The 220,035-nt window shown below is 42.8% G+C and overlaps 9 protein-coding genes, 1 long non-coding RNA gene and 9 other non-coding genes across 30 annotated transcripts; 6 read left to right on the top strand and 13 right to left on the bottom strand.

The window, feature by feature from the left end:
• Nucleotides 1-6,812: 6,812 nt before the first annotated feature.
• LOC140001354 (uncharacterized) lies at nucleotides 6,813-10,496 on the bottom strand. Its single transcript, XR_011806542.1, has 4 exons — nucleotides 10,358-10,496; nucleotides 9,025-9,093; nucleotides 7,471-7,534; nucleotides 6,813-6,853 (listed from the first exon to the last, which is right to left on the bottom strand). It is a non-coding gene; the product is annotated as an uncharacterized lncRNA (long non-coding RNA).
• Nucleotides 10,497-10,501: 5 nt separating this feature from the next.
• Nucleotides 10,502-48,695, top strand: CEP295 (centrosomal protein 295). Of its 2 annotated transcripts, none has more exons than XM_027465054.3 (29): nucleotides 10,502-10,871; nucleotides 11,964-12,097; nucleotides 13,035-13,235; nucleotides 14,345-14,469; nucleotides 15,292-15,385; nucleotides 15,958-16,071; nucleotides 17,400-17,540; nucleotides 20,021-20,204; nucleotides 21,903-22,070; nucleotides 23,207-23,431; nucleotides 24,651-24,757; nucleotides 26,067-26,279; nucleotides 27,119-27,216; nucleotides 27,341-28,406; nucleotides 29,093-29,264; nucleotides 29,412-29,564; nucleotides 30,942-31,163; nucleotides 36,846-36,949; nucleotides 38,050-38,188; nucleotides 39,330-39,563; nucleotides 40,828-40,982; nucleotides 41,215-41,368; nucleotides 44,315-44,976; nucleotides 45,734-45,907; nucleotides 46,196-46,313; nucleotides 46,605-46,808; nucleotides 47,373-47,481; nucleotides 47,764-47,863; nucleotides 48,377-48,695. In XM_027465054.3, exons 1-29 carry the CDS (start codon nucleotides 10,676-10,678, stop codon nucleotides 48,422-48,424), a joined length of 5,814 nt encoding a protein of 1,937 aa, XP_027320855.3. In that variant the 5' UTR covers nucleotides 10,502-10,675; the 3' UTR covers nucleotides 48,425-48,695. The 2 variants fall into 2 exon arrangements, with proteins under 2 accessions (XP_027320855.3, XP_071888880.1); XM_072032779.1 differs by lacking the exon at nucleotides 10,502-10,871 and adding an exon at nucleotides 10,912-11,387.
• Nucleotides 37,732-37,813, top strand: LOC113842486 (small nucleolar RNA U2-19). The gene has a single exon (XR_003495021.1). It is a non-coding gene; the product is annotated as a small nucleolar RNA U2-19 (small nucleolar RNA).
• A 615-nt stretch (nucleotides 48,696-49,310) lies between the features above and the next one.
• On the bottom strand, nucleotides 49,311-62,556 carry TAF1D (TATA-box binding protein associated factor, RNA polymerase I subunit D). Of its 5 annotated transcripts, none has more exons than XM_027467388.3 (17): nucleotides 62,464-62,556; nucleotides 62,021-62,084; nucleotides 59,508-59,723; nucleotides 58,927-59,392; nucleotides 58,454-58,629; nucleotides 57,018-57,072; nucleotides 56,606-56,887; nucleotides 55,730-55,798; nucleotides 55,430-55,476; nucleotides 54,998-55,123; nucleotides 54,013-54,159; nucleotides 53,051-53,088; nucleotides 52,459-52,521; nucleotides 51,931-51,984; nucleotides 51,020-51,099; nucleotides 50,147-50,218; nucleotides 49,311-49,562 (listed from the first exon to the last, which is right to left on the bottom strand). In XM_027467388.3, exons 3-7 carry the CDS (start codon nucleotides 59,708-59,710, stop codon nucleotides 56,735-56,737), a joined length of 1,053 nt encoding a protein of 350 aa, XP_027323189.3. In that variant the 5' UTR covers nucleotides 59,711-59,723; nucleotides 62,021-62,084; nucleotides 62,464-62,556; the 3' UTR covers nucleotides 49,311-49,562; nucleotides 50,147-50,218; nucleotides 51,020-51,099; nucleotides 51,931-51,984; nucleotides 52,459-52,521; nucleotides 53,051-53,088; nucleotides 54,013-54,159; nucleotides 54,998-55,123; nucleotides 55,430-55,476; nucleotides 55,730-55,798; nucleotides 56,606-56,734. The 5 variants fall into 5 exon arrangements, with proteins under 5 accessions (XP_027323189.3, XP_027323182.3, XP_027323174.3 ...); XM_027467381.3 differs by having other exon boundaries at nucleotides 54,998-55,077; XM_027467373.3 differs by lacking the exon at nucleotides 54,998-55,123.
• LOC113842480 (small nucleolar RNA SNORA25) lies at nucleotides 49,972-50,104 on the bottom strand. Its single transcript, XR_003495015.1, has one exon. It is a non-coding gene; the product is annotated as a small nucleolar RNA SNORA25 (small nucleolar RNA).
• LOC113842478 (small nucleolar RNA SNORA8) lies at nucleotides 51,204-51,342 on the bottom strand. The gene has a single exon (XR_003495012.1). It is a non-coding gene; the product is annotated as a small nucleolar RNA SNORA8 (small nucleolar RNA).
• On the bottom strand, nucleotides 52,035-52,166 carry LOC113842484 (small nucleolar RNA SNORA18). Its single transcript, XR_003495019.1, has one exon. It is a non-coding gene; the product is annotated as a small nucleolar RNA SNORA18 (small nucleolar RNA).
• On the bottom strand, nucleotides 52,813-52,885 carry LOC113842477 (small nucleolar RNA Z40). Its single transcript, XR_003495011.1, has one exon. It is a non-coding gene; the product is annotated as a small nucleolar RNA Z40 (small nucleolar RNA).
• Nucleotides 53,522-53,653, bottom strand: LOC113842482 (small nucleolar RNA SNORA1). The gene has a single exon (XR_003495016.1). It is a non-coding gene; the product is annotated as a small nucleolar RNA SNORA1 (small nucleolar RNA).
• LOC113842479 (small nucleolar RNA SNORA8) lies at nucleotides 53,804-53,938 on the bottom strand. The gene has a single exon (XR_003495014.1). It is a non-coding gene; the product is annotated as a small nucleolar RNA SNORA8 (small nucleolar RNA).
• LOC113842487 (small nucleolar RNA SNORA40) lies at nucleotides 54,265-54,391 on the bottom strand. The gene has a single exon (XR_003495022.1). It is a non-coding gene; the product is annotated as a small nucleolar RNA SNORA40 (small nucleolar RNA).
• Nucleotides 55,610-55,681, bottom strand: LOC113842493 (small nucleolar RNA SNORD5). Its single transcript, XR_003495028.1, has one exon. It is a non-coding gene; the product is annotated as a small nucleolar RNA SNORD5 (small nucleolar RNA).
• An 87-nt stretch (nucleotides 62,557-62,643) lies between the features above and the next one.
• C1H11orf54 (chromosome 1 C11orf54 homolog) lies at nucleotides 62,644-72,157 on the top strand. 2 transcript variants are annotated; one of them, XM_027467405.3, is made up of 10 exons: nucleotides 62,644-62,802; nucleotides 63,505-63,583; nucleotides 64,931-65,053; nucleotides 65,793-65,891; nucleotides 66,560-66,633; nucleotides 67,437-67,538; nucleotides 68,506-68,682; nucleotides 69,400-69,549; nucleotides 70,156-70,272; nucleotides 71,730-72,157. In XM_027467405.3, exons 3-10 carry the CDS (start codon nucleotides 64,996-64,998, stop codon nucleotides 71,901-71,903), a joined length of 951 nt encoding a protein of 316 aa, XP_027323206.3. In that variant the 5' UTR covers nucleotides 62,644-62,802; nucleotides 63,505-63,583; nucleotides 64,931-64,995; the 3' UTR covers nucleotides 71,904-72,157. The 2 variants fall into 2 exon arrangements, with proteins under 2 accessions (XP_027323206.3, XP_027323203.3); XM_027467402.3 differs by having other exon boundaries at nucleotides 63,505-63,613.
• A 963-nt stretch (nucleotides 72,158-73,120) lies between these two features.
• MED17 (mediator complex subunit 17) lies at nucleotides 73,121-85,224 on the top strand. Its single transcript, XM_005012858.6, has 12 exons — nucleotides 73,121-73,405; nucleotides 73,560-73,726; nucleotides 74,128-74,347; nucleotides 77,402-77,538; nucleotides 77,644-77,728; nucleotides 78,793-78,945; nucleotides 79,471-79,601; nucleotides 80,600-80,784; nucleotides 81,322-81,459; nucleotides 82,437-82,554; nucleotides 83,867-84,026; nucleotides 84,842-85,224. The coding sequence occupies exons 1-12, from the start codon at nucleotides 73,174-73,176 to the stop codon at nucleotides 85,045-85,047; spliced, it is 1,932 nt and encodes a 643-aa protein (XP_005012915.3). The 5' UTR covers nucleotides 73,121-73,173; the 3' UTR covers nucleotides 85,048-85,224.
• VSTM5 (V-set and transmembrane domain containing 5) lies at nucleotides 85,010-95,878 on the bottom strand. 2 transcript variants are annotated; one of them, XM_021267728.4, is made up of 5 exons: nucleotides 95,468-95,874; nucleotides 91,714-92,043; nucleotides 91,479-91,616; nucleotides 89,732-89,856; nucleotides 85,010-85,131 (listed from the first exon to the last, which is right to left on the bottom strand). In XM_021267728.4, the coding sequence occupies exons 1-4, from the start codon at nucleotides 95,550-95,552 to the stop codon at nucleotides 89,813-89,815; spliced, it is 597 nt and encodes a 198-aa protein (XP_021123403.4). In that variant the 5' UTR covers nucleotides 95,553-95,874; the 3' UTR covers nucleotides 85,010-85,131; nucleotides 89,732-89,812. The 2 variants fall into 2 exon arrangements, with proteins under 2 accessions (XP_021123403.4, XP_027323231.3); XM_027467430.3 differs by lacking the exon at nucleotides 85,010-85,131 and adding an exon at nucleotides 89,346-89,627 and having other exon boundaries at nucleotides 95,468-95,878.
• A 15,426-nt stretch (nucleotides 95,879-111,304) lies between these two features.
• On the bottom strand, nucleotides 111,305-119,966 carry LOC113845037 (high affinity choline transporter 1-like). The gene is made up of 8 exons (XM_038176601.2): nucleotides 119,577-119,966; nucleotides 118,439-118,552; nucleotides 116,600-116,755; nucleotides 115,960-116,108; nucleotides 115,299-115,442; nucleotides 114,127-114,280; nucleotides 112,989-113,206; nucleotides 111,305-112,157 (listed from the first exon to the last, which is right to left on the bottom strand). Exons 1-8 carry the CDS (start codon nucleotides 119,752-119,754, stop codon nucleotides 111,636-111,638), a joined length of 1,635 nt encoding a protein of 544 aa, XP_038032529.2. The 5' UTR covers nucleotides 119,755-119,966; the 3' UTR covers nucleotides 111,305-111,635.
• Nucleotides 119,967-123,893: 3,927 nt separating this feature from the next.
• On the bottom strand, nucleotides 123,894-139,987 carry LOC101802349 (transmembrane 4 L6 family member 1). Of its 4 annotated transcripts, none has more exons than XM_021267719.4 (7): nucleotides 139,756-139,987; nucleotides 139,366-139,540; nucleotides 136,519-136,701; nucleotides 132,923-132,988; nucleotides 127,478-127,623; nucleotides 126,484-126,667; nucleotides 123,894-125,971 (listed from the first exon to the last, which is right to left on the bottom strand). In XM_021267719.4, the coding sequence occupies exons 3-7, from the start codon at nucleotides 136,687-136,689 to the stop codon at nucleotides 125,951-125,953; spliced, it is 588 nt and encodes a 195-aa protein (XP_021123394.1). In that variant the 5' UTR covers nucleotides 136,690-136,701; nucleotides 139,366-139,540; nucleotides 139,756-139,987; the 3' UTR covers nucleotides 123,894-125,950. The 4 variants fall into 4 exon arrangements, with proteins under 4 accessions (XP_021123394.1, XP_021123395.1, XP_012948748.1 ...); XM_021267720.4 differs by having other exon boundaries at nucleotides 136,519-136,698; nucleotides 139,756-139,986; XM_013093294.5 differs by lacking the exon at nucleotides 139,366-139,540 and having other exon boundaries at nucleotides 136,519-136,698; nucleotides 139,756-139,982.
• A 13,981-nt stretch (nucleotides 139,988-153,968) lies between these two features.
• HEPHL1 (hephaestin like 1) lies at nucleotides 153,969-187,927 on the top strand. Of its 2 annotated transcripts, XM_021267721.4 has the most exons (20): nucleotides 153,969-154,227; nucleotides 163,879-164,123; nucleotides 164,940-165,152; nucleotides 166,931-167,110; nucleotides 168,129-168,383; nucleotides 169,476-169,644; nucleotides 170,366-170,505; nucleotides 170,660-170,791; nucleotides 173,497-173,708; nucleotides 174,163-174,313; nucleotides 175,585-175,797; nucleotides 177,902-178,115; nucleotides 179,294-179,433; nucleotides 180,268-180,408; nucleotides 182,611-182,717; nucleotides 183,188-183,410; nucleotides 184,109-184,248; nucleotides 184,910-185,069; nucleotides 186,027-186,107; nucleotides 186,189-187,927. In XM_021267721.4, exons 1-20 carry the CDS (start codon nucleotides 154,058-154,060, stop codon nucleotides 186,389-186,391), a joined length of 3,489 nt encoding a protein of 1,162 aa, XP_021123396.4. In that variant the 5' UTR covers nucleotides 153,969-154,057; the 3' UTR covers nucleotides 186,392-187,927. The 2 variants fall into 2 exon arrangements, with proteins under 2 accessions (XP_021123396.4, XP_071888879.1); XM_072032778.1 differs by lacking the exons at nucleotides 153,969-154,227; nucleotides 163,879-164,123 and adding an exon at nucleotides 165,228-165,314 and having other exon boundaries at nucleotides 165,016-165,152.
• A 2,038-nt stretch (nucleotides 187,928-189,965) lies between these two features.
• On the top strand, nucleotides 189,966-216,758 carry PANX1 (pannexin 1). The gene is made up of 5 exons (XM_027467497.3): nucleotides 189,966-190,251; nucleotides 200,331-200,470; nucleotides 211,232-211,455; nucleotides 212,038-212,708; nucleotides 214,133-216,758. The coding sequence occupies exons 1-5, from the start codon at nucleotides 190,071-190,073 to the stop codon at nucleotides 214,216-214,218; spliced, it is 1,302 nt and encodes a 433-aa protein (XP_027323298.1). The 5' UTR covers nucleotides 189,966-190,070; the 3' UTR covers nucleotides 214,219-216,758.
• The last annotated feature ends 3,277 nt before the right edge of the window (nucleotides 216,759-220,035 follow it).

Below are 220,035 nucleotides of genomic sequence, written 5' to 3'. Positions count from 1 at the left end.
CTTGGTTTTATCAACATGATATAAGAATGTACTTGATAAGCTAAAATACGCTTTGTTGACAAAATGTTTTCATTAAGAAGCAAGGATACTACAACAATCACTGGAAATCGCACAACGGGAAAAGTTTTTATTTCCAACATTAGGTATTTGTATACTGACATGCTGAAAGAAAAAAAGAAGCAACAATATTTCTTAGAAGGATTTAATTTAGGAAAGAAATCGATCAGGTGACTTTTACTGTAGCCTCTATGAATTAACAATAGCACTGCTTCGGCCAACTTGTCCTGAAAATGAGCTCATTAAATCTAATTGGACATACTGTATAGCAAAGAATCATATGATAAAACTGTGAATTTTATGTCCAATTAGAAAAATACTCTGTGGTGTTCAGCACTTGATTCCAGTGGTGGATGTCTGCCAAGATACATTTAACTAAAGTGTATGTGTGGGTTAGATTAATACATTTTGAGACAGAAGCAGCTCTGACAACAGGGAAGTCATCTATTACAGGCAGTAATTCAAAGATCACAGCAAATGGCTTGTTAAAGGAAATCATAAACTTGGGAAAATATCAATGTTTATTAAAATTTATTATATCTTATTTAAATAGATGGCTTAGTAGAAGAGACAAGGATTTTTTTAAGAGCTTGTAACTTGATGATAGTGTATCAAAATGATTGAACACGTGTCTTGCAAGTAGAAATATGGCTTGTATCTCCCTAAAGTCAAAAGCAAAGGGAATATACACAGACAAGATGCAGAGCACCAGTGTACGCACTTCTTATAAGCATCACAAATCTGGTCTCAGTGGGGTGAATTGAAGAACAGAAAATACACATCCAAGATCCATATCCTCAAAGAAAAGAATTAGACAATTCCCAGGGTAGCCCAGAATGCCACATAAGGGCTTGGTGTCCAGCCAGGATGAAATCCTGAGGGTTGTGTCCAAGCACTTCCCTTCTGCTGGACTTGGGAGCTTCTGCCTGCTCAGGGTGCAGAGCACAAAGCCTTCCTGGAGCAGCCTAAGTAAGCACAACCTATCCCTTCTAGAGGAATGTAATGGCTGAAGGACAAGCCTCAACTGTGGTCTCAACTCCCTCATTATCTTTGAATGTTCATCTCATGCTTGCCTAATGCCAAATGTGTTGGCAGTTTAGAGCACAGCGGAGAACTCAGTCTTTGCCTGACTCACAGGTCCCTCACCTTTTTCTCCATGTGTCTAGAACCTGGCAGCACTCTGTTTTCGTTTCAGTCTTACGACTGTGAGTGACTAAACCCCTAGGGATGGAAGGTGACTCAGTGACTAAACCCTACCATGGAAGAAGGCTCAGTGGAGATGGGCAAGCGTGATAGGCCCATGGAGCTCCAAGAAAAATGGAGGGTGAGAGCACAGCTATGGCAAAGAAGTTGGCGTTGTCTCAACACAAAGTGGAAGAGAGGGTTGCTTTTGTTTTAGATATTTCTCCCCAGTTCATCGGAATGTACACTAAGTTACTTTGTAGTGCATACTAAACTGGGAGTTGTTGATGGGCATTAAGTTGAAAAAGAGCAAATGCCAGATTCTGCACCTGCAACAGCATAATCATGGATATACGTACAGATTGAGGGAAGAGAGGCTGGAGAGCAGCCCCACAGAAAAGGATCTGGGGTTCTGGTCAACAGCAAGCTGAACATGAGCCAGCAGTGTGCCCTGGCAGCCAGGAGGGCCAACCGTACCCTGGGGTGCATCAGGCACGGCATCGCTAGTCGGGAGCTAGGGAAGAGCTAGGGAAGCTCTGCGCTGGTGTGGCCTCATCTCAAACACTGTGTACAGTTTTGGGTGCCACAGTATAAGAAGGACATGAAACTATTAGAGTGTCCAAAAGAAGACTGAGAAGATGGTGAAGGGTCTAGAAGATTTATGGGAAGCAGCTGAGTTCCCTTGGTTTGTTCAGCCCAGAGCAGAGCAGGCTGAGGGGAGGCCTCATGGCGGCCTGCAGCTCCCTCACGAGGGGAGTGGAGGGGCAGGCGCTGAGCTCTGCTCTCTGGGGACAGCGACGGGACCCGAGGGAACGGCATGGAGCGGGGACAGGGGAGGGTCAGGCTGGGGCCTAGGGAAAGGTTCTGCACCCAGATGGTGGTCGGGCACTGGGACAGGCTCCCCAGGGCAGTGAGCACAGCACCGAGCTGCCAGAGTTCCAGAAGTGTTTGGACAACGCTCTCAGACATAGGGTGTGATTTTGGGGTGGTGCTGTGTGGAGCCAGGAGCTGAACTTGATAATCCTTGTGGCTCCCTTCTAAGTTGGGAAATTCCATGATTCTGTGATTAAAAGGGTAAGTATGTCTCCCTCAGTTATCTACACCATCACGGAGGGGAATGCATATCTGGCACAACCCATCATTGAGTATAACGACTAAACAACTAGCAAAAGAATTTTGGAGAAAGCAACTGGCTTGAGCTGTTTTCTACCTGCATGAATTAAATGCTGGCGGAATGGCTGGGCCCAGAGAGTAGTAGTCAGTGACACAATACCTAGTTGGAGGTCAGTAACAAGTGGAGTATCCCAGGGATCAATACCGAGTCCAGTCCTGTTTAACATCTTTATTAATGATCTGGATGATTGAGTGCACCCTTAGTAAACCCAGAGATGACATAAAACTGAGAAGAGTGTCTGACTCTTCCAGAAGGCCTTGCTGCCATCCAGGGGAACCTCATCAGGCTAGAGAGGGGGGCTGACAAGAATCTCTTCAAGTGCAATGAGTACAAAGTCCTGCACCTGGGGAGGAACAACCCTCCCAAGCCAGGGGCTGGAGCAATGACCTCCAGAGGTCCCTTCCAACCTCAGCCATTCTGTGGTTTTAGGAAACTTCTTATTAAATCTTCAGTATATGAACAGAATGCTTTAGAATAGAGCTTAAAATAACATAACCAGTATGAAAACTAGGAAGCGAACACGAAACTTCTATTTTCTATAAATCTGGGTATTTGTGCATCTCCCATCACTATGCTACCTAAATGAGTCATTACCCATATATCTCACTGCTATTAACCTCATTTTATACTTGGGTAAACGAGGCTCGGGCTTTTTGAGTCCCAACCGAGTGACTTGCAGTAGCTCAGGCATTCTGTTCTTATTTAAATGTTGTTTTTTTTTTTTCCTACAAATGTTGGTTTTACAGGTAAGAGAATTTAAAAAGAACACCAAGAACATAAATGTTGTGTAAATTCTGTCTCTTTTATTGTGAAACAACTTCTTGTTTATGAGGAATCAGATTTAGCTTTTAGCAGAGGCCTGAGCAATAGACCTCAGCACAATAAGTGCTGATTGCTCTCGGGTGCATGAAATTTAACCTTGGTCAATCTCTTTCAACCAGAATGTATCACTGTGTGATGCTGATGCACGCCTAGCTCTTCTTTGCCACCTGCAGTGGAATGAGATGCCTGACCAGCCAACCCTGTCTGCATGAGAGGAAGCTGATAGATAACATGCCATAGAGGTTTATTTTTTTCCCCAGTATGTGTTTACTCTGCATCACAGAAAATCAATTTGTCAAATATTAATTGAATTCTCCAACATTTGGCATATTTGCATAACTATTATGAAACGGAGCATTATCTCCCTTGGTATTATACCCATTTCCCTTAGATGGTGTCTCTTTGATCCATTAATCATGTTTCCTGTATACTCCCACAGAAGCTTAATTGCTCACATCCTGCAGAACCCCCTCACAAAGCAAGAAATTAGCTCTATGTAAATCTAAGGTTATTACCTTGCCTCTATAAATGTAAAACAATTAAATTATCCTCTAAAAAGGACAGTGATAAAAATCCAGATGAGCATTGATCACCCAAGGAAATAGATTGAGGTAATTTTATTGGGCCAGTGGGAAAAAAATGTTTTTCCTTTACCAAGGACATTACTGGGGCAAATAATACTGCTACCTATGTCTTTCTCCACTAATGCTTCTGTCCCCTTCACTGATTTCAGTATTATTTTATTATCTGAATCAAAGGGACTAATTCAATAGAAGGCTCCACTTTTAGGGCTGATATAGGATCACACTGGTGGGTATGTCTGCTTCCTGTGCAGCATCTAGACTTTATAGGAAATTCAAGGTATGATCTAAGGATGTGAGAACACTTTTAGGCAGCCACTTAAAGTCAAAGCTGCAGCTACCTACAACTAGCTGATAGGAACTGCTAACAAAAGGAATACAGCTTAAATCTCAGACCTGTAGGGATATACTTTTCAGAAAATACACCTTTAGCCTCAAATCTCTACTAAATATAGGAACCCATGTCTTCAAAAAAAGCTGAGCAAAGGTTTGTTTTTTTTTTTGTTTGTTTTTTTTTCCCCTAAGAGGAGTAGATGGTAGGAACTGCATTACTTAACAGCAGTTTGGTGGCTACAGCCCTTGTGGAGGGAGGAGGAAAGATTCAATGATTTATTTGATGTTTTTCCATACAGCTCAGAGTCAACTCTCACAGAGATGGTCTAACCATCAGGTATAGCTCTTTCTAGGAAAGCAGGCTAGTGAGGATCGTCTGCCTTTTCCTGTCACTGAGCAAATAATAATCCAGTATTAATTTGGCCATGGAGAAATTGAGCAGATGACTCTGTAATCAGGTTTTTCAGACAAAAGCATGGAAAATGGGAGGCCTGGTCTCCAGTCACTTCTTCTGCCCAATCACAAAGGAATACAGCAGCATGTTTTGTGCAGACCCTGTGCAGTTGAAGTGTTACCTGTGTTTTGAGTATACTAGGTGTCAACCTATACCCCCCAAAAAATGTAATTTCTGATCTCGTTCAAGTTTAGGTTCTAAGTTGTTCACCCTCAACCAAACAGCTGATATCAGAACAGCTTGAGCATGTAAAGGTGAGCAAATCTAGAAGCTCGGGGACTTTCAGGATTAAAAAATGCTGTCTTCTAGACTTCATCAGCTTAGCTAGGCTTTTCTAAATCAGGATTCTGGGACTCAGTTGAATTTATCAGATCAGGCTCTAAGAGACTAAGCCAAGATTACATGCCCAAAAATCTACGGTATCACAGGAAACTGAAGCTCAGATTTCCAGTTTACCAAACCAGCATCTAAGTCATGAACCAGCTTCCCTTCCACATTGTCTCCTCCCAGATTTTATTCTAAATTTACCTCCTTTCAGTCACTAATGACCCTTTGTTCTTTGATCCCTCCTTGGTTTCCCTATTATTTAGTAAAATCACAGCAGAAAATTGTCTCCGTGTCTGTAGAGAGATTGGTTTCTGTCAAAAAGAGCAAAATGGGAGCAAAATGGGAGCAAGAAGAACTAATAATTCACTGTTCCGTGTTCACTGATTTCTTCTAAATACTAGTTTGTTCACCCTTTGCAGCTTTTTCCAAGTGCAAATTCATTCTCACCCCTTGTAAATTTTTCTTTACCAACTTCTTCTTTTGTAAGTTTCTCTTTGAAATGCATTTCTTCCATAAAGCCTCTTAATGACTCCATCTATATAATCAGTTTCTTTCTACTGAAGAAAACATCAAAGCTAATTTGTGATAGACCCATAATTTGGTACATCACAGGTCTGTCTGATCATATAGTCTGTTTGATTCAGACTGTAAAGGACTTGATCAAGCCAGGATCCACTCTTACCACTGTGAATATTCTGCTGGTATTTCATAAAGAGTATTATGATATTTTAACAGATATCTGAGGATAATGTCATGTCCATTTTTTGAGAGGAACCCATATTTTATATCTTACTTTGCATGTCACTCAGTGCAGAAGTTGTCAGAGATGGCAGGAACCAGCAGTTAGGAAAGGGAGCACCTAGGACACAGTGTTAGTTGCTTTATGCTTAAATGACAATTGAGACCTCAAAAGCAATTCTGATTGAACTCTTTCCATCACTCATTATACTGGCAGAACTTTTTTTTTTTTTTTTAATGATTTCATCCAGAACTTTTAACCTTTCCTTCAGCAATTGAAGCCTTAAGCTATTGTTCAAAGTGTTATCACATGAATTTTATTGCTTACTACACAGCATTTGGATGCACTTCTGAGAGAATCTGAAGCTTGTGGAAACTTCAGCAGACACTTTTCAATATATGCTCCATGTGCTGGACGATGCCAAGAGAGAGTTCATGTCAAAAACCATTCTCCACTGGCTGTTTCTGATTGCTTCTGCTAGTCTTCCTCCATGTAATAAACATAAGCAATGAAACGGAGGAGGCAAACAGTACAAATCAAGCCAAATTAGGTTAGAGAAGAAGTAATCATTTTAAAATTAGAAAAAAAAATAGTTTTCTCCCAGTTTCATATGTCTACATTCTGAAAATATGCTGCTTACCCCACATGGGACTAAAATAAACAAATTTAAATAAACCAAACAAACATTTTTAATTATATAAAGAGGTCTTTTTCTGCAAGGTAAAATTTTAAACTACTCAATACATCTTGCTGGAGTAGAATCCACTACTTAAAGAAAATACCAGAAAACTCAGCACCGTTCTATTTTCTGCTTGAAAGTACCTGCAATAGAGCAAGTAATGTTCAGTTTAGGCTCAGAAATTGAATAAAAGTAGATATTACAAGAAGAAACAAGTGAATTTTAGCAAAACAAGATATGGCAAGGTAGTTAGTAAAAACTGGCAAAGACCAGCTGTAAACTCATAATTGTCCCATTTGTGAACATAATTACTATGCACGTTGTAACAACTGCAGCAAATTCTATGCATGGTTTCTGTATATTTTAAAAGGCTGAACACAGATTACAGGAATTTTAGTAAAATGAATGTGCACGTACCAAGTTCGTGCTGTAGAATTCTGCATACACTGGTAGTTCTGAGTAACTACACAGACCGGGTACACACAACAGTAAATACACAAGGGTCCTGTAGAGAAACCTGAATTCAGCTCTGCTCTGTTGGCTTCAAACTTTGAGAGAGATCATTTGTTTGAGAGTTTGAGAGCTCATTTTAAAATAATCTCGTACAGCATCAAGTTTCATACATGAATAAATGTGTTCTTACACGTTTTTGGTACTAATCCTACCATCCCAAGACTGGCTCTTTTTCCCATTTAAGAACTCTGGGTAAAGTCCCAGGGACAGATATTGGGCATTGCATACAGTTCGTGTTGGTTTCCTAATAAGAACTTTTCCTTTTCCTTTTCCTTTTCCTTTTCCTTTTCCTTTTCCTTTTCCTTTTCCTTTTCCTTTTCCTTTTCCTTTTCCTTTTCCTTTTCCTTTTCCTTTTCCTTTCCTAATAATGAAAGCTACTCTTCCATGTCTGTCAGGAAAATTTATCTCCAAAAACAGTCTCAATCTCAGGCAGAGACTATTATAGGCTGTGCTTGCATGGGCTGAACACGGTGTATTAGTCAGTCTCTAACATAAAGATCGGGAAACATCTGTGTTTGCAAAGCTTCCATGTAAAAATCGCACTTAATGCAAACTGTTTAACAAAAGCAAACTGTGGTTTTGAGACCGTATATCTGGAGGATTACAAACCTTTGTTAAACCAAGTCCTGCTAGTTCCTGGTGGTCATTATAATTACACATCCATTGTCAGGTGCTAAAAGAGATAAAACAGCATGAGAGAAGCAATCACAGATAGCAACAAAATGAACCATAGGAAAACATTTAAGACCACATGATAACAGGCTATGAGGCATTGAGGAATGCTGAATGCAGAGAATGGCCAATTCAAACCGAGAGCAGCTCTTATTTTATTCGGGTATTTCAGTAATCAGCAAGAAAGCTGTGTTACTGTCTAATGAGGTGCTGGAGCACCGAGGGCAGGGAGTGGGGGGGCTAGTGTCTGAATCTGACACCTTCTTTAAAGCTCTTTCTTCAGAGTTTATCAAGGAGAATAGTTAATTCTTGCAGGGTGCCGAGTCCTGCACAAGGGTGAGCTGACGGGTGGTTTTACTGTTCCATTAGCAGATCTCAGCAAACCTATAAACCGTGCTTCCCCCCTAAAGATGCAGAAAAGCCTGCAAAGCCCATCCTTCCCCTGTAAGAATGAGAGACATGAGCATCCAGCAAGGAATTTCTAGTGAAGAAGGGAGCAAGCACTCCCAGGTGGCAGTAAGAGAGATGCAGGTGCTGGGTATTCACCCTGCCCATAATCCATTCAACTCAAGGCAACTCCCTTCTGATTTTCATTTCCAGGTAGATCTTATATCCAGACACAACAACCCATGAAGCACACACACCAAGGCAATATGCCTGTGCCAGCATCTCTCTCACAAGGGGGGCATCTGCAACAAGCATTCTCTGTGACAGGGATGTGTGGACATCCTCAAGATTTTGGGGGATTTTTTGTATTGCCCTTTCAGCTCCTCTCAGCAGGCTGCTTCAGCCATGGATTTCAGTCATACAACCCCTCTTCAACTTCAAACACACAAAATAATATATATATATATATATATATATATATATTTGTTGTTGTGTGTGTGTTTTCAAGTAGATTCACTCTGCAGGACATGTTTTTTTTTTTTACATACAGAATGAATTCTGTCTTGAAAATATATTCCGATTTTCCCCTAACTATTCTGAGAATATGTAGATAACTCCTCTAAGTATCTTTCTGTGCCCCCAAGGAGAAATATGACTGGTAGTTGAACCACAGGGGAGCTACGATCTCCAGTTTTATCTATGCCTGGCTAGATGTGCCAACATCACTGCATTGCCCATCACCTTTTATAAAAGGAGCACATCGACTTCATAAGAGGAAGGAATTAATGGAGGCCTGTAATACTGTAATGCAAACAGGTGTATTAAAAAGTGGAAAGTGTCACCATATTAAAATGACTGTTTGCTAAATACCAGTTTTTATGTATGTAAATTAGGTGGCAGCAGAAATAACTCTGCAATATGTTGACTAGGAAACACCCTTGAAATAAAGTTCTTATCCAGCACACGTAGGCTTCATAAGCCTTTTTTCCAATACCATCATTCTAGAGCATATATTTGACCTCTTTCACATCTCCTAAGTAGAGGACTCTAAAATCTATAATCTCAATTACTGTCTTAATAGACTGTCTTCAATTGTTTTTTTACCTGTTGACCTGCAGCATAAAGCTATTTAGAAGAGATGTTATTGTGGAGAGCACTGCCATAATGAAAATGCTGAAGGACAAAAAAATCCAATAAGGAGACTGGAAAACACATTCGGAAGCACACTGCTCAAGTTTAATTTATTCACTGTGCATACTGTGAAACATCTGGGTGTCTTTAATGTACAATCAGGTGTTAACTTTGTAGCAGCTATTACAGTCAGCAGTTTGTGGGAAGTTTGATAGAAAGCAAATTGTCTGCCTAACTGATCCCATAGCACAAAGTCTTTGAATCAGAAGACAGTTTAGCACTAAAATGCAGAAGACAGGGAAGAAAGCACATTTAACTGCTGTGTAACCTTCCTATGCCTGTGTCTTTTGTTTTGCAATCCTGTAATTTTCAGAGTATTTCATGTGCAGCCATGCATCCAAATGCACCACAGCATTTAAGTTTTACCAAGTAATCTCAGCTCGCCTGATTTCAGTCCTGTAGGGCACAGGATAATGGCTTACTATGCTGGTTAGCTTATAGTAAAAAATTACTTCTTCCTTTCTCTAGAGGAAACTGCCACAGAATTTGTGTATTGCACTAACATTTAGAGGACTACTGGAAAGATGGGGAAGGACTCTTTTATGAGGGAGTGTAGAAACTGGACAAGGTGTAATGTCTTTAAACTAAAAGAGAGGAGATTTAGGTTAGAGGTTAGGAGGAAATTCTTCCCTCAGAGGGTGGTGAGGCCCTGTCCCAGGCTGCCCAGAGAAGCTGTGGATGCCCCATCCCTGGAGGTGCTCAAGGCCAGGCTGGATGGGGCTTTGGGCAACCTGGGCTGGTGGGAGGTGTCCCTGCCCATGGCAGGGGGTTGGAAATGTGTGGGATTTCAGGTCCCTTCCAACCATTCTGTGGTTCTATGATTTCAGCGTAAGACCATTTATTATCTCCTTTGCAATCAGTTACTCCCCTTCTTGCAGCAGCAGCTCAGACCTTAGGAAAATAAAATATTCTATGCAAGGAACTACTCTCGCACAGCCCCTCTTGCTCCATCCCTTTGCGCTGCAGAATTGTTTCTCTCAGTGTGAATAACAAGTTGTTCCTCATAAATCACAGGTATCAGATGACTTTGCTTTCAAATCCCAACTGCTCTAAGTCTCACGCATATAATAAATGGTCACTCTTACAAAGAAAACTAAAACATAAGGATGAAAGCAAAGAAGCAAACAAGTATTGTATCAGACTTGAAATGCGTGGCCATTAGTTAAAAAGTGTCTTATAAAAGATCAGTACTAGTTAGGAGGTTGAGGTTGCTGTTACAGACCCACTTAACCAGCCGTAAGCACACCTGGAAGACAGGAAGAGCAGCGCTGCCCAACCAGCTACACTACCAGAGCCTAAATTTACTCCTTTTACTCGTACAGCACACCCCAAAGCCATGTTGGAATAATTAAGTTAAATCTTGGAGAAGTTAGTGGGTCAAGAGGCAATGCTGAACTTTGGTTCTCCACCATCTGTGTCATCACCAGGTGAGCCAACACCTAAACCTTCATGGTTGGAATCATGGAATGACTGAATTATGGGATCACAGAACAGTTTGGGTGAGCAGGGACCTTAAGAACCACTCAGTCCCACCCCCGCCATGGGCTGGGGGCTGTGAGGGAACATGGAGCCCCCCCTCCTCCTCCTCCCCCTTCAGGGCTGCCCGCGGCCGGGCGCAACTGCGCCTGCGCGGCCGTGCTGCGGCGGGAAGCGGCGGGAAGCAGCGCGCAGGCGCGGAGGGCCAGCGCCGCCGGGGCGCTGCGTTTCCCGCCGCGCCCGCGCTGATTGGCTGGCTGGCGGCGAGCGGCGGCGGCCGGCGGGTAGGTGCGGGGGGCTGCGCACTAATGGCGGCGGCGGGCGGGTGGGCAGTACAGGGAGAGGTCTCTCCTCCTCCGCCTCGCTTCCCCTCAGCACGGCGTGCTCCAGCTGCCCTGGCCCCAGCTCCCAAGGGCTGGAGAGGGTCCCAAGCAGATTTACGGCGAGAGGGGGGAGGTCTCAAGGTCTCCTGGTCTCCCTGGAGGCGTTGCCGAGAAACCTGGCTGGTTTTAATCGCTGGGTGTGCTCTGGGTGCCCTGTGCGGCCGTTGGGCACAGCCTGTGAGAGAGGGGCCTGCCCATGGCAGGGATTGGACGAGGTGATCTGTAAAGATCCCTTCCTACCCCAACCACTCTGTGATTCCCGATATTAAATCCTCTTCTGATTTGCACTCGAAATCTTCCTTCCTTATTCCAACAACTCAGTAAGGGATGGCTAACAGGAGCCCAAGTCCTCTCTTTACCCTGTAGCAAACTTGGGATTCACAGGCTCAAAAACCCGGTGTTAACAATATCTTATAGGTAATTATTGTGTTTTTCCACCTCACCTGATTGCTTCAGTTATTTATGTTACTAGAAAGTGTGTTTATTTCTAAGAATTACTTATTTATGTTACTGAAAAGTTTCCAGGTGTAACGCTACCTCATGTTGGTGTTAGTGCTACCTGGATTGTGCACTGTGAAAACATCTTTGATTTCTATAACAAAACTATCTTTTAAAAGGTTTTATTGGTTTATTTCAGGACAGTGTTTTCACGGATGAAAATATCTGAAGATCAAATACAAATGTATTTATTTCTTATTTAGTAGAGTGGCTTTGGGGCAGGCTATGTATCAGGCTGAAAAAAAGCTTTGTTTTTTCTTCTGGCTGCATGGAAAAAAATGGAAGTCGTAATTGTGAGGAAAATGGGAAATAATCTGCAAAACCAGCAGATCCAGGTTCCACAGTAAAATCTACTGGCAAATATGATTTGAACTGGCTGCTTAAGAAAGCTCACACAAAAAATTGTCAACAACATTATAGCAATATTTGTTTTTTTTATAGCTGTCTTTGCTTATATCGCTTACGTTCAATTTTCTGTTTTTCATGTTCTCGTAGAAGTTGATTGTTCTGTGTTCCCAAAGATGAAGAGAAAAGTGGCCAAAGTTGGGAAATTGAGGCTTAGTCCTAATGAAGAAACCATGCTTCTGAAAGAAGAATATGAAAGAAGAAGAAAACTGAGGCTACAGCAAGTATGCCTCTATTTTTTCAAGTTGTCTATTTCATTTAAAGATGTAACAAATAATTTTGGAAAATCAATCCAATTTTACTTCATATAAGTTAACTTTTTGCAGTGTAGTAACGTTGGGTTTATATTTAGCTTGTGGAGTAGTTTCTGTTGTTATGTTCATTTGCTAGTAAATAGATCTTCTTATGATACTGTCTCCATTAGATTCACACCAGCCCTGTTCCAGAACCTCTTCATCCCTGCCAACTTCACTGTATCTATCTTTTTAGTTTGTTTTTGTGTATCAACATAGAGATACTTCTTTTTACTGATGTGTTACACAGCAATAATTGAGAAGAAATAAGCCACTTGTGGCAAATACAAACCTAGTTTTCTACTAGATCAACCAAATTGTGACAGTGTCACAGTTCTTAATGGTTTAAATATTGCTCCTTTTAGAATTAACCTGTCTGTTCCTAATCTCATGTTTCTTTTATTTCTGTTATGCTGTGCTGCTGTTAGGACACAAGGCTATTTTTCCATTTCTTTTTACTTTTTACCCCTTAGCCTTCCGCTGTGCTGTCCTCCAAGGCTTTAATTTAGCAGTATAATTGCCGTTTCTCTTTAGAGTGTGTTGCATCATAATGAGAGTCTAACAAATTAATGTGTTATATTTTTGGCAAGAAGTCTATTTCAAACAGTTATTACACTTAGTTTATCAGCTGTGTGTTGCTCTCTCACTTTAAGTAAAACTTGTAACTTTGAGATTAAATTTAGTATATGATACTGATTTTGGAAGTGTAATGGCAACTTTAAAGTATTTTCTGAACAGATTTTTTTTAATGTATCCTTCCATCTAATCTTCAGTTACAAGGAGGGAGTGTGTATTGTGGAAGTAATTGTTGCAAAAAACACTGTGCTTTTACTAAGTTACTGACAAAACATAAATGCTATTTCTACAGGTTAGAGAGCAGCAGAAGTACATTGCCTTACAGATAAGACAGAAAGTAAAGCAAAAGAGGGAAGAACAGCTGCATCAGTTGGAGGAGACATTAAGAGCTGAATGGCAGAAAGAACAAGATGAGAAGATAAAGGCCTTAGAAAAACTGTTTTTATCAAGCTTAAGAGCTGTTGGTGAGGGTCATCGACAAGCCAAGGAGAAGGTAAGTACACAGCTTAATGTTGCAACAGATATACCCTGGTATTCTTGAAATAACAAGGTTGCATTTTTTTATATTCCTGGTTCTTAGAGTCCTAATATTTGGAAGGTAGAAATGTTTTAAATGTTTACGTGTGTTTTTTTGCAGATGTTTATCCATGAGACCATGCATGATGAGAAGTAATAAAAACTTTTTATTAGGAAAGATTTATAGCCTCATTGTTGCTGGATGGAAACTCTTAGACATCTAAGCATGAATAGCCTATTTAATTATTTTCAGAAGCTTGTTTAAGAGTCTGCATGATTTTGTCTGGTTTTTTTTAAGTAGTTTTGTACAGTCTTAATACTGCATTAAGTGCTCCAGTAGTCCAATCTGTTGAGGCTTTTGCTGTGCATACTCCTAAGTTGTGTATACAATATCACATTTGCTTATGTGATACTGTGTATTAAGATAATAATTTGTCCAAATTGCACATGGTGAGTTGTCCCAAATATGCCAGTAAACATAGTAACTTTGTTTCTCTACCATCTAATAGTTTCTATGCTTAAGATGAACTTTTTTTTTTCTTCAGTGACTTAAAAGGTCTCGGTAAGGACTTCAGAGGCTTTTGCACAGATGGTGAACTGGCATCAGTTAATTCTGCAACTGCAAACTGTCTTCACCTCAAAACTGTAATTTGTGTAGGCCTGATTTGAGAGGTTGCTGTGGTTGTTCCGTGAAAATCTGTAGATTTGCATTGATAGGCAATTGTTGTAATTAATGGCTGAAAGATAGTAAGGTGCTGTTGCTGTACAGCTTAATCAGCATTTAAAATGTTGGAGTATCTTTATATTACTGTCTTCATTAAGAGATGCAGAGAGAAGCTAAGGTTTCCACATCAATCTTTGGTTCCATTGGCTGAGGAATATGGCAAACTTACTGCTGTTGGTGGTAGACAAGAAGAGAATAAAGGAGATAGAGAAGAAAATGTGATTATCTGGAGGATTCTTACTCTGATATAATAGAAGGGAATTCAGGCTTTTGATTCTTACCAGCAATAATTTAATTTGAAGTATGACACTGATAGTATGAGGAGTAAATCCTGGATTAATCACGTGCAATATTTTATTAAGGAACCTGATTTAGAAGCTCTGGCAAAGCAAGCAGAAGAAAGGAAGCAAAGAGCAGAGAAGAGACATAGGAAAGCCTTGAGAGAGCAGAAGTTCCAAAAAGAGAAGTTACTTCATGAGCAAACCCGGTATGCAGTGGATATTGGGTTTCACTAGGCATAGAGTGTGCTTCATGGTATTACGTGGTGAAAGACAAAAATCACAATGTTTGTTTGCAGCTTTTTAATTTTGATTTTTTTTTTTGTGTGTGTTAAAGGGTACTAGCTTGTGGACAAACCTATGGATTTTGAGAAAACTTTTTAGTTTTAAAGCCAAGATCCCCATGTCAAGTACGCAAATTGATCTGGTCAACTCCAATGGCCAGAGAGCCTGTCACCTCTGTATTACTATTTTCAGTCCAGGTTATTGGCAGCTACTTAGTGACAGGTGAAATGAGATGTTCTTAGTCCAGCTCTTCGTGGAAAGTTACTCCTTTGAAAAAAGGACTTACTGCATTTGACACTGTATTCCTTATCTCTTTAAGGAAAAAAAAAAAAAGGCACAAATTGGTCCAAACTTGGGCTGACATGAAAAATAAATAGTGTACTCGTGGGGATAGCTGAGCTTGAGTAGAGTTGACACCTATTGATTAAATACTTAGCTTTGTGCACACTTCAGTGATTAAAATATGTTGAAGTGATGCAGAGCTTTCTGAAAAGCAGGATTTTGCTTTGATCCAGAGAAGCTCACGTGTTATTAATGTTTTTGCATTACTTCAAAAGTTAATTTTTCAGTGCTGCCTTTCAGTATAAGTTCTGTTGACTCTTCGATGTGCTTCCCCATCCCTGTCTCTCAATAATTAAATGGAGTCAATGATTATATTTTTAGGCTTGCCTTTTATTTTACACAGTGCTGTCATTGTTGCTTGAATTATTTTTCATCCTATCTCTCTCTCCCCATTTATTTACTAGACGAATAAATGCACGCAAGCATGCTCTGGATGTGGAAAGAGAAAGAGCAGCAAAAGTTGCAAGCCTACCACCTCCTCCGCCCCATCCTCTTGAGGTATGTATCCACAATGATCAAAAAACACTTTTTTTTTTTCAGCAAGATTATGGAAAATGCTCTTTTCTCTGATCATCTAATAAACTGGAAATAATATATTTGGAGTTCCATAAGCGAAGTCTGTACTTGAGAAATGTTATTTTGCTGTTATGCATAATTATATTATGGATCTGTGCTTGCCCTGCTTTGAGATGGATGTGTCAGCTGTTGTAAGTGGGTTTTGTATTTGTACATTAAAGCTCAAGTGCTTTTGTGTTGAGGTAATGCTATTGAAACAGGGAGGCAGAGCTCTGTGCTGAATGTCAATTTGTACAGAGATGTTCGCTGTAGGCAGCGAGATGCTCTCAGTCATTAAGCCCTCTAGGTATTCCTTGGGCTGCTGTGATTAATTATTAATTGTATGCAAATATTGAAATGACATAATGTTTTCAGGAGAGAATTTAGTGTTTGTTTTTAATTCTTAGCTTTCTTCTGTTACTAATTGAAGTATGGAACTCACTTCTCTTTCATTTAGTTGCTTTGTCAGAGACACCTGTGATACAGCTGCACTTATTTCTACTTTTTCTTTCTAGAATTTTGAAGCAAAAAAGATCCCTGCAGTGAAGGTCTATGGTGCTGGCAACTTCTCCATCACGCGTTACCATATTTCAGAACCTTATGTGGATAGAGAAATGGATGGAGAACAGGTGATTAAGTGTTTGTGACATATGCATCCGTGTATCTTTATATTGCACATTGTGTGTGGCTATCAGATATCAGCAGGTCGGCTTCCTAGAACTTGTTTAATAACAGAAACTTGTATAAAGCAGCCTTTATGAGTTAATAATCAGAATCCTAGCTGATGGGAACTTATGAGGACTGTTTTCTGTTCAGTTGTTGCCAGGATCACTCCTCACACTTTTTGTAATGTGAGTAGGTCTCTGAATGGAGGTGAATTCACAAGACTGGCATGTTAGGGCACTGCAGTCTTCTGCTTTGTGGCTTATGCTAAATGAATAGTTGCAGTTGCCCTGCTTTTTTCCTCTTTTAGTTGTGTTCACCCAGTCTTTACCCGATATTCACGTTCGTCTGTTCATGCAGTCAACTGTTCTAGTTTGCCAAAATGGCAAAGGTCTGATTTGAGAAAAAGAACGATGAACAGAGCTTTGCCAGGTGAAAAGGTTTGCTCATGTTCACAGTGCAAGCAGACAAAGGCTCAAGTCAGATCAGAAGAAGGGGAGGATCTGCACAAGTGAGAGATGGAGTAAGGACTTAGCTTTTAGAGGTGATCCGTTATTTGGTTTGTCTGTGAGGTGAGATCACGGTCTAAATTCTTGTTTGGGATCAGCCTCTTTTAGACTAGACTCTCTACAGTCAATAAGCTTCTCTTTGTGACTGTTCTCTCTAGTGGCTTTGTTTTCATTCATGAAGTTTAAGGTTTTCTTGACCTTTAAAAGACTAGGTCTAAACAATAAGAGCAGATTCTGTGGTTTGAGCTTTATATCATAAAATTCCTAAATGTCAATCTTCTGCCTAGCTTATGTGCAACTTTTTAACTTGAGTATTTATTGAAGTGTTTGTTTTTAGTTAAACATTGCAGATTTTTTTTTTTTGTCGTCGTTCCCAAATGAAAATGAAAAAAAAACTTCTGGCCTTCTTGTTTAAAACAAAACCATGACCACAGAAGTAGTGAATCAGTAATATTGATTACATTATTCATTTTAGCTTGTATTGTAGGAAAAACAACTGCTCTGCTATAATGAATAAATCATACAAATGATTGTCCCTAGTGGAGTTAGGAACTCAAATGCTTTGACACCTAACACTTAGCAAATGTGTAAATATGCATTTTTTTTCTCCAAATGTATAAATACAATTTGGTTTTGTTTGCAGCTGAGTACTATAAAACTTCTGAGAGTGTTTGTATGGTGTTGTATGCCTTTTTAAAGTGGTTTTGATACAGAATTATTTATTGTTACATTGACTTTAAACTATCACAAGACCTTGGTGGACTAAACTATTAATTGACTGCCAGCCAGATGCTCGGTTAGCTGCTGAAGAGGAAGTGAAGCGCTTGGAGGAGCTGCACAGAGAGGCAGAGAGGGAGAAAAGAGAGCAGGTTGCAAAGGCCCATCTCAGAGGAAGTCATGCCTTGAAGAAGGTCCATTTGGCTCAGGTAGGCAAAGTAAACATTGTGCCTGTTTTTCATGTTGAAATGACCCGTGTTACCTAAGCTATAGGTTTTCTAAGGGGCTGTAGTTTCAGGAGGTGAATTAAATAGGGTTTTCAGAATGCTTTCAAAAAATCATCAAGCTCATCTCCTTAATTTTGGCTCTCTGTAAGTTTATAAGGCAAGAAACCTTTTTGACAAAGATAAACTAGAAATGTTTGGAAGGAGAATAGAGACTGCAGATAATCTGTTCTTTTTTTCTTATTCAATGCCATACCTCTTACAGGGACTATTTTTACAGCGCCTTTGTTTGAAATGAGTCTTTTTTCATTTCTTTTCATCGGCAGAGGTCAGGGTAGTCCCTTGTGTCAGTTCAATGAGAAGTAGAAATGGAATTTTTGTTTTTTAAATACATGATAGCGTGGGAAAAAAATTTCAACTTGACAAAGTTGTGAGTCCTATACTTCAGGACCTTGTTTTGCTTGTTTTGTTTTTTTTTGTTATACTATAAAGGTGTTCTTGAGCTGAAGTAATACCTTGTGTGTTAACTGATTGAAGTATTTAGATAATTAATGGTAGAATTAATGATAGAACTTTTCTGCCTGGAAGATCAACAAATTCAAAGTTTTAATTTCATCAACTGTTCCTACAGCCATTGTTTTTATAAACTTGTTTACTTAACAGCTGTGTGAGATCAAGGAAAAAGCATATCATGGTTTTAAATTATGACCAGAACAATGGGTACCATTTTGCAAAGCACCTGTAAGAATGTCAGTCACCCTAAATCTGACTAATGTGCTTTTGAGAAAATTGAAATCTATAGACTCATTATCAGTCCTTCTCCCTCTCTTATGTTCAGCTTATTTTACATAAATGTTTTAAATTAGTATTCAGAGCATTCAGTTGTAGGTTAGTGCTTCTCCCAGATTATTTCCTCTACCTGTGTATCCTGCTTTTTACAAAAGGCATAAGGACCTTTTACTACCAAAAGACAGCAAGAGATGCCAGTAAGCCTGAACTTACTCTGCCTCAACTCCAAGGACTTCTGCAGAATCTGTTAATGGAACAGTTTAGAGAGTCTTCTTCAAAGAATACACTGCTTACACTTACCTAAGTGTATATGCAGTGAAAGCATATGCTTAGATATGTACCCTTCTTCCAGTGTCCTTGTTAATTTTTGAGCTGCCTCCATCTTTTTTTTTGTTAGTTATCTGAGTTTCTATAAAGTTGCAAGAACTTCTTTTTCCACAGCTTTTTTTTAACACCTTTGTTTCTAGTGTGTCTGTATATATGCTTCAAATTTCTGGTATTACTACATCTTGTCATTCATGCATGATTTTTTTTCTGTGTCTGAAAAACTTTAAGACAGAAGTCAGATGAAATAACAGCATGCGGAATGTGTAAGAATGCACCATGTGTATTTATATCTAAGAGGAAAGAAAATTCAGTCACTTGTCTGAAGTGCAGAGATCATGTTTGTCCTGACATGAGCTGGTACAAATGCTGATAGTCTGTCTTCAAATCCATACTTGGATTCATATTGGGTGTCTTTGCAGTTATGCTCAATCTGTTTTTGGTGTAAAATTTGTTCTATTAAATGTGTGTACAGGAGAGGAAACTGTTCAATACTGTTTTATATTGATTGTGGGCATACCACTTCGTTATCATATTGTACCCAAAGCTTGTGCTGAATAAAATTGAGCTTCGTCATGACTTTATCGTGGCACATCTCAAAGTATCTATGAGATTCTCAGAAAGTATTAATATTTCTTATGAAAAGCCAACAGTTTTTCTTTTAATCTTTGGAAAAAAATCAGCATAATTACTTAAATTAAGGTTCTGCTAGTGTAGAAATCTGGAAATATTGATGTTATTTTCCTTAAGAAGTAAAAGCAATTGTTGGGACAGGATTTTCTACTTAGAAGCTTGTGACAGTGACAGACAACACAAATCTCTCAAACACAGCTTCCTGTGTTTAATTGAGATATGGTTGGCCCTAAATGAGTAATTTAACTAATTTGAGGAACTGAGAAAGTTATATTACTGATGTTTGTTGTTAAAAAAACAAAAAACAAAACAAAACAAAACTTCAAATAAGGCTTTTTAAAAATAGCTTTAATATATCATTGTACTGCACTAAGAGTATTAGCTTACTTTAGCAACTCTTATTTTTAAGTACCATATACTAACAAAAATAGCTTATTGAAGGAAATACTCCTTTACTTCAGAAAACAGATTTAATTCTGTTTAGGAAAGTTGGCCTACAATGTACAATTCAGCTCTTCATTTAACATTAGATCTTTTAGGTAGCGTTTGGCTGTGTTTAAAATGTCTTCCCCTGAGGAAATCAACCTGCTCCCTAGAACAAAATCAGCTAAATGTTTAGAATTAAACTTTGTGGTAACCAAATTGGAAGTATTTTATCAGTCCTGACATACAGCTGTCCGAAGGTTAACACAAAATGTTTCTCACCCCTTTCCTTGAAGGACAGGGAAAGGCTACTGAAAGAACTTGAACAAATGCAGAATGTGGATCGGATGCGCAGGAGGCAGAGGGTGGCGCAGATGCCACCGCAGCTTTTTGTACCCGCATACAAACGGATGGAAATAAAAGACGACTGGCAGAGAGAACTGGAGTTTGCCTTTGAAGATATGTACAGTGAGGACAGGCGTGAGTAATTTGTGGGAGGCTACTGCAGCTACCTGTTCTGGGTGCAGCAAGTAGTGGGGCTCTGCGTTTATTCCTGGTGGATGCACGCTTTCAAACCAGGATTACGTACTGTACACAGCAGTACGTAGAACACAGCACTGGGCATTACACACAAACAGCACGAATTGGCTCATTCTGTTCCCTGCTCTGGCTGAGCAGGCTGAAGGCTGCTTCATGGGAAAATGTCTGCACACACAGCACAGATCTCTGTAGCAATTGGTCTCAGACACTCACTGAACCCAGCAGCTGGTCCCTGTACCCTAGCTCTCCTCAGACATACACACCCCTGAGGTTTCCAGCCCTACGTGTACATACACCACCTATCTCCCCCCTAATTCCCCAAAAATGGGTCTTAATTACCCAGTCTGTCCAGAACTGATCAAAGACCCTGTAGCCCTCCAGTTACCTTGCATGTGCACATGTGCCCTGTTATCCTCAATCTGTGCTATGGATCCCTCACAAAGGTGGTTTTAGAAGCTCATCGTACCCAGCAGCTGGCCCTGGATCCTCAGCCTGCCCACTTGCTGGCTCCTGGGCATGCAAACAGCTGAGGCTTTCTGCTCTGCTCTAATTAGTGATACACAGACCCCCCGTATGTGCAAATATAGGCACCCACTATGGATGCCTGCAGTAACTGTAAATACCTAGACTATCCAGTAGATACCCTCAGTTGTCTGTCAAATAAATGTATGTGCGCGTGCCAGCAGGTTTCTAAGTTGAGCTTGAGCTTCCTGCAATCTCCCCTGTAGGTGGCTTGGATCTTCTGATCCTACAATAGCCAAGTTGTAAACCCTCTGTCCTTCCCAGGCTTTCCAAGCCTCTTGCTGTTCTCCCTGGCTAGTCTGGCTTGCTGTTTGCTAGTTATTGCACACTGGTACATATACGCATGTAGTATGCATACGTTCTTGTTTACACTCCACTTTCTGTCTGTTACACACCCATACATGTGCACACATGCAAAGTAGAGAGTTCCTCACATGGGAAAACAGATAAAAATGGAATTTAGCAAGAAGACAGGGCAGGCTGCCAGAAACCAGGCTGTGCAACATCAGACCAGTGTACTCACTGGCCCCTTTTATGCTCTTATTCCTCTGTTTTCTCCTAAGATTTGTTAATCCTTCCCTTTCCCTGCTTTATTTTTTTTTTTCCCCTAACTGTCCATAGTAAGTCTAGTACAATATTAAGGTGCTCTTCCCATGTGTCCCACACCCCTTGTAACCCCTCAGTAACCCCTCAGTCAATAAGGAGATCCTGAATCCTCTCCCCTGGATTCATCTTCCAGGATTTTGCACCTGGACCATGGGGTTGATGGCTCCCATGTGACAGCCCCGTGAACAGCCAGGTCAGGGTGCTCCTTTTTTCTGATGAGTTTGCTGGGATTCTCCTGCAATGCTTTTTGCACGGAGATGAGCCTTTTATTTTAAAACCTTTTATATTGAAATACTTAAAATATTCTACTGGAAAACACTGTAGAAGTTCTGAATTAAAAAAACCTAATGATCTAAATGGTATTAAATTTAAAAGTCTTCTATTTTGGGGGGTAAAAGTAGTTGAATTAAACATGTTGTGAAACAAATTGATGTTGGAATTTCTCAGTGTCTTGCAGTGTTTGCTTTTTATTCTGATTGGTCGTTTTTTGTGGTTGTGTTCCTTAATTAGAAATGAAAGGAGACCTGATTTTGCAGTTTGAGCCACAACCTTTGCCAACCCCTTCTGATAGATCTCAAGATAATGATCTCGATCTCTCTTTGGAGCAAGAATCTGCTTGTGACAATCAACAAGAATCAGAACAGATGACAGAAGGGGAGGTCCCTGATGAATCAGAAAGTAAGGCTTTCAAATGTTAACTTAGTCTTTTTGATTTTATAGTAGAAGAAAAGAGATTGCGATTTGATATATTAAATGAATTAACTTCAGTATTAGCTAAAATGTATAAGTACTAAAATGCTTTAACGACTATGAAATATTTCAGAATTAAGTGAATTATGATGTTTGTCATGGATGATAATATTCTAACAAACGCTCCGTGCCTGGAAGTATTCAAGGCCAGGTAGGAGGGGGTTTTGAGCAACCTGGTCTGGTGGGAGGTGTCCCTGCCCATGGCAGGGGGTTGGAGCTGTGTGGGCTTTGAGGTCCCTTCCAACCCAAACCATTCTGTGACTCCATGATTCTATAAATTCTATAAAATACAAATTTAAAATAGAAATGTGAGTTCTTTTTTCTAATATTCTTCGGTTTGTTAATATACTGAGAATAATTTTAATTGATGTCAGAACTACACTTTTAATAGCTGTGATAGTTCCTCTATAATTACCCCAAATGGTGGGATGGCATTGGTATATGAACTTAAATATGTTTTGTGTGCTTTTAGCTATTAGTCCAGTGAACAGCTGTGTTAAAGTTTGACTTTGTGTGAAAGTCCACTTACTGTATGTCCTTTATGCTCAGGTTTGTGATCGAGTTGCTTCATCTTGTGAGTAGGCACCAATAATTGCATGTAGTGTGTGTGTACTCTTTGCTTGTGGCATCACCAGGATAATGCAATGTGAACAAGGTGTGTTAGTGAACATCGCTGTGTGCCCAAGCATTTTTTCCATGTCCCTTTGTTGGCGTTATCCATATTTTGGTCTGTGATGCATTATGGTGCCAGTGGTAATGCACAGGAGGGGGTAGAAGCATACAGACGAGGGGAATAGTGCTGTTGGCTTCTGCAGCAGTGGAATTTGGGATTAATTTTACTCTGAAGTACTGCAACTGGCTGAGCCCTCCTTTCATAGCATCCTGAGACAAATTGCTGCTTCTTTCTTTCAAGTAAGAGAAAATACTTGTTAAGCCTTGACAACTTGACAGTATAGCTGAGCTATTTGTCCAGTTGTGTGAGCAATTTAAAAAAATAAAGATTTTTTGCTTTCTATGACATGAGGAGTCATTACCCCAAACTTAAAGGTGTATGTTCCTTACAGAACACGAAGAGGCAAAAACTCACCAATCTCAATCAAAACTTGCCTTAAAGAAGTTGCTGAACAAGATTAGAAGCCAAAAAGAGGAATGGACATCAAAAAATGAGAAAGAGATTCCAAGTGAAGCTGAGACTATTGAATCGGGCACAATTCCTAGTGAGGAGAGACAGCTCTGTGATGTAGAACTTGACTGTGAGCAACACAGAAATTCAGTATGTGAAGCCGAAGGTATGTAGTATGTACTTAAATCTAAACATGTTGTGTAGGAACAACAAGATCTATGAGGGTGGACTGTAATAAAGTTGTTTAATGAATTTTTCAGTAGTGGTATTTTATCATGTTCCTAGAGAGTAAAGTTCTTTCGTCTCTGCCCTTGTCTTCTAGATTCATTGAAAACACAAAATGGGAGAGGTTTTTGCTCATTTATTCACCTTGCCAAAAAAGGTCTTTTGGAAGAAAGATGTCTAAATACCTTTATCTTGTAAATCTTGCCCAAATTTTTGTCACACTTGGTGTTGCCATGTTTTAAAAGGCAACCAAGAGGAGAATTCTCAGTGCAAAATTGTTCGCTGAAATTCCATACCCGTTAAATCGCAAGAACTGAATGCTTCAGAGATTCACAGCTAGAAGTGCTTCAGACAAGCATGAAGCGATGTGTCTGTAGTGATGTATTTTTCCTGGTCTCAAGGCACCACCCCAGAAGGCCCCAGGGTAAAACAGGAATTTACAGCAGTCCAATGTTCTATTTTGTTTGGTAGCCCAAGCAGTTTGGGTTCCTCTTTGTTCTGGGCCTGTGCTCTTTTGTTGGTGAATTTGTATGCTAAGTGTGATTTTTTTTGAAGTCTATTAAAATGATTTTTTTTCTTTTTCTACTTTGATAAGGTGCTTGCTGTGGTTTTGTTTTAAATAAGCTTAAGTGTTTCAGTTCAGTCATTTACATGGATACACCAGCGTAATTCCAGGGGACTGGAGAGTGTAGCAAGAGTTAAAACGTGCCTTTACTGAAGACATGCTGCTATTTGAAGTACAGAATGAAAATCTGCTTTTTGTGCAGTAGCTAAATATTAGATCACTTTCCCAGAGACTGCCAGTTTTAGATCCTCTTTTTTTTTTTTTTTTCTAAGTTACTGCTTTTTTTCCCTCGGGATGATCTTGCTATTAGGCTACCAAGTTACCTGGTTAGAAACCATCTTCAATTCTGTTGGAGCCGGGCCATTATTTATATTCAACAAAGGCACATGATAAAGGGTCATTAATGGCTTAAATAATACAAAACCTGATTTTTCCAGCTTATGGAGGTGGGTAGAGTGGGATGAAGATGGTATTCTTGTCAAGACCTGCTTGTGCATTTTTGTTTAGAGAGTTTGGGAAACTGTAAAGCAAGATGTAAACATGATCCAAAACTCTTTCTGACTGCATTTACAGTTAAATAACGTATATATTTTAGACTCTGTGGAAACATTGGAACATACAGCTGCAGCTGAAAGTTCAATTCTGATCCATCCTCAAGAACAAGCAGCTAAAATTCGAATGGAAAATGAGAGAAAGAAGTTGGTAAGTGTATATATATGTACTTTTCTTGTCTTAGTTATGATGTAAAAAGTGATTTACAGAAGATGTTTCAGCTTATAATGCTGTGATAGGCCATTTTAACATGCTATGAACATTTAAATGAACTTTTAATGAGAATTCCAATTGTAGATTAATCCTTTTTGGCGTAGGGAAAATGTAGCCAACAATACACAACTTCGAAACTCTGTGTAATAATACTGGAAAGTCTCTGGGATTGGTTATAGTGACAGGAAAATTTTACAGGTTATTTTAATTCCTAGTTAATTAAAAAAAAAATCGAATGCAAGAAGTCATTTATATCTATGTGAATGCTATATTTAGAAAATAATAGCTTTGTTCATTATATGCAACGTATACATAGTGTATATATTGCATTATATTTTCATTGTATCATAGATATTTAGAAACCTGCTAGCTGTTATGTGGTGGTTTATCAATTTAAAACAAAAAGTAGGAATTAAGGTCCCAGTTAAAGTTCAGAGATTCAGGAAACATTTGTCAACATAGTGTTTTGCTAGAGGTGTGTGTGGGGGGGGAGTAACCAAACTTTCACCAAGGATCTGCTGCTTTGAAAACATTTGTTTTCTCCCACTTTGGATCTGTGCAGGTGTATTTATTTCCATGTCTGCATTAACTGTTCTCAGATCTAGCTCTTCCTCACATCCCTGTTCAGACCCTGCCACTATAAATTGTTGTCCACCTCATCTTCGTCAGTGCTTTGAAATTTTTCTTCACTTCCATTCTAAAATGATCTGTGCTGTTGCTCCCTGTGGATAGAAGTGATTTGTAGATGAAAGATACTCGGAAAGAGAATAAAAATAAACAAAACACTTCAGAGATCTATGGAGTGTTCTTAAACTGGTTGGTTATACATTAGCAATTTTAAAAATTTGGTTAGACTCAAATTAACATTTAAATGCACTGAAATCTTGATGAAAAGCTCTATAAAATGCAAAATAGGCTTCTGAATACAGTTTAAAAGAAGGACTTCCTTTGCAACCTCTGGAGAATTATAATTTATCTTGAATGATTACATTTTGATTTTTATCCATTCTGTTAATGGGTAGATGAAAATAGCACAATAACTAACAGTCCCTGAAACTGTTTGAAATACCTAGTCAGGCAACTAAAAGTATTCTAATAAACTGGAATTATTTTTGAAGGCCTCTTACAATTTGGAAAAGCCTGTCATATGTAAGCAATAAAATTTCTGGTACAAGTTGCAAGTTGGAGCAAAGCTTTGTGTGTAGGGGTGTTTTTTTCCTCAAGTCGTGTACATTTTTTTCAATAGATTGAGCAAATAGAGCAACAGAAACAGGAACAGCTGGCCTTGCTAAAGCAAATCGAAGAAAAGAAAGCACGTTTGGAGGCTGATCTTCTGAAGATCCAAATGCAAACCTGTTTGGAGGAGGCTAAGAACAAAGAGGAGGAGGAAGAGAAAGGTCAGCCAGTACAAAGCTGCTGCATTCCTTCTCCAGATCAACCAAAGGAAGTGGAACAGGAGGTGAAGAATTGTAGAAAGTTGTGTGTGTGTGAATTATTTTATTTTTATTTTAAAAAAATCAAGAGCACCAATAGCTAGTTTTAAATTCTGTCGGTCAAGATCTTGTTTTTATTCCTTAGGCCATGAATCAGAAGAAGCTCTTATACATAAAGACCACAACGTTCTTTGTCTAATCTAGAGCTTCTGCTTCCCATGATACCAGATAAACACTTTGAATATTTGCTTATCTTTGCATAGTTCTGGGGACAGCAAGTGTGTATAGAATACGTGCTAGGAAAATCTGATTACAGTTGTATAATGATGATACATGTACAAATATCCTTCTTTTTGAAGGAAAAAAAAATCTTAAGGAAAAAGTAAAGAAAAAAAGCACCTACACATTTTCCTCTTTGTCTAAATCCTAAACATCTACTTAAATGAAAGGATATTTATTGTCGATATTGAAGGAAAATAGCTTTTATTTTTATTTTTTTAATTTTATTTTTTAATTTTGAACCATTTGCACAACGTTTGTTCTCCAAAGAATTTGTTTGCCTTGTAAAAGCAAACATTAGATTGTTACTCCCTCACTTTGCTACTGGGTACAGTTACCTCCCTGAGCTAAGCACGCTGACTTTGGTATATGCTCCACTTGCCAAGAGAGACTAGCTGTAGGCCACGTGTTCCAAAAACTGCTTTAGCTTCAGTGCCTGAGGCTGAAATCTCACAGACTTCAAGTGGTGGTACAGATAGGTTTCTGTAGACCTGGGAAAACAAAGATTCAGTTTAAGATTATTGCCTTAACAGTTTTCTGTGAGTTATTTGTATACTTCTACTTAAAATTATTCAATTTCAATTAGTCTGGAAGTACTGCTGTGTCAGAAACTAGAAGCCCTAGAGAAGACAGCCACTTACAGATGATCCGTAATTATCAACAGCGTCTTCTACAGCAAAATAGGTAAATTACTTTATAAAATGAAAGTTCTGACTTGTCTGCTTCAAAATAATTTAAATTGCTTTGATTATTGAAAATGCTAGTCTTTGCAGCAGTCTGGAAATATTCATGTCTTCTGTATGTTCAGGCTGCACGAACAGACAATTGAAGAAGCCAGAAAGCGTCTACAGGAGTATCAGAACAAACTGAAGGAAAGATACTCGGCTGCTTCTGTAACACCTTCAAGCTCTGTGGAAACAAAATCGGTGCTAAAGCCTGTCTTAGAGCCAGTTCTACAGAGGCAAAGAGTACAACGGACACAGCACCAGTCTCCTGAACAAGTTTGTGCAGAAGACCATGCACGGTCACCACCTGTTTTTTCCAGCTTATCTAATGTTCCTGAAAGCACGTCATCACAAAACCACGAGGAGCAAATGCATCATGTTTGTCCTGGTAGACATGCACAGCCTCTAGAAACGTCAAAATCGCGGTATGGAGAGTTTAACTTGCCGTGGAGCTGTCCTTCACAGGAACCAGTGAGCCTGTTGGAAACCTCCCCTGATCAGGCCAGAGAGCCATCTCCATTCCGGTTACCGTCAGCCTCAGTCACACAAGGTGTTACTGCAGTCAGAACACGAACAGAAGCACGCGTACAGCACGTTAGGTTTGCTTTGCCTGCAGAAGATTCCTCCGAGCCTTCAGAAGCAGAGCACTTTCAGGAATCATCTCAGGTGATGTCTGACTGCCAAACAGAAACAGAAGCTGTAGAAGAGCCTCCGCTCACAGCAGCCTTTACGCCAGCCACAGGATCTCAAGTGGTGCAGGCAGCCACAGCTGAGTTTTTGGCAGGTCAGCAGGGGTCTGTAGGGAGCACCACCAGAACAAGCCTTGAGCCCACCGCTCGTACTGAACCTGTGACTTCATCTCATGAAGAAGGCGTTGAGGAATTCTTGACATCCAAAAGTGGGCAGGCATCTTTGTTAAATTATTCTGGAATACTGAATTTAAGGGATAGGATGTTGGCCTCATCAGAAAGCATTCAGGCTCAGCAACGGTATTTGAAAGAATTGCAGGAGCAGCTAGATGCACAAAGGGAAGCTCTTCTTTCTCGACAGAAAATACAAGAGCAACTACTTCTACAGAAGCACAGTAAATTGAAGGAACAGATGCAGATGCAGGAACAAGAGGCTTTGAAAGAATTTCTGAACAAGCAGGTAAGCTTTATAAATGCTTTTCATGGTGAGTAGTCTAGTAGATGATAAAGCTTTAGGGTGAATGGTAGGATCCTGTAATGAAAATTTTAATAAGGACTTGTGATTTGTGAACTGTAGTTCTTTCCCATAACTTCTTATTTTGAGAAGTTTCTTTTTATGTGTACGTATTCAGGAAATGTTTTCATAGTTGCACTCCTGACTTGTAATTTTGCTCATTTCTGGGTAATGGCAGAAAAAGGCAAGTTTATTTTTGAGTTTATTTTTGAGCTAATGAAGCTCCTTTTGCCCTTTCTTAACCTGAAGCCATCTTAGAAAAATAACTGTTTCCTTGAACCTTGCTATTGCAGTCTTCATACAGTTAAAATTCCTGAACTCGGGAGAGGAAAAGTAAAAACAGACTTATTTAAAAGTACAAACAGAGGAATTATTCCTCTTAAAAATGCTGATTATTCTAATAAAATCTAATGAATGCCTTGAAAATGTACTCAATTGTTTTATCACACTAGGGTTGTAGAGCTAAATATGTTATCTGTGTGCCCAAATGTTTCAGCAAGATATACAAGGCACTTGAATTTCTTTCTCAAAGGAGAAGCTTAGTATTGTAAAATACACACAAAAGAAAATACTGGCTTAATAAATGAGTATAAATATAATCTTAAGTACCGCTGCTTTTTTTTCTATTTAAGGTAAGACGTATCAGCACAAATGAAGAAATGACGGAGGCACTAATGCCTGACTGGATTAACAGGAGTGATATTTTCCAAGATTCAGAAAACTACCAGCAAGAGAACTGTGGCATGAATAAACTCCACAGAAATGAAATGATTTCGCAGTGCATCGATCTAGCTGGGCAAACTGGTAAGGCTGTTACAGCATTTTTTATTACAATATTTTTTTTTCCCTTTTTGCTGCTGAGATGCAGTTCTCTTCCGTTTGCCCAAGCTGATCTGATAGATTGGTTGTAACACATTAGGGGATTTTAATCCACAAAACTTTATCTTGCAGAACAGCCTGAGAAAGTCCTACATAGAGAACAGAAATGGAGATCTTCCAAACCACCCGTGACAAAAGTCAAGTTAGGGCTTGACTTGGAACAGCATGAACTTAGTGTTATTCCAGAGGTAGACACACCGAGGAGTTGCAACATTTCTTTTGCAGGTAAAATATATCTTTGATAAAATATATTGTATTTACACACATACACATGTATATATGACAAATGATTATAAAAAATACAGATTAGAGGAAATGAATCTTTTCTGAAGCCTTTGAGCTGATTGATTGTAAAATACTAGTTGATACTGTTCTAAGGTGTAATTTATACACGGTCCTAGGCAGCTATTGCTGAGAAAAACTTATCCTGTTAGGGTCTGACTAAAAAAAATATATACAAAATAAAAATCCAGTGAGAAAAGAAAATTTACTGTGATTCTGGGACTGAAGTTTCCTGTTGATTTTTCTTTTGGGCATATGATAAAATTTGCAGGGTCTGTGTTAAAAATTCCTTTTATATCAAAGATACAAGATTGAGTGCAGAATAAAGTCTTAGGTATTCATACCTTGTTTCCTCTGAGGGTTTAATCTGATGTGAATATATCAGTTAACTGCAAAAGGAACCATCAGAGCTGATGGAAGGGTGTTTAAAAGTTCAGTTTGGGAGCATAGCCAGAATGAGTGAAATCTTTAAAATAAAGAGCTAGTATCTTGTGTCTACAGAAAATTTTATGAGCTCTTTTGTTTTTTCAATTACACAACACTGTAACAATGCCAGAACAAGCACACAAAGCAGTTACTGGTTTCTGTTACCATTTGTATGCAGTAGTTAGTAATTCTTTGTAAGGAACATTAAGTAACAGGTACAACAAACTGATGTTTTCTTTCCCCCCCACACCTCAATTCACCCAAGTCTCTTTGCAGCTAAAATCTAATGAATATTTTACAAGGCTTTAATATTGTTCTAGTGTTTCTAAAAGAGTGAAGCAGAACAATCCAAGTAATTACAGACCTGTCAGACTGGCACTGATCATGAGCAAAATAATGAAACAGCTGATACGGGACATTTTTTAATTAAAGAAAAGTAATTAATGTTAGCATCAGTTTATGCAGAATAATTCTTGTTGGGCCAACTTGGTGTCTTGATTAGATAACAAGTTCCTGTTGAAGGGTTTGATTGAAGAATATATTTATATTCTTAAAAACACTTGACTTAGTTTTACACATTTTCATTTAAAAAAAAAAAAATCAAAACACATACCTAAAAATACTTCCAAAATATTATCCAGTAAAATTATAGAGTAGGGATTTACACATGCTGTGTAAATCCCCTTCTGATCCACAGGTGATTTATTCCATTATTATTTTACTGTTAGTTGTGTCAGATAATAACAAATTGAATTTGAGTTTTTTAATTGGATTGGGTGGCCAAAAGGGGCTGTTGGTGGGGTAAAAGCGCTGGGGAGAAAGGAGATCTTAATCCAGAGCAGAGAATTTGTGTTGCATAACTATATCTAAACTGATTCAATGCTTTAAATTCAGGTAAAACAGATTCTGTTGGTGGAGAATCTTCTACCATGTCAACGGTCGGGGAGTTTGCCTATGTGAAATGTTACAGTCCTGCTCTTCGGAAGGATGGCAGGTCACCTGGGAGCATAACAAGCTGTGAGGAACAAATCTCTGGTGAAAGTCCAAGGCAAAGGAAACAGTCTGGGTTATTACAAGAGCTGTTGCTGATGAGTGCTGAAACTTCCTGTGATTCAGGTGAGGAAATGCTCTTCCTTTGGGGAACTGTGTGAGTAGCATTCGGCACTGCTAATCTTACTGCTATTTCTCCGCAGCATGTATCCTGACTTGTTAAAGCATATTCAGTGTTACTTAAATACTCTTTTAATTTCAACTGTAAAAAATGGAATTTCAATAACTGTCTGTTCTAGAAGAACTGAATTTTGGGGTTTGATTTTTTCTGGTGATCCACTGCCATTCTAGTAACCTGTGTTCGTGCTATAGTGACCTGCACTGCTAGTCAAGAGTTTTTCATCCAAGGCATGTACTACAAATCTGTAACCTGTGGAGCTGGCTGTAAAGAAGCCTCTTGTATCACCTGATTGCTCTGTCTTTTCCATCAGAATCTCATGCGTGTACAGGGAGCCAACTGCTAGAGAAAGCTGCAGAAGCAGTGGTTTCTCTCCTGAGAGAGGTACCTTCTGCCCAGATTGCTTGTAGGGTGCCCAGGTGGGCAGCTTCACCAGCTGGGAACCTATTTTGAGCAGCCCAGTGGTGGGCCTGAGTCAGTACCCAGTGATTCCTTTAGAGACACAAAGGAAATTAATGTTTAAAGAGAACTCTGAAGTGTTCAGGTACTGATGTAGACATCCGCAGAAAGTGCTCTTTCTGTAAGGAATTGCTTGAAAGTTTGGTTGAGACAAACTACAGAAGGCTGAGTGTAACCATTAGCTTAAAGAAGCAACCTTGAAAGAAGCGGCTGGTAGCAATGATAGAAAAATAATGCAATAATGTAAGGATTGCCTTAATTCTGCTATTTTCTGTTAATCTCTGAAGAGCTTTTATTAGAAATTACACTTCTGAGGCTGGTCTGTGTCCATGGATAACAAAGTTACTATGATTCCATAAATAAATAGCAGTTGTTTTGGCTATCACAAATAAAGCAAGCTGTGGATGTTCGAAATAATTTAATTACAGAGTTGTTGAAACCTACTAAGCACGTTATGGGTAGCTTAGCTGAACAAAGGTGACTGGTCTTAGGTAAGCAAGTAAAGCAGGTTACTATCATGTTTTTAAAGCACTTGGACTAACAAGTGGATGTCAAGGGGTTTAAATCCCACAGTTTTTCCTTGACCATAAGAAATTCAGCTCGTCTCTTTAGTCTTGGAATAGGTAACTCAAAGGCTCCAGTACTTCCAGCTGCATTGCATTGCTCTTGAGATTTCTGTGGATTGAAATGCAGTTTGTTGTAGTTCCAGTTGAAAAATGGCACGCTTGACTTGCTGTGAACTCTTACTCAAAGTTTGTGAAACACTTGCTTGAGCAATGTGAAGTTTAATACAAGATGACAGCACCTCATTGTCCGTTAATTTTCAGCATCCATCCAAAATAAATACATTACAGCCTCTCATGGGTTGTTTTCAGCGACTTCACTGCCATATGTATGTCTTTATGAGCAACACAGCTATGTGGTATGCACCTCTTTTTTGCTAAAATTTTCACTGCTACCCCAAATCTTAAGGAAACTTTTAATTTAGTTTGTGCGGAGACATCCTATTCAACTCCAGATTTAATAGGAATTGAACTTGCTTTAAATCAGTACACCGAAGTATGTTAGCTCACTTTCTTTCAATTGCTTCCTTTAATTCTCCGAATAGTCCTTTTGAAATGTAGGTGTATTTAAATTATCACCAAAGAATTTTGTTTTTTTTAACAATATTCAGAGAAGATTTTCTGAGTAAGTTTTAGAAGTGCTGCTAGATCACCAGTTTCCAAATGAACATAAAATACCATGCTGTAGTCTCTTTTTACATAGCATTATATATGAATAGTGGATTGGTTTATGTAAGATTAGGATTCAGAACCACCGTATTTATGTAGAAATCAAAGCTGTATGTGATTGGGTATTTAGGAGCATTGTCCTCTTGAGCAGTCCAACAAACAACCCAAACTATCCACAATATCTTCTTTGTAATTTGAAGGATGTAAAGCACTTAACAGCACTTTAAGTAGCCAGTACAGTATTTTCAGCAAGAAAATCTAGTTTTTCTTAAAGGTTTTAAAGATGGAAAGCTAGGGTGCTCTTGAAGTTGCAACTTATGATGGTAGCTGCGAATTCATTTTTCTACTTAATTCTAACTAGGTCATGTTTGCAGTTTTCCCATGTTTTCATAGAATCATAGAATACCCCGAGTTGGAAGGGACCCACAAGGATCATCGAGTCCAGCTCCTGGCACCACAGAGGTCTACCCAAAAGTTCAGACCATTTTCAAGAGACATAATTGTCTCTCCAAAGATAAGAGCAAGCGAGTGCTTTCTGTGTGTGATCTTGACCTTACCCTTTAAAGAGAGATTCATGGTGGTTTCTAGCTTTAATGTATAGCTTTAAAACTTGCAAGTTGTACTGCTTTGTAGTTATAGGACTACCAGATGTGCACAGATCCTATTTATCACTATTGACTTGCTTTTTCAAAGTAAAGCATTAGAGATAGAAAGGTCAAAGTCATACAGGTTCTGAAAAAGATGAACTTTGTAAACCTATTTAGATACTTTATTGATAAAGGTGTTTCATTTGATATGAGGTTTGTCATTGGGTGACAGGCATATTCTTTTTTTGGGATTTCCCTCACTATCTGTATTTCTTTCCTCCCATTGTTACAAGAAGGGAAAAAATAACCCTCTCCAATTTAGATGCAGACACATCTGGATGTAAAGGCGGTCTCAAGGACTGCTTTTGGTTAAGGAAGGATGAATCCCTAAATCCCTGCCCTCCATGCTGAGTGGTCACAAGTGCTACACAAACTGCTCAGCCTGCTGGGAGGCAGAGGGAACAGGTCTCTGTCACAGCGATGTTACAGGATTTGCCTCGCTGGTGGCACTGATTCAGATTGCTCTCTTACCATGCTACTGATGTCTCCCAAGATGAGTTAGAAACTCAACGTATTTGAGATCTCTTCTTTTAAATCCAGTTTGGTTAAAATGGGCTAATAGAACATAAATTGTTAATAGGGAATTGCAGAGTAATGCTACAGATAAGGCAGTTTGATTGCATAAACCTTATTTCCATAGGGAAATCATCTTGGAAATAGTGCCTAGACTTGATGCGTACAGCTTTTTCACAGTTCTCCTTCCCTGCCTATCAACAAACCTTTCTATTTATTCATCTTGGGCTTTGAGTCTGCTTGAGCAGCGTTCCGGATGTGATTACTTTCATGTAATGCCACCCTAAACAGAGATGTTATTCCATGATTATTTCTTCTGTAACCTAAGATTTCAGTTTATTTTTAATAATCCCAAATATTTGTCCATAATTCAGTATTGCAACAGGCTGTTTTATCCATCACCAATTCAGCAAACTAGTGTGGAGTACAACTTTTTCCCCCCTATGGTTGGGTTTGGACTGGTCCCTGTTTTTCATTGTCTTCACAAATGATTTGTTGCTCAGTCTGATGCCTTTCAATTGCAGCATGAAATTATTGCTGTTACTGTTCTACTGCAATTTCAGTTGAATAAATTGCATTCTGGGTATTACAGCCTCAATTTTTAAACCTATTTTAACCACTGTGGTGGCCAGGAGATTAAAACGTGAAAGTCCCATGTAGATGTCAGGAAACTGTGAGGAACAAGAACCTTGCACTATTATTTTGGAGGGAGGAGAAAAGAAAGAAAAAAAAAAAAGCCCCTCTTTGTGAGTCACCAAGTAGAGTTTTTAAGGATATTACTGTAATAAAGACATGAGATATGAGCATGTTGTATTTTTAGCTCTGAAATCAGTAATTAATTTGGTTTATAGCATGGAATTGCTGCTGTTTGTCCCTGGTATTTATATCACAGAACAATGCAGGTTATTGCAGCATAGGAATAAAATGTTTGCAGAATAGCTTTTAATAGAATTTATATACGAGAGTATCAGATACTTGAATCTCCTCTCATATGTATCCTAAATTACTGCCTGTCACTGATAGGCTTTATAAAATAAAGCATTTATTTCAGAGAACTATCAAATCTTGATGTAAAGATACCAGGAAAAAGGATTCAGTGCTCTCCACGGCAGCTTGTTTCAGCAGTTAATTATTCTAAAATAAGCTGTCTATTTCCACTTCCCATATGTCTTACAGCCATTTCTTGCCCCTGCTTCTTGTTACAACGTTCTTTGAGGTTTAGATTACAGGAATTTTTTTTCAAGGCCTTGCTTATTCTCACAGTCATCCGCCTCCTGTGTTATGCTCCCAAGCAGAACAGCAGACTCGTGCAGTTTATTTGGACTGGATTACACCACCAACAGCCAAGGAGCTCGCTGCCACCTCATCCTACTCAAATTTTAAGCTATCTTTCCCATGAACCTGAAGACTTTTGTCGTATACTTGACTTACAGTTTTACATGTACTGCAGCAGCATTGTTTAACAGACCCAGATTTGCATAAAGCCAGGGCAATTTTTACAGTTGCAGTGCTACTGAGCTTCTCGTTCTTCCACTCTCTGTTACGTGAAAATCCTTCTGCCAGTGGCTTTGTTCCATTACTGATCAAAATGCCATAAATGATCAGGATCAAGCTTACTAGAAACTTCGGAGAACTGAGGAGGGAGGTCCTTCTGAGGACTGTTTTCCCCTTTATTTTGAGATCTGTCATCTAGCATTTAAAATAGTAACATAGTAAATGGATAAAGAATAGGTTAACTTCTCTTTTAATCCAAGTAAGTATATTTTAGACGTTATTTCCTTTCATTTCTTGTACTTCCTCCTAGAAGAGTTCTGGGTGATAGCAACTAGAGGAAACCTTGGTTTATTATTTTTTCTTTCTTTCCTAAAGGAGTTTCAAAGTGTTTCGTACTGACTTAGATACTTCAGTATTACACCGTACAGGTGTTCCACTGATGTTGCCTTGCAGAGGAAACTTCTCCCACTTTGTATAGTAGGAAAACTGGAACAGCTGGGCTCCGTCTTCTAGTAAGAAATGGAGTTTCAGGTCATACAAGGGATGCCTTAATGTTAGAAGTCACAGAGTGTTATGAGATCTACCTAAGGATAGAGCATTACAGGTGCTGTAGATTTGAAATGACACTGTCATTAGCAGCCCTAGTAGAGTTGAAAAAAATGTGTGTACTTAACTTCCACAGTTTGACTTAAATTTCTGTTGGATATTTAACACTTTTCCTTGAAAAAGTGAGAGCAGCCCTGAGGGGAAGGAGCTGGGGGTGTTGGTGGATGAGAAGCTCAACACGAGCCAGCAAGGTGTGCTTGCAGCCCAGAAAGCCAACCATGTCCTGGGCTGCACCAAAAGTTAGGTAATTTTTAAAAAGTAATACAAAGGTAGTTAGGTAATTCATAGTTTCTGATTTCTGTGGTCTGCCTTTCTTGGTAATCGTTGTACTGGTAGAGGCCAGAAGGATTCCTCCACCCCAGTGAAATGGTTGTAGGAACACTACCAAAGATGTATTTCATTCTGCAAAGCCAAAGCATGAATTTCTAGCTCTTAATGCATGGTCTACAGATTTTAGATCTTCATGCATTGTCTACAGAGACCAGTCGTGCTAATCATAAATTATGGTACACTGGAACAGAAAGTATAATGTAACTGAGACGAAAGAGGCAAAAATCAGTGCCTAACAGTGAGGACAGCAGCAGTAGAGTATTACTGCCATCTGGTGTTAAAAAAACAAAAACAAAACAACACTAACAACTGCTTTCTCTTTCTTCTTGCTTCTGTTACACTTTGTTAGCTCAGTCCCAAGATTCTCTCACGGCTCGAGATTCACCATTTCCTGCTGCTGAAGTTGGAGAGGAAACACCACGTTCTGGACCATCCTTCAGAAGCATTCATGCGGTTAGTCATAGCAAAGCAACCGTGGAACATAATTTACTCTTTGTGGTGTGTTTAGCTGGAATGCTAAGATGATGTGCAGAAAGGAAAAACATTAGGACAAAATATTGTCATGTTTTTGTTGCCTTGAATCAGGCGTTTGAGAATTTTATCTTGTATTTCCAGAATGCTCAGGAACAGGTAGGATCTAGTACAATTATATGATCATTAGGATTAGAAGGGATCTTGGAAGGCCCCTGTTTCAGCCTCCTGCTTGCAGCAGGGTAAGCTGTGTCAGTGATACCCACTGGCTTTCTTCATCCAAAGATCCTGCCATTTTGTCAGTGAGTAGAAATAGTATTTAAAAATTACTGTTTGTTTATAGATGTATGGAAACACTTATGCAAACAGTATGTATGTTTGTGTACATATATATATACACACTGCCTTAAAAATATATTTAATAAAAGAGAAACCAATGGAGGGAAGAGGTTTCTTAGTTTTCTATTTTTTCTTAATGTGTGTTTTAATTCAAAGTTTGAGAGAAATAAAATGTTAACATCTCGTCCTTCAAAATTTGGAAGTGTGAGTACCCTCATTCTCTATTCCTTACTGTACAGCTTTCTTCAAAATTCAGGAAGAAAATATTTTAGAATACTTTGTATATTTAGCTGTAAAACTAGAATTAAACTGTTAAGTCACTCTCCTATATTCAGAAGGCACAGACTTGAAGGTACCTGTAAAATTCCAGACTTTTGCATGTATTGTGTTTGCGTTCCTCTGAGACCTACAATTCCCCTGAAGTAGGTCTGTGATGAGAAATAGCCAAATCTGACCACCAGGAGATAAAATAATCTTCCAGGTGTAATGATTTGTACAGTTCTGAGAGGCTTGGTGTGTGTGTCTGTGTGTCTGTGTGTTGGGGGGAGGGGGCTGTTGGGGGGCATTTGGGTCTGAGAGGTGGGCTGTGAATGTTCTGTGCTGAGCAATGATGAGTTCCTGTTTGCCTGACTGCCAAAATGAAGGCTTCTACACTTGAACTGAGCTCAGAATAAAAGCTGTGGTTTTAAAGTTTCAATTACAGTGTCTGAATCCAAGGTAACAGATATGTTACTTCCTCCTAGGAAGTGCTTTCTAAGGTAGTGTCCCCGGATTTGTGTTCAGAGGCTTTCATGCAAGCAATACCCTGTGATTTATCTTCAACAATTTCCACGGGAAGCTTTTTGACTAGCGAGACGTTGGATGCCAGCCCTATTGACACTGGTAAGTGTTGGGGTTTTGTGATTTTTGTAAATGAAATACTCTGTTCTCAACCTTATTTTTATAGCAGAATGGATCCGGCTGACTGGACATAAATCTGTCTGAAAAAGGTTAATATGGAACTTCACTTAGGAATTGTCAATACATGTTTTAGAGTGTAACTGGAATATCCACGTTCTGTGCTCGTGAGGTTTTTTAACTTATAATTTAGCCTTACAACACGTCAGGTTTGGCAGAGGTTATTTTAATAAGCAACTGTAACACTAGCAATTTTCAGGTGGCACAATTTTTAGAAAATATGATCCCCAAACAATACACTGAGGAAAGTTTTCCAATTAGTGTATACAATAAATTTTTAGAGTGCCGATAGTTGTCCTGCTGTTAGGAAAATTGCATCAATATCTTGTTGCACCGAAGTGTCACTAGTAATTTCTAGTAACTTGTAAAAATGCCACTTTTAGTGCCACGTTGACATGGAAGTGTGTTTGTATCCTTTTTCGCTTGCAGGCTGCCTCTTGATCTTAAGTTAGCTTTGTATAAAATTAAAAATGATGTCTTTATAATGTATAGTCGTTCCTCTATATACTGGCTTTATCACCTCTGAGCATGGAAGGTGGGTTTGAAAGTGATTATGTAGTGACCTGTAGATTTATTTACTTTAAGGCTAAATATTGTCTTAATCTGAACTGTATCTGATCTCATTCATACCCATGTATATTTGAGTTATTCTGTATTCATCAACCAATTCTTGAAGATCATTTCTTGAGCCACTGAAGTCTCAGGCAGGCTCTGTTTTAACTACGATGTTCTGAATGTGTAAGTGGCATTTTGAGTAATGAACTTTGTAACTTGCATCGAATTGTTTTACTTAGGTAAAGCTCAAACTCTAAGATGGTTTGCTTGCAGCCTTTCTTTCCTACTGCGCTTAGTTGTTAAAAAAAATAAAATAAAATAAGGTGTCAGTATTGACAGGAAACACCTTATATATAAAAAAAAAAAGCACAACACTTAAAAAAAAAAAAAAAAAAACAACAAGAATCAAGATGTTAAGGGTATTTCAGTATACTAAGCTGTGTGTTTTCAGGTGAGTTCATGTGAGTGATTTATATGAAAAACCGAGTGAACATCTAGCTTCTTATTTCAGGATTGTCTTCTGACAGTACAGAAGACCGAATTTTGAAAAAAACGGGAAGCTGCCCTTGGAGCTCCTTACTGCCTTTTACCTCACGGCTGAGGCAAGAGAATGTGTCAAGAGCACCTGAAACCTGGTTGCCAGAAGGAGCAACGTTCCTTTATAAGGGCAGTGAGATTCAGCAGATCTTGGAGAGATGTGGTGGAGATTTGAACTCTTCATCAGAGAACAACGTGCATTTCCAAGGTACCTGCTATTTTGAAGCATTTGTGTGCTACACTGTCATACAGAAAGAGGAATTTAATTGGGATTATGCATTTCTGCATTTTGTTCAGCCTATATTTTATTGTCAGTGTGTTCTATACATGAGAACTTCTGCTTTGATGATCATCCTTTGCTTTATGGTATATGTCTGCACAGTATAGTGCAACAAAAAGATAATCTGATCGGACATCTGATCAGATTCTGTGCAGCTTCCTGCTACTATGGCTAGATTGTTTCTGTTGTTTGTGCTTATTGCTTGTGTATCTATAACTCTGTATTAAGGGATTCAGAGCAGATAACAATATATAATTCTTATCAACTATCAACCCTATCTGAATGAATCGCCAATTAACAGGCTGCCAGAAGGTCCGTGCTCTCCAGTGTGCACAGTTCTGTGCTCTCTAAATGTGCACATTTTATGATTCATGAAAATAAAAACATCATTATTAGCTGTCGTGCAGATAACTCCAGTGTTTTAATTTGAATTACTTCCTTCTGCAATGTGTTTGGAAACAGAAACACAGAACTTCAGATTCATCTAAAGAAGGACGTTCTCCTTGTGATCCAAATTGTCCTTCCTGCTCAGAGCAGAGCCAATTTACACCAGGTTGCTGAAGGCCTTGTTGGGCCGAGTTCTGAGTATCTCCAGTGGCAGAGATTCCATACCACCCAGGCAACTTGCTTAACAACCTTCACTGGGACTTTTTTTTATATATAACCAGAATTTCTTGTGTTCCATCTTCTGTCAATTATCTTTCATTCTGTTACTGGGCATGTTCAAGAAGAGCATGACTGCATCTTCTCTCTGCTTTGTTTTAGGATGTTGCAGGTGCCAGAGATTTGTTCTTCACCTTTTCTCCCACGCTCAAGCTTTTTAGCAAAACTGAACAAACCCTGTTTTTAAGCTTCTCTTTGAAAATCATGTGCTTCATCTTTCCTCTAATCATTGTTGTCTCCTCACTGGACTTGCTCCATTGTGTCAGTGTGTACTTTTCATACCGGGAAGCCCTAAATAGGACACAGTGCTTCTTATGCAGTCTTGCAAGTACTTAACAGAGAGCTTCTTGACCGTAGCTTTTCATTTAAAAACAAAATAAATTCAGCACTTTCTTGCTGCTGTTTGTTCCTGCATTGTAAGAATTGGATATTGTAATTTTTTTATTTTTTTACAAACTAGTATTTGTATACCTGCAGAATTCTATGTGCTCTACCTATTCCATCTGAAAAGTAATCTCTTTTCTTACAGCTCTAGCAGCTGAGCTTGATTTGCCTGAAATGGAGAGACGTTTTCCTAACTCCCGTCATCAGCTCTTTCAGCCTTTGGAACCAAGTTTTGACTTGGATATCTCATCATGCATTTCTCAATACAAGATTTCCCAAGACAACAGAGAATTTAGGAAGGTACTACAGAAAAACTCACGCTTGAAATTTATGTAAGATTGAAATGTGTAATCCTTCTACTGTGTTGTGTTTATATGAAACACGGTAATAGTTTTTGACATATGTAGAACTGGAGGCATTTTTGCTGTTAGCAAGGAGAGATGTGATACAAAAAGCAAAAATTGCCATTAACCTTTCATCCTTCATATTCCTGAGAAAATAAAATCTTAATCAGGATTTTTTCTGCCACTAGACTTCAACAGAAAGTCAAGACACATCTGCATTTCTAGATGGGAGAAACTCCAGCCTGAATATACAAAGAGGCAGTCTGCCTTCTGGTCTTGAAACAAACAAGCCCGACACCATTACATCGGAAGAAGAGTCTCTTAAAGAAAATGGTATTCTGGGTATGTACAATGTAGCCTGATCTACGCTTACAAAATCAAACCATTGCTAATATGGAACAACCAACCTTTAAAATGGGTTTGCTGGGTTGAAACTGGAAAGAAACTATTCCCTGCTAAATCAACAGTGACTAACACAAAAGCAGACTGTTACATTCAAGCCACTGTAATGGATATTAGGTTACTATGGTGTTGTGGTCTAACCCCAGCAGGCAGCTCAGCACCATGCAGCCGTTTGCTTGTTCTCCTCAGGAGGAGTGGGGGAGAGAATCAGAAACATAAAAGTTTGAGAGCTCATGGGTTGAGATAAAGGCAGGTGGGTGTTCAGCCACCTCCAGGCAAGCAGGGCTCATCACGCCTAACGATTTCTTGAGAACACAAATGCCATCACTCCAAACATCCCCCCTATCTTTCTCCTTCTTTGCCCCAGCTGTTATTGCTGAGCATGACACCACACGGTATGGGACATCCCTTTGGCCAGCCTGGGGCAGCTCCTGGCTGTGTCCCCTCCCAGCTCCTTGTGCATCCCCAGGTACCTCGCTGGCAGGGCAGCACCAGGAGCTGAACGGTCCTTGGCTCTGTCTGAGTGCTGCTCTGCAACATCCATCAATGTGTGACCACTGCTATTGTCATCAAAAATCCAAAACAGCACTGTAGTAGCAAAAAAAAAAATTAACTCTATCCTAGCCAAAACCATGATGTGTGGTAATTATGATGTTAGTGAACAAACTTCAGTGCTGGCTGGGACTAATATTTTAATTAGTATTTTGAAAAAAAAAAAGCATGAATACATCCCTCATTTTGTATATTTGAGGAAATCAATCAATTTATGAAACTTTGTTTTTTGAAGCATGCATTAGAATTTCTGTACTCTTCTTTCTCTATTATGCATTGTGTTCCTCAAGAAACCATCGGACTTTCCTCTTACACTGTCAAGGTGCACCAACAGCCACTGTGTAGTGCATGCTGTGAAATTTCTTCTGATTATAAACTGCCTTATCTACCTTCAGAATAAAGGAAGAGAGAAAGGAATAAACTTTGAGATTACAGTGTAATAAATAGTAGATTAAAAGCTTAGGATTCTACAGCAGCACTAAGCTAACAGCAGCTCATAACTGGAAAAGTTTTTTGTTAATGTTCTGCAGTTGAATTATTAAAATTATAAACTTAATTTATAATGCTAGCAATTTATTATTATAAACTTAATCTGTGGCATATTCTAAAGAAAGAACTGATCTGACATTCCAAATGCAGTGAGCAGTAACCTAAGTATTTGTGAAGCTCTAAGTTACCAAGAACCAGATGTTTCAGCACAATGGTGCTTCAACCAGTAACAATAAAAGTAAGACAGTATTTACATAGTGGATGGATTAATAATAGAAATGTTCCTGGTTATTTGCATGCATGTCCACATTATTTTGGGAAATACATACTCGTCATCTTTGAAGCTGCAAGCAACTGTGCTATGTTTATTATGCAGCTTTCACTTCAGACTGCAGGTACTAGTACTAAAACAAAATGCCAGAAAATGCTTACACTGTGAGACTACCTGGGGTGACAGCAAAGGGGATTTAGGGAACTCCTGCTAGCTGTAACATTCACTTTCTAAATTGCTCATAGAAACAATCTCTGTGCTTTAAACTTCTCTATTATATTTCCCCATCGCTTTTAAGTTTTCTTTTTATGAGCCCAAACCAATTATTCTTGTGCTTTAAAAAAAAAAAAAAAAAAAAAGATAAGAAATCAAAAGCTAATTCAGGTTGTCAGTTTGAGGTAGGTTGATATTTTTGTTTCATCATCTGGAGAATTTTCTAGCGATGGCTGATCCTGCAGGGTAATTCCTCCCTCCCTGTAGTCTCTTGATATTTTAATAACTGCTATTTATCTGGAGACAATATTCCTCATGCATATAATACCAGATATCTTGTTAAACAATACAGAAATTTCTCAAAACAGAAATACTTAAAGGTTTATACAATATATTGCTATCAATATACAAAACGAACCAAAAAAACACTACCACCAAATAAAACACTAATAATGTGATGCTGGAGTCCATGTAACCAGTTTTATCAATCTTATGTCAGAGACATATTAAACACACACACGCGCACACACATTTAAAGAAACCTTGTTTGGTAGATGCTGTAGGACTGAAATGCCTCCCCAGTAATTAAAATATTAACACCCTATTTTTCTCCTTTCTAGCTTCTTCTGGGAAAAAAAAATAATCTTGATTTGTATGCTTAGAATCAAAGGGAAAGATAATTTAGGGTACAATACTATAACTTTTAGGACTCATAGAATGGCTTGGGCTGGAAGGGACCTTAAAGCCCACCCACCCCCTGCCATGGGCAGGATTCCCATCAGCCCAGGTTGCCCAAAGCCCCATCCAGCCTGGCCTTGAACACCTCCAGGGATGGGGCACCCACAGCTTCTCTGGGCAGCCTGGGCCAGGGCCTCACCACCCTCTGAGGAAGTTTCTTCCAACTGGCTGACCTAAATGAACAGCCATCAATGTTCCAGTTTGGAAGTTGTCTTCTACTATGAATTGTTTCTGCCCCAGTAATGATGTTTCTGATCGCTTTCTTCCTGTTTTTGAGATTTTGCTGGGGGTTCACAAGAAACTCAGAGGACTGCAATTTGCAGTGTATAAATGGATATAAATACAAATCTAGTGATGTACAATGCAGTTATGTTAGCAGCATTATGAAGGTTATCCCTAAACATATTGTAATAAACAACAACAAAAAAATCTGTGTACAAAATTAATCAAATATTAAAAAAATCGAACTGAATCAAAGTTGAATGAATCAGGTATTGTTAATGGTGTTCCATTTGACTAAATTTCAGCAGACTTGCTTATTCCTCACCAGTCCTGTTATGGAGGGATTTTTTAAAGCTGAAATTGTGTTAAGATAGAACTCTGACTCTAACTTTCTGAAACAGGTTCAGATGAATCTTTCCACCCCCTGCGAGCAGAATCTTCTCTGAGTGATCTCAGCCAGAATGCTGATCAGCCAGAGGACTGTAACGTAATGTTAGAGACATCTTCTGGACAAAACCCTGGGATTAGAGTAAGAGACAATGAGAACGGTATTTCATCGGCCAGAGAGTATGAAGAACTGACAAGAAGCATGGAGTGTGTTAGTCTGCAGTGTTCAACGGAAGAGACACGAAACGAAAGTCTGAGCTCACTGGAGGAACAAAAATCATTTTACCAGCTAAATACCACACCTGTTCCAGTGGACAAAACTTCCCCTCAGCACTTACTCAATGAGAGTGTAACATTCAGGCAAGAGGCTCTGTCTTCTGAAGAAAAACTACCTGTCAAGGTATTTGATAGGAAGTACGTGAAGCTTCCTGAAAAATTTCTTCATGTACATGAAGCAAACAAAGCTGTGGCAGTGGACTCTCAGTGCAATAGCCATGTAAAGGAGCCAGATCAAGGATTTCCAGAAGTACAGAAATCCTCCTGGATTACCAGGGAAACCAGCTTGGAAGTCCCAGGCATTCGTTTACAGGCTGTACAACAGAATGTTTCTTTCCTGGGAAGACGCGAAAAACATTCCAGTTCTGTGCCTGGAAGCTCAGGTCGTATTCCAGTCTGGGTATGTGAAACAGATTTTTCTTTTAATTTGTGCAGGTATTTTGTTTGTTTACCTTTTTTTTTTTTTAACCAAGCTATTTTATGCCTTCAACATCAGAAAACTTGGCAAATGTTCACTTTATGGCTCCAGTTTGACTTGCCTGTTTCCTGCACTTCTGCTCTCCTGTTTGCTCTTTCATCGAAGCACTGAAGTAATCAGCAGTAGCTAAATTGAGCGCTATCTTACTTAAATGAACAGCCCCTACCCCAGTTAAAAAGGGGGCTAAATAGTTTAACCAAAGCATAAGTAAACTTAAAATAGGTTTGACAAAGTGGTGGGTTTTTATAAATTTATTTATTTATTTTTAAAAGGCGTGGCCTGAATGAAAGTAGATTTCAGATATAACTTAAACTTGAGGGGTGGAAGAGGTGATTTTGTTGTTTGGTTGCTTTGAGTTATTTGTTTTTATTTAGCAGTGTTTAGGGGAAAACAAACAAACAAACAAACATTGGATTTAGGTTGCAGGGTTTGCATACAGCAATTAACAAACATCCCAGGCAAGGTGCTCTATTTCCTTAGTGCTTGGGGCAGATTTTTTTTTCTACATTTTGAATGAGCCTCATCTTTAGGACAAGCTACTACCTGTTGCTATTTCTGCAAAGAGTGGTGTTTTTTAAAAAATATATTTTAATACTAAGTATATATACATATTTTTAAATGTATACAATATGTATATATATTAATATCTTTTACACTGAGGTCTTGTGTAATCTGGTAGGAAACTGAGTCGGGGCATGGTATTATGGAGGAACCTGAACTCACTCTGATAAGCTCAAATGACATCAGCGTTGTGGAATCTGACATTGAGCATATGAACCAAGAAAAAAGTGAAGAGGATAAAATCAGTAACCCAGCAAGTGCGGATAAGTCTGACCTTAATGATTTTACTGAGGTGAGTCTTAATTAGTGTAATTCTGAAGTTGAGATCTAGTGGGTGAAGGGATTTATTTTAAAAAGGAATTTATTTTAAAAGTTTTGGAATGCTTTTAGAAACATGCTTTCTAATTCTTACTTTCTAATTCTTACTGTCAAGATTCATTTCTGATGTGTCTTTTTTGTATCTAAATGCAAAAAAATGTCTTGTTTCTGTCTCATGTGTGTCAATGGTGCAGTACTACTGCTTGACTTAAACTTGTGGTGGATTTTATGCATTTTTAACTAATGTTTCTTTTTGAGACAGGAAAGAGAATTTTTACCACTGGTTCCAGATGCAGATTATTCCATGTTTGTAAGGCCTGACAGTTCTTCCAGAGCCCAGAGTCCCAATGACAGACAGCATCCATCACATCAGACCGCAGGTAATTAACTAGGAGCTTCTCAGGTCTTCGGTATGTTTTGAGGCTTCAAGATGCTTTTGATGCAGTAATTATTACAGCATTTGTCTTGGCAGTACTGCTTACAGGTACTAGATTCTCTAGCTCTGAATTGCTGCTTATTTTGCAACATTCATTATTTACAATGTCATCTCCTAGGACTATTTCTTAAAGCAGTCAAGGTCAGTATTTTATGAGAAATGGATTGGAATGTTTGAGTTATTAGAGGTGACAATGTTCTTTGCTGAAAGTGAGAAATCTCCTTTTCTTTCTCAGTGATGCGCCTGGAGTTTCCTTCTGCATCAGGGAGTTTGCAAGAATCTTTTTTGAAAAGAAAAAAGAGCTTTATTCAGAAATCTCTGGAAAGAGTAGAAGAAATCAAAAACAGAGAGAGGAAAAATGAAAAGCCAGAAGCCAAACCGTTTCAAAGAAGGAAGTATGAGAAGTTAAGCAGGCAAAAGGAGTCTTTTCTTCTCCCTGGTATGTTTATCTGATATAGGAGTAGATATGCTTTTAGTTGCTTTTTAATATCAAAGAACAGCTTTCCCATTTCTTTCATTGTTGCTTTTGCAGGTATCTCAGGAATGTGAGAAATCTCAGGATGTGAGGAATTTTTTTCCCCATTTAACTACCTCTTCAGTGGTGTAAAGGCCCTTAATAATCTGTTTCATACATGTATGGCCATAAGGTGTCTTATCTCTGTATTTAGAGACCTCATTCATCTCTGATGTCTGTTAATAGGGGTTTGGAAGTCAGCTGTTGAAAAGCAGTCGCCTAAGGAGTCAGAGACTTAATTTCAACAGAAAACTTAATCTCCATTGTGTCCATTCTTCTTTTCTTTGTTGTAGTTTCATCTTTCAGTCTTTGAAACCTCTTGTGTTTTTGAGTGCTCTTGTGCTGAAACACCCTGTCATTGACATTCCTTGATATTTTACAACCAGTGCCTTGTGTTAACTCAATTTGAGTCTTTATTGGGGCACAGTGCAGCTTTATATGAACATACGTAGTAGCTAGATTAAAATCCATTTTCCGTGTCTTTTGAAGGGAAAAAAGGTGCAGTTGTCAACCAGTTGAAGAAAGTAGGAGAAGTGAAAGTATCTTCTCCAGAAGACAGGAAGGCTGGAAAAGTAGAAATGCATCAGCGTACTTCAAGGTACTGCATTAATACAAAGAAATTTGGATTAAACAGAAGTAGTTTGTGCCTTGTGACAGCACTTTGTGGTCTTCCAGTTGCATCTTAAGGGACACTGACAGCTCCAGAAGGGGGGTTTTGTGAGGGCCAGGAGCAGGAGAGGAATTATAAGTGACCCTTGATTATTTGATAGCAAAGTCAAAATTGTTTTTTTCTTAATTTCTAGTAATTGAGACTCCCTTCATGTTAATGTACTGCTTTGCCACTTTGCTTCCTGACAGTATTTTCCCATTGTTTTGACAGGCTTTATAATCAACTAGAAGAAGTAAAAACCAGAAAGGAGGAAAAGAAAAGGCAAGAAACTTCTGCTAAAAACAGAGAAAAGGCTAAGGAGTTTCAGAAGGTAAAATCACGTTAGGATCTTGTGCTGGTCAGTTCTCATTTCACTGAGCTTCCAATCAGAGATGGTTCTGCAAGGTGTGACTGAACAGACCATGGACTGAATCAGAATGTTTCAGCTTAGCTTCCGGGGAGCTGTTACCTAACGTTTGGTAACTCAGGGGAGCTTTTAAGGATTTCATAGGTGTTGCTATGGGCGTATCACGCGCTTCAGACAGCCCGAGTGGACACAGTCACTGTGTTTGTAAGTTCAGAGCACCTCTTAGGGCTGAAATCTTTCTGTAAAGGAAATTAATTGGCTTTGGCTGTTCCAGGGAACTTCTGTTTCTACTGAGCTGAGCATACCTGTGCTCAAGGTGGCAAGGATCCTGCTTGGATGTGCCTACGACCAGGAGCTGCTATATATAGAAGCTATACAGTTGCTGTTAAAATGTTCAGGCTACACCCAAGTAGTACCTGTTTTCTGCTTTACTACATTTTTAGTATGACTGTTTTCTCATGATTTTCTTATTTGCAGAAAATGCTAGAAAAATTACGAGCCAAGAAGACAGGGAAAACACCTTGACTGGCAGAAGCCTTTGAGTGCTCTCCATTACTGGACAGACAGGTACACTTCAAAAGAGCAAGTACTTGTAAGATCTTCTTTCAATACAGTGTCTATGTTAATACCTCATGTAACAGTTCAGCAGTAATTCTGCAGACCTTAATTACTTTTAACCTGTGGCAAACTGTTTACTAGAATGACAATGCTCAAAGACTTCTGTGATGTGCATTTTTGGTTCTAAGAACTTGTAATACACATTGTGTAAAAATAAAGGTTCTTTTTTAAAAAAAAACTTCATCTAGGGGTTCCTTCTGAAAAGCTGCATCTTTGTGCTTTATGTAGTTCATGTTTACTTAGATGCATATTAGAGCTGAGAGCAGGGTAACACAAACTAACAAACTGTAAGCTGAACTGCTACTGCAAGGCTGAATTTTTGTTAATTTGGTAGAATACCTGTGTAGCTGTATGAAATTTGGCCCTTGTTAAGCTAGGGAAATACCTGGCCCTGGATAAGCAAAGTCTCAAAGGTAGAAGCTGAAGGAGCTTCTCTTTAAACAATTAAAGCTGCTTTTTTTTTGTTCCAGAAAGCACTATCAATGCTGTTGTAGCTGAAGAGACTTTCAAAGTGCTCCCTCTCCCCTAAATAAAGCACATAAGCCAAAGGCAGTTTGTCATTCCTGGCATTAAGTGACATGGAGGGTTGCTGCAATGTGGGGGGAGCAGAGGGAGTAATTATGCAGCTGAAGGGGGGAGGATCTACTCTCATCTTCACTCACCCCAGTGGTTTTAAAGGGCTGCTCTATCTTATGCTTGAATATTCTTGTTTCTTTCTCATGAAGGGAAAAAGGAACCAACTTCACCATGTTTTTTAGTATAGGGTTAAGAAATAATCCCCAGCTGCAGCTGCTCCTTTCAGACATTACTTTTATTTAAATGTTGTGGCATGTACGGAATAAACACCCCCCAAGCCTGAATACAGTTGAGTTCAAATAACAGAAGTGGGGGAAAAGCAGTTGGTAACACACTTATTTCAGTTTCCAGAGCAGTAAGGAAAGTTAGTGTTAATTGCAGTAATTAATGTCACTCTAGCATCCTTTCTGCATTTAAGAGCTGTTCTGTTCTTCCTTGCAACAAACTTGCAGCAACATCACAGCAGGACCTGAAGGAGAAGAGCACACATTAGCACTGTAATTCCAGAGAAAAGCCCTCTGAACTGTTGTCTTCATCTTTTCCTACTGTTCAAAGCAACTAATTTGGTATTATGGTGCCCATGGAAAAGCAGTAGTGCAGGAACATGTTTATATATCCCTTAATGAAGATGTTTATGGGCAAAAAAAACATTTTCCAATGCCAGTTCTTACTATAATAATTTTATTCCAACCAGTGTCTCTAGCATTTCAGTCCTGCACTTCCATCCCCTCCCCCACCTATTTTGGTTCTACTGAAAGACTTCCATGCAGCTCTAGGCACACCACACCCAGCAGCAGCATCCTCTCTCCATCAGCACCTCAGAAAGGTGACAGGGCAGTAGATCAACTTTTTTCACTGTAAGCAGCTTTACTGCGTCAGGTTTTATCTCCTCAGAAATAGACCACAGCACACACAATGTGTCCACAGCATCCTGCAGAGGATTTCAATGTACGGTCACCGCGTTAAGAGCTGCTGGTGTTTCAGCCATGCAAACCCTCTTTGAAGTGACCCTGAGCATCCTTTTAGTACCAGCAATTCTGGCAAGCATCTCACCTTTGGACGTGTTCTGGCAGCACTCAGGTGTTGTTTTTCACCCCTCTGAAGTTCAGTAACTGACACTACAAGCTAAGAAGTCAGATGGTTAGTGCAGGAAGCTGCAGTTGGATGCAGACTGCATGGAGCAGACATTTGTTTTCCCCAGTCTGTATGCACAACTCTCTCCACAGCAGCTTCTGGAGCCTGAATTAAGAGGTGGAGATTCTAACTAGAACTCTTGAGTCCTTGGTAGCCCAGGTGTCAGAACTGCCCAACGCCTCAGCAGGAACCTGCTCGGTTAACTTTACCAGCAAAAGGCAGGGAGCATGTGTCTGACCTACGTTCAAGCTGTATTCCCAGCAGATCTAGTGCCACGCAAGGTGGCAGTTCAAGAGTCTGATGGACTTGCTTTATGGTCATGTCCACAGCCTACCAGAAACATAACATCCTAGCAGCTTTGGTAATGACCAGATAGTCACTGCTACTACCACCAACTTAAATCAGTATTTAAGTCCCACATTTAAGTTTCCCATCCTTTTTCTTAAGGACCAACCAAAATCGTGCCAATATGCATTAAGCCAAGCTGCGTATCAACAAGCCTAATACGTTAAATGTTCCAAAAAAGAATTAATCATGACCAGCAACAGCCCTTGCTTCAGGAGCTACAAAATCACTGTCTAACTCTGTGGCATCCACTCAATTTACACAAATGCCCAGGTTTGACTTGAGAATGAAGCAGCTTGCCCAGGTACTGCCAACACCCAGGGTCATCCACTACTGGACAAGGATTTCTTTCACCAGACAGTTTACTTCAAGGCCTATCAAGTTAACAACCACAGTTCTGTAAAGTTGCCTGAAACCTTCCGTACTAACACGTAACTCAGTGCTTACCAGTCAAAGCGGTCATTATCCTCTTCCACAGCTAATCCTTTTAAAATACAAAATTCCCTTCGTTCTGTATTCCAAATCACCTGTTAAAAAAAATAAAAACTGAATACACCTGGGAGAACCAGCTCTCCCACTGGAACGTTGTGCATGGAATAAGGAATGCACTCAAATCCTTGAAGAGGACAAGGTTTGTATCAGCAGAAATACCAGGTTTAACACACACAGCAGAATGAAAACCAACGATGCCAAATGCCGAACTGCTGTAGCACTGTTTTTTGAACACCCCATCAGAGGAATGCTGCTGGGTGCAGATACCATACAGTGCAACAGGTGCAATAGCTCAATCCACCACTGCACACGTTAAGGTTCAAGCTCTTTCTATACCCACTTCAAAAAAGCTGTCATGCATTTAAGAGAAAAGAGATTCCATCAATTTCAGCAGCTTCAGAACTTCTAAGTATCTACTTTTTACAAAGCATTTTGCATGTTTTACTTTAAGCTATGCTCTGTAGAACAGAATCCAGGAATTTCAACAGTATAGTAGTAAACTGGCTGAGAAGCTCAGAATTTAACTCAAACATTTGAAGAATTTGAAGCTTACAGATAGAAAAGCAGTATTTATTGCTCAAATAACACAAACCCAGCATGCTATGAAGTTATTTCAAGACCAGGCAGACACTGGACTGCTGGCTTTTTTTCTTTTTAAAAAGCTATAGCAACCAAACCAAGAACTAGTAAATAACTGCTTTAGGATTAAAGCTGGAATAGACTCTCCCAAGACAAGAAAACTTAACCCACAATCAACAATGGAATAATTTTGATACCCACACACAAAAAAATGGCTGAAATTCAAGCCATGTAATTAACCATGTTAGTTACACTTGAAATCTCAGAACACATCTTTTGACTCTTACCAAGCTTCTCCATTTGCACCACTTTTCATTTGTGTGAAATGCAGAAGCCAGTACCTGAAGGAGAACATAATGCATTATATTTATTCCTCTAACAGTAAATGAAGATTTGTCTTGTAGTTTTATCCCACAGAGCTAACAGGTAGTTCAATGGGTAAAACTAAACCACAAGTTTGTTCTGTGAGGCGTTTCCAACGACATGAACCTACAGCAGAGATCCCATCGGGATAGACCTCACCACTGCCGTTATCACCAACTAATACAGCAGATAAAAATCCAACAGACCGGAGAAGCATAGAACAGTAGTTGCTCCTCAAGTACCTTTTTACTTTTTTCAAGAAATTAGGGGAAGAGGGAAGGGAAACAATGCACTAAGACGCAGTGCATCCTTCTTATCAGCAACAGTTTTAATATTAAAAAGCTAGCAGTACCTTAATTGGAATTAACAGAGGAAATTAACTACAGCATTTATTTAAACACTTGCAACACACGTAACATATGTACTTCCACAACCTCAGCTGGCATACTAACCTGCTGCAGGTTCATATTCCTGGGAAATGGCTTCTTGTTCTTCTCATTTTCTCTATATGCCTCCTGAAAAAGCAAAATCATTACGAGGTTACGAAGTGACACGTATGTGCACACAAACAAGTAGAGCCTACAGCATTACTTAAGTGATTTCTGATCACCAGAAGCATTTCTTATAACCTCACTCACTGGAATCACACTTAAAGCTATGACATCCGAATATTAAATGCAACAATGTAATTTGACAGGTTTTTTAATTAATAAAAAGTCAACCTTTATCTTTACTTACTGACAGAACACTGCTTGTTAATTCAGAATGGCCACCCAGAATAAAGTGAGATGAAAAACACAGAACTGGTTTGTTCAGAAAGGCTATTCTCACTCACTCTCTTCAGAGCAGTTGAACATTTTGCCAATCATCACAACAATTATCGTACAATACTCTCACGTTTGGAGGAAGGCGAGTATCTGATGCAGCAACAATGCATCTCCCCAGTAAGAAAAAACTGCAATGTACCAGCTCAGTGGACTGAAGTAAGACAGCTAATTTGCACTCATCAACGGACATTAAGAATTTGGTATCAAACCAACTTACCGAGACTTTCCTTCAGACTGGACTGGTCGGTGGGCTTCCTGAAAAAACAGCAAGTTACAGGATCTGAGAAACAGTTCTAAGTTCAGCTCAGGTATTCTTATATTTGATATCAGACATTTCTTTTGAGATCAGAGAGGTGGCCCAGTCTGTCATGAAACTACCAACGAAATCTACCTGCAATTTAAGAAATTTGAATGCCACAGCACATGAGATGCAAGTAAAGGAGTTACCTACATGAACTGGTATTGGGATGTCAAGAAAACACGTATGAGATTCCACTCTAAGACAGCTTACAAGTATGCTTTCGTGAACCAGTTACAGGACCGGAGCACTTCATGCCTTTCTTGTAGCTGCCAACCTTCCTCTGTAGGCAGGAGGCCAAATTTAAAAGGAAAACAAGCCAACCCTTGGGGTTTTGTTTTATTGTAGCTATATTTTAGACCATGCTTGCATAAACATTTCACTAATTAAGCCTGTTACAGGCCTCATTGTCACCACTGCAATGAGCTTTACAGTGAGGAAAGCACAACCTGTTGCTGTTCTAGCCACGTTGTTCAATTCAGACACATGGTGAGTTGTGTCTATTTGCTGAAAAACGAGGCATAACAACGTTTTAAAACTCAGCCACTTAGCTTTCTGATCCTTTTATTTGTGTTTCAAAAACACAACTACTTCCTCAGATACCTCCCACTGCAAGAAATGTTTTAGAACCAAAAATATTATCACGTAACAGTTCCAAGAAATTTTTCATCTACTTGTTTCAACAGAAACACCAAGTTCAATCAGCATGTCCACATTAAAACCATGATGCCAGCAGCTGAAACACTGTAGTGCTGCTTTTTGAACACATCAGGAAGACACTGCTGGGCACACATGCCATACAGCGTGCAGGCTGATTACTTATTGCAGTATTCAACGTACTTCTCTGGAAAAAAATGAATTCTTAGAAACACAAAGCTTACCTCTTTCCCTAATGCGTTCCACAGGAGTGTGCTGAAGTAAAAGATCTGTCATCAGAAGGTCAGCAAACAGCTGTCAAGAATTCAAGCAGTCCAAAAACAAGTTACAACTGCTCAGTGCTGCCAAGCCGGTGAATTCATCCACAAAGTCTGGGAAGGAAAAAATGCAACGAGACTGTACTTCTGCAAAGGCTATATAAAATTCCCACCCCAAATTCAGGATTTAGATTAAATGCTGCTTGAATAAATGCAAAGATTGTTCCTTCATATAAGTAACACAACCAATACATGCATCAGCTGTGGGTTGCGAAGAAGGTTTTTTTTTAAGCACTAGGTTCCAGGTTTTTTGTCTACAGCACCAGACAAAAACTGAACACGTGCTGAAACGAACTGAAGGCATCAGCTTTCACCTTATTTTTCACTATTTTTAGACTATCCTCAACAAGCACACAGAAATGAAGCTCAATTTCTCAGTCTCCTGTATACTTACCCCATTAAAAACTGTCACCTTTCATACTATGCCTTCTGTTTTTAGACAGGTGTAATTTGGACTACAGTAACTGGGGCAACAAGTTCAGTATCAGATATGATGTCGTAGAAATCAATTTGGCACAGCACAAGTTCTCTAGTCTAGTACCCTTCCTACAGCAAAGGCCAGAAGATGATGCTGTGCTCCTACCCTCTTACAGGGAAGAATGCTCTCAGAAAGCTTCACTACTTGCTCAGCTACATCTCGTACCTTCCTATCTTGCAGATTTTTTCCTGTCCATCTACCCTACCTAAAGTGTTCTTCCATGCTATTTCCTGGGCCCTCCAGAAGACACAAGAACTTGACACATGGAAGAAGCTTCTTGAAGGAAGCTTCACAGCTTTAGAGATCTATGTCTGGGACTAGCTCCCTTCTGATGTTCCCAAGACACAGGGCATGCATTAAGATGGGATTTTACCAGAGGGAAGCAATCAGAAGCTGCAGCTGCATGACACCCACCAGTACAGCAATTGTTGGCAGGGTACCACCAGGACACTAAGTGCACAGTAGCTCTCCAACCTCCTCAGCACAGAAGGCTCCTGGTAATATCCAAAACAAATCGCATTTGTCCTTGGTTGAGAGGCCCTGTGGCATTCAACACCAGGTTAAACAGAAGTATTTCCATATATGCCTTCTAAAAAAACTGCCTTTAACATGCAGGTACTGCAGAATTATTTTACCTTCCATTCAAGCAAAATCTACAGGCTCTAAGTTTGGTTAGACTGATAAAAGGAGTGTTACTTTGAACTTTCTCTCTCGAGGCTTTAAATGTAGCAGTGAAATGTGATTTATTCACCTGAAACATACTAGACTGTTTTTCAAAAACATTTTGTTTTGGTAGCAAAAGCTACCTGAAGAAAATAGCCACTGCAAACCAAGTTAACAGCTCACCTCTTGCATCAGTTGACTGGTATTTCATTATCCAAAAGCAACAGAAACTGGAAAAAAAGGAAAGGGATAAGAACTATTAGATACGATGAAGTAACGTGAGATTCCTAAAGCCAAAAGCTACATTTCAGCAATCAATTTAACAGCTGTAACAAGCTGGCTTTTCATGGGTACAAATCCAGTTCTAATCAGAATTGAAATTTAGTTCATTTCTGAGTCACTCAGCAGTTGAACAGAAAAATTCATCACGTGAACTGCAGAATGAGCAGCACTCCCTCCACACGCCACCTCGCTATGCCTTACCCAGCAAGAACCCCACTCCTAGGTCCTGGATGAGTCTGTGAAGCCATGGAGTACTTCTCAGGTAGATGCCTAGAAGAGTTACATTCAGCCATTAATTTTGGACCATGATTAAGTATCATCTTCAATTACTGAAGAGTAGGTTTTTGTAGTCTTATTCCTCCCTACAGCTATTAAGTTGCAACAGGGAAACCTCAAGGGAAATCTTCAAAGATTTGAAACCTTAATTCAAGCAAATAAGGAATGCAAGTTGACCAATCCTCTTTGTACTGAGCACCCACAGTGAATCTCCCCAGCCTCTAAGATAAGCAGATGCTTGCTTTTTTTTTTTTGGATCCCCATTCAGCATCAACATCTTTTACCTGCTGAACAGCTGTTAGTTTGTTGCCGACAGCAATTTGGCTATTACAGAATATTTGGGGCTGAACCCATTGCTCATTTACATCTCCTTGATTTACAGGTAAGCTTTTTAAACATAACTTTAAAAAAAAATATTTCTACCACTATCAAGACAGCCTTGTGATCTAGGAGTTATCACTTAATGCTCATTAGTCATGTTTCCAACTGTCTCAAACACCCTTCAGGAAGGAAATTTGGATTTGAGGCAGCACTTGTTAAGTACCATCATCCTAGAGAGCTTCCCACTTCTGCTTAGTTACATTCATGAGACCCCATTAAAAGAATGTGCGTGCACACACACTATACTAGATTCTGCTAAATCACAAGATTTTGAACACTTCTTAATTCTGCAATTCTGTGATCCATTGATTACACAAGTTAAGCTGCAGAAGCTAACATTTTAACAGTATTACCAGCCACTGCATCAACGGTATTAGGTATCTGACAGATAAATGCTTAGCAAAACAATTATACACTCACCTTAAGCCCAATCTGACTAGGTTGCTGAGTTGATAGCTTATCGTCGTCTTCAGACAAACACTTTAACCCACGTAGGCCTTAACAAGGTATCTGCAGTGACCGCTGCCACCTCCCTTAGCAGTTTGCTGTTCACTGGAGTGAACCTCGCTGAAGCCCAGACTTCGCAGCAGCACGGTCTCTCTTTTTTACTTCCACCGCTCTTGTTGATTTTGCACGTTTTGTTTCTGTCTTGGATTTCTTCTTACTGGGAAGTGTGCTGCTTAAAATGAAACAGCTGTTGTCCTGAATCAATGAAAGACAGCATATTCACAAGTCTAATTTTGAGACACTTCACTTTGGTAAGGACATTACCTACAACTTCTTTAACCTCAGAAGGTTATGGAGTTTCTGAAGTTAAGGAATATTTACTCACCACTACTCTGACATCAAAGTCATCTTCATTATCAGCACCCATGCTGCTGTCATCACTGAAATAGACAAAATTTAAATTGAACTTGATACTCTTATAGTAGCTTAACGTACTTATGTTGTCTTCCTACCACAATCCCTGGCTTCTCGTAATGAGTATGGAAGCGCTACAGCTTGTGGGTGTAAGACTACTGCTTTTATAGGAGGCTGTTCTCAGGGAAGTTTCTGGTAACAGAATTACATCCCAGCTACCAACACAGGCAGGACAAACTGATTTCCACTATGGTCCGTGAGTTTTTACAGCAAGACAACTTCCCAGAAAGCTGGGACAATTTTAGTCCTATTACTGTTACCCACTTTAGTGGCTCACCCGAATACTTCAACACACAAGAGCTACCAGTTTGAGTGCCAAGTGAATAATACCTGAACAGGCTTGTACCTTTACATCATCTTCTAGCTTCCCCATTTTAAGGTGCTAGGTATATTTACAACACCAAGTCACCTTCCTGACTTTTTGATCCACTTATTGTATGTAAATAAACTGTTTTGATCATGCAGACCTTCCCCAAAATGAAGATTTCAGTCAATCACATTTCAATTGCATGATGTGGATATAGGTTAACAAAAAGGGTAGATTAGAGCTCAATACACCTACAGCTGGGTCACAAAAATCACACACTATTACAGCCAACTGTTCTTCCTCCTGAATTGTTCAGCTCTAGGTGTAGCAGACTGCACTGGATCTGGCTGGGGTAGCTTGCTTTGTAGCAGCCCGTAAGGTGCTCTGCTTTGGATTTGCGATTGCAAGATTTGTGTCTGTTGCTGAACAGTGCCTGGACAGCTTCACAACTTGCCTTTTCCTCGTTCTGTTCCACCCAGCCCACCCCCAAGCAAGCAGGCTACAGGTGAGCAAGAAATAGGAGGTGGAGACAGCAAGAGCACCCACCTGAACTGACCAAAGGCTGATTTCATACTGTGTAGCATCAGGTTCAGCACCAAATACCAGGGGCTTGCTCTTGCCCCCATTCCCTGCTCCCCTGTGCTGCTCAGGGGGAGGAGGTGGAGGAGGGTGGATAGGGGGAAGGTGTTTTTAACTCATTTCTTCCATTTCTCACTCCTCTAGCTTGTCAGCAATAGGTCATAAATTACATTAATCTCCCATGCTGAGTTTTGCCTGTGACAGTAACTGGTGAGTGATCTCCCTGTCCTTGTTTTAACACAGGAGCTTTCTGTTACCCTGCCATAGTGATGGCTCAGCTGTTCATCAGTGCTAAACCACCACATGTGTTACTGACTTACAGGAGTACATTGTCATTTAACCGATCAAAGTCATGCATCTACCTGTTGATAAAGGCATTGACGCTGTATACTCAAATTTGTGTTTTAGTTTAGAACAAGACAGCAAGCTTTTTACTCCCTAAAAATATTAGAGGAACTTACTTCATCTCCTGGATAGGGGAAATGGGACCTTCATCATCTAAATACTTGTGTTTCCGTACTGCCAGACATTCTCTTTCTAAGTCTTCACTAGCTTGAAGTGCTTTCAAAGCCTTTTTGAGATGTTCTTCGTATTTGAGCATTTCAATGTACTGCAAATATCCCCTTGTAGCTGCTTGCTAAAGAAAAAAAAAACATCAGGCAAGATTTTAAAAATACCACTATGATAAAGCAAAGAAATCAAGTCTTTGTACTATCAACCAAATTGCAGTATTAAATTGACACCCTTATTTCAGCTGTGCTTTTCTTTGAGGTATCAAACAGAAAACAGCAAGTGTCCTGCCTAACAAAAATACAGCCAGCTTTGCTTCACTGTATGTAGCACGTCAGGTAGAAGCAGAAAACAGCTAAATTACATTCCCTGTTTTTAAAATAAATTCAAAATTAAAACATTTCTGCAGTAAAACAGGACTCACCTCATAGTTAAGAACCATCTTTAAGGGAATATGTTTTGTCCCATAATGTTTTTCAACAAAAGGAAACTGAACACCCCGATGTAGAAGCCTTTCCCTCTTCTCTTGTGGCGAGGCTGTCAGTGGAGGCCTCCTAGTAGGCATGTATGTGTGCTTATGCCTTGTCCTTGTCTTTGTCTTTGTCTCAGTCTCCGTCTTCGTCTTCCTCCTCCTCCTTTTACTCCGAAAATTGTTGTGTGCAGCAGTTTTAAACTTCCTTCCCCTGAAGTGATAGGCAAAAATGGCTTTCAAATTAAGCTTGGATTTCTTCTCTTTGGAGGGTTCAGGTAGCTTCACTGGACTCAGAGGAGATGGAGAAGAATCTGAACTTTCATCATCATGCACTGTTATAACGTCTTCCACTTGTTGCCTTGAAGGTTGTGATCTCCTTTTTTGCTTTGAAGGTTCAGCGGTGTTGTACTCACTGCCACTAGAAGCAAAAAGGTCACCCAAGAAACATTTACTTTCAACAGAATACGTAAATTCATGAGGTATCATGCAGGTTTTGTGCATGAAAAATTCTCAAACTAGCAATAAAAACTCACATTTCTGAATCACTGCTGTCCAGGATGACCTGAACTGAAGACTCCTCAGGAGTGGCACCCTTCTGCCTTGAGCGCGAGCATTTCCTTTGGTTATTTGTTGTGTGTTCATGTAACATGTATGTTTCTTCCTGTTGAGTGCATATTAGATCTTGGGCATCAGGGTAATCGGAACCAGAAGCCTGGGATTCATCCATATCAGTCATGTTTCAATCTGTCCTAAAAACAATGAGCATTCAAGAAATTAAAGAAAATCCTATGTTAGCCAGGCAAACCTCCCCTGCTCCATTTCAAAGGGTTCACTTAAAACAATTTGTGTGCAAACTTTTACATGAAGTTCTCCTGTATATGGACACATGCATGTAAGCCAGCAGCTTAACTTTAAAGGATGCTGCAGTTCTAAGTCACACTCAAGCCCTCACTTCGCTGTAGTTTATAGTAATTTTGAATTTATCCAGGCCTGTTGGCATGAGAAACAACGCCATTTCCCTGTTCTTTAAGGTTTCCTGCTGTAAAAATCTATTAACATTTTGTTTACTGCTTAGTAACAAAAACTGAGACTAGCCCCAAAAGAGAAAAGTAATTTTCAGCTCAATCTGCAATGCAATCCACCCCTTGAACTACATAAATCTATACAAAACAGACTGGAACACACAGCAGAGAAACCTGCCCTCACTGTGTAATAGCTTAGAGTCATTTAATCCGCATGCCAGTCATTTACTAACCTCTAGTTCTCTATCTTGGGAATTTTAACATGCTTTTTACATATATAAACCAGCTGTAATAGATAAGATTAACATGCCAAAACAAATGGTTACAAGACTGTGACTACTCACAGGACTAAGTTCCATTTCCTACCCAACCCATACAGCTACAAGCTATGATCAGAAAAAAGGTGACAAATACCACAGGACTATATTGCAAGCTGCTGTTACTGTAAAAGCAGCAAATAAAACACTCTAAGACCTATTTGAAAATCTTAGCAAGTGGGCATTCTTTACAATCAAAGCTGAAGCACTGTAGACACGCGTGGATTGCTCCGCCAAAGCGCATCTGCCTTATCAAGGCTGACAAAAAAAATACATTTATATATAGTCACAAGGTTTACATATTCATTATATTTCTTGAAAAATACATACATATTACTATTGATTTACTGAAATTATGTATATATGTTCCTCCCATCCGCACAGATTGAAGCGGTGGCCAAAGTAGTTGTTGCAGTCTCTTTGCCTGCTGATTAACTCTGAACCCCTTTACACTATTTTTTCCTTAAATAGCGTTGTTTTGCTGACATGCCAGCAAAGTTACACGTGCTCTTTAATTTCTTTATGTTGCAACACTTCCTCCACTTTGATTTATTAGTGCTTAACTAAGCGGAACATGTAATACAAAATTCCTCACGAGGCAGGACATATAGTAGAAGGTTCCTTCTATGCTAATATTGGTGAAATTCAGGCCAAGAGACCTATCAGTATCACTGCACATCAGCAGTTAAGTTATGAACAGCCTACATTTGGGAATGAGTTTTTGCATCATATAACTGTTCAAGGTAGAACTTTTTTTTTCAAAATTAAAGTAATTTATTTATCAACCTGCACTAAACGCAGATATGGGAGTACAGCAGAACTGAAAATTGACCTCATGGAGTTTCAGAAGCAGCAGAGGGGCCAAACATGCCCTTCTCTGGTGCCAAATGAAATGCAGAAAGGTACTGTAACTTTCTAAGACTCGTTCTGGAGAGTAAGAAAGCAGGTATGCTTTATTAACAGCAATGGATACATGGGGGATAATTCCACCAACACACGCACCCAAGCACAACGAGTACTGATTTATAGTTTGGAGATATATATATTCACACCATTTCCAAGAAAGGTAAGTATTTAATGTTAATGGTTTCTCAGAACTAATCATCATATTGTCCCTCCTACTCTCACATGTGCAGTATCCTCTAGTAGATGCATTTTGGGATCTTTTTGATTAAGGCTCAGTCTTCACTGTGTACTTTTCCATCTTTGTGCATGCTCATTCACTATTTAACTGTTTCAGCAGTTTTACTCTTTACAAGCTCAGCTGTTTTCATTAAGATCTGCTTTAGGGCACTGTGTTCCCTCTTCAGGTAAGTTCTTCCTCACTCTTGTGATCAGAGCCAAGTCTCCCCATCAGCGAGGCTGATACAACTCAGCAACCCCTTTTCGCTTTCAAGTTTTATGTCTTACATTCTGTGTTTCAATTTGGAAATAAGTTTTTGTATCATGTAACCTACTCCCTTCCATGTTTTTTCAAAACTGAAGTTATTTGTTTACAAACCCACGCTAAATGCAGGTGTAGGGGGATGAAGCTCATCCTAACGTGGTTCCAGAAGGGGCAGAGGGGCCTCACTTGTTGCCAGAGCAGCCGCATGGCTGCTCTGCTGCTTGTGGCCACCCACACAAGGCCTGAGCAATGCAAACAATGCAAACAAAAGCACCTGCAACAATACCAGCTTTCCCCACTCAACTGCAGATAACACTTACAGTTAGGGGCTAAGCACCAGCTTCTACTTCGTCTCTCTCACCACGCGGCATGCCAAGCAGCTCCCTGAAAAAGAAAGCCAACCCACTCGTTATACACTGACGGATCTTTTCCCTCGGGAGAGCCAGAAGGCTGCCCAAAGGCGCCCAGCCCCAGGGCGGACATTTTGTGCGCGGCCACCCGCCCTTACCACAGGCCGGGAGCGCCCCGGCAGCCGTGAGGGGAAACTGGCCGCCGCCCTGCCCGCTCCCTAAGGCGATCCCCGGCCCATTCCACAGGCTCATCCATTCCCCTGGCTCGCTCCTCAAGCAGGCTCCCGGCTACAAGCGCTGGGCGAGCGGGAGGGAGCGGCCATCGCCTCAGCATCGCCTCAGCCTCCCCTCAGCCGGGCAGCCTCGCCCGCCAAATGGCGGCGGGCACCGCGCTCCCCCCCTGCCCCTCTCACCTCACGCTCCGGCGCCGCAAAGGGCTCGAAATGGCCGCCCCGGGCACTAAATAGCGGCCGGCTCTCGCGAGAGGAGCTGGGGAGGAGGCAGGGAAAGGAGGAGGGATGGCTGCAGGCTGGGAGGGTCGGGCTGGAGGCGTCGTGGAGGGGGTGGCGGTGCCGCCTCCAGGCAGCCCACTCGGGGGAGGGACTCCCCGGGAGGCGGTGGAAGGGGCTCGGTGCCCTCCCTGTCTCAAAGGGAGCCAGCCCGCTCCCGTCTCGTAGCCCAGCCTGACAGGGGCGCAGCTGCCGGGCTTTCCCCGCTCGCTGTGGGACTGTGGAGAGGAGGCGGTCGCGCAGGTTTGGCTCTGCGGCTCCTGGCGGTAACCGGGGGCTCGCTGTGTGCCGGGCGGGCAGGGAGCGGAGCCGTGCTGCTGCTGCTTCCCCGCCTCCCTCCCTCAGCTGCCCGGCCTCAATAACTCCTTCTTTCTCCCTCTGCTGGCTTCAGCGGCAGCTTTGCTGTTTCCTCTCTCTGCCCTGTTTCCTCGCCTCTGCCTGATGGTCCCTCAGGGATCCCGGTCTGGTCCCTCCTGACCCGCTCCTCTCCCGGTCCCGTCCCTCGAGCTGTCCCCGCGGCCCCCTGCATCCCCTCATCTTCAGAGTTTCTCTGAGACTTGAACTTTTCCTTTCACGTTTCTGCCTTCCAAATTAGTTTTACTCCAGGTTTTGATACCAGGCACTCCCCACGCCATGAACGTGCTTCCTATTTATCTGCATTCTCCTGGCCCTCACCAAATCTCAGATTTTGTCTTCCTGCTTGGAAAAGAAAAACTAAGAAGTCTTTTCGCATGCTTGTCTCAGTTCTTACTGCACCATTCCAGATCTCTTCCTAATAATCTCACTTATTTTGACACTTCTGTCCATGACACACCAACGCTACTTTGAAAGATTGCCCACTGTCTCCTTCCCTGTTCTCCCTCATCCACACCACACACACTCCCTACAAATGCTGTCCGTAGGCTGGTGACTAACTGATCTACCTCTTTTTTTGCTTGCTTCCAGGTCAACTACTACATAGCAATTGGATGGTGTTTTTTATGGGACACTGAGCTTTACCCAGTTTTTCTGTTTCGTGATTGTGGTGAGCTGACGACTGTCCTTTAACCAGCAGGTGATGGGCTAGGTGTTACATTTGAACCTACTTGTTTGAACTGTGTCCAAGTCTTGCCTCAGTCCTTTGCACAATACCAGGTCTAGCCTCAATCTATTTCATGGTTTTTCCAACTGGTGTCTTGAATTCTGGCACAGCTTCCTTCTGGATGTGACAAAAGGTTCTTGAGGAGATGAGGATGACTTAAAACAATGCTGCCAAAGCCATCTTCACTCTTTGATTGAATAACTCCCTTTCTTGTGTTCACTGCACACTTAAAGTCCTGGAGTCTGATTTAATCTATCTAAAGGTAGAAAGGTAGGTTTGTACCAGAGGCACCACATCCAGCCTGTTACCTTCTCTTCCACAAGCCAAGGAAGGGAGAGAGTCTCTCATGGAGATGGATAAGACCAACTAAGATGATAATTAGCACAGATAGCTTTCTTTCTTCCTTTCTCTACTGTTTGCAACAGCAGTGCAGACTCAAGAGGACAGTTGTATAAGGACAGTTGTGTGTTTGTTTTTTTTTTCCAAAAAAATATTTTTTTCAATCGTAAAAGCTATGAATTTATTTTTAATGGAAGCTAACAGTATACATTAGCAGGTAGCTCATGTCATAGTCCTTTCTAACAAAAGCTCTGTGAGATCTGGGAATGCAATTTAATTTTTTGGCTTTTTCCCACAAAGCCTGAGATCTGAATGTGTGGGGCACATTTTCTTTTTTTGTTGTTTGCAGTAGACATGTGCCTAAGGAGTTAATGATTGCTGTGGCTGAATTATAGATAGCGTATAATCAGATGTTTGTGCCCAGAGCTGATGGTTTGCCCTAGTAGCTGACTTTGTTGTTGAAAGGCTAACTGAAATAGAGCTCACTTCAAAATGGACTATTACACTTATGTTCCAAACAGAACTTTTTGTTATGGGCTTTGTACCCATACAGGGCCCAATATGGTAGAACTTGCTGCTGTTGTTTCCTCTTTTGAGAAGTGCTGCTAGCCTGTTTCCCTCTGGAAAGGGAAGCACTTGCCCATAAGCAAGTGGAGACCATGTTACAAACAGAGTTGAAAGTCCGCGGTACCTAATGCTTGAAAGAGTAAACATTAACGTAGGGAAGACCTGGGGAGGCAACTAGCATGCTTTAGAAAAGCCCAGTTTTCTTTCAAAACAATTTATAGCTTCTTCCAAAGCACATAAGCAAACCTCAAAGCTGTTAGTCTTTCCCTTGAAGACATAATTGCAATTCTACTGTTGTCTATGTATTCTTGCATGAATTTGAAAAACAAGTTACGTATCGAAAACAGACTGTTTTAATCACTGAACCATTACTCTTGCTGACAGATCAGTCACTTCTACAGCGTGTGATAATATATTTCTTACCTGAAGAAATCAGTAACAATTAGGAAATGGCCAAAGTTGAAAGGTTTGCTTTTCATGTTCCAAGCCTGGAGGAGCTTGCTGGAGGTAAGTCATGCAGAGAGTGTAACTTTTTACAAACTTAAAATGTGCCCTTCAAACTTACTTTAAAGCTTTGATCATATCCTCTCTACAGCTAATACATGCAGAATGTTCTTGCTGTTAGCACGCTAGGATGTAAAGAAAAATACTGTTTTTTTATACACTGTTCTTTAAAACAAATGACACCTCCCCTTCCCCCCAAAAAATCTTGCCAGATAATCTTCACATGAATGGAAACATGACAGGCAATATCCTGTAAGAGCAGACACTTCCAGACGGTGTCTGAAGATTATAATCAAGCAATTGCCAACAGTCTAGTTCATGTATTTCAAAAAGTCATTGCCTTGTCAGCTAAAACTTACTTCCTTCTTTGCTCTCATATCATACTTGACTGTGATCATAATTTCCTGCCCTTGTGAAGCAAAAACACTGCTGAATGTAGTTTAAGGTTATCCATGTTACTTCACAGCTACGGTATGTCAATTAAAAGCTTTGTAAAATTCATAATTAATGTGGTAACTAATAATTCTCTGAACAAGCTCTTTATCTTATGCAAAGTTCTGGCTTGAGAAACAATGCATATATAGGCACTAACATTCGAATTAATAGATTTAAGATAGATTTACTTAGAGTAAGTGTATTTTGCTGAAATAAAGTCTAAAAATATTTTGTGCTGTTAGTTAACTTGTCTACCCCTCGATAATGTTTCATTGCCAATAACTTTGCCATTACTTTTTTATTACAGTTTTGCAGAAAGGGCTTAAAGAAAACTTTGCTGATGCTCAAGTCTCTGTTATAGACTGTCCTGATCTGACTAAGGAGCCTTTCAACTTTCCTGTTAAAGGTAACCTAGTGTTCCTGTCTTCCACAGAGACTTCTGCAGTTCTTGCTACCTGACTGTACTTGGTTTTGATCTTCTAGAGATGTTAGGAAAGCTTAGATCATTTTTTAGGTACAGAATATGTGTGAGAGGGAAGCTACATTTTACTCTTGGATTTGCTTCCTAGTTGATGTACGAACAAGGACAATTCATTCAAGTGCTTGTCGTCATTTTCTTTCTTAACCTATGATTGCAATACACACTTAGGAAATAAGCTTTATTTATTAAACTCTAAAGGTTTTGAAATGAAGTTATCTTCCAGCTGGATAAATGTTTTTGATCCATGCCAATCACTACCTGAACCTAAGGAGCTGTGCTTCCACTTGGTGTAAATTCCTTCCTTCCATGTATGTGAAATGAAAGAAACTGTCTTATTTTGAGTGGGATTCATTGTCTTTGACATTAGCTGTTTAGAAGACAGATGCCTCATGTCATTTGTGCTATTCATCTGAGTTCACTGTCATCAATGTAGGTAAAGAAGCACCTTGAGAAGGTGATGCATCCCTTCTAAAATTTGAGTCTGACTTTCTAAAGAAATTTTAGGAACCAGTTCTTTGGTGCATTAGACTGCATGCTTACTTGAGAATTTCACAGAAAACATTTTACCAAGCTAAATCTCTGTATTCTTCCAGGAATCTGTGGAAAGCCTAGAATAGCAGATGTGGGAGGTGTTCCTTACCTCATACCCGTTGTGCAGAAAGAAAAAGTGAGTTTTTCTCTGTAGTAGCTGTGGGTTTTAAATACATTTTTAATAGAAAAGGGATATTGTGTTGAAATAAAAACAAAACCAAGGACTAATGGCCACTATAAGATTCCACTTGTGAAAGAGTGTTAGTTTTCAGTGTTCTGTTAGATTGATTCCTATGCACAGACCGCATCAGGAAATCTTACAGATCTTAGCAAAAATTTCATATGCTGTCTGGTATCTGGCAGTCCATCTTCTCCTGCCTTCAAATACCAGATAGTATTGAAAGCAAACAATTTGTGACAGGAGCCATGGAAACAAATACTAAACAAGGGGCTTGTCTGTGTGCTTATATATGGCTTGTTGAAGTTGGTGATTCCAAGTCACAGTCGTGCTTCTTTGTAAAAACTGTCTGTATTTGCATTTTCAAGCCAAGACTAGATTCACATTACTGTTCTTTTCCAAGAATATCATGCTTCCTTTCTGATACCTGTCCCTATCTGTCTCTATATGATATTCTCTTTCATGTGATTTCTTTTTTATCTTATACAAATACAGTTTTGAATAGAAACAATCATTCAGCTTTTGGTAAAATGGCAGGGGAACATACAGGCAGACTCTCTCTTCCACAAAATGGTCAGGGCTGTACCCAACCCATTACTACTAAATGTTCTGTTGTTCAGACTTGAGAACTGTATTCATCCTAATTATACCAAATACCAATGAGCTGTTGTGAATGAAATGCATCCAGAGGTTACAGTGAACAGAATGGTAACTCCAGATCACAGCAGAACACCGCAATCAAAAGTTTGTGTCTCTTGCAGGTTTATGATCTCAATACAGTTGCAAAAGACATAGAGCTACCTGGAGCCTTCATTCTTGGAGCTGGAGCTGCTTCATCGAGGATTCTTGGTGTAAATGCTGAGGTCAGTAACAAAAAGCATGACAGTTCTCAATGAATTCATGGAAGTATCAAAACAGTAGAGCACTGTCATGCTCGGTGTTTCCCCATTTACAACAAAATGATCATTTAACATACACCTTTCATGCCAAAAGCACATAAACAACACGAGAAGGAATTAGATGGGAGCCATCTAATGAGGTGCATAGTGTCAATATAATGCAAATTGATTTTTACTTGTAATTTTCCAGAAAGCGTGTGATTGATTTGAAGCACACAGGAAACGTGATTTTCTTGAAACTGATTGACAAAAGCCTGACCAGTGGTTTTAATGACAAGATTTAGACATGCCTGTCCAAGTCACCTGTAAATGAAATGCCTTTCATTTGAATCAAAATGAAAAGGCTTTCATCAAATGAAACACCTTTAAAATGTCTCCTGTCTTTTGCCCTCTTGCGTGACTTTGTTTTACCATTCTACATTTTAAAGTTTCTGCATACAAAATGTTTACCTGCAATCGAGGTAGGAGACAAAAACTGCTGCCTGTGGGGGCTTTCAGGTAGTCAGAGTCCTTTCAAGCATAGATCCCTGGCCTTACCACCCTGTTTTGATTAATTGGCAGATGAGATAGTTCATCTCAGCTTTAAATTTGGGACACTCTAATAGTGCTTGTTAAGGTACAACTTGAGAAAGTATTATGTAGAATTCCAATACGTGCATGGCAGGGCTCAGACCTCAAAGGCTGGTCTTTTTTAACACTAATATTCATCTTCACAGAACATTCCATTTAACTCTTCAGAGAAGTAAAACCGATTTCTGGGGGTTCTATTGCGTTACAATATTACCACATTTTCCTCATCCTGAGAAATGAAGGGCATGTGATGAAGGGGATTATTTCTTGAGATCATGGTCCAACGCTTAAATTTACATTTGACTGACTCTTACATGTTCTTATTAACTTATTTTGACTTATTGCATGTTCTTTCTCTCAGTTTATCCCTGTTGTTCAAACTCAAAGTGATAAAAAGCCTGCTGTAAATGGGAGCTACATCGCTCAGATAAATCCTACAGATAAAGGGTGCCTGCTCGAGAAGTACAGCAGTAAATACACCGACTGTGAGTTTGGGCTGTTGGCCAACCTCTATGCCAGCGAGGGCCAACCTGGCAAGGTGCGTACCTGGAGCAAAGGTGACTTTGCTTGCAGAGCTTTGTGGCTGAAGGGAAATCCACGTTTCAACGTTCTTAAATCAGTTTTCTGTAACAGTAAAGAAGCAATTCTATGAAAGAAATATCCAAACAGAAGAAACAGCTGTTGGTGAACAAGGAGAAAAAATGGTGGAGACAGAGAAGTGTTTGAATTTTTGAGGAATAAGTATTAGTTTAGTAAAACTTTTCCCTTACAAATCATCCATTCAGATCCAGTCCAAACATGCAGTGACTTAAGGTTATTCCTGTACAATGACTGACTTGCGTAAATCATTTCTGTGCACTTATTTTTTGTAGGTGTATTGCCCCCAGCACAGCTAGCACAAAGCAGTGTTGGCAGAGCAGCCAAAAAAGCTGTTTACTGCATGGAAACTGAGCAGTCTCTCCTATTTCCAAGGGTTTCTAAGAGGTGAAGCCAGCTGGTGGATAGAAGGGGGTTGCTTATTCCATTGTTTCATGTGTGAGTAAATGACTTGTGGCCCAGTACCTTTACAGGCAAAGCTAGTGTTGACCAAAGTTAAGCAGGTACTGAAAGGACATGGAGCAACAGCTGGGGGGAAAGTCATGCTGTGACACAGAAATCTGGGGTTATGAGTGTGGGAGAGTTTCAGAGCAGCTTTCACAGACCGTTGCAGGCTGTTGCTGGAAGACAGCAGTGATGAAATAACTTTATTCTCCAGGTCATAGAAGTGAAAGCCAATGGAAGAACTGGGGAACTTAATTTCGTCTCTTGTCTGAGACAAATTTTAGAGAAGCATTATGGAGAAAAGCCAGTTGGGATGGGTGGTACATTTGTCATTCAGAAAGGGAAAGCAAAGATTCATATTATGGTAAGTTGCTGTCAATTCATATCACTTCCTTCATTCTTCTGAAAACAGAAGTATAAACCAAGGCGTAACCTCTCATTGCCCTGACTTTTCCTTTGTATTACTAAATTTATGTGTAAACTGTTAGGATAAGCAGTGTATTAAACTAAGAAGCTGATATTACAAAACTGACATCCCATAACTAATGATGCTGTATTGCTTGGCCTTAATAGTGTGATCTTTTCTTTTGAAATCCACGGGCAACTAGAGAAGGAACTGTAGAACTGTTGTGAAGTGAAATAAAATGACATACAGGCACTAAGATGATACTTACAGAAAGCAATAAACATTGGAAAACAAAACAAAACAAAAACTAGTTGAGCTTCTAAAATATCCTAGGAGGAGAATCCTCACTTTAGCAGCTTTCCCGCTAAGCGTCTACAATGAAAGAAGTAATATTCTGATCACTTCTGTTTCTGGCAGAAATGCAGTAATGGGTGAGCTTCTGCAAGGCAAGAAGTAACTTGAACAGAACAGTGGGGTGGGGAAAGGTGAAGGAAAGTTTCTAGAGGAAAAAGTGTCTTGGTGTAAGTAACTTCATCTCACTTAAAGTTTTTGTTTTTGCTGTAGCCTCCAGAATTTTCTGCCTGTCCTCTGAACACTGATGAGGATGTGAATAACTGGCTCAAATTCTTTGAAATGAAGGCTCCGCTGGTTTGTCAGCCAGTAATCGTTTCCAGGGATCCAGTGAGTCTCTTCCTCATTTCTAAGTGTAAACTAAGGCTTGTGATGGATATTGTCCTGGATATGATTTTCACTTTAAGAACAGGAGTGTGTATGTATTGTGTGAAATGCTTTCAGGGGGTATGTGATGAAATACAAGCTTCTCATTTCTGTCATTGGTTTGAATTTTAGACGCAGTCAATCAATTTGGGAATGTAGTGGGCGTTCATAGAGGATTGAGGTTAATGCTTCTGTTCCAATTGCAAGTGTGCAAGTGTTTGCATCCCAAACCTAACAGCAGGGTTTGCACTTACAGCTAGACACAACAGGAGGAATGTCGAGAGCACGGAAGCTTGATCAGCCATGTGTTCTTGTAGCTCACTTATAGAAGTCTCTTGCCAATGCTGTGTCAAAATGTGTACAACGTGTCTCAATTGCTGATGCAAATTAAAGCCTGCAGTTCCTCAAGTTAGAAGGACACCTTGCACAAGCACTAAAATCAGCAACAAAGAATTCAGGATAAAAAGTAACCAGGCTTCAAAAGCCATTAAGATGTTAAGAAGACTGTGTTCAGAAGTAACTAGGAAGCCATAGGTGAAATTGATTTTTTTAAAATAACAATGCACTAATAAATAATGTAAGTAAAAATTTCCAGAGTGAAAGGAGACAAGCTGTAGGCTTGAATACACTCAGTGGTGTGACTTCATTGTGTCTTTATTTAGCAGCTTTTGGCTTAAGACTAAATTGTGTGCATCTTCCCAGAATCTAATGCTAAGTACTTGGAAAACAGCTGCCAACAGCTGCGCTGTTCTGAATCAGTACAACTTGTGTAGTGGATGCAGCTGGAGCATTCTTATCAGTATCCATTGGAAGCATAACAGCACTCAGCTGAGGCAGTGTTTTTGGAAATGCGTGAATGCCATCACCGAGATAACAGAGGAAGACAGCTTTAATCCTGTGTTAATGAACTGTTCTGTTTCTTGCATTCTAATGCCATAGCATTACTCACCAGTGTCCTCTGGATATATAAAACTGATAGGGGTGATGTCACTGGCGAGGATGCTGGTTATTTTATTTGCTGTTCTTCCTGTTTTCATCCAAGCTGGCCCTCAGAATTGGAGAAGAGATTGTCCCTTTATTGCATGTTTCTATGGCATTCAGTGCGGAGTGGTTCTGATTTCCAGTAGGGCTTCCTTGATAAGTCTGATTTAATCCCAAATTAGAAAAAAAAAAAAAGAAAAGGAAATCTCTGGGATATTAACAGCAAAATCTGGGGGCTCTCAGGGTTTCTAAATTCTTTAAAAAACTAAGCTCCTCTTTGTTTTTCTTACTATTAGTTTCACAAGCACCTTGCAAGTTTTCATTGCTTCATGGCTGTAGCCTCCTTTTGAGATCTGTGGAAATACAGAAGCGAGATTATCCAAGTACTTTAAAATACCGATTCCAGGAAAGCGTGCTCACAGGCCTTTCTTTACTCGCAGGGTTTCGACCTACGCACAGAGCACACGCACTGCTTCAGCGCCCACGGGGAAGGAGGGCACTACCACAACGACACCACGCCAGACAGCGTGCAGTACTGCGGGTACTTCTTGCCTGCAGAGTTTCTCTTCCGTATCGACAGGCCCAAGGAGACGCACATGGTTGGCAGAGACTAAGCTGGCCTGTCCTGGCTTTAATGAAGGCGTAGCAATTTAATTTTGTGAAGTAAAAATGCTGATTTTTGTAATGCTTTTAATTACACACATATTTATCAAAGTCAAGAACAAATACAACAGCAATAAACTGCCACCCTTTTAGATTTGTTAAGGGGAGAAAATCAGAGTTTATTTGTAATTGAAGTGGTTATGGTGGAATTCAAGCTGTAATTTCCCTGGAGTATTATTAATAACATATTTTTTGCTGTTTGGTTCCTCTTCCTGCATGGTTCTTGCTGATGATCGATGATATTTTGTTGTAGACAACACCAAGCTGGGGGGAAGTGTTGATCTGCTGGAGGGACCTGGGCATGTTGGGTCAATGGGCAGAGGCCACTGGGTTGAGGTTCATCATGGCTAAGTGCTCGTCCTGCACTTAATGCACAACAACCCCATGCAGCGCTACAGGTTTGGGGCAGAGTCACTTGAAAGCTCTGTGCAGAGGAAAAGGATGTGGAGATGCTGATTGATGCTCGCCTGAACATGAGCTGGCAGTGTGCCCAGGTGGCCAAGAAGGCTGATGGCATCCTGATTTTTATCAGGAACAGTGTAGCCAGCAGGACCAGGGAGGTGATCGTTCCCCTGTACTCTGCTCTGGTGAGGCTGCATCTTGAGGGCTGTGTTCACTGTGCTCAGCTTTGGGCCCCTCAGTACAAGGACGTCGAGGCCCTGGAGTGTATCCAGAGCAGGGCTACGAAGCTGGTGAAGGGCCTGGAGCACAAGTCCTGTGAGGAGCTGAGGGAACTGGGGGGGTTTGGTCTGGAGAAGAGGAGGCTCAGGGGAGACCTCATTGCTCTCTACAGGTACCTGAAAGGAGGTGTGGGGAGCTGGGGGTCGGCCTCTTCTCACAGGTAACCAGTGCTAGGACCAGAGGGAATGGCCTCAAGTTGTGCCAGGGGAGGTTCAGGTTGGCAATGAGGAGACATTTCTGCTCAGAAGAGCAGTCAGACACTGGGACGGGTTGCCCAGGGAGGTGGTGGCGTCAGCGTCCCTGGGGGTGTTGAAGGAGAGGTTGGACGTGGTGCTTGGGGACACGGTTCAGAGGAGGACGATTGGACCAGACGATTTTGGAAGCCTTTCCCAACCCCACCGCCTTTCCGAGGGACACCAGCGCCTCCCTCCCCTCACCAAGGGCCGTCCCTCCCGCTCCTCCCCGCCCTTCCCGAGCGCGTTTTCGGCTCCGCCCGGCGGCGGCGGAGCGGGAGGAGCAGCGGGGGGGGGGATCTCCAAGATGGCGGGCGTGCCGGCCGTGCGCATCAGCATCGAGTCGGCGTGCGAGAAGCAGGTGCAGGAGGTGGGGCTGGATGGCAGCGAGACCTACCTGCAGCCCCTCTCCATGTCGCAGAACCTGGCCCGCCTGGCGCAGCGCATCGACTTCAGCCAGGGCTCCGGCTCCGAGGAGGACGAGCCGGGCTCCGCGGGCCGCGCCTGGGCCGAGCCGGGCGAGGCGGAGGATGAGGAAGGTGAGGGGCGGCCGGGCCGGGGGGCCGCCACCACAGTGAGGTGGGGAGATCCGAAAAAGACGCGGGTCCCGCCTTGTTTTGGTGTAATTCGTGAAATGTGCTTGACGGGGAGGCTCGCGCCTTTGTGTCTTAGGAGCCTGGCTCTCGTTTTTAGGGTTGGTGAAGTTCCAGCCGTCCCTCTGGCCGTGGGACTCAGTGAGGAACAACCTGAGGAGCGCCCTGACAGAAATGTGTGTGCTGTACGACGTGCTCAGCATCGTCAAGGACAAGAAGTTCATGACCCTAGACCCAGTCGTGCAGGATCCCCCTCCTCCCAAACAGGTACAGCACAGCTCCTGTCGTAGCTCGTGTGAGGCCACACCGAAGATTTGGTTTCATTGAGGCTTTTTGCCTCAAAGTGTTCAAATTGTACTAGATCAAAATGTGCTAGAGCATTCTAGATCACAAAATGTCCCAGAGCATTCCACATCATCTGGTTCAGTGCTCTTTGAGTGAGTGGGAAGGCTAGGAACAGGAGGCGAGGCTGAGCTCAAAGGCCTCTTTGTCAGGGCTGTAAGTCCCAGTGCTTCTTGTGTACGTTTAATACCGATGTGAAAACGATTCTAAATCAGCTACTCAACATACAGCAAAACCCGCTGTCAGTTGCTGTCAATTGCTTTTACGATTACTAATAACAATATCACGTGACTTAAAACTCAACTCTTTTTTTTTTTCCCTTCTAGAATCCTCAGTTCCTGCAGTTGATTTCCAAAAAGAAGTCATTAGCTGGAGCAGCTCAAATCCTGCTGAAAGGAGCAGAAAGATTGTCCAAATCAGTGGCAGAAAACCAGGAAAATAAGCGACAGAGAGACTTCAACTCCGAACTGTTGAGACTGAGACAGCACTGGAAGCTGAGAAAAGTGGGCGACAAAATTCTTGGGGATCTGAGCTACAGAAGTGCAGGTATATGGTAGACTTTTCTATTTTATTAGTAGCAAGAATGGAAAATTATACTCTACAAAGAATTTTTAAACTGGAAAAGCACAGGGGATATCTTTAATAATGAATAATACTTAATAACAGGTAATTGCATGACAAAATTTCAAAAGGAGGAAACTTGACTTATTATCAGGGGATAATATCCTGATATTATCGGGGAAAACAGGTAAGTGACCTTAAAGGCTGGCTGTATAGACTTTTAGTAAAGATTGCTATACAGAACAATTCTGTATTGGCAGTAGCGCTGATCAGTTGACAGGTAGATGCTGTAACTCTTTGGCTTTTGTCTACCTTTTGTTTGCAAAGCATTTTAAAACATTGAGGAGTATCTTGTGTTTTGCTCTGAACACTGATTCGTTATTTCTGTTGTAACTTCTGAGAACTGAAGCTGAGAATATGCATTATTACATGACTTAAAGTAAGAGGAGTTAACGAACCGAGAGTCTAGAGCCAAACATGGAATGAAGGAGTGAATGCAGAATACAATTTGTAAATACAAAGCAGGCCTCTAAGTTGGTTATATTGGGCATCTGATGTGTAGTCAGTGAAGGAGAGGAAAGAGAAACTTCGGGCTGATCATCTTGCGTTAATTAAGAAGCTGTATGTGTGACCCTTCTTGATGATTTATCCTAAAGAAGATGAAACGTGCCCAGGATGTGACAGGGTTGCAGATGTGGGCATCTGGGCATCTGCCTCTGTCGGTCTCACCCGAATGGCTGGCTGTATGATTGCTTTTTTATGGACCGAAGCCTGTCATAGCAGATAAACTTCAGGACAAACATAAGCAACATTGCTTTGTAGAAGATGTTGCACCTTTACTTGCTAACCTTTACTGTAGAATATCTTGCATATCTTTACTGTAGAATATTACATACCACACATTTGAGGACTGAGATGCTGCTGTGCTGAAATGAACTTTCTAAATTAGCTATATTTGTAAAGATTTCATTAAGAAATTGGAGTTGAGCGTAAACTATGGAGCCCTGGAGTTTTAGATGTATTGTGAAACAGAGGTTTGGGCTTCCTTGTTTGCAGGAGATGCTGTATAGTCTCAGGGCTGTGACACTGTTGGCCTCAGAGAGATGTGGTGGGACAACTTGTGGGCTGTGAGAGACGGTTACAGGCTCTGCAGGAGAGGGAGGCAGGGAAGAAGTGGGTTAGCCCTACACATTAGGGAGTGCCTAGAGTGCGTGGAGCTGGGCAGTGGAGATCTGTCAGGGTGAAGGGAAAGGCCAGTAAGGCAGATACCATGGTGGGAGTCTGTTGTAGACCACCCAACCAGGATGAAGGGGTAGAGAAAATACTCTACAAGCAACTAGGAGAGGTCTCACAATCACTAGCCCTTGCGGGAGACTTCAACTTCCCAGGAGTTTGCTGCAAATACAGTACGGCAGGAAAGAAACAGTCTAGGAAATTCCTGGAGTGTGTGGAGGATAACTTCTTGATGCAAAAGGTGAGGGAGCTGGCTAGGGAAGGTGCCCCACTTGACCTGCTGTTTGCAAACTGGGAAGGACTTGAGGGTGATGTGATGGCTGGAGGCTGTCTTGGGCACAGCAATCAGAAAATGAAGAGTTTTTAATTTTTGGTGAAGGAAGGAAGGTGGTTAGCCCTAGAGCTGTTGTCAGGTTGTGCAGGGAGAAAAACAGGAAGGCCAAAGCCCAACTGGAACTTGAAAGACAATTAAAGATACTCATTTATAAGCACATCAACAGCAAAAGGAGGATTAAGGAGCATCTCCATCCTTTATTGCATATGAGGGGAAATACAGTGGTGAAAGGGTAAGGCTGAGGGGCCTAAAGCCTTTTCTGCCTCTGTCTTTGTTGTCCAATTGTTGTCAGGGTGCCCAGCTCCCTGAGCTGGGAGATGGTGACAGGGAGCGAGGGGAAGCCTCTGTAACCCAGTGGGAAACTGCAAGGGACCTCCTCCGTGTTGTGATTGTTCACAGGTTGATGGTCCAACTGGGATTCATCCAAGGAGGAGCTGGCAGAAGTGTTCACCAAGCAGCTTTCAATAACTTTCCAGCAGTCCTGGCTAACCAGGGGGGCCCCAGATGGACTGGAGTTCAGCAAAAATGACTTTAATCTATAAGAAGAGCAGGAAGGAGCATCCAGGGAATGACAGGCCCCTCGGTCTGACCTTGGACACAGGGAAGGCTGTGGGGCTGAATCATCTGTGATGATTCACGTCACAGTGAATCTGAATCACATCAAGATCACATTCAAACGAAATTCAAGATCATATCACTGCGATCTTATCTGGAATGTCATTTTGCAGGACATAAGGGACAACCGAGGGATCACAGGCAGCCAGCTGTGTGACATCCAAGAAGGGGAAGTGCCGGGTGCTGCTCCTGGGGCACAACCACCCCGTGCAGCTGCATGGGCTTGGGGAAGAGAGGCTGGAAAGCTGCCTGGTAGAAAAGAGATTGGCAGTGCTGGTCAACAGCCAGCTGAACATGATCCAGTGTTTTGTCAGATGTGCAAGAAAGTCAACGGCATCCTGGCTTGTATCACAACTAGTGTGGCCAGCAGGACAGGGAGGTGATCGTCCCCCTGTACTTGGCACTGGTGAGGCCACACCTCGAGTACTGTGTTCAGGTTTGGGACCCTCTTTACAAGAAGCATGTTGAATTGCTCCTGTGTGTGCAGAGAAAAGCAACAAAGCTGGTGAAGGGCCAAGAAAACAAGGGTTCTGAGGGGCGGCTGAGGGAACTGGGGGTGTTTGGTCTGGGCAAGAGGAGGCTCAGGGGAGACCTCGTTGCTCTCTACAACAACCTGGAAGGAGGTTGCAGTGAGGAGAAATGTCGGTCCCTTCACATTGGAACAGGCTGCCCAGGGAAGTGGAGTTCCTGTCCCCGGAGGTATTTAAAGCACATATGGACGTGGCACTAAGGGACATGGTTTAGCGGTGGCACTCAGAAGGTCAGGTTGATGGTTCAACTTGGTGATCCTGAAGGCCTTTTCCAACCTGGATGATTCTGTGTTTCTAACATGTGCATCTTTGTTCTTTCTTGTTTAGGTTCCCTTTTTCTTCATCATGGCACATTTGAGGTGATCAAGAACACTGATATTGACCTGGATAAAAAGATACCTGAGGATTACTGTCCTTTGGATGTTCAAATTCCAAGCGACTTAGAGGGATCAGCTTATATAAAGGTTTGTCAGTATTTTTAATAATTTAGCATGGGTTATATGTTACGTGTTACGTACATTTGCAACAAAAAACAAAAATCATAAACTTTTTTTTTTTCTCCCATGTAGGTTTCAATTCAGAAACAAGCTCCAGACATTGGTGACCTTGGGACAGTCAATCTCTTTAAAAGACCCATGCCAAAATCAAAACCAGGTATGGTTAGTTATATGCTGTTATCTAAACACATGCTCAAAACACAGTAAAATTCTTGCATAGACCTTGAAAGAAGAGTGATCAAGAATATTCTAACTTAAACTGAAGTTCTCTGTTTGGGCTTTGGAAACAGGACATTTTCAGTGTACTCCTTCCAGGTTTTACACGTGTTTACACAGTTTCTGAAATAAAATCCCTAAACATGTATTTAAGTATACTGGAATGCCTTGAGCATGTAACTGAAAGTACATCAAGATACCGTGGTTCAGCCAGTTCCAGCGTATTTTTAGCTCAACTGAATCGAAAGACTGTTCACTCTCTTAATTTTGCCCCAAATGCATCATTTGTTGCTGTGGCTCATATATTTTCTCTGAATCTGAAATGTGTTGGGAAGTGTGTCTTAACTACTGACAGCTCACCTGGCAGTAGTTTGGTTAATTTGATACACACCAGTATCTGTAGCTGTAAACCTTTGGGATTAAAAACTCATTTTTAACTATTTAGGATTAAAAAGAACTTGTTGGCAGGGTTTTACTTCACAGCAGACTATGTGCTTCTTTGAACACAGGCTTGATGCTATATTTAGCTGTTTCACAGAGCATTCAGGCTACAGTATAGACCAGAATCTTTTGGGCCTGTAAATCCTGTAGAAGTACATAAAATTATTTTGTTGGCTTGTTGCAGAGTGAATTAAATAAAGCCAGAAGTTTCTTTAGAAGTGAATAGCAACTTAAGAAGCTCAAGCTCATGAGCAGAATTCATGAAAGATCTGGGAATATAATTACAGTTACAGAAGGGGGTAGCAGTTTAGAATATCTGTATATGTGTATACATACAATATATGTATAAAGCAAAGTGAAATTCACTAGTGTTATCTAAAAGTGCTTGCTTAACAGGTAAAACTTTGGAAAATATTCTTTTTGAATAGAATATACTGTCTTGCTGCTATAGCAATTGCATTCAGGCCACGTCTCACAACTACTGCAGAATATCTGATACCTAGAGGGGAAAAAATAAGGTAACTTTTCTTTACTCTTCTGAAAATGTTAATTCATATTTTTAAGGTTCTCCCCACTGGCAGACAAAATTGGAGACTGCACAGAATGTTCTGTTATGTAAAGAAATCTTTGCCCAGCTGTCACGAGAAGCTGTTCAAATTAAATCACAAATTCCTCACATTGTTGTGAAAAACCAAATCATCTCCCAGCCTTTCCCAGGTAGGATTATTTGCTTAAGTACAAGCTGAAATTCTGTTTGACGTGACTTAAAAAAGAAGAAGCAAATGAACAGTGTGTTAATCTTGCTCCTCAAAGAATTGGAAAACCAGAGTTTCCCAGAATTTTGCTAATTGTAGTAAGATTGAACTAATACATTTTAGTTTCTAATTTACTAGTATTTCATTGTATAGATTTTGATTTGTTTCTGATTTGTTATTTTGTCAGTAGCAGTTAATACTGTCAACTGTGATGATATGTGGACATAGCAGTTTGACACGCACAGCTTCATTGCTCCTGGATTTCACGGAGGTGAAACTTAAGACCTTAGCTAATGGGTTTTCAGAAGAACTAAGACTAAAAAGGGGTATACAACTAATTATGTCTTAGGGAGAACGTTTCTGTATGGCTTGAGTCTTTTTTTTTTTTTTTAGAAAAAGATGCTGAATGTTTGTTGGTGAAGAATAAGTTCTTAGCAACAGGCCTGAGAACTTTTAGTATCCTTAATTTTTTAATCTGCTTGCTCAGGTTTGCAGTTGTCTATTTCTCTGTGTCACTCTTCCAATGACAAAAAATCACAGAAGTCAGCTGCTGAAAAACAGAATCCAGAGGATCATCTCTACGTTCTGGAGCATAATTTGCATCAGCTTATCAGAGAGGTAATGTGCAACATATTCTGGCTTTTGTTCAGACTCACACGTAGTACAGCAGAAAGCCACTAGAGGCCTGCAAACTCCTATCCATTTGTGCGAGGCAGCCTGCCGATCAGTTCTGGTATGCGTGGGTGATCAGGGAGTTGACGTTATGCTTTCTTGGAACAGTAGTTCTGGACTTAACCTTAGGCCTTGCTGCTTGCTTCAGAAAAGGCGTGCGAGGTCTTTTCAGTACAGCTCCTCAGCCTCCCTTTTTCCTTTGTGTCTGATGAGTGTTTGTCAAGTGCTTAAACTGAGCATTGGTTCAGACCGTACTCCCACAAGGAAAGAAGAATCAATTACTATAATAACTTTGCTTTGTTTGAGGTCCACTGCTTGCTTCAGTGTTTTAGATTCTCATGTTATCAGGTAGAAGGACCCGGGATAGGAGGTTGAGCTGTGCTCCCCTCCTGAACAAATTAGACAAACTGCAGATATCTAAGTAGTTGTGAAACCGTGTTCCTGAGAGTGTTCATATCCTTAGAGCATGGCTCCACAAGAGATGAAGTCATGTGGAACAGTCCAGTGTTTTTAAACACTGAGCTAAGAGAGGTGTGCCCAGCTTTGTTGTGAATTTTGTTTCATGACTTTGAACTTTCTGTACCTCAGTTTTCATCTTTGAAATGCTTCCTTTAGTTTTAGTCCTTTAGTTTTAGTCCTTTAGTTTTAGTCCTTTAGTTTTAGTCCTTTAGTTTTAGATAGCAGACTTAGTAGTAGGAGCTACTGCTATACTACCAAACTTTTGTTAGCTGGTAACCTTTCATCAAGGTTTGAAAGACAGGGAGGCAAAGTGTAATTATAAAGCTGTTTTTATATAAACCACTGTCAAGCTTACGAAGTCGAAAAAGATACACTTCCTGAAAGTTTTTACACTTCTAAGACTCAATGTGAAACAGAATGTTGTAATATACATACTGCTTCTTGCAGGTGCACTTTCTCTTACAACAGCTGTTGTTTGTTTGCAGTGTCACAAGCAAACCCTGAGCTCCACAGTGATGCCACATCCAGCTAGTGCACCTTTCGGCCATAAGAGAATGAGACTAGCAGGACCCCAGGCTTTTGATAAAAACGAAATCAGTGCTTTACAGTCAAACGAAGGACTTTTGGAAAAGATCATAAAGCAGGCAAAACACATCTTTCTGAGACGCAGGTAGGTCACAGGCTAGTCTTGTTACAGTTGCAATAAGGTATATCCGTGTAAAACACAATTGATTTTTTTTTAAGTGTTCTTAAAACTAGCTGCTTCTTGACTATTTATTTTGAAGTACTAAGAACAGATAACAAAGTATGAGTAAACACTTTCCTAGTAAAAAAAAAAAAAAAAAAGATTTCTGAGATCTGTGGCAGCTGTAATGTAGGCTGCTGATTGTTGTCTCTACTTTCCTTATATTGCATAAATCCTTTTTAGTATTCTTTGCTGTGCATTAGCTGATGCTGAGTAATAGCACTTCAATATTTCTGCAGAATACACATGAAATGGAATAAACAAGTGTGCTTTATTTGCACCTGAATGGTGCTGAAATAGAACTTTGATCTGCATGGTTCTGTAGGACTGGCAAGCTTTTTGCATGGCACAAAGAAAATCAAACTCTTAACGTACTCATTTCCCTTTAAAAAAAAAAAAAAAAGGAAGTAACAGCACAAACTGGTGAGGTTATTTTGGGTGGAATGTGTCTTTCTCTTCTAGAACCGCTCGAACCATTGACAGTCTGGCGAGCCGTATTGAGGATCCTCAGATTCAAGCCCACTGGTCAAACATAAATGATGTTTATGAATCCAGTGTTAAAGTTCTAATAACATCTCAAGGATATGAACAGATCTGCAAGTAAGTATGAAAATGCCTGAATCTTTCTAGTTGCAAATTGATGCTGCAATGGCAGAGAGTATTCAAGTTTTCTTTACAGGTTTAAGACAGAAAACTAGGAAACTGGTTTTTGTGCACAAGTATTTTATTTTTCTGAGTGGGAAGGAGCAACCACCATAAGAAAGCTCTTGCCTATTTTACAGTACATTTAATGAAGAAACTTAGTAAGTAGTTAACTTATTAAGCAGAGTTTCCTTCAAGGGAGGAATTGAAACAGAAAGTGGTCATTGAGGAGGAGGATTTAGTTCAGATGGAGATAGCTGAGTATAAAGTTTTTCTTTATGTACTGGATTCTGAGCTTCCAATTTGGTCATGGAGAGCTTGTTGCTGCTCAGTCCTAGCTTGGTTACGTAGGAACTGAAATGTGAAGCTCATGCAATTTATGCTATTATTACATTGACGTTGAAATATGAGACATCATGTTCCAGAAATGAACATCTACATGCTGACCAGCAGCAAATTAACTATATGGACAAGTGGATGAACTAGTTACTTTAACACCATTTTCCTATTTTGAGCAGTCCTTTCTGGCTGCTTCCACACTGCGGAGCAGCTTGTGGTCGCTGGTACAATTTGCAGTCTTGGTTCCAGAAACACCTGCTGCTCAAGACTTAGGTAGAACAGTAACCAGCATTTTCCCATGCGCCTCTGGAAAGAAGCTTGGGAGGGAGCTGTGAGGCACGTCGGGAGGTTCCTTGACCTGAACAAGCAGTGGACTGGCTCTGGGAGCATGCCATGTCCTGCAATATGGAGAGAGGTGTTGAGGTGAATGATGAAATCGAGATATTTTGAGTTCCTTTGTATTCTATGGGCTTTGCACCATCCTCATGTTAGAGTTCTTATAAATTAATGGGAGGGATTCTGTGTTCTAGAGCAGGCTTCCTGTTTTCAGAAGTTTCGTAACACATTTTGAATAAATGTGCATCTTGTCTTCAAAGATCCATCCAACTACAACTGAACATTGGAGTTGAACAAATCAGAGTAGTGCATAGAGATGGAAGAGTCATTACCTTGTCCCATCAGGAGCAAGAACTGCAGGATTTCCTGTTATCTCAGGTAGACTTGTCTATGTTATTCTTCTGTTTCTAATAGTGTGTTGGGGAAGAGCTGAAGCAAAAATCTCACCTTTTATATTTGTAAAAAAAAAAAAAAAAGTATTAGAAAACTTGAAATAAAGGTATTGCAAATAGGAAGGTGTATGACTTTTTTCTTAGTATATTTGTGTAGTGACTTTAGTAACTGATACTAAATAGGATGCCAGTTTTTACAAAGGTCACTATCAGTAATCAATTTTTACTCTCCCAATGAAGTGCATTTGTTTATGCTACTCATTATCAGAGCGCTAAGATTTTTTGCTGACTTCAGAACAAGCAAGCAAGAGTCATAGCAGACTATAAGGTGTTCAATATATGAAGCTTGCTCAAACCAAATCCAATTTAGAGTAGAGATTTTAATGAGTCCACAATTACTGGCATTTCAGCACTGTCTTGTTAGTGTTTGCTTTGCAGCAGGCATTACTAAATCAGCTGATATTTGAACCGTGGTTTCTTAATTGTATGGAGCAAGCTGCTGGTTTTGTTCAGAAGTGACAGTCTCGCTACTATGCATTATAAATAGCCGAAATACAGGCCTTTAATAACAATGGTTGGCCTGTTGCAGTTACATGAAACTCCACGACACAAAGAAAACAAGTTGAAACAGGTTCTGCTGACAGTATCTCTTTTTGATCAAGTGTTTTTAGGCTTTTTCAGAGAACTACTAACAGTGCTAGGCTCTTCCTTGTAACGAGCATTAAATTTAATACAGAAAAACTTAAGTTTCTAATTTTTGAAGTTGTTAAAGCTCAGTGCTTAAAGTACTTGAAGGGTGATGGAGATAATCATGTGCTCAAGAACCTCAGCTTTTATTTATTTATTTGAGTTTGCCATAACACTTACACGCACAGATATTTTAGGTATTCTAGAGCTGAATTCTAATCTCCTGACCAAGAAAAAAGAATTCAATATCCTGTTCGTAACACTTCAGTTTGGTGTTAATTGAAAGCAACACTTTTTATTTTTTATTTTTTATTTTTTATTTTTTATTTTTAAAGAAGCATATAAGCCCATGTATCTATGAAAAATTCATCTACGTAGTGTACTTAATACAGCGGTCTTCTCTGTGTGCAAAGGAGGTGTCTAACTCGAAGAAAGCATTACTGACATACATAGCATATTAAAAAAAGTTCCTCCAAAACTTGAGAACATAAGATAAAGTTGCTTTTATAAATAACTACTGTCCAGCAGCAGAAGAAAAAGCGTGGTAAAACGCTTCAATTAATTCTGTGGTGTGCAAATATTGATAAGATGAACTTTTTGTTCTCTCTCAGATGTCACAGCACCAAGTACATGCGGTTCAGCAGCTTGCAAAAGTTATGGGATGGCACGTGCTGAGCTTCAGTAACCATGTTGGGCTGGGGCCAGTGGAGAGTATTGGCAATGCATCAGCGATAACTGTAGCATCACCAAATGGAGACTATGCCATTTCAGGTAATATTTTCCTATTCCAAATGTATACAAAATTATTAAAGTTCATAAATGCATTCTAAGGGATTTTTTAATATATATTCGTTAAGTCTTTTTCTAAAGCCAGTCTCTGGGATTTATGGAATAATGCCCACTTATAGCAAAATATTTTAGAGACAGTCTCTTGTGTATGGAATTGACACCTAAACAGAATTAGTGTATTATTAGTGTATAATAAATTTATTTTTTTTACTGTGAGGGTGGTCAGGCCCTAAAACAAGTTGCCCAGATATGTTGTGGAGTCCTCGTCCATGGAAATCCTCAAAACCTGACTGGAAATTGTCAAAAATCCCTTAACCACACAAAGAGAACACCACTGATGTTGCAGAGTTCTGTGATAAAAGCAACAGAAATCATTACTTTTATAGATGAATTTCAAGAGATTTAGAATATACTTTTTTGAATGGAGTGGCGAGGAATACATCAAAAATAAGAAGGGGGGGGGAAACCTGTTCTTGATACTGTTATGGAAAAATAAATGCATGTGTGAGGGGATTTTTTTTGTTGTTTTGTTCTGGTCAGATGTTTTTCTGATTTGGTGTAGCCAAGAGCATGCTGTGCTAACATAACAGAAGTAATAGAAGAGAGGTGGGAAACCAGAGAAAGCAAATCCAAAGAGGAAAAACTCTTTATTTAAAAAAAAAAAAAAAGTACAGTAGTTTTTTTTACAGTATGTTTGGAATTGTCTAGGTAGTAATGTATAGCATGCGTGAGGAAGGGTATTTAACATGAGGAATTTCAAAAGTGTAAAAAACTCATAAAATCTCTGTCCTTCACAGTCCGTAATGGTCCTGAAAGTGGCAGCAAAGTTATGGTTCAGTTTCCACGGAGTCAGTGCAAGGATCTCCCCAAAGGCGATGTGCTGCAAGATAACAAGTGGAATCATCTTCGAGGGCCCTTCAAGGAAGTTCAGTGGAATAAAATGGAAGGGCGTAACTTTGTGTACAAAATGGAGCTCCTCATGGCAGCCCTAACTCCATGCTAATAACCCATCCGTCTGTCCGGGGGGGCTTGGAATCAGCGCTGTGCTGCCAAAGTTTGCTGCCCACACAGCAAAGGGAAACGGAGCCTGTGGGGCAATACAAGAAAACAAAAATTTATTTCCTGTACAGATCTGTCTAGTGTAGCGTTTATAATAAAGTGTTTTCAATGACATAGAGAATATGACTTTTTGAAAAAGTTCTTTTCAGCTGTACCTTTGCATATTGCTCTACCTAGATTAACATGTCTAATGTTTTTTCTTTTAAAAATATGAAATTGAGTAGTCCTGTGCTGTATGAAAGGTGTCTGCTCAAAGTGATACCCTTTTCTTCCCTGGATTTATTTCTTCTGAATAGATTTTTGCAAATGTTTCTGAAAGAGTACAATTCAGAATAAACTGTGCAATCAATAAGCCTTTTAGTGACCTAGATCACAAAGAAATTTAAAATTATTTAAAATTCAAGTAGCCATTCTTCACTGTGTGATGTTTTTGGGTTGGGGGCTGATGCTGTACATCAGTGGTACAGTGGTGTGGCCTCTGGGTTGCCTGTTTCATTTCTTCTTGAGAGATGCATCAGTGCTTTAAGTTGAGAACACTGCAAAGCCACGGCTCCTGCTGAGTGTATGCAGTGTATGGTACTTTGCAATCTACAGAAGTTGCAAGCAGACATGTAGAGGAACAAGTCTTCATCTGCATGCAAAAAGCTCCTAACAGTGAATTTGTGTGCATTTTTTTGGAGAGGGGGTGTAAATTATTTCTGAGAAGAACAGAGCAGGAACAGAGAGGAAGAGCAGGTAACTCACATGCTGTAGACCTTGGATCTCCGCAGTCGTGGTTTTTTTTTTCTTTTTTTTTTTTTTTCCCTCTCTGCCCTGGCATCAACTGCAATCTAGGAAAACAGTATTATTCTTATGGAGCTCTCTTAAAAGAGTTTATCAGCTCTTTTGAGGTCCTAAAACAAAGGAGTAATATGTTTGTTTTTTTTCTTTTCTTTTTGGTTGTAATTGTAGCCTTCTTGAAGCTCCTACTAAGGTGTTGCACGGAGCTCTTCTGTTGTGTGATGATTAATTGCTAAAGGTCTTTTTGAAAGCTGTCTGTATAAGCTGGTTTAGACTTAAATCCATCTTGTGTTCCGAGGTGTATGTATATATATGAGAACTGCACATAGACTGTGCTTGAATTAAACCATCTTACTTCTGTAGTGACAGCTGTTATTTTGGTAATGTTCTTGAGCAATATGGAATAGCTGTTTAGAAATGGGTACTAAGCAACTGCTTGTGGCAAGCTGCTCTTCAGTGTGTATCCACAGCAGCCACTGTACTCATTGTACCTGTGCTGGAATTTTACACCGTGGAACAGACTGTTACTGCAGCTCATTGAAATATTTGCCTCATTGCAACTGAACTGTGGGAGAGAAAAGGGTTTTCTTAACATTCTTTGATAACTCACGGAAAAAAAATAGTTGAAAATAGCACACGTCTTTATCTTCTTGAGATGGGCGAGTCTTAAAGAACCTGAGGTACCAGTTGCTATATTGCTTGGTGGGCAGAAGATGCAGGATTACAGACAGAGAGGGGTTTTGTCCCCTTCAGCTCACAGCTGGATGCATTTGTCACACATCTGGTTGCAATGAGGCTGTTTTAGCAATGCAACACATCTCTCAATCAAACTCTCAAAATTAGAAGTTGAGTATATGAAACTTAAAGACAGTGAAGTATATGGATAAATTTAACTCAAGCTGACAAGTCTGCATGTAGCAGTAGTCTTTTTTGTCAAATAAGCACTTAATTACCAAATAATCAATGTTGAACTATTAGGTTCGTATGGTTGCAGGATATGCTTCCTTCTGGGAGGGGAAAAAAGACAAAACAACACATGCAAGGTGATCATTTCAATTCCAGGAGTGTAAGCACTACACATCAGGTGAGTATCTTCACCTCCAGCCTTTCAGGCTTAGCTGTTATTAAACAACAACCCGCAAGATGATTTGAAACCTTCAAAGAGTCTTTTAAAATTAGGAATCCCTGTGTATTCAACAGCAATGAAAAAACACTGATATGACTTCTAACAACAGAGACAGTCTTGAAATTTTTGGTAGTATGTCTTTAAGCATGAGATGGAGACTTTAATGGATGATTAAGACCTTTACACTTGATTGTCAAAGCAATCTTATGAACTTGGACATCTCTTTAATTAAAAAGTTTAAATATAAAATGGTTTAATCCCTTTGATCACTTGGAATGTTCTAAGTATTAGCTTTTGCTGCAGCTTTGCATGCAGTTTATGAATGGAATAAGAGTTGCTATTTAATTTGTAAACTTCCATTTTTAAAAGCTTGCAGTAAAACTAAATTCTTCAGCCACCCCACACAGCAAGGGACTGCTCCAAACAGCCTCATGTTTTGTATATAAAATATTATTGACGTGGATAATGAATATTGACAAACACCAGTTTCACAGAATGTGGATTATTTTATGTTGCACTACCTTTAATTATGCTGTATTTTGGATAAAATTTTCCTGCAAGGAATTGTCTAGGAGCAAAGCAGTGTGTAAGCTAACTGCTGTATGGAATCACTGAATATTCTTTGAATCCCTCTTGTCCATCAAGGATATTACTACTTAAAAGTGAGATTGGCAGTAGCATCAATAACCAAGGATGGGTACCCAAAACTTCTGTATCTTTAGCCAAGCTGAGGTAGAACCACGCTAGTCAGAAACTTCATACTGCAGTTACAGAGCATCTGAACTGTAAGGACTTAATAGTCATTTACTACTTTTATCCCAGCTTCAAGTATTGTATTCTGAAAGTGAAAACAATCCCCACAATTAGAACGATGAATTCAAAAGGTCATTTATGCCTGCATATGTTTGCTGACTTTGACAATTACATTATTCTAGTAAACGTTAGCAGATAATAATGGTTTGACATGTAAGCTGCACTTAACTGTACTTTCTAAGCAAGTCTGGCAATGCACCTGCTATATGCTCAGCATAGTGAATAACTTCAAGTTCTAAGATTTACGGATTGAAAAATAATAATCTGAAAAAGATAAACTGAAAAAAAATGCATATATTCTGTATGCAATATGGATACCTTACTGAGTCCTGCAAGCTTGGTAGTGAAAGCAGACACTTTGAAGCTTCTGTGAAATCAAAGCTTCACTCAAAGATACAGAAGGCTGTTATAAATACATAATGTGAAGAATTGGAGCAAATTGTTCCTTTACAAAGCTGTGCTACAGCTGGGATTTTAGTTTAATTTTATTTTTAGTTTCTTTCCTCCTTGATGAAGGAAAGAGCAGCCAGCTGAATCTAGCATGTGAATTTACAAGTGGATGTCAGGCCTCTTGTACTACAAATGGCCTGTTCAATCCAGGCCTGACTCTTTAAAAGAATTATGTTCGGGATGCTTTGGAAAAAGCTTTTTAGCACCTATCTGCTTTATTATGCACTTGGCAAGAAATTCGTTTTTTTTACAGGTCTAACCTCTGCACCTGAGCACAGCAGTCCTTGAGCAGAGGGAGGGGACGCTGTTGGCCTGGCTCATAAAACTATGAAAATGAGCTGCAGTGTGAGAGGCAGTAGCAGCAGTTAAACTCAAAAAGCCATGTGGCATCTGTAGACAGATTAACCTGCAGTCTCGTACGTTTTCAATGCTTACTGCAGGCTGCTTTACAAAAGCAAAATGGGGTAATTTGAAGATTCATTGGTTTAGCGCTTTCTCTCTCGAAAAGCCAACGTTATTCCACCCAGAGGATCTGCAGGTGGAGAATTCAAGTACAGCACATGGATTCATGCAAACACTAGCTAGCTTACTCCTTGTTTTCTACAGAATAGGCAAGCAAAGGTGTCTTCTCTTAACTAGAGTGATTTCAGAACTGTAATTGTAAACACTAAATTTCGAAGTAATGCTGTTTTATTTTTTCTTCCTGGATAGGCTGTTCATCAGCGGGCTCAGTTTGCAAAGGGCTTGACATCTTTCACAAAGAAACTGTTCGGTATTTCTGCCGTGCCACAGGTGTGATGTGTATTTTATCTGCCCACTCTAATCGTTACAGACAGCATCAGCTTCGGTGCCTGTGTGCAGTTCCCCATTTAACAACCTTTCCTAGTAATGTAATAAAATGTGTGTTAATATCCCTGAGCAATGTAAACAATTGGAAATGTAAGTGGTGGAACTTTGACCAGCTTGGCGTTATTTCAAAGTCAGTTTTGTCTCCAGAAGAATTACAGTTTGTGTTCAGACCTTCAGGAAATTCCTTATGACTGAAAGTAGCAGCATAGGCACAATGAACAGGATTCAATCCTTGCAGTTAATTTTTTTTAATGTAATACTGTAATTAGACATAATAAATTTACGTTGAATGATCCTAATGGCTGGTTGGTCTGTAGCAGGATACTTGCCGTGGCCAAAATGCAGGCGTCCTTCAAGAGCACGATCATTTCCTTTATGGGTTGATACTAGTTGCGTGGTTGTTCTTAAGAGTGGTGGAGGCTGTAGATTTTATTAGTTAGCCACAAAAATGTGTTTGTGCTCAGCCATGAAAGCGTACTCTTTTACTTTGACAATGACTAGCAGAGCTGAAATTGTAACAGGTCAAAACAGCTCCATCAGACACAGCTCGTTTCATGTCCTATTACCTTTGCACGCCAAACAGCTTCTACAGTAGTCACAGACACTTTACCTTATAAGTTTCTTCTTGCTTTCCGTGCCAATGCTTTCTCCTGAGGTAGAATTGTTATTTTTGTTATGAGACAGTCCTTGGCTAACATTCAATGGTTTCCAGTTCAATCTCTTCAGTTGTACTTGCTGCAAATGAAAGGATATTATTATTGATTGGCAAATGGATGGGAAGGTCCCCTTTCCAAAATTAACAACTCGGTGTTAATAGCTGAGACATTCTGAACTTTTTAATATTAGCTCAAGCTTACTCATCTACAATTGGGTTTTAAATACAAGACATATTTTCCAAATATTTGCATAAAGAGTCCCTCACCGTGCTGAATGTGACTCTGGTTTTGTTAAGTCCAAGACTAAAGGCACAATGAAAAATAAAACAAAGTCTATAAGGCCATTATTCTTTTCTTTACAATTGCCAAAAGGAGGGCTGTCCTAAGGTGGGATCAGGGCAGAAATTATGTCCCTGTTTGGATCCTGTTCTGGATGAGGACAGAGCAGGTGTCCAGTACTGCAGTATTCCTAAAGCCTGCCAAATAAAGTATGGGATTCAGACTTTGTAAGACTCTGGCTCTATAGAAACATTGGCTTTAACTGGAGGAAATGAGAGGTTTTATCCAAGTAAGACTGTGTATTCTGGCATGATATGAAAATATGCAGTAGCTACAGAAGCTCGTGAGCTGTGTGTGTGCTGAAAAAACAGCAGCAGCCCGTGGAGTCATAGGTGAGCAGCAGAAAGGACGAGACAGCATAAGACAAATTGACCTCTTTTCACATCAAGTTTTGCACAGTTGACATGAAGTCTGGGTGCGGAGGATTGGGATTTCTGAGCATCTGAGCTGACCTGGTGAAATATTGACACTTTGGCTGCTTGAAATGTAACAGCTTAAGCAGCACTTCAAGAAGAAACACAGACGTTTTGCCTGCAGGGCAAGAGACCACAAATGGATCTGCACTTACAAAAAATGGAGGTGAATGGCTGAAATGTTTTGAAGTGGTAAAAGAAACCACCCATCCAAGGATTTGCCTAGAGCTTGAGCCCGTGCCCGTAGCATGGCCTCTTCTCTTGCTACCTAGGCAGTATATCCCAGGCTGTGGCTGGAAAGTTTCTTCTCTAATATGTGGATGCTCCTGTCAGTGCATCTCCTGTGTTCTCTTGATCTGTCAGCTCTGCTTTCCATGGCTGGTGCCTTCGGCTCATATTAGGAGCCAGATTTTAATATTAGTCAATGTTCACTGAAGTTTGCAACTGGGTCAGCCATGAGAATGGATTAAAGGAGGGTGTTGGGAGGTGAGGAAGTGGTGCAGTCCTCCATGAAGTGAGGAGGGGACCACTCCAGGGGCCATTTGAGTATTTTCCCCTTGGAGACAGCAGATTCTTCTGCAGTAGAACCTGGAGGTGTTGCTGGTGCTCTCTGGCTCATGTCCTGTGGTGGGGGGTGGTTATTGCGGCTCCAGCCTTTTCTCCCTAAGTTTTGTAGTTTTTAATTGCTAAGTTTTTAATGAGGTTGGGAAGTGTTGTGTGGTTTCTGGTGTAAAATGTGTAAGATAAATGTCCTGCGGATCTCTCTGAACTAATAATCTATTATTCTGTTGCCTGTGTTAGTAGAGATTTGAACAGGATAACTTAGCTGAGCCCGTCCAATTTAGTGTCTCTGTCACTGCTCAGCGCCTTTAGAGCTCAAACTGTGAGAGGACTTTTGGCTCAAAACTCAGATTTGAGAACCCTGTACCTTGACTGCACTCTTAGATACCTGATAGCTTATGTGTCGTCTTCTGGAACAGGTGCAGGGATTTATTACACAGCCACATGAAGCAGATCAAAATGGCAGACACTGCAGCGAGAAACGCAAAGAGAACCGCTACAAAATGTATATCTTCGTAGATAATCTCTGCAGGGAAGACAGAAATATATCATTAGAAAATTGTTTATGAGCAGATCAATGTTTAAACACGGGGTAAAGCTGAGAACTCCCGTCAAGTTCATACCATAAACATTGACTATGATGGCGCCGTAGGTGTTGGTTCCATACTCCTCTGTGACAGTGACCAAATAGTAGCCAGCATCTCTCATGCCCACGTTCCGAAGCTCTATAGAGCCATTTTCAAAAACAGTCACTCTGTCCTTGTAGACAGCGGATATGTTGACGTAATTCCCGCTTTTCCACTCCACAATTCTGGTGGTGCCCCAGCTCGACACATGCTTCCACTCAACGGTGGCGACGCCTCTGCAAGAGTATTCAACAGAGAGGAGGATATTTTGTGCCACCGTTGCGTTGATGTTGGGCTGTGGGACAGTCAGTGATACTCCTCCAGGGGCTGAAAGAGAAAGGAGGCAGTGAGTGTGGAGGTGATGCAGCAGTGAGTGTCCCCGGCAGGATGGGACCTCTTGCAGGGCAAATCTTCCTGTCCCTGTGACCTGCTTTAGAAGAGGAGGGATTATCCTCTGCCGTTTCTCTCTCTGCTGACTGTGGAAGGCACATACATGTCTAACTTAAGCCTAAATACATGTTTTAATTGGTTATAGCCAGGAGAAATTTGTCTATCTTACAGGACAAGTAAGGACAATTGCTTGTGTTTTGATACCCAAGAGGAGAAAATTTGGAAGAGTTTTTCTGGGGAAGAGAGCATAGCATTTTCTGAAAAGTCTGATATTTCAATATACCTCAAATGGAAGAATGGAAATCATATCCTGCTTTCATAAATCTCATCTTTAATACATTTTAACAATCATAACAATCAATGTGAGTAAACGCATGGGAAAAATAGGTGCTGCATTTGCTTGGTAAGTTAAAGATCCCTGCGGTAGGCACCCCCTATCACTATGCTGCTGTATTTTCTCAAGTCCCTGCAATCTGCCACCTTCCTCAGAGGTAAAATGAACTGTGGTTTTTTTGTGAGCAGTCCTCACCTCCCATCTCCCTTATGTCCTGGCTTCACAGTAATGTAGTTACAACTTAAATGCTGAGTATTTAACCAAAAAAAGAAAAAAAAAAAAGAAAAAAGATGGCATTTATGATTTCAATCACAATGTTCCAGTTTATGGGGACCTTACACGAGCCAAGCCAGCCTAATGCCCCCCCAAAAATGGCAAGGAACAGTTTGAAGAAATAAGATTGTACAAAATCCGGCTTATTTACCTCATGCCATGGAGCAAGAGTAAAGCTTTTGTATTCATCAGTAACTGGTTTGCCTTTAAAATCCTGCATTTAAATGGAAAGCTTAACTTCCATGGTCAAGGTAACCTATTATATCAGTTAATTATCATCCCCAAAAAGCAAGAACAGACTTAAACATGTGAAGACTCGGCAAGGACTTCATTATGTTTGCAGGATGAGATGGACACAGCAAGCTGCTGGAGAAGTCTAGTAAACTTTAAATCAGAAATAAAGTGTTAGCAATGTTTGAGACAACAGCTCCATCAAGGCAGCCAGCTGTTGGTCGGTGCAGATAAATTGCTTACAGTCAGAGGTACCTTGTTTCAAAGGAAACACTGATTTCTTGGCAAAAATGGATACAAAAGAATATTGAATTCTAACACAATACACACTGATGTGATCGTGTAGCTGTTCAGAACTGCTAAACTGAACTGATTATTCAGTTTAATGCGTAACTGCAATAGCTCTGCTTGCGTGGGGGTTTTCTGCCTGAAGATTTGGATGAACACCAAACATCCCAATTTCAATCAGTGTACATAGTTCTTGAATTAGTGGCCCATTTCAGACAGTTGGCTAGAGGCTGAAAGCCTGTTACCCAAAGCAATCAGAGCAGACAGATGGCAGATAAAGCACAGAGTAAGCCCTACCATCAGATGCCTTTTCCTGGTTCAGCTTGGAGGAGCTCATCAGCCTGCTCTCATGATGTGGGCACATCCCGAGTGCTACTGCTGAGCTGAGGAGCAGTGGTGATCTGCAAATGTTGAACCCAGCGGGGCCAGAGGGTGAGTCCCTCAGCCGCGCTGAGGGTGTGAGCAAAGCAGGACCATGGGGAAATGCCTCCTGGAGGCCGTGTGGGGTCTTTGGGAGAAAGAATGCTTAAAAAAGGCAAAGAAGAACATCTCCAAGGGAAATAAAATTAAAAAAATAATAATAACCCTCTGGGCTAGTGATACTCCTAAGCAAGCACAAATGGGGAGGAGAGGGGTAAGTGAATTTCAAGCAGACTCCACTCTGTTTAGGATCCCTCTAACAGGATTCAGAAGCTACTGGCTAAAGTGAAAAAGGGGAAAGTGGAAAAGCTGCTTTGATTCCTAGATCTTCATCCGTGGCACCAGCACAGGGGAAAGCCCCAGCCTCTCTGTTTTTTGACCAGACGGGGTGTAGGCTTTTTCCAGGATAAGACCCCTGGGGTTCTCACTCCATGGTACTGTGTCATGCTTGTGCTGCTGCTGCAGGGACACTGTGCTTTCCTTTCCACCTCCAGCTCAGCTTTGCTCTCAGTTTCACCCTGCCTGCACGAGAGACGACACAGACCTGTGAAAAAGGGATTTGTGAGAGCTAAATAAACAGAACAGACGGGAACTTCTGGTAATCGCTGCAAATTGTTCCAATTGTTTTCTGTTCCGTGTGTTCAGTTAAAGGCCTTTTGCTCTGTTTCTGTCCACACAGGAGCTGAGTGTCTCCCCACAGCCACTCTTTCATGCTTTGATAAACTCAGGACTTTGTTTTCAGCATAAGACTGCAAGGTAAAGGTAAAAATAAATAAATTTCCTCCACTGAATTACTTGTATGTGCTCTGTCTCCATCCAGCACGCTGAGCCAAGTATGACAACGCAGTAGCTGAACACCGAAACCCATTTTTAACACGCAGCCTGCCTGGGTCACCTGAACCGGTCTGAGCTAAGCAGAGCCGCATCAGCCCCGAGAGCAAACATCGCACCCACGGGCAGCACCCTGAGCAGCGCTGCCACGTGCTGCTGGCTGCACCCACCGACCCTTACAGCCCCACATGAGGCGGGATGAGGGGAAGGGGGCACCAATGCCGCCTGTTTGCTGGCACAGTGCTGCACTACAAACCCTTTGACCGTCCAGGAGCTCGAGCTGGTGCTGTTTTGTGTCCCAGACCTTGCGATGGCCACACTGGCCGGGTTTTTTGGGTGGAAGCATGCTGGTGGCGATGAGGCTGGTGCTGCTTGCAAGGAGCTCTGGGGTTGAGCGCTGTTGGTCCCCAGAGAAGGGTCTCCATGGGGACATCCACTGGGGGTATCCCTGTCATGTTCCGCCTTGGTGAGGAAGGAGGCAGCGCACAGCGGCCAAACCCAGAGCCACCCGTGGCACTGCCCACCCTAATTCCTCTGTGTGGGTGCTGGGGGGCTTGTCCTGGCCCCAAAATATCCTCCGAGCAGTCAGAGCGGAGGCCAGAAAGGGGGAGAGGAGGAGGAGGATGAAAGGAGAAAGAGGAGGAGGAGAAGGAGAGGAGGATGAGGAGGAGGAGAAGAGGATGAAGAGGAGGAAGAGAGGAGGAGGAGAAGGAAGAGGAGGAGGAAAGGAGGATGAGGATGAGGATGAGGAGAGGAGAAGGAGGAGAAGAAGGAGGAGGTTGAAGTGGAGGAAGAGAGGAGGAAGAGGAGGAGAGGAGGATGAGGAGGGTGAGGAGAGGAGCATGAGGAAGAGGAGAGGAGGAGGAGGAGGTTCAGAGGGGGACGAGAGGAAGATGAAAGGAGGACGATAATGAGGAGAAGGACGAGAAGAGGAGGAGGAGGAGGGTGAAGGAGGGGGCCGGCAGCCCGGGGCCGGGCACTTACTCTGCAGCGCCCAGCCGGCAGCCAGGCAGAGGGTGACGGTGCCCACGACGACTCCGCGCCTCCGGCAGCCCCGCGGGGGTCTCATCGGCCCCCAGCCCGGGGGCTCGCATCGACCCGGGCTGGCCCGGGGGAAGAAGCCGCGGGGCCTCTCCCTCCCTCCCTCCCTTTTCTTCCTCCCCAGGCACCGGGGACGCCCCTCGGCTCCCACCCCGAGGCGGCTTTGGGGACACGAAGCCGCTCCGGGGCCCGGCCGCCGCCGCCGCCAGGAAATGAGCGCTGAGGGGCGGCCCCGGGCTCACAGCGGGGCCGGGCCCCGGGCAGGGCGGCGGGGCCGGGCCGAGGAGCTCGGCTGGTCCCTGGGGAACACGGGGGAGCCCTTGTGGGGTCCTCAGAGGGGGCTGCATGTGGGGTCAGACCCGCTCTGAGCAGCTGTGGTGCCCCCCTGCTGAGGGCACGGCGGCGGGGTGCTGAGGGGCACTGCGGGGGGCTCCGTGGGCACCCCTGGGCTCCGTGATCCCAAAGCTTTAGGGAAGGAGACAGCACTTCAGGTGGCTCCAGGAAGGGTTTTGAGGAGAAAGCCTCGTTATACACTGGTTTTGCAGGAGCTGGAGGGCAGTTTGGTCGGCCAGCTGGACTCCCAGCCCCGCACCACCAGTGGTTTCTCCTCATGGTGACTGGAGCATCCCTTTGATGCTGCCTCCACAGCATCCCCACGGGCACACTGATGGGATTTGGGGTTAGAGAAGTGCAGAGCGAGGTGCAGAGAGCTGGCTGCACAGCCAGGCACCTGGGCAAGGGGAGAAATGGGGAGAGGTGGACATGCTGAAACCAGCCTGGTAAAGGACTACAAGGGAGATGGAGGGTTTGGGCTACCTGTCGTGCAAAGAGAGGCTGCAGGAGCAAAGAGTCTTCATCCTGGAGAAGGGATGGCTCAGGGCAATCTTTTTAACATGTATTAATAGCTGATGGCATGGGGAAGAAAGGAAGATGGGGCCAGACTCTTCTCAGTGGTGCCCAGTGAGAGGACAAGAGCTGACAGTCCTGTTCCCATCCTACTGTATTCAGACAGGCACTGGGTGTTCTCTCCTTTTGATCATCTTCCAGAAGCCTCCCCAAATGCATGTTGTTCTTTCAGAAAAGCTGGGATAACACAAGATAGGCAGAAACATGATTTGAAAACATGTAAATGCCCCAATCCTGAAAGATGGATGCTGCCAGGAGAGCCACCAGATGACTAATGAAAGGGTCGTACAGAGTGGTGGCACTTCTGTAATTATTCCATGCTTCTCCTCATGTTTCTCTCTCCTGAATATTTCCATAGTGTGGTGTGTGGAAGAGATAGACACCTTGGTCTGTGCATTATCTCTCTTCATGGGTGAGAGGAAAAGGAGATTCCCTACCTTGTAGGGTAGGGTACATTGCTGGGACACCAGGGTCTGCCCAAGTCCCTCAGCCAAGGAGTGAGCTAAGACCCATAGAGGGTATGCAACCTGCATGGACTCCAGGGCCCATCTTTCGTTCAGGATGCAATAAAATCTCCAGTTTCCTTGACATTTGGTGCATCCCTTAAAGCTCAAGCAATGAGAGTCAGGTGAAGGTACAGGGGAAGGAGAGGTCAGTGAGAACTCACTGCCAGAATATTGGCTCTGGCACGGGTTTTGCAGCCTGCCCTGGTCTGGGCATGCCCTGGTGCTGGGGTGTCTGAGGGTGCAGAGGCACCTTACCTGTAAAAACAGCCTGTGAACTGCTGCCCCTCCACCCCACCTGTGTGAGCTGCTCCTGTGGTTCACCGGATCCCCTTCCTCCATCAGGCCAGCATCATGCCTGTGCTGAAAATGAGACCAGAGCAAAAAGTCCTGCAGTCCTTCTCCTAGGAGAGAACCCCAGTGGCAAAGTTTCTTCCTGACCCCATCTCTTCATGGTGGTTTTATTTCTCAGAGCATTAAAGAAGGTCTCATGGTGATGTGACTTTACATCATTACCCTTATTCATTTATTTAAACCTTCATAAAATTATTTTGGGGCTTTTGGCCCAGTGACCTGTTTTGGTAGCACAACATATGGGGCATAGGCTTGAATAAAATGAATTGCACTTTGAGTAATTTAAAATTTATCCCGCTGGTTGCATCGATTTAATCTGCTCCATTGGAAAGACAGCTGGTAGTCATGAAATTGAAATCCAGGTCTCAAGCTCTTCCCAGATACTGTGAGTTTTGGCTTTGCAGTACAGGGCAAATATCCAGTCCTGGGACAAGAAGCGAGTGTCTGTTTTCTGCATCAGTAATTAACAGCAACGAGATTTTGGATTCCACCTTTTTAAAGGGAAAAATATAAAACTAGTAGATTAAAAACAAAACCAACCAACTAAACAAACAAAATTGAGCAAACAAACAAACAAACAAACAAACCCCAAGCCTGTGCCTCAAGAAACACACTGCGACACATAACAAAATGCTCAGTATTAAGGAAGTATTTAATCCAATTCAGAGGCATAGGGCTGCTGTTGGGGACATGGGGATAGGAGGGGACCCCAGTCTGGTGGCTCCTGCCTCATATTTCTATAGAGTTTCTCATTACTCAGCTTTGCAGCTCACACAGAAAGGGTCTGCTGCCTTAAAAACCATCACCATCAACTTCTGCAACAAACCTTGGGCACGGAGGAGTTTGCTGCTCCTGGTCTGATTTCTCCCACCCTCGTGGGCTGGATGGTTTGAGGAGCCCTACCAGTGTGGCTGGTGAGAGGGGCCAGCTTGGATACATTTGCCCCTCAAAAGGCTGAATCCTACTTCGCCTTTCCAAAAAGCAGAGGATTTTACTACTTTGCATGAGAAGCATCACTTTAGGGCTCTAAGGGCTTTAGAAAGACCATCCATGTCCTAAGCAGTGTTTGAACCCAGAGCTTCCTGCCCCACAGCGCAAACCACTTGACTCCGAGGAGGACCTATAATGGCCATGTGGTTCATTAGCAGCTAATCTAACCTAATTTGACCTCCGTGCTTGAGTTCTGGTGAGCCCCAGGGGGTCAGCACCCCAATTACCCCCAGCATGTGGCTGCCTCCCAGCACCCCAAATGCCAAAGGGGGGGCTCCAGCAGACCTCTCCTGCTGCTGGGACAGCTAACCCAGAGAAACTTTGCCAGAAAGCCAGGTTGGGGTGTTAATGCTGAGATTATTTACCTTGCCGTATTCTTGACTCATTTTCCTAACGAAGCTTTTTATTGAAATCCTGTCCGACCACATTCAGACGGAGGTAATGATACGCCGCTCCGGGTTACAGAGGTTTCGTCCATTAGTCTTGCCCTTCTGGTTTTATTTTAATCAGTTTGCCAAACAGCAGCTCTAGAAGCACGGGCATATCAAACAATAAGGCACAGGCTGTGAGGAATTAGTTTCTTCTGGTTTAATTATAAAGTGCCCTTAAAGTAGCAGGCTTTGGGAATGATTTACAGGCATTGTGAAAGGTTCATTTCACCACCCATACGGTGCTATTGACACCTGGAGATTTTTACTGCTCCATGCTTAGTTCCAGCATTTTAATTTTATTTCCCCCCTTCCCCTCAGGTATTTCCCCCATTTTAAGGGTCGCCCATTGCTCTCCTTCCCTCTTTGCTCCTTGAGAACCTCTCAAGTTTGTCTGAGAGGTCTGATTTCTTTTGCTGGTGTCATTAATAATGGAACAAAACCACATTAATGACTGCAACAGCAGCCAGATAGGAGCCAGAAAGCTCCTTTCAGTCTCTAATATGCTGCATGAGTGCTCTGAAATGCTTTAGACAGAGCTTTGGTGTTTTTTGATTTTTTTCTCTCACCCTTTTCCTTCTAAACCAGCGACAGGAACATGCAGCAGAGGTACTGAAGGAAAAGAGGCAGCATCCTGCTGCACCCTCCTCTTCCACATGGAGTCAGCAGCCCAGGCTTGCCTTATCCCAGCCTTTTGGAAGTGGAAGGGATGTTCGTTGGGAGGACGAGGAGGTTTCGGTCTGTAAAAACATTCCTTCCTTCCACATGAGATGAAAAAAGCCCTTTGAAGTAGAACCCGGCCAAATCTTTGCTCTGTGTGTCAGTGGTTTCTTTCTACCTTTAATTTTTTTTGGCAGAGGTACGGCACAAAAAGCCCTTCTCTTACCCGAGATGAATCAATAGCTGTAACAGGAGAGACCACGGCAGTCCTGGTCTGTCAGCATTCCTCCGCTTTTTAAGCTATCTGAACTGATTCTCTCTGTGGTTTGAGGTCTGTGGTTTGGGAAGGGGGGAGGGAGTAGAGGAAAAAATAAAATGAAGTGAAATGCAACCTTGAAAGATACAGAGATGTACACGTAAGGACGCACAGATGCTTCCCCCTTTGGAAATAGCATTTATCAGATCAGGGATGCTCAGAGCCCACATTCAGATGGGACTGTCCGAGTGACTGCACTGCCCACCAGGCACTGCTCAGGGTCAGTGATGCACGCAATCACTACGTGGCATTAAAACTTTACTACCAGGAATATCCTCACCCCTCCACACCTTTCTGAAATACAGAGATCACGATGCCCCCATGGGAAGCCAAGCCATGGAGTTGCTGGTTTCTGGGAAGCTTGTGGCAGAAGCCCCAGCTTTCCTGAGTCTCTGGGGTCACCTCCAGAAGGTGTGGCACAGCACTGCCAGCACTGCGACAGTGGCTGTGGGCTCGTGCTGTGGTAGGAGGGCATGCTAAATCATTGCTGCAATTCACTGAGCTCCTCATTAATCATTTTTTCTCTTTGTCTTCCTTCCCTCTTTTTGGTCCAGTTTATCACGCACAGTGCGAGCACCTGCGGATGGTGTCTAAGACATTGGGACAGAAATCATTGAAGTGAGACGTGGTTCATGCACTACAAATCACACCAGGAGAAACGGCTTCATCCAGGGAAGCAGCTGCTGCACCAGTTGGGGCAGGTGTGGTGACCATGATAACCTACCCAAATCCTGCAAAATGAGAAGTGAATCGTGCTTGTCTGGTGTGGATCTGTCGTCAAGATGCTCCCAGAGGCAATGGCTACATCCGCGCATCACTTTTACCAAAGCGACTGGGGTGGGATTTCCAGCCTGGCGTGGCTGGTGTGCATCTCCTGGGAGCTTGGGGGTGCTGTGCCTGCAGACACGGGCATGCCATCTCTCCCTGACAGCTGTACATGTGCCACCTGAAGGCTTGTTCCTCAGATTTTATATATACTCTAGAAATAGAGCAGCCTAAAGAATCCCAGGCATCACACAGGTTAATAGTTGGTAAATCTATTCTGTGTCAAAATCTAGTTTTGGTTCATCTAAAGCTATTAAAGAATTTGAATCCTATATGCTGAATATTTTCAGGATTCTTTTCCCAGGGCTAGGTTCCACAATCCTTACTCTCCTTCCTCTCTTGGTTTTTATTCAACAGCGAGGCTCTCAACCAATAACTGGGAGATGCAGGTCAAATGTGGACATTTCTGGGATAAAGGATGAAGGAGAATAACTGGATACCCAGTTCTTTTGCCCTGAAATGTTAACCCCACAAAACCAAGTAGGTTTTAATTAAAAAAAATAAAAATAAAAATAAAAATAATACCAGGAAAACAGGAAAATAACAGTGCATTTCTAATTAAATAATAATGTTTATGCTCCAGTTTGGCCATGACACCAGAAGGTCAGCAATCACATAACCCTTCACTTGACATCTGTACCTGAAGTAATTTTCTATTGTATAAATAAAAGAGTCTAGCTAGTTTTACACCACACAAACACACACACAAAGATATAAAAGCATCTTTTATCACAATCATCTAACCATTCCCAAAGCTGCTCCAGTTTTACTTTGCTGATCCATGGTGCTTTGCATTATTCATTAGTAGCAGTGTAAATATTTTCAGATGCAGAAATGCCACATCTATCCAATGTGTGCAGAATGAAAAAAAAAAAAATCACAAATACAAAAAGAGACTCTCATATCTTCCTTTTCCCCTGTGAGTTTTGTTTTTCCTCTCCATTTTTGTTTTTCCTCTCCATTACCAGACCAGTGCAAGGTTTTGACATCCCGAATCCTGGGATGTCCCAGGAGCTTGAGCCCCTGTCTCCCTTCTCTAATTCAGCCTCTGTCCTAAGATGCAGGGGTAGTGATATGCACAGATTGGGTGAGGAGTTAAAAAGAATTTATCCTGAGTTATAATTAAGCAAGGCAATAATTAAGCATGATTAAACTAGTCTAGCTTAAATGGACCATTTAAATATCTCAATAGCTTTTTTTATGTGGATCACCTGAGCACCTCTCCATTCCATTTGGGGTAAATTTGGGGCAAAGAATTTCCTTTGGCCTGTCCTCACGGCTCCCCTGTCTGGACGTGGCACCTGTGGGGGGAAGCTGGGAATAGGCAGCCCCAAACCCAGTCGAGTCAAACCCATCCAGCCTTGCAGAATGACCGCTGAAGCATTTTAGGCATGTGGCCTTTTGAATAATGGCCGTGATTGAGCAACACGTGTAATTATGGTGTCTCCTGTGGCAGCAAGTGTGGGTAACTCGGGGCACTCACAGCTCAGCCCCTTGCACATGCACCGGGGGTGGTTTCCTCCTGGAGCACCACAGATGTCCCCAAATCAATTAGAGCTTGGCTCCAGCTCCCCACCTCAGCCTGTGTGTGGGGAGAACTTGGGAACTGCCCTGAACACACCAGAGGTGGAAACTTCATTTATTTTTTAGCTTCTAATTTGTAAGCGTGTGGTGTGGGTAGGTGGCTGCTGGAGGAGGTCATGCAGCACCCTCACAGGCAGCAGCAGACCTTCCAATAACGCACGTGGTGACCTGGGATGGGCTGTGGGCACCTTGTCCCAAAGTCCTCCTTTGGGTGGGCTCCCCAGCAAGACCCTTTGAGAGGTACACTTCTGTCCAGCGAGTGGCAGGCGATGGTGTCTGGTGGCAGCCTGTGTCTCCAGGTGAGGACAATTCTGGGGATGCTGCACTTAGGGTGCAGGGAATGGCATGCTCCTCAAAGGAAGCACTAGGTTGTGTTACTTGGGGCTGCTCTTAGGTGGTGCTAGAGAGTAAATAATTAACACCTCTCCGCAATTTGGGTGTCCAAAGAAATCTGTCCCTAAAACATTTTGTGAAGGGTGGTGAGAGGGTTGGCTCAACACTATACAGCACGGCACATCTCACAGGACATGCCAGGGCTGCAGGGACTGAGGGAAAGAATCTTAAATGATCCAAACTTTTTTGTACTTTCTCAAAACCTGATTTTAAGAATAAGAGCCCTCATGTCCACCAGTTGAAAGTAAGCATCCTTTCCTACTGGGGTGTTTCATTGTCCTGGCACACGCTGCATTTGGATAAGGGCTCTCAGACATGGTGCTTGCTTCACAAAAAATAAAATAAATAAATTAAAAAAAAAATCCACTGCAAAGATAGAAGCAGGGTCTAATGTGGCCAAAACTATGATCCACATTGTGAGCTATTGCCTTTTATACACTCTTCCCCATTTTTCTGTAGGTTTTCTTTTGTATTTCAAACATCTAAACAATTCTCCGAATCTGGAGGGGCTTTGGAAAGGTTGTCTCAATGAATTGATGTAGAAAGTGCAATGCAGCTACAGAGAAAAAAGGATTGTTATTCACTGTGCTGAGCTCTGAGCCTCTTAAATGTTTGATGTTTGATTCCTGCTTTGGGAAAACCTGTTGTAGGGCTGTGGAGGACCCCTGTTTTAGTTGGACGAACCGAAGGAGCCCCAGGGCAGAGATTGCAGGTTTGATTTCAGCTTCATTTCCACTTTCTATCATGGTCTTGTTCCCAGACTGGTGTGTGCAAAGGTGAGTTTCCTCCTGATGAGGGAGTTATATAGCCCGGGCAGCTTCAGCCAAGTTGAGCTAGATCTATCTTGATGGGATTGAACTGTAATCTTTCATAGACTGCATGCAAAACAGCATGAATTCATGCTAAGGGGGCATTAATTACCTTAAATTATGTCAGGGCACAATTTCTGTGTGGTCTTTGGGGACTGCAGTGCTGCCAAGGCTGTCTTGAGAGCTTGTCTCAAACCAGCCACATCCATCCAAGAAGAAGCTACACATCACCTTAATTCTGGAAACCAAATACCTCTGTTTAATGTCCTGTGTATAGATCCTTGTCCATAAAATGCTTCCTATACTTAGACTTAGTAACCAGGTGGTGAGGCCAAGAAATTAAAAAAATCAAAAAAAGCCATTTCAGTACTTAAATGGGCTCCTTTTTCTTTATCTCTGTTTTGCTACTCAAATACATGATTACAAGTGCGTAATATTCCAGGTCCATTGTGCGTGATATTTGTCAATCCTGTTTCTTTGTGTTCCTTTCTGTTTCATCTTTGTGGCTCTTCTGTTTTTCTGGTTTCCTTCCCTGTTCCCTGAACTCTCAAACTGGCAGGGTTTCCTACCTGTTCCTTCCTAATTCCATCTAATACGATAATCATCAACTACATAGTTAATCTTTGCAATTCATTATCATAGTTAGGCTTGGAAACTTAGTATGATTAAGGGGCGTGCAGGAGAATCAATCTCTGCTAGGCAGCGTTTCAAAGCGTCCTACTCAGAACTGCTCCATATCAATCATCAGGCTGTGCTCATCCTGTTCTCAATTGAACCCTGTCCAGTGGTGCATTATGTGATGTACAACACAACAGTGCACAGTTCATCAAAAAATGTAGAAATGTGGAAAAGTTGGAAGTTTTTCAGTTTGCTTTTGCTTCATAGGGTAATTTTTTTCTCCCGTTCCGTGATTAGGTCAAGGTCTGTTATTTCTGAATTAAAAGCACAGCTGAACTTGTGAAATAAATCTCACATGTCTATTGAAGAAAACCCTGTCGTGCCCTTTCTGCCATACAGTGCAAGTATCACAGTCTGTAGGTTCACAGCAAGAATCCCAGAGTTGAAATATGCTTCGATTTTTAATCCCACTTTCTTCTTTTTTAATAATGACACCCTCTTTGTTATCATTTGCAGAGATAACGTGGGATCAGCAGAGTTTCTGCTGATGTAGGGCCAGTTTATATAGGCATCCAAGTCTCATTATGGTCTTGACTTCATCTCCATGGCTGGGGGTCAGGTGTGATAGCAACGCTCTGAGCATTCAGTGGTATCAAGATAGAAATGCCAGTGGTTGCCTGGATGGTTGCCCATCTCCAGCCTTGAGTTCAGGGTCGGGAGAAGGAGCAGAAGGCATTACTGGGGTTTTCTAATCTGAATGTTGGGCTGGACACCACATTCAGAGCTCCCCAGATGAAAGTTATCCTCATTAAAACAGAGGATAACTTTCAGAAAAGCTTCCAGTTTCACTGTAGCATTTTCAGTGATGAAGAATCCACCTCAGTCCTCGGCAAATTGCTCTAACATTTAATGGACCCTATAGTTTAAAAAGCTGAGCCTTGTTTGTAGTCCAAATTTTTTTAGTTTTGACTTCCAGCTATGGTCCCTTCCAACCTCAACCATTCTGTAATCTTGCCAAAAGCTCTGTGAGAGAAAAGAGCCATTATCAAAGTAGCAGGAACGTGCTTTGTGAGTGATTCATCTCATCTATCTTTCAACATTACAATGCATAACACCATTTGGGGCTTCTTTTCAGGTGGTGTCTGAACTCAATATTACACCGTGATTCACCTGACCTGTCTCTAGACCCCTGTGTTAGACTGTCCATTAGCCCATACTGAAGTGCATCTCATTTGTTTGGCCAGCTGAGGACACAAAGTGGACTGCTTTTCATTGCTTCCCCAGTCACCGAGAAATGCAGTACAATAGCATAGTGCCAAGAATCAGCCTCACTACAGATTCGGATACTGGATGACAATTTTGTACGTGTAATTACATTTCAGGACCTCTCAGTTAGCCAGTTAATCTACCTAATGTACACAGCATTGATTTTTTTACTGTTCCTGTTTCTTAATCAAATTGCCATCTGATATCAACTCAGATGGTGAGCAGAAGATGAAGTCTAAAAATGTCAAGGAAACCCAAGATGCTGGAAGCCTCGGGGCATCGCAGTGGATCCTGCTACCCCAAGAGATGGTGGCATGCTGCCCAGGTGCTGGTATCTGCTGCTTCAAATAGGTCTACTGTAAGTATTTCATCTTTTCTCTTCACTCCCAGGTCCTGGGTCACTACTTATCAACTTTGCATGAGTGCTAGTGCATTCTCAGGATCTTGTTTGGAGTGAACCAGCTGGTTGCTTCCAACCCAAAACTCATCTGCCATTCTGGAGAGAGTTCACTCTGAAGAGCTGAAACTGAGCTAGGGGCCCAGGACTGCTCCACCATGCAGCATTGAGTCCTGTAGACACAGCCTTTGAGCCCCCTGGCTGCTCTCCCTGCCCCATGGGACCAGCACAAGCAATGTTCTAGAGGTTCTTCATCTCCCTTAGGGTAGCCGACCAAAACCCTGTCCGATCACCAATTTAATCCATTTCCCATTTTTAGAATCTTTCTGTTCATTGTCATGCACCAACTGCAACAGCACCAGGAGCATTGAAGACTCCTTATCACATTTATATTCGCATCGATGGCCCAGACTGTTCTGGCCTTTTTTCCGCAGCTTTTGTTAGTTTTTGTAAACAAGGGCATTCAGGGCAAGCTAAGCTGGACTGCTGTTATCTTGGACAATTTTCTCTCCTCTGTACAGCAATAAAAACACAGTTTTATGAAAAATTTTAAACAAAAACTTTCTAGGATTTAACTGCTTGTTATTACTGATGACTAAAGGGAGAACATATCTGAAAGGAGCCCCTGTCCAGCCCACCAAAGGAATGCTGTTGATGAAGGAGTTTAGCTTCTTTATCCTACTGTGAAACTGGTATTGCAGTCTTCTAGGGTCACTGTCACAGAGGAGAGAAGACACCTCTGGAAATTCCTCAGTCCAAACCTTAGCTCAGAGCAGGATCAGTGAGAACAGCCCACATGGTTCAGAGTATCTCCAAGCATGGAGACTTCACAATCTCTTTGGGTGACCTGTTCCACTGCCTCACCCTCACAGTGAAAAAAACCTTCTTATGGATTATCTTGTAGTTCAGTTTGTGCCTGTTGGCTCTTGTCCTCTCACTGGGCACCACTGAGAAGAGTCTGGCCCTGACTTCTTTTCTCCACCTGTCATCAGCTATTAATACACGTTAACAAGATTGCCCTGAGCCAAGGATGAAGACTCTTTGCTCCTGCAGCCTCTCTTTGCACAACAGGTAGCCCAAACCCTCAATCTTCCTCATAGTTCTTCACCAGACTCATTCCAACGTGTCCATCTCTCCCCTTTTCTCCCTTTTTCTCCCCTTGTCCAGGTGCCTGGCCATGCAGACAGCTCTGCATACATCTCACTCTCTGTTTCTCTAACCCCAATCCCACCAGTGTGCCTGTGGGGATGCTGTGGAGGCAGCATCAAAGGGATGCTCCAGTCACCATGAGAAGGAACCACCAGTGGTGCAGGGCTGGGAGTCCAGCTGGCCGGCCAAACTGCCCTCCAGCTCTGCCCAGCAGCTCTTGCAAAACCAGTGCTCTCCGGGTATAACGAGGCTTTCTCCTCAAAATCCTTCCTGGAGTCACCTGAAGCTGTCCCTCCCTGAGGGGTTGGGAATGTGGAGCCCAGGGGAATCCAATGAGTGGCCTAAGGCATATTGTCCATAAATAGGAAATACATTTTAGGCACATACACCATACAGACTTGCCATATGTACTGATTCTTCTTAAGCTTTGGTGTTGAAGACATTTGTTCACAGTTCTCTGTCTGGCACACAGAACCTCACTCTGGTTCACATTTTTCTCCTTCATTTTATTATTCCAAGCTGCCCAGATTCCAGTTGCAAAGCAACTACACTAGCACCTACCTGAGGGTCAAAGAAAGCCACCTACTGCCGCAGCAGTGTTGCCGTCCCTGGGGAGGAAGGCTTGCATAGAAGCTTTAAGAATCAGCAAAATGAGATTTTTTGTTTTATTTATTTATTTTTCAGTGTGCCCGTGGGGATGGTGTGGGAGGCAGCATCAAAGGCCTTACTAGAGTCATGAGAAGGAACCCTAAAGCCTGAGAACTGCGAGGGAAGATTGAAGTACAGCGTGTGTGGATAAAGTCAGAGAGCATGGCATTTCTGTGGAAATGATGGAAAGTTCATCCTGGTCCCACACAGCCCATAGCTCATGTGGAATTATCTTTTTTTTATCGTGTTAGGAATGTCTGACAAACCTGTGAGTGTTTCTTGGCTCTCTGGCTGGTCCCCAGCTGATACTCTAGGGAGGACACATTTAGGAAATCCTAAAATGGAGCATAAGAGAGAAGGGGAAGAGGTACGGATTTCCCTTGTGATGTCTCATATTCCTATTTTTCTCATTTATAGAAATCAGGCATCCATGAATGCCTAGTGAGGAACTATGGATAGTTCCTATTGGTATGGGAAGTTATTTATACATATATATCTGGGATATGTCAGGGATAAATATGTGTATATATATCTATACATACACATCAGGGATATGCACTGGAAGCCAAAAACTTCCCATATTGTATTTTTTTTTTCAAAAAGATAGGATATGATTAACCTTAAAAATGTCAGAAAAAGGCAGTAGCTTTTTTTTTTTTTTTTTTTTTTTTTTTTTTTTTTTTTTCCCAGTAGGCTGGGAAAAGTTAATGAAAACTGGAACTGTACAGAGATCGTGTCATGGGCATATTTAGGATGCAAAGGAGGCAAACCCACAAATGGAGAGGCAGATTGGGGCCCTACAGTGTCCAAGCAAATTATTATTATTATTATTATTTTTATGAAGAGGGGGCAAAGAAACAAAGGGTACAGTGAACTGGAGGCAGAAACCTGCGAGATGAAAGATTTCACTGGGTCATTATCCCCTGTGCTGGCAGCACCTCAAGGACATTGGGTGTGCTGGACTGGAACAACTAGGCATTTTGTCATAAAGTATAGGCTAGAATTGCTTTTATATTTATTTTACTTGCAGCTAATTTCTTTCAAAACTTTGCCTGACCTTGATGAATGTTTTCCTTTTAAGCTTGCTGGGGGATGTTCTGAGGAGGGAGTCATATAAGGGTGGAAAATGGTAAACATTCGGGAGAGTTACAGTCATTGTGTCCTTCCCATTTCAGTCCCACCACGCGAAGCAGTGTGTTTCAGCGGTATGAAATTCAGAGGAGCTTTGTAAGGGCAAAGTGTCCCTGCTGAGTGTGCCAGATACCCCCCACAGCATTAAAGATGTTCCTATTTGAACACGCTGAGAGTCTTCTGCGGTGATGCTGGGTGGTGACGTGACCGTGGTGCTCGCCAGCAATGTTCTGCCTCACAGTGCTGGACTTTGGTGCTGCCTTGGGAAGCTGGGGATCTACTGCCTGCCAGGAAAAATGCCTGATTTAATGTCAAGCTTGGGGACTCTTGGAACAGCTGGAGAAGTTGGGCTCAGTGGTGAAGAGAAAAGATATCTCCAGATCATAGAATCACAGAATCATTAAGGTTAGAAAAGACCTCCAAGATCATCTGGTCCAACCATCCCCCTACCACCAATGTCATCACCAAACCATGTCCCCAAGCACCACGTCCAACCTTTCCTTGAACACCCCCAGGGATGGTGACACCACAATTTCCCTGGGCAACCCGTCCCAGTGCCTGACTGCTCTTCTGAGGAGAAAGATCAAGTCATTTACCCTTCAGAGCTGCTGGGTAGGGTGATCTGTGAATGGGATGCTGGCCTTGACATAAGTAATTTGGAGTTTCATTCTTGTTAGGGATGTGCAGCAGGCCCTTATGCAAAGTGCATTGGGAAAGTTTTGGTCTGCTCCACACAGGGAGATGTTCAGCACCCAAACTAGGTCATCCCTAAATCGGGGGAGTATTCCTGAATGAGCTATAGCAACTGTGATTTAACAGGAGCCTGGTTCTTCTGGCACTGAGGTAATGATAGCTTTGGTGTCTCCCTTAGCTAAGCACGACCTCACATGCTCCCTCTCAAATCACAGGTGTGAAAGATTTCAGTGGGTGACTGCCTAGGGCTTTTAATTTTCAAAACATTTGTTTTTGTGCTTTCTAAACACACATTTCAATTAATGACAGCCTCTAGATATACAGGAAGGAATTTCTGGACTTGATTTAACACAGCATGTCAACAGGACTGCTGTACACAGGTGTCTACCAACACTAGGGTGGAGAATAATGTAATGTGATAATCTTTCTGATGAGGAGCAGAATTTCCATCTTGCTGAGGATGATGCTGGAGAAGGTATTTTAAAGGATGCTCTCCATGAAGGGCAGAGTGATCAAGGCTTTATCTAGAGCCCAGGGCTGTCAATCCTTGTCCCAAGTCACTGCACCTTGCCTTGGCACAGTTCAGAGCAGCATGTGGCTCCTCACTAAGTTTGCTGCAGGAGTGCACGGTGCCAGCAGCATCACTTCTCACTATGTGTGTGCACGGTGTGTGCTGGACACAACTCACCAAGCAGCGTGTTGCTTTCATGTCCTGCAGCTCAGCAGGCTGTCCATTGCTCTGGTATTGTGGATATGCTGTTATGTGTCTTGTGGACATGCTGTTATGTGCTGTCCCTCCAGTGCCAGGTGTTTCCATGCACAGCATCTCCCACTGCTGCTTTGTGGTGAGGGGCTGCCCAGTTCCTGCTGGCCATGGTGGGTGGGTTGTGACTGACTCCTGGTGAGCCACTGTACTTAAAATGACAGCCATCATTGCAGGACCTTTCTGAATATTTATTTCAGCTCCTATCTTAACAGCCCAAGCCTGAGGGATGCTTTCAGTCCATCAGACTTCAGGCAATGGACCAAACCCAATAGTTAGCTGGGCCATATTTTTTTTCTGACCCATTAAGAATTTATACAAACACGGTACCAGGGGCTTTTCCATAAAGACTTGGTGGCTTGAATCTTTTGGGATCGTGCCTTCAGGGTTTCATGTCCTTGAGGGCAGGGCCAGTGCCTTTTCCCAGCACTGTTCTGTCATCACAGCCCTCTGAGGTCCTGTACAACAATTTGTGAAGGTGTCTCACAGCATCCCCCTAATTCAGCTTGGGTAACACCTCGGCACAAGTGATTTAACCAGGAGTGTTAGAGAGCTCACTTGCTCATGAATCTCCCAGCCACCTCCAGTTTTCCAGCTGGTTGTGTTTTTGTGAATAGCGGCTACCTAACACTTTTTTTTAAACGCAGTAATTAAAGGCTTCTGCTTTGTCTTCCAGTACCTGAAGGGGGCCTACAAGAAAGTTGGGGAGGGACTGTTTATCAGGGAGTATAGTGACAGGACAAGGGGGAATGGTTTTAAACTCAAAGAGGGGAGATTTAGATTAGATATAAGGAAGAAATTCTTTACTTAGAAGGTAGTGAGGCCCTGGCACAGGCTGCCCAGAGAAGCTGTGGATGCCCCATCCCTGGAGGTGCTCAAGGCCAGGCTGGATGGGGCTTTGGGCAACCTGGGCTGGTGGGAGGTGTCCCTGCCCATGGCAGGGGGGTGGAGCTGGGTGGGCTTTAAGGTCCCTTCCAACCCAAACCATGCCGTGGTTCTGTGATCTTGCTCCTCTGCTCTGTCAGACCAAGTCCTGGTTGGGGGGATGTCCTCTCCTCAGCCACGTGACAGCAGACTGCCTACGTGACCTGAAAACACAGCTAGGGAGAAGCATACGCAAAAGATATCGTGATCTCAGGGAAAGCTTTCTAAAGCATATAAAGAACAGTGTAGAACTGATATTGCTGATTGACTGCTGTGGAGATTGCATGGCATTCAGCAATCAGTGTTTTATACCTAATGCCCTCCCTGGGGAAGTTTACACTAAAACTCTAGCTGTTTCAATGGGAACAGGTTTACTCACTTTTTTTTCCCCCCCTTTAAATCAAGAATGCCTAATCTATTAAACATCAACGTATTTCCTTTGTGGTGAGAAAAGTATGTGACTCGAGCATGCCATAAATGTTGGGGCCTTGCCTTCGGGTGGGGAATCAGGGACACCCTGGAGCAGCTTGGGCCCGTGGTGCCCCGTGGTCACCGCCACAGGATCATGCTCCACCACCGCGCGCCTTTAATCACGTCAGACTTTGAGCTCACTCACTCTCCTTGCATGAATGGATTGCATCTTTATTACTCCGCGAGGACTTTAAATAATTCATTGCTGGAGAAAGCAAAAGGAAGAGCAGCTCCAGACGCTAATTGCAGAGTGCAGTGGGTCCTTTCAAACGAGGCCCCACAATTAATCCTGATTCTCTTGCAGTGCGGCTGTTTGTGTACCTGTCCATTTGTCCACCCAGCGCAGGGGGACGAGGGTGCGGGTTTCCCCCAGCACATTGCAGACATCCCATCTGCGGGGAAGGAGGTTTCTCCGAAACAAAACCACAGCCAGGTACGAAACAGCAACGATAGTCCCCAGGGTGAGAAGCATGGTGAATGTTTTATAGGGGAAGAGCTGCGTGTAGGTCCCGTTCATGAGGGTGCAGCCTGGGTAGTGGATGACAGGGGGGATTTTCAGGGCAGGCTCCCCTGCCAGCAGCCTCAGGAGGAGCCCAACCAAGAAGCCAGCAGCTGAGCCGTAGGTGTTGGTGCTGGGAACAAAGAGAGCACAGCACAGCTGGGGGAAGAGCAGGGCATACACCAGCTCCCCGCTGAGGAACCAGAGGTCGTAGACAGAGCTGGAGTAAAAAGCTAGGCCAGCAGCCCCGGCCCCAAACACCAGCATGGAGATCCTCATGGCCCATAAGACCTCCCCTTCTGTAGCCTGAAAAACATGAGATTGTAACATTACAACAGCATTGCCCTGCCCCAGGCTGGTTCCCACCAAGCCTTCGCTGCGTCCACATGGCCAACCGTGTCCTGGGCTGCATCAAATGCAGCATGGCCAGCGGGGTGAGGGGGATTGTCCCCCTCTGCTCTGCTCTTGTGAGGCCCCAACTAGAGCCCTGCGTTCAGCTCTGGGGCCCCCAGCACAAGGAGGGCATGGAAGTATTAGAACAAGTCCAGAGAAGGACCACAAGGATGATCAGAGGGCTGGAGCACCTCTCCTGTGAAGACAGGCTGAGGGAGTTGGGGTTGTTCAGCCTGGAGAAGGGAAGGCCCCAGGGAGTACCTTACAGCGACCTGCCAGTACCTAAAGGGGGCTACAGGAAAGCTGGGGAGGGACTCTTTGTCAGGGGGTGCAGTGACAGGACAAGGGGGAATGGCTTTAAACTACAAGAGGGGAGATTTAGGTTAGATATACATAAGAAATTCTTCACTCAGAGGGTGGTGAGGCCCTGTCCCAGGCTGCCCAGAGAAGCTGTGGATGCCCCATCCCTGGAGGTGCTCAAGGCCAGGCTGGATGGGGCTTTGGGCAACCTGGGCTGGTGGGAGGTGTCCCTGCCCATGGCAGGGGGTGGAGCTGGATGGGCTTTAAGGTCCCTTCCAACCCAAACCATTCTTTCTTCTGTGACCTATGTTTCAAGCTCTGTAGAACTTCAGCAGCTGAAGGACAACACCTCTAATTGTGGGCAATGCAGAAAGGATTTGCACCTGTCCTGAAACTAAAGCATCTAACCTGACACCAAAGCTGCTGAGTGCTGTAACCAAGTACCTGTTTCCTCAGGATTTTTCTGTAGATGTTGTGAGCAAACATGGAGCTGGCAGAAAGAAGTGCTGAGTCTGCAGAAGACATTGCAGCAGCAGCGATGGCTCCTAAGCCAGCAATGGAGACGTATGCTGGGCAGAGATAGTGTAAAACAAACGGCAGTACCATAGCAGATTCTCCTCTCTCATATGGACTTGGAAGACCATAGCTTGTCTTGTTCCAGTCTTTAAGACAGAAGAAGGAAAAGTCACAGAAAATCCTTCATTGATATTTCAGCTCTCTGAAGCTGCCTTTCCACCAGGACCAGTCACAAGAGGGCTAAGGACTGAAGCCCACTCAGAATTTTAGGACTTTTATTCATTGGTCGGATTATCTTATTATCTCTTCTGTTATCCCTAAGCATGCTGTAACTCTCACCATACAGAAGTTTTCCTTCTCCCCAGTAGCATCTATAGAAATAGTTGAAAAGTTTATAGAAATGTCTATAGACATAGATAAATGTCTATAGAAGAAGCTTTGTGTGTTTCCATGAGTGGGATCCTTAAAGATCAGACTTCTAGACCTGAGGTCTCTCAGAGGAGAAGGGAATTTTCCTCTGATGTCCCTAATGACAGACAAATTTGTAAATTCAAGCCGTTTCTATAAGTGTCTCGTGATCTGGCTGCTCTTTAACCCTTGTTCACAGCCAACACAGGACTGAACTCCTGGCTGTAGGGACTGAAATATCTTGATTCCTCCAGGCAGGTTTTCTCCTGAACGTTAAAAGCAATCTGTAGTAATACTACTGGGTCTTACATGCAGAAGACATTAACAGAAGCAAACATGACTTTTCTTGGAAAAGAGGATTATGCAGTGTTTTACATGTTCTGCCTTCCTCCTTCCTCACCACAGGATGTATGAAAAATCATTTCACCATAAAGATTTAAACATGTTTTGGGGCTGTTGTAAGTCATGCATTGAACCTCAAAGTGTTCCACATTTCTGGTACAAGCTTCTAGCTTGGCAGCCATGTCTCCCATAGAGGGTATTTAGGGTAATTGGTTTGAGGTAATTGGAAATCTAATTTGGGACTTATTTGGATCCTGTTTTAATCACTTTTGACAAAAACACATTCATTATTCAGAGACAAGCAGTTCAGTTTTACCTGTTGATGCTGCAACTGCACCAATGAGCACGGAGGGGATGGCCATTAAAAAGCACCCCAGTCCAGAGAGGTAGGAGATGAACCTGGCCTGGCCTGGCGAGGCAGCTGAGAGCACTCTTTGGAAATAGGTTTGCCATGGGATGCTCCCAAGCACCTGAAACATCCAGATGTTAGCAACAGTCCCCACTGGTTCCTGACTGCTGTAGGGCATCATACATCCTTTCAGATGGATGATATTCTTTCCTGTAATTAAAACCTCACTTCAAATGCATAACCTTTGCCCAACTTTAGCTACTGAGGCTGAATGTTTCTCATTGAGGGTGTCTTTTTCCTTTGTTTTACTTGCAATGGATGTGAAATTTTGATCAAAACAGATTAAAGCTTTAGCAGATTGAGAAAGCTGAGAAATGGGTTGTTTGGCATGCTGAGAGAGAATCAGAGGAAGGACAACAGAAGAGAAGCTTTTCAGGAATGTAGCTTCTATAAAAATCTGCCCAAAGTTAGCTAGAAAATAATCTTAAGAAAAATTATTTTTTAAAAAGTCACCGTTTTCAATTGCTTAGCAGACGAATTTCATCAGATAAAATCTGAAGTTTCTATCCTCACCAAACAAACTCAAGCTTCTGTGTGTCTCTAGTACCACCCTAGTGAGATCTTAACAACCCACTACAGTCTTGGCTATACTTGAGGGCTCAAAAGCTGGATTGTGCAGTGGAACCAATGGCACCATGCTTGCTGATGATATGCAGCAGTGCCATTTTAACAGACTTTTTTTTTTTTTTTTTTTCTCAAATAGAGGGAATTTTACAGAATTATGTTAAAAACACATGACTAGGGCTGCAAGACCTACCTCTCAAAAGGTACAAAGTGCCTCATTTAGTGCCAGGAATTAGTTGCCTGGATGGTGTTACTCAAGGGTAAGACATTGCATACCTTCACATGGGTGCAGGATGGAGTGTACCTACCTCTTCTTTCCTACCCAGAGCTGAGCCCTGGATCTCCCCAGTCCATTCAGTGTGCTGCAAAGTGGCTGAGGAAAGGTTTTACACTTCATCCTGCCCCTGCCACCTGTGCATTGTAGCACTACCAGCTGGAAGAACCCATAAGCTTTCCATACAGAAACTTCTGCACATTTTCTTCTCCCAACCACCTTTCCAAGAAACATTCCATACCAGGTAGAAGAAGTCGTCCAGCCACCTTCCAAGATACTGTTTTTCTATTTTTCCAATCCAAGGGTCTTGGTAATATTCATGAGTTGCGGTGTAATAAATACTTTCTGTTGCAGAGTTCACCATGGCAAAGGGGATACAGACCCACTAGGGAAGAAATGGAAATAGTTAACCATTTCCCCAAGATTCTTGTTTTAGGGAAATTTATTCAGACATTGAAATCAAGTTAGGTGTAGAATATAAAATATTATATAGAAAAAATATAAAATATTAGATTAAACCCACACTCAGAGACTTCCTTTTCCTCCTCCCTTACCCTAAATCTACATGTTTCTTGTTCATGGCATCATCAAGAATATGAGTCACTAATTCAGGTCAATTGGTGCCTTCAGTACACAGGTCTCTCTCCTTTCCAGCCAAGATTGTTCTGGATAGGCTCTGCTGACCTTACGTGTGAGCAACTTGTTACCCAGAAAGACCAATAGCTCGCATGGACACTGTCCAAAATGCCTAAGGACTGTAAGACCTTTCAGGAGACCTGAAGAGGATCTGTAGGGCAAGGAACAGTACTGATGGAATTATTTTTGGCCTGAGACATACTGAAAAGAGCAGGATTTTGTCCCTAGGTTAGGAAACTGGTAACAAAGAAATGCACAGGACTTGCCAGGCTGAGGGTAATGAAAACCAGCTGGATGACATCCGTGTATGCAACAGAGTAGAGGCCTCCCAGTAGAGTGTAGAGTATGACAGTGGATGCTGAGAGGATGATAGCCAAAGAGCCTCCAATATCCAAGATGACCCTCATTGTTGCTCCTACAGAAGAAGGTAGTGGTCAAGTATTTTAACACAGATTTCATACATGCAGAATACAGAATAAAGGTTACATTATTCCCTGGATGCCAGTACACCATTTTGGTTGAGGAATGCATGGTCTAGAAGAGAGTGTGCAGAGTGAGGACCCAGGGGAGCCCACGTTCCCTTTCTGCTCCTGCCCCTACCTTGCTGCATGGCCTTAGCCAAGTCAGTCTGACTTAATGCTTCTTCTCTCCCACAGGCAAATGAAGGTACTAAATCTTATTGCCAGAACTCTCTGTTATAATATCATGCATAGATATGGCACTACCATTGCTTGTTTTAAAACTAAAAATATATTTTCCACAAATTAGAAATGCTTTTGTTCCTCTCAGAAAAGGAGACATGAAGCACAACTTCCCACAACTTTGTCCAACTCAATTACCATGTGTATTGCACTCTATTTGTGCTGTATGACCTTCAACGAATGTAACAGTGAAGCAGTTATTTACCCAGGGATGCCAGGATAGCTGCAAACCAGAACATCTCTCCTAACAGTGGAGGAATGAAGAGTAAGCTTCCCATCACATTCCCATATGTTTCCTGGAGGGGATCCATCACTGTCACATAGTCCTTGGATCGCATTGGATTTACAAAGAAGAATCCACCTGTCAGAAGTGATGACATTTTAATAGCATTTTGCATGTGTTATATGGCAGGAAAATGTAAGAATACTATAGTGTATAGTCTAGTCTAGTCTAGTCTAGTCTAGTATAGGGTGTATTTCAGACCATTTTAGTGAGTTTGAAATTTGTACATACTGGGTCACAGGGAACAATGCAGCCAACCAAGTGCCAGGACCTCAATTCATTTGCTTAAATGGGGGATTTCTTCCATCTGATAGGTTCTAGGTTATCAGGGACATCTGCTTGCAGCTGGCAGATATGATCCTCCACTTTTGGCAGACCGATATGATTCTGGAATGGCTACTCTATGTCAGATAGGATCCCCTAGGGCATCCAAAGTAGCATAAAATACCTGTGATTCAGCAAATGAAATTTGGTCTTAAATGTCTGCCTAAGACTGAGCTGAAATCTAGTTACACTGAGTGTATGGAGGACATCTCCATTGACCCTAACAGGAACTCATGCATTAGCTCAGAGGACACCTGCATGTAGCCTGCTCTTCATCACCAAAGACACACAGTCTTCTGAAATGCTTCCCCTAGAAAATGTCAGTTGGCAGAAAGAGGTATTGAAAATGCCTATTTGGCTAAAAATAGACAAACTTCTGTCCTTGACCATGTGATTCAACATGTTGATATACCTTGCTTTTCTGGTTACATTTTCATTTTGGTGGCTTCACTGTCTCTTCCCAGAATTATGTTGTTTTAATCTGTGCACGGAGCTGAGTTTCACCCACCTTCATCTAAATATTAGTCTTCAGTCACGCAGCTGTCTCATTAAAAGCAAAGAATACGTATTGTGCCTAACCCTGAAGCCAACAGGACTGCTTGTCTGGGCACTACTGACCTGAGTAAAGATTGCAGGATCAGACCTGCACTCCTCAATTTCATTAGTAAGAATTACTCACATAAGAAATGCTGGCACTATATTTCCAAGCCTGATTCATATTCACGTCAGTTGCACTCTTTTCTCTGACTTGAGAAAAAAAAAAGGTTATTGCTTTTTCTGAAAGCCCTGTGCAAGGTCTACACAGGTCTCCTCACTTTCATCTTCCCGTGTGCCTAGAGAGTTACGGTATAACTTCCAGTGAGATTTAACTGGAAAAAACCTTGGTCTCAGCAAGACAGCTGAACCTCAGCAGGAGCCCAGTGATTCTTGGAGTTAGGAACAGATATAGGATATTGCAAAAGTAGCTCGTCGAGGAGGCTGTGGGTCACAGTTTCAACAACAGCTGTTAGGTGAGACACAGCTGGATGCATCACACGTTCATACTGAGATGAGACTCTTCAGTGGGGAAATCAAAATGGTATCGATTCGTCACACCAAAGTTTCAAAGACAAAATGTAAATGATCCTGATGCTCTCACTAGTCTCTGACTAACAGGCTGTGGTGAAAAAGTTATATCCACATAGCCACATGCTCCCAAAGTTCTCAGATAAGATTTTTGTCCACTGAATTGCTTTAAACAGACAAAACTCTATGCTAGCTCCAAGCTACCCTGATGTTCCAGTTAAGAAGACATCATTATAAGTGCTTATTTTGGATCTATCAGAGACTGAGTGAACAAAATCACCTTTAAAGTGTACTCTAGACTGTTACACAACTTAATAAACTCATGATTTTTTAGAAAGATTTTGTGTCCTGATTGCTGTGTGAATTATTTACCGATGACAAGGGACAAGGCAAATCCCAGGGGTGCCTGGACCCAGAGCAGTCCTTTTGAAGGCAGGTAGACAATTTCAGCTGTGCCATTAATATATGCTCCTCCAACCCAGGTGGCTGTAAACACGAAAGATGAAGAGGTAAGTCTTATGGTGTGCATCCTCATCTAGTCCTGTAGAACAGTGAGAGGTTGTAATGGTTTCCTCATACAAGCATTTAATCCCACTCCTCTTTTCGTTCATAAGTCTAATAGAGATGTACTGCTGAGCGTGGGTAACAGTGTTAGAATCTTACCCTATGGAATTCCCCATGTTCAAAACAAATATCAGTGTGTGCGTGGAAAAGCTCAGTGTCTAGACATTTAGAGGCAATTTGAATATACTTAATTTGCATTTCATTTTTCTAAGTGAAATGCTTTTGCTGGAGAAAATAGAACTGCTTTTGTTATTCTGCTGAGGCTGATAGACCGTCCTTCATGAGTATTGCTTACACAGGCTGACAAAGTAGACATTAGGAAAACAAATGTAAGAAGACATTGCAGTCAGAATAGCAAACCTACAGCATGGGCTTAAATATCTTACCCAGACAAGTATCTCTTGGATAGTCTTTGACAAAAAAGAGTCAGGAAAGGAAATTCCGGATAATGCCAGGCAGCAAGGAGAGAAAAGGGAAGAAGAGATCAGCAGTCAGTGGGGAAACTTCTCTTTGTATTTCCCACTAGGTGAGACCCCAGTGCTCACCACCAGGAGCAATTTATTCCACACAAAACTGGATTGTTACAGGTGTAAAATGCCGGATAACAGAAACTGGTTCAAGATTAAGACCACACTCCTCCTTAATGAAAACTGTCACATTCTTCAGGCACTCCTAAATTAAACTCTTCAACTCTTAACTAAACTCTTAATTTAAGCTCTTTAATTTAAAAGAATCTACATAAACATTAGGTTCTGCTTAGTGTGAAGAGGTTTAGAAGAATCCATCCCAAAATGATTCATGAAACCATACTCCTTTAAAGCCACACTCAAGTAAAATCTGCCCTGACATTAAAGGAGGTAACCTGCTTTGAAAGGAAGAAGTCCCCCAAATCTGTGTAATGCATGTGTTTTAAGAAGAATTAAAGAAGTCCTTTAAGAAAACTTACCAGTTGCAGTAAACAATCCAATGCAAACATTTATATTCCTCCCTCCAACAAGGGCCATTTCAGTCGGGTTTCTGTTCTGCTGATCCTTTTTGCTTTTCCATGAAGCCCAGATTCCCGTAGCCAAAGTGAATGTAAAAAACACACTCAGAGATACCAATCCTGGTATATTTAGAGCCATTTTCTGTTGCTGAATTTAGGTCATAGAGATGGATAGTGGATTGATGACAATATTATTTGATAGAGTTCACAATCAGAAAAAAGAAAAATAGTGCTGCCTCCTAAAGAAACTGCTAAGTATTAGTTTACTGTACTTTGCAAGAGATTATGCAGTGTGAAACAGTGCTATAAAGCCAAAAATCTTGAGAATAGGATGCAGAGTCTCTGTCTTGGAGGACTGCTGGCAATTCAGTCTTTCCCCTTCTTCAGGAAATACCCAACTTTTGCAGGGAGAAAGGAACAAGAGAGCAGGAATTGGTGCTGCTGAGAGTCAGTGAGCACTGAAGTGAGGGGTAAAGATAGCTTGGCTTAAATGGGGGAAATGTTATATTTTGTCTGATATGCAGTGGTATGAAAATAATCTGTATTTCTCTAGGTTCTAGGTACAAGGCTAACACAGCAGATAGAGCTAAGAATTTGTCTAAAGTTAACTGAACTAAATCCACTGTAATAACCAAAATAAAGCTAGGGAGCAGGGAAAGAAGATTTAGCACTGATCCACTGAAGGAGCTGTGTTCTGATATCCGAAGGCAGCACATCACTGTTTCACTGCTGAAAACAGGCAGCAGAGCCCAGTGCTGATAGACCATACAATAAAGCAGCAGGAAAGGTGCAGGGTTTCCCTCCCTCCTTTCTGAAGCTCCCTTTAAACAGACAAAATACTGAGAAAAACTCTTATATGCATTAAGGAATTAAGTTGGTTTCATTTATAGAGTTGTTGTGTACACAGTTTGTGTTGCCCTTTATTCTGTCCAGATGTGGTTCTAAAAAAACTGACTGTATAAAACCAGCACTATTTAGGGCACTTGCTTGGCTTTCATTCATCAATGGAGTGAGTAGCTCCTTTCAATGGGGAAATCAAGAATTTCTTCTCCACAGATGGGCTTTGAGCAGGAATTTGAAAGCCCAAATGTTTAGGAAGGCTTTCTGCATTGTGCCATCTGCTACTGACATCCAGGAGCAGCTCTTCTTGGAAGTGACAGTGGCAGAGCTAAATTGCCATGAAAGGAAATCTTCCTTTATATTCATAATCATTTTTGACTGAGTGATGGGTTTTAACTTTGACCCAGTTATTTATGTACAAAAAGGGACACTGCAGTTTAAAGGCACATCTTCTGGGTGATAGCTGGAAGCATTCTTTTTCACCTTAAAAGTAGCTGCTAAAAAGTGGTAGCACCTGCAGCTGTGGGTGGCAATGGAGCAATGGAGACATTGGTTTCTGTGAGCTGTCTTCTTTGCTCAAAGTGGATTTTAAACATTTTTTCTTTTCTTAAAAAAATAATAAATCATATTTTAAAACACTATTTGCAGTCAGAGACACCTGGAGGGAAATAACTGGCACGGCATCAATCGTGTCCAGGTCTACCAATATCAAATTTCTTCTTTGACATCTGCAGAAAACATCTGGACTGATTCCACTTTTTCTTGGGGAAAACGAAAAAAGGAAAAAGAGGCAGGCATGGAAATCTGAAAGGAAACTTCTTTTAAAGACTGTCGTGGTTTAACCCGGCCGGCAGCTAAACACCACGCAGCCGTTCGCTCACCCTCCCCCCTCCCTCTCTGGGACGGGGGAGAGAAATGGAAAGTGAAGCCCGTGAGTTGAGATAAAGACAGTTTAATAAGACAGGAAAATAATAATAACAAAAATAATAATAACAATAATAATAATAATGATACAATGGTGATAATAGGAAAGTAATAATAATATGTACAAACAAGTGATGCTCAATGCAATTGCTCACCACCTGCTGACCGATGCCCAGCCTAACCCCGAGCAGTCCGGCCCCCTCCCCCCGGCTAGCCACCCCTATATATTGTTTAGCATGACGTCAGATGGTATGGAATACCCCTTTGGCTAGTTTGGGTCACCTGTCCTGGGTCTGTCCCCTCCCAGCTCTTACTGCACCCCCAGCCTGCCCGTTGGCAGGACAGAGCAAAAGGCTGATATGTCCTTGGCTTAGTATAAGCACTGCTCTGCAACAATTAAAGCATCGGGGTGTTATCAGCACTCTTCTCATCCTAAGCCAAAACACAGCATTCCACCAGCTACTAGGAAGAAAATTAATTCTAACTGAAACCAGGGCAAAGACCTAGAGGGGTGTAGGGCAAATGTGGTAGGGCAAAACACAAGCAAAAAAGTAAAAACTACACAGTGGGATGGAGGAGACTAGAGAAAAATTGTGCATAAGGTAATTCTCCTGATACTGGGGTGGTTTTCCTGGTGTATAGTGCCTGCAAGAAGGATTATACAAGCATCAGATTGTATTAAGATCGATTCCTCATTGAGTCTGTCATTGTGCCCTTTTGCCACTAGGTGACTCTCAGCTCTTGCATCTATTTCAAAAAGAAAAGAAAAAGACAAAATCCCAATTACTGAAGGATGTGGGAGGTGGGGTTCACCTCCTGCTCGCCATGGAGGGCTGCAGCTCAGGGTGCCAGCCGCTGTGCCAGCCACTCCGAGCTCCCTGCCTAACCCAGGGGGAGAAATATGCAATTTTGGGATGTGATTCAGTGACCTATTTTAGGTCACCCTAAGAGGCAGGACAGGGTAAAGGCAGATCTCTATACTCAGGTCTGCTTATAAGAGCAGTGTTGAGGTAGCCAGAAGTGTTTCAGGGCTGGATTTGGCTGGTAATATCAAGATGTCTGGTGCTACCTGAGATGCTCTCAAGCCTCTGAGATGTCCCCATGGGCAGGCAGACATTGCAGAGCTCCTGTGGGAGGCACAAGCCTTCTAGACCTGCAGCAAGGATATCCAATGGCCCTAAGGACAAACCAGTGGGATGCTCAACTGGGCTTTTACTGTCCTCCTATCACTTGCCCTTGATGGCACAAACTTTGAAGTAAGGAATTTAAACAGATAAAAATGAACGAGTGTCTGGAAGATATTGAGGAGTGCTGGGTGCCACAGAAGTTTTCTGTCTATGCTGGAAATGATCTGCACTGTAGAGAGCACTTACAGTTACTCAGCTTTGCAGCTAACCGACTGGAAAAAAAGATGAACAAAATGTCTTTGTGCCTTCAAAAAAGCTTCTGTCTTCTGTGTTAAATGTGCTAACTATTGATGATGAGCTTCAGACACCCCTCTGAGGCCCATGGGGACAAGAGGAGAGGGTGGCTGAGGGGGTGAGAGGTGTCCCCTGGGGAAGGGGCATTTCAGAAGGGTGGCTGTCCCCTGTGGCTGCTCTGGAAAGGGACAAGCCCACTGAGCTTGTGCGCTGTGGGAAACATAATAAAGTATTCTGAAAATTTGGAAATGGCTTTTTTTTTTTTTTTTTTTTAATTGATTTATCATTTCTTTCAGGATTTTTTTTTAAAGCTTGTTTCTAAAGGAGTGTTTGCCCACAAGCAGCTCCACTGAGGGAGAGAAACAAGACTGGGCAAGGACAGCAGAGCAGAAGCCACGGCACAAGGACATCTGTAGGGGCCAACCTTTCTACTGGCTTGCTTCCCTCTGTGTGTCAAGAGAAACAGAGCATGGGGGCCTGAGGCATCTGAGCCATTTGCATTGAAATGTTCAGACGGTTTCTCCTGAAATGAGACCCTGTGAACCAGCCTGTGGTTTCCAGCCCAAGTACTGAATCATGTCCTTGACCCTGGCAGCTAAAACATCAGAGCATTGGTCTCTAAACAAAGCTTTTCAAATAGCGTGCTTGGTCTCAAGTTTTATTCCTATTCCGAATCAATCCCAGAAACACATTTTTTCTCACTTGTTTTAAGTATTTTCCAACCTACACAGCTCCGCAGGGGGCTGATCTGCACAAGTTAAAATTGCAGAAGGAAGAGAAGTAATTCAATTAGAAAGTAACACATTTTTGCTCCTTGTGTGAATCTGTGTGGTGAGACTCAATGGTGAGTCACAAATAGAAAAATTAAATGAATATGTGGTCATTATGTCCGTGTGAGTTTTTGACCATTATATTTTGGGGTGAAGACACAGATATAGGTAGGTAGGTAGGTAGGTAGATAGATAGATAGATAGATAGATAGATAGATAGATAAAAGGTAGCTGTAGAATAATATTGAATTCTCTGTCTTTGTTCCTACTGGAGCTAGTTTGAAGTCAAAAGCTGCTTAGGTCACACAAATGAAACCAGAAAATAACTTCAGAATAACAATATTTAATATTTACACGTATCAGTGAAGCCAGTGATTACAGAGTGGTCAGGACAGATGGCATCCTCACTAGTACACAGATGTGGCACCAAACATCCCCAGTGCACAGACCATGGCACCAAACACCCCCAGGGCAGGGCAGCTTGGCACAAGCAGATGGCGGCAGCACATTTACCCCTCTGTGGTGGGGATGATACATACCAGTGGGTATCTCCTTATCCTGGTGCTAGCACAGCCCAAACTGGCTCTCTCATTGAGATAAAAGTCATGGAGACAAACGATGAGGGCAGGGCTGATGGTTAAGGACCACGAAGAGCTCATAATAGCCTTTCTGCTGCAGGTGGAGTATCTCTCAGTCTGACTGCATGCTGGACATTACTTCTAGCTGCCTCTTTGGCTTTTTTCCTGGCTGAATCAGTAGGCTTTAGTTTGATGTCTGCTTTGGGTGGTACATTGCCCAGGCTTTGCGGCTTACAATGCATGTCAGCTTTTTAAGCCACCTGGCAAGTTTGGATGCACCTAGGCATGTTCACAACCCTCCACAGGTCTTACCCTTGTTTCACAAAAGGTGCTTCTAAACTTTATAACGCAGGTTTCCTGCTTCTGGGACTGAAGCTGTGCTCCAAGGAAGCGTCTGTGTGCTCCTCAACTTAGCACAACTGACATTTCCTTCACCAGTTTGTGTGAGGGGTTTTGTGTGCTGCACTGGAGGACGGCACAGACAGCTGTGTGTGTCTGGAAACTCTGGGTCTGTTCAGATGACTTGCAACAATGCATAAATATGAACAACATTTGACAGAGAAAACATAAATACCTCTCTTTGAAAAATGGATTCCAAGTACTTTAAATATATTCAAGTTTCCATAACTGTGTGCATGCATTCAGGATGGAAAACAATTATCTTACAGTTTGCCTGACTCAGGGAAATAAGGGCATACAATTGAGCTTGGAGGAAGTCGCTGAGCTGATGGTGTTCCTGAAATTTGCCAGTCATGGACTTCAGCATCAAGGGCTTGATCTTGGTTGATGATGGAGAATTACGCAGATCCTTGTTGGGATCCTTGTTGCTGTAACACCACCACTGATGCAATTTGTTGCCTTGCAGATTGTATCTCTTATTTGTTACTAAGCTGCATGTAATTACTGCCAGTATTGATTTAATGTTTATCTTCACCAGTTAATTGCTTGTGCACGTGATCTGTTCTAGAACAGCCCTGTGTGGAAATTCAGGAGACTCCTACGCTGTCTCGTGAGGGCAAAATTGATGCTGAGGTTCTCCTTCTTTTTGTTAAACCGGACATAGTTAAACTCTTGTTCCAAAACCTACCATCTAAATTGATCCAAATGCTACTCTAGGGCCACCATGTCTATCAGGTTCTGAAGAACTGATTTAGGATTGCACTGGATTTTGCCAGACATGACAGCAAGATACCAAAGAAGAAGGGGACTTGGCTCCAGGGAGGCTGAAAAGCATGTGCCTCATTTGCCCTCATGCTGCTCAACATCATATCTGCAGGTCCTAATGTAAACCTGGGTCCTGGGTAGCAAGTTAACAGGAACAGACAGGTGAGCTTAAGGCAGGTTTGGGGGGAAAGGGAAGCTCTTTACATCCAGCCAGAGCTATTTACAATCTGCTTTGTGCAGCTGATAAAATGCGTACATTGTCAGAGGTTGTTTCCCATATACACAAGAGGGCAAGAGGTGAGCTTTTATCTGGGGACATCTACATTTTAAGCACAAGCACAGCAGTTGGGACCAGACAGATCTGTGTTATTGCAGTACCTGAGATTTAGAAGGAATATTTAGAGAGATGAAAATTTGGAGTCTCAGATTTAAATGATCTAGCCATTTTCCATCTTGACATCTTGACTTCTTTATTAAAAAAGAAAAAAAAGAAAAAAAAAAAAAAGCAATGTACCCTCCTGAAACTCCTGAATATTTGGGGGTTTCTTTCTTCCCCCCATAAATACAGCACAATGCACTATCCTTATTAAACATGAATTTGCAGTTCAGGGCATGTCCTGGCATCCCCTGCAGGTTGTTCACATTCCCAAAATATTTGTCTGAAAGGCAATGAATGAAAAATGATTGATTAATATTCCACAGGGATATCAGATGTAGTGCAAACATCTTGTACAATGAAAATAAACAGTGGAAAGGAAGCAATGGTGATAAATGAAGCTGTTAAGAGGTTTTCTACTGTTTTGTGAAACAACATTTTTACTACCAATTAAAACTGCCTCTAATCCTCATCTTTCTCACTTACACATACTGGACAGTCATTACATTTTATCATATAGGAAGTATGATAAATAAATAGGAAAAACAACCATGCTGGCTATGCCAATAGATCACACTTCTCAGCTGTTTTGCAGTATCTGAGAGCTGAGCTGTCCCAGACTATAACGTGATGGAGAGACTGACAATGTGCAAATGCATCTGAACAGCCTCCGCTCTCCAGAGGTTCTCGTTCATGGGCTTTGCATATCTCTCTGATCATGTACCATTATCAGAGCCTAAAATATGGAAATGGTAAGAATGCAAAGCACTCTGATACCTTTTACTCCATACCAACCTTTTTCCTCATACACGTGCCACATATGCAGCCAATAAGTCCATTGACGACTTGAATGAAACAAAGAACAGCCTCAATTGCACCGATGGCCAGGAGAATAGAGAAAAGGACAATATTCCAAAGGATGATGTTTTCAGGTTCTTTGCAAATGCTCCATGTTGTCTGGTTGAACAAATAATTGTATCTGTGATACAGAAGAATAATTGGCAATGTATTAGAAAATTACACTCTGAGAATGCTTTCAGTTGTACGCCATTACAAAAAGGCTTGGCATTTTCTGGTTTACATTTTCTGAACTTGTCTGCACAGTGGGAATTAAGTCTCCAATTCTCCTACATTTGGTAAAAGGTGGTGATTCTTTTTACGATTCCCTTTGCAGGGTTGTAATTGATGTCTGGGGAAGAGAGCTACACCTGTACTTTGCTGCTCAAGAATCTCCCTTCTGTTTCACAGCTAATAACTAAAGGGAAAGATCCCTAATGGTTTTAAAATGGGTGTCCATAATCTCCATTTCTGCTGTGCTACCTCAGCCCAGCCCATCCATCATCTCTAGCTCTGGCTTGAACATCGTGGTTGCCACTGTTAACCTTAAAGAATCAAAGGAGATCTTTGCTTTGCTTTTCAAAATTAAGCAATTAAGCAGAGTAGACACAATTCATGATGATTTAACAGATTAACGTGGCATGGTTGTCAAATACTTCCTTTTGACTGATGAGAGTCACAGCTCATTGCTCAGCAGCCTTTTGAAAGCGTGGTGCATCTTGCACAAAGGGCTGCTGAGAAGCACGATGGAAGAAACTCAGGCACCTTGCCCACATGGAAGCCCTTGGTCAAGGAGATGACCAGCTGGAACATGCTGGCTCAAAGGAGTGTGAATTCAGGTGCAGACAAGGTGGACCACCAGTCCATTTTAGAGAAATTCAGATTTCCTCTAAGAAGGTGTATTTGTGGATCAGGGAAAGCAAGGCTGGAGGAGCCTGCAAGTCATACTCACTCCAGAGTGTTGTTCCTGAAAGGGTAGATGTACTCTCCATCACCTGTGTCACACAGAGGGCCCCCAGTCAGAGCCATTGAGGAGAAGACTACACAATACACTCCTCCTGCAAGTCCCAGCAGAGACAGAAACACTGACAGCAGCATCTGAAAGGGAAAAGACCTTCAGCATTAAATGAACAGAAAGCTTACAATTAGTGGGAAGGAAACTACTTGTTTCCTACTATATGCTAAAAGTCATATCATGATATCTGTGGGATAAAAAATAGTTGACTCCTGACTAGTGCAGGTGTCCTAGATGTTAAAGGATTTCAGATTGTACTAGTTCTGCTTTTAAAAGTGGCTAAGACCAGAGTTGTAATAATTTCTTTTTATTATTATAAGTCTTCTGTCTTCCTTCAAAAAGCCAGTATGAAGGCAATATGAAGGCAATATTGGCTTGATGTTGTCCTCTGCACCCAACGAAGCTGTGGATGCCCCATCCCTGGAGGTGCTCAAGGCCAGGCTGGATGGGACTTGGAGCAACCTGGTCTGGTGGGAGGTGTCCCTGCCCATGGACATGGGTAGTCCTTAATGTCCCTTCCAGCCCAAACCATTCCATGATGATATCACATTCCTTAGCATTTCCAGTTCTTCTCCAAGAACACCCTTCTCAGCCCTTGAACCAACAGAAGCCAAAGGGCAAGCAATTATTGAACCAGGTATGAAAGCAGCAGAAGATGTAATAGTTATTTTTGCCAGTTGATGAGGAATGCAACAGAGCCTTTCTTATTGTTCCTTTCCTTCACTTTGTAACAGCATGCAGTGTGGTTACCACTGCTCATGTTAAAGAATCTAACTATGCTGTGTGTGGCAACAAACCAGTGGTGACTTCAAATGCCATGTCATGCACTACTCCCATGGAAGTGCTCCTTTTGTTCTGCGTTGGGGTAGTTTTCCTTAATGGATGGGATATATTTGGTTGCAGTTTGCATATAGGAGCAAGAAGCTCAGGCAGGTGCTACTAATGTTGTATCTATGGCAGACTTTCCACCAGTCTAGTCAAGAATCCTTAACAAGGACTTGTGATTGTTTGCAATTCTGCCAAGAAGGAGAAGAGAGCAGAAACTCTGTGAAGCAGGCTGACAGAGCCAGGAGAAGACCTGGTCAAGAGGCAAGGCAGCAGGACTGCCTTCAAGTCTGAGGAAGCACGTAGGAAACACTCACATCCATGGCTTGGGTTTGAAGCCAGGCACCTCAGGCCTCCCATCTCCCTGTTGCCAGCAAATACTGGCAAGATCTAACAGTCCAAAAAGAAGGTCTAATGTCAGCTGCTCTGCAGAGCTCTGCACTGCAGACCCAGATGGAAATATCCACTGTCCACCTTGGAGATTTGTGACAAAGTCTCCAAAACTCCTCGCTATCCAGACATGTTTAAGCTGGTGAATGCAATTTCCAACTTGCCAGCCGATGACATTACAGCTTTCTGTGCCTTCTTGCCCGTTGCCAGTGTGTGAATTGACTCATTTTGTGTGCTCTTTGCTTCTAAAGCAATCCTTGAGCTACAAGTTGCTGGGATTTCTCATGAGACTTATTTCATCATACTGATTAATAATTCTGTCTTATTTTTTTTTGCCAAGCTGGACACTCTTTCTGTCTTTATCTGTGTGTGTGCTGTCTGAGTTGCATCTTAGCAGAGCGTCATGGTCAGCAAAATGTGGATAATGTGGAATACTGTCCTGGACCAAGGCAGTGTCTGTGTTGTAGCCAATGCCCTGCTTCTCATAATAAGATCACCAGCTATGCCTCGCAGTGAAGGTGAGTGACTGATACCGTGTCTGAAGCTCCTGCCTAGCTGAACCATTTCTCCTGATCTGTTTTCTGTTTACTTCATCTGTGTATCTACATCTTGGTTAAATGATCTTAATTATGATAATAATTAGTTTCATCACAACACAGCAGTATGGGGAGTCCCAGTGACAATCATGATAGAAAAAGTCAAATGGTCTCTTGCTGTTACTATGTTTGATAGTGGTTAGTACTGGTACCAGTAGTACTTGTCAGTGCTGTCTTTCATGACTGGTCTTTGACACACGATTTTCTCGTTTGGAATCTCTTGGATGCATGGTTGGCTTCATTTCATGTATTTCCTTTACTGTACCTATGATCACATAGTCAAAGATTTATTTTACTTGCTGCTGAAAGGGGACTCTGAAATAGATGCGGCTGTTAAATTGGCTCTTCTCAGCATTTTCTAGACACAGGGTGGCTTTTACCCATTATATTTACTGTTCTGGAGATTGTCTAGAGATTTTGTCCCATATTCTATGGCAATCTAACAATTTTATTAACTGTTGGATCAATTAATAAAACCATCTCATCATCTCAACCATTCAACATTTTCCCTATTTATACCATTTTCACTTATCACTTTTTTATTTTGTATTTTTATTTCCTCATTTGGATCTTCTGTTGCAACATGAAGTCTAAGCTGAGATGCTTGAGTTTGTTGAAATATTTAGTTTTGAGTAGTGTTGGCCAGTTCTCTACCTCTTGCAGAGGTTTTGCTGATCATTTTTCCTAACTTTCTTTTACCATTATCATGCTTTATCCTTCACAAAATTGATTTGTCTTTGTGGAGCTAATGAAAGTTCTTAGCAGTCATTCCTTGAGCATTTGCATCAGCTGATTTGGTAAAGTTACCAAGTTCCTCCTGTCCCAAATGATAGTGCTCTCTACTGCTCTTTTTTCCTTTGGCTTTTTTTCTCATACAGATTTTCTTTCTTCTCTGTGTGTTATTTATTTGTTTATGTTTATTTATTTATTAATTATTATTGTTATTTTATTTTAAGAATTAATATCCTGCCTGGTTATCCATATATCTCACTTATCTAGGTTTGTTGGTCTGGAAAGATGCTATGGCTATTCTTGTTCTACTAGTAACTCTTCAGAAAGGTGTAGAGTGAAATACCAAGTATGCCTGCAGATGCAATAACGTGCTGTATTTTAGGGCCTTTTTTCCTCATTGTGCCAGCGCAGCAGGTGTTTTCAGTTGTGTACATGCTAAGCTGCAGGACACTGAAGCTTTCTAAATCTGTTACTTTCCAAAGTCATTACTTCATAAAGCAAGAACAACAAGCCATCTAGGTGTTTTTGCAGGCAACAACTTAAAATGGATTAATGAAAAAAAAATTACTCAATGCAGAACATAATCACTGTGAACTGGACAACTTAATATGATGAATAAAAGGATGAGAAATACAGTAATTATTCTTACTGTTGTTGTTGATATTCCAGCTGCATGTAAAGACTGTGATGAAGTCTGGGTCTATTAAACCAGGAATTGCACAAATTATCATAGGATGGGGTCCCAACCCCGAGGAAACTGGTTATATTCTGATTGAATAGTCATTCCAATTACTATTTTTTTAGCTTTTTTTTTTTTTTTTTTCCAAAAAATAGCTAAAGCTATTTTTAAGCTTTATTTTAGCTATTTAGTTTTTTTAGCTTAAAAAAGGAAAAAGGTGACTGAGTTATCCTTCAGACCACAGTGGCTCCTGAGTAGCTCCAGCGAGGGCTATTTCCTTGCCAGTGGATGGATGTTGGTGGACAAGACGCCAAAGCTGGGGACCCAGCTCATCCCAGGTCATCCCAGAGCCACCTTGCAGGGAGCTCTGGCACCTTGGGAAGCTGCTTCCATGGCGCATGTTGGAACCAGCCCCGGAGCTCCTCTACTCTCCAGCACCTGGTGACTCACACCATCCAGCCCCGGGTGCAGCCCGTATGGTCAGGGTGTCTGAGCCACCCTGCTGTGGGTCTCTGTGCATGTCCTCCCACTATTCCCAAGGCCATGTTTTTGTAAGGCTTTTTCTCCTGAAGAAACACATCATTGGTCTTCAGATCTCCCTACGGAAGTTACATCTTCTATAGAATCAGAGTATCCTGAGTTGGAAGAGATCCACCAGGAACATTGAGTCCAAATCCCATGTTCCTCCATGCTTGGAAATCACTCTTCCCCAAGGGCTGTGCAGGGGAAATATTTTAATGCCATTCATAGCAACTCACGTTGGGCTGCTGGGCAGCACTGTGCTGCCACCTTAGTCAGTAGGCAGAAGGAGCAAACCCAGCCTGTCCTGGGACATTCAGCTCTTGTCTGTGTAATATTTAGGGTAGGGATGAAAGGACACCAGAGATACTGTGTGAACAGAGCCCAGACCAGATAAATTTCCCCACTGACTACGTTCAGCAGGGCATGGGAACACCCACAGCACTGCCGTTTTTCACCACTGCTTTCGATATCACTCAGAATCTGGAGAAGCAGCTGGCTGTGGCACTGGGCTCACCGTGCCAAAGCTCACATCCCAGCCCTGCGACTGGCCTACTTGGCCATCACTAGCAAATCCTGCTTGCTGTGCACAGGACACGTAGTAAAATCAGTGTAATGACATGTCCCTTGTACTCGCTGACATGATGTATTTGCTGACATCCCAACTAAGAATGTTATTTTGGTATTATGAATAATGAACCAAGTAAAGTAAAACAACTTGAAGAGGTAAAGGTCATTTCGCAGATCAAACTAAATCATAATTGAAGAGTACAGAAGAGATGCTTTATTGTATGGAATCTCTTGTTACAGGCTGCTTCTGGGAGGGAAGAAGACTTAAAAAAACCCCAACATTTCTAAGTCAGTTTATTCTTGCTAATAACAATGGCCGCACAGAAGTCTGTGCCCTGGGCTTGAAGATTATTGAAGATGTCTGTATAAAATGCTGTTTCATTCTTAATTATCAAGGGAAAAAATCTCTCTGGCCTTTGTGTGGATGACAGAGAGCCCAAATTACATTTACACCTCTCATGTACATAACCCTTGGGCAAACACATGCTGTGGGTCAAAGTCTTGCCCGGTGACCAGACACTGGGAAGCCGAGCTGGTTCCTCAGTGCCAGCTGCAGCGGCTCAGGCTTTTAGCCTGGACCAGAAAAGCAGGTGAATTATCTGCCCATACACAGGTAAGCAGGGATGAATCTATGGAAAAGCAAATTGCCATGGAGGGGTATGGAGGAAAGAGGACCAGAAAGAAGAAAGCAGAAGAAATGGGCAACTCTCTCAATTTTTAGGATCACTTCAAGCAGGAGGAAGCTGGAGCCATGCTTTATGTTATGTAGGGTGAGGTGGAGTGTCTTTGTCTCCCTCTACCCTCAGCACTGTGGCTAAATGCTCCTGTACCTCCCTGGCTGAGTATGATTTCCCTCATATCAGTGGCTGTAACATCATAACATTCCTGTTGGCTAACTGAGATCTCAGCCCCAGCCCAGGGACGCTGCAGATCAAGCTCTTCTTCTGCATTTCCCTGACTTGGCTGCTGATGGTGGTGTGACGGTTTGTCATTGTACGTTTCCGTCTGCTGAGCAGCCATTTAAGAGCTATTGTGCAAACCCTGTAGTGCCATTTCAACACATCTACTTACCCCACATCTGTTAGCGCAACATCCTGCTCCGCCTGCTCCCAGCATCATGAATGCCGGCAGAATAGCCTGTGAGAAAAGCACAAGCTTAATTCATAGAAATCATAGAATCACAGAATTGGCGTGCAGTACTTCTGCTTGGATGGTTTTTAAAGTCTAGGAGCTGGGGTATCATGTTCCTCAAATGCAAACCACCTTCTAGCACTTCTCCATGAGTTGCACCAGCTGCGGTGGTGCTTCTTGCTGAAGAGTTTGTTCTCCCTCCTCTGTCTCAGTTCAGTGTTTTAAGCACTGGGATATTGCCTGTTCTGGGATGGGAATTTTGAACGTTTATGAAAAGAAAAATAAAAAAAATAAAAACTTTTTCTTGAGGGAGTATAAATTTCCATGAGGCAGAAGAAAATCTTTCCCTCTTGACTTTCACTTCATCAGAATCTAACTAAATTTATTCATCCCTGCAGCAAGAGTTATGACAGTCTAAATCTTCTGAGCACCCTGCTCTAAATTATAATTGGGAAGTCAGTCTTAAACTTCCTGAAACACATCTAACTTCTGTTCTTTGTACTAAGCTTCTGGCAAACCTACATGATGGACTTCACTCAGCAGGAAAATCCCAATTCACATCAGCTTTCTCCATGGTAATGAGCAGGTGGAGCTGGACAGATATAGCGGAGTCAGCAACCATCCATGTCTCAGGACATAACGCCACCTTATACAGGTGCTCTGGAGATAGGAAAGGCTGCATTTGGTTTGGTAGCTAGAGGGCAAGAAAGCTTTTGTGGGTCTAACTGTGCAGCCAAAGCACAGTTTGCTGCCTGACCTCTGCCCACCACTGTCTGTGTAGGCATCTCACAGAGCAATGTAAGGAGATAAGTATTAGACAAACTAGGAAATGGTCTCTGTAAAGGTAATGAAAGGAGAAAAAAAAAGGAAAAGAAAAATGCTGTAAAAACCAGCCTGATTAAATGCTGGAAAGATGTTGCCCCATGTAGGAGAGGAAGAGCAGAATGTCCAAGGTGAATGAGGCTCAGGGCATTTATATTTATAGTGCGGATATCCATGTAGGACAGTGCTATGTAGGACAGTGCTATGAAACCTGCTTAGTCTTGCAGCCCATAAATATTTTCCAGTGGATTTCCTTTTAGTTGTATTTTATGCACCCCTCAGAGGCAGCCTCCAGCATGAGCAGCGGTCATTGGACCACAGTTGGAGGCCTGCAGATGGAGAGAGTTGTTTAAAAGACTTTCCTCTTCCTGAAAAAAGCCAGTTCTTAAATAATCACAGGCAATCCCCATGGCATCCCCAGCTCTGGCCTGTTATCTGGCTCTCAGGAGAGCTAACAGTGCCCTTTCCTCCAGGGCCATCTTTCTTCTTCAGAGGTTTCCCGTCTAAGCTGTGGGCACTATTCTTTTATTAGCCTGGCTAAGGATGAAGGGTTTGCCTGGAAGCTTTTTTTTGACTCTTTTCTTTTCTTTTCTTTTCTTTTCTTTTCTTTTCTTTTCTTTTCTTTTCTTTTCTTTTCTTTTCTTTTCTTTTCTTTTCTTTTCTTTTCTTTTCTTTTTTCTTTTCTTTTCCTTTCTCTCTTTTTTTTTTCTCCCTCTTTCTCTCTCTCCTTCTCTCCTTCTTTTTTTCCTTTTTTTTTCCTTTTTTTTTTTTTTTTTTTCTTCCAGTGCCTGATTATAAACTGCTGCCATTCGATTGGAAACAGGAATTTGCTACATTTGGCTGCTGTCACTAAAATGAGGGCTGTGTGTGAGCCATGTCTCAGACAGGCATTTCCCTCCACTTAGGCTTTCCATCAGGAAGGATGTTACTGTGACACATGGAAATAGCCTTCCTCTTTACACCCTCAGTGTTGGAAATAAGAAAATGGAGAGGTTCTCATGTCATATAAAATTTCCATTAGAGAAGCAGTGGAGGAGGAGGGATGAGTGGGGCTGTCTGCCCAACCAAGAGGTGTGCTGATGGTCTGGGTATCAGGGTATCAGCTGATGGATTAAGACCCCAGGTGGAGGCAGGTTTCCTGGCATGGGGGAATGCCATACAGCCTGGTGTGTTCTCACTGGGGAGCCAGGATAGAGCCCAGGCTCTGGTCATGGGAAACTCCTGCCCCTTGTGTTATTTTTCTGCATGGCCCAGAAGCCAGTCTCCATTTCCATGCTTCCATCACTTAGAATAAGGAGCTGATGATCATGCTTTCTTTCCTTATTCTTCACCTGCGGGCATTTGTCACGCTGCTTTTTGGAAAATGCGTACACCCAATGCCGTTGTTAGTGGATCAATAATTACTCCTAGTGCTGCCATCTGAGTTTTCGAGGTCAGCGCAATTTTTTCCTCCCCTCTCACTTTCTGTTCTCATTTTTGATGTATGCAGTGCTGGCCACAGGCAATCCTCTGTAGAGGCCTTAAAAGAAGGCACATTTTGAATGAGCCTGTGATGCTCTCATGCTTAACATCTGCCTTTCCTTTCATTGAACGCCAATGACTCCTGGGCTTGCAGTGATACAAATTTTCCACAGGTCTCTCATGTAGTTCCACTTCTTCCTTTAGGCTGCCTTCCACACACTCATGCTTACGTTCGAGCTCAGGTGAGTAATGTGCCCTAGTGGCAGCTGGAAGTAGAAGGAGGCAAGCTGCTGGTGGAGAACAATTTATTGAATGATCCTACACCACATTTCTGCTGGGGGAAATATGAGTCTGAACCACATCCATTGTAGTTTTTCCATAGACTTAAGTGGAAGCTGCATCATGGGCTGACTGAAAGATTTGCTTCTTTCTAAGTTAATTATTCTTAAATATTCAGTTTTTGTTTTTGTTTTTGTTTTTTTTTTTTGATGTGCAGGTACCAGCTCTGTGCCAGTTTACCATCTGCCTAGGCTGCATAACAGCCAGTACTTGTCATATGTATGCCACTCGCTTGGCTTTTTATCTGCACTTGGGCGTATAACAAAGAAGGTACAAGGAGCAGCTTTCTGATGAACCGGAAAGATCAGTGTTCCCAAACATGTTCCCTTCTGGTTATGGATATTCAGATGGAAACAATTTTTCCTGAGTGGTGGAATGGAGAACTGGTCACAGAGCATCACACACAAGCCAGACTGAATCCAGAGGGAGGTGGCTGTGGAGGAACACAGGAGGCATTTGGGATTTAAGCCATTTGCAGCTCCACGTTCACACAGTGTTGGCAGGATCTCTAATGAGCACCTTCTGAAACACACTTCAGTGTTGTCCTTAATATTTTTTTTGGTGAGAATAAAATCAATTAGAGGAATAAGGAAAGTGTGAAAGCTCACCATCTCCAGATGAACTTAGGAGCTCAGCATTATTTTAACTTACTGAGACATGAACACCCACATCACCCTTCTCCCAGTGGAAGGACAGTCCTCTTGCTTCTTCCTGACCCGGAGTTCCCAATTTCAGGAATATGTTTTATTCCCATGACAGGGGGCTTTGCCAGTCTTGAATGCACTTTCTCAGTCTTGTACCCCACCTTCCCAGTTAAGCTGCTCAGATATTCGTGCACAAGATATTGCTATGATTTCTTTTTTTTAATTAAGAGGTCCAACAAAACATAAGCAGAAGCAACACTTCTCTCTTACCAGTATCCCAGCTCCCAGAATGCCATGGAAGAACCAGACCAGATCGGTTATCTCGCTGAGCTGCAGGACTTGCCCATTGGGGAAGTAGAGGAGGATGTTGGAGACTATAGCACACAGAGCCAGTGGGAACAGGATGATGCCAATGCACCTTGAACACTTCCCTGTGCACATGGTAGCTTGCTGCTGAGGAAAGACACAGATAGGTTTGTGTTACTGTGGTGTTACAGGCATGGGATTTCAGCAGTTTTCTTCTCTAATGAAAGAAGAATCAGATGTGAGGCAAGAAATGTTCCAGCTCAGACCTACACAGGTAATATTGTTATACAGTGTCTGTTCCCTTCAGAGTCTTCATTTAAACTGGAATTATTCCAGACTGGATTGCTTTAACAGGATTTATTTAAAATTGTCAGGAGTAAACGAGCTGGCATTAAATGAATGGAGATGTACACTTTAGTTGTTAACGGATGACTGTCTGTCCACTGGGAACACCACTGTGACCACACAAATTGATACCCTATTGGCAGACTCATGGTGGGGCTAAGGCCATGTGTAGGAGCTTCAGGTTGCCTGGGATGGCAGTCCTAGGAAGCTGATTTAAAAAAACATAAGTACATCAAGTTCTGGGGCTATTTGCCAAGGGCAGGTCACAAAGCCATCTCACCATAATGTGTAAAACTGCAGCTTAGCACTCCACAGTGGTCAGGTTTTTCTTCTAAGATCAACGAATCATCTGTTAAAATCAAAGAATCGACACAAATACGGCTCTGGTTGGAAGAGGTCTCTGCAGGTCTGCAGTCCAACCTCTTGCTGAAAGCTGAGTGCCACCAGCACTACAGCTCTGCATTGGCCATGGCTTTGTGTGGCTGAGCCTTGAAACCCCCATAAAATGATGCCCTGTGAGGACCTGTTGCAGGGCTGCCACAGCATCTAGGTGAAAACATCTTTCCTCCTGTCCTGTCTGATCCTCACAAGCTGCAAATGTTGCATTTGCTTCTCATTTTATCCTCTTTTCTCTCCATCACCTTCATTATTCCCCTCCAAGCCTGCTGCAGGCTGCTATTAGATCTCCCTTCACCAAAGTAAACAACCCCAGCTCATACTACACCTGTGCTGCAATCTATAGCCAACAAGAGAAGGCTGATCAATACAAAGCTGGATCCACAGATATTTCTCCATGGAAGGCTGGAAATTTCAGACTATTGAAACTGAGGTTATTGAACTTTCACACTGCCATTAACTTTACGGGACAAACTGATCATGACTTCTTCACAATCAGGGGTTGTTCAGCCTGGAGAAGAGAAGGGGAGACCTTATAGAAGCCTTCCAGTGCCTAAAAGGAGCTTATAAGAAAGACAGAGAAAGGCTTTTTACCAGGAATTTCAGTGAAAAGAAAAGGGGAAATGGTTTTAAACTAAAAAAAAAAAAAAAAAAAAAAAAAAAAAAAAAAAAAAGAGTAGATTCAAATTAGATAAAATTAGATATTAGGAAGAAATTCTTCACTGTGAGAGTGGTGAGGCCCTGGCACAGGCTACCCAGAGAAACTGTGGATGCCCCATCCCTGGAGGTGCTCAAGGCCAGGTTTTGGGCAACCTGGTGTGGTGGGAGGTGTCCCTGCAGAGGACTGGAACTGGGTGGGCTTTAAGGTCCTTTCCAACTCAAACCATGCTGTGGTTCTTAGAACTTCACTCCAGCTCAAGGTTTCCAAATGCATGAAAAATAATGTTGCAGGTTTCTGTCCTCAGAGAAAGCTGGTGATTTATAACAAAAGAGGTTTTGCTTTACGATCAGCAAGTAAAATATAAAAGGGGGATCTGGATACCCACCATTTTGTTACACACACCTGTGTTATACACACGCATCTATGCACGCACACAAGCCTACGCTTGCTACGTGCAAATAGTTTTTGTAATAGCCAAGGCAGTAAACAGTGAAACCTGCCTCAATTTAGTCATGTGCATTGGCTAATCCTGAAAGTTTTGTGTCAAAAGTTGGTGTTGGGGAGATATTAAGCAGAGTAGGAGTACAGAAATCAATCCAGGTTGGGTTCCCAAACAAAAAAGCCCAGGCAGAAGGCAGTATGAAGATATTTGGGACAACCAGAGACAGACTGAGCCCGGCTTTGATGACAGAAGGAAGACAGCAAAAAGGTGAGGTAAGGCATGAAGACAGAGCAGTGTCCTCAGACCTCTGGTTTGAAGGGATTCAGCATATTGCTGCGAGGGCTCTGCAATTGCCAGAGACTTCTGAGTTTGCATTTCTACAGCAAAAAATTGCATTGCTCTCTGTTGCTATGAATTTAATAAGAGCACTCTGCTTATATGCATTATCTTCTGAGTACTTTATAATCACATTATGCATTCTAATCCAGCTTTAAAACAAGTTATCTGGCACTAAACTATTTCAGAAAGGAACGTTTAACTTGGTTTATGGTCATTACCTATTGTTTATATAATGCTCAAAATTGGGCAGGGCATTTTGCAAGCATCTGGAAAAAAGCCCTGACTTAAAAAGATAAAAATCTGACCAGACTGGCAATGTGCAAAGGAAGGATGAAGCAGGGAGGGGATGGAAGTGGAAAAAAGAAAAGGGTAAAGGGTATTTTAACTGCCTTTCTCCAAATGCCAAATGCATCTGGTATTTTTTATTATGCTGACCTTTGCCTGCTCTCCCCTTTCATTCCCACTTTTGCTTTTCCACTCATTTGCCCAGCTTCACCTGCTCCCCCCGCGGAGAGGAGCGAACAAGCATGGGCACAGCCTTTCCTCCTCCCGTACAGCTCGGTCTTGTCGGGGAGCTGCATGCTCTCCTCCGCATCTCTCGCACGTAGCCGCAGGGCCAAATTCTCACCTGGAGCTCAGGAGCAGGACGCCGCTTTGGCTGGGAGAGCTCAGGTTTGCGCCGGGAAGGATCCGGCCCTTGACCTATCTCAACACCAATTCACACTGCAAGGAGAACTCAGGCAACCATCAATCGCCAGCTCTAACGAGAGCCTCCACCGCCCAAATCAATGCAGCTCGTTGACCTGTGCACATCACAGAGAGGATCTGGCTGTGTTACTACAGCTTAGGAAAACACTCGGGATTGCCAGAAGCGCTCAAAATGCTTTATTAATTCAGCAAACAAAAGCACTCTTTGCAGCTTCGTTAGGCCAGGCGGTGAGAGCGAGCTTCTAATTTCAAGCTAGGGTTTTAGAAAGTTTTGTTTTGTAATGCTGAGAGAAGAAATACCACTGCTTACCTTTTATATGGGCCTAGGATGGCCTCCAGGCCCCAGAGCTTCTGCGGCCTGCGTCCAGCTTCCCAGCTCCCCTGTCCTGGAGCGTGACAGCCTGAGAGAGGCACAGCGATGTTTTCGGGCGATGGCCTCTGCTAAGCAAATAGTGGTTCCTTTCCAGAGAATGAGGAAATACCCCAACTTGTTGCTGGTTGGCCAGCGCGAGGTTTGCGTGCCACCCTGCCCGATCGATTACTTGAGGGCAGCGTTCCAGCGGTCAATGCCTCGGCCCCCCAGGACACAAATTTGGGATCGGTGGAGCCCTCTTCACTGCCAAAACCATTTCAGCTGTGTGCAGTTGCAGAGGGGAGGAGAGGCACATGATAAGGAGCACCCTGTGCTGTGCAGAAAGCGTGGCCAAAGCACGAGGCAGCGGTACAGCAAACTCCATCAGCCGGTGCAGAGTCGTCTTCTGCACAGCAGGCTTTTGTTGGTTCAAGTTTGGCTTTGGCTTTGCTCCAAAGCATGCTGCTTTCAGCCCAAAAGGGAGAGTAGGAGTGATAGCTCAAGGGGTGAGAGACACGGGCAGATAACAATCTTGCAGGGGAGTAAGGTGTGGTTTGGGGTTTATTCCCACTCTTCACCTCACTGGCTTCCTTCTTTCAGTAACCTCCTCTTGTCTTTGGAGAAAAATTCTCACTGGGAAAGCTTGGTCATGTAGGGTGGAATCCATCTCACATGACAGTAAATGTCTGTGAGGCACATGTCACACCAGGATGCCTCTATTCCTGGTGAAACATGCACTTTCAAGGGAAAATTCACCCAATGTATTTTAGGAGCTGCTGTAGGGTTACAACAAATGCAGGTGTTACAAAGGTGCAGCAATCTCAATGCTTATTTAAGCATAGATGTTGGTATCTGTGGTCAGATGAATCCCACCCATGAGGACTTACAGGTGTGGCAGGGTGGCTGCAAAAGCACATGGGCAAAGCCTGAGACTCCAGACCCCAGGCTGCATATTTAATACCACCAGAATCAGAGGATGCAGGGAAAGTTGTCTTCAGACTGACTCATGGTGGTGAAAACCTTTAAAAAGTCCATAGAGTGATCTCAGGCAAATAAATTTCATTACAGTAACAAAGGCAAAAGTGAGGGAAGCAGCTGAACTACTGAATCCATGCCCCAAATTTCAGCCGGTGTCAGTGGCAACAGCATTTCACCCTGTTTCATGTGGTGGTGCTTACTCCGTGGAAAAGAAACAAAGAATTAATCAAAAAGGTGAGGTTTGCAAGTCTCCGATAATCCTTGAAAGGGCAAAGGCACAGAACCTAATGGTATTTAAAGTCCTAAATTTAAAACAATTTAAAGACCATCATCAGTTTGCACTGACAGCTGGGGCACCTGGGGTGAGACTGCCAGATTTCGTAAAGAGTTAAGAAGCAAATAAAGAAATTTCATAATGATATTTAAGATGAACCTCCCCTTGAGTCTCATATGCTGATTGGTAGGAGTTTTGAGAGACTCCAGTTTTACACATAACATCTCTAAGATGCAATGTTTGCCATCTTCATGTAGCCAAAAGTCTCCTTTGGGATCATAATCCATGATCTTGATTCAGTTTTTCTCTTATTTTCCCTGGCTCAAACCTCAGACCTCTGGGGTAGTGTACAAAGTTCATGTTTGCACTTTCTCATCCAAGCTGTGTCCCTATCTCTGTATATTTCTTTACTGACCGTTTTTTAATCTCTTCCCTACACCTTCCAAAGCCTATCCCATCTGACCATACTTCATCATTTAGTGTGTAGAGTTGATTCCTAGACTTAACTGTGTCTCAGCCTCCGATACCTCTCAGTGTCATTTGCCACTGAATACTTAATAGTTTTTCAAGCAAGTGCATAATGAGCAGAACCAATATTGTGCCAGTTTTGTGCCTTTTAATTAATCTACAGCAACCTGTTGTCTTTTGTACTACTACAAAGATTTTAAACTGTTAGGACGAGTTCAGTGCTTTCATCTATGTTTGTGCAACAATTTTCACTCCAGGGCTTAACCGATGACTAGAGCTTCTAGCCATTAAAGAAAAATAAAAATGCTGGTAAGCTGTACTAAACACAATTCTATCTTCAGGAATATTTTTAGATTTGCAGATTACTGAGTGGGATCTGTATTCAGTCTTTGATGAGAACTGAACCAAATTCTTTCTCAGTCCAGCTTGAAATACAGAAATAAAGTTCCTGTTCTGCCCTTCTCTGTGATCTCCAAGAGAAAGGAGTTCAAACATGGGATCTGGCCCATTTTATGCCTTCTGAAGATCCTTCCACTGGAATGAGAATAGCAATGCAGAATGAAGCAGAGCACAGGAACATTATTTTAATCCCCAAACTGAAAGTTTGTGTTAGCTGCAGAGAGCTTGGCCCTTACCTGGGTTTCTGAAGTGAGAGACTGACCCTGGAGAAATGGAAACAAACAAACAAACAAACAGAAACCATAAAATACTTAGAAGAACAGGATTTTGTCTGTGAAGTGTTTTGCAGCTAAGCTGAGTGTATACAATTGTGTACATCTATTTTTCCCCCTGCAGTATTGACTTTGAAGGCGATGAAAGCATTTTGTGTTCCACTGATCAATGCCTCCTGATTATATCGACTTGCTGTGCACGAGCTCTGGTCCTCCTTTTATTTCTATCTTTTTAGCCACAAACTCTTTATTAATTTTCCAGTTATGTGTAGTAGTCTGGGTACTGGGAGAGGAGATATAAATATGCAAAACCTTCTGTTCATAACGCTGGGAATGAAAACAGTTCCAGCCCTGCAATTTCCCTGGGTGGTGCACGGCGTGAGTTAGAAGCTGAAGAATTACAGCCCCGTGCAGGTTTCTGAAGGGCATATCTGACTGCCCACTTAGTCTATTAATAGATGTGTCCCATTTGCAGCGCACTAAACAGAAAATGCCCTATTTGCTGTTGATACTCTGCGTCAAAAAGGATCCAGGCAGTTCTGCTGTCGTTTATTTGAGTATAAATCTGGAGTATAAATCTCAGAGGTGCACAGTGATGCTCTGCTCTGTTCAATTTATCCCAGTTTGGCACCAGGGCAAAAGCAATCTCTTGTTGCTGTTTCCTATGACATTTTGTTGGTAATGTTTTCTTCCACTGCAGGAAAGGGAGGTTGATTTACTCAAGGAAGAATCACTGTTTATGCTGAAGCAAACTGCTAAGAGGCTTTTTCAGAGCCAGGTTTATCAGCTGGGTTTTACAGATAGCCAGTCCTGAGCCCCAGCTGGCCCTCCTGCTCTGGCAGCAGGCACCCTGTCAGCAGGCCTGCCTGTATCCAGGAGCGTCAGGGTGCCCTGTAAAGGTACAAACAGCAAAGTGAAATTGGCAGGACGGGCATTATTCAGGTTTTCCTTTACTCCGTGTATCCCAGAGCTGCACAGCCCCAGCTAACAAAGAATCCAACCTAACATGAGCGCAGAGGAAGACGAGCAGGAGCTCCATGACTAAAGTCTCATGTCTTCAATCAGATCAGAGACAGCCATAATAAATAACATCAGATAATTGCCTGGTGCAGGTTATGGTGCTTATGATAAGAACATATGAGAGGCTGAAGAGGAGGGATGGTAGTTGATCCAGACCGAGGCTGCACTCGTGGAGTATATTCACTGCAGGGTACCATCACACACATGTGGTCCTAATATACAGCATGTTCTGGTCATATATTTTATGGGGACTACAGCTTATGTCACATGGGTGAATCTTTCCTTTTCTTCTATTTTACCCATTTTCCCATTTTTTTTCCTTCTTTCTCTCTCCTCTATATACATAGCCCCCTTTCCTACATCCTTATGCTCTCTCCCCTCCCAGAAACAACACCCAGAGTCTGCTGAGTACAGCTTTCCCCCGTTGACACATCATTTCCTCTGGGGACAATTGTGCCACCACCAAGAGGCAATCCTTTGGGAAGGAACCCCGTGATTCAGTAACTCTCACCCAGGTTTGCACAGCCAATGCTCTGCACAAGCTCTACTCTGTGCCAGGGTGGGGGGCACAGTGCCAAAACGACACCTGGAAAATACCAACCATCACAGCATTTATCCACTGCTTGCTTGCGTGGGTCAGTGTTCATTAGATTTAACCCAAAACTCATTTTATTTCATTACTCAGCTGCTTTGACCAGGGATGGCACGGTGCCAGTGCCCCTGTTTTCTGAAATGGCAATGAACCGTGACCTGTGGCCAAGGGTTGTTTGTGCGCCTCACACCGAGCAGCACTGTTGCTCTCCAATATTAAAATAATTAGAGGTTTCTGCTTTCATTTTGCTGGTTTCGTGCAACACTTCTTTCTGGTTTTGGCTGAGAGGCATTTCTCAGCCTCACGCTTTGTCACTGGGGTTTGTCCCAGTCTGTGCTCGGCGTGCAGGTGAATTTGGGGCTAAAAGCAGGACCCACTGGAAATGCCTCTAGTTACCTGGAAGAAGGGGAGACACAATACTTCTGCTGCTGATTTGTCTCCTTTCTTCCTAACTTGACCTTTCTCCCAGGAAACCTTCAATAATGATGAGCAAACATTGGGAATGTACCACAGAAATGTGTGTTTTGTTAAAAACTGCTGATTGGGCTTGAAAGAGCTGTTTGACACTGTCGGGATGGCAGGTGCCTGCAGCCCAGGGTGGTGTTTCTGGTCAAACAGAGAAACCCTTTCCTGGCCAGGGAGATCTTAAAAGAAAACCCTGGTGTGAGGCACCTGGAGAGCAGAGACTAGAGCAGAGAGGAGGGCAGCAGCCCGTTGGGTGTTTTGTTACTCTGAGAGGGACTGTCCTGCCTTTCAGTGTCCCCTTTTGGTTTGGTGCCAAAAAAATAAAGAATAGTAATAAAAAAAAAAAAAAAAAAATCAATATGAGTTGTGCTGGCATAGCTGTGATGTTTCAAACAGAAGTGAGGTCAGGTTTCTAGCCAGAATTACTGCTTGCCAGCATATCTGCTTACTGCTTCAGCTGTATTGGGAACATAGGTATATGTGGAAAAATTGGGTAAGCCTTTGGAAATGCAGCTCCTTCAGCTCCTGAAATTTGTCAGATTTCTCCAGCTGGTGCTGGCTGGTTGGAGAGGGGACAGTGCATCCCCTCTGACCCAAAGTTGCTCGTGTGGGCTCAAGGTGGGGCAGGAGGATATTTTACACCTCCACATTGTCACCTGTAGCAGAAGGACCCAAGGCAATTACAGCAATATTTCCCAAAGTGGGAAGTGTGTTTGGGCATTTCTTAGCACTGCCTGGGTTTCTGAAAGCGATTCACTGCTTGCATAGACAGGAACATTACAGACTTTTCCCCCCAAAAGAAGAAACCTCCACCTTCAAATCAGTTATACTTTGCTGCTCTTGTGCCTACTGGAAGGCCGCTTCAGGGATTTTTAGGGGGAAGGGTGTTGAGGAAGGTGAACTATAAGCACTTTTTTTGTTGTTTAAAATTAGGTACCGAAAGTAGACACAATTATAGGTGCCTTCTGAAAATGTGTGGCCTGTCTGTCTCCACTTACCCATATCGCTTTGCATCCTCAGGGACATATCATCTCCATCCCCAAAAGCCACCTGGGCATCAGGGCAGCCTTTTCTAGGTGGCCCCACTGGAGCAGGGGTTTGAACCAGATGACTCCAGAGGCTCTGTGATTGTGTGGTTCAGGGAGGGGCTGTGATATGCCCGAGAGGGATGACAGCAGAGCGTTGTGTGGCTCAGGAGCTGCCCTTTGTGCCAAGCACTGTGGTCACGTTAGCAGGGGTGGCACTGTGCTGCCATGGGTTTTGGAACACAGTCCCCGTAGCAAAGCTGGCTCTACCACAGCCACTATGAAGAAGACTTCAAAAAGCTGGACTTAAAGGAGAACAAAGTGTCTGGCATACACTGCTTTTGTTCCTGAGTGGTGTCACCCGTTGCTTACATTGGGTGTGGGCCCGAGTTGAGCTGAGGGCAGGATGTGCGATGACGGCAGGTCTGCGGAGGCTGGGGAAGGATCCTGGGAAGCGCTGAGAGGGAAGACATTGGGTGGAGACGGGATCATAAAAGAGCTCGGTGAGAGATGAACACACACACATTTAGAAAATAAAAACCTGGAGGGCCTTCTCCGGCAGGCACAGCTCGCCTCGTGCTCCCCCCGGCTTTTGTGCCCGCAGCTCACCCAGCCAAGAGGTGCACACACTGTGTCCATGAGGGAGCTTGGTGTGACCCCAGGACAAAATTCAGACCTGGAAAGCTGAGGCAGAGCATGGCAGACAGCTGGCACAGCTTTTAAAATCTGTTTTCAACCTCCTTATGATGCTTGCATTATTGCATATGGCTGTTACAAGACAGGGATGCACCTCCCTGTGACCTGCCTCTTCCTTGCAAGAATTGCTTTTTGAAAGAGGCTGGGATCCTTTTAAGAGTTGTTTAATACTTTTATAGCAGCTCATATCTGGTGATAGCTTCACTCATCATCCTCCCACTATAAGTTCACCAAAAAATGTATCTGATGTTGTCCCAAGCCTCTTCACCAACTGGCATTAAATGCACTGGTTGCCTTTCCCTGGGAAAAAGCAAATGGGAATACCACCTGGATTCACACGGCAGTCAGAGGAAGCCATTTTAGTGACATTTAGCTAAGGGTTTGGTGGTTGCTGGCCTCATCTGGTGCATGGTGAATCATGTCCTGAACACCTTCATGCTCTGAAGGAAAGATAGTATATCTCACATCAGCACATCTCACCCCAGAGCTCCCCGTGCCTTTGTACCCAAATGTGAAAGGTTCCAGGTTCAGGCTGGAGACATTGTGATTTTTTGTTTTGCTTTGTTTTGTTTTTCTGTTCTCCTCTATCCATCCATCTGTCCAGTCAGGCGTTAGATAAAGAACTGCAGAGCATCTTATCACAGCAGGGAGCTAATTGGGACAGCCTCCCCATCCACCCAAGAGAGGTGAGGGATTCACCGCGCACATGGGAGGAGGAGAAGCGGCCACCCAGTGCCCACCCATCTCCTTCCTGCTCAGCAGCCAACTGACAGCGACCCAGTACCACTGGTAATGACGTTTCCAAACACGTAAAGTTGCACATTGAGCAGGTCAGCTTTTATTCATTGGTTAAGTATTTTCAGTCCTCCTGGCTGCAGAGAATATCTTGAAAACCCTATCTGCTCAAAAATCAGAGACCAAATAAGGAGAAATAGCATTTACTATATTCTCTGAAAAAAACACAAAACCAACCAACCTAACAAAACAACAAACACCTTTTATTTTTGAGAGCCTGACTTATGATTCCCAAAGAGCCCAGAATGGCGATATTGTCCTTTTTGGCTAACAGCACATTTTATAAGCAGGAGCTGCCAAAAACACGTGTGCGGTAAGTCACCACATGCACTGCCTTTCCCTGGGTTTGTGCTTCTTTCCTTGCCCTTTGTCTGGTTTATCTGGCTGGTAAGATTAGGAGCACTGCAGGGCAGGGAGGGTCCCTGTCTGTGTATTTGCACTGTGCCTTGCCACTTGTAAAGGAAGCAAGTAATCACCACCCTTGCTGCTTTCATGTCTACTTGCACAATAGAAATAATTAATAGTAATAGTAGTGCTTTGCCTATCTGCGGCTCCTTTCATCTGAAGACCTTAAAGTGCTTGACAAGCATTAGCTAAATTAGCTTCCAAATACCTGGAGAGGGAGTCAGATATAATGATCCCCACTTTGTAGATGAGCACACATGGAGAAGCGAGGGCTAACTGAGTGCTTACAGTTAGTCAGCTGAACCCATGCTTCCTCCACAGGGGGAGGTTGCTCAGCACTTCTGAGGCTCAGGCTGTTTTCTCAGGCACCCAAATGTGGGGTTTGCTGTCTGCTCTTTATTTCCGAAGCACACCGCCTGCGGACCTGCGCCATCTGCCCCAAGTCCTGCGGGAGCTGGAGGAGGCGTTTTGGGCACTGTGATTCACGAGGATGCCCAGTCGAACTCCTGACCTGGCTGGGGAGAGGAAGAAGCTCTGCTCACGCCATGTCACATCAGTGGGAACAGGCACAGAAGTGTCTCCGTCTGAGTTGTTCCTGGTTTCAGAAGCAGAAGTGGACTCCAGTGCAGAATTGCTCCAAGCAGCCTGGGGCAGCCAGCTTGGTCTCAGAGGTGGTATGGCCACAACTGCAAAGGCACGTTTGCCTTTCACTTCATAACACTTTCAGAGAGAGATCTGCAACAAAGCTGCCAGATTTGCTCCATCCTGTGTGCATGGTGAGGGCTTACCAGGCTGTCTCCCTGCCATGGGGTGCACAATCCCTTGCTTGCAAAGGAAGATGCCAAGAGCCCCTACCCAACACCAAGGTCTTAATCCGTGGTCGTCTTGTCTCCCACATGTCTCACTCATACCAAGTGTGCCTTGCACTTCCTGGGATCACCCCCAGCAGCAGAAAGGAAAGACTGAGTAAGAGCTGGGCAGAGGCCAGGAGAAATCCTCAGAAGGGTCTATGTAAGATTTAGTACTAGCTTTGGGTGCCAAAACATTGGTAAATGGGAGACCACAGAAAGCTCTTCAGGGGGATCTCTCAAGTGCTGTTGGGTTACCAAGGGGAAAAATTGGGTTGGTGGAAGGGAGAGGTTTTTGCTTTGTTTTGTTTTTCTATAGTCTGTGCCTTATCTTTTTTAGTACCAGGACTGAGAAGTTTTCACTCCATCTAATGGCACTCTGTTGTAACAGAGGCTTCTTTTAATAGAGAGCAACAGAGCCACTGAAGAGCAGCAGGTCTGGTCTTTATTGCAAAGCCTCGTAGACACAAATGAAAAACTTTACAAGTGCTGGCAGTCACCTGCAGATCCCATAAATCACAGCATCTCCCTGTGGGCAACCATCCAGGGCTCCACAAGGTCATGACATTTTTCCCTGCTTGCTCCTTTTCAGGTGGAGGAACTGGGCAGAAGAAGTCATCGGGACAACAGGTGATTTCTGTTGGCTCGTCCACCACAAGTAACACCCCACCATAAAATCAGCAGACCCCAAACGAACTGTCACAAGCCTGCTGGGATTTTGGATGTTTATTCCACTCTAGGGGATGGCTTGCCTGACTGAGGTGAGTCTGCAGCAGGGAAACTACTTGTGAAGATGCACTGGCATCACTTCTTTTTTTTTTTTTTTTTTTTTTTTTTTTTTTTCCCTGCTGCAATGCTCGATACTTTCCTCTGCTATCTGCTTGAAAAAATCCTGGTTAGTTTTCCAGCCCTGGTGTTTCTCGCCACAACTCCCCTATTTACCCAGGGAGAAAATGGGGCAATGACCTCATAGGAGGAAAACAAAAGGGACACATTCCCTCCAGAGCAAGTAAGTAGGTCAGTGCCATGGGGCGGGCTGGAAGAGGAGCCCACGATGCCTGGGGGGTGGCTGGAGGAGGCTGGGCAAGCAGCAGAGCTGCTCGGGGCAGAGACCAGGCTCTTGGTGCTGGGGATCCTGCAAGCAGGCAGCAAAGGTGGGTGTGAAAGGGTTTCACAAACCAAACGGGTCACAGCATCACTCCCGTGAAGAGGGAAAGTCAAATGAGAACCTTATCTCCATCACATTCAAGCAAACAGGGACGGCAGTGGGGCAGGAGGGCAGCTGCTCCCAGTGCTGGACTGGGAGCCAGGAGACCGGGCTGTCTTCCTGCATGAGCACCTGGAAGTTACCTAACCTTCCTCTTTCCTCATTTGTATAATAGGGTTAATAAACACGCTGTGCCCCACGGTGGTGACGTAAAGTTAAGCTCTTTCATGTTTGTTGGGTGCTACAATGGGCATCACCATAAAAAACCATAAATAATGTGCCTTGAAGTTCTGTTGAGGTATTAGCCTTGTTTTAGCAGTGCAGATGTTACATGAGCTACCCACACACAAAAGCTTCTCCTAATTAGGATCCAAACTTCCTTTTTTTTTTTTAGCCTTTTGTTAATGGCTTTTGAAGCTGAACACATTTCACTTGCCCAGCCTATTTGGCAATTTATTATAATCTCTTCAAACTAGCAGCGCCTTTCAGTACACTCTTAATTCTCATTATTGCATCCCTTTCCAATCTTCACCTTTAAGTGTCCTTTTGTCCTACGTACAATCAGTTTCTCCAAAGTCTAAACTCAGCTTTGGTATTTCCCTGCATCCTCCGTGTGGCAGATACGGGCTCTGGCTCAAACACACAATGGAAAAGAAAACAGCTGTGGTTTGTTCTGACCTAACTGGAGCCCTCTTTTCAATTTCATGCAGTTGTGGTTTAACCCGGCAGGCAGCTGCACACCACACAGCCATTCCCTCACCCCCCAGTGCTGGGGGAATGGGGGGGAGAGTTGTGAAGAAAACTGCAAGAACTTTTGGGCTGGGATAAGGGCAGTTTAATAAGTGTTATCAGCATTATTCTCATCCTCAATCCAAAACACGGCACCGTAACAGCTACTAGGAAGGAATTTAACTCTATCCCAGCCAAAACCAGGACACATGCCTTGGCCCAAGATTTGTCTGCAATTGTAACTGTAGTCCAATGTAATGGTCTCCGGACAAATGTTGTGGTAAATGCCCAGGTGTGACCCTGAGCGGAGCCCAAATTAGTGGATGGCAACAGTGGGGACCCATTTGGGCTCTGACGTAGAACCTGGACAGCTAGCTGGCTTCAGTCTCCATCCTGCCAAGGGATTTTGTCACCTTGGGAGAGTCACCACAGGCACAGCTCCAGGTTTGGTGGCAATACCAGCTGGGGGTAGTCCTACCTGGTCCACCTGCACCTGTCCACATGAGTAATTCCCCAACCAGGCGTGCAGAGCAGACACAAAAGTGCCATAGCAGGCAGGCCAGGAATGGGTGTCTAGGAATGGGAACTGTACTGCTATCAAGAAGGAGCAGAGGGAACCAGGGAGTTAATCTGCTTGAACATCAACTCATCATCTGCTCAATGGAGAATGCAAGTTGGTTTTCAGTAGCAGGTGGTCTGAATAAAAGTGCTTACCTCTGAACTCATGTCAGCTAACTTAAATGAACTAAGGTCTACTCAATGCAGAAGATCAGCACATCCAAAATTTCTTGACCTTGGTGGACATTGACCTAATGTTCATCATGATGTTCACTTAGTTATTCCAGCTAATTTATTAATGTTGGGTGGCACAAATCTGGGCTTTAGTGGATTACAATCATTCCTGATGTACTTAAAAGAAAGCTCCATTAGTGACGTCTCCGGGCTCATTCATAAACTGATACTCCTGATATTCACTCTTCAGACCTATGAATATTGCTTGAATATTATAATGAGTTACAAAACTTTGAAACTCAGCCACGCACTAATTTTAGCCTTCAGAGGGACAGAAAGTATTGGGGAAACCAGTGTCCAACCTTGTTGCGGAAAGGATTCTGAACAAAGGGACAAACTTCATCCCATTACCTCACTGCCGGAGGGGAACTTCCCAGAAATTTTCCTGATGCAAGGGCAAAACAGCTATTCTTTCATCTTTTTCTGAGTCACGTCCACAGCACCTCTCCGGAATGTAAATGTGCCTGGTTTTAATGATGTGACAAGGTAATTAAGTGTTAATATGTGGATGCAAAGGGTATACAAGGTGCCAGATCTAGTAAATGCTGAAGCCAAGCTAAGGCGTTTACCAGACTTACAACACGTTTCTGATACAGGGTGCTAATGTCTGGAAATTGTTCCTGTTACAGAAATGAAATTTCCAGTAAAAGTCAAATAAATCGATTTTGTATTTGGCTTTTGAATATTTTTTTCTTCTAGCAAGCAAGCAGCCAGGAGTTGATCCCAGGCGCATGAAGAGCAATAGAAAAACTAGGACATAGCACTAAGAGTATTTATGACTATAGTGCTGGCAGGTGCCAGCTCAGAATTAGACATTTCCCCTATTCCCCATTAGCTCGATGAAGTTTGGATTATATGAGTCCACATATACAGACTTACGTTAAACATATAACAGAATTCTTCAGTTACAAAAAAAGCAAAATGACAGAAGGTTATACGAAAATTGTCTGGATGAATTTTGCCCCATCCCTGGTCTTTAAGTATATGTAATGCAATGCAAATCTCTGATTTAAGCAATTGAACTGTACACAAACTCATTCAAAGTGCATGCTATTCTCTAAACAAACACGTCCTATTCAAATGCAAAAGCCTATCTATATTGTGGCAATAAAATTTCACATAACAGGCTCCCGGTTCTGTAAACTCAGGTGCTTGAGAAGCAGCTCACAGTTTGCTGGGCTCAGGACAACTACTGGGGGTGAAGGAGACATTCGCTGCAGGAGGCTGCAGGGTCACAGGCCCTGTGCAAAAACCACATAGGGACCATGTTAACTTGTTAACCAAGTGTCACCTTGGCCTTCTCCCAGCTTCACAGCCCACCAGCCGGCCCATTGGTCCCACCACATTTACACGTTTGACAGCTGTGCCACCAGCTGGAAAGCCTCTGCCTCTCCTGTAGTCATTGTCTTTTCTTTTGCTTTCTAATTATGCTTTTTAGAATCACGGTGCTATTACTTGGCACCATTTGGGTAACTGAGTGACACAACAAAGCAGTGGAAAATGATTTTTTTAAGTACGGGTATTTTGAAAGATCGGACGTAGATTGATGTGAGATGCCAAGAGGTTGGGCAGCATGGATTTGCAGCAGAAGAACGAAGGGAAGAGCAAAATCTTCAAGGTTAACATGAAGATGGCGGGTGACATTCTTCAGGATCTCTGTTTGTACAGCATCTGTATCGTTATGTCCCTCCTCACCCTTCTCATTGTTCATCAGTCCACTGACGTGGGGCAATGAATGTCAGCACGTATTAGACAGCAGCTTACAGCTGAGGGTCTCTTGCTTTTACAGCTAAGATGACCAATTGCAATTGTCTATGCTTACCCATGTACACTGGGCTGCCAGTACTCACAGCTAAAGAATCTGAATGTTTCTTTAGTCAGATACTCCTTGTTTCTGCGTGCCCTGTGTCTGCCTTGAAGGAAGACTCACCATGGTCCATACCTCACATAACTGCCCCATAAAAAACATATTCGCTTTGCAGAGATAGGTTATGAGTGATGCAGATAAACCTGTGGCCACCAAGTTCCTCTGAGAAGCCTCTGACACCCCTAGCAAGGAGTGACCATTAACTTCAAAGGGAAGAGGTCGGATGGCTCTGGAGCGGAAAGGGGAATTTCACAACCGTCACAGCTGGAAATGAGTCTCAGGTGTAATGCTGCATTACAGAACTGTAGTGTTTAATGTCTTTCGTCAGTTAAAAACTAATAAGAGGGTAGTATGGCTCTAAGTGTCTCGTCACCTAGGTGATTTTTTGGGGATGTTGCCTAAGTGGTTTCAAAAACCCTATCAATTCATACTTTTATAGGTTTACACCTGGCTTCACCAAGATGGTAATACCAATGTCCTCTTAGAGGAAGTCAGACTATAAAAGAAGGGACTGATTTTCTACAGAGCTAAGTGGCCATGCTAATTAGAAAGTTTAATAAAAAGGTAATATTTGTGCCATCATTCTTAATGTCCAAATGGAAAGACCTTCCAGGGGATACAATTTTCAGAAATCTTTGTTAAACAGTGATTTGTTTTGGGCACTCTAGACCAGAATACATCCAGACCACATTCCATCATAATAAACTGGTCAGAAAATCCTAGAAATGTGAGGGATACTGGCAAATTCTCTCTCTCTGATAGTGTGCTATTATAAATTAACGTTGTGTCACTGAATAAACCCAATGAAGGAAGCAAGGTGCTAGCTTTAGAAATCTCAGACATGATAAAGAAATTAAAAATAATATATATATATATTTATATGTTATTTATATATATCATATAAATATTATATATATAATATTATATGATATATATATATAATATAATATATATAATATATAATATATTATATATTATATATATATGTATTATACATATATTATTTATATATATTTTTATATATATAAAAGAAGGGGGAGTTGACAAGGGTCACAAAAAGACCAAAAAAAAAAACCAACAACACCCTGTCCCAATGTGCCAAAACAACCAGTCTGGAAAAGAGGGGACAAAAAAGCAATCAGACTTCCAAGAAACACCAACTGGCTCCAGCCTGGACAGGTAAATGAGCAATTTATGCATTCACCGAAGGATTGGCAAGAGTCCTACCATGGCAGCAACCTCCTCCCTAGCCCTGCTCTGCATAGCGAGGCTCTCTACCTATCCCAGCCCTAACCTGCAGAAAAGGAGGAGCTTTGCCCTGTCCATTCCTTATTTATAACTTGTCAAGAGCCAGGAGGGAGGGGTGAGCTCTCCGTGGTGCATCCTGCTGCTGCCTGCCTGCTGCCAGCCTCGCAATCACAACTACAAATGCCTCCTGTGCGAGGTGGTGGCTGCCTTCGCACTCTCGGGTTCCTCTGCCTGTTCACAGTGGTGGAAACAAAAATCAGAACCTACTACCTCGGGATTGTGGAAGAGAACTGGGACTATGCACCATCTGGGAAAAATCTGATCACGGGACAGAGCCTCTTGGAGGACAAGTAAGTCATCGGGGGCTTTCATAAACTGGAGAAAGAGTGAGGGCTCTAAACAAAATTGACTAATGTGGTTAATGTTGTTGTAAATGTCTTAAGATGGATGGCCTCTTCTCTTCTCTTCTCTTCTCTTCTCTTCTCTTCTCTTCTCTTCTCTTCTCTTCTCTTCTCTTCTCTTCTCTTCTCTTCTCTTCTCTTCTCTTCTCTTCTCTTCTCTTCTCTTCTCTTCTCTTCTCTTCTCTTCTCTTCTCTTCTCTTCTCTTCTCTTCTCTTCTCTTCTCTTCTCTTCTCTTCTCTTCTCTTCTCTTCTCTTCTCTGTTGATATAATCACAGACAGCATTTCAGCTTCTAGGCAAGAGGAGAATTTGTTTGACTTATTTCCATCTTACTTAATTAAGCCATGTAATAGCTATTGTGTATTTGAAGGTGATGCTAAGGAGCTGATATTTGCCAAAGAATTGTCAAAGAATTGTAGTGGATTACAGGATCACAGCATGGCTAAGGTAGGAAGGGACCTCTCGGTCCATCTGGTCCAACCCCCGCTCAAGTGGGAACATCCAGAGCAGAGTGCCCAGCACCATGTCCAGGCAGCTTTTGAAGATCTCCAAAGAAGGAAACTCCACGATTTCTATGGGCAACATAAAAGAAAGATTTTAGAACAGGTTCAAAAGGGGATTAAAAATCCCCTGTGTATGTGTGTGTTTCATGGAGAGGCAGGAATTTCTGGGACATGTTGTCCAAAGTGAAATTGCAATTTCACCGCAATCAAACACAAATCTCTGCAATGAGACGCAGAGGAGCATTTGACAGGCAAGCACCTGTGACTTTGCTCTTGGTGAGATGATAGAAATTGGGGGTTTGGTATGACTTTGTAAAGTTCAGATGTGTATAGCGCCTATGAATGAAATTCAAGGCGATTATCCATATGCTCCTGCAACATATGCGGCTGTGGAGACTTCAGTTTAGGACATCTGTTTAGGCAGGTGCTTAAACATTCAGCTGTGAATGATGACATTGAAGTCCTGTGCTGAAAATGGAGTGTGTAGGTAAGCTCCATGATGAATCATGCCTCGGCCAGAGGAAAACAGGCAGACAGGCACCTGTCCTTGTGCCCTCACTGCTGGTGTTGGCTCCGTATCGCTGCCGTGCCAGGGCAGCTTCCCTGGACATCAGGTGGAGATGGCACAAACCCTCAGTGCCTCTCTACACTGTGGCCTTCAAACACTCCTGGGAGTATTTTTACGATTTGTCGAATATCTTTGACATCCCAGGGGTAGTTTAGGGGTCCTTCCTCTGAGTCTAGGCTTGGGGTTGGGATGGGAGCTTTGGGGGAGGGAGGAGGTTCTGGTGTCTGAAGGCACACTGGGAGCTCTGTGCTGTGTCCTGGAGTTATAAATGGAAATGTCCTTTCTGGTGCTTTAGGCAGAAGCAGGACTTTTCTCTAGTGGTTGGTAATTTCAGAATCACTATCAGTCAGATTTAATAAATGAAGAGTTTTTGCCACAAAAAGGAGACAAAAAGGAGTTTTATTTTTCAATAGTCTTATGCTTATGCAACAACTGGAGGACCCAGATAGCATCCAAGTCAACAAGTGTTGTCCTTTTAGGTAGAATACAGGGTAATATTTTGTTCCTAACCCATGAATAACATTGCTGGAAAGGTTATTCCTCTGTGTTGAACACTTGTGTTTCTCACTTCCCTACTCTTTTTGCCAGAGGATACCTTTCTCTCCTCCCTAAACTGGAAGATCTCTCACTGGAAAGAGATGAGCTTTATGTGAAGAGCTATTTTCTGTAAATCTTCCTTGATACTAGAGAAAAACATGGAACCTGTTCTGTAAAAAATACTTTTAAGTACCTGCACTTTGAGCTCCCTGAACACCAAGTGGCACATTTACCTTCAAGTAAGAGAGGTACTGGCTTTAGGTATTAACATCAAGGTACAGAGACCTTAATGTAATGCCTTGTTCTTGGCATGATAGGGAGAGATGATAGCTTATGTCTTCAGTTAGTGTTGTAATGTAATCATCGGAGAATGTTAATTCTAGAGGGATTACCCACAGAGGAAATGTAATCTGTATTTCAAGGCAGACTATACATTCAAAGTTTGGGAGCTGTTTGTGATGAACTAACGCCCCACGCGAAGCCTTCTACTGCAGAATAATAAAACCATTCCTGTAAATAGTTTACTCCATTTTCAAAGTGTATTAAGACAGAATGAACCTGCTGTATTCTGGAATAATAGTCTCTCTTCATAGGTATGTGGACTAAATTGTGAACCAATTATAGTTATGCTGAATATTTAGCTCTTTAATGTGGACTCTAATGTAAATTTAAAGCCATATACTGATGGTTTACCTGTCAGCTAACTAATTGGTTCCTATGGATAGTAAGAAAAATGCAATTCCACTAATGAAGTTTAAGGATCAGCTCCTAGGTAAGGGCAGGGATGCATTTTGAGGCAGCTGCGTTCAACAAGCAGCAACGCTCGGGCTCGCTGAGCTGAGCACTTCTCACCTTGTGATGCATCCTCACAACATCCGTCTGATGGGACACAATCCCAGTTTAATTGATAGGGAAGTGCAGATAAAGAGCTTGCATATAAACTGATTATCTTTAAAAGGGCAGGTGCATATACAAAAAGGAATGTTCCCTTTGATTCCAGCTAGCCCATAGAGATACAATCAAAACCACTTATTCTTTGCTCCTTAATAAAAATGCTGAATTAGCAATTGTGTAATGGAAAGTGTTACATTACCTGGATCAGATAGTGAGATTCAAAAGACGATTTTGATGTTGCTGTGCCAAAGCTGATAACATATTCCTCAGCCTTTGGTTCTTAGCAGCGATGAGGCTGCTTTACAGAAAGCAGACCTCGGCAGCTGAGGCATGGGGCTGAGCTCAGGGAGCGGGCTCTGGCACAAGGCTGCTTGGTTCCTGCTGTGCTGGCGCTGAGTGAGCTGCCTGCCCAGCCAGAAGCCGTGGAGCTGCCTCAGCACCTCCCTGGGCGTGAGGTGAAAAGTCTGCCTCTCGTCAGAGCTGATTAACCCGAACGCAGCCCCGTGTTAGCGTAACTATCCTGCTCGAATGTTAATTTTGATGATGATTTGTGTTGCTGCCGTGCTCAAGGGCCAGCCTGCTGCTTGCATGGAGCAAGTATCTCACTGCACATCAGTGCTTCTCATGTAAAGACAATAATGAGGCTGCTCACCTCTGCCCTTTCTCTAGTCTGCTTGAAGCCTCGAGCTGTTCCACTGATTTTCATAATTTGGATTGTTGCAAACGGGACTAAAACATTTCACTCTCAGTTCTTCCTTCAAACATCAAGCTGGCATTTTCTGAAACCCACAGGACTTTGGAAAATAAAGATACATCCAAATTACAGCCACTGAATACAGGTGGGAAGGTTTTTGTCATCCCCTCCCACCTGATATAACTGGTGGAAGGTTTGACATCGGTTTACCACATCCACATGGCGGACTGGCCATGCAGGGTGCAGGGACCTGCCAGTGCTGCTGGACGTGCTGCAGAACCCCACGAGATGTTGTGGGTTAGGACATGGATATTGCTGCAGCAGGAGGGTGAGCTCAGACACTGCCTGCTCGCTTTAATGGCCACAGAAGCAATGGCCTTTCAAAATAAAAATGTACTTGGGTGTTGTGGCTTGACATACATTAGTCTTTCCCTCCCTATTGTGGCTCAGCCCTCAGGATTAAAGTTTGGTTGATAATCCTTTTAAATTAATTTTAGTGCTAGTTTATATGATGGGCACTTAAATCTTGCTCTGCTGGTGGTAGATGTTATTAAGTTTGCCTGATGTAACCACTCATCCCCTCTCCTTAGGCCACCAAAGTTACATTTATCTGGGCTAAATCTTGCACCCACCAACACTAACGGGTAGTTTTTGTTACCGCAGCATCAAACACAGTTTGTGCAACTTGCCTACAAGGAGATCCCACCCAGATAAATGACGGTAAAACTGTCATCACAGATGCTAAACTAATGGCTGAGTAATTATGCGGCCAAATGACCCAATTGCGTCAGCAGAGAACATCACTGTGGGAAGGGTCAGCACCAGAAGGGCACGTAAGGTGAAATCCTTGTCACTGACTTCAGTGGAAGAAGTTCATCCTAGGAGAGAAACCATTATATCCATACTTAACCAGTGACACTTCAGAGCCTCATTTAGAGTTTTTTTGGGTTTTACTGTCCTCTTCAGTTACCATTGTGGGTCAGAAAAGGTCTCAAGTGTTTTCTGAGGACATTGTGCTTCTGTCGTTTGAGGACACACAACTCATCTTGTTTGATGGTGTGTGGTCAGGGCACCACCTACACAAGTGAGCTGGTACTGCTGGTCCCCCTCCACCGGCCACCCCTCTGGCACAGACATTGCTTTGGCCATTCTGTGGGAGCCATGGTCTGGCAGAGGGTTACTCTGAGTACGTTGCATGACCCAGGGGTTAAAATGACAGGAGAACCATGGGCACTGTCGTAGTTTACTCCAGCCATGAGAAAACTGGAGAATTTTTAGGGAAAAAAAGTATGGTAAATTCAGACATAGAGTATGCAAAGAGGGTAGCGAATAAGGTTTCACCAACAGATTTTGGGGAACAAACACGTAAGAGTATTTGCATAAATGACTGCTGTTGCAAAACCTATGGGACTTTGGTGGAGCAATAACAGGAAAAGAAAATTTGGGTTTACCTACGGTTGCACCCAGGAACATGCAGCAGCTGTTGGGCACGTTAACTGCAGGAGAAAATTCAAGACTCCTCATCTGGTAGTTGTTGGATGTGTTGATTTTTCAGTGGTGATTATGATGACAAACCAACTCAGCAGGCTTCAGAGTGTATCAGAGAGGGATCTGGCTCTGTGTCCTGTAGTGTTTGCTTTGCTCTGCACGGTGTGTAGCTGTCTTCATGTACACTGTAACGGGGTACTCACATAAGCACCTTAGGAAAAATATAACCTCTATTAGATTGTATCTCTGCTCATAAAGATCCCAGGTAACATAAAAAGGTAAAAATCTATTCAAAGTACATTTTCTGTGTGATAAAAGGAACAGGTATAAAAATTACACTTAACTCATAGCCCTTCCCTGAGATGGCAGAATATCTTCATGTCTGCTCTTGAACCCATTGAAGAAGAGTCTACACAATGCTCTTATTTCACCCTTTCTCTCATTTGGAGGAGTTTTAGTGTTCATCACTGCAGAGGGATGGGTTGCTGTAATTACATTAATACAATTTTTTAGGAATTAGAGTTTATCACCTGTTAATAATTCCCTGTCCCACTCATGTACATTGCCATCTTTTCTTGGAGCTTAAGAACTGCTGGGAATGGTCGCTAGGAGAAAAATGAAATCAAGCAGAGAAATAACAGAAGGATCTGTATTGTTTTCCTGGTCTGAACAAGATCTTTTTATGCCTTGATTTACAAGCTCCCTTACCTCTATACGTACCCTTAAGACTGCCTGGTTACAGGAAGAAAAGGAAGGACCACTGAAGAATTCCTGAGGGAACTTAGGAAATTTGCATGGGTACAACTCCAGGGGATGGAGGGCTCTTCTTCCCTACAAGGAGTAGGACTGGCTGATCATTGAAGAACTGGATGAAAACCGAGTTGGAGGGAGACAGTCAAGGTTCAGAAGAGCAGCTCTTACATCTGCACAAGATGTGACGGATAAAAGAGGTTCAGGCAGTGATATCACAAAAGCACGATGAGGGTAAAGTAAATTTGAAGTGAGCAGGAGAGCATGAAGAAACAGGGAATTTAGCCTGATTGCAGCAAAAGGAAAGTGAGAGATAGGAGACATTTTGGCACAGGGTGCCCAGTGGAATAGGCACATCATGATCACTAGAAGAAAGAGGCAAAGGCAGATTTAGAGAACTGGACATGTTTAACTAATACAGCATTTGAAGAAGTTGCTGCTACAATAATGTATTGGAAAATCATTGAGTGGGAAAGAACAAAGCAGGAGATGCAGGGGAAGGGGATGTTTAATGAGATGGCTAAAAATGTGAAGTGCTTCTCAAAGAAGTAGACACCATCAGAAGAAGACAGGCAATGGTCTTTGAGAATGCTTTTGTCAAAGATGCAAGTTGAAATCCTGCAGCACAGAAAATCTTGGAGGGATTCTGGAGATGGGAAGGAACCCAGGAGTGGGAGATGCACTGATGCATCTGGGTGCACTGGTGCAACACCAGCATTGGAGACTTCGCACTGAGAAGATGCTCTCACTGGAAGAAAGAAGACAGGGGAAAAACCTCTGTGTCCCACAGGTGGAGCAGCAGAGGACATGGGACCAAGCCTGTGCCAGCTCCCTCTGACACATCCTCTGGCTGCACTGAGGCACTGGGTAAAAGTACCAGCCCCACAGTGTGCCCACATGAAGTGACCAATTGTTTCAGCATCTGGGGGTGCAAAGGAGAAGTCACTAATGCCTGTACATCCTTTCTATGCGATTTCTGTGGCTGATACTGTTAGTTCCAGTGTGGGCAGTCTTTATGCAAAGGACTGTAATGTACAGCACAGCAACCCATGTAAAGAGTTTCAGAGAGCTACCACCTACCTGAAAGGCCGAGGTGGGCACCCCAGAAGTCCTCCTGGATGAAACAGGGAAGCCTGGACACCTAGAGTGGGACTCACAACAACCAGCGTGCTCTGGTCTCAGATGGTGGAGGGCAACCAAAAGGGCATGCTGAAAATAAGTCTTTGTATAGGCAGAAGTGGGATCCTGTCATTCCCAGACAGAAGGAAGAGTGAGGCTGAAGTGCATGCACTTCAAGAAAGTCCCAGGGCATCATCGGTGCCTTTTGGGCAGGAAGCTTTTCTGCCCTTTGGAAAGTGTGGATGTGGTAGGAAAGGGAGCTATGGATGAGCTTGAGTCCAGAACACAATGGTAAGAGCATCCGTGGGGTGTGGATATTTGTCTCCCAGAATTGATTAGTTGTTTTCTCTTAGACTGTGGTTAACTAAAACCCATAGCTAAACAGACCCAAGAGAGTAAGTTTCTGCTTCTGTGCTCTGATCCCTTGCTGGCTCCATGACTTTTGCATGCCCTGATGCTCAGCATAGAGGAGCATCACCTGCTTTGTGACTAGCTGTAGGATACAGGCAGTGGGCTCTGCAGCTCTGAATGGATGGGTTACTTGAATGGACCTCATTTCAGAAAACTGCCATTAAAAATACTTTTTTTCCTACCTCCTAGATGTCTTTGAATAGGGCACAGATCTGCCCAACAGAGATGATAGCTAAGTTTACCTGTTAGCACAGCTTTAGGCACCAAGGAAACCTGCAGTGACTAAACCTGCAGGGTGATTTCCTGAACCTCAATACTTTAATGGGCTTTGGGTTCCCCGTTCTGTGCATTTATAGGAGCTAGACTCGTGTCAAGCATCTGAACATGCCTGGCCAAGAAGTGTTTGGTTTTTCTGTAATAGAGTTCTGCAGAGCAGAATATGGGAGAGCATGCAATGTTGTCTGGCCAGATAGCCAGGGCCATAAAAGCACTGTCATCATGGGTGAAGCAAGGTGCCAATGCATTGCTTCATGTAAAATATTTGGCTGTTTATAAAACTGGGGAAAAAAAATGCTGAAAATAAGTACTTTGTGGAAAAAAAAAAAGGATCTATTTGAGTTTTTTTCCCTAGAGAAAATTTCTTTTAAGCCATTCTAAACACCAATTTATAATTCGAATTAGGGCACAGCCACAGGAATACATTGCCATGAGGTAAAGCAGCATGGGCGTTCACACTGCACTGCTACTACCACCACCTACTACTCTGTGGTAGCAGCTCTTCCCCCAGGCAGTGGAAGGTATCTTCTCCTGGGCGAGCACAGGGTGACTTGCCAGGTCTCGCTGTGCACACAGAGTTACCACAGAGCTGCTAATTTGCTGAAGATCCAGACTTCTTGGCAGCTCACTCCTTAACAACATTTTTTTGGCGGTGTATTTATCTAACATATTTTGTTTGGTGATGAACCAGGCTGAGAAGCTTCTGTCCTTTCCTCTCTGTTTTAGGCAACTGTTTCTGCCACAGCGGTGCCACTGGCAATGCTTTCATTTGTACCAAAATAGCTCTTGAGGAGTCTGTATTATAAACCACATTTTTCAAATTAAAAACCATTCTTTTGGGAGGCTTTCAGATTTTTATCACTTCAGTGATCTGGTTTAGGCAGTGGCCACAGGGGTGGAGAGGCCATGCTTGGGGGATGTTGTGAGTTACCGTGTCAGGTAGAGATGGCTTGATAAAGGGGAGCATTGGATCTTATAGTGAAGAAATTATAGGAAATTATACCTTTTAGCTCCCGTGACATCCAACACTGATGCTGTTGGTAGTGTACAGAAACGGCAAAACAGAATGTGTTTAAGAAGGTGAACTGATCAGTCACAAAAATTCAATATAAATATGGAAATACGATGTTTCTGCCAGTGATACATCAGGAAAACTTAGCTCAACTTTTTAATGAGTTTGTTTTAGGAAGTGTAAAAGTTCAAGCAATCTTCAAGGGATGCAAAAACTCATGGAGCAGTCAACTATGTTGAAGTTGGTCATGCAGTCCACTCCTGGTTCTGTGGCAAGGGAGGTTATTTGGACACCATGTGGGATACTTAGGGATGAAGAGTGTGCATCGTACTTGTCAGATGTATTCTAGAGAGAAGTAAAAAAGATTTAGCATCATGACAGATGGGCTAAACATTGGTTGCCAGTATGAAATTATAGTTAAAAGGGCAAAATTAATTTATAGTTTTATAAGAAGTATTGACAGGGAGCACCTCCACCTTTAACTGCAATATTACTTGCATATTATGTGAAATTCTTGCGTTCAGACTTCAAAAGAGATAGAGCAATATTGGAAGGCTTTCAGAAAAGAACATCAGGGAAGGTTTGTGGCATAAAGAATGCCAGTGCATTTGGTTTGTCCAGAAGAAAGGTAGGAGGCAGTTTAATCAATTAATTAAAACTTGTGCAAGTGTCTGCCTAGAAAATAAATTCCTGATGGTGTGTGGCCTCTTTGATCTGAGACAGGTCATGATGGGAACCAGTTGTTGGAATATGGATCTAGGTGATTTTAGACTGCAAATGCAGTTCGGGATTCAAAGGGAGCAGGAATTTAATAGCCACAACATGTCAGCCACTGACCATGTGGTGGGTTCTCTGTCACTTGAAGTTGCTATAAAATGTGGGTTCTGGGAAGTAGAAATTATGCCTTTCATGCAAAAAACACCTTATGCTACTCTTATGGGTTGCCAAACTAGTTGATTATAATTGCTCTTATTGGCTTTAGAAAAAAACTTTGAATTAATTTGTTTTTCTTCTCCTGCACAGTCATGCATTTAGATGTGAGGTTTTGCTCTTGCGAAAGAGTGAGAAGGTGCTAAAACTGTACAGAAAGTCCTGGGTGGCTGGTCCTCAAGTGAAGACTTGTTTGTAGTACCTGTGTAGTACCCATGTAGTACCTGCAAGCAGGATAAGTACTGCACAGGAAGGGACTTGGACTCTGATAGCGTTGTCCAGGTTGACTCCTCACTCTTAGATCCACTAGCTACGTGATTTGTCCCTGGGAACTATTATCTGCACTGTAAGCACCTGTTATTTGATCAACTCTTCAAGGAATTTTTAGTCTCTAAATTATTTTCTCTTCTCAATGCCAGGTTTGCAAGTGTGTATGCAACAAGAGGAGCCAACCGCATAGGGCGTGTGTACAAAAAGGCTATTTTTAGGCAATTCACCGATGACACATACTCCCAGGAAATCCCCAAAGCAGCCTGGCTGGGATTCCTCGGGCCAGTCCTGAAGGCAGAAGAAGAGGATGTCTTTATTGTCCATTTGAAAAACTTTGCTTCCCGTCCATACTCAGTGCATCCACATGGGGTCTTCTATGACAAGGAGTCTGAAGGTAAAAGCTGATTTGCCCTTTCTCCTTTCTCTTTTCTTCTCCATTTCCCCTGGAGTAGCAAATGTCAGAGCTAAAAGCTGGTCCAAGTATTTATTGTTCTGGCCATTGACATCAGAGGACTTTAGATCACCCTCTCATAAACCCATCAGTAATTGCAACTGATGACTAAAACCAGGCACATCCTCATTTCTTAAAACTTTTGCCACAAACCTTTGACGCCTGGGATGAATCCAACACTGAAACAGGTTAGGTGGGTCTTTTTTTCCCCTGAATTATTTTCCTGAATTATTAGTCACAGGAGTATTTTCCTTCCTTCTCTCTACTTCTAGCCTGTTGAATAGACAGAGTTCTTGTAAGTCAATGTTTTTTTTTCTCTTTATAAGTGTGTAACATACATGATATAATTTTCAGAATCTCAAACTTATGCATGTGTATTTTGGTTAGAGGTGTATGGATTTGCCTACATTTATCACTTTCATCAGCTTTCTGTGAGAAGATGTATAATTTAAGCTGACAAGATGTGTATGTGTTTGTTTGATGAGAGTAAAGAGACATGGAAAAACTAAAGCCTGTCTTTTAAAAGCTTCATCTACTGATAAGTAACTGATTTTAACTGTCAACAGTTTTTGACTGTTTTTACCAGAACGTCTGAAACTTTTCACAATTTCTCAGTGATTCTTTGTTTGTGAGTGTTGTTTATTATTTTTGAAAGCTCTGATAAAATAGAAGGAAATACACATTGATTTAAGGAAAATGGTTAAGGGGGAGCTAAAAGCTTCCTTTTTTTATTTTTATTTTTTATTTTTAATGTATTAGGAGCGCTTTACCCAGATGGAACCGGCGGTAAAAGCAAAGAGGACGATTTTGTTGTTCCCGGTGGAAATTACACGTACACATGGCCAGTAAGGAAAGATTATTCCCCAACTTTGGCAGACTCAAACTGCTTGACTTGGATTTACCATTCTCACATTGACACACCAAGAGATATTGCATCTGGTTTAATTGGGCCACTGCTGGTTTGTAAAAAAGGTACTGAGCTAGAAACACTGACAAAGCAAGCCCCTCTGCCAAGCTTGGCATCTTAACAGTCATTTTTGCTTACAGGTATAAACATGATGGTCTAGAGTCTATCCCTACATAGCCCATAAAAAGGGGCAAGGAATAGCTGGGCCATTCCAGGAGCACCCCAGGGTAGGTATTGTAGCTCTGGGACAACCCCCTTCCTGCTCCCCTTTAGCTTCACAAGAGATTTGCCTCGGCTGGTGGAGGGACTGCAGCATGCTCTGTGGCCAGCTGGGCATGGCTGAGGCCAAAAATAAACGTTCCAGAACCGGGATCATTTCAGGACAAGCGAAGGACTCATTGCCCAGGAAGTGAAATTAGGGCTGGGTTGGTGACTTCGGCATTGGTATTTACATACTTGAAACCCCAATGTTCCTCGTCATTTTTTTTTTTTCCCTTATGGATTTTTGCATATAAGTTTTATATCACAGCCATATGGGAATGTGCACTGAGCAGCTGAGGTCACAGCCTGTCCCGTGTACTTATAGCCTGAAAATTTTGGAATCACGTATCAACTCTCTCCCCTCTGTCAGCTGAGCCATCGTCCCCTCTCCACCTGGGACATGTGTAAATCTGCCACCTCTTTCCCGTATCTGCTGCAGTACAAAACCAGCCCTAACTTTATATAAAGAAGCAGTTTTTATATATTCAGAAAAAAGGAAAGACTTCAGTGTGGAGAGGACAGGTATGCAGTCCAGCTTTACTCACAATTAAGATGTCTCAGACTTTTTTCCCTTGGGGAACTTCCTGAATATGTGAAACCAAGCCAATAGCTTTAGAATAATGCATGAAGCTAGGAGATAGCATGTTCAAAACAATCCCAGCCTGGAAGGCCAGCTTATCTGCATCTTGGGTCTTGACTTTGTCAAGGTGGATATCTGCACAATGCCACTGCTTTAGGCCTCCTCCCTCTGTTGGTGGTGGGTGGCTCCTTACAGGGCTGACAGCAAGGCTCTGGGGCTCCATCCCAGAGGACACTGGGGAAGCAAAAGGTTTTTAAGGGTTCAGAGGTAGGCTGTACAATTAGATGCAATATGAATCCCTCAATGGTTAATAAGAGACTACCAGTGTCACCACTCCTATAATCTCAAGTTGTCCCCCAAATGGTCCCTCAGATACCAATACTCAAATTAGATTGAATAGATTGTACTCATCCTGTCTTAAGGTTTCTAAAATTTAAATAACTTGTCCTAGTTAATTGTCTAGGCTTCCTCACTAGTCCATGAGGAGTGAGCCACATTTAGCCAGCTGTTCTGAGGGTATGCTCCACAAGCTGCTTCCATGCAACAGAAATGTGGGCTACCACTTGCCTCTCCTTAATTCCTGGACAAAACTAAAGTCACTGGTTTCCAGCTGCATCAGGCTTCTGATCTGCCTCACTGCATAGCTACACAAACACCAATACTGATCAACGGGCAGGGTTGGGGACAGTGGGAAAAAGATGGAAAAAATGGGACCACAGCTTTTGGCAGCTGCTTGTGCTTATGTCGTATCAGCAGATCATTAAATATCAGCTTGACTTAGGTGAGATGAGCTGCCTACTGGAGGCACCCATCTGCTGAAAGGCTGGGGGGGGGGGTGAAGGTGTCTTGGAGGAGCAAAACTAGGTGAGAGTCAACTTGCCCTGTAGATAATGGGCAGACCACTGTATGTCCTTGAATGCTCCAAAGTTACTGTCAATTTTTTTTTGCATTCAATCCCCTCCAAGGCTCTTTTTAGCACTTTCCTTTTCGTTTGCAATTTAGGAACTGCAGATGAGACCTCAATAGAAAGGACTGGTGCTGCTAATGCTTTTGCCCTGATGTTTAGCATTGTAGATGAAAATTTCAGCTGGTACCTCGATGAGAATATAAAGACTTTCTGCTTAGAACCAGCAACAGTTGACAAAGACGATGACGGTTTCCAGACCAGCAACCGAATGCATGGTGAGCAGGACTCTTGAGCAAATAGTGACCTACAGCAGTGATCAGGCTCTTTTCTTTTCACTAGGACTTTCTGTCTCTTGCGGTATCTCTTCTTTATCTGTGACAGCCTGGAATGGTTTGGGATGTTGAAGTACTGTGCTGATAAAAGCCTCTCCCTAAAAACAGTACAACACACTGGTTTGCAGTGAGGAGATTCAACTTTCACATCCAGCTCTGTCAATTGTTTAGCATTTTATCTTAGGCAACAGACATAAGCCTTTTGGTGACTGCTTGACCAGCTGTGAAAAGAGAAAAGGAGGCTGCAGAGCACTTTGAGATGTGTTTATTCCAAGAGTCCAGCATTTCTGGCTCTTGAAATGGCCTCAGGACTGGTGGGCTGGCTGGTACTGCTAGTCCTGCCCTTCAGAGATCAGTGGGACAGTAGTACTTTGAGCTATTTAGAGACCTGGTGTAAGAAGTTAAATCCAGAAATTTCTCAGTATTTTGGTTGTTCCATGGAGCCCAGGAGCTAAATTATTTTGCAAAATATGAGTCTTTTTCTCCTGAAGTTCTCCTAACTTCAGATAAGGAAGTGGAGGAAGAGAGAGCTGACTAAGACTGATTTGTCTGATACCATAATTTTCAAATCTTAATTGCTTGAGCCAGCTATATAATAGCTATTTATGACTCAGAATTAAAGGGAATAGATTCCAGACATCCTAAGTACCTGCAGAACAAATTAACTTCGTTATCAGGACTTTTTGTGATGACTGGGCCTTTGCAATACCTTGTTATGAGTCAGGAAGTTTCTCATAGACTCAGACAGAGAATTTGGGCCATTTGATCATCCTAAGCTGTTATCTGGCTGTTTAAAAATGTTATTCTCCATCAGGGATCCCATCAGTACCTTATTCAGCTGGGGACTCAGTGTGGACATTCATAGACTCTTTTCCAGGAAAGGATCATGCTTAGAAAGGAGGTCAGAGGAACCTGGCACTTGTCTTTTCCCTCTCATAAAGTCTTCCACTTTTGTTTTCAGCTCTTAATGGTTATATTTATGGAAATCTCCCTGGCTTGGAGATGTGTGCTGATACTCCCATGTCCTGGCACTTGATTGGCATGGGAAGCGAGATTGATATACACGCTGCGTATTTCTACGGCCACACATTCACCAACAGAGACCAGAGGGCAGATGTCGTCGGTCTGTTCCCAGCAACATTCATCACAGCAGAAATGACCCCTGGGAGCCCCGGGAGGTGGTTGATAACTTGCCAGGTTAATGAACATTTGCGAGGTATGATGCTATAGATCTTCCTGATCCTATGAGATACAGAATTTCCAGCCTCCAACATGACAGGAAAAGAAAACTGAGAGATGTTTCCAGTGGAAGCATGATTTGACACTTATTTTCTGACTAACTGAACGCTTGAGAACTATTTCATCAGAAAAACATCGTGAGTTTAGTCTCCAGTGAAAATTATGTATGTTGGCCCAAATATTCAGATAGAATGAATAACTTAACTTTGTAAATACAGGCAACTAATGTGAGAACAGCATGGTAGACCCAGTGCTGACACAGCAGTTTCTATATAAATTACAGATTTTGATGGTCATTGAGAAGATCTTTCATCATCATTTTTTTGTAGTAGATTAATGTGTACACTTTAAGAAATATGCCAGATGAAACCTTCATAGATTTTTTTATAGAAGTCAGACAAAAATTAGCGATGTGTTCAGAAGCTTGGTAAGACACCTTTACTTGAAGGAATTTGATGATGATGATGTTGTATTTGTGTGGTGTAAGAATCTGAAAACCACATATCATAAACTACATGTAGGTTTGTGATAGCAGGAACTGCATAATTATAATATCAGAAACAGCTACAAGGTGTGAAAATTTTTACTTTTAAGAACTTCTGTGTTCACTTCAGTGGGATTATTATTAGGCAGAGAGACTTGATTCTGTCTAGCAACTCCTTCAGTGTGCCAATAATAATAAGCCATAATAAACCAAGCTCTCTATTTCAATGGAAGTCAGGGGGAGGTGATGCCATGTTGCACATTTCAGGAGGCACTCTGATCCCTCAAATCATTCTATCATCCTTACCCAGATTAAGGAACTGAGTAAATAAGCCCACTAAAGAATGTCATAGATTTCAGTGGATTTCACCTGTGGGGTGATGTACCACTTGTGAGAGGAGGGTGCTAGCGTCTAGCTCAGAGTAGACAGAAGTCTCTAAAAATAGAAGCTTACCCAAATGATCCTAGCCACTTTTTCCAATCCACATAGCTCCTGCCTAGAGGGTTCTGAATGTTCACTTATACCCACAAGTTTGCTGACTCTGCAACTGGCCAAGGACTGTCTCCAGACTCTTTCTCCTCCCAGGTGGCATGGAGGCACTGTATGATGTACAGATCTGCAAAGAAAAACTGTCTCAGCCTTCACCAGTCAGTCACAAGAGAAGATATTATATTGCTGCTGAAGAAGTGCTCTGGAATTATGGACCTGACGGTTATGATAAATTCACTGGGCAGGGCTTAAATGCCACTGGCAGGTAAGCTTTCTCATCCTCTCCTGTTGTGCTTAATTTCGAGAGTCTGGGTGAGACTTCCACAGTGATTCACCAGGGCTAGGTCCTGCACTGTTATTAATTTTAATTGAATGAGGCAGGGAGGATTTAAACAACCTTGTTGAGAAATTAGATTTGTAACTGTGATGCTTAGGAGTTGCCTTCTGGAAGCACTTATCTGTCTCCATCGTTAAGTCCATGGAGAAAGTGAGCCCTGATGAGGCATGAAAAGTTCAACAGAATGGAAACCCTTACATCAAGATTCCTTTGGCAGCTTTCACACTTGAAATTGGTGTATCTCAGAGGTGCTATGATGGTAGATTTCCCCCCCTTGTTATAACTGATGGAGATGAATTGTGTTAGAGTATCTCCCAGGAAAAGTAAAGAAGATTAAAGATGAATTGTGCACAGGTAATAGCACTGGTCTTGCCCTAAGGTAGTTAGAGGTAAGTTGACAGAGCACTTGTCCTAAGTAAGTTGAAATTAAACACATGGAAGTCTAATACACAATGAATACCCATTTGTTAACTAATTTGTAACTGTAATTCAGCTCAGTAATGTTTAATCTAGCCTGCTGGAAAAGTGTATGCAAACTAGTAACTTGGAAGGTCATTTCTCCCATGTCTGGGGTAATAACTTTATCCTAAAGAAAGGTTTCTGCCCGAACCTCTAGTAATTTAACCAGTCTGATTTGTTAAATCCACAGTGAATCTGCAATTTATTTCACACAAGGGACTGACAGAATAGGAGGGCAATACTGGAAGGTTCGCTATGTGGAGTATACTGATGCAACATTCAGTAAAAGGAAGATTCAGCCAAAGAACATGAAGCACCTAGGAATACTTGGTATGGTGAATGTTCTCCCATCCTTTGGAAGCAAAAGTCCCCTTGAATCCAGTGGGAAATTTGGGGCATTCAGCTGCTAGTCAGTGCTGTCTAGTTTAGATAAAATTACATTTGTTGGTGGTTCTAACGCCTTCCGTAACTCTCTTTCTTTAAGGTCCTGTAATAAAAGCTGAAGTGGGAGATACAGTGCTAGTTACATTTGCCAATAAAGCCAAAAGGAGCTACAGCATTATGGCCCATGGCGTAAGCTTCAGCAAACTGTCGGAAGGAGCTCCCTACTTAGATGGTAAGTTTTGACTGAACTGCTGTATTGTCACATCCAGAATACTTGAGTCTGCAGATCTGCTCCTGTTGCTCTGTAGCTTTGCCATTTTTGTGGGTATTAAGGAATGGAAGCGGTGATTTGGTTTAGTTTGTGTCTACCCTACGTGTCACAACCTGAGGGACCCCCCCAGTCTGCCTCTGTACAGGTTCTTCCCCTTGAACATGTGCCAGACAGGGTCACTGAAACCAGCTGAGGTCCATCTGTTAATTTTGAGTACAAGTCAAAAGCCCAATCCAAATTACTTTAGTTCTAATCTAATATCCCTCATCCCATCAGTGGACCTACTCTGAACATGCTCCAAAAATGTTGCTTAGGATCTGGCATGATAACCCTGCTGAGTTTTTGTACAGAGCTGTCTACATGGTCTGGGCTGCTTCACACCTAGATCCTCTAACGGAGGCCTGGTATTCCCCTTCCTTCATGGCCAGCATAGTCAACAACCAGGCATCTTTTATCAGATTGACACAGAATGTGAAGCAGCAACAATTCTTATTAACCCTCATAACTAGGTAAATGCTAGAACAGAGCATTTACCAAAGGCTTCCTCCCATTTTGTGCAAAGATGGGATCTTTATCATCTAAGTTTAACCATTAAATGTAAGGTGTCATGTCTAATTGGTAGGCAACTTCTTCAGTCAGAGGCAAAAATCAACCTCTTCAGAGGGTGAGAAGTCTCGTTTACTTTGAACACCTGTTTTAGGAGACAGTAGGTCATGCCTGGAAGTGTCTCTGTTTCCCTTGACTACCAAAGGAACCTAGATTAGGGTTAGAGCACGTGTCCTAGCTTTAGAGTGCTTTTGTTAGATGAGCTGAGGAACCAAAGAGAAAGTTATCCTTCTTGTTGTCGTAATTGTTTTGTTTCCATCGCAACGTATCAGAAAGGAACACCCAGGACATAATCCCTCTTTTGAGGACTGTGCTAAGAGAATTAGGTCAGCATGCAAAACTCATAAAAGCATACAATAACATCGACACAAAAGGCTTGAATCAAATTCTGTTGTCTCTAGTTGCTGACCTTGCAATGCAACAAAATTGTTAGCAGGCCAAGCTGTATCCTGAAACATCAGGGTTCACTTTGGCCTTGAATTTACCTGTACACATCCTAACATCAGATATAATTTTTCTGATGGAAAAGCAGATCCTTCTTTCTGCTCACATTCAGTCCTGTTGTGCTTTCTTTTAAACCTCCATGGTAATAGCATCCATCCTCATTGCACCCTTCAATGTGGAGCAAAATCAACCCAAACCCTACAATTCAGCAGCAGCATGAGCTGCACACTTCTGGGTCTCTGGAGAGGAAACTGACTCCAGATTTATCTCTTCCTGATAATCTTTTTGCCCTTCTCTCTCCATAAGCCTAGTGTCTTGGATTTCCATCATACCCATCTACAAGAGTATGTAGGTATGGCCCCTACAGAGGCTGCAAGTTTATAGTGAGGGACAATGATTTTTCTAAGCCTGTGCTTTGTCTGAGTGTAGATTATTCACATGAAAATACTGTACATAAATATGCATAAGGCTTATCAAACTTTTTTTCAGTTGTGCTCTCAGTAATATTCTTCCATATTGCATATAACACTTGTCCAATCTCATTATTATTTTTTCTCTCCAAATCAATATTCTTCTCCATATTGAGCACCATTGCAGGATTAATTTAATAGCATCAGATACCATTGCAGAAGTACCCTGCTTTGTATCGCAGCTTGTGGCAGATTGTATGTGTTTAAATATTGATATTTTCATTCATGTCTAAGTTCGTAACAGGATTCTTCATGAAGCACTCCAGGGTTTTGGCAGCACACAGGGAATCAAATCAGTGCAGGCTGCTGCTGACAGAAACATCTGATTGTGCTGAGAAAACCCAGCCAATAGGTGCCTCAGCTTAAAATAAAATTTCTAGTTTGATCTTCCTCACAGCAAAGAGTAAAAGGGTTATTTAGTAATTTTTTCTTCTGAGGGTGCAGGGCTGACCCCTTTTCCAAACGTTCATTTCCAGTCCCTTTTATGAGTCCTCTCTCTGTGAATACCGACACCCTTTTACAGTGGCTAAATTACATGAGTGATACTACAGGCACCCCATGCCGGGCAGCAGACAATCACCCCAAATTAGCTTTTAAAGAAAGTGGTAGCAGCCACCCTTTGGAGACTCTGACAGAGGTTCCTTGCTGCAAAATCAAAAAGAAGCAATTACCAGGATGAGATTTGTGCCAAATTTCTAAACAGTCACAACTGCAGCCCCACTCGCTGAGGTAATTGCTTCGTGGTGCTTAATGAAAAGCCAGAGTCTGCATTCGTACCTCAGATGAATCTCACGATAAGGCAGGAAAGCTACAGACATTAGAGGAAGCCGTTTAAGAGCAAGGATGAGCTCTGCACGTCTGGTCTGACAGAATCCAGATCCTCCAGATAGCATCGGGCCGGTGTCTGTGTGGTGTAGCTGAACTTGTTCTGTGAGGAACGGCTCAGTGTGTCCCCAGGGCACTGGGCTCTGGCGAGATGTCCCCATGGCAGAAGTCACCAGACCACAGAATGGTGTTTGAGCTGTGGTTGCAAGGGAGAGCCCACCTGCAGAAAGCAGTGGCTACGTCTGACCCCCAGCCAACGCTTGTATTCTGGAGGACATAACCTTCCCGTGACCTGGGTGCTTCTCAATTTTCTCTCTGCAGGATATATGAAGCCAGGAGCCCACGTTAAGGCAGGTGAAACCTTCACGTACAAATGGAGAGTGCCTGAAAATGGAGGTCCAAGTGAGAACGACCCACCGTGCCTCACCTATCTCTACTACTCAGCCACTGATGCCGTCAAGGACACCAATTCTGGCCTGGTGGGGCCTTTGCTGGTCTGTCGGAAGAACGTGCTGAATGAGGACGGGACGCAGGTGCTCAGCTGGTCAGATGGACCCAAAAGAGCAGGGTAGTGGGCTGGGGGGAGGTGGCCTTATGGGCCAATTTTCCCAGCTCAGATTGAAGAGGTTAAACAAATGTCATTCCTCAGATTAAAAGCTGACCTGTGGGGGGTGTTTAGGAAGGTGAAATTGGAATTTGCCAGTATTCAGGCTTGTTCTGAGTGAATTCTGAAAGGTTTTCCATCTTTTCCATGTACATGTAACAATGAATGCATCTTTCCATGCTAAGTAAGTGCTACTTTCTTTATTCTTCTGGCTGATGCAAAAGTGTCAGCCCCAATCCTCTATAAGGACATAGTAAGAAAGCAGCTGTAGTTTTCTGGGGAAATAATTTTTTGTTACAAAAATTAAATAAATAAATATATATTTCACTTGGGTACTTCTACACAGACTGATTTTAATGTCTTGGCTTCTTCCTTGGCTACAGAAAGGAATAGACAGAGAATTCTACCTTCTATTTTCAATCTTTGATGAAAATGACAGCTGGTATCTGAACAAGAATATTGAAGCATTTACTGGAGACCCTTCAAAGGTAGATGAAAATGACGAGGATTTCAAGGAATCCAACAAAATGCACGGTACGAAATATCTGATATCTGTTAATGATACCTTTTCTTCACTCATCATTGGCAGATTTTATTGTCATTCACAGCTGACTGCAATGCCCTGGAGGGTGAGGTGGAAGCTGTCAGTCAGTGTATGGCCAGCTCCCCATGTCCTCTGGATGTGTGTTGAATCCTTTGTCACATTAACAATGACTGCATCCACCTACCAACTACACCTGGAGAAAAGGAACAGGGTCTAGGTTTTAGATACAACACCTAGATATATAAAAAGGCATAGTGCCAGAGTCAAACAGCAACTGCAGAAAAAGATGATGTTCACTGGAGATTTAAAATTAGCTGCCAGCTTTGGCACTGACTCTGATAATGAAGGTTCATCCTCTGCTCTGCTTGGGCAGTGACCTCTGGCAGAGGGATAAAGACTAGGGGAGAGGCCAGTAATAGCTTAAAACTTCAATTCCATCTGTAAATATCTGACTTTGGCACAGACATCCTCAAATATATTCCCAATGTGACAGACTTAATCAAATCACATAATCTCATCATGCTTTGATTTTCCTGAGAGCACTGAGAATATATGCTGATAGTGAACAGTGAACTACCAAGCAAAAAGTGTGTGAAGACATTGTAGGCACGATGTCTCCAAACATCAGGCACCTTGCAGTGATTATTCCTCTTTCAATACATTTCTCATAAACTCACCTCGGGGTTTTCTGAGTCCTATTTTATTTTTCTGTTATAAGGTGATATTTAATGCTGAAGTTTTATTCTGCCTTAATATCTTTGACCCAGTGATCACAGAAAAATTCCAAAGTTAGGAAGCTCCACAAAACCCTTCTGGATATTTACATTTTGGAAGTAAAAGGAGAAATCAAAAGCCAAAATTACATGGGTAGGCTATGTCAGAATTGAAATTACAACTCGGACTCTTTATGGCCCACTCCATGGTCTTAATGATCTTAAGTTGAAAGGAGACTCCTAATTTATATATGTAACTGGCATCTGTGAAGCACCCTGGAAAGCTTGGAGAAGCAGATCTACATTTCTGTTGAGGGCTGTTATGGTATTTTATAGGCTAAAAAGAAATGTAGAAGCTAAGAGTTTGTAAGAACAGCATTTAAGCATTAATGTGGTGTTATCCAGTGCTAACTTTGCTTCACAAAATGCCTCTTTAATTAATGTTATGACTTCCTTGGTTGTGAGCCCCTTGCCGCAGAGGTGGCAGGAGGCTCTGTGCTGAGGTACAATCCACAGGCCACCGACCAGGCTCTTTTCTTCTCCTCCAGCTGTCAACGGCTACTTGTTTGGTAACCTGCCAGGCCTGGCCATGTGCAAGGATGACAAGGTCTCCTGGCACCTCATCGGGCTGGGCAGTCACTACGACATGCACGGGGTTCAGTTTCAAGGAAACACCATTGACCTGAGAGGGACGACGAGGGACGGCCTGGCCTTGTTTCCTCACTTATCGGGAACAGCACTGATGCAGCCAGACCGTGTGGGTACGTTCCTGAGCTTATCTGGGTGTTGTGTCACTTGCAGAAATCAGGCAGCCTAAATAACAGCCAGTGAGATGCTCTGCCCTACTTGGGGAGCGTGAGGGAGCTTGAAAATGGGGGGACATGCACAGGGAATGGAGCAAGGCCAGGACAAGAGGCTATGGGCACAAACAGGAATACAAGAGGTTCCTTCTGACCATCAGGAAGCACTTCTGTGCTGTGTTAGTGATGGAGAGCTGGCACAGGTTGCCCAGAGGGGCTGTGGGGTCTCCTCTCCTTGAAGATCTTCAAAACCTCCTGGACAAGGTGCTGGGCGGCCTGCTGTGGGCGTCCCTGCTTGAGCAGGGGTTGGACCAGATGGACTATGAGGTCCCTGCCTACCACAGCCATTCTGATTCTGTCTGGGCTGTGGGGACTTGACATAGCTGAGGATTCAGGCTGTGCTACTTCTCTGGCAAGGTGCTGTAAACCAAATACATGTGCACCAAAGAGCAGAGGCTTTGATGACCTCGGGATAGGCAGCGCAGCAGGCAGGCAGACAGCTAATGGGATGCTCACAGAATTTCCATAACTCTCAAAAATGCTTTTTTATCAAAGACAAAATTCACTGCTTTGCAGATAGTCAGCAGCATGTAAGGTGTTTTATAACTTCAGTAATACCTGGTCTTTAAGAGGTTCTTCAGAAGTATACACATAAAGGATACTTTTTATTTTCATGTCTAATCCGGTGATTCGTTCTTCAAAGCTGTAGGGGAGATTTATTCATTGGAGATACTTCAGAGAAGCTCTAAGCCAGAGTGCAATGTTACTTTTCTTCCCACTGATGCAAGTTTTTAAATCAAAGGAATCATGAGAGTTGTGCAAGGCTCTGCCAAAAGCCATCCTTGGCTGGAGCACTCAGTAGAAATATCTGTTGGCCTTGTGTGCACACACCAAGCCATGGTTAGACCTCCAGCACTGCTGTGTCTACGAGGCAGCAGATTCTTTTCTTGTGTCTGTCCCATACATTTCCACTGTCTGTCATGAAACTGCAAGGCAGGAATTACAATGAACAATATAGTCTAGGAGTTCATTGTTTTTTGCCAGCTAACTCTCTACTGACCACAAGGGAAAATGAATAAATTATCAGATCTTTACAATCACAAACAGCTGTATTTTATTTTTATTTTTTTACCTGCAAGTTATTTTACCTTTCACCATCTTTGCCCTAGAAACTCAAGGAATGGACTGAGATCCAGCCAGGACAAAGTTATGCTTCCAGTTTTGTTCCATCATTGACTCATTAAGTTGGACACAAATAACTCAGTGGACTTCTCAACTTTTGCATGCACTAAACAGCTGTGTAAATGCTTTCCTCCTTCACAAGAGTGCTAGCAGGTGGAGCTACACAGCACCATGCTGTGGTCAACTTCTGCTCCAGCAAATGGGAGGGGGACAACAAATGTTAAAATCTGCACAGGGGCCTGCCAAAAGATGTCTCTCCTGTTACTGCAGCCTTAGACCATCAGAGCCACAGAAAGCTCAGCCTGTGGTGGTTTGGCCTCCAATCTTGCCACTTCATTTGAAGCTTTCCACTGGTGAAAGCACAGAGCTGCTCCGAAGAGGCACTGGGTCAGTGCCCTCAGCACAGAGCACACACCAATACCATCAGAAACCATACACCAATCAAAGCCATCTCAAGATTTTTGGGAAAGTGTCCCTTAGCACTAAGTGGCTTTCAGCAGCCTCTGACTAGGTTTGTCCCTTGCTCTCAGCCCATGTAGTGGCCACGCTACCCCTGATTCTCCTGGTATTCTCCATGGGCATGGCTGTGCCTGGACACCCATCCTCTGATGTCTTGCTGCCATGGAGCACATGGCACCTAAAGGAGATGACTGGTGTATATCCATCTTACCATCTGGTTTCCCTTTCAGTCCTCTTTTTTTTTCAAAGCCAATGGGCTCTGGATGATATAAACACCCCCTTGACTGGATTTCCATACAGCACCACAGACTAGGGTGTTTTTTTTGGAAGACAGAGCAATGATGTACAAGGCGCAGGACCTAATTTTCCAGCCTGCTTGTTTATTTTCCAGAATTACTTACATCTCAAGAGCTTTCATTTCTAGGCACATTCAAGGTGGTTTGCAGGACTTTTGATCACTTTGTCGGGGGGATGAAACACCTCTACGAGGTCAGCAGCTGCCGCAATGCCACCCGAGCCCAGCAGCAGCACAACACCATGAGGATCTTCTACATCGCTGCGGAGGAGGTGGAGTGGGACTATGCCTCAAATAAGAGCTCAGAACCAAAGATTTACAACATCAGCAGCAATGAGGAAAGGTACATGAAGCAAAAAAAAAAAAAAAAAGGCTGCTGGGTGTGGGGCCCACTTATGGTGGAGGAGGAGCGTAGATGTCTCCCTTCATGAAGCCAGCCTAGTACTTCTTAGGAGGCACTCTTAGAGATGTAAACATATTTATAAAATGATAACCTCTCAGAGCAGACTAGACAGCATATGCAAATGTTTTTGTCTCTGTCTCATCATGCTGTTGAACCACGGAAGGCTTCCAAGTCCCTAAATCCATCTGTGGTAACAGCCTTGAGTGAGGCACATCTACACTGCTCTGTGCTAAGGAACAGAAAGTGTGCAGAAGACATGTGATCCAGAGGTCTTTGAGACCACTGTTTGGTGAAATAAATAAATAAGTAGATAAATACATAAATAAAGGAGAAAGGAACATATTTTCAATACAAACAAACAAACAAAAAACAACAACATGGAAATTGTGGCTGGGAAGCTGTACCCTGTAAAAAAAGCACGAGTATGGTGGAATCAACAGAAAATATACCTGAAGAGAGAGAGGAGTGCCTAAAGAAAATATTAACTGTCAGAAAACATCACTGTCAAAAGGCTGCTGCTGTACACACAGTATTTCACTAGAGTGAGCTGTACTCCTGGGTGCTTGTTGCTTGTGTTTTGTGTGTTGTGAGCCAGCCTTGCAACTCTGCTGCCAGGGGGAGCTTGGAGAAGGGCAGCAAGGAGGCAGCGAGCTCAGAGGAGAGGTTGCGAGTGTCCTCTGCTGGCACGTAATATCCACGATAAGACTAATATCCAAGCCAGTGAAAGCAGGCATCATGGTAACAGGATTCAGGTCTGCAGGGAAAGATGGAGTCTTTTACTGGGGTGGAGGAAGCACTGGGGTGAGAGGCCAAAGTCACACGTAGCTTGAACCTCATTTCTGGTCTGTCAGCTCTGCTGAAGGATTTGTGTCCCCAGATGTTTGTGATGAGTACAATATATCCCCAGTTGTACTTGTTTGAAGCCAGTGTGCATTTATTGAGGATTATCACTGCTATTACTTGCTGTATAAAACCTCTTGCAGCACGTAGGGCTTACCTTCAATCACCACATTGGACCAAGCTGTATGTTCTTGTCACACCTACTATGAATAACACATTTACTAGCTTTTAGATACATAAGGTTTGGCACTTTTAATTTTTGCCTTTTTATTTTGCAGTTACGGGCACATTTTTCTGAGCCAAGGTGAAGACCTAATTGGTACAAAATACAAGAAGGTGGTTTACAGGGAGTACACGAATGGCAACTTTACACAGCACAAAGTGCGGACAGAGGAGGAGGAACACCTGGAAATCCTGGGCAAGTAGTTCTCATGGCTCACAGGCTGAGTGTAATAAATGAGAGGATTGATTTCCAAAAAAAAGATTTTACAGCTTTGTTAATAAAGAAAAGAGGTAACACTGATAACTATTCCAGGCGATCAGTGATTTTACAACCAGTCCGTATAACTGCTGTTTGTAAAGATGGTTTTCAGATGAGATAATTTATTCCCTAACATAGAATAAAGAGTTTCTGAAGGAGCACTAACAGGGAGGATTCAAAAATCAAAATTCCAGGATTCACCTTAACATCAAACCATGTGGTACAGGGGAAGATTTTGTAGGTAGATTAACTCAGTATTAAGGGGCTAGATTAGTACCTGAAATTGGACAAGACAAAATTTTATATATGTCATAAAATAAACATCAGCTCCTGGTTTTTATAGGATGAGAAGTAGGCAAGAACTGATCATAAAATAGTCGGCACTCCCTGGTACAATACTGAAAAAAATAGTTTAATATTTCAGGGGAAAAAAAAAAAAGGCTATTACCACTTTAGGAAACACAATTCTGAAAGATATATAAAATATTCACAAAAGTTTTCCTGAAAAACAAGCTGAAACAAGCTGTCCAGAGACCTATTTCCAGAATGAACAGTTATTCTGATTAGCAAAAAAGAAAAAAGGTATATGTATATATATGTAATTTTTCATCAGCTGAGATAGCAGATTGGTTTCAATTTCTTTGTTGAAAGTCAGAGCAGCCTGAAGGTTTTGAGGGAACCCATGGCTCCTTTCTGAGGCCAAAGCCATTGGAAGATTGTTGAAATTCAGAAGAGCAGCATTAATCACCAGCGTCTTCTGCTTTAATTTAGGGCCATTACTCCATGCCGAGGTTGGTGACTCTGTGCTGATCGTGTTTAAGAACAAAGCCAGCAGGCCTTATTCAGTGAGTGCACACGGTGTAGAAGAAGTGGGTTGTGAAGAACAACCTGAGACACCGATTACCCTCCCAGGTAAGGCCGCTCATATTTTTTTTCTTTGAGCTACAAAGGCCATATATAAAAGTATTTTAACACAGGAATGATGTTCCCTCTTTCAAGCTTATTCATACCTATATGTTCTCCCAGGCATAATACACTCAGCGTTTATTCAGATATGATTCTCTGTGTTGCTGTGCATGTTGGTTCTTGATCAAGTGAGCGTGTTGGGGCAAAGAACGAGTCTTTGTTCCTATCAGGGGTAGAAGCAGGAATGTAGCATCACTGGACAACCTCCAAAAATGCAGAAGCAGGCCCAAAATCACAGCCAGGTGAAGCCTAAACCAGCGTTTAGATCAAGAGTGATGCTCTAACAAAGTTTTAAAAATGGGAACTTGGGGATAGTTGCAGTCAGCAATGTTAACTCTTCCTTACTGTACACCCAACTTGATGGTGGAGGTGCAATGCTGGGTTCGCTGCTGTAATGTCTCCTGTGCCCACACGGGAGCAGGCTTGGCATAAACTAGAGAAGGCTCATTAGGCGCTTGGAAGCAACAGTCAACAAGGAGAACAAATCCCTCAAAACCAGAATAATGCTTGGGCACTTTGCTCCCCCCAGCACCTAGAGGGCCTCGCTGGCTGCCTCCACCAGGCCATGCTGACTGCTCATCGGGGCCCAGCTCACCAGATCCCATCCAGTCCTACTAAATCCCGAAGCTGTCATCTCTCAGATTGATGTCCTACTACCCTTGTGTTCCCCAAAGTGCTGCCAGCTCCTAATGAGACTGTGTAGGGCAGTAAAGAGGTGCAGGGAGTAGGCCTCTGGGTGCCTAAGCCACAAACAGTTCTCAGCTGCCAGAGCTTTGTCCCCTCCCCTCTTTTTGTCCCCTCTACTCCTCTATTTAACCAGGAGAAAAAAGGGAGAAAACGTCCATTTTCATCTTTTTTTTGTCAGTCCTTTCATGGGACATGCTTCACTTGCATTTCAAAGATTGAACATTGATGCCATCTGAAGTACCTTGGGTTTTAAGTAGAGTGGAGATCTCTCTCCCTACAGCCTCCAAATATCCCAAAGGGAGGAGTAAGGAACCAGGAAATTGCACAGGACCATGGCCTGGCTCTTTTCACATCAGCCCCTCAAAAAAAGGCAAGATGGCACGTAGGTTAGATAAAAGTGGATGACAAATTATTTCCTGGTGTATGTCTCCAGGGCAAGAATGCCTCTGATGGGTTTCTTGTTGGTGTTTGCTGTCCTGCTACTGTAGTCTTGTGCCTTAAAAGCCTTTTTGATCTCTGTGAGGTCAATAAACCCATGCTGTAATGTACAGAAGGTGCTTGTAAGATTAAGTGGTATTGCATCATTTACATGAGACTCACGCTATATAATATGATATTTGAGCGTCATCTTTTTTTTCTTTTTTCTTTTTTTTTTTTTTTTTTGTAGTTATTGCCATACTGTAACACCCACTATTGCATGAACCACCAAAACTGCAGTGGCTCAGTGATACAAAGCTAGCTCAGACAAGTCACAGCCATTTAAATTTGAAAACTGCTTTGCTCCAATGCTCACAGCCATTGGCAGCTTTTGGGTTGTGGCTGTACCAAGACCATGGCCAACAGTTCCAGGATTTCCTTTTTTTTCCCCTGACTTGTATCACATTACCAGGTGTTATCAGGTTTTGTCTCCCTGGAATAAATTTGGGGAAGAGACAGACTGTCTGGTTCAGCATTTGTCCAGCACTTGGAAGGACAAAGTGTTGACCAACTCGTGGCCTCCTGCCTTTTTTGATGGAGCACAAGCAAATAAATAATTATTCATTTAAAAATGGGGAAACACAGCACAGACAGTTCATCTGAGTGTAGGTGTGTTTGTGTCCAATATAGAGAGCTGTTTCTCACCCAAGCAGACAATTTCCCCATCAAATTATTTCTTTTTTAGAATTAGAGATCAGGGAATCTCTGCTCCCCCTTGCCACTGGTTACAGCACCATCTGCAGATCTCCTTTCACAGGTGATATCTGCCTTCCTTTACACCACTGGAACCTTGCCGACCTCCTGGAATGCAGAAACACATCCGCATGCCATTCCTGCGTGCTTCCACAGATAGCTTTGATACAGATCATTTTTTGACGAGGAGGATAGCGGGTCTCAGTTACATACTGCTCAAAGCCTCTAATACTCAGCTGTTCTTGGTAAAACTTTTTTTTTTTCTTTTTTCTTTTTTTTTTTTTTTTCCAGGGGAAATAAACACCTACAGGTGGAACGTTCCAGAGCGATCCGGCCCTGGCAAAACAGATCCAAACTGTATCACTTGGGTTTACTATTCAACAGTAAATTTTGTAAAGGTAATCAAGAAATGGTCAATAAAGATTAGATAGTTTCAGATAAAGTATGCTATCTTGCTTAATATAAAGCATCCTGCTTCTCATTTCTGCAAGGACCACGGGCTTGAGGAAGGCTTTACTGAGCTAGATGTTTTGTTGTCTTTGGTAACAGTTGCATATGCTTGGGTAATTCGATCTACTAAAATCCTAGGGATGCACTATGGTAATGTGATTCCTTCTTAAAGAATAGTTGAAGGGATTTTTTGGTGAAGACAAAACATCGCTTTCGTATGTTAACACAGGGACATTAAATTCTGGGAGTAGTGTGTCCAAAGAAAGATATGTCTAATCAGATATAGTAACGATAGTATGATAATATGATAATATTGTAATGAAATATTTCATCTTTATTTAATGTGTAGATTATCTGTACTTTTTTCATAACTGGATGAACTAGAATATCTGTAATATAAATATTTATTTCATTTCAGGACACATACAGTGGTCTCATTGGGCCTCTTGTAGTTTGCAGAAAAGGAATTTTGGATGAAAATGGTTTGAGGAAAGACATTAATCGTGAATTTACTCTCCTGTTTATGGTGTTTGATGAAAACAAATCCTGGTATTTGAAAGAAAACATTGAAACATACCTTCATAAGAACCCAGATGATTTTAATTCCACTAAGGACTTTGTAGAAGGCAACAGCAAGCATGGTATGTAGGACTAGGTGGCAGCAGCCAAGAGGACAGAGATTTATTTTTCACAGCCCTTTTAGGAAGACAGTGACTTGGCCTGCAATTACGCACCCACGTGACATCTTTATAAACTGCAGCAACTGGAAACAAAAAGATTTCGTGAGGTCCAGCCAAGATATTTTTGTGACAAGCTAATTCAACCTTATCCTCATGGGGAGAGGCTGCCCTGCCAGACTTCCCTTGATGTTTGGGAGCTGCCTTCCCTGTTGGCTCGCTTTGTAGCAGCACAAGGGTGACATTTTAAAACCGTGCCTGTAGTAGCAACCAGCCCAGGAGCCGAACAGGCCAGAACAAATGGGGACAGGAATGGCCCTGGCAAAGCAAACTTCTGCTTCTCCAGATTTCTACTCATTTGAGGCAGCAATTCTTCCCTCTTTTTCCATGTAGCTCCTCAGCAAATATCCTGTTTGTTCAGGAGTCTGATCCCAACAAGTTGAAGACCTTACCGGGTGCTTCACAAGACAGCTAAGTGGTTGCTGCTGTGCCCTTAGATGATAAACTGGAGACTGAAACAAAAACGTGGCTGTCTCTCTGCAGTCACTACAGAGAGCCCTTGCCTTGCCACATGTCCCAGGCACCTGTTCTCCTTGCCTGAAGGTTATTGCCAGCCATGCCATGGCCAGTTATTAATCAGACCAATTTTGTCATTCTTCCAGCAATCAACGGGAAGATTTATAACAGTCTGCTGGGTCTAACAATGAATGAAGGCGATACGACGAACTGGTATTTGATAGGAATGGGCAATGAAGTGGATATACATACAGTGCACTTCCACGCACAGACCTTCATCTTCAAGGTTGGTAAAATGAATCAAAGTAAAACTTTTACAGTGTGATGGGAAATTCCTGCAAAAAATGTCCAAGTTCTAGCCTATTTTTGCAGCTTGGACATACAGTCCTGGGCTGATGCTGAGATCAGGGGGAGGCTTGCATGTGAAGGAGTTATGAAATAAAGGGGATCCTTGCAAATGAAAATATATATGAAATATATGAAATGAAGGGGATCCTTGCAAAGCTTCTACCACTCATGTTCTGTTATAGAACCTGAACAAATGTCACTATTAGAGGTCAGGTAGGTTAAAATACATATTTTCCCATGGTTATAAGGGAAGATAGAGGGAGGAAACCAGAGTTATACCTGCTTACAGAATGGTTTGATGTTGTGACGGCCTGACACTGGTAGGACTACCTGAAAAATCTGTCTTTCAAAGCGACACCTGTGCTCAACCAGCACCCTAAGTCCCTAGGAGGAGTCTCCTGTGGTTAATTAATTGATTAAATGGAGGCTGTGCACAGGCCTTAGTTTCTCTCTGTGGGACACACTAGAAGCATATAACAAGGAGCATTTAATCTGCCTCAAGGAGCAAAAAGTCAGACTGTAATATTTCAGTGCCGGGGGTGGGGCATTTGAGTACAGTAAGGCAAGACCCTTATGATGCTGATTTTGCCTTGCCACAGACAGATAAGGACCACAGAGGAGACGTGTATGACCTGTTTCCTGGGACATTCCAAACAGTTGAGCTGGTGGCAGAAAACCCTGGGACGTGGCTCCTGCATTGCCACGTAGCCGACCACATCCACGCTGGCATGGAAACGACCTACACCATCAATAAATCAGGTGAAGTAGCAGAAATCCATCCTGGGACTCTGAGGGTGTATTGCAGCAGTTTGGATAAAAGGCAGGGAAGTAAGACAGCTAATGCCAGCTGGTGGGAAGCACCTAGGAATCACTGCCTGCTGCCCTGGGCAGCCAGCATCATCTAGGGATGCCCTGAGGGCATGTCGGGGTCATTGGCTCTGCTCTGCAACTTGGAAACAGGTGGTCTTTCACAAGAGCATCACCTAAGACAGTGGTGGCCTGTAGACATTCACAAGTGGTACAGAAAGCTCTTTTTTGGCCTGTAGCTGTTATGGCTGGTTCCTTCCTCCAGTCACTGCCTGCTCTCAGGCATATTCACGCTCCTTCCTGCACAGGCAGGGACCAGCTGGGCTACGAGGTGCTCCAGAAAATGGGGTTCATCCTGCCCAAGAAAGAGCTGTCCCTTTGGCTAAGTAATATTGGCAAATATTTTGAGAGAAGCTGGTCCCTTCTACCACCAGTGAGTGAAGTCAGAAGTGTTTTGTGAGCCTCTGCACATCACAAAATGTCACCAAACACCTGGGTCTGGCATCTCCTGCCTGGGCCAGCGCAGTCTGTGCATGCCACACACTTCTGCAGGGGCTGCACAGTTCTGGCGTGGTAGGAGGGTAAATGTAACACCAAATGTAGTCAAAATCCTCCTTCCTTGGGCAAGGTGTATTTATTTTCTACTACATATTCCTTCTGGCTTGTTCAAATGAACAAGCAAAAGCAGAAGTGAAGTAATAGATCCCTGTAGAGGAGTGGGACTTTGCCCATGGAGCTGCCTGGAGCAATCTATTTATAACTGTGCTGATGCAATCAGGATTTCTGTTCAGGTAACCAAGGTAGGAGGAACTTAAAAAAAAAAAAAGTGCTAATTTTCCATTTTTTTTTTTTTTTTTTTTTTTTTTTTAAGGATTTTGGCTTAACTAATTTTTTTCTCTGTCTGCACAGAGCGGAAAGCCCCTTCAGAAGGAACAGTCACAACTGTAGCTTATGGTACCACCACTGCAGAAAACAGGACCACAGCAAAGGGTATTTTTTTTTTTTAGCATATAGTTTTAAACTTCTCAGGCTTACGTGCAGATTCCTCATGAGTTACTTCTCTTTTGGCAGATTATAACAGCCAAGAGGGCACTCTTTGGGGCAAAATCCTGAATCCTGGAGCAGCCAGCCTGATGTTCGCAGCTTTTGTTTTTGTTGGACTTGTTCTGCTGCTCACCACACTGACCTTCTTCTGCCTCACCACCCGCCAAGGAAGCAGGATCCAGTACCAGGCTCTGCATGACAAAAGCGTTTTTCCAGCAGACTCCCTGTAAGCCCCAACTTTAGCATCCTTCACGGAGCTGCGCCGGATTTCACGACATGCTGCTGCTGCACCTGGAGCAAGAGCCACGCCAACAGCCCCATCCCATAGCCAGCACTCACGACAGTGAACGTGAGCTGCCGGGCAGGGATCCAAGAGCCACCCACCACCGTTCCCATCCCGCTGCCTCTCAGCTGAGCTTTGCCGGAGCCCAAATTTCTTGGCCAATGCTCTGGCTACGAGGGGATTTCATCACGGGAGGAAGGAGTGGGCAGGATTGCACCCGTACACCCTTTGCAGAAGCATGGGGGTTGCACCAAATACCCCAAAAAACATCGGGGACTGTTTTAGCGTGCTGGCTCCTGAAGGCACATGTGTAAGTCTGGAAGTCCCCGCAGTGTCCCGAAGGGAATCCAGGCTTACACCAGAGTCTGGCTCAGTGATTCACTGACATTTAACCAATTCTCCCTTTTCCTTTTTTTTTTTTTTTTTTTTTTCCCACCCTGTTAAATGAGGAAACTACCCTGGGGACAGGTTTTTAAAGGCACCTAGGTAGTGACCAATATAATTTAGCACCTGACAGAGCTCAGCAGCTGTTACAGTTTTTGTTAATCCCTTTAAAAACCTAGCCCTGCGCAACCTCCCAGAAAGTTATTAGACTTTGTAATTGCTGCTCCGTGTGGTCGTCCTGATTCTTTAACTCTTCTTTGCACCAAGCAGCACCTCACCCCCTAATTTTAATGAAACCAGCAGGAGGCTGATGTCTGTGGTCTGCAGGGAAGAAGGACAGAATCAGGCTGTGTCTAGCGATACTTGAATGTTTATAGCTCATGTTTAATTAATTAGACAGCGCTCACTCTTGCCAGCCAGCTGCTCCTGTCAGCTACAGCTCTTGCAGAGGAGCTCCAGAACTAACACATCTGTGAAACTGTTTATCCAAGTCGGATTTTGAATGTAAATCCAGGTTGCTGTACTTTTTTTATTATATTTTTCCCAGCCCTATATTTTGAAGTATGTTCAAATCTAGGGAACTTGGCTGCCCATCCCTCTTACTGCAGCCTAGCAGTGTCCCGGATCCATGTCCAGGTAGCTGATACGTAGAAGTTTCTTGGGTGCTTCTTGGTTATTTCCTGATTCCTTGTTTTCCCCAGTTATTTAAGAACACACACATGAGGTAGAACTGCAGGACTGAGCCCAAATAGGAGCTATACTATAGCAATAAACACTTCCACACTCATTTACTAAATCTCCTCTTTGAGCTGACAAATAGATACCCTAAATCCTGTGATCTTTCTGTTTTGTAAACATTGATATTGAGGTTTTCTGTTCTGTCCACAAACACTGCACAGAACATTTCCTCTCTGTATACATACAAATTAAAGCCTTTCCCTTAAACATACGTGATTAATAAAGGAAGGTATTTGGTACTTTCTCTTTTAGAGTAGCTGGCGTGTCTGATTTTTAGAAACAGAACCGTAAATATATTCTGTCCACAGTAACCAGCCAAAGTGATGACAAAGATAATAAAGATCTGGTTATTTGTACAAACCTTCTGGCACAGTTTCTTTCACCCGGCACACTTCTCAGCTGGAGGGCAGCTGGGAAACAAGAATGAGGCCTCCAGAGGTCCCCAAGGCCTTGGGATGTCACTGCGGCTTGCCCAGGTGAGGCAGTCGGCTGCAGAAAGCAGAAGGCATCATAGGGAGCATGAAGCGTGGTGTTTTGCATTACCTGCCTGCCTGGAGCAGGCAGCTCAGGTCCAGCCATGCCCCACATCATGGAGCTGTGGAAAACACCTGCAACAAAGGACAGAACCCATGCTGGACTGAAGCACCAGTGGGAGCACAGAGCAAAGCAAACAAATGACGAGATGACAACAGGAACAAGTCACCAGAACTATGAATCCAGGGCCACAGGCCCTTGAGGATTGAAAGTCTGGATTACGTAGTCCAAAATCTTTGGAACTGCCCCAGCACCAAGAGCTTGGTAGGTGACAAACGCAGTCCCAGCCTTGAAAAACTCCCCAGAATCTAGGAGGTGAGGAATGAGCAGCCCTGGCACCCACACAGCACAACCTGCCAGAAACTGCTCTTGAAGACAGAAGAGTGGCCAAAGGAACAGAACAGGCCATGGCAGAATGAATCGTTTTATTTTTATTTATTTTTTATTATTTTTTAAGGCAATTGTACTTTAATTAGGTTTTTGAAAGCCTCCAAGAGCACATAGGACACCTGCATGAATGTAGCCTGCTTACACCTCCATAAGACATTTGAGAAATCCATGGTAAAAATTCCTGAGAGAAATGAAATCACTGGGATAAGAGGAAGGAGGCTAAATAACTGGTTAAAAGATGGGAATAAGGGGCCACATTTCATGGTGGAAGTCATTCCTGGGGTGCTGGAAGGACCCCCGCTATTCACTGCTTTTTGTAAGGGATGTGAAAAAGGGTTACTGAGTTTACTGACAACTGTAAGTGTACCTAGCAAGAAAAAATGATATTGAGTGTAAAAAACTACAAAAGAACCTTGTGCTGCTGAGTGATAACAACTGCACTGGTCGGCAGCACTTGTGGAAAACGCAGTCCTAGCCCTATATACATCGTTATATGCACAGGCAACTGAATATCAGCAATCATTAGGAATTAAGAGCAGAGGAAACCCAAAAACACCCTGTTGCCACGATATAAATGTCTGGGGCACCTGCATCTTGAATATGGTGTGAGTCTGAGGAGAGGATGCTGTATCTGAAGGACAGCCCAGAAAGCAGAAGAAAGGAAATCAGAGTTGCAGAATGGTTTCCATATGAGGAATGATTTCTTTGGATCGGGGCTTGGAAAAATAGAAAGGACAATTGAAAGCAGATAGCACAGCAGTTTTATAAGGAGAGAGTGGAGAAGGGAACAGTTTGTGCCTTTGGGCTGGAGCAGCACGGGCTGGGGCAGAGGAGGTGGCTCGTTAGGGGGCTGATGGCCCCCTCTGTAACTCCTGGGCTGAGGGGCTCAGAGCTTACTGAGGCTAAAATAAAATAAAAAATAAAAAAGGAAAAATATAAAGGAGGGGCAAAGCTAGAGATTAGGAAGGTTAGGGGTTGTTAAAGGTGACTTCTGCAAAAAACGACTTGAGATGTGGTGATAGAGATGAAACACAGGCTGGGGGAAATGTTCATGGTGTTGGGTCAGCTGGGGGCTTGGGGCACCTCCAGGGGCAGGAGAGGCTGAGAGGAGGTGTGTGTAGGGGGGGTATCGGTGAGCATAAACACCCGAGGGGGGTGAGGATGGGGCAGGCTCCTCTCAGAGGCGAGGACGAGAGGCTGAGAGGTGACGGGCACGGACTGGAAGAGCAAAAATCCCAAAATGGCCGGGGTCGGAAGGGACCTCTGGGGACCCCCCAGCCCAACCCCTGCCGAGCAGGACCCCCTGGAGCACGTTGTGCAGGATGGCAGCCGGGCGGGTTTGGGATGTCTCCAGAGGAGGACACCCCACGACCTCTCCGGGCCAGCCTTGGAGGTGGCGATGCCCGGCTCGGCCCGGCTCGGCCCGGGGCATGCAGCAGCGCGGAGGGGGCCGGGCTGCGGGGGCGCTGCCGAGCGGAGCCGGGTGGAGCCGAGCCGGGAGGAGCTGAGCGCTGTAAAACCGCCTTGTACCGAGCCGTGCCGTGCCGAGCCGAGCCGTGCTCAGCCGTGCCGAGCCCACCATGGCCATCGCGCACATCGCCACCGAGTACGTCTTCTCGGATTTTTTGCTGAAGGAGCCGCCCGAGACGCGCTACAAGGGGCTGCGGCTGGAGCTGGCGCTGGACAAGATCGTCACCTGCATCGCCGTGGGGCTGCCGCTGCTCCTCATCTCCCTCGCCTTCGCCCAGGAGATCTCCATCGGTAACCGGCCCCTCCTAACCCCCCCCCCTCAGCTCCCTGCCCCAGCAGACAAAGGCTTCGGCGGGGCGGGGCTGGGGCTGGGCAGGGAAGGGTTAAAAAGGGGGATTTTAGGGGTTTGGCGCTTTGTGGGGTTCAGCTGCCACCCCCGGAGGGTTTCCGTTCGGGGCTTGGGGCAGAAGGAGGGTTTGGGCTGTGTGGGGGGTGAGGAAGGGGGGAGAAGCATCCCTGGGAGCGCCGCCATGGAGCAAGCATCAGGCTGGCCTTCCTCTGCCCTCCTCCTCCTCCTCCCTGGGGGCACCCCAGCCCCTGAGCCAGACCCCTGGCACCTTCATCCCATGGGGGTGAATTCAGGAGGGTCCCACTGCCCGCTTCATTTCTGGGTGCTGCTCAGCCATGGGCAGGGGTGGCTGCCGGAGCAGGACCTCGAAGGCAGCCTATGTGCTGTGCTGCCATGCCCCGGGCTTGGAAGGAGACCTCACCACCTGCCTGGCACCTGGCAGGGACAGGAGGCAGGGATCAGGCCCCTCAGACTGCTTGGCAGGACTGCAAACCCACTGCTTGGGTACAAACCCTGGAAAAATTGGGGCACACAGTGGCGGGGTGCACTGCGAGCTTCCCCCGCTCTGCTGTGCTTCTGCAACTGTCCCGGTCCTGCTCCTGTTGTGGGTCAGTGGATGAAGCCGTGCTGTTGGTGAGAAAGGCCAAATTTCCCCAGGATTTTGCACCTCCCCATCCCCAAGGGCTTGTGCTGCAGCCTGATAGCCAGCCCTCTTCCCAGTCTCAGAAATGACTGAGGAGATTTCCGAGCCCAAATGATGAAAGTTTGTAACTTGGGTGCTTGCTTATAAAACCCACTGCACGTAACAATTCCTCATCGTTGAAGTGGCACTCTGTGAAAGCAGATTTCAAAGGTGAATAAGCAGTGCTGTCCATTTAGGGACAGAGGTGAACACACCTCTTCCACGCTTTCAGGAATACTTTGATTTACTGCACACACCTGCCTGCTGGTGTTCAGCACGGTACACCATACACGGTGTTTAGCTTTGAGTAAAGCAAGTGACAAGAGACTGGAAGCTGGCATGGGATTGTGAGGTAGTGGTGAATCTGGGGAAAAAGATGCATAGCATTAATCAGATATCAGAGGGGTTACCAGATAACATGCCCCGGTCCATTCTGTTCACATCTAATTGCACACCGGTTTCAGTAGACATGATTTTGACCCAGAACCCTGTGACCTGCAATAACCAAGCAGAAGAGTCAAGGACAGCCAGGCTGGGATTGCCAGGACCAGATCCATGTCCCATGGATGCTCTGGTCAATCAGAGACTGAAAGGATGCAGAAGTATTTCTGTAATTTAACCTTTTAATTTTAGATCAGCTGCTAAGTGTGCTTTTCTTTGCCTTGAAACAATAAAAAAGAGGGCTGTCACATTAGGGGGCTGTGCAGGTGCACAAACCAGCTCAGATGTGGACCTGGCAGTTCTTCCTTCTGCTTCCCCTCTAAAAACTCTGGATTCATCTGTCTGAAACAGTGGCTACGTATCAAGGTCTCTCTAGTGATCCCTGCAGAAGAATTTCTTTCATTTTCATTTTTTAAGTAAAGCCCCAACATGTGATGGTTGAGTTGCAGTTTGGTAAATCTTTCCTTTCTTCTGAATGAGTGGCATTCTCCTCTTTGTTAACCAAACATTTGCTCCCCAGCGCATGGTGTATTAATACCTTTCATTATTAAAATGATTCAGATCGAATCTGCAACTGCAGCAGATTCACAAAGCAAGAGTAAAGTGCGTGCTCCATCCTGCATGCCAGGGATATGCCATGTGCTTTTTTTCCCTTGTAATCTTGAGAACCAGTCAGGAGAAAACCTGTGGTTTAAAACCTAGCTCTTCTGTTGGAAGAAGAAATAAATCAATGGTGTGATGGCAGGCCTCTGGTGTCACTGAAGCTCCACCACGTGGTTTCCATACAGAAAGTGATAGTACGGCAGCCGTGCTGCCCCTAGACAGCAAGTGCCTGTGGCCTGCACAGCGCTTACAGCTCAGCAGGCAGGCTGCAGCTCACTGAGATGTTCCCGTTAAGGGTTTTTGGAGGGATGCAGAGGGTTTCGGGTCTTCTGTGGGCACTGCTGTTCAGCCAGCGATGAAACGGAAAGCAGGTGCCTGTCTCAAACACTTCCTGAAATAACCGTGCTTTGAAAAAGCTCAGGGCTGCTAAACCCAGCGAAAATGGTAGGGTGCATCTTAGGTCTCAGGAAGAGCGACCCAAAATCAGAAGTGGATGTGAAAGGAGCATGTGAGTCACTGTGTGGAAATATCCCTGCCTCTGGGTTCAAAACTCTCACGTGCTTTCCAGAAACAAGTGCTCAGCTCCTATTTCTGTTGGGATAGTTGTGTTCTTCCCACCTAAAGCAGCACGGCAGCTCTAGCCGTCAACTTCCCCTTCCCTTCTGGTGCCTCGTTGCAGCACAGTGTCTGGTAACTGCAATTTTCATCCCACCTGTGGTTGCTGTTGATTGTGCAAAGCGATTAAGACACTTACAAAGGCCACAGGTGTCTCCCGAAGCCATCAAGTACCTTTGGGTTTTGATAGAAGTTTCAGATAACGAATGATTCACAGATCCAAATTGCATATCGCGGAGGATTTCTGTGCCGGAGGCATGAAAAACACAGCTGCGGTGCTCAGGCGGGGAGCAGCGAGCCCTGCAGGAGCTCCCCGGGGTTAGGAGGTACACGGTGTCAGATCTGCATGCCGGCGTCCTTCTGGGGAGAAGGAGAGCTGCCGTGAGTTTATTCTTAGTTATATTTCAGAGAACCCTGATCAGCTGCAGGTCTGTGATGAATTTAAGCCGGTTCTGGTGTTGCTTCCTTGTGGCTGAGCTGGGCTCTGTCTGCTCTGCAAAGCTTTGCTGCTCAGCATGCAGCAAAGGAGGCTGGAGATCCTGCACCTGCCACCTCTGTGTCTGTCTGATACCATTTTATACTGGGAACTTGGAAATAGCACTAGGATTGTGAGCGTTTGAACAGTGCCATGTGTGCTTATGTTACTTAAATTGCTGCCTTATGTTGTTTCCTTAGCTTATTTGGCAGCTCTTCGGGCAGATACACAACAGGTTGGCAGGTGCTGCAGTAACAGAAACCACAGAAATACAGATACATCATTCATCCCTCTGGGGAAAAAAAAATAAAAATAAATAAAAATAAATAAATAAAAAAAAAGATGGGGGCACCCTCAGCAATGTGTGAGCCAGAGAATCAGTAAGTTTATTCATGCCATTTTTCTTTGATTATGTCTTTAATAACAGTAGCTTTGAGACACGGTTGAGACTCCAGTTTTTAAACTGGGTGTTGAGATCTGCTTCCTTACTGTAAACAAATTAGCTGAAGGCACAAATACTTCTTAGGGAAGCACTGCTTGTTATGGTCACAGTATATTCAGTTTTTGTTACACGGCGCTGAGATCCTGCGTCCCAGTGTGTAACTTTGCCTCTCTCTGCAAGGAGCAGGGGATTGCAGAGTGGAAGCAGAAACTTCCCCAGCCAGACATGGGTGGCTGAAATCTTTCAGTGCCTCATCTTACGGCTGGGGCAGCTTGGTTTTGTATAGAGAAAGGGAGGGAGAAGTCTTCAAACCCCTCTTTGCCACGGCCAGCACACCTACTGCGACTGTCTCTGTGTCTCAGGGTGCAGAGGGCTCTGAAGAGCCACAGGGAGGGAGGCAGCACATCCAGAGTATTTTCCCAGACAAGAAGTGAAACCCTAAGCAGGTTGGACAGAGAGGAAATCGAAACAAGCTGCTAGTTTTGGCAGAGGCTTTTTTCTCCACCAAAGTCGTTCTGGGAAAAATGTCGATGGCTGGCGTGGGTCGCAGCTGAAGAAAAGCAGATGTGAGAGCTGACCACTCAGCATCAAATATTCGCATCCTTGTCCATAGGAAGGGAATTGGGAATTGTGCATGGGTGCTTAAGCACAGCGGCTGCTGTCCCCAGACTGCCCCGTTTAACCCTATGAGACAGCAGCGAGCAGGGTGTGTAGTTCAGCTGTGGCTCCACGCAGGAGCTACTGGCGGGGAAGGGAGATGAGGATGGAAGGAGATGGCTGGGGGCAGGAGAAGATGGACTCAGGGTGGACACCCAGTGTCCCTGCTGTATATTTGGTCTGGGCATCGGTTGCGTGTGGCTGGTACATTGCTAGCATGACTTACTCCTCTCCTTTTAGCATCTGTGTTTATTCTATGATCTAACAAAAGCCCTTGGAAAGCTTCCCAGGATCCAGAAACCATCACGTGCCAAGTAGAGAGACCTAAGAAACTTGGGTATAATCAGTGTGAAGGTCTGGGAAGCACTGGTTGTGGCAGGATGGTGGGTTGAGAAGTGCCTGGCTGTGGACTGACCCACAGGAGCAGCACAGATCTGTCAAGGTGAAGATTTGCTGCACTGAACAAATCTTGCTGCCCCCCGCTGCTCTCAGGTGGGGAGCCCTGTGCTATGCTGTGCATGCCATGGGGTTAATCTCCTCGCTGACCATTTGGGGCTTTCCAACTGGTGACAAAACTCCTTTGCCCTGCTGAAATTCCACTTCGTTTCTGGGAGAGGTTTTTGGTTTTGGTTTTTCCCATATTTTTTATTTTAGTCCTCATCTCCCCCAGATGGCTGTCTGTAGACTTCGGGGTGCCTCAGATGGCAGAAAATAGGGGGGATGAACGGCGTTAGCAGGGAGTCTGTGTGCTGCATCTCAGCAGCTTCTGTGGGTGCTGCTGGGGCAGTGTTGCACACCCTCAGCAATTAGCTCAGCATCCCTCTTCTTGCTTCCAGCTGGGCCCACATCTCTATAAAAATTGCGTTTCTCAAGCAGCTGTGAGAATCAAATGAATAGGAAGGAGGAAAAAAAGAGAGTAAATCAAAACAAATATAGCAAGAAGTAGCCTTAACTTTTGGATTAGGCTCCTTGCCTCTGCTGCTACCCCCTTGCTGACCCTTTCCTGCTGATGTGCATCTGCCTTCATGGTCACAAGTCGTCAGGATGGCTTTTGGGAAATAATCCTATCTTGTGACTTCCGTGAGAGTTGGGTGTAATTAGGCCAAAGACTGTCACTAGGGCAGCTGCTGCTGGTTGGGAGCTCGGAGACCATTTCCAAGCGGTGCCGGAGCAGGCTGAGCTCTGCTCATCTTGCACTTTGTTGCTGAAACTGAGAGCAGTAATGAGGGGACTGAGTCAACCAGCATCTGTCCAGAGCAGCACTTCTCAGTCCCCTCCAAACTGTGAGCTCCAAAGCACCTTGTGTTAGTGGTGCCAGCCCAGAAGAGCAACCTTCATCTCCTTGCTGCAGGCTCTGCTCTTGGCTTTGCCCCCTGGTTTCCCTTGAAGACCTCTTTGGGAACAGGCTGTGGGCCAGGGACTGGAAAGCACAGGTGCAGAGAAATAATTTAGGACACGCTGATGTTACCATAGATGTGGCAGATATTTACTGATTATGGTTTTTCCATGGCAGCTTATGTTGTGCTGCTCTTTGGGATGTAAAGAGCCTTCAGTGAAAAGAAGATGAAGCCATCAGAGACAGGCCTGCCCAGAGAACTGGGGCAAACCTCCAACATTGTCTTTGGGTGAACATCTTCATCTGCTGGTGAAGAGAATTTTTTTTTTTGCTTTACTTCTACAGAACCAGCTTTTCATTTCCTACAGAAATGACAGAAAGCAGTTCTGGGGGACAGAATGCTCCCTCTGGCATTGCCAAAGGTTTTGGGTGACAGCAACGTAGGCAGGGGAGCCAAAGGTCCTTAGCCATTGTTCTGAGCTGTTGCTCCTTCTTCAGGTGAAGGGAATTTTTTTGTATTTCTTGATATCTCACTGGTGGGAATTTCATGCACATTTTTTTCCCCATGATTAAAAAAAATCTGTCACAGTGAAGGCATTCCTGAGAAATACCTTGCTCTTTTTCCACTGCATGATTTTGAGACTTCTCTGCGGAATAGCTGGCAGCCCCAAGGAGAGGGACAGATCCCTGCTGGCTCCTCTGACCCACTCTACTTAAATATTGCATCACCTGGGCTTTATGTTCTGCTGTCAGAGTGAACCTTGGTGAACAAAACAGGGTTGTTGGCTTTTTTTTTTTTTTCCTGTGCACCCATGTATCTCTCTATAATTCCTTCATAAACACAGACTACTGTCCTTCACCCAACCTGCCACTTTGGACCATAAGAAGCGTCTATAAACCTAATAAAACCATTCCTTCCTGTCTGCTCTTGATGCATGTGTGCACACCCACGCATACAGTCTCTTCTTTGGCATGCCCTGGAACATTTTATTTTAATTATTATTAATTACTTTTTTAAAACGTCAATGTAAAGAATGTGCACTGGGTGGTGCCTGGCATTCTGTACGCTGTGTGCATGTTGCTTGATTTTGTTTGTGGGGTTTTCTTTAGTGGCTGCTAAAGTAGCTGATTCTTCCAAGATACAAACAGATATTTACATATCATAGCTGGTTCATTTTGCCTAGTGCAACACTGTGTAGTAATTAATAGCCATGTTTTCATCCAAGCCTATGCAAATCTTTTCACAGTGATTGCAGTGTGGTAGAAAGCAAGTAATTGCTTACTGAAGGTTTAATCCTGTTAGCTACAAACCACCTGATCTCAGTTCAGGAAAATGGCTCAGCCTGTGATTAACATTGATTCCTGGAAGCACTTTCTGTCAGTTCAGTTTCTTAATTAGATGCCAAAGTAGGAAGGGAGGTGCTGAGCCACTGGGGAGGGAACCAGTCCTGCTGGCTGGGCATCCTCTCCTGGCGAGGGATGGGTGTGCGGCCTGGGGTGCTGGCCCTCTGTGGGTGTCACTTTGCCCACCAGTAAGACAGTCACATACAGACCTGGGACTCTCCTTCCAACCTGGGATTTTCCTTGGGTGGCTGGAAGTGGCTTTTTGTATGTAGGCTGCTGTTTTGGAAAGCACCTATGACGGCAGCAGGGTGGGAGCAGCAGATTTGACTTGAATCCTGCTCGTTTGGCATCAGTAGCAATATTTCCACCTCCAGTTGGGCCAAAGGGGACAGAGTGGGCTTGCTGAGCCCTGAGGAATCCCAGCTGGGATGGAGACATCCTCTCTGAGCCACCAGATGACCGATGAGTCCCAAACGAGCCTGCAGGATGTAGGCAAAGCTCGGAAAGATGTCACCAGCGCAGGGCCTCCACCTGTGGCCTGTCCCACGCTGGATACGAGCTGCAGAGCAACCAGCAGCAGGAGATACAGCTTCTCCTGCCTCAGGCATGTAGGAGGCACCTGGGGATTGCTGCCAAAGCAGGCGTGAAGCCGCGGGGAGGCCGGGCAGGGTGGCAGCTCACCCGGCTGCTCTGTGGCGGCGGTGACGCAGGCCTGCCCTCTGCAATTCCTGCTGCCAGCGCCAGCTCTAGCTGCAAAAGTGACATTTAGTCACATACAGGTGCTCATCTGCTGCTGTCACTGCCTTACTTTTCTGCAGCACTCGTGCCCAGTCACTCCTTGGAGCAGCCACTTTTTTTTTTAATGCTCCTTTCTTGGCAAAAGTCTAAGTCACATCCCCATAACTCCCTCCCCAGGGTTGAATCGGTACCAGGAAATGATTAAAAAAACTCTCTAATGATAACTTGGCCAAGGACTGTGTTGTGGCATCTGCTTAATGAACTCAGCCGTGTATAATTCCTCATCCTTCTTGCTGTGCATGGCACCTCCCCGTCAGTGTTACAGGCTTGGCTGCTGCTTTCCTATTACTTGTGGGAGCAAAGGGGCAGGAGTGGCTTCGTGTGACCAAGTCAGGAGGCTGTCCCTTTGATAGCCAGGGACTGTTTGCCTTCTATAAAGTGTGTCTGTGTGCACATGTGTGTGCACAGTGGTTGTGGTGAAAGGCATTTAGCCCTTTGCCTAATTTCTCCTCCAGTTCAAACTACAGACTTTCACTTCCTCCAGAATGTCCAAACATAAGTTGTGTAGATTCATTGCTGTTACTCCTTTGGAGGGGAAAAGGAAAGGAAAAACAAAAAAAGGTGAAAATTGTAACCATTTTCAGCTGCATTCAGTGGAAATTATGCAGAAAAATTCCCTCTCTGTTTAAGTCTTGGCATACCGCGGTTAGCACAAGGTTGTAATTTATATTAACGATTATTTACAACCAGGACTGCAGTAAGTTAATTAAAAACCAGGGCAATAACCAGAGTCCCCAGCTTCTGCTGATGTTTGTCTCTTCTCTGCTGGGCTCCCGACTGAAAGTTACAAAGGTTTCCAAAGTCCCTGATGAAATGCCAGAGATCTGAAGAGCCGGGCTTGCTGCTCTGCTGCAGCCCTGGGATTGCTGCAGCTGCCCTGGTGGGACCTTGTGCGTACACTTCTCTGGAGACGGAGGCTGGCTGCCTTGCTCATCAATGATTTAAAGACTCCATCACTTTCAGTGGTTTCCCACCCGTTCATGAGAACAAACACATTGTTGTTCTTTTTGCAGACAGGCAAACACGGCTAGGACAGAGCTTCTTGCCGAACCCTTTGCTCACCCTTCGAAAGGTTACTTGCTTGCTGCTTCATCCAGGGCACAGCCAGCAGCAGGAGGTTTGTGAAGGAGAGCAGAGCAAAAATGATCCCCATGCAGCAGAGAACAGAGACACTCCAATTGCATCCTTTATTATTATTATTACTATTTTTGTCCTCTGCAGGGTATTTCTTGAGCTTCCATGGATAATAGGAATTTTCTGGAAAGCAGAGCTGTGGGAGAGTGCAAGTGGTTGTGCCGTGCCAAGTTTGTTAAATCACGTGAGCTCTGGTCTGATAAACAGTAACTTGTTTTCCATAAGGGAGGCTTGTGACAGGTCAAACCATGTCATTATGATACTACAGCCTCAGAAATAATTGTAACAGTGATTCATAAAGCAAAGCTTTTATTTATAATGCTTGTTCACTACGCTGCATTGTAAAAAGGCTGTACAAGTTACAAGGCTAGTGCAGTCATCTCCTGTTACAAAAGCAGTTTTATTCTCTAAAAGCTAAAGCAGTAAAAAGACACAATGAATGACACAATCTTACACACACACACAAATATTCCTATCAAACACACAGGATTGCCCTCTAGCACTAACTTTGATGAATATGCTAAGGAGCAAAGAAGGTTGTTCTTGGAAGAGGGCTGCTCGTGGAAGAGCTGCCTCCACTTTTTGTGTAATCAGTTGGTGAAACAGCTATCCTGTTTCAGCTTCTAGGAATGCTGGCTGGAAACTACTTTTTGCTTTCGCTGTCAAAGCTTCGGAAAGAAAAACAACCCCCCCTCAGCCTGTTTTACCAGCTCTCATCTAAGCAGCCACTGATGCTCCACGTCAAGTAACCACTCTTCCACCTTGAGATATGTTGCAGGAAGACTTAACTGGTGCCTGTAGCTGGTTAGAGCACAATTTAACCCTAAGGCTGAGGCTGGCTAAACAGCTGCTCTTGCTGACAATTATTGCCTTGATCTTCAATTTGAAGCTCTGGAAAACCTGGAGAAGTGCTAGGAGTAAGTGGAGATGACTGTGGTGTGTCTAGTCATGGTCTTGGTTCTCCCAGGAGTTATGACAGGGAGTCCCTGTTTTCATAGGGGTAACCAGAACCCCTCAAATCTTGTTCATGGTCTCAGAGGCAGAACCAGTGGCTTGGGACACACCTATCCTTGTGTTATGTCAAGGGCTCCAGGGCTGAGGGAATGGAGTTTGAGGTCTTGTTTCAATAGATGCGTAAGCTGTGGGCTGAGCAGCTGGGAAGTTCAGCAGCATGATGGTATATCGTGGTGGCCATATCCTTGGGAAACCAGCCTTATCTGGTCACACTTTATGTCTGTTGGCTCCCCTTTGGCCAACCTGAGGCAAGTGGAGGGAAGAGGAGTCTTGGAGGTTACCATGCTCCTCCAAAAAATATGTGTGCTTGGGTTCTGTGGGAACTCAGGGAGTCACAGAGCTGCTGTGTTTCCTTCCATCACTTAATGTCGTAGCATTGCACACAACAAAACTACAAGTGTGAGCTGTTGTTTCTAAACTTGATGCCTTTTTTTTTTTTTTTAAATCTGAGTGTGTGATCACTTCTGCTTCGTTTTCCAGGTGCCCAGATAAGCTGCTTTGCACCAAGCTCCTTCTCCTGGCGCCAGGCTGCCTACGTGGACTCCTACTGCTGGGCAGCTGTGCAGCAAAAGCAGCCATCCCAGAGCAACCTGGAGAACATTCCCCTCTGGCTTCATAAAGTACGTATGGGGCTCCTCGTGGAAAAATTGGCTTCACGTAGAAGCCTGCCTTTGCTTTACGTTTCTCATTCCTGTTCTCTGGTATAATCCCTGGCTTTGACTCAACTGTTTTTAGAGACAATGTTTTCTTTCCCTTGCTTCCAAGGGGGATAGTGCTGGAGGAGGTGTTTTCTGCTTTTAAATGGAGACTCTGTTGTGCTAGAATAACAAATGTTACCACTTATCTGGTTCAAGAGTAATGTTGATGTGCTGCCCTGGAGCTGGGTCCCAATTTGCCTTTAACAGGGCACTTTAACTTTAAAACCAGGACACAAGACGCAGCAGCTGACTTAATGCTTGTATCAAAACCTTAATTTAGAAAAGCAGGATAGTAAAAACATTTCATATTTTTGTTGTGTTATACTTGGCCAGTTGGAGAGAGTTGGAGTCAGGGCAGATATGGATTTGGGGAGAGATGAAGTACATCGAGGGTACCAATACATTTAACCCCTGCCTTCAGTGTGCTCTTCTGAGCTTCCTTGGGTGGTTCCCGTGAGTTGTCTTTCAATGCAGGTGAAGCAGCATCATACTGAAGGCACAGCAAGGGGCCTATTTTATGGCTAAAAAGTGCAGTAGGTACTGAGATACTTGAGCTGGCTCGAAGGGGCTAGCTGAGCTTTGGCAGGAGTTACAGACTGACTTAATGCCATGCCTGGAGCTCACTCCCTTGCTTGGGCAGTGCTGATGCTGAAGTCATAAATGCTGCTGGAGATGGGCAGGTGTGGGGGTTTGCTATGTGCTGCCCTTTTATTACCTCGGGAGCAGCACTGCTGGAAGCTGTGCTGCTCCCTGATCCAAGCTACAGCTTTGTGCTCCATCAAATAACCCCACTGGAGACAGGGAGCAGGGGAGGGCCTGGTGGTAGAAGGAGCTCAGGTCCAGGACGTGGAGCACCTGTATTTCTGCTGGCATATCCTGTACATCAGCTTTTATGATCTGGTCAGCTGGTTGGATCTCCTTGGACAGACTGTTCAGGACTGTCTCTGATTCGTTTGCTGACCCAGATCACTGACTGTGAGGGTTTACTACTGCCTTCTCCCGTGAGCTCCACTCATAACCTTAACCCAGTGGTCTTTCATTTCATGAATATTAAAGCCAGCATTGTTGGTTTCTGGCCTGAACTCATCATGGCTCAGTTAGTACGTCACATCACTTCAGGAGAGGCCAGCTGAAGCTGCTGAGACATCTCACACTATGGTCAGCATGAGCAGGTGGAACCTCCACCTGCAAGCTGGATGCGTTGCTCCTTCCTGCTGACGAAACACGTTCTTGTGTTACCTGATTTCTATCCATTGAGTTCATGACACAGCTGATAGCTGGCAAGTACAACTGTAATTCTCTTCATTTGCCAGCCATGGGTAATAAGCTTCAGTGTCATACTTTTATGACACAGCCCACGTTAATTTGCTGACTAGTGCTGTCTCAGGAATTGATGCAAGGCCCATCCTCTGCGGTAGCTTGATGGTATGTGATGTTTCCTTGCAAAACCCTGCAGACTGGCTGCGAGCAGTGTGTCTGAACAGCTGAGTCAGAGGTTGTAACTGAGCCAGGGTACCTAGTCCTAACCTCCTAAATCCATGCTTGGCCACCAGCCCTTCCACTGAGCCAGGCACTGGAAGCTGCACGTGCTCTTTGGAGGCCAGTGGAATGGAATGGAATAGAATGGAATGGAATAGTTCAGGTGGAAGGGACCTGTAAATGTCATCTAGTCCAACCGCCTGACAGCTTCAGGGCTAACCAAACATTAAAGCATGTTATTGAGGTCATTATCCGAATGCCTCTAGAGCACTGACGGGCACAGGGCACCAACCACCTCACTAGGAAGCCTGTCCCAGTGTCTGACCACCCTCATGGTACAGAAATCTTTCCCTCATGCCCAGGCTGACAGTCACTTTTGTTCCTGAGGAGCTTCCATCCTCAGGTAGCCTCAGGGCACAGTGAGGCCTCCTCTCCAGACAGAGCACCCCAAGGCTCCTCAGGACACAGTATTAGTTAATATCCATCCACTTGTTGCTCATCAATAAGTTTCTGGGCAAGGAGCAGTGTTCAGGCATTAACACAGCCCTTTGATTCCTGCCATGGCATCTGGAGGCATTTGGTTGTTGATTTTGGTGAATCCAGGGCCTGCAGCCACTGGCTGTACCCGCTGGTTGGTGTACAGTGTGGGCTTCTGCGGGAGCATGGGGCCATCTCCCTGTGCATGCTCTGTACTGAAAGGCAGGTAAAAACTCATTGGTCTGCAGATTTGAGCTAGATTTTGGCCAAATTGTTTTTAAAATGTGCAGAGCAGAGCCTCTGTGGGAGCAAGGTGATGTTACCGAGGAAAGGGAGCCTGTCTGAGCTCGGAGGAGAGCAATGTCACTCCGCAGTGCAAGGGCAGGGATGCTCATGCAAGGACAGCAGGGATCATTGGCCCAATTTTTCTCAAAACCACACTTGAGGCTTTTTTCCTGCATTCTGGGCAGCAGTATATTTATTTGCAAGGCACCTCAGGTTCTTTTCAATACCGACTTACTTAGCATCTTGCTCTTTTGGCTTGCTGGAAGACTCTGTAAGAGATACTTAAGGAGGTGTTACATTATGATTTTGGGGGCTTGAGGTTGTATGCCCGAGTTCCTGATTGAAATGAATGGATTTTGTTATGGCATGCTCTCTGTGCTTCAGTCAGAAGTGCTGTCAAGGGTTTGGTGGTGTAGGATGGAGGTAGGACCGTGGTGCTTTTTGTCTCTTGGTGAAGAAGCCAACTTGCAGCAACTTGCCCTGCTTTTGTTCTAGGTGTCTGGTTGCACTGAAGGATTATCAAAAGCAGGTTGTATTGGAGAAAAAATGAAACCCTCTCATTTCCCTCCTGTTTTGTAGAAATGTTTGTTCTGGGATTTATTTATTTTTTTTCCATCAGTAAATGCACGTTTCCATTTTGGGCAGTGCCCAAAGTTCAGGCACATTTACTTGGTGCCAGTTCTGCCCCAGGAGATCTTTCCTAGGGCTGGAATGTATTGGTTGGAAAGCTTGTTTTGGAGTGGATAGGAGGAGTGTGCTGCAGCTCCCTGGGCTCCCAGACTCGCTGCTGGTTTGCACATCCCCTACAGGTGCTCTGGGCCTTCCTGGACCCTGCTGCTCTTTGGAGAACAAGACTTCTGAACTTTCCAGTGATCTGAATAACTCTTTGCACTGAATAGATAATGTGCTGAAATGCACAGCTCAAGAAACAATCTGATATGTGGATAAGTGGAAGTGAGACAGTGGGGTGTGCCCTGCCTGTAATCTAGGCTTAACACTAAGATTTCCTCTGCATCAGCAAGAAGGCTGACAAAATCCTCTGTCAAGACACATCTTCAGGACTGTCACTGATGGAACTGGACTTGGTCAGGCTTTGCTCTTCTGTTGTCTCAGCTTTCTCTTTGGGTTTTCCCTTCAGGCTTAACTCCCTTAAGAGGTTTTCTGTATCTATCTAAGTATCAGAACAGAGATAGTGTTTTTCTAAAAATGATGTCAAAGAGAGACTGGTGGAGGAGCCATGTATTGCTTCCTCTGCAAATAGTTTGTTTCTTGTCTCTGAAGATGAGCACTCCACCTGATGGTCTATTCTGAAAAAACTTAGCTTGATTTTGAGCTGGAATAGAAATAAGCTTTTGGCCATAGTGAGTAGCTGATCTAGTGGAGGAGAAGACTGTACTGTGAAGCCTTTTTAATCCAAAGTGCCCAAAGAAATGCATAGAAACACACACAGGAGAACAGTGAACATCTAATTGGCTCTTGATAGCCAAACATGATGGCAACCAAGCAAGCTGGGGGGCAGCTGGACATTGAGTGATGACCTCTGCCTAGCCCCTAAACCTAGATTGCTGCGATGTGGTTGCCTATGATCTTGTAATTTTTTTTTTGATTTTTTTTTGAATTGCTCTATTTTCTAGTCTGCTGTCAATTGGAGAGAATCAAGGAGGAAGATGGAAATTAGTAAAGCTGAGGTAAAGGGAGTAGGTTCTTCAGAAGAAAAGGATTAGTACCGGTGTGAAATGAAGGCAAAAGGTTCATCTGCCTGCTGCTATGTGCATGACTGAGAGCAGAAAGGAGAGGTCTTTGCATGTGGCACAGGAGGGAAAAGGCAGTCGTCTGGTTCAGATCTCTGCAAAAGGGCAGACAATTGCAGTGGGAGGCATTTTGTTCAAATTTTTGTCCAAAAAATCTCAAAGCATTTTGTACAAAAATTGTGTCTGAAGTCATTGTATGTGTAAACTGAAACTTATCTTTTTCAAAATACCTTTTTTGTAATGGAACTGAGATTTACTGTGGACCTGTGGATTGCTTTCTGAGTTATTTTCTGTAATTATACAAAAAAAAAAAAAGGTGTTTTTCAATCTGTTGGTATGATTATAATCACAGTTGTTACCAGGTTCTCGTTACTCAGTGTTTATGCAACTTCTCAATCAGCCAAGGACTCCTCATCTTTCACCTATAAAGCCCCACCCAGAGGGATTAAAGGCTGCCGGTGCAAGAAAACCTGAATGTAGATGTTTTTCTAAACCATTCTTCACGTGTGTGGTATTATCAGTACTTTAGTTACATTAGTCTTACTAATTGAAGCTGGAAAAGTACAGTTCTTAATCTGTATCATAGCAGAAAGCAGGTAAGAGGAGGAATAAAAAAGTGCATTCAAGGTTTGAGATTCGCTTTCAGACCTGAGGTAGGATAACCTCTCAACCACGTGGCAACCTTTAGAATTATGACTCATTCACAGCTCTTGTTCTGCCCTGAAAGCCAGTGAAACATCTCCCATTGACTCAAAAAGGAACAGGAGCTTAATAATTTTGCTTCTGGAAATGTTTGTTGCTGTCAGCCAGTTTGGGGCATGTTCCTTTGCTCTGGCTCTGCCTGTTGGCACAGAGGAATTAGGAACTGAAGAAGCTGGCACCTCATCATGATTTTATTATTTTATGAGAATTATTCTCATCTCAAGTTCATAAAAGCACTTCAGTGCTTCTTTTAGTGTTACTGTATGCCAATGAATTTTCTCAGGACTGTGCTCTACACCAGTGCAGTTTAACAGCTGTACATTATTGTATTTAAATGTAGTGTTTTACCACTGTTAAGTATGGTAGAAATCTGAATTCTTTCAGTCATTTTAATAGTGTTAGAATAAATAAGGACTGAAGATGCAGTGGAATTACAAAGAGGTTGTTTTCTTCATGCCACTAAAGTGGTCCTCGCCTTCTGCCAGCTGTCTTTATCCAGATCTCAGCAGGCTTTCTGTAGGTCAGGTCCTATCGAATACCTTCTGGGCCACTCCACCGTTAACAGCTATACTTTCTTTTAATGATAACACCATATTTGAGCATAAGAAATAGTTATTAAAAAGCCCTTTCAACTTATTTTGTGTGTTTCCTGGATCTTAGTGGAGTTGAAGCTAGGGATGTTATATAGTAGACTATTTCAGGTTTTAGTCTGATTTTCCTTCATTTTCAGTAGTGTGGTGCTAATGTATCTTTAAAAGGCAATTCCTTGGTAGCAAAGTCTTCTCTGCATGTGCAATTAGATTACTCAAACACTTCCTCTTCAGCCATAAATGTATTTTGATTGCAGAACTACCTGATTTCTAAACAATTAAAATGACTGAAATGGGTGTCTTCGAGAAGGCAGATCAACCTCTAGAAACTCAGAAGAATGTTTTTTAGGGCAAGAGAACAGAGGCCTTAGAGATAGCCTGGGGTCTCCTGCTTTCCAGCTTCTTTGAGCCTGGAGATGATTCTGTTTTCTCTCCTGTAAATAGCTGTGATTGTGTGTGTTAGATGTCAGGCTCTCCCCACAGCCCTTGGCAGTTTATCTATACTGCACTTGGCTAATTACTGCTATTTAGAGCTGTGACCAGTAGCATGTTGCTGTGTGTTAGCCTCCAGTGATTCAGATGGATACCTTTTTGTGGAGGCATAAATTTGGCAGCTTATTTCCCTGGCTTTCCAATAAAAGGTGATGAAAGTGATGCCATGAGAATATTTGGGATTCATTTTAATATTTGTAAAGCTAACACATATATTTGTAAATATGTGCATTTATCACTGTATGGTTTGTGTCATTCTGAATACTTATCTGAACACAGTTGTTCACAGATCCTAGTAAGACAGCTGTTTTGGAAAATATGCTTTCAGTTTGTGCAGATAATTTTCATGAGAGGAATCAATGCAGGCACTTGAATAAATGGTCATGGCTTCAAGAGAGTTCAGTGGGTTAAGTAGGAGATTTCTAGAGCTTCTGCTCCATGCATAAGGGTTATTTTTCCTTTGCATTCATAGTAGATAGTACTGATTTAAAACTGCTCTACCTGCTTATGGTCAGTGATGTAAGAAAACAGAGCATGTCTGTGAAATGTAAGCATTTTGATGTGCATAGGTAATTTGCTTTAAAGATAACCTTCATGACTGCTTTTGTGAGTGCACAACACACGAGTGAAAACCCTGTGCTCTGCTGAGATGGGTCCACATCCTAACACTCCTGTACATTCTGCTCAGACATGGGGTGCTCGTGGCTTTCAGGAGGATTTGAGTGCCAAACTTGTTGGGCCTTTGCCTGTCCTTTTATTTTCTCCTTGCAGCTGGCTGGAAATGAAAGTTCAGGGCATCCAGGTTGAAGCGCAGTGTTACAGCCCTTAATGCAGTCTCACTGATGAAGTCCAGAAAAGAGCATCTTGTACCACAGGATATTTTATCTATTCTAATGTATCTTTTCTAATCTACTTTTAGAGGACCTGTCTTCAGTTATGCAATGTCAAATGCTGCATTAAACCAAACGTTGTGAACTTGCTATCTATCAGATAGCAAAAGAAAAACTGAGTTCTGCTCTTAGGGCAGTAACTTTCCCTGCCATATATTTGACTGTATAGCTCTTGAAGTGAGTGATACTTCCTGTTTCATCTAAATACTACAAACTCTCCAAGGCTGGTGAGTTCCTCCTTGTGTATCCAGTGCCTTAGAAGTAATTACATAAAACATGAAAAAACGAGAAGCATATTGCACATGCTTATCCATGTGCGAGTGCCACAGAATCCATTTTGTAAAATGAGAAGTCGTTGTGCATGACTGTAAAATGTGGTCAGATGAGCTGGATAATTCAAGTCTGTTGTTCTAAAACCTAGGACTCATGCCAGATGACTTTGCATTTTCACTTCTGCCTGCTAGTTCAGGACCCAAAATTTTAATGATTCAGAACAATTGGCTGCTTATCTAAGCCTGCTGTTAACAAATAGAGCACACGTCATTCCTTTTTTAAAAAAAGACAGATTCTGAGAAGGATGGAGTCTAGCATCAAGTGCTGTGGAAGGGCTGACAAACACAGGCTTTGTTTCTGAACCAAAAGAGCCGGACTAATAATGGTCGTGCTGCAGCTCTGGCTTGGAGACCATGCAGAGAAGAGCTGCATAGTGTCCTCTCATGCTTCCATAAGCTGCGGCTTTGGGGGGCTATAAGAATCTCAGGAGGGGAAGTTCATGGCAAACGTGCCTTTGCCCTAATTATCTGATGTTTCTGGGTGAAGAGGCAGTGGTAAAGGAGCCAGGGAGATGAGGAGGTGCAGGGGAAGAAGGCTGGAGCGAGGCAGGGGTGATGGGTGGGACTGGAGGGGGCAGAGCAGCTGATGCCACTGCCACACGAGTGCAGAACCTGCCACCAGAGTCTCTTTCTAGATATGAAGGAAGACATGAGGACTGAGACAGTGGAGCTTTCGGGCTGTGACTTCAACGTATCAACCATCTTGCCTCTTGCCGTGCCTCTTGTAGGCCTCTGAGTGAAAAGATCTGAAGGAGTAATCAGATACAGCTCATGTTTTTCCAGTTCTGGGGATCAGAAAGGGAATTCATAACTCCTCTGATACCTGTAATGAATGTAAATGAATGGTGCAGCCAAATGGTATCAACCAATGTAAGACTCATCAGTGGCTCCTTACTAAATTAGGTATGCTGTTTCTTTCCCCGTCTGGCACCAGTGGAAGGGTGTTAAGAGGTGTATGACAGAGAAGTAAGTGAAGTGAAGCAGTCTTTGCAGCAATCTTCTACAAGCTGACATTTGTAGAGGCCTATGGAAAAGGTGCTGCAGCAGTCCGGGCTGAGGAGTGTAGATGAATTTATGTGTGTTCATAGATAGGGGATGTTATTTCTAGATTATACAGAATTCAGAGGATTGAAAGAACCTGGCTATGAGACCCTAAAGGTATGGGCAGCCTCAGGCAGTGGGACTGTGACCTGAGGGACCTGATGCCATTGTCTGTGGTGATGAATAGGGTGGGTTCCTGAGCTGTTGGTTTTGAGTTGGTTGCATGTCTACAAAAACACACTGGGAGTGTCAGAGTATTACACCTGAATTGTAAATGATAGACCAGGAGAAAAACAGGTGATCTGAAATTATCTGCTATGTACAAAGAGGGAAAAGGGAAGACAGTGAGGGCAAAGCTCTGTGCTGTGTAGGTGGGGGAAGGCTCACGTCAAGGGTGCAGCAAGTAGAGCTGAGGGCTGCCACTAAGGACATGACTTCAAGAGAAGGAGCTTGCTTGGTTTGCTCAAAATCATTTAGCAGCTCAAAAAAAATTAGCAGTACCAAACATCAGGGCTGTCCTGGCTGCTGGTGCAGGCAGGGGCTCTGAAGAGAGGAAATTCCTGATGGTGACTATAGACAGCTCTTTCTGTGAGCGTGGTTTAGTGGTGCAGAAGATGGTAGTATGGACTTGGAGGGGGTACTGGGTAAACTACCAGTCTCCAGCTGTGCCAGGAGATCAGGAGGAATCCACTAGATCCACCAGGCCTGGGAGATCAGTCCCCAGCAGTTGGCCAAGGACAGACCACAGCCAGAATACAGCAGCATGGGGTTGGCGTTTGTTCCTTGCTGGTGAAGAAGAGCTACCTCTAGTGGGATGGACAGTATAATTACAGTCAGCTCTGCTTCGTTAACCTAACTAGGTTCTTGGAACGAGCCTGGTACAGGGTTAGCCCATTATTATACCATTCTCTTTCAGATTAAATGTGAACCACTTTTTTTAAGCTTTCTTGAGGGCTTACCTAGAGACAGAAGTAGCAATTCTGGCCAAGGGTCAAATACATTGGTACCAAGCAGAAAGAGTTAAATTATGTTTTTTTTTAAGGGTAGCAAGGGAAACCTAACCTTTAAATGCAGCATTCTCTGTTTCCTGTGGTTATTTAATCCTTTTAATGACTTTGTCTTACTGTGTGTCACAAATTTCCGATGTGACTGCTATGCAGAGAACATGCACATCCTGCAAGCCCGTTCATATTACAGCCTCCAGTTGCGAAATGCAGTTCCTTTAAGAAGTTAGTTTTATTTGGGTGCTAATACATCATATACATTCCTAGTATTAATAATTATGTAGGATTTTGTTTTAATGGTGAATGATATCAGAAGCAGCTTTCCTGGGTAATGTACTCAGTAACATCAGATTATTTATTTTGTGCATGCAAAACTTTAATCTCTCCTGCAAACACAAGATAATGTTAGGTCCAGGTTCTCATCCTGTTAAATATCTGCAGATCCACTGATGTAAGTGGAGCAGTCCCACTTGGTGATTAATGATCTCAACCCAGGTTTCTTCTAAAATTCTCCATTAACTTTTTCAATGAATATGCATGGGTGCAGCTATAACATTTAAGATAACTTAAATCTGATTCAAATTTGTTCATCACAAATAAATTAAAAGTCCTTAGGAACTGATGCTGGATTTGAGTTAAGTGCAACTATCAAAACTTGGATGTAACGAATTAAAGGCTAGTCAAATTGCACAGTACATTATATTAACTAATGATTTGTCTTACTAGATCCTACATCATGTAAGTGTAATGTTATTTATGAATATACACCTTGAATATAATGTCACAGTAGATGGAAAATACCTTCTTTCCAGCAACTGCAAGGCGTTGGAGATTTAATCTAATGGAAAAACTCCTACCTCGTGATGAATAGGAGAAAGACAGAAAGACTTCAAGCTGTTGTGTTTTAAAGCTGCATCAGCCCCTTCCCTAAGCAACAGGGACTATGTGAGGGCTGACTTCTCTGCTCTGTGTCAGCATCAGACCATTCTGATGCCATGTCTTGGTTTCCATTTAGGAGTTATCTAAAAATATTTAAATACCCTTAGAACCATAGTTATATCCTTTATAGTCTACATGCCATGCACTCTGACCAGCCATCTGTGCTTGTGGGCAGGTACAGCACTATTAAAAGTCTATTCATTAACCTCCTGGTTACTAATGGGCAACAGGAGAGATTTCCACCAGCTTTTGGAGTATTTTACTTGCTGTGAACAGTGGTGACACATCTACATGACACTGCCCTCTCCTTCCAGGCAGCCTCTCTGATAGCTCTTTTGGTTGGTTTTGCTATTTGTGGTTCCCTAGATTAATGCCTCAGATTCATTTGAGACAGTGCAGCTCTCAATACTCAGTGAAAACGCAATCAGGACTGTGGTAACTTAATTCAGTTTGTTGGCTTTTGGTTCTTTTTTCAAAGCTTTAAGCAGTAGCAAGGTTGCTGGAGCTGTCTGAAAAGAGATTTGACTTCCCTGCATGTCCCTGATAACTGCAAAAATATGTTTTAGTAAAAGAATTTACATAAAGTTATAGGGAAGATAATAGGCTTATGGGGAATTTAATAGGCTTATAGGAAAAGGTGGTGGCAGACTGACTTATTTTATATATGAGTGGAGCCTAACGTGAACTTTTTCTTCCTTCAGTTCTTCCCATACATCCTTCTGCTAGTTGCTATCCTGCTGTATCTACCATGTTTGTTCTGGCGCTTCACTGCAGCACCTCACCTTTCTTCAGACCTGAAATTTATTATGGAAGAACTTGACAAAGCCTATAACAGGGCAATCAAAGCTGCTAACAGCGTCCGTAGCGGAGACGCCAGAGACCCCACTGACTTAATTCCAACTGCTAATGAAAACCTGGCACAGAGGTAAGATACTGGGGCTTGGCTTTCTTTGCTCTTTTTTTTAAGCTCTGAACTCATTACTATGGGCACTTGGAGCTGGAATTTACAGGTTTCTTTTGTGAAAGAAAATATTTGATTAGATCTTCAGGTTACTAATTACCTGAGGCGTCCTGGTTTCTTTGTTTGCTGTACTTGTTAATTAGTTTTACCCACTGAGCATAAGAAAACAAGAGGGGCTGCAGTCCTCACTTTCAGTGTTCTTGGCAGTTGCTCGCACCCTGCAAGGCAGAGCCTGTTGCTTGTCTTCTCCTGCCCTTTTAGGTCTGGGTCTGCAGAGCTTCTGGTCAAAGCAAGAAAACAAACAAACAAAAAGACACCCATAAATAAAACACCATCAACATCAAACCTAACACCCCACCCCTGAAAAAAACAACAACCAAACAACAAAGGCAAAAAAGCTTTTTTTCTGTTAAGTATAAGAGAACTACTGTTGATTTACCCCAGTAAGAGAGAGCCCAGTCTGGTGTCTGTTTTAGAGTATTATGCTTATCTGAAACTTAAGATGGTAGCATCTGATCTATGTGATTTTTTTTTTCTCTCTTCCAGTTTGTGGGAAATTTCTGAAAGCCACTTTAAATACCCAATTGTGGAGCAGTACCTGAGGACAAAGAAGAACTCCAAATGCTTAATAATCAAATACATTTTCTGCCGTTTACTCACTCTAGTCATTATTTTCCTCGCGTGCCTCTATCTGGGCTACTACATTAGCCTCTCCTCTCTGAGCGATGAGTTCCTCTGCACCATCAAAACAGGGATCTTAAAGAATGACACAACTGTTCCAGAAGTGGTTCAGTGCAAGCTTATTGCTGTCGGTGTCTTCAAGGTCCTCAGCTATATTAACCTGATAGTCTATCTCCTGGTGATGCCACTGGTGGTGTACGCAATGTTTGTTCCCTTCCGGTGGAATTCGGGCGTACTCAAAGTGTATGAAATCCTGCCAACTTTTGATGTGCTGAAACTGAAGTCAAAGTGTTTAGATGACTTAAGCCTTTACCTCCTCTTCCTTGAGGAAAACGTGAGTGAACTTAAATCGTATAAATGCCTCAAAGTGCTAGAGAACATTGCAGTTTCTGAGAAGTTTGATGTCATGCAACTTTTGATAAACCTTGGTACAATTAAGACAGATACTGTAGATGGGAAGCCAGGGACAGCTGTGCCAGAGAAGCCTGAAGAAACACCTGTAGAAGAGCTGGAAAAAGATGCAACAGAGCTACAAGGTAAGGTGGCCTGCACTTTAAAACAACAAAAAACACAAACGAAAAACAAGAAAACCAAAACAAAATAAAAATCAATATCCAAATCTGGTGATTTGGTGAAGGAATCCATTAATAATTTAAAAAGTAATAATTAATCAGGTTGCATCTAGGTGTGTATTCCTACCAAAAATGTTTTGATGTATTCTACAAGGAAATTGACCTGCTTAGACCTTGCTACCTTGTCTGCATATAACTGCTGTAACTTTATTTACATGCCTGCATCATGCACTTGGGATAGCAAAAATTTAGATTAACATAAAAATCAGTCCGATATTCTGAAACGCCGCTGGTGGAGGAACAGAAAATGATGAAAAAGGGGAAGTGGAACTGGGGTCAGCGAATGTGCTTTTGTTCCTTCTTAAGCAGAGAGAAAGGAGGATAGTCTGCAAAGTCATTTTTGCCAAAATGGTCTGAGTCAGGATCTGGATTAGTGTACCTGTTCTCTGAATGGTCCCATCAGTTTCCAGACATGACTGTCTCTGAGCAATGCGTCTTATAGGAGACTTGGGGTTAGATTCTGTCTGAAAAATACGGCATATCTTAAATGTGATTCCAACTCTTTTGTCAAGCACCAAACTGCAGAAGAGAAGCTAAATATCCAGACAGAGGCAAAAAAGGGTGGGGAATCTTTCTTCCCATTTGAACATGGCCCCTGTCACAGATGTCCCTGCAGAAGCCACAGGACACCAGCACCAACATCCTCTCAATGAAGGAGCTCAGACCCCAGGGGCTGCCTCTTCACAAAGTCCTTCACTTGTAGAAGTGGAGATGCTTTAAAACATTTCGTAGCTGCCCTCAATGCTGAGGGCAAGTTAAAGAGCAGGAGGATGTGAAATCTTCCTCTTCAATTAACCATGCCCAGTGCTTAATAGGAAAAAAAAAAAAAAAAAAGCATCATTCAGAAGGTATCTGTTGTTCTGTGCTTTGGTCAAGCACTTCTGGTAGGCTGAGGCTTGGAGAAGTGAATTTATAAAGCAGGGGAAGTAAGAACAAACATTGAGAATGGTTTTATACTGTAGAAGAGACACTTCTGGCTGCCAGCTCTAGAAGAGCAGTTTGGAGTACTCCTGACAGACAATAAGCTTCCTTTTAAATGTGTCCTTTTTGAAAATACAGGTGGGTCAGTTCTGCTACGAGGATTAGGAGCCCTAGGTGGAGGTGTCTGCTCAACAAGCTGAAAAAGCTAATGGAGAATCTGACTCATTTTTTACCTGAAAGCAGAACTTCTGAGACTGTTTTCATTTCACAAAAACACTTCAAAGGTTTTGGGCTCGCTTGTCTTTAGAGCAGAACAAACTCATGCTTGAATCGCTGTTAAAATGTGTTACAGAGAGAAGCTGATGGTTTGATGGCTTTTCGCTTTTAAAGGTTTACTTTCTGCTTAGTTTTGACAGACCATGAAGCAAGTGGTCACATGAGCCCGAGAGAAGATAAAAAACTTCGCCAAAGACTTATTGATTCTTCGTGCTGATGCCTTCCAGCCACAGCAGGCAGGAGTTTTGTGCTGCAAAAGGGCTTCTCCTCTGCCTTCGCCACGCTGAACACAAGGTGCTGCTCTTCGAGTGCAATTGTCCCAGGAGCCTGGCAACTTCCTGAGGACAAACTGGTTTACAGACTATTTGTTGAACAACAGGCATCAATCATATACCTGAAAAAACATGCTGTAGACTTTCATTATTAAAAAAAAAAAAAGAGAGAAAAAAAATAAGAAACAAGAAGAACAAAAGAAATGCTGTTATGAGTAACAAGTGAAATGCATTGAATGCCGGTGAAGCTGGCATCAAGAAAGAGCACTATTCTGTACAGGGGTGGGATACATACCCCTGTAAATATCAAAAAGGGCTGGACACATTGCAATCTGATGTGTTGCTCTGCTGGGCATGGACATCATGGTTCTGGGGTGAAAGGGAGGCATGTGGGGGGCTTTCTGTCCTATGAAAGGTTGTTGGTTTTTTTTTATGTGTGTGGTTTGTTTTTCTGGGTCTGGCTAATCCATGCACCAGGTGTGGCTGGGCACTGGTAATGGCTGTGTCTTCAAAGGAAGCATAGGGGTTGCTCTCTTCAGTCCAAGATGTCTCGACGAGTCATCTCAAGAGTGAAGTGTGGGGTTATTCACTTGGCACTGATGGAAAAAGAAACTACAAACAGTATTATTATAACGGGGTACAGTAGATTTTAGGGATTTTGATTTTTCTAAGTATTCATAAAATGTCAACATTTTTTATACAAAATGATATGTAAGCTAAATGTTAGGCTAATTTCTATTTGGCAGTTGTTTTGGTCTTAATGACTAATGTATCCTTCTTGTAGCTTGGACTGAAGATCAGAGAAGTTGGTTCCATTTTTGTAAGTGTCTTTAGAAGTTCTTTTTTATGTTTGTACATTTGGAATGTGTTTCATTGTGTTTGTAGCATCAGATGCAATATTAGTCATGCTGTTTTCCGAAACCAACTCGAGAGGACAGTCTTATTTGTACTAGTGTAGCATCCGAGTGCCTCAGCAGAGCTAAGCACCCAGTAGCCAACGTGACATGGATGTGGATATGAAAAAATGTTCTCCCCACACACCATGTGACTGAATTTTAATTGAAGATATGATGCCGAAGTTGGTTGGGACAGACATAGGAAGGGGGAGTGTTTGTAAAGTGGAAAATTGTCCCCATTTGTTAATGTAGCATTTGTCCCATCCCGTCCAGGACCTCTACCTTCTGTTAACATTAAAGTGACCTCTGTCTTGAATTTTAGATACCAGGTTAGGTGGGTGGGAGTTTAATTGCCACAGTGACCGTGTGTATCTTCCATAAATGTTATATGCTCCCTTGCTTTTCTGTATCATCTGTGATATTGTACCTGAAATGTCTGTCACCTCTTCCAGGTTATCTTTGCAGACTAAGTGGTACCTCTGTTGTAGCTAGGTGAGCCTTCTGGTTTCCAGTTCATCTGTGTCATCCACTGGCTTGTTCCTGCCTGTTCCTCTGTGTTGCTGAGAATGGGGGGAAAAGAAGAAGTTGGCATTACAGCCTTTGCACTGAGCTACTTATGTGCTGCGGCAGATTTCAAAGAGATAATGCACCTACTTGAATTGGGCCGCTGCTGTTAGACAAGTGGATCCCTAAGTGCTGCCATGATACACGTTGTGCTGCTTTTACAAGAACACTTTGGTTATTGTACGATTTTCAGCCAAGACAAGCCTTACTTAAAAGGAAGTCTTAAAGCCATACTGTTATGCTCTAACTCTTCACATCGGGCAGTAGCATGGCTGCGATCTTGTCTATTGCATTACCAGCGAGAAGCAGGGTTTATGTTGGTCTGAGCTGCTGTGTTGTACTGCATACTTCTCCCACAAACCTATATCCACTCTGACCTTTTCTAGGTCTCTGAGCTGTGCTGGTACCCTTTATCTGTAGGTAAAGCAGATGCACTACTCTGGTTTGGTATGGTTGGTTGGACATGTCATCTGACATGGATTTGCACAACCAGACCCAGCCACGTAATTCTTACTCTTAAGGACTGTTTCATGGGGGCAGCTTCCCTAAAGCGCCCTGATGTGACTGAGCTCTGATAAATCTTTGTGTTTCACAGAGACAAGTGTGCAAATACTCCTGAAAGACTAAGACAAGCCCCTTCCCTTGGGTGGCGTGGCCGTGAGCTGTTGGCCACCCTCTGCTGATTCCAGTGCAAACACTCCCGGGCTGTTGTTCAGTGAAAATTGTTTGGTTGTCTTCCCGTGCTGTGCATGTTCAACAAGGAGCAGTAGTGCAATACTAAGATTTTGTGATGTGGCTGTGTTTGAACTGTTTGATGTAAGTAATGAGTTCGTAGTCTTTAAAACTCAAAGCTCCTTTAAGTAATATGTTCGTGTTTCCCATTGGATCTGACCCTTTTTACTAATTCCCATTTTGTATTTAAAAATACAACTTGCTGCGGTGAGTCTTTTGATGTCTTCTAAAGTATTCAATAAAACATGTATCAATTCTTGGTTATTTAAATAAAACTAACTTGTAAACTACAACAGTGTAAGTGACTGGGGGTTCCAGGAACAGCCACGTGTTGACATCTGAAAAACCTCGGTGCAGGACATGCAGCCTGATGCTAAAACCTGGGCGAACTCTTTGCACAGTGGTTAAAATTGTGTTCATTTATTTTTTGTTCTCAAAACTAATTCATCTTGCTCTGACAGTTCTGGTTCAAAATGTATTTAACCTTTAAAAACTGTTGAGAAAACATCAACACATGAAAGATAGCCCATCTAGCAATTTACTGTCAAAAATACAGCCAGTCTCAGCACATTTGAGCTCTTCAGCTGTATCTTGCTGTTTTAAGATATATTACAGCAACTGCCCAGCTCAGATCTACTTTTATTGTAGTAGACCTGCTCCTGCCTTGTTTTGCCCTTTTAGAAAGAAGAGCTAAATTCCGATATAAGAAATAAGGAAAGGGTCCGTCTTTAGCCTGTTTATCGCTACACACTTTCTACAAACAATTATATCCCTCTTTTTTTTTTTTAAATACTTACTTTTTAAAGTAAGTAAAATGGCAATGTGGAGATGCAGGTTTGGTTTGTGCCATCCTTTGAGCCTTCTCCCTCTCCATCACTTCGATAGTAATAGTTCTCCAAATGTGGGAGAGTAGCAACTAGCTCCTCTGCATGCTCTTGCCTTGTAACACCACTCAATAGCTCTTAGCTACCTGGTGAGTTTTAAAACTTGTAAAATAAGATGCATTGCACAGGGAAAGAGTAAAAATGCTTATTCTAGTAGCAGACGGTTAGGTCTGTGTGTTGTTTCTCTCACTGAGTGGTGGGTAGTTTTTCAGTAGGACTGTTTTTAGTAGGAATTTTGATCCCAAGTTTAGGTCTAGACCTATAGCGTGATTTAATGAGCTTGTGAGCAAAGGCTGACCTGGCTGTGCTGTGTGACCGTGAAGACAGAAATCAAGCAGGTCACGAGTGGTTTTCTGAAGACTGAGGTGGTAAAGAGGGCTTTAACCCTACCACCACCACCGTCTGCTGCATACAGTGGCTTCTATGTGAGTTACAACTTTCTAAGAAGGAAGCCACTCAATCTAAATCTTTATTTTTAAATAATGAATGTCATATAACTGATAAGAATAATTTCTACTGTCATGCACTGTGGGCTAATTAGTTATATAACCTTATCATGCCTGCATCAACTAGACTTCCTCATCAGTATGTGCAAGCCACAGGAAGCCTCATTGCTATTCTAGGCTCAGTTCTCATTAAGAATCTATTATGATTTCATCATCTGGGGTACTGATTGGGTTTTGAGGTCTCCTGAAGGGAAAATGGCATCAGAGCGACCCACAGCCATGCACTCTAGAAGGGTCAGATAGGGATAGGACAAGGGGAAATGGTTTAAAACTTAAAGAGGGGAGATATAAACTGGATGTTAGGAGGAAATTCTTCACTCAGAGGGTGGTGAGGCCCTGTCCCAGGCTGCCCAGAGAAGCTGTGGATGCCCCATCCCTGGAGGTGCTCAAGGCCAGGCTGGATGGGGCTTTGGGCAACCTGGGCTGGTGGGAGGTGTCCCTGCCCATGGCAAGGGGGTGGAACTGGGTGAGCTTTAAGGTCCCATCCAACCCAAGCCATGCTGTGGTCCTGTGATTCAATGGCAGCTGGTAAGCACCTGTTGGCACGGCTCAGCACCACCACCCTGGCCATGAGCTGGGTGTGGATGGAGGACTTGCAAGGGCATCAGGATGTGCGCAGTGGTGCAGGAAGGCTGTGCCACAGGGACACACAGGAGGGTGCCAAGTTAGATCACTGGTTTCTAAATGCTGTGTTGAGCTTTGTGCATGTGTCCCAAGGAAGTGAATGCACTGTGTTAACACCTGCTTGGAAATCTAGAACTAGCATTGTTGGTGACTGTGTAAGCCAGCTGTGTGGCCCCAAAGGGTGGGAGAGGACTAAGGAAAGCACTGGAGAAGTCTTATGCAGATGCTTTATCCCATCCTAAGTCATCTCAACTCACATCGTGTACAACACTCGTGTACTTCCATGGCAAAATGATTCCTTCTCTGTCAAACTTCACAGGCATCTACAGTTGGATTGCCCTTCCCTGAATTGGTGTAAGGGATTTTAATTATATTTTGTGATTTACCTTGATCCATGGGAACTGTATACTATATACTCTTCTAATAATACTGCTTAAGAAATCTCTGTGAACTCTACATAAAAAGCATTTCCACTGAAGGGCTTCTGTTCTAATAGAAGGGCAGTTTATTCTAATGTGCTGAAGGAAATTAGTGATAGCTTGGACCTTTCATACACCAACAAGGATTTTGTCAGCCTGCCTTTCAGGTTTTTGTTTGCAGCTAGGCTTGTTCTGTAGGCTTGTGTATTAAGGCTCAGCCTTGTCCAACTAGCTTCTAACCCGTGGATCAAAGCATACACCGATTACTGTGTTTTAAAAGATAGGGGAAGCATTATATCTATCTTAAGGAAGCTTGTAATTCAGCTTTTAATGAAGTTCAGAGTGTATTCCCCTCAGTGAATGGTTGTCATCACTACATAAGTGTTTTTATGTGGATATGACATTGCTCTGGGAACCAGATTATTGCAAACAGAACAAGAGCAGATGAAAGAAATCAACAGAAGTGCTTCCAGTGGCTTTGGTGTGCTCAGGAGTATCTTGCTGTGCTGTGGTTTGTGTTGAAATTTCTGGAATACTCCTGGAATAAGAATTAAACAAAATGCTAGGAGGAGCACAGGGTAACCCTCATGCTGTCTATGAAGTCAGCCAAAGAACTGGACTTTTTCAGGAAATCCCTTTGTATTCAGAGGTTTGAAAAGGTCCAGGGCATGGGTTTTTATTTTAAGGGCATAGGACATTTTAAAATAAATAATAATTTAAAAACAAAACACAATAGCTAAATTTGTTACCTAGTGAAGAATAAAGTCTCTTATTTAAATGTACAGGATCACTATAATTCAAAACTAAAATCATCTCCCCTTTCAGATATGTTATTTTTCATTTCATATTGATCTTTAAAATTCCACACAGAAATATTATCATCTGTTCATCTACTTGCAGCAAGAAATCCTAAGGAAAAACTGTGCATTTTCCTGAGGTGAAGAGTCCTGGGTGTTGGCGTGGGAGAGCTACCCAGTTACTCCGTTCATGGGATGGGATCATTTCAGCAATCCGTATCTTCTCCTGCACATGACCACATTATGTCAGGTTGTTCATTTAATAATAAGTATTTTGTGAACAAAAGTGTCATTAGTCAAGCTGGCATGCACTCCTGGTACTTCAACAAGCTGTGTTTGA

The sequence above is a fragment of the Anas platyrhynchos genome, chromosome 1 (genome assembly GCF_047663525.1).
Source record: "Anas platyrhynchos isolate ZD024472 breed Pekin duck chromosome 1, IASCAAS_PekinDuck_T2T, whole genome shotgun sequence".
NCBI lineage: Eukaryota > Metazoa > Chordata > Aves > Anseriformes > Anatidae > Anas > Anas platyrhynchos.
Note: the sequence above shows the minus strand (reverse complement) of the source record. Positions and strands in the feature narration are given on the sequence as shown.

Bases quoted from the DNA above. Each gene is read 5' to 3' on its own strand.
- CEP295 (XM_027465054.3), top strand. From the start codon at position 10,676: ATGGAGCCCCCCCTCCTCCTCCTCCCCCTTCAGGGCTGCCCGCGGCCG. The intron at 28,407-29,092 runs GTAAGCTTTATA...TTTCTATTTAAG, and splicing joins AAGAATTTCTGAACAAGCAG to GTAAGACGTATCAGCACAAA. The intron at 31,164-36,845 runs GTGAGGAAATGC...ACACTTTGTTAG, and splicing joins TGAAACTTCCTGTGATTCAG to CTCAGTCCCAAGATTCTCTC.
- TAF1D (XM_027467388.3), bottom strand. From the start codon at position 59,710: ATGACTGATATGGATGAATCCCAGGCTTCTGGTTCCGATTACCCTGAT. The intron at 59,393-59,507 runs GTGAGTTTTTAT...TTTTGCTTCTAG, and splicing joins GACAGCAGTGATTCAGAAAT to TGGCAGTGAGTACAACACCG. The intron at 56,888-57,017 runs GTGAGTAAATAT...TCATTGATTCAG, and splicing joins ACTTTGATGTCAGAGTAGTG to GACAACAGCTGTTTCATTTT.
- C1H11orf54 (XM_027467405.3), top strand. From the start codon at position 64,996: ATGGCCAAAGTTGAAAGGTTTGCTTTTCATGTTCCAAGCCTGGAGGAG. The intron at 66,634-67,436 runs GTGAGTTTTTCT...TGTCTCTTGCAG, and splicing joins CCGTTGTGCAGAAAGAAAAA to GTTTATGATCTCAATACAGT. The intron at 68,683-69,399 runs GTGCGTACCTGG...TTTATTCTCCAG, and splicing joins GCGAGGGCCAACCTGGCAAG to GTCATAGAAGTGAAAGCCAA.
- MED17 (XM_005012858.6), top strand. From the start codon at position 73,174: ATGGCGGGCGTGCCGGCCGTGCGCATCAGCATCGAGTCGGCGTGCGAG. The intron at 79,602-80,599 runs GTAATGTGCAAC...GTTTGTTTGCAG, and splicing joins TGCATCAGCTTATCAGAGAG to TGTCACAAGCAAACCCTGAG. The intron at 84,027-84,841 runs GTAATATTTTCC...TGTCCTTCACAG, and splicing joins TGGAGACTATGCCATTTCAG to TCCGTAATGGTCCTGAAAGT.
- VSTM5 (XM_027467430.3), bottom strand. From the start codon at position 95,552: ATGAGACCCCCGCGGGGCTGCCGGAGGCGCGGAGTCGTCGTGGGCACC. The intron at 92,044-95,467 runs GTAAGTGCCCGG...TTTCTCTTTCAG, and splicing joins TGCCGGCTGGGCGCTGCAGA to CCCCTGGAGGAGTATCACTG. The intron at 91,617-91,713 runs GTATGAACTTGA...TCTTCCCTGCAG, and splicing joins CATCATAGTCAATGTTTATG to AGATTATCTACGAAGATATA.
- LOC113845037 (XM_038176601.2), bottom strand. From the start codon at position 119,754: ATGGCTCTAAATATACCAGGATTGGTATCTCTGAGTGTGTTTTTTACA. The intron at 115,443-115,959 runs GCAAGTCCTGTG...TTTCTTCCCTAG, and splicing joins TTTTCATTACCCTCAGCCTG to TGGGTCTGTATCCCCTTTGC. The intron at 114,281-115,298 runs GTATGGAATGTT...TGGATGTTTCAG, and splicing joins TGGACGACTTCTTCTACCTG to GTGCTTGGGAGCATCCCATG.
- LOC101802349 (XM_021267719.4), bottom strand. From the start codon at position 136,689: ATGTGCACAGGGAAGTGTTCAAGGTGCATTGGCATCATCCTGTTCCCA. The intron at 132,989-136,518 runs GTAAGAGAGAAG...CTTTTCTCACAG, and splicing joins TTCTGGGAGCTGGGATACTG to GCTATTCTGCCGGCATTCAT. The intron at 127,624-132,922 runs GTAAGTAGATGT...TTTCCCTTTCAG, and splicing joins GTTGCGCTAACAGATGTGGG to ATGCTGCTGTCAGTGTTTCT.
- HEPHL1 (XM_021267721.4), top strand. From the start codon at position 154,058: ATGCCTCCTGTGCGAGGTGGTGGCTGCCTTCGCACTCTCGGGTTCCTC. The intron at 169,645-170,365 runs GTAAGCTTTCTC...TTAAATCCACAG, and splicing joins GGCTTAAATGCCACTGGCAG to TGAATCTGCAATTTATTTCA. The intron at 178,116-179,293 runs GTACATGAAGCA...TTTATTTTGCAG, and splicing joins ATCAGCAGCAATGAGGAAAG to TTACGGGCACATTTTTCTGA.
- PANX1 (XM_027467497.3), top strand. From the start codon at position 190,071: ATGGCCATCGCGCACATCGCCACCGAGTACGTCTTCTCGGATTTTTTG. The intron at 200,471-211,231 runs GTACGTATGGGG...TTCTTCCTTCAG, and splicing joins TTCCCCTCTGGCTTCATAAA to TTCTTCCCATACATCCTTCT. The intron at 212,709-214,132 runs GTAAGGTGGCCT...CTTTCTGCTTAG, and splicing joins AGATGCAACAGAGCTACAAG to TTTTGACAGACCATGAAGCA.